General features: G+C 52.3%; 1 protein-coding gene across 1 annotated transcript; it reads left to right on the plus strand.

The window, feature by feature from the left end:
* Positions 1–6,021: 6,021 nt before the first annotated feature.
* On the plus strand, positions 6,022–182,657 carry PREX1 (phosphatidylinositol-3,4,5-trisphosphate dependent Rac exchange factor 1). Its single transcript, XM_059132900.1, has 40 exons — positions 6,022–6,376; positions 80,317–80,388; positions 84,174–84,296; positions 90,896–91,000; positions 96,291–96,392; positions 105,230–105,391; positions 112,284–112,417; positions 119,380–119,498; positions 121,376–121,525; positions 123,615–123,762; positions 131,183–131,283; positions 132,626–132,729; positions 132,923–132,972; positions 135,114–135,189; positions 141,440–141,512; positions 146,004–146,146; positions 147,776–147,868; positions 148,219–148,367; positions 150,059–150,144; positions 152,549–152,685; positions 153,387–153,480; positions 156,672–156,859; positions 157,154–157,315; positions 157,792–158,002; positions 158,414–158,690; positions 161,103–161,309; positions 162,421–162,509; positions 163,785–163,867; positions 164,021–164,111; positions 166,545–166,673; positions 168,558–168,599; positions 169,695–169,915; positions 172,613–172,712; positions 174,674–174,817; positions 174,915–175,029; positions 176,906–176,972; positions 178,004–178,176; positions 179,703–179,805; positions 180,063–180,130; positions 181,001–182,657. The coding sequence occupies exons 1-40, from the start codon at positions 6,164–6,166 to the stop codon at positions 181,041–181,043; spliced, it is 4,947 nt and encodes a 1,648-aa protein (XP_058988883.1). The 5' UTR covers positions 6,022–6,163; the 3' UTR covers positions 181,044–182,657.
* The last annotated feature ends 101,077 nt before the right edge of the window (positions 182,658–283,734 follow it).

A 283,734-nucleotide genomic window follows, 5' to 3' on the forward strand; every position in this document is an offset into this window, starting at 1 on the left:
ACTGGGATTGTCCCATGCAAAGAGGGTGTTCAGTTTACCTTCCTTCCTTTCCTTTTATTTATTTATTTTTAAAGATTTATTTATTTTAGGGGCGCCTGGGTGGCTCAGTGGGTTAAGCCGCTGCCTTCGGCTCAGGTCATGATCCCAGGGTCCTGGGATCGAGCCCCGCATCGGACTCTCTGCTCAGCAGGGAGCCTGCTTCCTCCTCTCTCTGCCTGCCTCTCTGCCTGCTTGTGATCTCTCTCTGTCAAATAAATAAATAAAATCTTTAGTATATGTGCTGCCGAAGCGAGCACAATAAATAAAATCTTTTTTAAAAAAAGATTTATTTATTTTAGAGGGAGAGAGCAAGCATGTAGAGGTGGAAGCAGGGGCAGAGGGAGAGAAACCTGAGTAAGAAACCTCTGTGCAGAGCACAGAGCTGGACAGGGGGCTTGATCCCATGATCATGAGATCATGGACCTGAGCTGAAATTAAGAGTCAGACCCTCAACCAGCTGAGCCACCCAGGTGTCCCTGGCCTTCCTTTCAGTAGAGGAATCTGTTCATCTAAGTGGGGAGAAATCTAGGGAAAGGGAGGCATATCAGCTAGGATGCCTTTGGCTGCAAATAAGAAAGCATGACTCACCTGGCTTAAACAATAAGGACATTTTATTGTCTTTTAATACAGGAAGTCCAGAGGCAGAGCAGTTCCATAGTTGGTTAATTCTGGGGCTTGATGACATCAAAGATCAAGATTCTTTTCTTCTGTCATTTTGTCATCTTCAGCTGGTTAACGATGACCGTCCTCATGGTATCAAGGTGGCTGCAACACCTCCAAACATCATGGCTTCCCCCAGTTCTAGTAACTAACACCGAATTGAGTGTCAGGCAGCATTCTAAGCACTTTGGATCTATTAAGTATTTTAATCCACACAACTCTGTGAAGTAGGACCTCTTATCGACCCCATTTTACAGATAGACACATCAAAGCCCAGAGAGACAAAATCACTTGCACAAACCCACACAGTTACGAAGCTGATGGGGCTGGGATTTGAACCCAGGCAGCTGGTCCCTAGGGCTACAACTTTCCCGAAGCCTGGGAAAAATGAATGCATGTATATCAGTGGCCGAGCTGGGATTCAGACCAAGGGTCCTAAGTATTTCCTTCTTTGTTTCCTCCAGGCTATGCTTCTAGTGCTTCCTGGAAGGAATCTGATTTGGCAAAGGTCTGGAGTCCTGACTTAATCTGATATCCATTATGTTTGAATCAGATCTTGAGCCAGGATCCTCTGGAGATATCTGCTTCTAACAGCAAAGCTTCCTTCGGGGGAAGTTTTAACTTGGACAGTCAGGGGTGGCTCACATAGGACTATAAGGAAGGGAATATTTTGGTTTGAAGAAATGAATCCTGGCCTGTGTGTCCCACATTGAGTTCAGTTGTCCAGCTCTTCCGGCCAATGCCAAGGGTGGAGATGCCTCTCTTCTTCTCAGAAAGCTGCTCTTGGTGCTCAGAATGAGGAAAAGACTTTCTGGGCAGCTGGCCTGACTTACTGAAAACTCATCTGCATTTGGGAAATGATTGCAATCCTGGGCAGTCCTTAACTCATTTCTCATTGGTTAGTTCAACGTGGGATGGACAAAAACCACCCCTTGTTTCTCTTCGGTTTATCTTCTTTATTTTTTCTTTTGAGCAGAGCTTGGGAAGGCAGCTTCAAATCCTGAGCCTGCAGAATCTGAGAGGCTCGTCAGGGAATAAGGAACTGTCTGATGTTTCCAAACAGCACTAACTTCCCTGCACCTGTGAAATGCACGCAGCTGAAATGAAATGGTATTTCCCACTATTTGCAAAGTACATGGCAATAGAGACTCTATAATTGTCCCTGTAGACGAGAATTTCTCTATCATTGTCATTGCTCCCCCGCTCAACTGAAAGATTTTTTTTTTCTCTCCTTCTCGCTGTGTTCTTTTGGTGAATGTTTCCCAGCTATAGCCTATTCAAGGCCCTACCCAGGAGACATACTGGTTCTAAGGGCTCCCCACTGGAGATCCTGGAGTGTGTGGGTGGAGGTGATGGGGAAGAAGGTACGAGAGATCGTGGCCCAAACAGGGCTAGGGAAAGACATCTCCCCCGGGTTGTGGTTGCTTAGTCATGTTTGGTTCAGTGAGTCGCTCTGTGCCAGGATTAGCTGGGAGGCAGCCAGCTCCTGGACCAAGGGAGTCCCCATTGATCACACTAGTGTGCAGCTCCCTAACTGACTCAGAAGACCTGGGGTAAGCAGCGACCAGAGCAGAGGCCCGCGGGTGCCACCAAGCAACTCTGGAGAAGCTGAAAAGATCTCATTAGTTTATTGGTTATTATTATTTTTAAGATTTTATTTATTTATTTGACAGAGAGAGAGAGAAACAGAACACAAGCAGGGAGAATAGCAGGGGGAGAGGGAGACGCAGGCTTCCCGCTGAGCAGGGAGGCCGATGTGGGGTTTGATCCCAGGATCCTGGGACCACGACCTGAGCAGAGGCAGATGCTTAATGCCTGAGTCACCCAGGCGCCCCTATTGATTGATTATTAATTTGATTATTTTCTGTCTCCCCCTGCTCTGCACTGGAAACACCAAGAGGACAGGCACCCTAAATGCTATTACTGCTCCATCCTAGCCTGGGGCATGTAGGCCTTCCACAAATACTTGGTGGATGAATGACAAAACTTGTTGTCTTTCTGTGTTTCGTTCATCACTGTCTGTCCCTCCCTGCTGGAGCGATGCCAACTCTGCCAGGCCTGAAAGTCATCGGTCATGTTCACTTCTTTACTCCTAGCACCTCACTTGAGGCCCAGCACAGGGTAGGTGCTTGTGGCAGACATTTCTTTCTTGACCAAAGAACCCCAAGTTGACCAGGCACCGTGTCCCAGGAGATGGAGCAGAGCTACTGTAAATGGACAGTGACAACCCTTCTCTTGGTCAGGGACTAAGTGAGGGTGGTCACGTGACCTGTGAAAGGGCAAGAGAAAGCCTGCCTTGGGCTTGGGTTGGCTGGGGATGTTGCCATTGTAATAGCCATCTGGAGACTCTGAGCCCCCAAAGCTGGGGAGAGGAGTCAACATAATGAGAGCAGCAGGGTCGAAGGTCCTGGGTCCTTGATGACTTTGCAAGTCTCTGATCAGCCACATGAACCCATCTCCTCTGGGCCTCTTGTTAAATAAACAAGGTTCTTACATTTGGACCCACCAGTAGCCCATTTTTCTTCTCCTTGTAGCCAAATGCATCTGAATGGACTCAGCAAACAATCCAAATGAAAGCCTTCACTTGCTGAACGCTTACTCTCTGCTCCAAGCCCTTTCCACATCTTACTTAACTCAGGAATCTTTGCGACAACCTTATTATTATTATTTTTAAAGATTTTATTTATTTATGTGACAGAGACACAGCAAGAGAGAAACACAAGCAGGGGGAGTGGGAGAGGGAGAAGCAGGCTTCCTGTAGAGCAGGGAGCCCGATGCTGGGCTTGATCCCAGGACCCCGGGATCATGACCTGAGTGGAAGGCAGATGCTTAACAACTGAGCCACCCAGGTGCCCCACAACAAACTTATGACGTAGGTACAGCTATTGTCCACAGTTCACAGAGGAGGAAAAGGAGGTTCAGAGAGCTTAAGTAATTTATTAAAAGTTGTATTGTCTTTCAGTGGGGTGGAAACATCCCAGAGGAATCAGACATAATGTAGAAGAGATGGAGATGGGCCAAGGGTGGGCTCCATCCACGAGTGAGGAAATATTTGGAATCCTTTTGGCACTGCGGACCGACTCTTGGATGAGGCATGGGATCTGTGTGTGCGCGCATGAGATGGATGTCTGAAGCTGACGCTAAGCTTCTGTAGTCACAGCTGGGAAGGGGACTAACATTTGTTGAGCACCTACTATGTGCCAGCTTTCTGTGTCAGCAACTTTCTACCAGTGGTTCTCAACTGAGGGCAGTTCTGTCTCTCAGGGGACATGTGGCACTGTCTGGTGACATTTTTGGTCGTCACAGCTGGAGCCGGGAGAGTGCTGCTGGCATCTGGTGGGTGCAGCTTACCGACGAAATGGCTACCGGGCACAGGAGTGAAGACTTATGTGGCTCTAAATGTCAGTGGCCCTTAGGTTGAGAGACCCTGCGTTACATACACATTCCTCCCAAGACTCCCATTTTAAAGATTAGGCAACTGAGGTTCAGAAATGTGAAGTGTCTTAGCCAAGGTCACTGAGCCAATTAGAGCTGGAGCTTGGGTGGAAATGCAAACCAGCTTCATTCCATAGTCATCATGTTCCCACTATGTTTTCTCCTTGTGGTAGACAGGATTTATTTAAAGATAAGACATCTGAGGCTCAGAAAGGGCCTGTGACTAGTCTAAAGTTACACAGCAGAGCTACTCAGAGACATAATCGACTGCTTACCCACACCTGGCAGATTCACCTACCTCACACCCTTTACCACCTGCCCAGAAGAACTTCCCTCCCTTGAGGCCCAGATCAAACACCACCAACTTGTTCATAATCCCAAAGACACATTTCCTAGAGGGCAGAAGCCATCCCACTCTCTCTCAGCATCCTGAGGAACCTGCAGTACCAATGCAAGCCAAAAGGAGAACAGTCTTGGGTGTTTGGAACAGAAGATAAATAAGTAGTCATGTTCTTGCCTAAAGGATGATTGCAGTCTACAGGGGGGATATTATATGAATCGTTTAATCCAGTGCAGAGACAGTACCATCCCTGGGAGGTGAACAGGGGAAGATTAAGGATTTTGTGGACAGTTTGGAGAATGGGGCCAGGCCAAGAGGGCATTCACACATGAATAACAATAATAATAAAGGACAAACATAGAGAACTTTCTAGGTACTGGGCACTGTCCTGGGGACTAACACAACCCTGTGGAGGATCCTATGATCTAGGTAGCAATATCATTCCCATTGTACTGTTGAGAACACTAAGGCTCTTGAGGCAAAGGAAACCAGCCCAAGGTCACCCACTAGCACGTGAAGGAGATGGGATTCAAACCTGAGACTCTAGGCCCCAGAGCTCGGTCACCTCTCCCTACCTTCCTGTGAGGCAGGTAAGGACATTTGTCAAGCGGTTCCGCTGATGATCAAGGTCAAGCAGAGCAGCCTGGAGTAGCAGCCGGGTTTCCCAAGGCCTTCTCCCGGGTGGTGGGTGGATGGAGGTGGGGGGAGGCGCGGGCAGAGCAGCTGCTACCTGATTAGTAACTCGAGAGCAGATACTGATTTCTTCTGGGAAAGGTGGAAGGCGCAGGGTCGACTCCTGGGGGCAAGCAAGTTCAGAAAAGAAAGGGACAGAAACGGAAGGAAGGAAAGGGCAAGAGAAAGGGAGGGACAGAGAGAGCCGCGCGTCTTCCTTCTCAAGGTCGTGGCAGCGCCCGAGGGCACCCAAAGAGCTCAGTGTCCCCAGAGGCTGGCTGGCCCGGGGTGGGGCCGCCCCTTTTTCTTCGCGGGCCGGCGGGGCTGCGCGGGCCGGGGCGGGCTGGCCCCCGAGCTGCTCCGCCGCGAGCCTCTCCAGCCCGGTGTTCGCTCGGCCCGAGAAGCGGCCGCGGCGGCCGAACCTGCGTGCGTGTGCCTGCGCGCGGTGGGTGTCGCGTGGGGTGGGTGGGAGTGGCGTAGCCCGCGGCGGGGGAGGGGGCCACGCGTCCGGGCACGGAGTTGGCGCGCGGGCGGCGGCGCGTGCGCCTCCTCGGGGTCCTCTGCCTCCGCCGGCTCCCTTTCTGGAGGGTTCCCGCCCGAGCGCCCCGGGCGCCTCGGCCCTGGCCGCTCAGAGCTTCCGACGTAGCCTCTGAGCTCCGCCGCGCGTCTCCAAGGGGCTCGGTGCGCGCGCGGAGCGCCTCTGCGGCCAGAGAGCGGTGTGGCACTTGGCAGACGCTCCCTTAGCGGCGGGGGCGGTGGCGGCGGCGGAGCCCGCCGTCTGGGAGCCCCGAGGGCCGGCCCCCTCCCGCCCCTGGTCCAGCCTCCGCGCGCTGCCTCCGCCCCCGGCCCGGGCCGCCCGCCCCCAGTCCCGCCCGCCCGCCGCGCCAGGCGCCGGGCCCGCCGCTGAGCCCGGCCCGCCGGCGCGCCCCGTCCGGGATGGGGCGCCTGGACGCCTGAGTCGCCGTTCGGCGCGACCTTCGCGCGGGGAAGCAGCCGGCGCCGCGCGGCCGCGTTAGAATGGAGGGACCCGGCGGTAGCGATCCCAGTGGCGACGGGGCTGGGGACGGTGCCCACCCGGACCCCCGGGTCCCCGGCGCCGCTGCGCCCAGCTCCGGCCCGTGCGCGGCCGCGCGGGAGTCGGAGCGCCAGCTGCGCCTCCGCCTCTGCGTCCTCAACGAGATCTTGGGCACCGAGAGGGACTACGTGGGCACCTTGCGCTTCTTGCAATCGGTGAGTGTCGCCCGGGGCGCGCGGGGACAGCCTCTGCCCCGGCTGCCCCGCTCTGTGGAGCGCAGGGGCCTCCAGCGCGGGGCGGTCCCCACAACCTGTGGCCGCGGTCCCTGGAGGGCGCGAGAGTCGCCTCAGGGGCGCCCTGGCGGGCACACAGAGAGATGGGGATATCCGGGCTCCTCCAGAGCTGGCTGTCGCCTCCTTTGCCTTCGGTCCAAGCCCGGACTCGGGGTCTCCCATACTCCTGTTTCCACCCTGCACGCTGCCCTTTTGTCTTTTTCTTTTCCCCTCCCGCCGCTCAAATAGTTTTAAAATTAGTTACATCCGCGAGGCAGGGGCTCTGGGACCCAGACGCCGGGAGCTTTCTCTCCTGTGTTTTTTCCCCCCGGGGGGATTTCTTCGCCACCTAGTGCACCACCGACTATTCAACGGGACGGAGCCTAGACATCCTAGAGTCCAGCGCCCCTCAACCCAGAGCCCGGGAGAGGGACGGAGATCCCACAAAACCACAAAGAGTAGGACCCCTTTCTCCAGTGCACACGCTTTTGCTGGAGCTTGGGTACAGCGGGTTTCGAACTCACGACTTGCCAGTCCAGGTCCCACCCCCATCTCTGAGTGGCAAAACCACAGCGTCAGACTCTAAAATAACAGTCGAGCGCTTACTATGTGGCAGGCGCTTACATATGTCATTAGAAGGTTTAGCCTTCCACGTGGCCTATGAAGTAGGGACGAGTATTGACTCCATTTTTTAGATGGGAAAGTTTAGCACCAGCGGGGTTGAGTAACTTGCCTGGAATCACACAGCTGGTTCATTGGAGGTACCGGGTTTGGACCAGGGCCGTCCCATCCGGTGCTCCAAACTCCAATGCAGAGCTTCTTTTTTTCTTTTTCTTTTTCTTTTCCTTTTCTTTCTTTCTTTCTTTCTTTTTTTTTTTTTAAAGTCCCCCTGTGAGAGGGAGGAAGGGGCCACTTCCCTACTCTCCTAGGAAGTGAGAAAAGTGGCCAGGGGGTGGAGGGGGTGGGCCTGGGGCCAAGCCTCCCTGGAAGTTAGGAGACTCTGAGGGCTTTAATCTCCGTGCCTCCTGCTGGGACCTCATTTACTCCCTTCTCGGCTCTAGGAAGTCTTTTAATCCTGGTTCAGGAAGAGCTGGGGGTGGTGGTTGCTCCTTAGAGATCTCAGAGCCAGGCTCTGCAGCTCCCCAGTCTCTGGGGGCACAGAGGGAGCTTCTGGCATCCTCTGGGGTCCCCACTGGCTTGGAGGTCCAGCAGAGGCTGTGTGAGGTCCTAGTTCTAACTCAGGGAGGAGAGAGCCCTTCTCTCTGTGAAAAGAGGTGTGTGTATATGTGTGGGGGGGCATTTGGGGGGTTGGGGGGTTGTGTGGTGGCATTGAAAACCATTTGGCTAAAGGACCCTACTAGAAAGGCCTGTGAGAATAAGGCAGAGTTGGCATTTCTTTCCCATCTCTCCCTCTCTCATCGTTTAAAAAAAAAAAAAAAAAAAAAAAGGAATCTGTTCAGTTTGAAGCTGGCAGTTTCTGATATAAAGAGGTAGATAGCTCTGATATCTCTGAGCAATGTCACATTCTCGGGAACTCGTTACTTCTCCTTCTGAGCCACTCCCTGCTCCTCAGTCTAGAAGCGAGAGAGGAAAGACAGACCAATTTTTATATTAATGGGTAAGAAAATATACCTCTTCCTCCCGCGCCCTCGCCTGGATGGTGTGGTACGTTTCAGAACAGATGCAGATGGTGTCGGAGTTAACTGTGGTTTTAGATTGTCCACTTGTAGAGTTTGAGGTTGCTGGAATAATGGAAATTGATTGGAAGCGACCATTCTTACTATTAAAGAAACAGGAAGGAAAAAAAAAAAAAAGATTTCCGTACTTCCACGTGATTGAGTTCATCAGTTTTTGTTAGGATTGACCTGTCAGTTCTGAGATGAGCTGGTTCTTGGACCAGTCCTGCTCCCTGCCCTGGCCTCAGTTTCCCCACCTGTAAACCCAGGGGAGGAGAATCCAGGCTGCTTTTCTGCCTTGCCCTTTTGGGTGTCCCCAGGCTGGTGCCAGCAACAGACTGATTGTGTAACTTGACCAGCCCATACCTTGTCTGTGAGCCGCAGGCGGCCTTTCTTGTTTTGCTCCATCAGAAATGGCCCCTAAACAACCCAAGACCTTTCAGTTTTGAAAATCCAGGGCTTAGCTTCAGGAACTGCTAATTACCAAGGCTTTCCACACAGCGAGGCTGGCAGCCTGCAGGTTGTTCTCTTCTGTCTTCCCACTCTCTCCTCCGAGCCTTTATACTTACTTAGTAAGGGAAGAAGGCTTGGTAATCCCTCCACGCTTCTAATTCCATGGGGCAGAGGTGGGTCTTGAAGGGCTGCCCTGCTCTTCCTGTGTCCCTAGTTTTAAGGTCCTGGTGTCAGTAGAAATGACCCAGAAATGTAGGAGATGCAGAAAGGCCAGCTCTGGGGTTCCTGTCCTCAAGGAGGGGACAGTCTAGTTGGTGGCAAAGTGGGTGTTTATAGAAATTGCACATAAAAGGCTGGGCTCTGGAGCTATACTGCTTGGCTTTGAGTCCTTGGGCTGTATGACCTTAGGCAAGTGGCTTAACCTTTCTCAGCCTCACTTTCATCATCTGTAAAATAGGAGATGATAATAGATATTATCTTACAGAGTTTTTTAAGAGGATAAATCAGTTGTATAAATATATATAAAGCATTTAGAACAGTGTCTGGCTGGTAATATGGTATAAAAATATGAGTTATCATCATTAATTATTCTTTTATATGATGACGAAATAATACCAATCATTAGGGTTATAGGATTCCAGCTTCCAGTGAGCAGGAGTAGTCAGGGAGGGCTGCCTGGAGGAAGTGAGGTGTGAGTCAGCGCTGGAAGGAGGACAGGGACTTTGAGTGGATTTCCTTTTGACTTATCTAAACTCCGGAACCAGTTTTTTTTTTTTTTTCCATTTTGTTTTGTTTTGATTTTTTTTTTTTTTTTAATTCCGGTTCTGGGGCTCTGTGGTTCCTCCAGAATCTCCCCATCTTTCCCCACTGCCTTCAGGAACTGTTTTACACCCCTCCCCACCTCCAAGGGGGACTGATGACTTTGGTGCCATGTTTTGTGTATGTTTATGTAAGAGGCATGGAAAGGCAAGGACAGCCCTCTTGTAGCGATGCTAGATCTTTCTTGGGGGATACCACAGAGATTGTGGGAGAAAATGCCCTGGGTTTTGACTCCGAATCTTGGATTTCAACGTTGAGAAGCTCTGGCTTTGTTGGGTGCTCCCTCTGTGTTCTTGGACAGCGTTATCAATGATAATAATGATTATAGACATCACCGTGTAGGAACTGACAGGGATGCATTATTTACGGTTCTGGGCACTTCACACGTATCAATTTATTTGATCTTTCCACTACCCATGTGAAGGGAGTGTTGTCATTACCCCACTGACACATGAGGAAGTTGTGGCTCGATAGTTGAAGTGGGCTGCCCTGGGCCATGTAGACAGCAGTGGTGAGATCTGGTCACAGCTCATGTCCCTAGCCACCTCACAGACTGTCTCTGGCTTATAAAGATCTTGGCCCATGATTTCTTAAGGTGGCAGAACTGGGATTTGAACTGAAGTCTACGGGACCCTGAGCCTCTGCCTATGCTTCCTGTGGTTATGTTGCCTCTGTGGCTCCTGTTCTGTCTTCAGCAGAATGGATAGAATGCTAGAAGAATGGAAGTGGCAGGCTGCCAGCTTCGTCCTCTGTGCTCAATGTCTATCCATGAGGTGAGGGTTGAGTGTGGGCCTCTGGACCCAGGCTGCTGGTGTTCACATCCTGGCTTTCCCCTACATTGACCACATGTGGCAATGGGCAGGTCACTAGCCTGCTCGATGCCTCAGTTTCCCCATCTGTACAATGGGAACAGTATAGCACCTTTGTCCTAAGGGTTTTTCAGGCTTGAATGAGCCTGACCTTGAAGCCATTAGTGCTGTGCCAGGCTCATAGTTGGTGCTTAGTATGCTATGGTGTTTTTTTCGGGGATGTAGTACAGTGGGAGTTAGAGGAGGTTGTCTGTTTGGGGTTCACAATCTTCCCCCATCCCCTCACTTAAAGAGGAGGCTATTGAACCTTGGGTCCACTTGTCTTTTGGTTGGATGGATTTGGAGTCCCTTCTTACAAGTGGGGACCTCCTGGGCAGGTGCCGGTGCATCTTATGATGGGTGTGCCAGCCGGGCAGTGGTGGGAAGGCAGGGATGGTAGAGAAACCCTTGGGTAAGTGTTGGTCAGTAGGCTCCTGAAGGGTCAGTAGACCCCCAGAGGGTAGGCTCGATCAGCTGCATCAGGGTCCCTAAGGATCTGGGGTGTCAGCAGAAAGCTCCCAGAATGCTTTCTGGTTCTGCTTTTTTGGGGGGTTAGGAGACCAGAGCTTCTCTTACTGGAGCTCTGCTTGCCAAAACAAGAAACTGTGGTTTTGTGTTGTCACTGTTCTTTTTTTTTTTTTTTAAGATTTTTTTTTTTTGCTCCTAGTCTCACACTAGAGAGAAATGTCAGGAGGTGTGTGGGGGGGCACATTTTAAATTCTGTAGTCGCTGAAACAGAGTAACCTACTCAGTGACTTTGGGGATTTTCACGACAGTGTGTTGCAAAAGGTAGGATGCTGAGAAGTGTATATAACACAATTTTGCTTTTGGAAAATAAATGAGAATCATAACACATCCATGTCGGTCGTATGTATGACATCACAGGAGTTAGGGTAAAGGATACAGGGATGTGTATCTTGGGGAGAAAGGCAAGCAGGAAGATGTTAAGGGGAGAAATCTCATTTGTAGTACTGTTTTCCTATGAAATTAGGTATATGCATGTGAATATATATGTTACAAACCTCTGACAGAAAGAATTGTATTTCAGCATAATTATTAGGGTGATGTAACAGCAACAATAACAATTGGCTGACACTTACGAAGTCCTAAATGTTTGCAAGCCCTGTGTAAAGCATTCTCTGTTATCAGCTCAAAAGTGCTAGGTACTGTGCTTCCCACTTTGCAAATGAGACGAAGGACCAGAGAAGCCAAGTCAGTTTTGCAAGGTCACACAGCCTGATGGAGCTGGGATTCAAACTTAGGGTGTCTGGCTGCATAACCCACACTCTTTACTGCTTTCCTGAACTGCCCAAGGTGATGCTGTGTTCATGACCAAAATTCACAGCCTTTGTGTGACCTCTGGCTGCCCGTACAGATAAGAATTAAGCCCAAAGGTCCAAATTATTGGAGCTTTAGGATGCCGGAGAGCCGAACAGCATTAGGAAGTCAGGGAAAACCTTCTGATGGGAAGAACCCCAATGTCAGCAGGAGTTCGGGGGGCATCTTGGTGCAGGGCAAACAGAGGCCCCCCCCCCCCCCCCCCCCGCCAAGGGAAATCCAAGAAGAAATTAGGCTGCTTTTCTCAATGTGCAGGTAGTTTGAGAGCACCTGCTATATAGTCTAGCGTTCTGGGTTAGGGAAGTGCAGCTGCCTGCAGGGCAAACTCTGCTCTTGTGCTGTGGAGAAGGGTGACCCAACAGAGATGCTCCAGTCTGTGCATTTGAATGAGCGCTTTCTGCAAATAAGCATTCTGGACGCCCGTTCACTATTGGTGGGTCGTTTCCTTCCTAACCATTTATCTGTCACTTAGAGAAGGATGGAGTTGGTGTCCCTGGCTTTTGGAGGCTTCAGGGCACCCCTCTCTTACAGGGTGTCCCCCTTTATCAGGCCACTGAGCAGAAGACCTGTTGAGCTTGGGCCACTCCCTCGGATCGAATCGAGAAACCCACATCCTCTTTGCTCTAAAGTGTGCCCCCCCAACCCTTGCCGGCTTCGGAAAGAGGTGTCTCTGCAGCGGGTCAGGTCCACCGGCAGCAAAGCTTAACCTCTCAGATTTTTGTGATTTCTCTCCTCTAGCTCTCTGCCTGGAATCCTGGCAGGAGGCGAGTAATCGGCTGGACCTCAAACCAGTGTGCCTTGCTCCCCAGGCACAGGGCATGGCCCCAGCTGGTTCTTGCCCCAAAGTTTAGAAGCCCCTAGAGAGCGAGTGGTGGGGTTGGGTGGGGGGAGGGGAGGAGGGTCTGAAACTCCTTGTTTTGCAGGCGAGACCCTAGAGGGACCCCCTGCAGAAGTTGTGGCCCCCAGAGGGAGGTGAGCCGTGGTTGAGGGTCGTGGCCCCTGGGGCTGGTCAGGGTTCCCTCCTGAGAGTTCTGGAAGAAGTTCCCAGGACGTTGTTTTAGCCTGGCCCAAAGGTCCGTCTTAAAGAGGTTCCACAGGGGGCATTTCAGCCTTAGCTGCTGGGCTGGGGCTAATCCCTCCATACTTTGACCCTTGGCTCTGCTGAAATATTGGGGCGGGATCACTGTCCGTTGTGGGGAGCTGTCCTGTGCATTGTAGGCCTGACCTCTACCCGCCAGATGCGTGGAGCGCCCCCCTCCCCCAATTTGGCACAATCAAAAAAGGTCTCCAGATATTGCCACATGTCCCGAATAACCGAATAACCTCTGGCTGTGAACCAGGGGACTACAACCTCTTTTGCCCACTGGCTCTGCTCTCAGACCATTTTAGGGCATTCACACGTGTACGCAGGAACATAAGGAATTGCCGTGTCTGAGCGTATATGTGCTTACCTGAGTGGCGTGTTAGGGCTGCTCTTTTCATCCAGCCTTGTGTCTTGGGTTCATGGTTAGGAGCATGGATTCTAGAAGCCAAAGGGCTTGGGTTCGAATCCTGGCTCTGCCCCCATGTGACCTTGGGCGAGTCCTTTTGCCTGCCTGAGTCCTGGTCTTCCCACCTGCAAATGGAGATGATCGGAGCCCTTAGGGGATTGCAGCAAGGAGCATAGTCATCCGTGGGAAGGACCTTCAGGGCCCAGCGCTGAGCCAAGGTCAGGGCTACCCTGGTACCTGCTGCAGGCTCTCCTATTATCTGAGACGAAGCCCCAAGAAGAAGGGAAGTCGTCCAGCCTCCCAGCCCTGTGTCGATTTTTTAGTTTATTTTTATTTTCTCGGCTCCTTGAGGACCAGGAGGGGAATCTGCCTGCTCCTCTTTTGTCCTGTGGTTGGACACTCAATCTGTGTTTACCCGCCTGCTTCCTTCCCCTGGGTGGGACTGACAGACGATCCCTTGTGTCTGGGCCAGGGGAGGCAAGGCTATTTCAGGCTGGTGGGACTAGGGCCACCAAAGTCTGGTGGAAGCAGGTGGCCACGAGCCACCAGAATCTGGGGGCCTGTATCTTCCCCTTCGCAGGGGGGTGGCAGGCGGCTTTTGGAAGGGGCTGTTCCCAGCCGCAGCAGCAGCAGCGAGACCAGGGCCAGAGGGGGCTGGGGGCAGTCGGTGCTTTCTTTCACTCATTCACTTCTTCATTCAATACATTGACACTGGGCCGGGTCCTGGCACATGGCCAGAACAAGATGGATAAGGCCTCTGCCCTGGTGGACTCTTCAGATAATACAAAGAGAGGTCCCTTGAGAAGGTGGTGACATATGGAATGATAACATTCACTGAGGACCTACTATGCTCTGTCTGGATTATCTTTTTGAGCCCTTGCGACAACTCTTGTGCTATTTTGCTGCTTGGGCAACTAAGACCCAGAGAGACAGAGTAACTTTCTGAAGTCTACTCAGCTGGGGAGTGGATGCACCGAGAAGGAAATAAAATGAGGATATGTTTGTAATGGGGATGGTGGCATCTACTTGAGATGGGGTGGTCGAGGAAGGCCTGTCTGAAGAGGTGGCATATGAGCTGAGTCCTGGAGTTGAGAAGGAGCCAGATGTAGAGAGACAGTCGAGAAATGTGTGTTCTAGGTAGAGCGGGCAGCATGTGCAAAGGCCCTGAGGCAGGATCAGGCTTGGCTTCTTTGAGGAACAGCAGGAGGTCAGGATGGTGGTGTTGGGGAGATACATTGGTGTGGTATGGGACTCTTGCACCGTGAGCACTTTGGGTTTTATTCTTAGTGGGGGCAAGGAGCCCCTGGAGGGTTTTTAGCAGGGGTGTGGCATGGTCTAATTGATGACCTGAAAATCATACTGCACGGGGGTCTTCCCAAGATCTCAGCAGCTGCCTCCTGCCACTGGCCTTGACACTTGTCCAGGGAGGAGAACCATACCTTCCCCTTGCCAGGCAGATCCCCAGACCCTGTGGGAAGGCGGCTTTGTGACCCAGGTCTATTTCCACCCTGTCTGGGTCTCAGCCTCCCTGTGAGTACTATGTCGGAGCTGACCACACCCGATGAAGACTTTGGGTTCCTGTCGATGGCCAGGGTGCTGCTGGTGAGAGGGCTGTTTATTTATGATGGGTTTCTGCTTCCTGTGATAGAGGAAGGCATCCCCGGTTTCTGTTCAGGAAACTAATTTGCATGATTAAAAGCTGTTTGGCAGCACCTTTGCCTCCACTGGACTCAGAGGCTCCTTAACAACACTTCCCCGAGTGGTGTCAGCTCTCACCTCTGCCCGATGGTGGCGGGGAACGTATTTTTCAAACCCACTTCACAGGTGAGGAAGACTGAGGCACAGAAGGAAAAGCGACTTGCCCAAGGACACACGGTCGAGAAACATCCCGGACTGTTTAGAGTTGTCTGCTCTGCTCTCCCCTGGGCCTGCTCCAGTCTGTCCTCCACATATAGCCAGAGGGGTCCAGTCTGAGCTTGAGTCCGTCCATGCCGCAGCCCTGCTCAGAGCCCTCCTGTGGCTCCCACCTCCCTCAGAGTAGAAGCGAAGTCCTTGGGATGGCCTGGAGGGTCCTGTCTCCTCTCCTGTTAGTCTCTCTCTTTCTTTCTCATATAGTTTTTTTTTTTTAATCGAGATATGATTCACCCGTCATAAACCTCACCCTTTCAAAGCGAGTGATTACTGAGTTTTGAGTATTTTTGCAAAGTTGTGCAATTTTCACCACTACCTAATTCCAGAATCTCCTTTCGCTCCTACTCCCCCCCTGCCCCAAAGCCACACGCGCCTTTTCTTCTGCTTCATGGTCTTCTCACTGGTTCTGCCTGGGATGCTTCCCACCCCCCCGCCCCCCGTCCCTGTGGCTCACTCTGGCCTGTTCCCGGGGAGGTCTTTCGCTGACCACCTGCTTTTCAGAATTAAACTCCAGCCCCATCTCGCCACTTCCTGTCTCCTTCCCCTTCCCCGCGGGGTTGTTCTCCACCCCCTGACACACTGGATGACTTACCAACCTCGTGTGGATTGTTAAGTTTCAATTCTGGGACGACAGGGCATTTCTGTCTGTTCCCCTCATGTCAGGCACCAAGAACAGTGCCTGGCACATAGTAGGTGCTCATTAAATATTCGTCGATGGAAAGCATTTGCTTTTCCTCTGAATACATGTGTATGTTTTCTTATATAAAAGGATGTAATTGTCTTGATTGCTATAACAGCTAAATACTTTTGTGCAGACTTTTGGGGACCTGGGACTAAGACAGTCTCATGCTCTCAAACGTGAGCAAAGGTGGGGTGTGGGCTGAGGGTCCCGGTCTGCTGTGTTTGCTCATCAGTCCCTACCACCCAGCCCTTGTCAGCTTTGGCCAACGGAGTGGATGAGTGAAAAGGAGCTGAATGAGGCACAGTCTGGTTCCTGCTACTTTCTTAATGAGTGGCCTTGACTTTGGGGAGCGCAGAGCCCAGTGTGGGGAGTGGCTACAGACTGTCCAGGTGTTGTTGGCCTCCTGCCTTTACCACACTGGGAGGGCAGAGGGAGCTCTGTGTGGTCTCTGCCGCCAGCCCATGGCTGGCCAGACTTGCTGGGTGGTTTTGAAGATTGATTTCCCCTTGGTCACAAATATAATAAATAAAGTGGCGGGGTAAGTGTCAAAAGCATATTCCCTTCTGTCCATTCAGCCATCATGGAGCCAGGATGGTAAAATGTTTTACGTATATACCTGGCTATAGGTATTATATATTTCTGCATGGGTGCAGAGGTCTAGACACAGAACCCTTGTATGCCGTGTTTATGGGCAACATCATACATTTTTTTTAAAGTTAATTTTTTGGTAACTTTTTATTTTGACGTGTCCAGTCCAGAGCCACCCCCCCCCCCCCCCGTCTCCCCTTCACCCAGACTCACCAATCCTTAGCTGTTGGCTACATTTGTTTTTAATCCTCCCCTTCTCTTTCCCCCTCCTACCTGCCTCCCTCTACCCCATTTGGTGCATACACATGGCGCATGGCGTGTGCACACACGTACATTGTTACATTTATTATGATTTTTTAAAAAAAGATTTATTTATTTATAAGAAAGAGAGAGAGAGAACATAAGCAGGGGGAGTGACAGGCAGAAGGGGAGGGAGAGGCAAGCTTCCTGCCAAGCGGGGAGTGTGACATGGGGCTCGATCCCAGGACCCTGACATGATGACCGGAGCTGAAGGCGGATGCTTAACTGACTGAGCCACCCCGGCGCCCCTACAATTATTATGACTTTGATCCATTTGGGAATATTGCAGATGTGATGCCCCTAAGTCATTCTGCGTGTTACCGCTTAAGAACACAGACGTTCTCTATGTTCTCATAGCATACTGAGCAAAATCAGGAAATTTAACATCGAGAATAACTTACACAGTCTATGATCTATATTCAGAGGTTTTCCCAGCAGTGTCCTTTGTATCCAGCTCCCCTCCGCTGCCGTCCCCATCCCAGGGTCCAGTCCTACCGAGGTCTTGTCCCTTTGGTGATTTTGTGTGTGCTTTTGACCCCTTGTGTGGGCAGCAGAAACTCTTTGCTAAGATGTGAGTCTGTCAGTGCTTGTCTTGGCCACCACTTCCCAACTCTGGGAGCTGGGGCAGGAACTCTTGGGCCTCAGTTTACTTAGCTGTCAAATGGGGAAGTTGCTTGTTGTATCTTCACACACATTTTACCAGGTGTTTGTTGCGTGCCTGGGCCAGCTGTAGATGCTGGGGTACTGCTGTCCAGTGCAGACAAGCATGCGGACCCTTGGGGAGGCTCCCAGCCCTGTGGTCTGTGAGGAGAAAGGCTTCGCTGGCCATGGTGCTGGCTGTGCTGGCTGGGGGGAGGGGGGCGCCTGCCCCGCGTTGGCCATCTTTGCCCTCATCACACTCACTGTAGAACTGTGGGCAACGAGGACTCTTCCAAATAAGCAGTGTCACCTTTTGTTACATTTCGTCCTTGTTCGTTGCATTTGTTTTGGTCTGGGGCAAGCCCATGGCCCACATGCACAGCTTTCTTCTCTGGCCTCTTCTGGGGGATTTCTCCCAGGCTTGCCCCAAGCCTTCTTCGTTACCAGGCCCCTGATGGCTTCGTAACCATATGTGGGGGCTCTGTAATGAAACGTGGGCTCCCCACTGCCCAGGTCAGATCCTGGCTCCTTAGTGGCTGTGTCATCGAGGGCCATCTGCTTCACCTGTGTGTGCCTCCGTGTTCTCTCTCTTGAAATAGTGCTGCCTTCTCCATCAGCGGAGGAGTGAGCAGAGGTAAGATCTGTAAAGCTCACGCAACTGCCTGCACGGGGTAGGTGTTTCACGTATTAGCTAGAATTCCACTCATTCTGCTGATACAGTGTGAAATATTATGTGAATACAATTATTATTATTCACACATTCTTCCTCTTCTTCACACATTGTTATTCAAATACTATTATTATAATTATTATTAAATTATAATTTAATGAAAATAACAATATTTTATTTATTTGAGCGGGGGCAGACTCCCCGCTGAGCAGGGAACCTGACGCGGGACTTGATCTCATGACCTGGGATCACAGCCAAGAGTCGGAGGCTCAACTGCCTGAACCTCCCAGGCACCCTTGTTGTTATTATTACTTAAACATTCCTCTTAGATTGAGCGCCTACACGGTTTCCAGTTTTCCAAAGTGGTAGACCACGTGCATCATCTTTGTTCAAGCTGCTAGTTCCCCATCCAGTAACTGAGGGCTGAACAAGCCTTGGCTCAAACCTTTCGGTTTTTACTAACCCAGAGAAGTCACTGGCAGCTAGTGAAGTTTTAGAATCAGGTTGTACGAGCTGGAAAAGACCAGACATCATTTCATGCATTCATCTCATTTTTCCAGAAGGGGAAACTGAGTCTCAGAGCTGTTCTACGCCTGACTTGGCTCAGGCTCACCAAGTGAGCTCGTGACTGAGACAGGATTTGAACGCAGGTTTCCTGGCTCCTGTCCCATGATTGTTCTGCTTTTGCCCAACAGCTAAGACACCATGGAGGGCAGAGGGAAGCTTCAGAGGGAGGCTTAAGTCGTGTCCAGATGAATCAGAGGGCCCCCGTGTGCCCTGGGAAACATCACTCTCAGACTCTTTGACACGAGGACCCCTAAGTGTGAGGTGTATGTGTTGGGGTGGGGGGGGCCCACGTTCTGTCCCAGGTCCTGTGCTCGCTGCTGAGGACATAGATGTGATAAAAACAGAGCTGCTTACTTTCATTCAATGTCCATGGGGCCATAAAACCTTGGGTTTCCAGCTGAAGGTCGTCCTCTTGCCACATCAGGCCAATAAATAGATTTTGTTAGGCCTGTACAGTGTTTGAAAATTTTTTATTAGTTGCCAACATTGAAAAATCAAGACATTTCATACAAAATCTTACTTCTGGCTTTAAAAAAAAAATTTTTTTTTTAATAAACATATATTTTTATCCCCAGGGGTACAGGTCTGTGAATCACCAGGTTTACACACTTCACAGCACTCACCAAAGCACATACCCTCCCCAATGTCCATAACCCCAACCCCCCCTCCCCCCAGCAACCCTCAGTTTGTTTTGTGAGATTAAGAGTCACTTATGGTTTGTCTCCCTCCCAATCCCATCTTGTTTCATTTATTCTTCTCCTACCCACTTACTTCTGGCTTTTTAATCAGAAAATCTATCCACACCAAGTTTACATTCCTACAGGCAGGGCTTGGCTGGAGCTGAATGGCAGCAGTTTTCTTCACTTTGCCACACTCCCCATTCTTCCCTAATGTCCCTGAAATTGAAACCAGGTGGTAGTTGCCATTTATCATTATGCTTGCACTGCTGTTTTTTTTTTTTTTTTTTTTTTTTTTTTTTTTTAATATATGTAGAGTTCAGAGGACAATGAAATATTTTTTCTAAACTTTGTATCAGGTGGAAAATCAAAAGCCAAATAAGGTCATGTGTTTAAAGAAAAGTAGGATGTGGCTGATTTCTCTTTGGAAGAAAGATGTGTTTACTAAGTAAAAATGTGTCTGACAAGCAGAAATGTGCTCTTCTGTGAGGAGGCTGCTCCCATCCAGACCCAGTGCTGTACCTGCCGGCTGGCCATACGCAGTTGAGTTTGACACGTGTGTTCCGGTTTGGGGGGGGTGGTCCCTTGGGCTCGGCTCCATGAGCAGACATGGAGAAGGGGGGGCGCCCTTAGGGTGATTCCATTACCCCAGCTCCTACCTCCTGGGGCCTGCGGGCAAGTCTCTCTTCTTTTTTGCAACCTCAGCTGTTCAACTGGAGATTCCCACATTTGTCTGTCCTACTTCCCGAATCTTGCTCTCAACTTAGACGTCGTTGGGAGGCCCTGGGGGTGCAGACCCCAGAGAGGAAGCAGTGGGTTCCGGGAGGGATGTGAGAGGGCCTCCTCTTGGACCGGAGGGCCCTGATGGCACCCCCGGAAGGCTCCCCGTCCTCCTGGGCTGTGCAGCGCAGCAGTGCCCCCTCCCCAGCCCCCGTTCTCCCACATCTCTGTTTTGAGAGAAGAACCGCAAGAACGCAGACAAGAACGGTGACAGGACGGCTGTTGCCGACACGGGAGCAGCACATGCTGGTGGTCAGCGGTCCTTGGCTGCAGGTGACCGGAGGCCCCACTCAACTGCCTCAGTGCCGGTGGGAATGGCTTGGCTGGTATCAGGGAAGGGTCTGGCCTTTGTCCTGGAGTGGACTCGGATTGGCTGCCTTGGGTCATGCGGCCGTCCTTGACCGAGTCAGGGAGACTCAAGAGTGGCCAAGTCTGGGTGAGGGGGTGCCCCTGTTCCCCATGGCAGTGAGGGAGCATTAACTTGGTGAAGGAAGACCCCAGGCGCTGGGACCGGAAGAAGGGAGGGGGCCTGCGTGCCAGGTGGGAGCATCTCTCCTCGTCTCTGCTGGTGCCTCTGTCCCAGTTTGGAAGCCAGACTGGAAGCTGTTGCCTTCTCCTGAGTCGTCAGTTCCCGGTGAAACCTGTTGTCACTTGGCCTGCCTGTCGCGTCTCACACGGCTTTTCCAATTCCTGCCTTCAAGACCTGGTTCATACTCTGCTTCCTTAAGAGGTCTTCCTTCTCTGTCCTGGCTCTTTCCATGGATCTAATAATAGTACCAGTGTCCATAGGTATGGGGTGGCTGTGCTCAGTGGACGTGTCTCAAGCAGTGTGGCTTCCCGGAACCTGGTAGGGAAGGCTGCCTATGTTGCCTAGGTTACCTATTTCATACACGAGGAAACAGAGGTTGAGAAGGTTCAGCAACCTGCCCAGAGTTACACACATCCTTTTCTCTTCTGGAAGACCCTGCTGGGTACATTTTGTCTTCTCTGAGGCCACACAGCCTGGGTTTGAATCCAGCCTCTGCCCCTTCTAGGTATTGTCACCTGCGGAAAGTGACTAAACCTCTGTCTCTGGGAAAAGAACATTCCAGGCACAGGAAACAGGAAGTGCAAAGGCCCTGAGGCAGGAACATGTTTCAGGAAGGAGGTCAGCATGGCCCCAGCAGAGTGAGCCAGGTGGAGAGTGAATTGGAGGTGAAGTCAAGGAGGTAGCAGTGGGAGTAGGGAGGCTGGTGGCTAGATCAGGCAGGGCCTTGTGGGCCACTGTAAGGATTTTGCATTTCACTTTGAGTGAGGTGGGGGTCTTTGGGACTTCTGAATTGTGGAGGGACAGAATCTGACTTGGTTTTCCCAGGGCCCCTTTGGCTGCCAGCAGAGAATGGACTGTAGAGGGGCAGGGTGGAGGCAGAGGGAGGAGGCTGCTGTGGTCGCCAGGGAGAACAACATGGCAGCTGAAGCCTGGGGTGTTCTGTGGGTGGTTAGAAGTTACTTACTTGCCTCTTCTTTGTGCCCCTGTGTTATTTAGAAATTGTGTGACATTGGGTCCTGGCTTTATCTGATTGAGTCTCAGTTTTCTCATCTATAAAATGGGGTTAATGATGTGACCTCTCTTATCAGGCTGTGGGGATCAATTATATGAGGTGATGAATGCACAGTGCTTCCCGGCGTGCCTGGCACGTCATACAGCTCAGCAGATATTCATGGAATGAGCCAGTGAGCGAAGGATGGGGAGTTTGGGCCGCTCCAGCTCTGCCCAAAGCATCTACCCCTAAGGTCAGCCCCAGAGTGGGAAGCATCCCCCGATTCCACTCTCCTCCTCCCCACACACGGAGATTTGAATGAACAGAACCCAGAATGTTCTGGCAATAGTCACTCCCTCTTTCCTAGTGACAAAGGCATCTTTGTTATGTCTGGGTGTGAAATCCATTTCAGAAGTGAGGATAGTGCGGGCTCAGGAGTCAGCTTGTGAGGATGGGAAGGGGCTTGGGAGGAAGGCATCTCGGGACCCAGTAGATGGATCATCCTCTGTCCTTGTTTGGGTCCAGAATGCTCTTGAATTGGTATTTTGTGGAGTGAGAGCTTTGTGGACGTTTCTGCTGACTAACCCGGCAACATTACCTTTGGTAGTGTTACCACTGGCTGTCTTTGACACACACAAAGTGATAAAACCTAGTGCTGGTATGGCTGCTGGGACAAAGGCATTTCCATATGATGCTGGTGGGAGTGTTGACGACTGATATCTCTTGGGACAAATAGTCTGGCAGTGTCTTTAGAAATAAAAATACCCCCCCCCCCCATAATATCCTTTAATTCAGTTCCTTTGGGAATCTCCCCTATGGAACCAAGAAACAAAGCATGTAGAAGCGTAAGTTACAAAGATATTTATTTCAGTTTTGTTTATAAATGGCCAGAGAAAAGGGGGGCAGGGAAGCCACATTAACAGAGAAAATTCTGACTAAGATTGTTGTTTATTCATGTGTTGGGATATCAGGCAGCTGTTGAGAAGAATGGGCTTGATCTCCTCTTGACAGAAAGGGCTGTACGTGCTGTACTGTTCAGCAGGAAAGGGTAAGTTGTGAGTCACATGTAGAGTGTGATCCCAATTTTGTAGAAAAGATACGTACAACAACACTAGGGCACACACCAGAAAATTAACATTGGGGGTCTTGGGCTGATAATGAAGAGGGGTGCAGAGAAGGTATTTTATTTATCTTTGTTTTTTTTTTTTCATTGCTTAACCGGTTATAATTAACACATTATTTCTCAAATTTCTCAAATTAAGATAAACTAATTATAATAAAAAAATAAAGATGATTCCTGACTTCTCACCCACTGTGAGACCTGTGTATCTGTAATATTGGGTCAAAGACAGACTGCTGTGGTGCTTTGGGAATCAGGATAGTGGGGTGGTTGGGGCCCCTTAGGTTACACCTGGGTCCCGGATTTGAAAGATGGACACAGATCTTTTCCTTTATGGAGCTGACGTGCTGGTCGGCCTCGAAACTGTACCTGGGACAGCAGTTTGCAGAGAAAGGCTGTTTTTGCCCCCTGCCTCCGTGGCAGATGTTTGTCAATGTCTGCAGACATTCTCGGCTGTCACAGCTGGGAAGGCAGGGTGCTGCCGGCATCTCGTGGGTGGGGTTGTCGCTGAATGTCCTGCAGGGCCTGGGACAGCCCCCACAACAGTGACTTGGCCTGAAACATCAGAAGTGCCACGATTGAGAGTCTGGGGTCGATTTGTTGTCTGGCCCAGGGGGTTTTAGCCAGTCTGCCGCACTGATGACATTGGTGTCTCTGTATCGGACACGCATCTGATGGGCAGGGTGGTCAGAGTCCAGAGAGGGACCCCCGCTGAGGTAGAAGCAGGAGGCCCCATCCCTGGGCTCGGGGCTGATCTGCATGTCCAGGAAGAGGGAAGACCTGACCCTGGGGACACTCTGGGGACCCCGTCCTGAGTGTGGTTTTGGCTGCCTTTCTTGCCTTTCAGTTCGGCGCCTGCGCTGTCCCAGCTGCTTTCACTGTGGCACCGTGGGCCAAGACGTGTCCTCCGCCCCTTCCCCACATGTCGAGCCTTTGTCACACCTTCCATGCTGGCAGCTGTGGAAGGCGGGGTAGTGGTGGTTGGGGGGGTGCTTTTTTTTATTTCTGCTCATAAAAAGCCATGTTTCACAGCAGTGTGTCGTGTCTGCAGCCTGGGACCTGTGTCAGGCGGCTCTGCCAGCTGAGGTGGCCCTCAGAGCCCCTTGCATCAGCTTCGTCCCTCTCTGACCCTCAGTTTCTCAGCGGAGTAGTGGAGTGGGGTGGGGAGCGAATACCTATCCTGCTGACCTCTCTCAGGAGCAGGGGGCTGTTGCATGTGGAACTGCCTTGTCCCCAGCAATTAATTTCAGAAGGAGCTGATGTCATCAGGCCTCTCTGTCACTCTCTTTCAGGGAGGTGGCGGGCGCTGGAGCCCAGTGGCAAGGAGATGGAGATGATTCGTTCCCTCTCTCCCTTCGTCTTTCGTCTTTTCTCATTCTTCTGTGGTTGAGGTCCTCTTGTTCACTCGTGATAAATGTCATCCCTTTGTCGACGTTTCCCAAAAGTCTATTTCCCGTGCTGACCTCTGCCCTGACCTCCGGGTATCTATATCCCGATGACAGAGGGCATCTCTGCTTGGGTATCTGGTGGGCATCACAGACTCTGCGTTTTCTCCAGCTCACCCTGTTCAGGGGCCCCTCCAGTCTAGTTAGTGGCCCCTTCGGCCTCGCACGTACTCGGGCACATCACTGGAGCTATCACCACTCTGCTCTTTCCCTTGTATCCTACATTGGGAAATTCCATTAGCTCCACCTTCAACAACTCCCCAGAATCCGGCCACTCCTCATACCTCCACAGCAGCCGCCCTGGTCTCTGCCACCATTGTCTCCTGCTGGGACTGGTTCAGTCACCTCCTCCCTGGTCCCCTCTATCATTGCCCCCTGAGAGGTGGTTCTCCACAGGCATCTTATGTAAAGTCACATCACATTCCTCTGCTCAAATTTCCCCATGTTTACCTCTCTGACCTTATCTCCAAACATACCTAAGGTAGTCCAGCCCCAGGGCCTTTGCACTTGCTGACTGCATGGTCCAGAGCATTCCTCAGGTATCCATGTGGTTTGTTACCTCTTTAGGTCTCTGCTCAGATATCTCACTTTCTCATTGCAGCCTTCCCTGACCTCCCCATCTAAAAGTTGCACCTCCTCCCTGTGCTCCCTCTCCTTTCTCCTTTGCATTTCTATTTTGCTTACTTGTTTGATTATTGTCTACTCACTCACTCGAATTTGAATTCCTGGAGGGCAGGGATTTTTATCTCTCCTGATCCCTGTTGTTCCCAGACCTAAAATGGTACCTGACACCTAATGGGAACTCAGTAAATATTTGTAAAGGAAGGAAGACCATTCATTTGCTGTCCCGTATATCCTGAGATTATGTTATATACACGGGCTTCTGACATAGAATATATGGACACCAGGGACAGAGCTAAATCGAACAATGGTGTGTGTCCTCAAGGAGTTCCAGTCCAGGGAAGAGAATGGACACAAAAGTAATGACAGTTCCGGGTGGTAAGTGCTTTAACAGATACATCAAGATATATCAGGACTCTTTAGATTGTAAATGACAGAAACACCAAAGGGTCCCAAGTTTAAAAAAAAAAAAAGAAGACTTATGGGTTCACTTAGGAGTAATGGCTTCAGGTGTAGTTGGATCCAGGTGCTCTCTGGCTTCACTCTTAGGTCATATACCCATCCCTGAACCAAGGGTTGCCCATCTAGGAGCCCAGAGCTCTGACTGGTCAGGCCTGGGGTCGTATGTTTGTCACTGTAGATGGAGGTGAGGCTCAGCTCCTCCATAACCAAGACAGGGACTCAGGATGGCTTTCAGGAGGTCACATTTCTGGGAGCTGCCGAAAAGGTGGATTTCCCATATATTCTCAATGATTTTGGGGATATGTGGCCCTGTGTATTGCAGGTGGCTGGGAGCAGAGCGGGAGTGCTGCAGGTTTCCTTGTGACAGGCGGCCCCCTGCCTCTCCCCTCACACCCCTCCTTTGCCCCCTCGCCCTGCACTTTATAAATGCTCCTGGCTCTCCGCCTCTCCACCATCCTCCCTTGCCTGTATCACAAAGGGGCTCCAGATGGTGCGACTCTCGGGGAGTCTGCCATGCAAATCTGTGAGGTTCCTACCCCCCTTCTCCCTCCTCTCCTGCATATGCTGACTGTGGGCTTCTCCGATCCTATTTTGGGCCCGAGGGAGGAAAGATGCTCGGGGTCCCTGGTTGGGCCTGGGACTCTTTCTAGCCCATGGTGCTGCGAAGCCATTACTTACCTACTTTGGCCTTTTGGTTCCCAGGGATGTCCTGAACCAGACTGGCCTGCTGTTACTCACCCATCCTGGGTCTAAAGCAGGATATCTCAAATTTTACTGTATATTCAAACCACCTGGACACCTAATTAAAGTACAGCTTCTGGGTCAGCAAGTCTGGGGGGAGGGGGTTGAGAAGCTGCATTTCAGATGGGCTCCTGGGAGGTGGGAGGCATGTACTGCCGGTCTGGGGGGGTCTATAGTACGTTCTGAGGAAAGCGGCTCGCCCCCTCCCTGTGCCTGGCTCAGATCCCCCTTTGCTAGCTGTCAGGCCTGCCTGTCTTGAGCCCTTGCCACAGAGGGAATGGATGATTCACACACCATGTTGGACCTACTTTAAGCTCTAGGAATCTTGTTTTCTGCTGTCTTTGTACTGTCAGCAACTATCATTTAAGGTCTTACTGTTACTCCAGCCAGGTACTGGGGAAGCAGCCGTGAACAAAACAGAAAATCCCTGCTCCCCTAGAGCTGACGTTTAAGTGGGGAGAGATGGACAATAAATAAGGAAAACCCTGCAAGTGACAAGCCCTATGAAAATGGCCGAACAGGGATATGAATTAGAGTGTTGGGGGCTGTTTTTGGATTTGACGATCAGGATGCAGGCCCATCTGATGTGGTAGGTGACTTGAAATGGGAACCTGAATGCTAAGAAGCCAGGCATGGGAAGAAAGGCAGGAGGCACTCTGTTCCAGGCAGAGGGAACCCCCGTGCAAAGGCCCTGAGGCAGGGATGAGTTTGGTGAGTTTCAGGACAAGGCAGGGGCCAGTGTGACTGGGATAGAGTGAGTGAGGGAGAGTGGGTGGGAGAGGAGATCTGAGCAGCATAGTGGGAACTGCATCCCATAGGGCCAAGGTGAGGGGCTGGCGTTCTGATGTAAGAACAGTGGAGGGTTTCAGGCCAGGGAGTCCCATGAGTGGCTTTTCTCTGAGAAGAAAACCCCTGACTGCTGTGAGGAAAGTAGTCTGGAGTGGTGAGATGGAGAGGAGTGGCAGGTTCAGGATAGGAGTAAAAAGCCAGTTTCTATGGAGCTGAAACTGTGGCCTTGGCTCTCACCTACTCAAGGGTCACACTCCATTGGGTTCCACTAAAGGACGGTTTAAGGACCCTGCTGGGAGCTGCCTCGTGGCTGGTCTGGGCTTGCTTCTGAGGAAATGGCTGATGTTGGGGGTCCAGGGGGTCCCCTTCTCAGAGCTTGTCTGCCAGTGGGAGAGCCCGGCTGGCTGGGCTTCTCAGAATGAGGTCTTCGACGTCACTGACCCATACAGAGTTGCTGAAAGAGGGGGCGCGCCTTGCCCCGCTTCCAGAGTTTCTACAGAAGACTGCACTGCTCATGATACTAGTAAGTTCTCCACGCTGCTGCTCAGCGAGTCCTTCCAGCAGACCAGCTCGCCTATGTTCCGAGCCCTGCTCTGGGGGGGGGGACCTCATGGGATGACCTATAGCTATAATCCCTCCAGGGAGTCCTCATTTTCCCCTTTGTACAGTCGAGAGACCCGAGGCTCAGAGGGGTGCAGGGACGTTCCCCGAGACCTATCAGTAAGTGGCCATCTTTTAGAAATCCCGGAGCCAGAGGCAGCCACAGCAGTCCCCTTGCACGTTGGGCGCACCATGGGCACGAGGTTCCTATAGGTGGGTGTTTCAAAGGCACAGTGGCTCTTGGGGCCTGGTTTGGGCGCTGAGAGCCCTAGGTTGCAGAGAGCCGGGCCACTTCTGCCATCTGAGCACCTGGGCTCCCTCTGCCGGGTGCTAGCTGTGGGCAGTGGTGATGGCCTCCACGGTGGTGACAGTCTCCGTGGTGTCCTTGTCTGTGAAGCAGGGGAGGGGAGGAGGAGAGCAAAAGCCCTACTGTGTTCCGTGGCTGTGGGGCAGGCGGTGGGGTTTGCACTGAGCCTGGCTCACCGAATGCTCCGTGATCGTGGTCATCGGTGGCTGTCCCTGCTCCTCTTGTCCTCGTTATTCTTACTGCCAGGCAGAGGGCTCCGCACAGCCACCAGCTGCCCTGCTTTCTGTCAGGACAGTCCTGGTTTCAAAGCAAGAAGTCCCACGTCCCAGGAAATCCCTTGTCCTGGGTAGGCTGGGAGGGACGCTGGGCCCTCTGATCACGTGCTTCGAAGTCAGCGTAGGTCATGGTGACAGCTACGCTCGACTGGAATTCTGCTCCGCTCCCTGCCACCGCGTGACCCCAAGCAGGTTACTTCCCCTCTCGGTACCTCAGTTTCCCTCTCTGCTCCTTGGGGCGTGATTGTAGTACCTGCCATGGGGGTTTTGGGAAGCTGAATTGAGATGAGTATAAAGCCTGTGCGGCTCAGTGGTTGTATTTAAGTTGTCTGGGGGTGGGGGCCCAAGTGGACTCTGGGGAGAAGCTGACATAGGTTCTGAAGGCTGGGCCTGGGGCCTTGTAGGTCCTTCCCTCCCCCACAGCAGGCTTCAGAGTCTGGCTGGCTCCCTCCTCCACCACATCAAAGCTCCCCACTAGCTGCCTTTACAGCGGGGTCTGCCAGGCCCCTGGTGCAGAGGCAGATCATAGAAGATCCTGTCTGGATGCCGGGAGGCTGTGGCAGGGGACCCTTCTGCAGCAGCTCCTGTGCCTCCCACACAGCTCGGAGGATGGCTGATGGCCTCTTGGGTTTCCACCTAGCAAGCCCCTCGCTGGTCCTCTTGAGGGTGGATAGAAACCTACACGGCAGTGGGACCCTGAGAGGCTGGCCAGCTTCTCTAAACGGGGCTGCCAGAGCCTCCCCGTGGGGTACATGGGAGAGCCCCCCAGCTTGGACTGTATGTATGCACAAAATTCACGTAGGACAAAACCAGATCCCTGGATGATGGTGTTTGAAATCTTTTACTTGGACCCAGCCAGTGCTTTGAACACACATGGGGTGTGTGGAGCTTGCTCTCTTACCTTAGGATGCTGCAGACAGGGTCCCCAGGTGGACACAGCTTCAGAAGGGGATTTCCAGCTCTTTCTTCTCTCCATCCCGCCTTGCTGTCCTCGTGGGGGGAGGGGCAGCTCTTTGGGCAGTGAACCCCGACTACCCCCAGCTCAGCGTGCAGGGTTGTCTTCGGAGAATTAAGTGGGAGAAAATACGTGGGCTCTCCAGAAGTGAGTTGTTTCTTTCACATTGAAATTAAAATTTTATTTGGTTCTGTCTCTAGACTTAAGTCAGGGTCTTGCACAGATCTGAAAAGATTTCAACTTGCTCCCAGAAGGAGGACCCGATACCTCACTCCCCACAACCTAATTTAGTTGGTTGACAGTAACTGTAATAGATACATTTTAGTGAGCACATGCTATGTGCCAGAACCCCGCAGGTCCTTGTTGCCTGGCAGGTGTGCTCCAGGGGCCAGCAGCCTTGACCTGGGCTCTTGGGCCTTCCCCAGATCGGCTGTATCAGAATCTGGTTTTCCGAGCAGTGTGTGCGGGTCAGTCACAAGCACGCTGCAGTCTGAGAGATGTCAGTGTGGGTGTTACTCACTCCTTCAGTCCCTACAACCACCCCATGAGGTAGGGCTCCTTCTTACCAAAGAGGACACTGAGACACGGAGAGGCTCCCATGGTTAATGGAGTCTGTAGAGAGGTGCCTGGCCCCAGAGCCCTGTTCTTGAGCACGTGCTATGACTGTGCAGGGATGCGCCAGCTGAGAACATGGAAAGGGAGTGGGTGATTCTTTTTTTTTTTTTTTAATTTTATTTATTTATCACAGAGAGAGAGGGGAAGAGAGCGAGCACAGGCAGACAGAATGGCAGGCAGAGGCAGAGGGAGAAGCAGGCTCCCTGCTGAGCAAGGAGCCCGATGTGGGACTCGATCCCAGGACGCTGGGATCATGACCTGAGCCAAAGGCAGCTGCTTAACCAACTGAGCCACCCAGACGTCCCGGAGTGGGTGATTCTGATTGCGGTAGGGTCAGGCCCTGTGGCAGCCTGATTTGAGTTGGACCCTTGGAGAAGAGGAAGCTCTTGCCAGCAGAGGAGTGGGCCTGCTCTATCCCTGGAGTGCTGCTCCGTTTGGCCCACACCTCGGGGCGGGGGCCCTTACTTTCTGCTGCGGCTTCAGGAGCTGAGTGGGATTCACCCTCCTCGTCCTACTGGGGAGCCCAGGGGAAGCAGGGAGGGCTTGGCCGGTAGCCCAAGAGCTGTTCAGTAGCACCTGCTTACTGTAATATAGGATGGGCCAGAGCTGGAATTAGATATAATTCAAGATGAATAGGAATAATTTTTCATGAATGAATCAAGCCCTTAATCTTTATTGAGGAGGGGAGGAAGTTCTGTCTTTGACGGGGGAGCTCAGGAAAGGCCCGATCCAGGAGCAAAGCCATGGATAATGAGCAGGAGCTAGTGTGCGACGGTTTGGGGTAAGGGCTCCGGGGAGGAGAGTGTGGGCAAAGCCTGGGAGGTGGGTGAGAACTTGGTGAGTGTGAAGGGCAGTAGGTGCTGGAGTGGAAAGAGGGAAGGTCTGGAGGCGAGGAGGTGGCAACGTGCAGGGTCTGGCAGGTAAAGGTGAGGGGCTGGGACTTCCTCCGAGTTCTTCGGGCAGCCATGAGGGGCCCTAAGCAGAGCAGAAGCGGGGTCTGATTTATGTTTTAAGAGGGGCTGCTTAGGTCGGAGTGTGGATGCTGGGCTCTAGGAGCATCAAGGCTGGTTGGGTGGCAGTGGGTGGAAAAGGATGGTGGTGGCCTGGGCCAGGAGGCAGCACAGAGAGAAGATGACAGATTTAGGATGGTGATGGAGCTGGCTCAGACTTGAATTGGTGGAGGAATGTGGGTGGTGCAGCTTTTCAGTGGAGAGGAAAGTCCACTTTGACTGGTGTAACCTGGAAGGCTTCCTGGAGGAGGCGGAGACTCTCAGATTAGGAGGGACAGGCTTGGGGACATTCTGGAGGTAGGGATATCATGAATGAGGGCAAAAGTGAGTTCATGTGAAGGGCAGGAGATCAGCTTATGTAACCTTTTTCCAGCCCTTGAAGGTCACGGAATGAGCTCAGTTTTCCCTGGGGTTTTGAAACTAGAGAAAAGGTTGAGGGTCAAAGGTTTGGGTCATCCCCTTGAGTGGTGGGGGGTGGTGGAAGAAGGCAGCTTAGGGAAAGTCTGGATATCCAGGCAGAGGAGAATTTTTAGGCTCTTAGCGCTGGCCCTGGCTGGACCGAGGCCCTGACTGTCCTTGGGCCTCAGTTTCCTGAGGCATCAAGTGGGGTCACAGTGAGGTACAGAGTGAGCGTGCCAGCGGCCTGGCACGCTGGAACAGGATGCCATTCCAGGGCCTGATGCCTCTGTGCCACAGCCAAGAGCAGCTTGGTTTGCAAAGCAGCGCTTTCTGGGTGAGAACAGAGCTGTTTGAGGAAGGCGACAAGGAGGGGTGCGGGGGGCTCTTTCTCTTTTCTCTCTGGGGAGATCATTGAGGAGGAGCGGGCACACAGAGGGGCAGTGAACAGAGACAGCGCTGTGGGCCTCTTTTTTGGGGGGTGGGATGGGGAGCGGGAGCTAGGTCAGCTGTATGGGCCACTTAATACCCATGAACTTGCAATTAAATGCGGAAGTGGGAGACAAGGGGGTGGTAAAAGGGGATATTGTTCCCAGCTCCGGCTGGAGCCCTGGGGAAATGGCCAGCCTCCAACATGAATGGGCTTCAGTGTCCTGGGGGGGCTGGGGGGAGCAGGGGGCTGTCATTTGGCCCTTTGTCCTGCTCTGCTGGACCCAGCCACAAAGGGCAGCTTGATTCCCATTTGGCTTCTTTTGGGGGGGGCGGGAAGGGGGGGGCTCGACCACAGCTTGGCCCCCTCCCAGGACTCAAGCAAAGAGTTCCCTCTGGGAATGGGGGGGAATGATAGAATTTGGGGGCTGTCTAGAAATCCCCCTCTTACCATGATTGAACCTTTTTTCTTCCATAAAAAATGTTTAATTAAAAATTATAAGGTGTATTTTGCATGCGAAATATACAATATTAGATGCACGACTTGATAAATTTTAACGTGTGATTTGTCCGTGTAACCAGTACCCACATTGGGTAGCAAATATTGCCAGCACCCCAGGGAGGGTTCGACTCCGTCTAGATCCCCTAAATTATCCACTGTTCTGATTTCTATTATCAAGATTTTGCTTGTTTTTGAACTTTGTGTGAAACGGAGTGATACAGTATATGCTTTTTTTGTATCTTTAAATTAAAAATATGATAACTATACCCATATAACCGAGTGTATGTGTGTGCAGAAAAGCTGTATATGCTGCTTGAATATTTTTTTTTTTTTTGAATGTGTGTAGTATATGCAATCGTCCCCACGGTCCAAATTAAGAAGGCATAAGTAATGCAGAGTGAAAAGTCCCCAAACTATGGAGACAGTCAAAAGATCAGCGGTTGCCAGGTTCTGGGGGCTTGGATGGGGAGGAGAAGCAGAGGAGGATTTTTAGGGCAGTGACAGGACTCCGTGCGATAGTATAATGACGCATGCGTGTCATTCTGCGTCTGTCCAAACCCATGCACTGCCACCACCACCAGGGAGCCCGGTGTAAACTGTGGGTGATGGAGAAGGGTCAGCACGGGTTCAAATGTAACAAATGGACCGCTCTGGTGGGGGACGCTGGTAATGGGGGAGACCGTGCCTGCGCGGGGGCAGAGTGTCGAGGGAAAACTTCTGTACCTTCTGCTGTGTTTTGCTGTGAGCCTACAACTGCTCTTAAATAGAAAAATAGTCTTAGGAAAAAAAAAAAAAGTCAAAGCCACCGCGGGCCCCGGTTTCACATAGGACCTTCTGGTGGTCTAGACTTGGCCCTTTTGTTCCCCAAGTGGTGACTGATTGTACTTACATTTCTGCACTTGGCTTTGGCCCCTTTTCATTGTGTGTCATGGAGGTTGTTCCATAAGAGTACGGAGAATTCCACTGGATGGTTTGGTTGTGCGGTTTTTTTCTTTTCTTTCTTAATTTTTTTTTTTTTTTAAAGCTGGTCCCCTTTTGCTGGACAGAGGTCGCGCTCATCTTTTGCCTTTACAAATGACGTATGGCAGACACAGGCCATTTCATACCTGTAGGTTTATACATTGTTTTTGGAATGAAATTTTTGGGTTAAAGAGTATATGCACTTCCAATTTTTTTTAAAGATTTATTTATATATGGGAGGTGGGGGGAGGGGCAGAGGGAGAGAATCTACAGGCAGACTCTTCGCTGACCATGGAGCTGGCCGAGGGGCTCGATCTCACAACCCTGAGATCATGACCTGAGCTGAAACCAAGAGTCAACACTTAACTGCCTGAGCCACCCAGGCAACCCTGCACTTAGACTTCTTCATTCATCTTAAATTACGTGACCGTTATGAGTGCAGTCTCTTGGTAGGAAATTAAGCCATTACGGAGGAGGTGACCCTCCCCTTCCTGTTCCTGGTTGCTGCCACCTCCAGTTTCTCTGGTGACTAGTCTCCTGGGTCGCCTTCCAGGTCTTTCCCTGTGCTCCTGTCATTGACATACGTGAACACAGAATGTGGGAACAGCAGGGCGTGATTTTACGTGTGTGCGTTTGTTTGGGGAATAGGCCGCAGACTGAGGCGGTGGGCTCTGGAGCCAGGCTCTGGGGTCTGACTTCTGGCTCCAGCCTTCATCTGCTGTCCGCGGGGGTCACTGAACATCCTGTGGCTGGCTTTGTTCCCCAAATGTGTAGGTCCGGGGTACCTTTTTGTGTTGTCTTGCATGGTGCTGGCTCCTTCCTTCTTACTTCTGCCTACTGTTTTGTAGGGCACGTATGCTGGAGTTTGTGTCTGTTCCCCTCTTGATGGGGATCTGGGTGGTTCTTGTTCTTCTGTAGCGGGAGTTCTCAGTGCCAGCACTAATGACCGTTTGGGCTGCGTTGTTCTCTGGGGGGCCGTCCTGGGCAGTATAGGGGGCCTGGCAGCATCGCTGGCCTCTCCTCCCTCCACGCCTGTCGCAGTTGTGACAAGCAAACCTGTCTCCACATGCTGCCAGATGTGGCGCTGAGAAGGGCTATGGGGAGTGTTCTTGTCCAAGCCTCTCGGTGCTCCTGGTAAGGAAATAGAGGCCCAGAGAGGTCCAGTCACTTGCTTGAGCTCACACAGCACATGTGTGGCAGAGCCAAGGTTAGAACTCACGCTTCTTCCCATTTGGGGGGCGCCCTCCGAGTGCCGGCCACAGTGCTGGGCTGAGCCGGCTGCTTAGCGGGTGATGGAGCAGACCCTGGCTCTCATCTATGTAGTGTTTTCGTGGGAGGGACAGACAGACAGCATGCCAGTCATCTAACGGGTACTTGGCATGTCAGGTGGTGGTGAGGGGAAGGAGGAAAGGAATGATCCCAGCAATGCCAGCTGACATTTGATTTGATATTTTACAGTCAGGGTTTCAGGACGTCAGTTACAGAAACTGAAGAGTTTCACATGGTTAACTCACTGAGGCCTCCCCTCCCCTCAAATCCCTTTGAGACACCATTCGTGTTTTTCGGATATAGCAGGTGGGGAAACCAAGGCACAGAGGAATGAGGTCCTTTGCTAGGAAGTGGCAGAGCCGGTTCTAGAAGCTGGGCTGTTGGAACTCAGAGCTCCTCTGCAGCCCCAGCCTCAGGCCCATGCTAACACCTACTTCCTGGGGGGTCGTGGGGGTCACCGGACCGACAGCACAACTCAAGAGTGTGGTTTGTGTGCAGGTAGGTAGAGATGGAAACTGTGAGTGAGCGTTTAAACTTTCCTAGCAATTGGGCAGAGTACTTTTATGCTACTTTAGGCTGGTACTAAAATATTTAGGCTTGTAGTTTCTTTTTGTTTTTCAAAGAATTCATTCTTGTTGCATTTTACAAAAGCCCAAGTCCCAAAGGGATTGGAAATTAAAGGAAAAAAAGAGCTCTTCCCAACACAGGTGGAGGCAGACTGTGGGAGAATGGGGCCAGGGCTGAGAACACACCCTGGCTCATAGTAGAAGTCCTTAGTAAGGAGGAACTTTATTGTTCATCTTTTACTCTCACATTTGGTTCTCTCCATCCGAGCTCCTTGCCCCTGAGAGCTCTAGATCAAGCTGAGGCATCTTCTCCCCCATTTGATAGATGAAGAAATCAAGGCCCAGGCCTTGGCCCTAAAAGAGTACTTAGGATGCTCTGGCGGGGTCTGGATGCTGGGGACCTTCTCTCTACTGACTGCTCCTCTCCAGCTCAGGCAGCTGGATAAGCCCTGACCTGCAGGCCACCCCTGGAGGGATGGTTGGTCCCCTGGCTAAGCAAGTCCTAGAGACAGGCTGATCTTCTCTGGGGCTGTAGGTGGCTGGTGCCCCTCTTAGGGAACCATCCCTGGCACCTCATCAGCTCCCCTCTTTGTCTCTGTGGCCATGGTAACTTGGCTGGACGCTAGGAACTCCCAGGCCCAGCCCCCAGCCTGACCGGCCCGCTTCCTCTGCTGAGGCTTCCCTGGCAGCTCCTGCCTGGCCGGGGAAGCCGCCCCCACCTCCCCCCTGATGAAGGACCCCCAGATGAAGGCCCCTGCTGGGTCTCCTCTCTTTCTCTTTACCTCTCTGCTTCTGGTTTGAGGTGCTCTTGTTCTCAGTCATCTTTCATTCTTCCTTTCTTTCCCAGCTCTGCCTCCAGCCTCCTTCTGGGGCTCTTTGTCAACTTGAGTCTGCTCCTGCCCTTCCCTTCTCTCTGTTTTTCTGCCTGTCTTATTCTTTGTGCCTCTGTCTCTCCTATTCTGTGTCTGGTCTCTAATGCATCATTTGCAGCTTGGTCCTGCTTCAAGAATGGGGCTGGTGCAGAGGCCCCTGCTGCAGGACCCTCTTGAGGACCTTTCTGTGCTCAGAAAAAGGGCCATGCTTTATAGGGGCTCATTTGCAGATAAGCTGCAACCCTGGTCCCAGCCCCCAGCAACCCAGTGAGATCCTGCTGCTCTGGGGTAGGGGGAGAGGGGCCCACGAAGGGATCTACCCATGAGGGTTGGGGTCCTGTTGTCCCGTAGGGGCTCCTCCTGGTGAGAGAGGGATTTCTCTAGCCTGGTGAGGTCATCTTCCCATCTGGTCAATAAGAGATCCTCCCGCTGAATGCGATGGTGTCCTGGTCAGACCCTCTTAGGAGGAGGTGGGCTGCTGAGCCTCCTGGCTCTGACATCCGAGCCGATCGTGTGAAGGGCTTGGGCGTGGAAAACCCAGAATGTTTTCTTCCCATGCACCTGGGAGAGGGCCGATTCCCACTGGGGGTCGTTAAAGTCATCACTTATTAATGGTCACAGCTGTCCTCATAGATATGAATAAATAATGCTTCACTACAGGCCCTAGACTTGTAGGATCCTTGAGGTCCTTGGAAGGATCTAGAGTAAGAGTCATCCCAGCCTGGCCTTTCACTGGAGCTCAGAGAGAGGAAGTGATTAGCCTGGGTGAGGTTGGAAAACGCGGATGCCCACGGCACTGCAGAGGAAAGCATTCAGGTGTGAGAACGCACATCACCCTCCCTGCCCGTGTCTTCTTTTCCCACTTTCAGCATCAGCGTGGGTATAGAGAAATATTTGTCTTCAATCTCACTAGGCCTTGGTTTCTTCATCTATAAAATGGGGTTGATAACGTTTATCCCATAGATGTTTCTTTTTTTATTATTTTTAAAATTTTTATTTATTTATTTAAAAAAGATTTTATTTACTTATTTGACAGAGAGATCACAAGTAGGCAGAGAGGCAGGCAGAGAGAGAGGGGGGAAGCAGGCTCCCCGCTGAGCAGAGAGCCCGACACAGGGCTCGATCCCAGGACCCGGAGATCACAACCTGAGCCAAAGGCAGAGGCCTCAACCCACTGAGCCACCCAGGCGCCCCTATAGATGTTTCTTTTTTTAAAAACATGTAAGAATTGAGATAGAATTCACCCACCATAAAATCCACCCTTTTAAAGTGTCCATGCCCGTGGCTTTTAGTGTATTTGCAAGGTGGTGCGCCATTCCTGTGTTCTCCTTCCAGAACACTGTCATCACCCAGAAAGAAACGCTGAACCCATTAGCACTCATGCCCCTTCCTCCCCTCCCTGACCCCCAGCAGCTGCCACTAATCTGCTTTCTGCATCTGTGGATCTGGACATTTCGTATAAGCGGAATCCTACAGTATGTGGCCTTTCGTGTCTGGCTTCTTTCCCTTCGCATCATGTTTTTAAGGTTTATCTCTGTTGTAGTGTCTGTTGTCCTTCATTCCTTTTTATGGCTGAGTAATATTCTGTATCACATCTGCTTTATCCATCTGTCCAGTGACAGACGTTGGCTTGTTTCCCACTGTTTGGCTCTTATGAATAGTGCTGCCAAGAACATTCACGTACAAGTTTTTAGGTGGACATAGGTTTTCATTTCTCTTGAGTCTATACCTAGGAGTGGTCTTATGGGCTTTTTGGGAAGATCAGTTAAATCCATAAAAGTACAGCGCTTAGGACGGGGCTGGGCTACAGCAGGTACTAGCTCTTACTGTTACCAAACAGTGCCTCGAGTCCTTGGCCATGGTGTTGGGGGGACTGAGTGCTTCCTGGGTCCCAGGCCCTAGTCCCGTGGAGTGGCTCCTCTTTTGCAGATGAGGAAATTGAGGCACAGGAATATTAATTTGTCCAAGATCGCATACAGAGGAGATGGCAGAGTCCAGATGCTAGCAAGCCCCGGTGGTCTGGCTCCAGAGCCCATGCCCCTGACCCCGGGCTTCTGGAGAATGGGAGAGCACATGTCCTTGCCCTGAGTCCCGAGTCCTGTGTAAAGGGGTGGCTGCTTCTCAGCCCAGAGCAGTGGTTTCCATCTGAGAACACGAGCCCCGTATGGCCAGATCTCCTGACTTTTTAAGGATGTTTCCCAACAGCCGGAAATGTAGAGTTTTTGGTATGAAATCATTGGATTTTTAAAAGTTGGCAACTCAATCACATTTTTAACAAACACTGCGTTGGCCAAACAAAACACGTCTGTGGGCCAAACCTGTGGGTTGCCAGTTTGTACACTCTGCCCCGAGGGCAATGTCGCTGGGGGGAGGGGGCATATCTGGGCATTGACCGTAATACCCTGGACCCCTGGACCTCTGAACCTCGGGCACCTGCCTTCCTTGGGGGTTTCTGTTTCTCGTCTGGGCCAGTCCTGTTGAAATCTGGTCCCTCACTGGCATGGCAAGTTTGTCGAGGGCCCCAGTGGTGTCTGGTTGTTTTTGGGATCCCGCCCTTTCATCCCCAGGGTCATAAAACCCTGATGTGCTCATATTGGATGCTGGATGTGTAGATAGCCCTTGCCTCTGACTTTAGGAGTTCACTGTCTTCCTTCAGCTGGAACCCACCTGGTCCCACAGGGCTTGGGATCCTGTTTCCATCCCTTGTTCAGACTTAGCCCTGCCACCGCTCAGCTGTTACCCTCTTCAGGCCTCAGTTTTCTCATCTGTACGCCTGCACAATGGCACCAATATGTTATTTCAAGGATTTAGATGTAAACTGTGACGAGGGGCACATGGAGCCTGGCATCCCGGTCAGCCAGCTGTGCTGTTGCACTGGTATACAGCGGTGCTCATAGGCTGCAGGCCTGGGAACCCGGCTGCCTGGGTTGGAGTCCCAGCTCTGCCACTCTGTGGCAGTGTGACCTTGGGGCAAGTGACTTGACCTCTGGGCCTCAGTTTCCTCATCTGTCGAACAGAGGTCTCGGTGACTTCTCGGTCATGGGGCTGACGTAGCACGTAGGATGGTAGGACAGCGTCTGGCAGCGGGTAGGGACTCAGTAACGTCAGCTGCCACTATTCTTACATACAAACAAATGCACAGACGCACAGACACGTGGTAACCGCCAAGGCTGTGCCATCTGGCAGGAACCGCGCGAAGGTGACTATTTCTGTGTGCGCTTCTGCATGTTTACTGCGGGGCGTGATGTTACTGTGTGTGCCTGCACGAATCAGCAGGGTCCTGAGCCAGCTCGCTGGGGTGCTATTTTCTGCATACACAGCGCCCTGCATTAATGCAGTGTACACATTACGTGTGCATGCGTTCTCTCTCTCTCTGTCTCTCTGGCACACATCCCCAGAAATAAAAACCCGTTGGTTTCTCCGGCCGTGAACCCACTCCCTGGAGCATCCAGTAATGCTCCAGCTGACTTGGGTGAGGGGGCGGTGGGAGCTGGTGGGGGCCGGTGCGTGCAGGTGACAGGTGCATCGAGGAACCGTGAGGGCTGCTTGGGAGGTCGGAACGTAGCAGGGAGAATGTTGGGGACATAGAAGGCCGGGCTGGGGCCTTGGGCATGACCTACGACTGCTGGCCACGGCTGTGGCGAGAGGCTCGGGGATCCCATGTTCCCCCTTCTTTTGTTCAGCACTGGTCTGGGCTCGGTGCCCAGGGGCCCAAGCTTTTCTCCACTTGTCTTCACCTTCCCTTTCTCTTTGTGGGATGCTGGAGGCACTAATTTAGGCAGACGCTCCTTGGAGGCTGAGAAAAGCTGAGGCGCGCAGAAGTAGCACAACAGAATTTTAGCTGTGTGCAGAGGCAGCCGGGGCTACCGAATTTATCTTTTTTTGCTCCTGCCTCATGTTCCTTTCTCCTCCCCGTTCAGCTTCTCCGACAATGCTACAGCCCACTGGCCTCCTTTCTCCTTTGAGCCTGTGGGGAGCAGAGCCTTCTCTCCTCTTCCCTCTTGCGTTCCCGGGAAATCTTCTGGGGAGGCCAGTGGGGCTTCGGGGCTGGCTGCTCGCGAAGGAGGGGGGTGGATCAATCTTGGGTCCTTTTCCTGTCCTGGCCCCAGGATGGATTCGCGAAATGGTTTTTCACACAGTCGCCGACGTGGGTCAAGCCCTTAGGATTCATCAGACCGTGTCCCGAGCTTTCTGTAGTCACGGACTCATGGGGGTTTACAGGTGGGGAAACTGAGGCACAGGGAGGTTCCGTCACGTGCCCCAGGTCCCCTAGGGAGGAAAGGCTGAAGCAGAATAGGAACCAGCAGTGTGGCTCAGGGTGCCGGCTGTTCACGATGGCCTGTGCTGCTTCTCTTGAGGATGGCTTTAAGGCATTGCGTTTCCTGAGCACCACTAAGTGCCAGACTCATTTAACCCCCTTCCTTCTTCTCCTCCACTTCAGTTCTTTTCTCCTGCTTCTCTCTGCCCATCTGTCCATCCATCCTTCTAGCCAGTTAGTGTTTCCTAAGATCCACGCATCCCAATTGGTCTCCTAATTTCTGCTTGTTCTTCTACCAGCAGCAACATTATTTCTGTAATTTTTTAAAAAAGATTTGATTTATTTGACAGACAGAGATCACAAGTAGGCAGAGAGGCAGGCAGAGAGAGAGGAAGCAGACTCCTCGCTGAGCAGAGAGCCTGTTGCAGGGCTTGATCCCAAAACTCCGAGATCATGACCTGAAACAAAGGCAGAGGCTTTACTGAGCCACCCAGGTGCCCCTATTTCTGTAGTTTTTAAACTTAATCTGATCCTCCTCCCTTTTTTATTTTTATATTTTTTAGATTATTTATTTATTTATTTATTGGACAGACAGAGATCACAAGTAGGCAGAAAGGCAGGCAGAGAGAGAGAGGGGGAAGCAGACTCCCTGCCGGGCTGAGAGCCCGATAAGAGGCTCGATCCTAGGACCCTGAAATCATGACCTGAGCTGAAGGCAGAGGCTTTAACCCACTGAGCCCGTCTTTTTTTTTTTTTTTTTTTTTTTAAGTTTTTTTTTATTTATTTGAGAGAGAGACAGTGAGAGAGAAGAGAGTCAGAGGGAGACGCAGACTCCTCGTGGAGCTGGGAGCCCGATGCGGGACTTGATCCCGGGACTCCGGGATCATGACCTGAGCCAAAGGCAGATGCTTAACCAACTGAGCCTCCCAGGCACCCCTTAAAAACTTTAGTTTTAAGCAATAGTGTTCAGGAGTCATGAATGTGATATGATAGCTATATATAGGTATTAATATCCAAGTGAGAGATATTCGTGCAAGCTGCTCCCAGGTTACCTCTGCCCAGCACTGCGGGGAAGACCTGGGGAAACCCATCGTGAAGCAAGCACAGAGGTCACATCTGCACACCAGGCCCAGGCTGGCTGCGGCATCTCAGAGCTGGGTTTTCCACCAGTAGCTTTGACTGTAATGGAGAAGGTCAGATGAAAACCTCCCGATGGGTGTGCGGCGGGGAGAGCGCCCAAGCTGTATGAGGAGCCCTGTGTGTGCTGACTCTGCGAGGGTGCCAGAGGGTCAGGGAGGGGTGACATTTGAACAAGAACCCAACATCAGATTTTTTCAAGATTTTATTTGTCAGAGAGAGAGCGAGCACAAGCAGGGGGAGCGGCAGGCAGAGGGAGAAGCAGGCTCCCCGCGGAGCAGGGAGCCCAATGTGGGACTCGATCCTAGGACCCTGGATCATGACCCAAATTGAAGGCAGATGCTTAACCAACTGAGCCACCCAGGTGTCCCCCTGCATCAGATTTTGGTTTTTGATTTGTCAAATATATATTTTAAATATTTATTTATTTGAGTAATCTCTACACCCAGCATGGGGCTTGAACTCACTACTCTGGACTTCAAGAGTTGGGTGCTCTGATGACTGAGCCAGCCAGGTGTGCGCCTACCTGCCCCCACCCTCCCGGCCTTTTTTTAACATTAAAGAAAAACATTTGTTTTATTTATTTGAGAGAGTGCATGTGCGCATGAGCAGGGGGAGGGCTAGAAGCAGAGGGAGAAGCAGACTCCCCACTGAACAAGGAGCCTGATGCAGGGCTCCTATTCCAGGATCCTGGGATGGGATCATGACCTGAGCCAAAGGCAGATGCTTAACCGACTGAGACACCCAGGTGCCCCTAGCCAGGTGTCCCTCGATTTGTCAAATGTGTTTTGAGTCCCCGGTACGGGTGAGTGCTGGCCATACAGGCTAAATGGGAGAGTTGTTCTTGACCTTGTTGGGCTCACATTTAGAGGTGCTTAGGGTAGCAGACAGACAAACCCAGAGCATGAAGCACGGATCACTCCGACAGTGGGCAGGGCAGGGCAGTGGAGACTGGGAAGGAGGGGTAAGGTCGGAAGCCTGGTAAGGAGGTGATGTTGTCACCGGGTGATGGGAAGGAGCAGCATTTTGAGTTCTTGGAGAGAGTTGTTTGGGCAAAAGAAATGGCATATGCAAAGATCCTGTGGTGCCAGATGAGTATAAGGAGCAGTGAGCAAGTGAGGACGCAGCCAGAGCCAGATCTTCCCTGGTGAGGTGTGGAGCTGGGATTTTTTTCTAGGTACGTGGGAAGCTGGCCCCTGGAAGGTTGGGGGACAGGGGAGGAGTACGAGTGGGTTTTATTTTGAAAAGTTTCCTTTGTTGCTGCATGGACTGGGGTAGGAGGGGCAGGAGGTAGACCAGGGAGGACACACTGGTGTAGTCCAGGTGGAGGTGATGCTAGCCCTCACCAGGGAGATGGCAGAGAAGAGAGGTATTTAGAAGGTGGGGCCGATAGGATTTGCTGATGGTTGGCTCTGGGGGGAGAGAGGGGAGTCGAGAGGACCCGGGGTGAGGCACAGGAGGTGCTCCTGTCAGGGTTTGACCCCATTCTTGCAGGACCCCGAGGGAGAGCCCTCCTCCCCTGCAGCTGCCCTGACTCCAGGATTTTAGGCCTGAGCACCTGAGGAGGAGGCTTGGAGAAGGGGAGGAGCTTCTGCGGCGGGAGCTCAGTGAGGGAGGACCCACAGAGCCCTGGCGGTCCTCATGGTGGCCGTGCTCAAGTGTGTCTTTGTCAGGGGCCTCACTCTTGTGGGCTAACGTCGTAGCTCGTTTTCTCTCATGGACAAGAGTTTTCTTACTCTGACTGATCCCTTTGGGAAGGAGGCTGAGGGGGGACAGACAGTGAACAAACAAGTAAATCCACAGAGTACCTGTTGGTGACAGACGTCAGAAAGAGAACTAAAGCAGGGGTGGGGATGAGGAGTGCAGGGGTGGGAATGAGTCACTCTTCTCAGGCTGAGCAAGGTTGGCTTCCCAAGGACAGTGATGTTTGAACAGAATCTGTCGGGAGGGCCAGGGCCTGAGCTTAAGGCTCAGCAGGTTGTCCTGGCAACAAAAGGGCGTGGAGAATTGAGGAAGCACTGTGAGATTGGGTGAAGCTGGATGCCTGTAATTTGCTCTCATCTGTGACACCTGAAGGACTTGTTCCATTCTCAACTGGTAGTTATTTGGAAGGGATGGGCATAGCTGGACTTCTAAGCTCCTAGCTAAAGTCAGAGCTTTGTTTACTCCTTGGTTGGGGGACTCTTCAAAAACCCAAACGAAACTGACTTAAACAAGAGAGGACATGTAACTCATGAAGCTAAGAGGTTAGCTTCAGGTACTGTTTGATCTAGGGGCTCTACGTTCATCTCTCAGTCAACCTTTCCATAGGCTTCATTCTTGTGCCTTGTGTGGCTCGGGTAGAGGATCAGTCACATCCCTCCAGCTGTACTGGGGTGCTTTACTACAAAAGGGGGAAATAGAAGCTGGTGGCAGAGGACACAATGTCTGCCATTGCAGCCCAGGCCAGATCTTACGTCACAGAGGAGAGATTCTTCTTTGAGCGGGGGTCTCAGTCCTGGGTTTTGCAGTGGAGATTTCTGAAGGACGTTTGAGGGCTGCTTCCATGACTCATTCTTGGATGAATTCACTTCACCCAGGTTACATCATATCCCCAGACATCTGCCCTCCATCCTGCGTCCTAGGACACTGCTTGCCTGTTTCTTGGGGGGTAGAGAATGGGATTCCACGACCATCTCAACAGGAAAACGTCCGAGGCTCACAGAGCTCTTCCCATGGGCTTTTCAAACACACCCAGAGAATTACAAGTTCCTTTTGGGTTTGCGCACACGCTCTTGTGGTCCCCCCTGACGAGATGTCCGGTTTTTGGGTGCGTTCATCGCGAAGCTTCTTGCAGTCCGCACGTGAAGTGACCACGTGGGCAGTGTCCCTAGCATTTCTTCCCTGGGTACTTGTGACTTCCTTAATTTTTAGGTTTCTTAAAAACAAAGAAAATAAAACAAACCACAGTCGTACTTCCAGACCCCAGCATCTGGCAGCCACTTGTAATTTGGGATGTTTGAGAAAAAAAAAGTGTTTTGATCATTTTTCAAAATTAGACTTTAAAAATGTATGGTTGGGTGTTTTCTATGTTAAAAGGCCTTTTTATTTTTTTTTTTAAAACATTTCACAACCTGTCTAATTCAGGGGTTGCCTCATGCTTCCCCCGCCCTCCAGATTGGCTTATAAAATTCCTTGTAAAAAAGGGCTTTTCTTTTTTTGGCAAGAATTGTTTTTGTTTTGTTTTGTTTGTTCTTTGTTGTTTTGTTCTTAATGTAAATTTACAATGTCATGAACAGCAAAAGAGGAAATGAGCTAGAAAACTGGCTCAGGCTTTTGAAACATTCTCTCATGGACCCTGGTTGGCCAGGAGCTATTGCTTCTTCGAACACTTGTTATATGTGATGTTTGGGAATCAGACTGCTTTTTTTTTTTTTTTTTTTTTTTTTTAATATATAATACATAAAGGATCTCTACGGGGTCTTTTAATGGAACTCACTGGACAGCCGGGACCAACTTTTATCTGATTATAAGATCGGTATATTTGGAGGTGTTGTGTGGTCCTGTGTCTGGGGTCGTTATTACCAGGTAATTACCAGGTGTTGTTATTACCAGGTTAATGTCCTTCCTGGGAGAGGGCTCAGGGCCAAGGGGATGGTGTGCAGCCGTGACCCACCAGCCTGGTGGGGGAGGAGGGCATCCCACAGGGCCTGCTGCTCAGCTTTGCTGGACCTGCGGAGGCCCAGGGAGGGAGTCCCCAGAGGGTTGTCAACATGTGGTGCCCAGTGGGGCTTCTGAGAGGTTCTCAGAGTGTAGGGTGGGGACCGGGGACTGGGAGGGTCGTAGGTCATTGCAGAGATGCTCTGACCCTTTCCAGTGACCTCTTGCCCTTCAGAACCTTTCAGAAGTCCCACTGGGCACCACACGTTGACGACCCGTGGCCCTTAGTGTCCTATGCTTTTCTTATGGGTGCGCCTTGATGGTGGGGGGCTGGGCTGCCTGCCGCTGGTTGTCCCCCCAGTTGGCCTGTTAGAGGGGTGGCAGGCATGATAGAGGCATTTCAATACTTCTTACAAATATAAGCCTTCCTGTGGTATACATCACATAAAATAAAATGTGCCCATTTCAAGCCAACGCCTTTCCGAGATTTCACAAGGGTGGGTCCCCTGAGTGCAGGCAGGGCTGCTGATGGCTGCCTGGCCTGTGAGGCCGCTGTGGGGTCAGTGGCTTCCGGGGAGGCACTGGGCACTCCCCACTGAAGGTGCCACCCCCAGCAGTCCCCTTGGCTTTCTCTTCTGGTGGGTTTGCGGTTCCTGTGAGCAAATCAGCTTTTTGTCCCCCTTCCCCCACCCCCTGAAGATGTTTCCCTGGGGAAGGCAGGGATGTCTTTACAGAAGGAGGGTCCAGCGCCCTGCAGATCTGGGACAACCTCGCTGTCACAAAACGACTGGAACCAAAGGCGTGCGGCTGAGACCATCGGAAATGGGTCCTAACATAACAGTATATCGGGGGTGTTGGTTAGATGAGGACTTCACCTTGGAAAAGAGAATCAGGATCGGGGCGCCTGGGTGGCTCAGTCATTAAGCACCTGCCTTCGGCTCAGGTCATGATCCCAGGGTCCTGGGATCGAGCCCCGCATTGGGCTTCCTGCTCTGCAGGAAGCCTGCTTCTCCCTCTCCCGCTCCCCCTGCTTGTGTTTCCACTCTCGCTGTGTCTCTCTGTGTCAAATAAATAAATAAATAAATAAAATCTTAAAAAAAAAAAAACAATCAGGATCTAAAAAGAAGTTGGATTTCCTCCTTTCATGAATTAGGATATAGTATTCAGGACATAGGAGCTACGCAGCACGGATTCTTCAAATTGACAAAGAAGGAATCAGTAGTTGATTTTTTTTTTCCATTGGGGAATGCATAATTTTTTTTATAAAAAGAGATGATTACGTGATATGATGTCATTTGTATAAGGTTGCCCTTTGCAGGGTGATGAGAACAAATTTGAGGAATAGAGCCATTTTGCAAAGACACAGGAGCCCGTTGTCAGCTCTCCCGCATGTAAGTGAGTTCTTATGTATAAAACGCACAGCCTCTGGTCTACCTGTAATTCTGCCACCTGCTGGCTCTGCAACTTTACATAAGTTACGTGACTTCTCTGGGCCTCAGTTTCCTAATCTGTAAAAAGGGGCCAATTACAGGGTTGTGGCAAGGATTACAGGCAGGAATTTCTGTAAAGCACGTAACTGTAAAGAGTCCGGTATATAATAACTCCTCGATAAATGTTGGGTTGTTATTACCATCATCATTTTTTTTTTTTTAAAGACTTTATTTATTGACAGACAGAGATCACAAGTAGGCAGAGAGGCAGGCAGAGAGAGAGGAGGAAGCAGAGAGCCTGATGCGGGCCTCGATCCCAGGACCCTGGGATCTTGACCTGAGCCGAAAGCAGAGGCTTTAACCCACTGAGCCACCCAGGTGCCCTACCATCATCATTTTTATTTCTAGACTACCTTTATATGTGTGTCTTGAACTTTTTGGGGGCACATTATAATCTTCAGGATTTCCCTTTGCGAAGTCCAGTGCAGATGTGGCCATTCCCATTTTTTAGATGGGGAAACTGAGTCCCTTTGAAGTTCACTGACTTCTTGCAGTTGCAGGGTTCTGTAGCAGAGCAGGGAGTGGAGGGCAGCCCCACCCTGGGCAGGCAGACCACCCAGAGGCCGCTCAGTCTTCCGTGGGAGGCTAAGCGGCCCGGGCCTTTCCCTTTTGAAGCTAACCTCAATTTAGAAGGGGCCTGGGAGCTGGGGCTTCCTGGTGAGTGGTAGGGTTTCTGGTATCAGGAGTGTGGGAAGTTGAGGAGAGAGTTCACAGATGTGTGGCTGGGGTACGTGGGTGGGCATGGCCCTGGCAAAGGATGCAGGGTCATTCCAAAAGACCTGCCTGGGGGACAGAAGCGGGGGTGGGGGTCCTGTCCTTATAGACAATGGGTTCCCAAGCCCTGTGTTCCTCTGGTACCCTTGGAAGCCTTAGGACCAGGTCCTTTTTGCCTTTGAAGGTTTCCTAGGGTCCAGGGTTTGGGAGGTTTCTCCAGGATTGACTCCGAACCTCTCTGCCTTTTATTCCCTGAAGCCAGGCCTCTTAACTCATGTCATTTAGGAAATTAAACTCCTCCATGTAGGCTGTGTGTCCGTCCCCTGCCTGCCTTTCCCAGCACTGCTGCTTCCTCACTCCTTCCCAGCCTGTGGGACTTCTTTAGCCCACCCACAAACACTACTCACTCCCGCCTCAGGGCCTTTGCACCTGATGTTCCCTCTGCTGGAATGTTCTTCCATAGATTGTCCCTTGTCTGTTTGCTTCTCATCCTTAAGGTTGGAGCCCAAGCGGCATCTCTACAGGGAGGTCTAAGAGAATGGCCTTTTCTCACCTCTGGATCTTCGCTTCCCCTAAGGGCTAGAAGACCCAGTTGAAGTTACAGAGCAAGTGTGGAAGAAGTGGTGGAATCTGGGAGCAGTAGTTGTACCAGGGTTGTTGTGGTGATTAAATGGACCCTCAAACATGGTTAGCATCCAGTAAGTGTTGGCTATTATTTTGTTGTTCCGTTGTTGTAAAAAACTCATTATCCTTTGGGGATTTGGTCTGTGTGATGAGCAGCCTCCAAGATGGCCCCCAAACCCCATCTCCTATTATTCATACCCTGTATCTTTCTCTTTACTTGGCTGTGGGCTGGACTTAATGACTCACTTCTGATGAATGGAATAAGGAGTAGGAGAAAGTGGCCCAGACTCTCGGTCATAAAAGGATTGTGGTGGGTGCTCTCTTTCTCAGGGATCGCTTGCTATAGGGAAGTCAGCTGCCATGTTGTGAGGCAGCTGTGTGGAGAGGCCCATGTGGTAAGAAGGTAGCCGAGGTCTTCAGTCCAGAACAATGCCAGTGGATCCTCTGGCACATTCATTTGCAACCTCGTGAGAGACAAGGAGTCAAATTAGCCATATTTGTTACTGTAAAAGTTAATGGCTTAAAATACTAAATGTTCTTGTCTCACAGTTTCTGTGGGTCAGAAGTTTGGGAGCAGCTTAGCTCTGGGTCTTTTCTGAGGTCGCCAGGAAACTGCCAGCCGGGTCTGCAGGCTCATCCGAAGGTTTGACCGGGGCAGAGTCTCTGCTTCCAGATGGTGCCTGCACATGGCTGTTGTCTGGAGGCCTCCTTTCCCTCACCATGGCGGCTTCTTTGTAGGTGGACATGATAGGTGGCTTCCCTCGAGTGCGTGCTCCTGAGAGCCATAGGTAAAAGCCATGAAGCTTTTATGACCTTGTCTTGAAGGTGCCATGTCATCTCTTTTGCTGTCCTGTATGTAGGCTCTGGGTCACAACCCTGATGGAGGGGGGGGGGCACTGTCCGTGTACCAGGTGTTGTGAGTACCAGGAGGCGGGGTTCACTGGGGCTCCTCTCAGAGGCTGCTGGTTACACTGCTCTCCCGAGCGATGTTGCTGGGAACCTTACCGCGCAGTCTCCTGGTACAGACGTGCTGGAGGAGTGGAGGCGCTAGGTCGGGAGGTCCCCTCTCTCATTTTCCTCTGAGTCATGGACTTTTTTTTTTTTTAAAGATTTTATGTATTTATTTGAGAGAGAGGGAGAGTATACATGCGTGAGCATGAGCAGGGGGAGGGACACAGGGAGAAGCAGACTCCCCACTCAGCGGGGAGCCTGATGTAGTAGGCCGATCCCAGGACCCTTGGGATCATGACCTGAGCCAAAGACAGATCCTTTTTTTTTTAAAAAAAAAAAAAAAAGATTATTTATTTATTTATTTAGCAGACAGAGATCACAAGTAGGCAGAGAGGCAGGCAGAGAGAGAGGAAGGGAAGCAGGCTCCCTGCTGAGCAGAGAGCCCGATGCGGGGCTCGATCCCAGGATTCTGGGATCATGACCTGAGCTGAAAGCAGAGGCTTTAACCCACTGAGCAACCCAGGCGCCCCCAAAGACAGATCCTTAACTGACTGAGCCACCCAGGCATCCCTCTTATTCATCTATCTGATTCTCTACAGTTCCCGCGGGCTTCCTCGTTCTTTTTTCACAGCTGCATCGTTTTTCATTCCTTGAATGGACCCTAATTTGTTTAGAATTGTTTAAACAGTCCTGCGGTTACTATTCTTATAGCAATGTTTCTGTGCCTGTGTCTGAGGACGTTCTGTGAATTAGGATGTCCTGTGTGTGAGGGTGTTGTATGTCTGAGGACGTCCCTCGCAGGGGAGCCTTTCCCCATGTGCAAGAGATCATTTTCCTGCCCTGCCTCCTTGCCTCGCAGAGTGGTGTAGACAGAGTGAGGTACGGCTGTGTTCAACTTGAATTTCCTTCCCCACTCATAAATTGTCTCTGTCCTTCAGCCTCTGTGTGTTGCTGTAATGAAAAAATAACACCTAACATGAGCTCATTGTTGCTTTCCTAGTCACTTCATAGCAAGGCATGCTCATCTGAGCTTTATGATGACCCCTAAAGGTTGATCCCTGCCCAGTTTTTAGAAGAGGGGAGTCCCTCATCCAGGCTCCCACAGTGAATTTTGTAGCAGGGCCTGGGTTCGAACCAAGCTCTCCATGTCCTTTTTAAAATTTTATTATTTATTTATTTTTTTTCTTAAAGATTTTTAAAAATTTATTTGACAGGCAGAGATCACAAGTAGGCAGAGAGGCAGGCAGAGAGAGAGAGGGGGAAGCAGGCGCCCTGCCGAGCAGAGAGCCTGATGCGGGGCTCTATCCCAGGACCCTGGGATCATGACCCAAGTGGAAGGCAGAGGCTTTAACCCACTGAGCCACCCAGGCACCTCCTCTGTGTCCTTTTTACTGCAGACATGAGGTGTGGCCATGAAAAGCTGATCAGGAGGGTGGCCCTGGGGGCACCTGACTTTGGGAGGAGTCTTTTATGTACAAGTTCAGAGAGTTTTTTTCCCCTTGCGCCTCCCTGGAGGGAAGGGGGGGGATTGCTGGCTGGGGAGCTGCGTATTAGCCTGCTCAGGCCGCTAAAACAAAACATCACAGCCAGGGGAGCTCAACTGAGACTTTGTTTGCTCACAGTCTGAAGTCTGGGAAATCCAAGATCAAGGTATGGGCAGATTCAGTTCTTGATGAGGACTTCCTTCTTGGTGTGCAGACAGCCGCTCGAAGTGCTGTCCGTTCCTCTTTTTATAAGGGCACTAATCCTCTCCTGGGGACCCCACCCTCTTGATCTCATCGAAACCTAATTACCTCCCAAATGCCCCACCTCTAGATACCATCATGCTGGGGGCCAGGGCTGGAGCTTAGGAATTTGGGGGAGGGCCACACATTAAGTCTGTAACCACCAGGAGTGCGACCCTTTGGCCCATAGGCCGAGCTTGTTGTGTAGACATGTGTTGTTTGACCAGTAGCTGAGTTAGCTTGGCCAGCATAAGATTTCTGATTTTGAGATAATTTTGGACTTAACGGAAAGTTGCAGCTACAGCACGGAGTTCCTGGCCCTCCTTCATCTGACGTCCCCTCAAGTTAACATTTTGTAGAAACCGTGGTACGAGGACCACAACGAAGGGATTAGTCTGGAGCTAGTGCCATTAACTAAATGCAGAATTTACTTGGATTTCACCGATTGTGCCACTCTTACCTTCTTTCTTCCCAAGACCCCATCCAGTTGCCTTTGGGTATCACAGCTTCTCAGTCTGTTCGAGTCTTAGTCTTCCCTTGTCTCTGATGACCTTGACACAGGTGAAGAGTACTGATCAAGTATTTTCTAGGTTGCCCCTCTTTGGGTTGGAGGTTCTGCATTGTAGGGAGGGATATAGGTCAGAGATGGCGTGTCTTTCTCTGCACCTCGTATCAGGGAGCCATGGCGTCAGTATTTACTGTGGAGGATGTTAACCATGATCACTGGGCTAAGATGGCAAAAGCCAGAATTCCCTATGGTAAAGTAACAATTTTTCTCCCTTTATAATTACTAGATTTTGGCCAGGGGGGAGGGGGAGAATCTTTGAGACTGTAAAAATATCTTGCTTTTGCTTCCATTTTCTCCCACTAATTTTAGCATCCATGGGTGTATCTTGCCCGTGGCAATTCCTCCTGTGATGTTCTAATGGTGAATTTCTATTTTCTTCATTCCTTCTATTTTTATTAATTGGAACTTTTCTGTAGGGAAGAATTCTCCCCTGCTTATTTATTCGTTCAGTTATTTATATCAGGATGGACTCATAAATCAGTGTTACCATTATTTATTTTCATCCAAGTGGTTCCAGCTTTGGCCGTTAGGAGCTCTTTCCAGTTGGCCCCTGTGCCCTTTTGATAATGCCTCCATGCTTCTTTTTAAAAAGAATTTTTTTAAAATTAAAAAAAAAAATTTTAAATATTATTTTATTTTTATTTTTTTGCTAGACACACACACACACAGCAAGAGAGGGAATATAAGTAGGGGGAGCGGAAGAGGGAGAGGGAGAAGTAGGCTCCTTGCTGAGTAGGGAGTCGAGGCTAGGTGGGACTCGATCCCAGGATGCTGGGATCATGTACTGAGCCGAAGGCAGACACTTAACGATTGAGCCACCCAGGCATCCCAAGATTTTTTTTTTTTTAAGATTTATTTATTTGAGAGAGAGAGCGAGAGAGAGCGCCTGCGCGCACGAGCAGGGGGAGTGGCAGAGGGAGAGAGAGAATCTCAAACAGATTCCCGTCACTGAGCGGGGAGTCCTATGTGGGGCTCAATCCCATGACCCTGAGAGCATGACCTGAGCTGAAACCAAGAGTCAGACACTCAGCTGAGCCACGTAGGCATCCCTGCCTCCATCTGTTTAAAAAAAATTTTTTCTCTTGCTTTTTTGCACCATAGCAAAATTGTCCAGCCCTGGGATCAGTTAGTTTTCCAACGGGCTCTAGTTAGTTTTCCATGGAGCTTTTTTTTTTTTTTTTTCTTTTTGGAGGATGATGTTTAGAAACCTCGATCTCTGTGCTATTGCATGTAAGTGTTTTTGGGTTCAGAGGGAGAGAGTGAGGGAACATACATATACCTATTAATTCGTGTACACACACACACCGTAAGTCTGTAGCATTCTCTCTCAATACATCTTTTTTTTTTTTTTTAAAGATTTTATTTATTTATTTGACAGAGAGAGACACAGTGAGAGAGGGAACAAAAGCCGGGGGAGTGGGAGCAGGAGAAGCTCCCCTGCTCACTGAGCAGGGAGCCCAATGTGAGGCTTGATCCTAGGACCCCGGAATCACAACCTGAACCAAAGGCAGATGCCCAACCAACTGAGCCACCCAGTTGCCCCTCTCAAGTTCGTACTGGTACCCAGTGCGAGATTTTTAAGGATTTAATTTAAAAAATTCATGTACAGGGCATCTGGGTGGCTCAGTAGGTTAAGTGTCTGCCTTTGGCTCAGGTCATGGTCCCATGGTCCTGGGATCGAGTCCTGCATCTAGCTCCCTGCTCAGCGGGAAGCCTGCTTCTCCCTTTTCCTCTGCCTGCCCCTTCTCCCTGCTTGTAGTCTCTGTGTCTCTGTCAAATAAATACATAAAATCTTAAAAAAAAAAGTTCATGTACAATAAAAATGACTTTTTGGGGTGCAGAGTTCTATGAGTTTCAGCACACCTATGGAGTCGCATTCCTGCTCTGCAGCCTGGATATATGTCACCAGAAAGCTCCTTAGTGTGGCCACCGAGAGATTCCACCACGGGTGCAACCCTTGCCAACCACTCATCGGGCTTCTGTCCCCGTAGTGTTGCCTTTTCCAGAACATGTATAAGCCACATGAGTGGGATGACAGCGTGTAGCCTTTGAGACGGCCTCCCTTCATTCAGCATGAAGCCTCTGAACACCTGTGTTGTTGTGTGTATCTAGAAGGTTCCTTTATACTGAGGAGCCGTGTGCCCTTGTTTGCATCGTCCAGTTGTACCATCGTTGGCCTGTTGAAGCACATTCTGATTGTTTCCACTCTTTGGCATTGATAAATGGAATGGCTGTAAGCAGCTGTGTACAGGATTTTGTGTGAACGTTAAGTGTTGATTTCTCTAGAGTAAGTGCGCACTCGTGGGTGTTCAACTTCATGAGAGGCTGCCAAACTGTTTCCCAAAGTTGCCGGTCCATGTCACATCCCCGCCGGCAACATCCGAGACCCTGAGGTTGTCCATCCTTGTCGACACTTGCTATTATCAGGTTTTTTTTTTAGTCATTTTTATAGACGTATACTGTGGTTTTATTTCATTTCATATATATTCCTGAATGTCTGATGATGTTGAATATCTGTTGACGTGCTTATTTTCCATCCATATATCCTCTTGGGTGAAGCTGATATTCGGGTCTTATATCTGTCTTTTTTTAAAATTGTTTTATTTTCTTCCTGTGGAATTTAGAGCTATACTCTGCAGGCAGATCTTCCCTCAGCTATGTCTTTTGCAAATATTTCTCCCAATCTGTAGCTCCTCTTTTCATTTTCTAACAGTGTCTTCTGCAGAGCAACTGTTTAAAATTTTAATTTATTGCTTATTTCCTCTCCCCAAGCTTGCTTTTAATACACTGAGAACTTTTTGCTTAAGCTCAGGTCACAAAGAGTTTTCTCCTAAGTTTTCTTCTAAGAGTTTTATAGTTTTTACATTGAGATCTGTGATCTGGGATCCGTCTTGAGCTAACTTTTTGATAAAGTGTATAGTTCAGGTTAAGGGTCATTAATTTGTGTATGACGTCAATGGTTCGGTATCACCCTTTGAGAAGACTGTCTTTTCTCCAGTGAAGGATCTTTGCGTCTTTGTCAGAAGTCAGATGGCCGTATTTGAATGAGTCTGCTTCTGGACTCTTCGTTCCTTTGATCTGGTGTTTGACCTTTGGCTGGTACCATACCGTCTTGATTACTATAACTTTGGAGTAATTCTCAGAATTAGTAGTGTGACTCCTCCAACATCGTCCTTTTAATATTGTATTGGCTCTTGTAGTTTCTTTGGCTTTCCATATACATTTTTAAGAATGAGCTAGCACAGGGTTTTAAAAATGGGAAAAATCATGACAAAAATCTAGTTCCCCAATTTCTTTTGTTTTCTTTTAAAGATTTTATTTATTTATTTGACAGAGAGGGATTACAAGTAGGTAGAGAGAGAGAGGAGGAAGCAGGCTCCTTGCTGAGCAGAGACCCCGATGCGGGACTCGATCCCAGGACCCTGAGATCATGACCTGAGCCGAAGGCAGCAGCTTAACCCACTGAGCCACCCAGGCGCCCTCTTTTTCTTTTTTTAAAAAAATATTTTAGGGCGCCTGGGTGGCTCAGTGGGTTGAGCCGCTGCCTTCGGCTCAGGTCATGATCTCAGGGTCCTGGGATCGAGTCCCGCATCGGACTCTCTGCTCGGCAGGGAGCCTGCTTCCCTCTCTCTCTCTCTGCCTGCCTCTCCATCTACTTGTGATTTCTCTCTGTCAGATAAATAAATAAAATCTTTAAAAAAAATATTTTATTCATTTATTTGACAGAGAGGGAGAGAGACATAGTGAGAGAGGGAACAGAAGCAGGGGAAGTGGGAGAGGGAGAAGTAGGCTCCCCGCTGAGCAGAGAGCCCGATGCGGGGCTCGATCCCAGGACCCTGGGATCATGATCTGAGCCAAAGGCAGACGCTTAACGACTGAGCTACCCAGGTGCCCCTAGATACCCAATTTCTCTTCGACCACAGAGACCTCTGGCTGCATTTCTGCCTGCTGACCAGTGATGGGAGCAGAGTGACGGCCAGCGCTTTTAGATGAGCGTCTGTGCACCTGTGCGCCGCAGTCCTCCCGGTCTCCCTTTTTGCCACCTGCTCAGCTTCTCTCATTCACCCGACCTGTCTGACTCCTGTGGGCCCTGCTCTGGGATGGGTAGTCCCCGGGGCAGGCTCCTGCGGCGTGTCTCCGGCTGTGGGATCTGAAATACTGATGATCCCGATGATGGCAATGTACATGGGGCGGCAGTCTCAGTCAGAGCTGTGTTGTTGGTGCTATTCTGGGCCTTGCTTCTTCTGCTGCTGCTGCTGTTGCTTCTTCTTCTTCTTCTTTTTTCTGTTGGGTGTTGATTCTCATCCGCAACCTTCCTTCAGAGCTTTGCTGCTACAGGGCACTACTTCATTACGTGCCCATTTTCCAGATGAGGAAGCCGAGTCTGGGAGAAGTGAAACTGTAGGCCTTCTAGCAGAGTCCACTGGATGTGGTCCTTGCTGCCTGGAGACTCTGGGCGGAGAGCCTGCCAGCATCCAGGTTCTCCCCTACCCCACCCGGCTCCGTGATGTCAAGGTTTGTTCTCAGATGTCTGTGATGTGGCGTTCAGGAGGCGTTTATTTCCCCATGGGCTGTCTCTTCAGATGACTCCGGGTGGTGGGGGTGGGGTGAATGTCCAGCCCAGTGGCCAGCCTGGAGGAAGACAGGTTAACAGCTCTCTGTGTGGCTGCTTGGGTGGGGGACGGATTCCAGTGACAGCCGGCACACCCTCAGGGGAATGATGGGGTATGGCTGGCGGGGGGTGTCCCTGGGCCACAGCTTGGGGCTGGAGAGTTGAACTGGGGACTCTGTGGCTTTTCCAAAGGCAGCTCCGATTGTGATGATCAAACACTTACTGTGGGCTCCGTGTGGGGTGATGGGTTTTGGTGTGAGCTTTGGTGGTGCAGTTTCAGGACTGGCTTGAGTCCCTTCCAGGCAAGTTGCTCCACCTCTCTTTGCCTTGGTGGCTCCTCTGGAACAAGGGCTGTTGGTAGTGGTCATCTCACAAGGTCGTGAGGACGAGGGGAGCCCATGCTGCACACTCAGGGACCTTGGCAGCTCTTGTTACCTCTCTTATTAGTACCGTAGGAAGATTTGCTGACTGGACCAACCCCAGGCTCTTTGCACACCAGGGACAGGGTGATGGCCTGGTTAAGAGGCCTGGCATGGCGGTCAGCTTCCCTGACTGCCCCTTGCTACGTGCGATGCTTTACTTCCTAGTGCCTCTGCTTTCTCATCTGTGAAATGGGGTTAGTACCTAATAGCATCCACCTCGGGAGAAGTAAATCAGATCATGGCACAGAATATAACGTTCTCTGTAAATGCTCGCTGCTCTTATTTTTGTGTGTTAGTGCTGACCTCTCACGTGCCCCTCTATGGTGGGCACAGCCTCCCTTCCAGAGAGGACCTGGAAGGCCCAGAGAAGCCAAGCGAACCACTCAGGGACCCAGCGCAGGGCAGGGCAGGGAGGCCTGGTCCTCCAGTCCTGCAAGCAGTGCCTGCTGGCCTTGCTGAGGGGCCGTGAGTCACGCTGCTTTAGAGAGGAGCCTGGGAGCCCCCTGCCTTGACTCCCCCTCTGGAGCACTGCCTGGCCTCCAGGGCCCCAGCTGCTGGTTGCCATGGAGCCCGGCTGCCATCCCAACCCACCGTTGCTAGGCAGGCGTCTGGTTGCCAGGCGCCGCCTCCTCAGACACCTTAGCTTTCAGAGAGCCTGTTTCGGGCTGTCTGAAGGGGGCCGGGTCCTTGGGGGCCCAGCTGACGCTGGAACCTGGGGGCTTCAGAGCAGCCTCTCGTTTCAGTGTCTCAGCATGTTCCTGACTGAACCCCCACGGGAGGCTGGGTAGGGCTTGAGTCTCTATTTTATAGATGGGGACAGATGAGCCCCAGGAAGCTGATGGTCAGGTCCAGTGAGAGGGTGTGGGGGTTCTTGTCAGGGCTGGGAGCCCTTTGCTCTGTCCTGGGGGAAATGGGACTGCACTCACCTGAGTCCTACCCTGAGGACTCGGATTTTTCCCTGGCTTGTCAGAGCTGCCAAGTGACCCGCCGTGCTTAGATCAGAGTCCCATCTCCCTAGCCTGTATGGTTGGGGTCCCGTGTGCCTTTCGGCCCAGAGTCTGTGAAGCCCGCCTCAGGGGTTACCTTGCTGGGTCCTGCCACTCACCTTTTCCTCTGCTTCAGCCACCTCCAGCAGGCCCCTGCCTCAGGGCCTTTGTACTTGCTTGGGGCTGTGTTCCTCCCTGGTATCCCATGACTCATTTCTTCCTTTCATCTGGGTCTCAACTGTTTGTTCCCTTGGAGAGGCCTTCCCCTGCAGACCTCCCTTACCCACTTGAGTTTCTTCATAATGCTGTGTCCAGTGCATCCCCAGGGCCTAGAACAGTGCCTGGCCCTTTGCAAGTGCTAAATCTGTACTTTGTTGAGTGAGTGAATGAACACATTCATAGTTACCAAGGACGCAGAAGCAGTGTGTCCCGAGGGGTGTGAACAAGAAATGGCGTGAGCAAGAGTGTGGTGACTGGCCTGTAGGCACACGGGCCGGCAGACGTCCTTTCTCCCCAAAGTTGAGGAGAAACTGCCTTCTGGTTCCCTGCCAGCCAGACCCCTCTCCTCTTTCCCAAAGCCCCTGCCGCCCCGTGCTACTGGTGCGGACGAAATTCGGCCTCACTGTGGAAAAACACTCTTGCCCCGTGGCAGACTGGGAGGCTGTGCGTTTTCCTAGTTCCCGATTTGAACGGATGGAAAATCCCAGCAGGGACGGCCAGGGCGACTGGGGGCAGGAGGCTTGCCCAGAGCGGGCGCTCCAGGCCTGTGGTTTTAGCCCTGCGGGGCCCAGCCGCTCCCAGCCTGGCTTGTTCCAGCCTCTCAGACAAAGCAGCTTTCACTGGGGCTCAGGGGAGGCACGCTGAGTTGGGGGATGGAGGGGGCAGTACCCTCTGGGTTTCCAGAGCAGCACCCCGGAAAGTTGGCACCCTCACACCCTTCTATAGATGAGGAGACTGAGGCATAGAAGGGTGAAGTCACCGGCTGAAGGCCACACAACAAGAAAGAGGTGGTTCTGGGACGTCAGCCTCACTCTGACCCCACGGTTCTGCCACAGAAGCCACCCGGCCTTTGTTCCTGGGCTCTGTCCCTCCAGCTGCGGAAGACGACGAGGGGAGAGCTACTGCGGAATGTGGGGAACGCATAGTGATACCAGCTTTCCTCACCTCCCTCGCTCTTCTCAAGCTCCTCAGCCTCTTGGCCTCAGCTCTGATGTGCCTCCTCCAGGCAGCCTTCCCTGAACGCCGTTGCCCGGGTCCCCTTGCCCAGTCCTGCTTCTCAGTGCTCACCACGATTGCGCTTGAATCCACATTGCGCAATGATTTGCTGACAGTCTCTTCCTTGCCAGACGGGCTTGCATGAAGGCAGAGACTTCAAATGTCCCAAACTGAACTCTCGCTCTATCCCCAACCCCTAAACCACAGTCTTTCCTGTCTCAGGAAAAGTGACCTCTTTCCTGCCAGTGTCTCAGGCCAGATACCGGGGAGTGAGCCTCCACTCCTCTCTCTCACCCCCCATATCCCGTCCATCAGCAAAGTCCAAGGGTTCTGCCTTCAGAATGCATCTAGGGTCTGACCTAGATGTGTGAGTCCACCGCCATCTCCCACACGGGCTGTGGCCGGAGCCTCCCCGCGGGGCTCCCAGTGTCCATACTCCACACGCAGCCAGATGGGCCTTGTGGCCACTCCCCAACTAAATGTAGGTGTCAGCCTGTATGCCACCTCCTCGGTAAACACTTGCTGAATGAATGCACAGAAATTCTGTCCCAGGAAAGTTACTTCACCTCATGCGGCTAGTGCCTTGTATGGTTAGTGGCGATCAGGACCGGGGTTAGCGCGGGGCACGTGGAGGCCAGGGGCAGGGCCACAGCTCCGCCAGAGGAGGCTTTGGCAGGATGTGGGGGCCAGATGCCAGGGTGAAAAGCTGGAACTTAATAATCTGTGTGGACATTTAAGGAGTGCACACTCTGTGCTGGGCCCTGTAATAATCTGTACGGACATTAAGGCGTGCACACTCTGTGCTGGGCCCTGTCCCTGGAGGCCATCTGTAGATCTTCCCTTATTTAAATCATCAAAGCAGCCCTTGTGGTAGATACTGTTTTGCCCATTTTCCAGATGCGTAAAACGGAGACCTGTGACATTAGTGGCTTGCCCATGGATGCGCTGTTGCTGAGTTGACTTGTTTGATTTCTCCAGACAGCTTCTCCCTTGGCCTTGGGGTGCTGCCACGCGGCCATCCCTTGCTGCACGGCAGTGGGCAGAGGAGTCCTAGCCTGGCCCGAGCTGCCACTTCCTCTACTTCCTCTTTCCTCAGCAGACATGAAATGATTTGTGTCACTGTCACCATTCCTCTTGCCGGATTCTTGACTTCCTTTTGGGCTTCATGTGGTGGGAAGTTCTGCAAAGACAAAAAGGGAACTGGGGCTTCTGTTTGGAGCTGAATAGAGGATTCTGGGTTCGTGTTTTGTGGCTGGTGGCCAGGGGCAAGATTTAGGGCATTGGGATGCTGTCCTCCAATGGCACATCTCACCCACTGTGTGGCGATGTATCTGTGGACTCATGAGTTCCTTCAGGCATGAGTCCCCTGCCATATTCCCAGGGGTTCGGCTCCAGCGCTGGGCCGTGGGTGAGGGCATCTCTCCAGCAGGCAAGGTTCAGTGGTGACATTGGGCTATGTATCACTCAGGGTCCCAGGGACAGGGCTGGCCCGATTGCCAGGAATGGCTCTGCCTCAGGGTGTAGACTTATGACCCCTCTTGTCCCATCTTGGGGGTGTGGGGACTCTGCCAGGCCATTCCTGTGCCTTCTGAGAAACTTGGCCCAGCTTTCTGGAACCCTGATTTTGTGCAGGGATGTGGTTGGACACATCTGTAGAAAAATCAGACACAGGTAGGAGTCGTCATGAAACATGCTTCGCCGCCCCAGCACCCGGGGTCCTGCTGAGGATCACAATGGTTCATTTTTGTAGAGCACTCAGGACTGTGTCCAGGGTGGAGTCAATTCTCAAAGAGGATCAGCCTTGAATATTTCATCGTCTGGGCCTCAGTTCCTCTGTGCGCTGCTGGGGCCGCACCCCCATAAGGCTCGACCTCGATACCTTTTGTGTTACGTGGCGGCAGTGGCCTCATGTAAACCTTGTGGTAGATCATTTAGCAGACTTCTTAGCGGGAGCCTCCCAAACACGATGCCTCCTTTGAGCAGCCCTCCGTGACCACCTGCCCTGTACCTGAGTTCCGTAGGCCCTCCAGCCCTTCGAGGTTCTCTGGGAGCTTGTACAAAGGCACAGGTTCCCTGGCTTTCCCCAGACTTCTGGAGCCAGACTAGCACTTCTCAGTGCACCTCCAGGGCAAATGCACTTTTTGAAAAGCTTCTCTGGTAGTTTTTATGCCCAGCCTTTGGACTTCAGACCCAGTGACCTAGGGGTGGTTCCCACCTGGCTTTTAAAACCAGATTTCTGATTGTGCCTTTTCAATTGTGAAAGTTAACACATACTAGTAAGAGAATTGAAACAATTCCCAAAGTACTAGAGTGAATCCTATGATGAGCCTCTGGTTTTCTTGGAGCCACAAGTAATTTTATTGAGCACCTGCTATGTCCCAGGTGCCTGGGGATGCAGTAAGTGCACAAGACAGAAAAAGTCCCTTGTGCCTGTTGACTTTATAACAGAGAGACAGTGGAGAAATAAGAAAAGTTTATAGTGTTAGTGGATGCCAAGTGCTGTGGGAAAAAGAAGCAAGGCAAGGTGTCTTGGGAAGGGTGTGGCAGTCTTAAGTAGGGTGGTCAGGGTGGGCTTCCCTGAGGAGGTGATGTTCCGAGTCAGGACCTGAAGGTGCGGGGAGGAAATCAGTTGGATGGATACCAGAGGACAGATGCAAAACCCCTGTGGCAGGAGCCTTCTAGGGGTGTCCCTGGAAGGTCAAAGAGGCTAGTGTGGGAGCAGAAAAGAGGGAGAGGAGCCAGAGGGGATGATGTCAGGCCTTGAAAGCTGCAGGAAGGAGCGTGGTTTTGTTCCGGGAGTGGTAGCTGCTCTCAGAGTGTTTAAAGCAGGGCAGCGATGGTGGGGTGGCTTGTGATGTACAGGGCACGCCCAGTCCACTCCTGGAGAGACCTCATCCGCTGTAGAGAGGGTGTTTGTGGATGTCCTTGTGCCTGTCTGTGGTGGGTGGGGGACACCCATCGAAGACCCAGATAGGATCTCCTACAGCATTCAAGGTGACATCTCATTCAGGGCCCCTGCGGTGCCACCCTCTGTCTCTTTGCTTCACAGCCTCAGAGCACACTTCCTGTTCTGGCATCTTCTCGGAAGCTGGGCCGGGGGGCAGTGGTGGAGGGGTGTGTGCAGAGGGCGGGCCCCACAGAAGCCAGGGCTGCGTGGGTGGTGTGGGGGCCCACGTCTGCCCGAAGCCAGAGCAGTGTGCTTGCTGTCAGGGCCTGCGAGACCCATGTGTAGGCAACAGGATAAAACCCTTCCCATCATTTCCTTGAAAATGATTTTTGGAATAATTTTTATCATGGTATAATTACATACAGTAAGGTGTGTGAGTCTTAAGCAGGTGTTGCCGTGAGCCTGCCCGTGCGTCATCGCCAGGCGAAGACCTAGAATGTTGACCCCAGGGGTTCCCTCGGGCACCTTGCCCGTCAGTACCTGGCAAGAAAAAGTAACGATTTTTGGTTGTGGGGGTTAGAAAAGGAACGACTTTGTAACCTCTTTATCAAAGATGCATATTGTTCGTTTCTGGATTCTGTGGAGGGGACCCTGCAGGGTGTACCCCATCGTGTCTGGCTGTCTTGGCTCAGGCGGTGTGTTCGGACTCATCCCCATTGTCACGCGTGTCAGCCACTTTTCTTCTGATGGCTGAGTTGTATCACGTCGTGTTTGTTCAGCCATACTCCTGTGGGTGGGCATTTCATTGTGTTCCTTCCTCGTGCTCAGCACTTTACGGTGCACGTAATGTTTTCTTTAACCCTCAAAAGACCCCTCTGAGACAGTCTCTTATTTATCCTGTGTTATAGATGTAGAAGCGGGCTGCTCGGTGGCTTATGTAACATCCCTCCTGTCTTCTCTCAACAAGTCATTTCTGAGCATCTTATGTGTGCTTCATCCCGTTCTAAGGGCGGTGGATGCAGCAGTGAGCCAGACCCACAGAAATCCCTGTCCTCAGAGAACTGTCCCTCCATGGAGCGAAGGACAGCTAGTCAGTGCCCAAAATAATGTATCTGTTGTGACGACAGCCGGGTTGTTGCGCTAGCCAGTGACTGGGTTGGTGTTGAGGGAGGCTGCTGCAGCCACGGTGGTCAGAGATAGGCTCTCAGAGGAGGTAACATTTTACCTGTCCTGTGCTGTAAAGAGCTGGAGGAAATGTCTTCCAGGTTGAGGGAGCATCACGTGCAAAGGCCCTGCGGTGGAAACAAGCCTGGCGTGTGTGAGGGGAGGGCCAACTAGCCCATATGACTGGAGTGGAGGGAGACACTCAGTTTCGGGGAAATGTCAGGAACATACAGTGCGGTCTGTATGTTGGGGGTGAGGTTTTCCTTTATCAGGAGGTGCTGATAGATAAAAATAATATCAGTGATGGTAACAGTAAATGCTGACCTCTCATAAGGCCTTATTTGGGTGTGACGCTGAAGTTGAGGTTCATTATCTGTTTGATCTTCTGAGGTAGGTGTTTGAATCTCCGTTTACTGAAGAGGAAACTGAGGTTTACACTCTGGGGCCTTCCCCAGCGGGCAGGTGGGGACTGGGGCCAGGGCCTCCCCTGCCCTCCTGTTCCAGCCCTCCTTGGGGTCCCAGGGCCTTGGTGGAGTCCCCCAGGGAAGGAGCTGTGGAAAAACTCTTTTTAAAGTCTCTGGTGGCCTGCCAGTCTATCCTGGGGCTGGTGGCTACTGGTTTGGCTGGAAGTTGGTGGGGGCTGGGAGTGGTTAGAATAGGTGGGCCTGACCCCGTGAATCCAGGGCTGGGAGCCCTTGGGGGTTCTCTTGTCTGACCCCTGCTACCCTTATTTCATAGAGGGAAATAGAGAATGGAGCACGGGCATGGCTTCCCCAAGGCGCACAGTGAGTCAGTGGTAAGGCTGCGTTTGGAACCAAGCCAGCAGGTCTTGAGCAGTAGGCGTTGTGTTGTACCCATTGTGCAGAGGGGAAAACTGAGGCTTAGAGAGGAGTCAGTCTCCCCAGTTGCCTAGCTAGTGTGCATCATTTCTTGTAATGCTCATGCTTATCCTTGAAGTCGGCACTACCATTACTACTATTTTACAGATGAGGAAGCCGAGCTGCAGGGAAAGGGACATTTCATTCATTCATTCACGTATTCATTCATTCATTCATCAGAAGTGTACTGAATGCCAGGCACTGTGGTGCTAAGGGCTGGGCCTGAAACTATGGCTAAAACAGAGTGAATGAAACAGGAATAAAACTAAATAAGCAAGACCTCTGGGAGCTCTCCCGTTTGGTGAGGAAGACTGTCATTAATTGAATCATCTCAAAATCCAAGTTCACATACAGCTCTGGTGGTGCTAAGAAGGGCGTATGGAGCGGCAGCTGGATGGCTCAGTTGGTTAAGCATCTTTCTCTTTGGTTTTGGCTCAGATCACGATCTCAGGTCTGTGAGGTAGAGCCCCATGTTGGGCCATACACTCAGTGGGGAGCCTTCTTCTCTCTCTCTCCCTCTTGCCAACCCCTCCACCCCCAATGATCGCTTGCTTTCTCTCTTCCTCTCCAAAAAAAAAAAAAAAAAATAATATATATATATATATATATATATATATATATATATATATATATGGAGCTACTGGAGACTGTGTGTGCTGTGATTTCATTGGCGGAGGGGGGAAGTGAATGGTTGTTAACTAAGTGAAGGCGGGGAAATGAGTGCTGGAGGTAGAGGGAACAGTATGTGCAAAGGCCTGGGGCAGGAGCAAACTTGGTGTGTTTTCAGAACAGCCCGAAGAGCCTAAAAGCAGAGCTGGCTGCAGCATCCTTTACTGGTAGCAGTGAGGCTGGGTCCTGGCTGTTGTTTTCAGAGCAGGGGGCAGCCAAGTGATGGCCGTGGTGGCGTGGATGGAGGGAACTACATGTGCATTCTGCAAAGATCCCCTCTTGACTTGCCTGTTGTCACTCCAGCAGGGATTGTAAATGACCTAGGTCTCCCAACTCCTGATCATCCCACCAGGCCACCCTGTTCTCCTACAAGTAACTTCACCCAACTTCTGAACTTAAGAGGCAAAATAACCCCATGGAAACACTTGATTCTGGAGCCCCATGGCCTGGGCTCAGTCATGGCTCCAGTCTTTCCTCCCTACGTGACCTTGAGGAAATGACTCTACTCCTTGATTATGTTTCCTTGTCTGTAAAACAGGGACAGAGCAGTTACCTCCTCCCTGACCCTTGGTGTTGATATACAGTAAGTACTTAATACATGTGGAAGCTCGTTCTTGTGGCCACATGCATCAGAAGCATCGTTATCGTTCAGATAACTTGGTATCCTGAGGCCTCCCTTCATCTGATCCTACCAAATGGCTCCTTGCTTTTAAACTCAGGAACTGAGTATAATTGGATAGTTCAGGATAGTTTATATTATTGTAATTATTGTCATAATCATCATTATTGGCCCATCTGTCCTTATCGAATGCTTGCTAACAGAGACTGTGAGTGGTGGAGAAAGAAGTCATTTCACAACTTCCTAATTATAAGACTAATACATAATGTAATGAATTAGGTAGCTATGTCATATGATAATCTCTATTACATATTTGTAAGAGTTAATAATGAGGTGTTAGGACCATGTCAGCTCTCACTGTAGATGCACGGAGCTTTTGTTTTCTTTCTAGCAGGATGGCTATATTAGTTTCCTTTTGCTGCTGGCACAAACTGCCACAAAATGGCATGGATTTATTATCCTAGACTTCTGGAGGTCGGAATTGGCCTCACAGGGCCCATATCAAGCTGTTCGCAGGGCTGTGCTCCCCACAGAGGCTCTTGGGAAGAATTTAGTTCCTTGCATTTCCGGTTTCGAGAGCTGGCCTGTGTTCCTTAGCTCCTGGCCCCTTCCATCCTCACGGCCAGCAGTAAACCAGGGGAGTCTTTTTTCTTTTTCTTTTTTTTTTTTTAAAGATTTTATTTATTTGACAGAGATCACAAGTAGGCAGAAAGGCAGGCAGAGAGAGAGAGAGAGAGGGAAGCAGCTCCCTGCTGAGCAGAGAGCCCGATGCGGGGCTTGATCCCAGGACCCTGAGATCATGCCCTGAGCCGAAGGTAGAGGCCTTAACCCTCTGAGGCGCCTCCAGGGGAGTCTTTCTCCTGCCGCGCCACCCTGGTGCTGTTCTCCTGCCCCCCTCATTCACTTCCCAGGCCCTCGTGATTCTGTTGGGCCCATCTGGATCTTCCCGGATAACCTTCCCATCTCAGGATCATTAACTTAATCATCTCTTCAAGGTCCCTTTTACCACGCAAGGCCACATATTTATAGGTTCGGGAAGTAGGACGCTCCTAACACAGGGGTCCTGTTAGGTCGACCACTGGGGTCAAGGGCAAGTGGGGCCTCTCTGTTCTGTGGCAGCTACAGGCTCCCTCTGCAAGGTCTCCCCCACCTTTCCCTTCTGGGTCTGGAGGGCCAGAGACCGTGCTGGACCATGTGGACAAAGGTGCCTGCCCTCAGGGAGCAGGGTGGGGACACAGCTTCAGTGAAGCAGCCCCATCATGAGTGGGATGTGGGTGAGTAGCCCCGGAAGCCGAGAGCACAAGCGTAGGTCAGAGTGGATGCGGCAGGCCAGTGCTGGACACTGATGGGCCAGAGTTCAGATCCCAGCTCTCTCCACCTGGCTGTACGTGGTGGGGCTGGCACTTTCTCCACTGGGAACTTTGGTCTCCTTTTCTGTAAACCGGGGTGAGATGGTCCGGGATGAGGTGATGTGCGAGAAGCAGTGGGAACGTAGCCGACACACCCTAAATGTAATGCCTCTCAGATGCAGTGGGGACACTGCATCTGAGTTGCAAAACGTCTGTGCCCTCCAGGCGGGCACTCTTCCCTTGCCCGAATGCCTTCCCTGAGGTCTGAGCAGGGGGTGGGAAAAAACCAAGCAGAGGAATCCTCCATGCAGAGTCCCCGTCCCCTGGCCATGCCCTGAGTACCGCTATTTTTACATTCTCTCACTTTTGTGCATTGTTTCCTGACTCTGCAAACACAATCCTTCACAAGCGGGGGTGGGGGGTGTGGGGCGGGGGAGTGGTGGGGGCGGGGGATGGTGGGGGGCTCCCTCACCAGCCCCAGGAACAATTGTTTGGGGAGAAGGAAAAAAAAAAGTCTGCTCTGAGGGAAAAAACAAAACCTCTTGAAAGTCATTGTCTTCAGATGTCAAGTGTCAGCCCCTTGGAGAGGAGACCACATTCCACCCATTGTCCTGCCACAGACGGGCACAGGGACCCCAGGACGTCCCGCCGCCCCGCCCTGCATCCTGGGGCCCCTGAGTGACTCGGTTTGCTTTGTCTGGGACATTCCGGCGGGAAATACCACCCAAAGCGGAGCCTGTTCCCAGCCACCACCATCCTGGTCACTTGAGTCTTTTCCTCGCAGCCCGTACCTCCCCACCCGCCCCGCCTTTACAGGCCCCCTGATCGGCATGGGCTGCTACTGACGATAAGGGCTGACGCTCCTTTCTGTGTTTTCTAGCACACTTCATCTTAGCTTATCAAGGTGGGCGCTGTGTGTGTGTGTGTGTGTGTGTGTGTGTGTGTAACAGCTTACTGGGGTATAATTCACATCCCATATGACTCCCGCATCTGAAGTGTGCAATACAGTGGTTTTTAGTATATTCACACATGTGTGCAGCCCCCACTACCATCTAATTTAAGGACATTTTCAACACCCCCCAAAAAGAAACTCCACACCCGTCAGCGGTCACTTACTGTGCTTGTATCCCCATTTGGCAGGGAGAGAAACTAACACAACAGAGAGGCTGCCCAGGCTCACGTGGCCAGTAAATGACCAAGCCCAGATCGCACCCACATCCTGGCTCTAGAGATGTTTTCTTCACTCTGATGTAACGCAGTGGTTCTCGGCTGGGAGACATTTTGTCCCCCAGGGGAAATTGGGCAATGTTTGGGGGCATTTCTTGTCGTCACAGCTGAGGGCTGCTTTTGTCATGTTGTATAGCGGGCAGAGGCCCGGTACGCTGCTGCGTGCCGTGCCCTACACAGGACGCCCCCACAACAATGAATTACCTGTTCAAATAGCAGCAGTGCTAAGCTTGAGAAGCCCTGCCATAATCCCACTCTGATGAGCCCATTCTTCAGGAAAAAACACTGAGGGGCGCAAAGGAGGGGGAGAAGTTGGGCTTAGGAAAGGAAGGATCTTAGACCATGTTATAGGTCTAGGGAACAAGAACAACGGGAGAGAAATTCCTACTAGTATAGAAAAGACTAGGCAGGAACAAGATCTGTGTTCCATTAGTGATGTCTGCCCTGGGCGAGGGTGTGGGGACAGTGGGCTCTCCATTGCCAGACTGCATCTAGGACTGGGCTCTCGCATGCAGATGTTCCTAGGGCCGAGTAGGAAGATGAGTGTAAGCAGCAGGTTGGGTGGTGGAAAATAGCAACGACGGCCCTGGGTAAAGGTGGGAGCCTTCATCCTCCTGAAGCCAGCTGGGGCCCAGTGGGCTTTTGACGCCTGTGGTTGGCTTTTCCAGAAGAAGGAAGGGACTGGAATTTTAATGGGAAGTCTGGTATTCAGACCCACGGCTGAATTATCTCAAAGCCTGCTGCTGGTCAGACGAAACACGCCTGTGGGTCACCAGTTTGAGAGTGAGTTTTAGCTTGCTAGCAGGCAGGAGGCTCTGCCTGAGTCATTGTTGAAAGCATGGCAGGTTGTCTGGCCCCAGCCCCTGGGGAGGCGGCGCGGGGTGGGGGCAGGGGTCTGTGTGGGGGAAAAGTGCTGGCTTCCCCTCTGTGGCCCCCATCCCCCTATTATTGCATCAGTCTGTGCACAGCAGGTTGTAGCAACTTGGTTTTTGCTTCAACTTCAACTTCCTCCATGGTCAGGGATGGAGTGGAGCTGCGTGAGAACTGGACACCTTTTCTCAGGGCCTAGAAACTAGGTTGGGGGGGGGTGAATCTTTTCTAGATGAGCGATGATTCATCAACTAAACATGTATGACCTACCCCCTGGTGGGCCCAGTCCTGAGTTCTGGGGATATAGTGGGATACAGTGGGGTACCCAGCCACACAAACATCACTGCCTTCCTGGAATTGACAGTCTGATGCACTAGACGAACAACAGGTTGATAAATGCACATGTGTAATATCCACAGTGACAGGTGCTGTGGAGAGTACAGGATGGGAGTAGGGATAGGTATTTTAGTTAGGATGGTCTGAAAGGATTGAATGTGCCTCAGGACTTTTGCACCAACAGTTCCCTCCATCTCAAATGCCTTTCCTTCAGATATCTGCAAAGTTGCTACCTCACCTCAGTCCCTGAGTGTCTGTCTCTTCAAATGCTATCTCATCAGAGAGGCTCCTCGACCCCATCCCTCTGTGTCCTGATCCGGGTTTATTTTGACTCCTAACTCTCCTCCCTTAGTGCCATTGCGTTTTAAAATCCGTATGTAATTGGTCTTGCAGCTGCTGTACGAGGGCAGAGATTGGGTGGATTTACTCAGTCACTGATCTGTCTTTGGCTCCTAGCACAGGGCCTGCCCAGTATACAGTAGGTGAGTAGTAAGTGTTGAGTGAATGGGTGGCCACAGGAAAGAGCAAACACGCCTGTGTCAGGGTCATGTCCTGTGTGTCTCCAGGGCCCACTTCTGTGCCTGGTGCACACAGGCCCTGGGTAGCACCGGTTGGCCCGGAGAAGGGTTGGTGGTGGCTTTCTCCCCTGAGAATAGAATCATTCCCAGGGTCCTGCTTCCTTTGTGGCCCAGCCCTGCTCCCCTGGCTCAGTCCCCCGGCCACACCTTCCAGCTTCTTCCAGGAATTCTTCGTAGTTGACAGAAATTTTACCTGCATCATCTTGTTTAAACCTCAGCTGCCTCTTTTCTCAGACAAGGAGGTAGAGTCAGAGAAGTAAGGTGTGACTCAGGAGGCCATGTGGTTGGCTGTCAACCGGGGAGGACAGCAAGGCGTGCACCTAGTGCTGAGGCTGTGACGGCACACTTCAGTTTCTAAAGCTTTCCCTCTTTCTCACTCCAGGAGACATGGAAGCAGGCAGGCAGTCACTGAACTGTTTTTATGGAAAAAGCAACGATCCTAAGTGAAAATAATGCAGGATAAGTGTGAATGTCCCTGGTAGATCATAGGAGCTCTAGAAATGGGGTTGACGCAATTCCAGAAGTTTCCTTAGGAAACACAGTGGCTTCATATCTGTCGATGCCAGGGCTTGGGTTCCCAGAAGATACCCTGTAAACTCAAGGTGGGGCTGTGGAGAATATTTTAGCTGATGCTTTACTGAGCCCTTACTGGGTCCTAGGCCCCAAAGTGCTTGTTATACTTGTTTGCTTCTATAATCCTTACTGTAACCCTCTGGACTCGTTTTATCCCCATTTCATAGAGGAGGAAACTGAGGCAGAGAGACGGTAAGTAATGTGCTCAAGACTGTACAACCAGAAAGTGGCAGAGCTGAGATTTGAACCAACTGACCTAAGCACGTCGTGTGTGCTTAGACGGTATTTCATTTTAGGCTCGTGGGAGCCTGTGACGTCAGCGGTTTTATTATTCCCATTCGTGGCACAGGTGAGGCACAGAGAGGTGGAGTCCCAGGTGTGGGTCACACAGCAGTAGGTGGCAAAGGCAGGATCTGAATCAGGCGGTTCTAGCCTCTGGGCCTCAGCCCCTTTCACAGACCATTGCCCCATGCGACGCAGGGCCCTTTCCGCACCAGGAAGGGAGAGTTCCAGAGAGCAGAGAGGGCTTTCAGAAGAGGTGGGGGGTGGAGGGGCTGAGGAGCCTTCCAGATGCTGCCCTGTCTCATGGGGGACTACCTGTCGGTGCCCTGCCGCGGGGCAGCTCCAGTAGCAAACCGCTTCTAGGTCCGACGGGGGCCTGTCCGCGTTCCTCAGTTACCTGCTCAGACTTCAGCCCGCGACCCCCTTCAAGGTATTACCAATCACCAAAGTAGTTCAGTGTTTCAGCAACTGGGGAGGTGGTCCTGGTGAGGACCCAGGAAGGTTAGTCTGGCCTGGAGGGGCATCCGTTAACCAGCCAGCGTGCCTTCCTTCTTCAGAGGCTTCCTCTGTTGGACAGGGCCGCTCCAGACGTTTCCTCCTACCCCCAGCAAGGCCCTCCACCCTCTTTCTTGGGAGGCTCCAAGGTGGCCTCCCAGCCAGACTCGCCACGCAGAGCTGCAGGGCCCACCAGAAGTGCCAGGGAATGAACACCCCCTCCCTGCCGTCCTCCAGGCAGCCCCGGTGTATAAATGCCCCGGCTCCCTTGCAGCCTCCCTGCCCCAGGTCACTCACTAGCTCTTAGGGGGCCACGGAGGGCTGGCAGCCCTGTCGCCTACCACGGCCCCATGCTTGCTCTCATGCCCTGTACTGGCTGCCTTCCCTTTCCCAGGCCCACTCACTTCTCTCCCCTGCCTGTGTTTGCTGGAGCACCTCCCAGACGGACTACTTGCCCTCAAATCCTTGTCCCGGCCAGGGTCTGCTTCCTGGGGCCCAGCCTCATAAGACTTGCAGTGCGGGCAACTGGCTCAACTGTGCCGCAGGCCGTGGTCCCCATGCTGTCCACATGCATGTCTCCGAGCAGAGCAGCTCAGTGCTTGCCGTGAGGATGTAGGCTCTAGGCTTTGTAGAGGTTTAAATCGACATTTATTCATTTGACGACACAGTTTTCTTTTTGTATGTGGAACCAATACTTGGATTTTTTAAGATCTCTAGTGTTTTGGTTTTTTAAAGATTTTATTTATTTGCTTGAGAGAGGGAGATAGCACGAGAGAGAGAGAGTATGAATGTGAGGGGGGATGGGGGAAGGGCAGAGGGAGAGGGAGCCCGACGTGGGGCTCGATCCCAGATCCCTAAGATCATGACCCGAGCTGAAAGCAGACGCTTAACCCATGGAGCCACGCGGTCATCCCAGGTTCTCCAGTGTTTCTGATAGTCCGAGAATCAGTGCCTAGAGGCCAGGGGGAAGGGGCCTATTCTTGTTGAATATGGAATTCTAAGTGCCTGCCTCTGCCACGGTCATTTATTGGGCACCTTCTGTGAGCTTGGTGCCGAGCTGGATCCTGGGGACTCTCAGCATGGGGGGTGGAGGGAGACCTAGAGGCTGACACTTGGTGTTGCATTTAAGCCTTATGTGGGTACCTTGCAAGGTGAGGCCCGGTTACCCAAGCACGGAGCCTGGGCTAGCTGACTCTAGAGCCCCCTTGTGCTCATTTATGCCCCTAAAGTGGGGATGCTCAAAGCATACCTCGTAGGATTAGTCTCAAGGACAAACAAGCTGGTCATTGGTACCCGTGAACCCACTTTGACTCCTCTGCGCCAGAATGATCTAGGCTTAGGGGTGGATGCTGCGTGAACAAGCCATTTCTTTCCTGGTGTAGCCATGGCAGGCAGTAAAGGAGTCACAAGCAAGGAAGTAGATATGGGTAGGTGAAGGTGAGTGCTGTAGGGCAGAAAAAGATGGATAAGATACAGTGAATGGAGGGGAAGGATGGGCTTCTGCTGAAAGTGGGGTGGTGAGAGAAGGCCTCTCAGAAGTGACATTTGGTTCTAGATGGACATTTGAGTGAGGAAGGGGCCCTGAAGGTATCTGGAGACAATCTTTCAGACTAAAGGAACAGCGAGTGCAAAGGCCCTGAGGTAGGATGGCACTTGGTATGTTCATGGAACAGTATCGAGGCCTCAACTGTAGCTTACAAGAAGATAATTGTCTGCTAAAGGTATAGTACCATGTAACATCACTTGTGCTGTTTTATATAATGAGCTGAATTTTATATACATATGCAGAATTCATAATGAGCTATATGAGATATGACATAAAGGAATAAGTGTGAAGTTGCAAAAGGAATAGTATTTTCTCTCAGTTCAGTTTCTCTGTGATGGAATATGTAACCTTTCCTGACTGTGACGTCTCAAATCTGAAATTTGGGTATTTTGGGAGAGTTGTTCTGGCCAGCGGCTTTCTGCTGCTGGCACGGGTTCCACAAAAAGGGGTGAGAATGCAGAGCAGGGGGTTTTACTCTCAGCTGGGTGGTGGCGGGGGCTGTGGATGGGGAAGTTCTCTCTCTTCCTGGGCTGTGGAAGTGCCAGACCAACTGGCTGGGGGCTGGCTGAGAGAGGCACCTTCCTTGGGGGGACCTTGTGGTTTCTAGAGTCAGCACAGAAAAGGAAGCGTGGACAGCTCAGAGGCTCATGGCAGAAGGAAAACCTTTTCATGTCATATTTGCCTGATTCCTGCTCTCTGCCGGCGCGGGTGCTGCCCTGTCTGCACGGGGACACACGCCCTTCAGGAGGAGAAGGCAGACTAGCGGCCTTGATGCTGAAGAAGTGATGATCTGGGTGGGTGGGAGGGTCTGGTATTTTTTAGCAACATCTCCTGTCCAAAATAAAAGTAAGAAAGAAAAAGAAAGAAAGAAAGAAAAGAAAGAAAGAAAGAAAGAAAGAAAGAAAGAGAAAGACTACATTTATGTTAGAGAATGACTTGTGATTTGAAAGTGACATGCTCATTTTGGAAGTCTGGACTAAAACAGAAATGAAGAAAGGAAAAGTTAAAATCACTTGTAATTCCACTCTCAGAATTAGGTTTCGTGGTTAGGGATAAAACCCTTCAATGAGATGGAAGTTTTTTTTCTTACTGAATTATAGGCAGCCCTGGGGCAGATGCACCTGCTCCTCTGTCCTTAGGGACATAAGCTTCTCTGTTGCTGCTACATCTTCTTTAGTATGGTTTCTACTTCATGGTACAAGGTGGCTGCTTGACCTCCAGGCATTGCATCAGTTATCCAATCAGTAGGAAGGAGGAATAGCTGAGAAGAATCCCTGCCTGTTCTTCCCATCCCCAGGGACACCTCCAAAATGTTGTACTGGTACAACATACCAGATGTGCACTGGTAGTCCCCAGCCCAAATTTAGTCACATGACCATAGCTAGCTGTAAGGGAAGCTGGGAAATAGTCTTTATTCTAAAATCTTGGATTCTATTTCTAAAGGAAAAGACGAGACCAGATATCAGGGGACAGCTAGTAATCTTGGCTGTAGTCTCACAAAGTTTAGATTCTTTCCTTCCACAGTTCTTTTTTCTGTTTATGTAGAGATGATTTATTTAACCAAAATGAGATTATATTCTATGTATTCTGTAACTTGTTTTTTTCTTCCCCACCGTTAGGGATCTATCAATATTCTTTGTCCATCCCTTTAATTGGACTTCTGAAAAACCATTTCTAGCATGATCATCCTTTGTGGAGATGGACAGTTTATTTAACGAAACCCCAAGTGATAGAATCAGAAATCAGATTCTGAAATTAAATCTCGATTTCATGTGTGAGATTTATTTTTCGCCATGGTATAAATGACCAGCGGTTGAACGGGTAGAGCTTAGGATTTGGGCATTGGAAGGAGTCAGTGGGCCTTTGAGGGGTCCCCCCCCACCCCAAACTCTGGCCTCTGTGGGGCTGCTGGGAGCAGGCCATGCAACCCCCACTCTGCTGCTGTTATTCCCATCTTATTGTTACTGCTTGGACTTGAGGGCCCTGCTGTTCTGTGACACGCTGCTTCCCTGGACCCCCGGCCACCCAGACCCTGCTGTAGTCCAGCGCTGCCCTGGCCCCCACCTCCCTTCACTTCTGCCCGGTCCCCTGGTGCTCTCCGGTTTCACCATATGTCTGGTGAGGTCAACCTGGCCACGGCAGGGGTGTCCTTGGGGGCAGCTGAGCCCCTCCCCCAACCCCCCATCAGGGATCACGTTGCGGGCGTCAGTCTCAGAGAGCGACTTGGAGGCCTCTTTCTATTCCTTTTTATCTCCAGGGAGAGATTTATCCTCCCTGGGCTGTGGCTGCAGGTCCCAGACAGATGGCAGCTCCCCAGAGGCACCCCGAAGGGCAGCTGCTACCTGTTTTCTGTCCATGTGGTTTGTTGTCTATAGTTACTCACTGAGGATGTGTGTGTGGGGTTGGGGGCGGGTAGCCTGGGGACTCATCACCAGAACAAACTGCCTGGGTTCTAAGTCCAGCTCTGCTACTCACTAGCTGGGTGGCTTTGGGTAAGCTTTTTACTGTGCCAGACCTCAGTTCCCTCCTCTGTAAAATGGGCACAGCAGTAATAGTACCTACCTGCTACAGTTACCTGAGGATTAAAACACTTGGCGCAGCACCTGGCACAGAGTAGGGCCCCACGATGTAAGGGATCGTGATAGTAAACAATAGTAAGTGTTTTATTATTACTTTTATTATTGTTACTGTTACTATTCTAGTATTCCTAACTCTGTAGTGCTACTTCTGGAGCCTCTTCTGGGCCCCCCTGCCTCAGTTTCCCCCTCCCACTGTTCCTTCTCACTTTTGTTGAGCACCTGCTGTGGGCTGAGGATAGGGCAGTGAATGAAGCCACTTTGGGCCCTGAGACGGCTCCTGCTCTGCGGGGGAGATGCTCCGAGACAGTGAGGTCCACACGTCACTCTGGCCGTGAGGCCACTGTCGACAGTGACCAGTCAACTCTGGGAAGAGGGACAGGGTTCAAATGGCTGTGGGGAATGTGGCAAGTCTCGCCTTTTTCTGGGTCTGAGAGGAGACCTCTGTGAGCTGGGGAGGGGGAGTCTCCCCTGCTAGTTGAACGTCTGCGAAGAAAGCTCCCTTGGGGCCAGAGAGGCCACCACAGAGGTCGGGGGGTGGGGGAAGGAGTGTACAGCTCCTGTGGCTGAGTGAGGGGTGGGAGGAGCCCTCATCTTGCAGTGTCTTGTCTTTCTGGGTTTTAGAAAAGCCTCTTCTAAGGCAGGGTTACTCTCCCTTGGAGCTACTGACTTTGGGGCCAGATTCTTCTCTGTGGGACCCGTCCTGGGCAGTGGAGGATGGTTAGCAGCATCAGTGGTCTCTACCCAGTAGTGCTCACATCCCTAGTCTTGACAACCCCAGGAACCACGGGCATTGTCTTCTCTTCCAGAGGGCACGGTCACCTCCAAGTAGGGAGTCATTGCTCTGAGGCAAGGTGGGGCAGGTGGGAGCCTGCCATCAGGAGACCTGGTCTGATCTGTGTTTTCTCATTAATCTTTTGCTTGACCTCAGGTGAGTGCCTCTCATGCTCCCTGCCTTCCTCCATGCGGCAGGAGCTCTCTGGAGATGGCAAACACACAGCCCTACTCGCCCTGCCACTGCCATAGCTGTGGCAGACATCACTAATCGATCATGTTGTGTCTGGGAGCCCTGGAGACACGTGGGCCCAATAAGCAGCCTCTCTGGTCCCCTCCGAGCAGCAAGCAGGAGTTAGACATTCCTGGGCTGGGGTTGGGCTCTGTTGACTTCTGGCTCGATGCCTTCTGTTAGGCTTCTCATCCTCGGGGCCTCAGTTTTTTTCACCTGTAGAATGGGACCAAACTAGCTACCCAGAAAGCTGGTTGTGGGGTTCGAAATGAGCTAATGAGGATACCGTGGGAGTCTCAGCACGTGTTTATTACGTGAAAGAACGAGAGCACATGGATTTGTCCTAGGTGTGGAGTCGTGGGGACTGTCATCTCCCGCCGGTGGAGTGTATGTGGTACGATCATGGCAGAGAGCCGTTTGGCATTAACTAGTTAAGTTGAACTTATCTCTAACCCCTGGCCAACCATCCCACACCTGGGTACACATCTGGGGGGATTTGCACACTTGAACCTCAGGGGCTCTCAGTGTACGTTTGGAGGATCTGGAGTGCCTGAGCCCCAAGGACATACTACCCATCGTAGTGCTGTTTGTCGGAAGGACATTTGGAACCACCTAAACTTCTGCCTCGTGATACTTCTAAGTACTCAGCAATGAAACAAACAACCAGAGGCTTCAGCCTGGGTGGGCTGCCCAGAAGCAGATCCAGAGACTGATTCAAGGGGCACTAGTATGTTTGGGAGGAAGCAGCCAGGAACCATCCACAGCCAAGCGAGGGATTGAAGTGGGGGACGGAAGGTGGCCACGCAAGGTGCGTCATCTAGCAGGTCACCACTGTGGGCCTCCAGGGAAGCACACCTCAGGCTTCTCCCCTGTCTGTCTGGTCTGCCCTGCACAGGGGTGAGGGCCCTCAGGCTCCGAGATGGGGGGGCTGGCCGCTGGAGGGGTGATGGCGTGCACCCTGGGGGTAAGGACCAAGGGATGTGGGTGGGGTCTGGAGAGCAGGTGCTGCCCGGTATGCATGACAACGTGGGTGAATGTGGAAAATGTGATGTCGAGTGAGCAAAGGAAGTTGCTGAAAGTGTGTCACTTACAGAAACATCATAAACCCGCAGAACAGTGTTCTTTATCGCTTGTCCATTCACATAAGTGCATTAAATGGGCAAAGGGCATGCATGGGAATGAGGAGTCCCATATCCAGGATGTGGGTGGAGGGGAGGGTGGCTTGCAGGAGGGCAGGTGCACAAGTGCCTCCCCTCTTTCTGCCAGGATTCGTTCCTTCCTGATCTGCACTGAGGTTGATACTCACACGGTACGTGTATGAAGTATATACGGGCGAGGCTTTGGATATGCATTGGCTTGTGGAACCGCCGCTCAGATCAAGTGATAGAACATTTCCAGCACCTCCCAGGGCTTCCTCTGCCCCTTCCCGGTCTGCATCTCCCCCAGATTTGATGAATTTCTTTCAGAAAATGGTGTAAAGCAAATTTGGGACAATGTTAAGGTTTGCCAAAGTGGAGTTTGTGGCTGTTGGGTGGATTTTTCTCTGCGCATTTCTAAATCCTTCACCTGTTCCATCATCATCGTCAACAAAAGTAGAGGCGGGCTTGGGCAGGTGTGGGGACAGGCAGCACGACGGCGCGGACACTGCCTGGACAGAGATGGCGGGGCCAGAGCAGAGTCTCAGGCAGCCCTGGGAATCCTGAGAATGGCCTCGTCTCTAAGGGAGGTCCCAAGACAGAGCGGCTTCTGGCCGAGTGTTCCAGAGCTGTCAAGGCTTGGATCTGGAGTCGCCCCCAAGACTCCCTCTAACCACCCCGCCTACACGGAGGGCATTGGCAGCCGATCGTGCCTTGGGCAGCGCAAGAGCTGGGCCCAGAGCCCCTGCCTAGCCATTCTTTCCAGGTCACGAGCTGCCCATTGTGCCCATCACGAAGGCCTGTTTGCGGCTCCTCTGTGGGTGGCCCGAGCCTCTCATTGTCCCAGCACAATAGCGGTAGCTTTGCTTGCTCTAAGAAACCAGGACAGGAAGCCCCGATCTAGGCCAGCACTCCCAGCTTCCTGCTGTCCCCAGCGGGGCTGGGCCAGTGCGGCTTTGTCTCCCTCCAGTCCCAGGAGGCTAGAGGCTGGCCTTCCCGGCAGCACTGCCCCTGCTGAAGCATCCTTTAGGAGCGCTGTCCCCGGCCCCTATGACCCTTTAAAAGAAAAAGGTTAGCAGGCTTTCAGCAGGCTCCTGCTGTGTGTCGGGCACATCCCACCCCTTCCTTTCATTGTTTAGTGCTTTCTGTATGCCGGGCATACGGGGGTGCCTGGGGATGCAGCTGGGAACAAGAGAGGCAAGCCCCGTACCCTCATGGAGCTTCCATTCCCTTTATCCTGTTGTGTTCTGAAAGGTAGGGAGGTCTTGCTGTGATCCCCCTATTTGGGAATTACTAAACTGAGACTCAGAGAGGCTAATGCATTTTCTTGAGGTTACACAGCAGGAAAGAGGAGGATCTCTGCTTAAACACAAACTGTCAGTTTCCAAACCTGGTCTTTATTGTTGGATTGGGGTAAAGGTTTCATTCCAGCCATGTTCCCTTCTTATCTTGGCCTTTCCCAGAGGAACAGATGTAGATTGCCTGACCTCACTCTTTAATAGACCTTTTTTTTTTTTTTTTAAGATTTTATTTATTTATTTGACAGAGATCACAAGTAGACAGAGAGGCAGGCAGAGAGAGAGGAAGGGAAGCAGACTCCCTGCTGAGCAGAGAGCCCTGGGGTCATGACCTGAGTCGAAGACAGAGGCTTTAACCCACCGAGCCACCCAGGCGCCCCCTTTAATAGACTTTTAATGCAAGATGGGAAGGTGGGGAGTGTATGAAGAGAAGGAGGGCTTTCTGGTGGAGGTGCCATTTGAGCTAAGTTCTGATGGATAAGAAGGAGCTGACCCATGTAGATGTGGGGAAGAATATCCTGCTAGTAAGAGCAGCACATGCATAGGTCCTGAGGCAGGAGTGTCTCCTGGCAGGTGGAAGGAATAGAATGATGGTGGGACTGAAGAGCGTTGAGGTGTGGAGTGAAAAAGTGCTGGAAGGTGTGGAGAGGTCAGGGGGGCCTCATGGGCTGAGGGAGGATTTGTTTTGTTTTGTTTTGTTTTTTTTTTAAGCACAGTAGGAAGCCATCCAGGATTTTAAGCTGTGGATTGACAGGCTTTGATTTACATATTTAATAGGATTCCTCTGGTTGTGTGTGGAGAAAGGACTTTGGGGGCAATGAGGGGGAACAGGGAGGAGGTGATTGCATTGGTCTAGGCAGGACAAGGTGGTGCCTTGGGCTGAGGCAGGGGTGGCTATGGAGGTGGAGAGAAGAGGTTGGATTTTTTTTTTTTTTAAGAAATATTTATTTATTTGAGAGAGCTAGAGAAGGTGCACGCACACGCAGGGGGAAGGGCAGAGGGAGAGGGAGACTCTTCAGGCAGATTCCTCACCAGCATGGAGCCTGATGTGGGGCTCGAACCCACGACCCATGAGATCATGACCTGAGCGGAAACCAGCAGTTGGATGTCCAACCCACTGAGCCACCCAGGCGCCCCCAAGGCTGTTGAAGGCGAAGCTGGTAGAATTTGCTGATGGATAGAAGTGGGGTGCCAGAGAAAGAGAGGCGTGGAGGGTGACTGGGACAGCGGGGGGTTTTTGGCTGGAGCCCCCCGGCAGGCGGCAGCGGCGTCAGTCCGGCTGGGAAGAGCTTGGGTGGTTTGGGTTGGGAGGGGCGATCAGGAACTAGGATTTGGATGCCCTCGGCGTCTGGGTGGGATGTGTGGAATCTTCAGGGGAGAAGTCCAGGCTGGGGACTTAACTGTGGGCCCAGGCGACTGGCGGAGACTGCTCTGCCCAGCTCTGTGTCGTCGACTTTCCTCCCCATGACCCACTACGTGAGGCTGCAGTGCACCACCCCCAAGAGACCCGAGTCCTTGGCTGGCCGGCACCCCGTGACAGACACCGACATCCTTGGCTGATGGAAAAGGATCTGACAGCCGTCTGTGGATGGTCAGCCTCCTCTTGGCCTGCCTGCCCCTGCTTTTCTCCGTCCGGGCTGTTCCCTCCATCTCCCCGCCACTAGGAGATGTCCTCAGACAAGCATGGGCACAGAGACACACTTAATTAACCTGCATCTGGGCTCTGCAGCGGGGACCCCGTGCAGATCCGCATTGCTATAATCAGCTGTGGCAGGGAGGGCACCCGGCCGGGCCACCGCAGCTCCTCATGGCCCTGTGGTTGTGACAGGACTGTGATGTCATTTTCACAGGGGATGGCCTATAGCTGATGCCAGGTCAGCCTGGGTCCAAGTCCTCGAGTGCGGACAGGCCAGGCAGTTTGCTGTGTGGGCCTCGGTCTCCCTCGGGTGCATCTCCCATCCCCCTCCCCCAGCCCCCGCGTTCTTATCAGTAGTTTTTCCATCAACAGCTCCATCCCTCCCCCACAGGGGCCAGGCCACCGTCATCTGTCATTTCTCATCAGCACGGCTGCATCCCTCCATTCTGGTGCCCCCCCCATCCTGCTCGACCCCTAAAATCCGGTTCCTCACAAAAACCACCAATATTCTGCTGATATTTAAAAACTGGGAGACTTTGTGCAAAGGAAAAAAAAAATCTTAATTTCTGGCTTCTGTTGAGAAAAATACCAGAACACCTGGTGGCCCTGGGCCCGCCGCCTTCCCACCTGACCACACTTGGAAGGGAGAAGCGGCCATCCCCCTTCGATGGCACGTGCTTGCCAGCTCTCCGCGGTCCCCGACACTCCTTTCTCCTCTTTGTTGTCTGCCACATCACAGAGGACAGAGATGACCTCTCTTCTGAGCCCCTGAAAAAAACGTGGCACAACAGCTGGGGTCCGTCCATACAGCCGGATCCCGGGCACCTGGAACAGAGAATGGGGGTGCTCCCTAGGAAGGATGGGGAGGATCTCTAAGCAGGATTAAGTGGGAAAAGCAGGTGCCGCGTGGCCTGGGTATGCTGCTGTGTTTTCGGTGTGTAAGAAAGGGGAAAAATAAGAACACGGGTGTGTATGTGTGTATAAGTATGTATTTTCCCGTTTGTTATTTTTCGCATGAAGATTCTCCGGAGGGGGACCTGGGACACGAGCAGCTGTGGTTCCCCTGGGGGGGGACTAGATGCCCTGGGGCCCGGGGTGCAGGAGAGAGGCTCTTTGTATTTTTGACTCTTTATGTTTTTGACTTTGGAAGGATGTGAGTATGTTATTATTTGGAAGTTACATTTTTGAAAAAGGAATTTAAAAAAAGAAGGGAAGTGAATTTTAACCTGAGAGAGTAAGGAGCACAGGGAGTGCATCTCCCTGAGGGCCGGGCATTGCTGTGTTCCCCGAACAGGGCCTGAGGTCACAGGGCCTGAGGTCGGAGATGCTCAGTCAACATCTGTTGACTGAATGGGGTGGGGGATACTCCAGTGTGTTTAATGCAGAAGCTAGGTAGGTTTTTTCTTACTCCCTGCCCACGTCCTGTGTCCCTTCTCGGGGGCACTGGAACTGTGGCCCTCCTGTCAGGCCATCGCCGGGAGATCAGAGGCCTGGATGCTCACCTCTCCTTGCTTCTCTTCCTCTAGGCCTTTCTGCATCGCATCCGACAGAACGTGGCCGACTCCGTGGAGAAGGGCCTCACTGAAGAGAATGTCAAGGTGTGTACTGCTGGGCCAGCCCTTTGCAGACGGTCCTGCTGCGGTGTGCCTTGCTCCTCTAGGGGCGAAGCTCAGGGGGGCAGAGTGGGAGGACCACCCCCCTGCTGGCAGCTGGCTTTGCCCTCCCACAGCCTGTGCTCCCTGCGGCCCCTGGGGGCTCTGCGCTTGGTGGGCATCAGGAGGACTCAGCCAACTTGAGACTTCGTCTCCTTGCTCGTCATGGCCATCCTGTCTCCCAGCCTACTCTGTGCCAAGCCCCCTGGCGTGGAGCCAGTGGAAAATCCCTTCCCAAGTGCCCCTGGGAGCGTTGGCACCTCCAGCCGCCCTCTTGGCAGCCCCGGCCTGTGCCCCTGCACTGGGCATTGAGTGGCGAGGCAGAGCAGTTGAGTAATTGGGTCCGGCCTTCGTCTTGGCTGCGGCTCTGGGGAGTTTCGGGAGGACATCAATAGGCCCTCTGTGTGCACGGCAGAGGCCCCTGCCCTGCCCGGGCCTGGCTTTCCAGCCTGATCTCACTCTCTGGGAAGCTGCCTTTAGTTCTTGGGGCTCCGGGGTCCCTGGTCCAGGGGGCGAGCGGGGGCAGCGTGGGGTGGGTGTCAGAGGTCCCTGACTTGCATTGCACACAAAGGGCTTGATCCAGCAGGACATTCCCCCCACATGTCTCCGTTAGTCTGGACAGGAACCTTATGGAGTGTAGTGCTGAGTCCAGCGTCTTGGGTAAGAAAGCTAAGACTTAGATGTAAAGAGAGCCGCTCAGGTCTTGCTGCCCAGATGGTCTCTGACAGCGCTGGCTTTTAAGTCTTTTACGCACACACACATTCTTCGTTCAGCAAATATTTACCGGGGACCCGCTGTTTATGATGTGTATTTCTTACAATTGATTTCTTAATTGCAATGTAAAGATTACTAGAATTTTTGAATTTTAACTTATGACAGTTTTTTAAAAATTACTTTTTTTTTTTTTTAATGAGCTAAGACTCACATACAGGAAAGGGTGCATTGTGAATGTCAGATGTGATGCAGTGTCACATACGGACATGCCTGTGGACACGACCGCAGTGAGGACGGAGCATTTCCTGCCCCCGTGGGCTGCTCTGTGTCCCCCATCCTCCACCCCATAAATGCCCACTCCTCAAAGCCGAGCCACTGATGAGTTTTGCCTGTTCACGAACTTTATTTAAAAGTGAGCTCTTTCACATCTAGTGCCTTTTGCTCACTGGTGTGTGTGTGTGACATTTGCCCGTGTTGTCATGTGTGGCTGTGACTTGGTCACTTTAATTACTGGGTCGTAATCCATAGTACGAACGTCCCGTGATTTATGGTCCATTCTCCTGTTGACGGGTGTTTGGGTTACTTATTCTGGGCTTTTATGGCCATTCTTATGTATGCCTTTTGGAGGGTACATGCTCTCGTTTCTTTTGGGAGACAAATATTTATTCTGAAATTTTGCCGCTGTTCTTTGAAGGACGTTTGGCAGTAGGATCTATGCTGTCTGTCTTTAACAGAAGCCAATTTAACCATGTGAACCAGAAAGGGTGAGAGAGAGCAACAGAACCAGACAGGGCAGGTGACTTCCCCCACCCCCCACCTCCATGATGAGTGTCCCCCAGGGCGAGGCAGAGGAGGAAGACACCCGCTGGCCCCCTCACAGTGCGGCCTTTGAGGAATGGTCTCACCTCTCTGCCTTCCCTGCCTACCCACGGGCCAGCTCCCTCTGCAGACTTTCTGGTGCATTCTGAAGGTTGGTGGGGTTAGTCTTCATTCCTTGAGCTCTTGACTCAGGTGTCACCTTCTCAGAGGGACTGTCCCTGGCCCTCCACTCCTCCCTGGGACTCCCTTCCTGTTTCACTTTGGTCTTTACTTCTTCTGACTTCCCAGAACATTCTATTTTAACTTTTTGTTTCTTGTCCGTCCCCTTCCATTAGAATGTCACCTCCGTGGAGGCATGTGCTTGTCTGTTCCCTGCTGGATCCCCCAGGGCCCCTAACAGTGCCTGGCACACAGCAGGTGCTCGGTCTGTATTTGCTGAACAAATGAGGAAGGAACCCTAGAGGGAACCAGGAACCAGTAGTAACACCGGTTACCCCTGCTGTGAGCCCCAGTGGGAAGGCTGGGTTGGGGGGCGGATCTCCTTACTGGATTCGCTGTACTGTGTTTTAGTTTTTAAACCACGTTGCTGTACTGTGTTTTAGTTTTTGAACCACGTGGGTACCTTCTTCAAAATTAAATAAAAAAAAAATGCACCTCATTTTTAAGAAAAGAGGGGAAAAAAGAATTTATGCAGTGAAAAGGACCTTAAGTGAATAACCGAAGGTCTTCCTAGTTCTCTTTCCCAGCGGTCCCTGCAGGTACCAGCTTGACTCTTCATTCAGACAGTCTCTGTTTTCGCCAGCCTAGAGAGAGGAATGGCCTTTAAAAAAATTTTTTTTTGAATTTAAATGTATTTTTTTAAGAGATTTTATTTATTTGAGGTGGGGGGAGAGCAGGAGCTGAGGTGGGGCAGAGGGAGAGGGAGAAGCAAGCTCCCCACTGAGCAGGGAGCCCAATGTGGGGCTCAGTCCCAGGACCCTGAGATCATGACCTGAGCCAAAGGCAGATCCTTAACTGACTGAGCCACCCAGGCGCCCCTGTCTTTTTTTTTTTTTTTTTTCCTCTAAAGGAACAGAAATGGGTCCATGCTGGAATCTTGCTTGGCACCATGATCCGCACCCCCACACTTAATAATGTATATTGAAGACCATTCCAGGATTCCATATCTCTATTCACAGAGCTGCAGATTCTTTTTATAGGCTGCATAGCATCTCAGCATATAGAATTTATTTGATTGTAACCTGTCCAGTTTATTTAACTATTTTATTTGATGAGTAGGAGTCCCCCTTTGGACATTTGCCTTTTTCCCAGTTTTTTGCTTTTGCAAATAGGGCTGGAGTATGTCCTTGTCTGTCCACCAGGCTCTTCACTTGGCATTATTAACACATTGGTCTGGAGAATTCTCTGCTCTGGGGGCTGCCTGTGTGTTGTAGGGTGTTTAATAGCATCCCCAGCCTCTACCTAGGAAATCTGTGATTGTGGGGTACACAATTGTCCCTGCTCGGAGACTACTGACTGACAGGCTGAATTCTACAATGTAGAATTGCTGGGTCAGATGGTACATGCATTTCAAACTTTGTAGATTCCTAGGGGGGAAAAGGCACTCCTGTATTGTGTGTGCACGTGTACACAGCATATTTCGGACATTTTTCCCCATCCTGTTTTCTTCGGCCACATCATTTTAATAGGTGCATGGACGTACCCTCATTGTTTTAAAAAATCAGCCTTTTGATTGGACGTGCTGGTGGTCTGGCCACGATGAAAACTGTTAAATGTCTTCATATAAAATTCACTGCATGCTGAGTGTGCACCTCGGTTCCACTGCTTACTGGACTGTGCGACCTTGAGAATGTTAATTTACTCTGGGTCCCTGCTCTTCATCTGTAAATGGGGAGTGACAGTCGTCTCTACATTGTGGGCCTGCAGCGAGCCCTGGGTGCCATCAATGCCTGTGAAGTTCTTAGCCCAGGATTAGGCATGAATCCTGCAGAATAAACGTTGACCATATTTTGGTTTAGCATTATTTTTATTAGTGGTTAACTGGCTCCAGCCTATCGGAGTGCCTGTTGCATCGTTATATCCTCGCCTACACTCAGGGTTATGGTTTTTTGTTTTTTTTTTCCTGTTTTTGCTTGATTTTGCCCTCCCTCTATGCCTTGGTTAACACGGTCCTTGGGCATCCCCCTCTTCCCTCACAGGTCCTGTTCTCAAACATCGAAGACATCTTGGAAGTTCATAAGGATTTCTTGGCTGCCTTGGAGTACTGTTTACATCCCGAGCCTCAGTCTCAGCATGAACTTGGGAACGTTTTCTTAAAATTCGTGAGTTCAGTGGCCCAGCCTGCCCCTGTCATGGGCTGCAGCTTTGGGGAAGTGGGCTTCGTCCCCAGCTTCCTTGGCAGGCCTGTCTGGGAGGTGGGGCGGCGGGTGGCAGGCAGGCCCAGCCTCTGCCCCCCTGGGAGCGATGGGAAGCAGTTCAGGCCCAGCAGACTGGGTCTGTTCTTACTGGGCTCTCCCTCCCCTCAGTGGCATGTAGTGTGTGGCTCCCATTTCCTCAGGGCTCCCTGCTGAATGCCTGTGTCCTGGGGTTCCCCTGACCTCCTGGTCTGGCAGGGCCCTTCTGCTGCAGAGTGACCAACAGGGGTAGCTGGGGCCAAGAGGGTGGCCTTGGCTCACACAGACCTGAGTGTGAGTCCCAGCCTGGCCAGCCCATGACCCACGAGGGTGTCTTAGGGTCCCACTTCAGCTGCCAGTCAGAGAGGCCAAGGCTTTTCATAGGAGCCTCTGTCTTCCTGCAGGATTGCCAAGTTGCTTGGAATGGTGAGGGGATGGTTGGAGGAAGGGGGCCGTGGGCACCCTAAAACCCAACCACTAACTACCGAATTGATTACACACTGACACAGACATTCTCATTGCGCTGGGCGCTGTTCGCAGTGCTTTTACATATTTTCATTCATTCAGGCTTCACAACAGCCTTCAACAGTGTGTACTATTATTGTTCTCACTTTGGACACGGGGGGACCGAGGCCCAGAGAGGGTGAGTCCTAGTGTGACTTACATAGCTCGTGAGAGCTAGAGCCCGGATTTGGAGCCATTGTAATCTGGCCTCAGGCTCATGTTGTCACCATCTTACATGAGAAGTGTCCTGAAATACATATGAAACACTTGCTGTGTCCCCGGCACTGTACTTGGGCCCGAGGTTGCTGCCCTTTATGAGATGAGCTTGTGTTTGCTGCCCTGAGGCTCGTGGGCTGGGTACCCGGGCTGTGAAGAATATAAAATATGGAGGTGACAAGAGCTGACTCTGCTCGAGATTGTTTGAGATTGGGAAGTCAGGCACAGGGTTGCTAGACTGAGCAAACAAGAATACTCAGGACATCTAGTACATTTGGTAAATGACAGATAATTTTTTAGCATACGCATGTCTCATGCACTATTTGAGATATACTAAGAAATGATTTGTTTGTTCATCTGAAATTTTGAATTCAGCTCGGTGTCTTGTGTTTTGTCTGGCAACCCTGGGCAGGGCAGGCCTCTGAAAGGCAATGAAATGGGAAGATCTTGGGGAGGGACATTCCAGAGGCTGAGACTAGGAAGGGCAGAGGCCCCAGACTGGGAGCAGGCACGTACGTGGGAGGAAGGCAGGCAGCCTGTTGTGGCCAGAGCAGAGTGAGTGATGGACGGAGGGCAGGGGTGCCACGGGGCGGAGGCCAGAGGGATCTTATTCTAAGAGGTGTAGGTTTTTAGCAGGGAGGTCATATGGTCTGCACATCCCGAGCTGTGTGAATAGGCAGACGAGAAGCTGGGGAAACCCTTGTGAAAGTGAGACCTGGAGCTCAGGCTCCCCTCCGCACCGGAGCAGATGTCTACATGGCCAGCTCCTGCCCTTCTCTGAGTCTCAGGCCTTTTGGGTGTGAAGTGAGTGGTTTGGAGCACATGGCCTCCGTGGAGTATGTGTCACTCTGTGTGACTGTGGACAGCAGCCATCACCTCTGACAATCCTTGAGCCCTCCCCTGGGGCTCACCCCTCTTCCCCAGATGTCCCCATCTGGCACCTGTCCACGTCTTCTCCTTCACAGCCCAAACCCACAGCCACCCGTTCCCCACCCGCCACATCTGTGTGTGCATAACTGCTTGTCCGTTTCTTCTTGGCACGACAATCAAAACCCCATGTGGGGCCTCTAGGGGGAAATTGAACGCTTGAGCTCTTAGCTGTGAAAAGCAGCGTTTCCATATCTGCAGGGTCTCAGGCCTGAGACGCAGCTGGGATGGGGCTCCGTGAAAGGATGGGGGGGATGGGGCTGGGCATGGTTTGAGGAAGGGGTGTTGCCCATTTGCTAAATTTAACCGCTCCAAGCCTCGAGCCTTTGGTCCCCTGCCCTTTTTTCAAGCTGAAGGAGAGGAGGTCGCTGCAGAGCACGTCAGAGAAGGGGCTCGGTGGATGAGGAATGACAAACCTGCAGTGACCTTATCACTCCCTCACTCTCCTCTCCTGCAGCCATGGCAGACATTACTAATCAATCACAGCATTCTGCCTCCGGGCTCCCCAGGGCAGCTCCAGAATCCTTCTCACCAGTGTTCCAGCCAGTGCTGTTCATCGATTGGGGTTGGCATGTGAAAACAGACAGATTTGCTTCTGCTTTCTGGCTCAAACTTTTCATCGTACAGATGGAGATGGACAGGGAGACCCTGTCACTTCGCCAGACTTGGGTCCAGTTTTTCATTTTCCTCCCCCTTTCAGAGTGTGCATTTATGAGGACTGTCTTCATTGGAAGTGACAAAACTACCAATTCAAATAGGTTTAAACAAACGAAAAAGACTTTATAGTGCATACGGCACATACAAATGAAATACTCCAGTGAGTGGGCTTTAGGCATAGCTGGATCCAGGGCCCCATATGGTGGTGTTTTCAGGACTTGGTCTGTATCTTTGGGCCCTAATTTCCTCTGTGTTGGCTTCATTCTTTGAGGGCTGTGTTCGGGGGGTTATTTTATGCCCCATAGGGTGGGAGGGGTGACCCTCGGCAGTTTCAGGCTGACACTCTGCCTGCTACAACAGGGACGGATCAAAGAGAGTTTCTCTTCACGGTAATTCCGACATGAGTCTTTGAGGGCTGTCCTTGCCCAGCTTGGGTCACGTGGCCATGGCTGCCAGGACAGGGAGCTCTCTGGTTGGTTTGACTTGGGTCATATGCTCACTTGTGGTGCCTGGGAGTGGAGTGGGGTCTGTGGGCTCCCAAGTGGAGGAGGTGGATCCCAGGGGAGAAATTGGGGGCCATGACTGGAATAGCGGGGAGTGGCTGCTTGGGTAAAAGACAAGACATGGTCCCGCAAAGAGCCCGGGACAGAGTCGCTATAGAGCAGGGTCATCTGGAAGAAGCGTGGGGCTGGCTGGAGGCCTGTTGGGCTCCTCTCAGTTCCTCTTCGTGCTTTCTTGCTTTCATTCAGGGTGCCTGCTGTCCCCACTAGGGCTCCAGCAGAGACCCAGCAGATGCAAAGCCTGCCCCCGTGGAGCTCGCAGTGGCCCGGGGCAGGGTGGAGGGGTGGGAGATGGACAGTGCGCAGCTGAGGAGTAGCATGTCCTGGGGGTCTGGGCCTTCTGCATTCCCTGGATTCGGCCCGGTCCTTTCCCTGGTGGCCTGTTCTCAACCTGTGAGCCCACTCGGCTCCCTTCCTCCCCACTCTGCCCGCCCCTTCTTCCGCCATCAGAACCGACCCGCTCCCTGTTCCACCCTGTCATAGACCTGTTCACTGTGGGATAATGAACTTGCCGACGTCCTAATAGTGGTAGTAACAGCAGCCCCAATAAGAACAGCTAATATTTAGTGAGCCTTCGCTGTGGGCCATTTTCGGCCTTTACGGTGTATTCACCCAGTAACCCTCACAACCACCTTATGGTGGAGACGCTATTGTTGTCTGTACCTTCTGGACAAGAATGCAGGGGCTCCGAAATGTGACAGACACAGAGCTGGCAGCCTGGGGAGCTGGACTCTGAATGTGGCTGGAGAACTTGCACTTGAGCTTACAGGTTGATGCTGATAGAGCCCCGGAGGCTCCTCGGGTGGCTTATCTATAAATAGGACTGATAGTAGGGGTCTGTGGCCCCAGGAAAGGTTAAGGTCTTCTGGCTGCTGAGCAGTTTTTTTCTAGAGCTGGTTACATACTGTTGGGACCTCCTGCTGCCATCCCTGTGCCTGCATTCAGAGCCCAGCCCCCGCTGTAGAGTCCTGCAGACCTTCTCTGCAGGAACAGGCTCCAGACAGGCCCCTTTCCCCCTTCTCCGCAGCCCACCTCACCGTGGTCTGCCCCCAGAGGCCTGGCTCCCCATGTTTCTGGCAGACCCCTGTCCACATCTTTTTCCTTGCTTGGGTGAACCCCTGCAGTCCAGACTTGTACTGACCAGTCTCCACTGGCCTCAGGGGTCCCCTAGGCTCACTGGAGACAGTGGAAATGGAAAGAGGTCTGCTTGGGCATTGTGGGGGATACTGGGGTCCCCTCTTCTCCTTCCCTGTCCTCATGGATCTGCAGGCACCGGCCGAGGGAGGAGGTCGTCGGGGATGCGGCGTGTGTTCCTGTGTGTGCGCCAATGCGGGCCGTGGTGTCTGGAGATGTTGCTTGTGGTCTTATGATATTATAGAGTGTTTAGCTGCTCCTCGGAGTGTGTGTCAGGACGGCTTGTCCTGGATAGTTGTGACATTGTTTGTTTCGGTATTTTTCTCTGTTGATTCATGTTTATTGGTTGTGTTGTGTAGCCTAGACTTCTAAGGATTTTGAGATGTCTTATAGAGTCCACGTGTCCCTGGCACTGACCTCCTCATTCTCCGTGGATCATTTACCTCACCAGCCGCTCCAGTAAGCGGGGGGCTGTCATGGTGTGTGTTGTGGATGAGGGAACCGAGGCAGACAGAGGTGAAGCAGCTTGCCCAGGGCTCTCCACTACTCAGGGAGCACGGGGCTGGGCTTCTGACCCAGGGGGTGTAGTTCTAGAGTCACTCTAAGCTTGTCCCCATTATCTCTAGCCTCCGCTCTGAGCTTAGTTTGTGGATCTGTGGCTCGAGATTTGTCCGCTTTGGCCTTTTCCTCCCGTCCCCATCTTTGGCCGTGACCTGGAGCTGCACATCAGCAAGGGGGCTCCAAGGGGTCAAGCCCTGGCGCTCCCGCTTCACCAGGCATGAGCCCTTGGGCCTGTGACTTGGCCTCTGTTTTCCCCTATGACAGTGGGGAGATAGTCATTACCTGTCAGGTCGTGGTGAGGAACGCCTGAGTGTCCCTGCATTCCAGGAGGGCAGAGTGTGGCAGGGACCAAGGGGTTAGCACACACTCTGCCGTGTTGGCCTTTAGCTGTGGCTGTGGGCCCTTCGCTGCAGAGCACATCTGCTCAGGTTGTGCACTCACTGCCCCAAGAGCTGGGTTGGGGCAGGCTGGAGCAGCTTACTGATTCTGAAACCCATCCTCCCTCCTCTTTGGTTTGCTCTTTCCTGCAGCTACTCCATCGGCAGGGCGACAGTAGCTTTGTTTAGAAGCAACATGACTGGCTGGCTTTGCTAGGCCACCTCTTCCTTCCTTAGCTTCTTGGGGTCTCCTGCCCAACCCTCAGCCCGAGGTGGAAGCCCTTCAGCCCTTCCTGTCCCGTGGCCTTACCCAGGACATCCTTATTTAAGGTTTGGCAGGCTGGGAGGTGGTGTTCTGTGAGCCTTTTGGAGCTGAGGATGCTCACTGCAGAGCTTCCTGTGAGTGCCGGAAGCCCTGACTGATGGTTAGAGACCTGGTGACCCACAGGTGACCTCTAGATTGGATGGAGTCCAGCTTCGGGCTTAGGGGCATTTGGAGGTCAACAGAGCTATCCCCTTGCCTCAAGAGTGCCACTGCTGTGTAGCAGCGACCAGGGCTCTATTCCCCCCCGCCCAGCCCCCCAAATTCCTGAGCCTTCTTTAGATTTTTCAGGTTCATATATATAAGGCATTGCACATGGTAGGTGTTTAAAATCCAGCTGGTTAGTACATGTTCACTGAGGCCCTACTGTGTGCCAGCCACTGTGCCAAAATCGGAGGCTACCTCAGTGAACAAGATAGCTGTGGTCACTGCCTTCAGGGAGCTGACTGCTGTGTGGGAATAGACAGATAAACAAATAATCTGAATCATTCCAGATTACACCTGTCTGGCTGCTTTAGCTAGGGTCGCCCAGGTGTTGTTTGAGGAGGTGGAATCTGAGTTGGGGAGTAGCCAGGCTTGGGGGGAAAAATGTTCTGGGTTGAGGGTATGGCAAGTGCAAAGGCCCTGAGGTAGGAATAGGCTGGCAAATACGAGGAGTAGCTGGAAGCCCAGTGAGATGAGGTCAGAGAAAGACAGGGTCACATTATCTGGCCCTTGAAATTCATGATCAAGTGTTGGGTTTCTTTTGTAGTGCAGTGGAATACCACTGGGGGGTTTTCAGTAGGGGTATGACACAGCCTGACTTGCAATTTAATGCAAAGGATCGACATTTATGGAGCACTTAGCATATGCCAAAGCCTTACGTTTAACTCATTTAATCCCTCTAACAACCCCATGAATTAACTGGATAACTCCACCTTCCTGATGAGGAGGTGGAGGCACAGAAAGGCCAGGGAACTTGTCCGAGTTCATACTTAAATGCAGAGCCAGGATTGCAAGCCCAGGCCTCTGGCTCTGAGTTTGTGCACTTGACCCTGGGCCGTGCTGCTTCCTGAAAGGTTACTCAGGCTGCTGGGCGCAGACTCAGGGCAGGAGTGGAGGCTGCGAGGCCCACAGTGAGTGGACGGCACCCTATCTGAGGTTCCTCCTGCTCCGTGGTCGCCCAGGGTCTGGGGCTCCTCCCAGGCTGGCCCAGCCATGGACGCCTATCAGTGCATCTCCTTTCCCGCCACGGGCTCTCTCCCACAAAACTCTGTCCTTGTCTTGCAGAAGGACAAGTTCTGCGTGTATGAGGAGTACTGCAGCAACCATGAGAAGGCCCTGCGGTTGCTTGTGGAGCTGAACAAGATCCCCACTGTGCGCGCCTTCCTTTTGGTAAGTGTGCTTTTCACCTTCCCTTCCACTCAGCCCAGGCTTGTGAATCTCTGGGTACAAGAGAGCTTCCCGCCGACCCGTGTTGTGTTGCCTGGGTTAGCTGCTCATAACAGCTGGGGTAACTCTGGGATCACCAAATGTTTTCTATACAGGGCCAGATTTTTGCCTTTTTGAATCACGCACTCTCTGTCACAGCGACTCTGTTTTGCCCCTAGATCATATGCAAAGGAGTGAGCATGGCTGTGTTCCAGTAAAACCTTATTTACAAAACAGGCAGCGGGCTGGATTCTGCCCTAGGGCCACGTTTGCCAACTCCTGATCTAAAGTAATGATCCTAGTAAGAGTGGCAGCAAATGGTAGTAATGATTGTATGCTTAGGATTATTTAATTATAAGCAAATGAAAACTCAGTTAAAATTGGCTTATGCCCCCAATTTGTTTTTAAAGATTTTATTTATTTATTTGACAGAGATCACAAGTAGGTAGAAAGGCAGGCAGAGAGAGAGGAGGAAGCAGGCTCTCCGCTGAGCGAGAGCCCGAGGTGGGGCTCAATCCCAGGACCCCGAGATCATGACCCGAGCCGAAGGCAGAGGCTTAACCCACTGAGCCACCCAGACACCCCCCAAAATTTTTTTTATGGGTTCCCTTTTCTGGGAAGTTTAAGACCCAAGAGGGTTTCAGGCACAGCAAAATCTAGGTGTTCAAATATGTCATCAGGGATGTGTTTCTTGGTTCTGCTTTTCTCTGCCTTGGCTCCATTTCCAGGGAGGCTTCCCCACGTGGTGCCAGTGAGGCTTCTAGCAGCTCTGCTCTTACACCTCAGAGCGGAGCAACTTTGAGATAAGAAAGTTCCTCTTTCTCTGTAGATAACAGCAGAAATCCTGGATCTGATGCTCATTGGTTCAGCTTGGCTCAAGACTTTATCCCTGAACCAATTGCTGTAGGTGGAGGGTTTGGTTGTTGCTCTGATTGGCCACTGCTGGAGCTGGGGGGTGGAGTCAACTCCACCCATACCACAGGCCCTAAGGGTGTGGAGCCCTAAAGGACAGTGGGTTTGCACTTGTGTGTGTAAGTTGGGAAGAGACGTTGGCCAGACGGCAGACATCCTTGACCGGCTTCTCTACAATTGCAGAGAGCTTCGCTTGTGGAGAAGGGTTCTCATCTGTGATTTCCTTGAAGTTTTACCAGCCACTGTATATTGTGTGTGAGTTAAGATACACATTTGTCTGCTCTGCTGACATCCCAAATAAAAGTGGTTTAAAGAAGGTACACGTTTATTTCTCTGTTGTGGTAACAGCGCGGATGTAGACAGCCTGAGGCCGGGGTGGGAGCCCTAGTGTCTGGGGCCCATGGCTTGGGCTGGGCGCTCACCTCTGTGGTCTAAGTTGACATCTCACAACTTCCACATTTGGGTAGTGGCGTGCAGGAAGGGGGTAGAAGGAGGGCCTGCCCTTCTCCTTTCAAGGGCACACAGGAAGCTGCCCATATCTCTTCTACTCATGTCCAGGACCTCGCCACAGAGCTACACCCGGTTGCAGGGGAGGCTGGGGCATGCATCTGGGTGCCCAGATGAAAATTCTCTTGCCGTGGAAGAATATAGTAGGGGACATCATGTGGCCCTTGCCAGCAGGTGATTTTGAGAACTCTAAAATTTGGAGTGACTTCCCAAAGCGAGCATCTCATGGGTTCGAATCCTGATCTCTCACTTCTAGATCCCCTGCTCATTCCGTCAAAGACCAACACTGCCACCCCCAAGCTCGGTTTTATTTCCCAGCAGAGCATAGAGAATAAAGCACAACGAGTAGAACAGCTGGCACAGCACAAGGAGTGTTAGGCGTGTGCCCAGGGGGCCACCCTGCACAATGAAATTCTTACCTGCACATCTCCCTCATGCACAGTCTCCAACAAAGAATTTCCAGAATTTGGATTCAGAATGTGTGTCTCCTTCACTAGTGCGTTCGTGTTGCTTGGTCCATTTCTGGGGAGCACCTGAGGAAGGGCAGATGAGTCTCGAGTGTCTTCATGCTCACTGATGCTGTTGGCCACTCTTAACCTGCGTCCTCACCGTTTCAGTTTTGTACTTACATTCGTCAAAGAGTCGGGGCCAAAAGCAAGGATAACGTCCTGTAATATGGGACCACGCACGGCCATGCTTCTGTGATTGACCTGCTGATTCGAGTTCGGGAGTCCCTGCTGCCCAGGCTCTAGGCTCCTGGCTCAGGGCCCCTCTTCCTGGGGGTGTCCCCTTGGGCTCCTCTGGGTCTTGAGAAACAGGAAATGCCGGGATGGTGTGAGCAGGGGTGTGGGAAGGGAAGGGCCCCACTTCCTCTTTCCTTCCTTCTTCTCTCTCCTGCGGTCCTCCAGGTGGGCCCAGCTGCCGTCTTCTAGCAGCAGCTCCACGGGGCTGGATCAGGCAGGGGGAGGACACGGGCGGTGCCAGCCCATGCATCATCTTCCTCCCTCCTTGCTGGTGTCTCTGGCTTTTGGCCGCTGACAGAAGAGCTGTCTCAACCATGGGCTGTTAAGATGTTGGGAACAGACGGGATCTGGCTTTCCAGTCAGGATATGTTGTGTGCTCGCTGAGAGATAGGATGGGGACTTCCTCATTCTGTGACTTAGTTTTCTTATCTGTAAAATGGGGTAATTTATTCATTTATTCATTCATTCATTCATGCTAAGTCTTGGGGTACAACAGTGACCGAGGCAAGGAAAGGCCTTGCTCTCATGGAGCAGCCATTTTAGTGGGAGAAACTTACCTGCCGTGTCTTGGGGTGTTACATCCTTTCAAGGAAATACAGTAAGTTAAGGATGGCAGGATGTTTGGAGGGAATTAGGGTGGTGGCTGCTATTTTAGATTGGTTGGTGGGAAAACCGTGTCTTACGTGATATTTAAGCAGAAACTTTGGTAAAGTAAGAGAGAGAGGCAAGGAGTATTGGGAGGAAATCATTCCAGGGAGAGGAATCGTACATCCCAAGGCCCTGAGGTAGGAGAGTGTTTGATGAATAGCAAGAAAGCCAGGGTAGTTGGATTGGAGAGTCCGAGAGGAAAGTGGGAGGAAGTGAGATCAGAAGAGAGAAGCCAGATAATGGAAGGAACCTTTAGGCAGTGGAAGGGATCTGAGATTCTCAAAAGGCTTTTCTTACAGCAGGATGTAGCGACAGGCACTAAATGCACTCATCGTGTGACCACTCCCGTGATCAATCCTGTGAAGGAGCAGCATTGAAAGAGAGAATTTCCAAAAGTTCTTCCCATCGTACCGGAGCGTCATCTTGCTAGAACAGTGAATGGCAGTGTTTGCGTTTTGCGCACCCCCCCCCCCCCCCCCCGCCCCTGGCCCAATGAAAACAAAGTAAAACAAGAATTTGGAGTGTCTGGGGAGAAGTGTGGTTGGCAGCTTTGACACTTATGTGAAAACCCCTTGATCCTGGACAAAGAGCCAGACCCTTCCCCTGCCGGGTCCTCGGGGCTTTTGGAAAGTGCCCCCTATCCCCAGGCTCCCCTCTCTCTGCCCGGAGCTGACATCACCAGGACAGCTTGTGGCGAGCCCTGGCTCGGAGGACAAAGGCCTGAGTGTGAGCGGTGTGGGGCCTGGCATCTCCCAGCTGCTGCTGCTCGGATACCCCCTCTGTGCCCGGGGGAGGTGCGGGGCTCGGGGGTCGTGCAGCTCCTGCCAGAGCAGGGACCTGGGCTCCCCGGGGTTCTGCTTCTCCAAGGAGAGGGCCCACCAAGCTCCCTGCAAGACAGTAGCTCTGGGTCTCGGACCCATCCTTTTGCTTCTGTGTGCCACTTTCCCGTCTGGAAGAGGGAGATAATGTCCCCGCGTATCCTGGGGCCGTGAAGATGAACTTTACATGGTGGAGCACAAGGTACAGGGCCTGGCACGTGGTGGTCACAGGGCATATGTTCCCTGGGCTTGCTTTCACTTGAACATAAGCAAGGATTGTGTCTGCCTTGTTGGGCAGGTGCCCCAGCGCTTGGAACCGTGCCTAGCCCATAGTCCGCACACAGTATATATTCACGGAACGAATGAATGAGGGAATGAACGAGTGATGGGATGAGAATTCTTTGCTGTGGGAGCTTCTGTGTCATTAGCAGTCTGCCCGCGCGGTGTCGAGGAGGAAGACGAGGACTGTGGGGTGGGCTGGCAGGTTGCTCTTTCCTTGGTGCGTCCTTCTTCCTTCCTGTGTGCATGTGAGCACGCACGTGTGTCGCGGGCACATAGTAAGCCTGGGACAGGATGGCAAGGAGGTCACAGGACGGGGGGCGGTGAGGACTCAGTTCACTTTCCAAATCCTGTTACCCTCTCTCTACAGAGGTAACCAGCCCCTGTTAGAATTTGGTTTATTTTTCCTCCATCCGTGTCTTTGTATTTGACGACAGATGTGTTCCCCACAAACAATGCCTAGTTTGGTTGTGTGTGTTTTTAAAAGCTTTGTATGAATGGGTTTGTAGCAGCCACATCCTTTAGTCTGTGTTGCTCCGTGTGGTGCCTGACCCCCCGTTTCCCACACCATGGACTGTGGCACTGTCTCGCCTAACAGGCATGTTTTTCCATCCTTCATTTGGTGGCTGTTTAGGTTGCTTTCCATTTTGTGCTGTCCCACATGAGGCAGGTCTGAATGTCCCTGTTCCTGTCCCCTGGTGTGTGTCTCTGGAAGTTCCTGTAGTTCCTACAGACCAGGACTTAGCACACTATTTTTTTTTAAATTTTTAATTTTTTATAAACATATAATATATTTTTATCCCCAGGGGTACAGGTCTATGAATCGCCAGATTTACACACTTCACAGTATTCACCATAGCACATACCCTCCCCAATGTCCATAACCCCACCCCCTTCCTTCTCCCAACCCCCTCCCCCCAGCAACCCTCAGTTTGTTTTGTGAAATTAAGAGTCACTTATGGTTTGTCTTCCTCCCAATCCCATCTTGTTTCATTTATTCTTCTCCTACCCCCTTAACCCCCCATGTTGCATCTCCACTTCCCCATATCAGGGAGATCATATGACAGTTGTCTTTCTCCGCTTGACTTATTTCGCTAAGCATGATACAGAGCTGTGGGATTTGGCCCAGGAGGTGGGGGGGGGTGGGCGGGACAGGTTGCTAGGCCCTGATCTAGGCTTTGTGCTGGGTGACAGATGATGCATATTTCCATCTCCTCTCGGTGTTGCTAAACTGCCTTTAAGGTCTGCAGTTGTGTTTTGAGAGTGCTTCCCCTGCTTATTTGAAGGTGGCCAAATGCCTCTGCCGTCCCTGGTGGGTTATAATGAAGGTCCTCTGTCCCTTTGCAGAGCTGCATGCTCCTGGGAGGCCGGAAGACCACGGATATCCCTCTGGAGGGCTACCTGCTGTCTCCGATTCAGAGGATCTGCAAATACCCGCTCCTTCTCAAGGTGAGACAGTCACCCGACTCCTTTCCCTGGATTTGAGGAACTGAAAGCCCAGCTCTGACTGGCTTACGCAAAAAGCAAAACTTGGTAGTTAAGCGGCTGAGATGTGCAGGGACCGTGCTGGCTTTGGGCCAGGCTGGAGCCTACCAGGACCCTGCCTCTTTGGGTTCAGTTCTGCTTTATATTCGTATATGATAGCAGATGGCTGCGGTCCTCTGGCCGCACACCTCGTCAGGTTCAAGGGCAGTGGGAAAGCCTTGAACCTCTCTTCTAGTAGCTCTGACTCTTCGGCTGTCTGTGGCCAGAAGAATGTGATGTTCTGAATAGTTTGGGCCCGAGTCACGTGGTTTAATTTGGACCAATTACATGAAGCCTTTGCTTGTGCCATTCACTCATCTCCCACGTGCTTAGACTCACACTTAACCCCAGAGGCGAGGCACTGGGCACTGCGGGGCTCTGATCGGTTGAGACCTAGTCTAGGGCAGTGCACTGAGTGTGTTATGTTCTAATGGGCTGATACCAGGATCAAGTGCTCCCTGCGTGATCCAATCACACTGAGCAGATGAGCTCTACACGGTGCCGACTTACGGCATGAGCTCCGACCTCCAAGCCTCACATGATCCTGTCGGCCACAGGCCCATGGGTGGGGGATGCAGGACCTCCCCATCACAGCCCCTGCTGTTTGTGGAAGAGGCTGGGGGCTGCTGACTGGGCCCAGTGCAAATAACCAGCCACCTGCCATCTTTATCTTTGATTTGGTCTCGGTGGGACCGACTTGGGGAAGGTTTGCTGCTCGTGTGGCAGCCCAAGAAGTCATAGTTCTCAGCTTCGGAGTCGGTGCCTGGGCAGATAGATCTTCTGCTGGGGGGATGGCTCTGCCACCGCCGCTGCTCTCTGCCCAGGGTTTTCAGTGCTTAGAAATGGCGGCTTATTGGCCCAAGCATCCCCTGGCTCCATCCCGAAGGCCTTGCATCTGACAGCTGTTCCTTAGGGTCCCCGCTGGGGGATTAATGTGGCTGGTGGCGCCTCATTCCTGCACCTGTCTCTCATGCATGGGGCCACATGCATCCGCTCCATGAACTGGAAGGCGGGGGGGGGGGTGGGGAGGATTACTAGGGCACTCTTGAACTTGACTTTCTGCTGGACAAGGTGGGTGACCCTTGATCTGTGAGCTGGACCAGACCCTCTCTGGGGCCATCAGCCCTGTCCATGACCACAGGTCTGTAATGTGTGCAGCCACGGTTGGTGGGACAAAGTTCTCTCTGGCCCTCCTCTAGCCTGCTGCTGTTTGTTTGTCCCCGGGATCTCAAGAGGACCGTCTGTGGTGGTTCTCGTAGTTGCTTTGACCCTCAAATGTTTGAAATGCTGCGTGTAGCTGGCTCTTCTCCTTGGTACAGGAAAAGCTCCTAGAACTTGCAAGTTGCTAGCCTGTGAATTGAATTGGACATATAGATCTGCTTTGTTTGATCCGTTCGGCGTGTTCTCCAAACTCAAGTCGGTTGCCAGCCTTTAAGAGGTAGTACTCTGTGGTGGTTTAGGGCAGGGGTTGGCAAAGCGGTGGCCCGTGAGCCAGATCTAGCCCGTGGCCTGTTTTTGTACAACACATGAGCTGAGAATGATGGTTACATTTTTTAAAGCCTTGTTTAAAAAGAAAAGAAAACCCAAAAAGCAAAGAAGAATATGTGACAGAGACCGGATGTAGCCAACAAAGCCTAAAATATTTACTATTTGGCTGTTTACAGAAAAAGTCTGTTGACCCCTGGATTAGTGCCAGGCTTTATAGCCAGCGGCAGCTTGAGTTTGAACTCTAGCTCCGCCATTTACTGGCCGCCTGACCTTGGGCGAGTTACCTTCCCCGGCCTCAGTTACTCAGCTGTGGTACAGGGTTTGTGTTGGTACAGACAGGGCTGTTAGGACGGTTGAGCATTTCCCCCTTAATTCTGAGAACGACGTGATGAGGGAGGCTCTGTGATTAGCCCCACTGGAGAGACTGAGGCACAGAAGAAGGAGCCTCTTCACCGTGAAGTAGTGGGAGCCGTGATTTGAGCCCATTCTAGAGGCCCGCCCTCTGACCACGAGGCCGTGCTGCCAGTTGAGCACTTTGAGGACTCAGGCTGCCAAAGTCCTTGGGTTTTGGGAACGCCGACCCTCTCCATTCTCTAGGTGGGGGTCTGGGACGGTTGGTGGCCTTGTGTTTTGTGGCTTAGTGGCTGCTCCGTTCTTTTCTTCCTGGGGTTTCAAACCTGGAGCATCTGACCCATTAGAAGAAATGCCAGCTCCAGCCCCAGCGCCCAGCCAAGGCCCCCTAGGTGTTAACCCTTTGGTTTCTGGATCTCAGAAAAGTCCAGGCTCTCAACAGGTGCTTGGAGTGGTAGTTTCCATGACGTATTTTAACAACCAGCAGAGTCGGACCTGTGTGTGTGTGTGTGTGTGTATGCGTGTGTGTGTAGACTCAAAGCTCACAACGGCAGGCTCAGGCATTTCTGAGGCCCGCTTAGGCCCAGGGGCTTCCGTTTGGCCTGGTGGGACTCTCGGGCTCTGGGTTCCCGGGAGAGCAGACAGGGAGGAATGGCACCGGCTGGCAACCCGACGGGGAGTGACTGCCCACAGGAAACGATGATGAAGCCAGGCTGTGGCCTTGCTCTCCTGACCAAATGGCTGTTTACTCGCTCTGTTTCCTCAGTCTCCAGCTGTGTTTATCTGGAGCTTCGATAGCACCGGGGGGACCCGCCAGCAGGGCCCTTGAGTCCTCTGGGGACGTGCCATGCTCCCCGCCTGATGGGCTCGCTCAGTGTCCTGGCCTTTGGCACCCACAGCTGGAACATTTGCATCAGAGCACAGCTGGGACTGAGGGCAGTTCTTTATGCGCCTCCTGAGTTCCTCCTTCCTGTCACGTTTTCCAGAGGATTCTAAAAGACAATACCATGTGCCCAGTCCCTCAAGTGTCTCCACCTCTGGCCTCCGCATCTCTGACGCCCTTGCAGATGTTCCCGTGGTCCTCTGAGCCCCCTTGTTTGAGCTGAACTCCGAATCCAGCAGGCCATCGGGATCAGGGAGCCTGGCTGGGAAGAGAGCAGAGGCTGGAATGAAAGCCTCATTGGGAACGGCCCCAAAAAGCTGAACTTGAACATTGCCTAAGAATAGCCAGAACATTCTATCTCAGCCTCCGGCCCAGGCTCAGGATAGACAGTCGGCATTTTTAGGCTTTGTTGAGTTTTCCGTCGACGTTTCCAGGGAAATGATTCAGGCTTGAGGTCATGCCCCTGGTGCTCAAATGACAGGTGCCTGAAGGGAGGCCGACTGTCACTGTCCCTTTGGGTTGTTTCCTAGTGATGCACAGATCTCATCGGGCCACTCACTGTGCCCCAGCTCATGGTGTGGCTCAGGAACCACAGTGGCGCTGGGGATAGCCTCTGCCCTTCAAGCTCCAGGCAGAGGGGGCCCCACGAGGGCCTGGTACCTAATGGAAGCCCGTTGAGGCAGGTGGAGGCAAACTGGATGGGCACATCTGTCCAGAGGGGGCAGCTGCCACCCCAGCCCCTCTGTTCTCCTTTGCTTCCTGCCCCTGTGGCCACTTCCCTGCTGTCTCCTTTGCTGGCTCCACACCTTCTGGGCCTCTAAGCGCAGGTGGACCCAGGGCTTAGTTCTGGGGCCTTTTGTCTCTAGACTTGCTCCCAGAGTGGACTCAGCTGCCTTGTGGCCTTTAAAAAAATATGTGTGTGTGTGTATTCAGAAATTGTGCAACCCTCATCATAATAATTTTAGAATATCTTCATCACCATCAAGAGAAAGTCCAGACCCATCAGGAGTCCCTGGGCTTTTCCCTCCTGCCCTAGCTCCTGGTAGTTACTCATCCACTTCCTGTCCCTGGGGCTCAGGACCTTCTACACAGACGGGATCATCTAAGATGTAACCTTCAATGTCTGGTTTCTTTCGTTTAGCGCAGAGTTTTCCAGGTTCACCCACATGGTGGCCCAGATCAGAGCTTCGTTCCTTTTTATGGCTGCATAATATTCCATTGTATGGAATCACATTTTGTTTATCCATTCATTCCTTGACGAATGTTTGGGTTCTTTCCATTTTCCGGCTATTAGGAATAACGCTGCTATGAACAGCCATGTGCCAGCTTCTTGGGGACACTCCTGTGACTTTAAGCCGTGTCTTTGTGTCTGACCTGCAGCCTGGACCTGTCTCCTAAGCTCCAGGCTTGTTCTCCTGCCCACTCAGCTTCCCCACTTGGATGTCAGACAGGCATCTCCTGCCTAACACGTCCAAAACCGAATGCTTGGCTCTCCTCTTTCCCCAGACCGGGCTCCCCTCCCTGTCACCCCCTTGTCCCCATTTCCGTACATGGCCTTTCCTTTCTGATGGCTCAGGCCAAACTTGAGCTGTCTTTGGCTCAGCCTACATCTAGTCTCTTAGGAGGTCCTGTTGGCTCTGGCTTCGGTTCTATCTTGAGTCTAGACTTTCTAGCTCCTTCTCTCCATCTTGCTGCCAGGCCCTTGCTACAGCCCCCGCTGGGTCTTCCTGCCTCTGCCCTTGTCCTCCACGGTCTCTTCTCAACCCAGCAGCTAAGCCCAAGCCAGTTCATGTCACTTCCTCACTCAAGACTGTCCAGCGGCTCCCTGTCACTCAGATTGAAATCCAGATTCCCCATCATTGTCACCTGTAAGGTGCTGCACAGTGAAGTTATGTTTTATTTCCTGCCCTCCCCTGCTTCTTCTCCCACGCCCCTGGCTTTCTTCCAGCTACATTTGTCCCCTTGCCATTCTCTGAACACAACAAACATGTCCCTGTGTAGGGCCTTTGCACTTGCTCCTTCTTCTGGGACATCATTACAGTAGATACCCCGAGGCTCACTCTCTAATATTGTCAGGCCTCTGTTGCTCAGTTGTCTCCTCCTCAGAGAGGCCTTGCCTGACCACCCAGCTGTAGCACAAGTGCCTCTGTCATTCTTTGTCCCCAACCCTGTTTTTATTTTTCCTTCACTGTCACATTCTGTTTTCTAACTCATGGTGCACAGATTGATTTTCTGAATCCTCATTAGGCTGTCAGCTCAGCCAGGGCCAAGGTCTGGGCCTGTTTCTGCTTGTTGCTATTCACCTAGAATGAGCCTGGCACATAGTAGGTGCCCCCCCCATTGACTCACTGAATGACTATGGAAAATGCCACCCTAGTGTGACCCACCATTCCTAAATCCAGAAATTGGGACTTTCAGGTCACCGATAGTACCTGATTTCCAAATGTCAGCTTGGTTCAAAACTTGTCAAGCGTTGCTGGGGCAAAACAGGGCATGTCCTGGAAGCCGTCTCCTGGGGACAGCTGCTTGAGTGGGCTTGTGGCAGGGGTGCTGTCTGCAGAGTGGCTGCTCAGGGTATAGCCTTGGGGCCCCGCAGGGACTCCTATGTGTCTTGCACTTCTCACATCTGTCTGTGGGTGATAGAGCTGTCACCCTCGCTCAGTATGGACACCTTGCCAATCAGTTGTTCCCTCTGTCTCCCTGGCCACTGGGCCACCCCAGGGGATGGACAATGGTCCATCACCGGGGAGGTGTTGGCATCAAGTCTTGGTGGAAGGGGATGGCTGGGGAGTGGCATGTTCCCCGGAGTGGGGACATGGACCACTTGGAGCTCTCCAGAGGGTGTTAGGTGGCCCATGAAAGCCTTTCTGTGTGGTGAGTGGTGGGGGAGGGAGCCCCGGAAAGCAGTGCAACCCGTAGTGAGATGTTCTTTTCTTAGCAAGTCCCCATGTGTCTTCCTGAGTCCCTCCAGCAGAGTTATGGTTAGTGCCACAGGGTCAGGCGTTTGGGAGGCCATTTTATTTACTCATCAAGGATTGTCGAGTAACTGTTATGTGTAAGGCATGGTCCCAGGTGCTGGAGATAAAAAGTGAACAAAATGGCCCAGAGCCCTGCCTCTGTGGGACTGGCATTCTGCTGGGGGAAACAGCAGAGGGATGGATAGGAAATGAATATACTTGCAGAGCTAGCAGGGGTTCTGTGGGGAAAATATCTCAGACCAAGAGGGTTGATAAGGGCCAGAATGAGGGACTAAGAGGGTGACATTTGAGCAAACACCTGGAGGAGGTGAGGAAGGGGGCCTACGAATACCTGGGGGAAGAGTCTGCCAGATAGAGGGAAGGGCCAGTGCAAAGGCCCTGTGGCAGGAGTGTATCTGAGGAACAGTGAGGTGGCCAGAGGACGATCTGAGGGAGTGGGGGAGTGAGGCCAGAGAGGTGGTGAGGCCACATTAGGCAGGTCCTTGTGGGCCACTGTGGGCTGTTTGTCTTCTCTGAGTGTTGTAAATGCCTCAGGAGCGTTCTAAGCAGGGGAGGGACAAGGTCTCACCTCATTCTGACAGGATCCCTCTGGCTGTGTGTGGAGAATGGACTAGGAGTGGGGAGTGGGGAGTGGGGGTGGGGTCCAGGGAGTTGACTTCAGGGGTCCCAGTGGCAGCTGGCTGGACCAGGGGGGCGGGGGTGGGTTCGTGTTGAGATTTGCCCCTTCACATGGTTTGCCATTTCCACTGAATACTTTGGGTCATGCCTCTGGAGTTCTTCTCTGACTCCGCTGTTATGAAATGAGCTCCTTATCTACCAGGGATCTGGCATTGATTGTCACCAGCTTGCTGTGAAGGCACAGGAAGTCAGCGTTCTCACGGTGGCCCTGGCCGCAGTGCCCACCCTCCCTCCTGCCTCTCGGGCTGAGCGCTGACACCTTGCCCACAGCTGCTCTGACACCCAGCGCCAGCTCAGGCTCTTTCCTGTGTGGAGAGCAGCGGTGGCCTCGGACGCTCCTGCAGGATGGGGCACCTGCTCTCACCTCTGGTTTTGTTTCAACTCTTCAGGTCACACTCTCCTTCCCCTTCTCTGTGGGAATGCCTCCTTTGTCGGAGAGAGGGCTCTGTCTCCCCCTTCCTTGCTTCCCCTTTGCTGTGTCCCCAGAACATAGCAGGTGCTCAGTGAACCCTCAGGGGCCTGACATCGCAGAACGTCTGGTCTGCGGGACCGTTAGGACGTGTCCTCCAGAAAAGAGGCTGTTGGTTTCCAGGCGGGGACAGAAATGACATGAATGGAGAGGGGACGTGCTAGAGTTGGTTTTCTGCTCCGAGTGCTCTGAACAACGCGCTGGCAGGTGGCCCGGCGGCTGTCCCAGCCAGCACGTGTTGTCAGACGACAGACTGAGGATGGCTGGCGTAGACCGGGTGCTTACCAGGTCTGTAGTTGACCGCAGAGGCCCTTTTCCTGGAGGATCGGATTCACCGTACCCGTGAACAGAACCAGACGGTCAGGCTCACATCCAGCTGTGCCTCCATTTACTTTCTGGGGGCCTTGGGCTCTTCTGCCTTAATCTCCGTCACTGTTAAAGTGGATGATAACGGACCCTACCTCGTCAGCACAGAGTAAAGGCCGAGTGGGCTGTAACTGCTACCGCCCCTCCTCCTCCTCCCCGTGGCCCTCCTCCTCCTCACAGTGGCCCTCCTTGTCAGTGCTTTTCAGCATGGAGGGCGACTGGCCCAAGGTCACTCGTCTACAGAGGGGCAGAGCCAGCCCTGGCACCCAGGTGTGACCCATCAGAGTGCCATGGCTGTGATTTTCAAGGGAGCAGAGAGGTGGGGAAGATACTGGAACCGTCGGGCACGTCTAGGTCAGATGGTCAAGGAGGCCTGTCTCTGCCGGCACGGCGCTGTCCGTTGAGTGATTCGGCTGGAAAATCTTCCCTGCATCTGGAGGTCCTGCCAGCGTCTCCCTCTTCTCTCTCTCTCTCTCTCTCTCTCTCTCATGTAGCGTGTGACTGATGGCCTTTGATGACGAACCTGGCCTTCAGCACGGTTCAGGCCTGCCCTTGTGGCAGGGGTGGGAGGTGGCAGGGGGGTGGAGGGCCATGGAATAGGGCCCACCGGGAATGGCCAGTTGACAGGGTCTGTCCTGGTCCCTGTGAGCTGGGTGTTTTTACACCTGCTCTCCCAATGAAAAGACTGCACTTGGTTGGGCTCTGTATCTGTGACCTCCTCTCTGACCTCCTGATGTCTGTCCTGTCTCTGTCTTCCTTTTCGTCTGTCTCATTCACTCCCCTCCAGTCGCACTTGCTGTTCCTCCTTCTAGCCCATCAGCGCTTCCACATCAGGTCCTTTGCCTGGCACAGTCTTCCCCAACATTTTTGCAGAACTCCCTCCCCTGCTTTACCCAGAGTCTCTGTTTAAATGTCACCTCCTCCAAGAGGCCTCCCTTGACCTCCCCATTTGAAAGAGCCCCTCCCGGGGCCCCTGGGCGGCTCAGGGTGAAGCGTCTGCCTTCAGCTTAGGTCACGATCTTGGGGTCCTGGGATCGAGCACCACGTTGGACTTCCTCCTCAGTGGGGAGGCTGCTTCTCCCTCTGCCCATCCTCTGGCTTGTGCTCGCTCTTTCAAATAAAATAAAATAAAATAAAGAACAGCTCCCTTCCCCAAACCTTCTAGTCTGTCACTCTGATTTGTTTTCATAGTATTTATCACTGTCTGACATTGTACTGTGCACCTGATTTTTATTTTGGCCCATCTCCTTTACAAGAGTGTAATATCCACCAGGTGAGGAATTTTTCTCTGTTTCATATACAGATTTGTCTCCAGGCCCTAGAATACTGCTCCACCATGAAGAAGGTGCTTAGGGACATTTACTGAATGAATGAGTGAGCGAATGAGTGACTGAGTCCGTGACGCCCACCTGAGTCCGCCCCCACCTGCCAGAACACCCTGTCTGTACAGAGCAGAGCTGAGGTCTGGTGTGGGGCCAGGTGACCTGGATGCCGTGTCTGGGGCCCTCGGAGTGGACGTCTCTCATTCCTGTCCTCCCCGGTCCCCTAGGAGCTGGCCAAGAGGACCCCTGGCAAACACCCAGACCACCCTGCGGTCCAGAGCGCCCTGCAGGCCATGAAGACCGTGTGCTCCAACATCAACGAGACCAAGCGGCAGATGGAGAAGCTGGAGGCACTGGAGCAGCTGCAGTCTCACATCGAGGGCTGGGAGGTGCGGCGGGGCGGGAGGAGCGGGGTCCCGGGCGTGCGCGACTGCAGCTCTGCGTTGCGGTCTGGGTCCCAGGCTTCAGCCTGTATGGTGCGTTTGGTTCGGCCTCCAGGGCATTTGCAAAAAAAAAAAAAAAAAAAAAATTAGTTATTTTGCAGTGGAATCCACATGAAAGACTAGAGTTCCAAGTTTCTTTAGAAAAATCAGTAGCTCTGGGCCCTTACTTTCCATGACCACAGCTACGAGAGCTTCCGGTGTTCCTCAGTCCCCGGCACCTCCCGTTCCTTCTGTCTCTCTCTTTCACGTGTTGCCTCACCTGCCTGGTGTCCATAGGCCCCAGTGCTTTTGGCGCCGAGGTCCACCATAGTGCTTATGGGTCTGGGCCAGGACAGAATTCTGGCTCTGATGCTCCCTTGCTGGGTGATTCGAGGCAGATGTCTTAACTTCTCTGAACCTCCTGTTTCCTCTCTTCCTGGCACATAGTAGGTACTCAATAAATGCTAGGGGTTGCTATTACATTACTATCATCATGCTTACGGGGCTCTGGGATTCTTGAAATCTTCTCATGGTGCATGCGTTTAAACCTCCTTCCTTAGATTATCAGAGATTTCCTACAAATCTGTGGAAGGAAATGGGGAAATCTGAATAAAAAAAAAAAAATCAATATCAGAGTCAGTGCAGCTGGAACGGGAGATCAAAAGCAAAGATGAAAGACTCCTAGATTACTCTCTGAATCATCTGCCTTTGGGTTTTCTGGCGCTTGCTACTTTTGGGATTTCCACTTTTCTTCCCGGTGTTCCGGAATCCTGAACGCGACTCCGTCTCACTGCAGAGATTGAGAGTCTGGCTGTTGCGGGGGCGGGGGGAGCTGCTTGCAGGGGGGAGGCGGGTAGTGTGGGTCAGCGCTGGCCACATACCCGTCCTCTTCCTGCGGGGCCTTCCCGTCCTGCCGAAGCTGGGGAATGGAGAGCCGCATTTCTCGGTCCCCCCAGTAGTTCAGGTTTGGGATGTGATTGACCAAAATCAGATCCAGCTGCTGGGGATTTGGCCGATGGAGTGGATATAGAGCATAGCATGGTCGTGTTTGGCTCTCTGTGGTAGCATCAGCAGAGGGGCCGGGCTCCAGCTTCCTGGGTGTTCAGGGACATGGGACATTTGCTTGTTGTTGATGGCATGGGTCGCGCAGGCAGGGGATGGCTCTGCGGCTGACCTGCAGATGACCTGCAGCGGCTGCCTCGGGCCTGGATGTGGCCTGGGTCATGTTTTCCTGGCGTATCCACTTGGGCCCGTGTGTGTGACTCTTTCTTTTCCCAGATGGGGCCGAGGCAGTGGCTGTGTGGGGGGGGTAGGCCAGGTAGACAATGTTGGTGGTTTTCTGGGAGCCCTGGTTTGGATTTCGGGCTCTCCTAGACCATCTGATAATTAAGTAAACCTCTTGTTTCTTTCTACTTAAAATACATGTAGCTTGGTTTCTGTTTCCTGTGACTGCAAATTGCTGAATGTTAGGTGTGTTGGTTAGGGTGTGTTGTCTCAGGACTCATGTCAGCCCTAGGATGTCAGAGCTTCCCCTTTGTCTCTTGAGGACCTCTTGGCCTCCCCCGCCTGGTCCCATGAGAGCAGGAGCTCCAGGCATCACTTTGTGTTCCAGAATAGCGGGAGACAGAGGCGTGGCCAGGGCATGCGAGGGAGCTCTTCTCCTCAGTGGAGGAAAACCTTACCCAGAAACCCTGAAGACTTCCCCTTTCATCTCACTGACCAGTGGGTCGCACGGCCACTTTCAGCCATGCTTACCTAAAGAGCAAACAGAATGAAGGATGTGTTTAAGCCTGTTTGGGCTTTGAGCTTCCTGGCAGCCAAAGTGAGGAGAGCAGGAGACATAAGTTACTCGATATTTATTTTCAAAAAAGGAAGACAGAGCAGTTCTTCTGGGAGACACAGAGTTTCCTGGAAACCAGCTGAGAAAGAAATCGCTCCCATGGGCCCCTGTGGAGAAGAGGATTGAGCAAGCCCTTTGGCAGCTGAAGCAGAAGTGTTTTCTAGATGCTTACTTCTGGGAAGAGCCTCGGGAAATAAGAACTAAGGATCTTTGGGGGGCCCTTTTAGACCCTGAAAAACCTACAGTTGGAGAGTGACCCTGATTTCGGTCACTGTACTGGGTGCTGTAGGAGGTACACTGTGCCAGAATAAGAATTGCTGGCAATGATTGAGCCCCTGTTACATGTCTCCAGGACAAAGGGACGGGTGCTCTTATGATCCCCATTGGACAGCTGAGGAAACTGAGGCACAGTGACTTGGTCTGGAGGTCCAGCCCTGTAACTGACAGTCGGCCCTGCCTCAGGCAAGTTTGTCCCGCTCTCTTGGCCTCCATTTGCCTTGGTTGTTTAATCTGAGTAATAATATCTCTTGAAGGTATCTCCTATTCTTTTTTTTTTTTTTTTAAGATTTTATTTTATTTATTTGTCAGAGAGAGAAAGAATGCACAAGCAGGGGGAGCGGCAGAGGGAGAAGTAGGCTCTCTGCTGAGCAAGGAGCCCCATGTGGGACTCCATCCCAGGATCCTGAGATCATGACGTGAGCCGAAGGCAGATGCTTCACCGACGGAGCCACCCAGGTGCCCCTGTCCTGGTGTCATTCTGAGGATAAAGTGAAAACTGGAGTATGAATGCTTGTTGGAAAAAGTAAAATGGTTTTCTCTGCAGTAGAAAGTTTTCTTCTGAAAGTGTATTTATTGAAGTCATCTCTACTCCCCGTGTGGAGCTTGAACTCACAGCCCCGAGATCAAGAGTCACACACTCCTCTGAGCCAGCCAGGTGCCCCTGGAGAAAGGTTTTTAAATGCAGTTTGATCCTTAAGGCGAGTTGTAAAAATAATGTGTCATAGCTGGAAACAATCCTGGTGACAGTGAAGCTACTTGTAGTGTCTCCTGTTCTGTAGTTACAACCTTGGGGGACAGTGTGAGTTGCATGTAGTTTGTGGTGAATGGCGGTGGTTACAGATCCTTGCTTCTGATAATCTTCCTGGTAATTACTGATCTTGCCATCTGACCTCTCGCCGGTCTGTTTAGATGGTGCCATCTCTAGCTCTTGGAATATGGCTGGCAAGAGTCTCATTGTGGGAGGAGGGAGGGTCTCTTCCTTGGCTGCTTAGTGGCTGTGGGCTTGGGCTTGCATCAGGAGTCTGATCTCCGATTGCTGCCTCCTCCCCCGCCCCCATCCTTCCTAAGCCGCTTGTCCTTTTTAGTTGGGAGACTGGTTTACTTAAAACCAGATAAGTGGGGCCATAAATCCACTTTATCGAGGGGAAGGAAATAGCAGGATGTCGCAATACCTCGGAAGTGAGTGAACGAGCCAGCTCCCTTTGCGGGGAGGGGTTCTTCATCCTCAGTTTCCCCATCTGAAAAGTCTGGGGAAGTCAGCCCTCCTTCTTGGGTGCCTTGAGGATTCGGGAGGGAACGCATGCTCAGCGCTCGGAAATAGGCTGCCTCCCTGGCTTGGAGTAAATGCTCTATAAACTCTGAGAGGAGCTGTGGCCGCAGAGCAGGGTTTCACTCTTACTTTTTTTTTTTTTTTTTTTTTTAAGATGAGAAAGCATCATGCAGCTTTAGCTACAGCTCATGCCCAGTGTGGGCTGACCCTCCTGCAGAGGGACACTCAGGAAGCAAGCTCCACAGACTTCTGTGTGAAACTCACAGTAATAAAAAAAAAATACATGTTCTTAATAAGAACGAAATGGGACATACTCGTCTCACTGGCTCTGGAAATGCTGGTTTGAGAGATCGTCAGTTGCCCACACCCACGAGGGGACAGAAGGAAACAGGAGCGAGGAAGCATAAAATTGTTATTAAAAAAAGAGAGAGAGAGAGAGAGAGAGAGAGAGAAGTTGTCATAGGCCCTTCCACCCTTCCTGGGATGCCTTGTGCTCCAGGGGGCTGTGGTCTCTCCCTTTTGGAGACCCCTGCTCTAGACCAGTTGTCTCATTAAAAAGCCCTTCAGGTTGTCAGGTTACCTTCTTCTTCTTCTTTTTTTTTTTTATATATATTTTTTTTAAAGATTTTACTTATTTATCAGAGAGAGAGAGAGAGAGAGCGAGCACAGGCAGACAGAATGGCAGGCAGAGGCAGAGGGAGAAGCAGGCTCCCTGCCGAGCAAGGAGCCCGATGTGGGACTTGATCCCAGGACGCTGGGATCATGACCTGAGCTGAAGGCAGCAGCTTAACCAACTGAGTCACCCAGGCGTCCCTGTCAGGTTACCTTCTAAGGGGCAGCCATCTCTTCCCTGCCCCCAGGTGGGAGAGGGACACCATCCTGTCTGGGTTCACATCCCAGCTCGCTCACTGACCAGCTGTGTGACCTTGAACAAGTCACTTCTCTGCTCTGTGCTTCAGTTTCTTTGTCTGTAAAATGAGAGCTGTTGTAAGGATGAACTGGATTGGTGTAAAATACTTAGAACCATGGGGGCATGTGGTGAGCTTTTCCTGTCCCCTCTCCGTGTTAATGCTCCAGTTCGAGGGAGTCTGCGCTGTCCGCAAGTCTCTAGCCCTGGCTGGTGGACACCGTGGTGCTCAGCCTCTTCCCTGTGTGTCTGATCCTAGATTACCCTGGACCCAGGTTCAAGGATTCTAGGGAGACCGAGCCAGCCGGGCTTCTCAGCAGGGCTGGGGCGGACGGGACATCCCCATGCCATGTCCTTGGCAGTTCACGTGTATTTGCTCGGTGGTCTTTGGCTAAGGCTGGAGGGGCAGCTTCCCAGGCTGGGTTCGCTGATCTCTGTGGTCCCTGGACATTGACAGGTCAGGTGTAGTCCAACGTGACGTCAGGGTTTGGGGCCCTGCAGCCAGGCCAGGTGCCAGATCCACGTTTAAGTGGCTAAAGTCCCCCTTTGGAGGCTAGCAGACTGGAGCGGTAGGCATGAGTGAGGTGAGGGAACCAGGTGGGGAAGCAGGCGGCCTCTAGGCGCTGCTGAATGGCTTCTGCCCCGAGCCGGGCCCATGGGCCATGGTTAGAGCCTCATCACCCCAAGAGTCACGCTCACCCTGCTGGCGAAGATACTGGGGGTCCATGGGGCTCCTTGTCACAAGAGCCCTGAGCCCTGGTGCAGCGGGCTCACTCCCTGGCTGGTGGCTGTGTGTGGAGTCTGGTCCCTGGCCGCAGCATATGGGCATCTATGCTGTGATTTCTGTTAACGGATGCACGCTCCTGCCCGAGGCTGCTAGCCCTTGACCACAAAGAGCAGGTTTCCCAGGACCCCAGCTGGGCCCCAGAGGCATCTCTGGCATTTTTGGGTAATGAGTTTGCTGTGTTCAGGGGACACAGCCTAAAACAGGGGAGACTGCAGTGGGCAGTTAGCAGAAAGCCCGATTTCTGCATTTCTAGAACCAGTTCCCCTTCCTGGGTCTCAGAAATAACTGAGTCAGCATCCGTCATTGGGGTATGAACTCCTCTTTGGTTCTGGGTGTCTCATGTTTGGGGAAGGAGACTTTGTGCACACTTCTCCCTCCCTCTCTCAAGTTCATTTCACGTGTCATTCTTCCTCCTCTGTCATCTGCAGGTCAAACGAGCTTCCCTGAACCCCTCTTTTGTGTAGTGTCCCTGGGGCCTAAGTGTCAGAGGTACTCCATTGTCCGTCTGTTGCTGGGCTCGGTGCTAATCCTGATGTGTGGCTTTGATTACATCCTTGGCTGCTAAAAAGAGAGAGGATGGCATAAATGAGGAGAAGTTGATTTCTCAGTAGCAGAACAGGCTGGCGGGGAGGGCGTGACGGCTCCCTCCAGCCCCAGGTTCCTTCCAGCTTCTTGCTCCACTGTCTGCTACAATGTATGCCACCACTCCAGCTGGCGTCCAGCCTGTGACAAGAGGGAAGGGAGAGAGAGGAGAGGAAACTGTTTTCTTTCAAGGAAATAAAGTGTAGAAATGGGGCTCATGGGCCATGTGTCAATCACGTGACCACACGGGCACAAGGGATGCTGGGAAATGGAGTCTCTGGTTGGATGGCTGAGAGCCAGCTGAACTCTGCTCCCGCCACAGGGGAGGAGCCTGCCCTGCTGGCATCCAGGGCCCTCCTCGGTGTGTTTCCAGCCTCCTCTCCTGTAGCACTTGGAGAGCTCTGCGCCCCACCTTGGTCCTCCTTGAGCTCCAGACAGACCTGTGCGGTCGGGTCCCCCTGGAGCCTTTCCTGACCCCCTCAGTGGGAACATCACTGAGATTCAGATAACTCCACGGCTGGCGAGCATCCTGGCTGCCCCCGTCACTTAGCACGGATGGCCCCCTGGAGTTTGAGAACTGTTTCCATCTGTGTTCATGGCTGTAGCTAGAGGAGCTGCTCCAAGAATCCTGCCCTGATGGTGTGCACACTGTATTTATCTCCCGCTCTACAGGCATTTACCGAGCACCTGCTGTGTGCCCCTAGAGGGTGACAGGGGCTGGGGAGACCGTGGCAAATGCTTGATCATGCTCCATAACGCTTCCGTGCTTATGGAAATGGCATTCTAGTAGTGGTGATACCTTCACAAGTCAAGACATAAATGAGGAAGGGTAGGCAAAAACAAAACAAACATGAAAAACCCCAAATCCCAAGCAAGAACCCAGCCAAAATAAAACCGGATGCCAGCTTGGGCTGGGTGGGTCATTTCCCCTCCCCGAGCCCAGCTTTCTCTTCTATGACATGGGCTTCCTCTTGTGCTCCTCCCGGCATGGTTCCAGCGTGCTCAGTGGGCAGAAGCCACTGATGAGATTGTTGGGATTTTTCTGTCTGCTGACAGATTTCCTGCAGTGGCGTGTTTAGGTTTTGGGGGGCAAGTGAGGCAGTGGTAGGTTTTGTGTCTGGGAAGGAAGGGGATATCCCCGAGTGCTCTCCTGGATTTGCCAACTCATTCCCTCTCCCCTTGTCACTCTCCCAGGGCTCCAACCTCACAGACATCTGCACCCAGCTCCTCCTGCAAGGGACTTTGTTAAAAATCTCCGCGGGCAACATCCAGGAGAGGGCCTTCTTCCTCTTTGACAACCTCCTTGTCTACTGCAAGCGGAAATCCAGGTGAGTTGCTGGGGCTGGGGCTGCCCAGGTGGGCCTGGAGGCAGGGATTCTGCAGGACCTTGACTGTCTCTCACAGTGACACCTTAGGCTTGTCACTTCCCTCTCTTGGCCTCCCTTTTCTCGTCTGAGTTGAGGGGTTCAGGGGATCACCACTGCCTAATAGAAATATAATGCGAGCCTCACGTGTTATTTAACATTTTCTAGCAGCCACATTAAAAAAAATCAAAAAGAAACAGTCAACATGAATTTCAATAATGTATTTTATTTTTTCCAGTGTATCTGTAAATGTTATTTAATGTCAACAACCAATGTACAGTCGATTTTTGAAAATCATTAGGAAGGTATTTTGCGTTTTCTTTGTACGCGAAGTCTTCAAAATCTGGTGCCTATCTTACACTTTCAGCACATCTCACGTCATCCTAGCTCCGTCTGAAGTTCTCAGCAGCCACAGCGGCTGTATTGGACAGTGTGGATCTAGATAGTCATAGAATTTGGGGATTCTTTGTGACACTAACATCCTCTGATTCTGAGATCCAAAGGTGGGGGACTGAAGGGCACAGGGCTCTCTCATGTTAAGCTTTTTGGGGGAAAAGGATAGTATCTTTGTCACCTTTGTATTTTTCCCTGGAGCTTCCTAGTTTGTAGAGTCAAGGAAGTGGATGGACAGGTGGGCGGGTGGTAGACACGTACAGACGCGTGCCTGACTGTGAGTGTGCATGTTGGGATGTGTGGGCAGATGGGAGAAGGCATGGGTGCATCGGCGGGGCTCGGAGGGTGAGTGGATGGTGGATGGAAAGGGCCGGGGACGATTATGGACGGATGTGTGAACCGATTTGCCGATGGACGAGTGAGTAGATGAAGGAGCAAGTGGGTGGGTGGTTGGGGGTGTAGGAGACGGCTGGCTGGAGGCATGGACAGAAAATTGGGCGAATGTCTGGGTGTTTGGTAGTTGGAGAAGCAGATGGAGATGCGATGAGCTGGCAGAGGTGTGTTCAGATGTAATGGTGAGTTGGGGCCTTCATGTATGATATTTAAATGAATGGGTTGGGGGAGGGATGGTCGTAAAATGGTCATAAAATAGTAGATAGAAGATCAGTTGGGTGGATGGATGGATAGATGGTTGGTTGATTGGTGGTTGTTGGGGTGATTGGATTCTGGGATGGAGGGTTGGGTATTGAATGACCACATGGGTGGATGGGTGGGGGGATGGTTGGAGAGAGGGAGACTTGGGAGAGGCGTAGGGGAACGGAACGAGTGGCTGGCTGGGTGGCTGGCTGGATGGCTCGCTGGCTGGTGTGGCTGGGTGGGTAGTAGACTGAGAGATCCCTGTCTTTTCAGTTTTCTGAAGAAGCCCTTTTGAATCTTCTTTCCTGTTACTTTATTTTAGGGCTGAAACAGTGACTTTCCAGAGACATCTTTACTCCTTTATCTAGGAAAAGCTAAGGCTGAGGGGAGGTCCAGACCCCGGAGCCTACTGTCAGCATTGCCTCCACCTTCCTCTGGGCTCCTGGCACGTCACGTACTGTCCCTGAGCCTCCTTTTCCTTATCTGTTTCTGCTAGCCTCTTCAGGTTGTCATGAGGAACCTTTTCACGGGATGAATGATGGCGTTCCTTGCGTGTCTGGGGGGAGCTCTTCTTTCTCTTCCAGCCTGACCTCTCTGAGCCTCAGTTTTCTCTTCTGTAGAAGAGGGATGATAAACCCCTTCTTACTGTAGAGTTTGATGAATAGCCAGGCTCCTTACAGTTCAATCCCTGGTCGCACTTCTCTAGCTCTGACTTTGCCTTGCTTTCCTCCATTCCCTTCTGTGCAGAATCAGGTGATCACATGCCTCTCAGAGCGACTGTGGGGAGCAGAGGTGTTAGGCGCGCCCGGTACGTAGTTAAAGCTCACAAAGTCAGGGTTAGCTGCTATCCCCTTGCTGCTAACCTGCCTCCATCCGTGTTGGGTTCCTGTTCACGCACAGGTGCAGTCCCAGGCACGCAGTAGGCGCTTCAGCCACGAGCCCCATCCCGCCTCTGCCCTTCTTCCCTGTTCTGGGTTTGGTCCTTCTGGTTGAAGGCCTTGGCCTCCTTCTTCTCCCATCTTCCTTATTTGATGCTTTATTCCTGCCCATTCTGTTAGGCCTCTCTGCGTCTGTCTCGTGTCCCCTCTAGCCGCCCCCCCTTCCCACGAACATCCCATTTTTCCTTCCTCCTTGCTCCCTGCCTGTTCTCGCTGGGCACATCCTGGGAGTCCTCTGCCCCCCACTGCCAGCCGCCCGGAGCTGTCTGAAGCAGGCACTTTTCTCAGAACACCAGGGGCTGTAGAAAACAGAATGTCCCTTCAGGCATGTGTGAGCGGCTCCAGCTCCGGCTGGCTTTGCTCATCTGTCGGCCGCTGGCCCTTCCTCCGTCAGTGTGGTCACACCTGTTGGAGCAGTAGCGGCCGGGGATGCTGCCGCTGCGGGATTCCATGTGGGCCTTCTGGGGCTGGCCCTGGGGCTGCCGTGAGCTCTTTGAAGGCCATTCTCCACGCCAGTTCTGTGCGTGAGCCAGGCCGGCTGGAGGAAAAGGGCACATCTGTCTCCTGAGGGAACGTGGCTGGTGGCCAGTGTTCTCGTCTCGGGATGGGGAGCCAGGGGGCCGGGTTCCAAGACGGGACATCCCAGAGGGATTGGGCAAGGGTGGATGGGGCTGCCGGCCTGACTGATGTGGTCACAGGAAATGCCTGTCACTGCTAGGTGTCTGCCGACTGGTTTGTCTTTGCCTGGGTCATGCGGGGCACCGCCCATCCGGCACACGGGTCAGGGAAGGTCTCTGACTCAGAGTGTTTCTGGCCCAATTTGAAAGTAGAGGCTCCTTGGATATCAGAAGCGGAAGGAGTGTTCTAGTAGCCCACCTCCCCATTCTTTGGAATGGGAAACCGAGACCCCCAAGAAGAGAACCCATGACAAGCTCCGTCTCTAATACCTCGAGTGCTTGTTTGTGTCTTAGAGGTCGCAGTACTTAGGGACACTGAGACCCTGCCACTCACTGGCCAAGCGGCCTTGGGCAAGTTACATCAGCTTTTTGTGTCTCTGTTTTCCTGTCTGTTAAATGGGGATAAAAGTAGTCCCTATCCAAAAGGATAGTTCTTATAGATGAAGTATGATACAACATGGAAATTGGTTAGAATAAGGCCTGGCACATGTGTGGAAAGGAGAAGAATTGCCCCTCTCTGTCTTCCTCTGGGGGCTCTCACACCCCACTCAAACTTCAGTCGGGCCTCAAGCTAGACTCTTCATTTTCCTCACAGCTCCTGTCCCAGACATTCTCCTCTGAGTCTTCCTCATTCGGAGTAAAGGGCACTTTGGTTGACCTTGATGCTGACCTCCCTCACCCCACACCCACTTCTTCAGCAAGTCCTTTCCATTCTGTCCCCAAACTTTGGCCAGAACTTCAGTGTCATTCCAATAAGAACTCCAGGAGGAAGTTTTCGTGTATGTATGTGTCAGTGGTTGTAAAATTTACCTGGAAACACGAACATGGCCTCCACCGTTTTGAAAAAGGGCAAAGCTGGGGACCTCGTGCTTCTGGAAGCCCGGCTTACTCGCAGCTGAAGTGATTAAGACAACGTCGTATTGGTGCCAAACCAAAGAGTTTAGTGGACTAGAAGAACTAGTTCAGCAGTAGACCCCCATGAAAGTGATCACTTGAATTTCAACAGAGGTGCCAATGCAGTTCAATAAATGATGCTTGGTTCATTTGGTATCCCATGGGGGAAATGAGTCTTGACTATCAGCTCATACAATGCATAAAAAGCCAACTTCAGATGGATCATAGATTTAAATGTGTGGGGTAAAGCCATCAGGTTTCTAGGAGAAGGCATAGGAGACTATCTTCACAATCTGGCGGTAAGCAAAGATTTCTTAAGTAGGACAAAAAGTGCCATTCTAAAGGAAAAATGGATTCATCAGATTATGTTAAAATTGAGAACTGCTCATCAAAAGACACTGTGACAAGAGTAAAAAGTCAGCTAGGGATTAGGGATCTTTGCGATCCATATAACTGACAGGGGATTCACATCCAGAATGTATCAAGAAGTTCTAGAAGCCAAATTTGGCACTCTGTCCCTTTTTATAAATAAAGATTTATTGGTACACGGCATGCCCATTTGTTTTGGTGTTGTCCGTGGATGCTTTCCTGCATTAAGGGCAGAGTAGAGTAGTTGACACAGAGACACGGAGCCCCCAAAACTGAAAATGTTTACTCTCTATGTGGCCCTCTTCAGAAAACATTTGCTAACTCTTGCTAGAAAACATTAAGAAAAAGATAACCCAACAGAAAAATGCTCTAGGGGCAGTCCTTTCACAAAAGCCCATGGCCCACAGGACTAAATGGCCAGTAAACATGAAAAGGTGCTCAGCCTCATTACTCATCAGGGACATGCAAATGGAATGTTTAATGAGCCACTACTCTGTGCCCACCTGAATGGCCAACACGGAAATTAGCTACAGAGGATGGGAAACCACTGGAACGTTGCTACTCTACCAGGGACAGGGAGAAATGGTGCAGCTCCTTTGGGAAACATCTTGGCATTCTCCGGGAAAGGCAATCACGTGGATCCCTTGTAACTCAGCAGTTCAGCCCCTAGGTCGATCCCCTGTAGAGATGTGCACATGTGTTCTTCATAAGACACACGCAAAGACAGTCACGGCCGTGCCAAACAGGAAGCAACCGACATACCCGTCACCATCACCCGTGGTCATTCCATGTATGTGAAGTTACAAAACAGGCAGAGCGAAGCTGTGGGGTCATAGGTCAGGAGAGCTGTCACTGTTGAGGGGGGGATGAGGAGGAACAGGGCAGGGGGTTAGTGACTGGGAAGGGGACACAGTGGGGGGCTTTCGGGGTGTTTACAGTGAGAGTAGAGGTGTGCTCACTCTATGAAAGTTAAATGAGCCACATCTTTCTTTGGGTATTTTTTTTCCTGTGTGGATTTTATACTTTCATGAAAAGTTCAGAGAAGCTTGTATACACATGTACCCGAGTAGGTAGTTCTGGGCAGGCGGGTGCAAACCATTGCTCTGCTCAGTGGCTTCTAGTTCCCCCTACTTTCTGCTGGCTCTGCCTGCAGTCCCTTCTCCGCCACAGGGAGTCCTTTATAACCTAGATCAGATCGTGTTCTTGCGCTGCTCAGACTCTCTGCGGCCCCCACCTCATACGGGCAGGAGGAGTCCATCTTTACCATGGTGCACAGGATCCCGTAGGATCTGGCCCGGGTGGCCTCTCTGACCCCTTGCCCACACTCGCCCTCGCCCACTCACCTTCAGCCGCAGCCAGCTCGTGGCTCCTTGCAGCATGGCATGGGGCTCGTGTCCTCTGCCTGGAATGTTCCTCCTCAGAAACCCTCCTAGGTTCCTCCCTCACCTTTCCAGGGTCTTTGCTCCAAAGCCACCTCTTCAGGGAGGCCTCCCTTGACCAACTCTCCCAGTTAAAATCATGTCCCCACCCTCCCTAACCATCGTCTTGCTTTATTACAGTTGTTTTTACAAACTTTCAATATTTTAATTAAAAGCATATATATTGCATTTTTACAACATTCTTTTTTTTTTTTTTAAAGATTTTATTTATTTATTTGTCAGAGAGAGAGAATGAGAGCGAGCACAGGCAGACAGAGTGGAAGGCAGAGTCAGAGGGAGAAGCAGGCTCCCCGCAGAGCAAGGAGCCCGATGTGGGACTCGATCCCAGGACGCTGGGATCATGACCCGAGCCAAAGGCAGCTGCTTAACCAACTGAGCGACCCAGGCGTCCCTTTCTACAACATTCTTTTCATCAAGAGCTTGAGGCATCTTCTTTGAGGATAAGTTCACCCTTTTTTAAAAATCTTTTTTAAAAAAAGATTCTATTTATTTATTTATTCATGAGAGGCAGAGAGAGAGAGAGGCAGAGGCAGAGGGAGAAGCGGACCTTGGGGCCCCATGTGGAACTTGATCCCAGGAACCTGAGCAGAAGGCAGACGCTTAACCAACTGAGCCACCCAGGCACCCAAGAATAAATTCACTCTGAACACAAAAGCAACTTACCTTTATCAGGTCTTTCCAGAATAGTCACTTAATTTTCAGAGACAGCTCTCTTTCCAACATTCGTATGTCCTCACATACAATACACAGTTTGCCCAATTTCAGTGACAGGTGCACGTCAGGCAAACAGATCTGAGAACATGACCCACTTGGAGGAGCAGAGGGGCCTGCTCCTACCCCAGAGTGGCCTTCAAGCCCTCAGACTTCATTCTTTGCTTTATTTTAACCACACATTTAGCAATCCTGACGTAACTTGGCTTTGACTTCTCTGCGTAGCGTCTGTCTCTGTGCTGCCTCCCCCCTCGTATTGGACAATGAGTTCTGAGACTGTTTTTGTTCACCGTTGCAGACCCAGCACCTAGCACAGTGCCTGGCACTCAGTGGGTGTTCTTGGAAGTACTTGTTGAATGCGTGGTTGCGTGACTCCTTTTGGCCCCAACTTGGCATCCTCTCCATAGGAAGGACTGGTCAGATGTTTGTTGAGTGACTGAGCGAGTGGCTGATTGACCTGGGTGAGGGCATGAGTGGTGGGCAGGGGGATGTGGATGGTTGCGTGGACTGCCTACTTCGGGCACGCTTCTTCTCTGGTCTGATTTGAGTCGGTACCCCCTGTTAGACACTCTGAGAGCCCCTACCGACCTTATCGCCAAGAGGAATGAACTTCTGCTGCTTCTGGTTAGTTTCTCATCAAAGTTAACTGTTAGCTGTGGCTCTGTGAGGTCAGCAAGGCCTATTTTCCAAATGGAGGAACTGTACCTTGGAATGGGGAAGAGACTTGTTGAAGTCACCCAGCCACCAGCCGAAAACCCACGCTCCTGCCATCTCCGGGTGCCCTTCCAGATTACTGCTCTGCTTGCCTTTGCTCTTCCGAGTCCCGTTAGGTGAGACATAGGGGTTGTTGATGCGCCCCTGTCTTTCAGGGTCACCGGGAGCAAGAAATCCACCAAGAGGACCAAGTCCATCAATGGCTCCCTCTACATCTTCAGGGGTCGAATCAACACTGAGGTCATGGAGGTGGAGAATGTGGAAGACGGGACAGGTAGGCCCTTGCCCCAAGGCCCACCTGACCCCCGCCCCACCTGCTCCGTGGCACAGTCTCTGTTTCAGTTTTTTCTTTTCTCTTCTTTTCTTTTTTAGCGGTTGGGAGGGGCACAGGGAGAGAGACAATCGTAACAGGCTTACGTGCTGGGCTTGGAGCCCCTTGTGGGGCTTGATCTCATGACCCTGAAATCATAACCTGAGCGGAAATCTAGAGTCTGGTGTTTAACTGACTGAGCCATCCAGATGCCTCTTGGTTTTTTCTTTTATTTGAAATGTAACCTCCCTAAGAGAAGTATCTAAAACATATGCACATCGAGTGAACACCTTGGTTGTCATCATTCAATTAAGTCAGTAAGTAGAATGCTGCATGCACCCCGAGAGCTCCTCATAGACCCCTCTTTGGCCACAGCACCTCCTGCCCCCCAAAGTAACTGTCCAAATTGTGTGATGACCATTTTCTTGCTTTTTTTTAAAAAACATTTTTCTCTGGCGCCTGGGTGGCTCAGTGGGTTAAGCCGCTGCCTTCGGCTCAGGTCATGATCTCAGAGTCCTGGGATCGAGTCCCGCATCGGGCTCTCTGCTCAGCGGAGAGCCTGCTTCCCTTTCTCTCTCTCTGCCTGCCTCTCCATCTACTTGTGATTTCTCTCTGTCAAATAAATAAATAAAATCTTTAAAAAAACAAAAAACAAAAAACAAACAAACAAAAAAAACCACTGATTTAAAAAACATTTTTCTCTCCCAAGTATGCATTAGTAAACATCTTTTTTTTTTTTTTTAAGATTTATTTATTTATTTGACAGAGAGATCACAAGTAGGCAGAGAGGCAGGCAGAGAAGGGGAAGCAGGCTCCTACCAAGCAGAGAGCCAGATGTGGGGCTCGATTCCAGGACCCCGAGATCATGACCTGAGCTGAAGGCAGAGGCCTAACCCACTGAGCCACCCAAGTGCCCCTGCATTAGTAAACATTCTAATGAAAATTTGTTTCAAAACTTTCTTTAAATAGGTATATCATTATATGCATACTAAGTGGGTCTAAATATATACATGTAGTTACATAGATATTGTTTTATGAATCTATTTAAAGGGTTGTAAGATACTGTGTGTTCTTTTGCATCTGGCTTTATGCTTCTGCCTGGAGGGGTCTGCAGGGTGTTGGTTCCCTCTGCTGTGTAATGCTCTTATTCTGCTGTTGGTGATAGACATTTGGGTCATTTCTGCTGTTGGCTATTATGAACGGTGAGGCAGTGAGCAGTCTTGTGTGAACCTCTTTGTGTATGTGCCCTTGAGCTTGGCGAGGGCAGAAGTTCCTAAGTGGTTTTGAGACATAGACTTCTTCGGCAGTGTCACAAAACCTATGGACCCCTCCTTGGATTTAGGGTATGGACAGCTTCCACTTTCCTGGAAAACGACAGCCCGTTTTCAAAGAGGTTGGCCAGTCCCCATCCCAGCCAGTGGTGTGTAAGGGCCCTGAACTTGGCATTGTTGGCCTTGCACTAGTTTTAAGTAGCCCCAGTGTCCGGATGAGATGGGCAGGGAGGCTGGGATGTATTCCCAGGCTCCAGGACTCCTGCATTTGTACCCAGACTGTGGGGTCCTGAAGCCCCTGTAATTGGTGTGTGTGTGTGTGGCGGGGCGGGGGGTGTCTTTGTTTGCAGATCTTCTGTTCTTCGCAGAGAATAGAGAGGAGAGGGAGTGAGTGTTTGAGGAGTTGCGAGTTCAGCTCTCAGACCCTGATCCTGCTGATGGCCCTGCCCCCTGTTTTTCTGGAGTGAGATGTGCTGATCCCATGACCTTACTTTCAAGCGAGTAGTGGGGAATGTTCAGAGTTGTAGGCTGAGTCTGGGCTGACCCACCTTTGCCTTCTGCCTCTGCCAGCGGATTACCACAGCAATGGCTACACTGTCACCAACGGCTGGAAGATACACAACACGGCCAAAAACAAGTGGTTCGTCTGCATGGCCAAGACCGCGGAGGAGAAGCAGAAGTGGCTGGACGCCATCATCCGTGAGCGGGAGCAGCGCGAGAGTGAGTATGCCCTCTCCTGGGCCTCCAGCTCTGGGGGGCTGTCCTGGGATCCTGGGGTGTGTATGGCTTCCGCTAGGCTGGTCACTTCTGCCGAGGGAGGACTGTGTCCAGGGAAGGGGCCTAGGCTACAGGACGCGGGTCACTAAAGGGGCAGAGAGCTTTGGGACTTAGAACTTGGTGGTATCTTGGGTCACCTGAGGGCATCTGGTAGTGCCCATTTAATAGATGGGGTGACTAAGACCCAGTGGAAGGGACTTGCCCAAGGGTCAGGGGTCATATGGTTGGTCACCCTGGTTCTTGGTACCCTTCACCCTTGTGGGCTGGTAGCTGAGACATTCCCTCCCTGCCTCTCTCTCCCCCACCGGTCTGTTACCTTCAGGTGGGCTTCTTTGTGCTTAAGGCTCGGAGTCTGCCTCTGGGAGGAGGCTCCTTGGGGGTTGCTTACTAACTGTGGTCCCAGATCTCTCTGGGCCCAGGCTCCCCGGAGGCCCTTGCATAAGTCATGCGGGGCTGGGTATGGTAGGGACCTGGGTTGTTGTGCAGAGGTCTGGGAAAAGGGATATGTGCTATGTCTGGGGGTAAATTACTTCAGTTTCCCAGATCTCAGTGATGCCGTCTGATAAATAGGGATAAAAGTTCCTACTGCACAGGGTTGTAATGGTGCTAAATGCAGTTTGGATTTGACCATGCTTGGTAAATTTGACACGTGATCCTAAAAACCCTGCCTACCCACCCCCCCCCCCCACCTTTGCAAAGGAGGAAACAGAGGCACAGTTATTTCTGTATCTGCAGCCTTCTACTTGGGTGTGTCATAGGATCCTCACACTTTCCCTGTCTAACCAGAACTCCTAATTTCCACCATCTCCCCCCACCAAAGCTGGAAGTTCCCCATCTTAGTACCTTGTTCCTCCCTTTGCCTGATGCCTCAGTTTGCGACTCTTGGTCCCATCCCTGATTTCTGCCTACTCCCCAGATCCAGTATATGGAGTCCCTTTACTTCCACCAAATCTGCCCACTTCCCTTTCCCCGCCACATCCATCTGTGAGCAAGTCACCGCCATCTCTCAGGACTATGGGCCCTGCAGGGCTGGATCCCTTGTTTTTCCTTTTCTTTAGAGAAGCTAGATTTTAAGTTTTCAGGTGATATTTCTTGATTTTAAATTTTGTATGAAAAATGATGCAGGTGGCTTTAAGCCAAGCTACTGAAACTGGCCCCTGGTCGGCAAGCTTGTGAGCTCTGAAACTGGTCGGGGCTGGGTGTGTGCCCAGGCTGGGGGGTGGGGTTCAGGGGTGTGGACTGGCCTGGGTGTGGCTGATCCGTGTCTCTGTGGTTAGAATGGGGGCCTGTGGTCCACGTAGGGTATATGTGGTCACAAGGAAGGTGTGGCCTCAGTGGGCCTCAGTCCTTAGAATCGGGTGTTGTCCAAACTGTGACCTCAGGGCTGGGTTTCCAGGGGGTGGTGCGTGGATCATGAGCACAGATGTGGAGCCAAACTTTCTGGGTTGAAATCCTGGTTCTGCCACTTCTAGTTGGGTGAACTTAGATAGCTTCATTCCTCTGGGCCTCCATTTCTTTATTTGTGAAGGGGGTTCCACAGGTTTCTTGAGGATTAAGGGGCACATAGTAGGTGCTTCCAGCATTTTCTCTTGTTATTTGTCATTGCTGTTGTCAGGAGCGGACAGGGTCCAAGCAGAAAACGTAGCCAGGAATCGAGTCAGGGTTCTCTGTTTGTTGTCTAAAGAAATGGGCAAATTTTTATCCCTGGTTGGAAGGAAGAACTCAGTAGGCTTTCTGATAACCTCTGAATTTGGAAACCCACGCTCATGTTGAAGGGTTGAATGAGCTTGACTGCCTGTTACCCTGGAACTTAACCTCTCTGGGCCTCGGCTTTGCCGTCTGTGAAATGGGGGAACCAGCCGCTCCTACAAGGTTGTGCAGGGAGTCACTGGCAGGTGCCTGGAGCAGGGGCTGGCACTCTATGAGGGCTCTGTACGTGACCCCGGTGGGGGCTTCCAGGAACTGCGGGCCTGCCCCCCTCTGCTCCCCAGGGCTGATGCTTGCCTGGGTGCTGACTGTGCTCCCTCCGTAGGCCTGAAGCTGGGCATGGAGCGGGACGCCTACGTCATGATTGCGGAGAAGGGAGAGAAGCTTTACCACATGATGATGAACAAGAAGGTGAACTTGATCAAGGACCGTCGGAGAAAACTGAGCACCGTCCCCAAGTGCTTCCTCGGCAAGTGAGTGGTCCCAGCTGGGCCTCCGTGGGGCTCTCGCGTTGGTCCCAGGCAGCCGGTGTGCCAGAGTATGCCTGCCTGGCTCTTCCCCAGGAGCCCTGGGGGGCAGAGCCACTAAAGCACCCCGAGTCCTCATTTAACAGACCTCAGGAGCCAAGAAGGATTAGTGGGGGCCCCATATCGGGTCTTTCAAATGTTTCCTTCCAAATTCGCCGCAGAATGTACATTTTATGCTGTCACCGGTGCACACATCCTGTAGCATATGACTGAAGCCAGTTTCACAGAACTTACCATGCTGGGCATGCTCTGAAAGTATTTGTGTCTTTTCTGTTCTGTTTTCTATTCTGTCTTGTCCTTTGCGTGTTATTTGTTTCTTCTAAGAAATGATGTGAAGCCAGATGGTGGCATTGATTTCACACAGTCCTGATGGGTGGCCCGCCATGGATTGGGACGCTGCCCCCACACTCACAACAGGACCCCCTATAGACAGCACAAGCAAAGAGGTTCTGAACACAGGGAGGGCACGTGGGAGTTGCCGGAAGCGCCGCAGAGCAGACGTGGGTCTTGGCATCAGTCCGCGCGGGCTGCTGTCACCACGCATTGCACACTGAGCAGCCCAACAGAAACTAACTGCCTCGCAGGCCTGGAGACTGGAAGTCTGAGACCAGGGCGTGAGCAGGGCTGGTGTCCCGTGAGACCGTCCTGCCTGGGTGTGAGGGCAACGGGGGGAGGCTCCTGGAAGCTTTCAGGATTTGAGGGCCTCCGACGTCTCTGGGAAATACATTCCTTCCCAATAATAAAACATTTCTCCCCTTGCCCCCATTTTATAACCAAGGATCAAAGGGGTCAGAGCACTGGTGTGTCTTAAACCCAGAGACAGATTCACAGTCTCACCAAAATTGCCAGGCTTTGGGCCGCCCTGCCTTGAGCTCAACGCGGTGGTGGACGCAGAGGGTGCCAACCTCACAGAGCCTGTGGTTCTGCCGGGGAGAAGGAAGTTGGCCTGGGAGGCAGCGACTTTATTTGGAACGTATTGACTAATAACCCATCCACTTCCCAAAAGCTTTGAAAAGCCCTCGGATATAAGCGTCTGTGTTCTGATCTTGCCTCAGACCAGGGGAGAGGTGATTTGGACAAAGGCAGCGCCCATGGTAAAGGTGGGGGAAGTGGTTGCGTTGTGGATCATTTTGAAAGTGACCACATTTGCTGGTTGGGTGAGAAAACAGTTGAGGATTGTGAGCCCTTGGAAGGCTGGAGTTGCCACTGCTGTGAAGGGGAAGGAGACGGATGGAAGAGCAGGTTTTGGGGGGGGTGGCTCCTCTAGGACGGGTACCCTTGGGACTCTTAGACACCTGGATGGAGAGGTTGACTTGTTAGCTGGTTATAGATCTTGACTTGGGGAGAGAAGACTGGGTTAGAGAAGTAATTGCGGGGCATATGGGCATTTTAATTTTTTTTTTTTAAGATTTTATTTGACAGAGAGAGAGAGAGAGATCACAAGTAGGCACAGAGGTATGCAGAGAGAGGGGGGAAGCAGGCTTCCTGCTGAGCAGAGAGCCCGATGTGGGGCTTGATCCTAGGACCCTGAGATCATGATCTGAGCTGAAGGCAGAGGCTTAACTCACTAAACTACCCAGGCACCCCTAATTTTTTTTTTTTAAGGCTTTATTCATTTATTTGAGAGACAGCACAAGCTGAGGGGAAAGGCAGAGGGAGAGGGAGAAGCAGACTCCCTGCTGAATAGGGAGCCTGATGTGGGACTCGATCCCAGGACCCCAAGATCATCATGACCTGAGCTGAAGGCCGATGCTTCACCGACTGAACCACCCAGGTGCCATCAGAACATTTTGATGGTTTTTAAAGCCATAAGACTGAAATCTGCAAGGGGACATGTGGGTAGAGCAGAGGCAGGTACTGGACCTTGGGGCTTGTGTCGGGAGGAAGGAGCCCAAGAGGGAGCAAGCAAAGAGGCAGGAGGCACCCGGGGCGAGTGTGGCATCCTGGAAGCTAGGCAAAGATGCAGACACAGGGCCCAGCGGCAGCCAGGTTTGGACAGCGAAGCTGGAAATGCCCAGAGGACGTTCAAGGGCCAGCGTTGACCTGCCTCTTCGGAGACCAGGTGTGGAGCTGGGGCTGAGCTCCTTGGTCACAGCTGGGGTCTTATGGTGGAAGGGGCAGCAGGCAGGAGATTTGGGGGGTGGCTGGGCTCCTAAGCAGTGGCTGGGGGCTGCCCTGGGTCAGGGGTGCCCTGTTGCCACCCCAGCTGTGAGCTCCGGGAGGGTGTATGGAGAGAAGTCTGGGCCCCAGACTTGCGGGAGGCGAGGCAGGGGCGGCTTGGCTCGTCTCCATCAGCTGGTCTTTAATCCCTGGGCAGAAAGGAGGTTTTTCTCTCTGAAGGGGTCTTACTTCCACCCTGGGTCAGACGACCTCTCCGCCTCCTGCCAACCCCCTTGGGGAGCTCAGTGCAGCCGGATGGGATAACCTGCCCATGATTAGAGTCTCAGCAGAGTGTTCTGTCTCTTCAGGAAGGATTAGGGAGATTTCTTTTACCGCCTCTTTGAAACAGGGCCAGGATTGAAGCTTGTTTTATAATCATTGGGGCCCTAAGGACCAGACTTCCTACAAAAGATTGTTCTAATAAAGCTCTTCTCTCTGCATAGCTCTTTGCCCAGCCCTAGGGCCCGTGACCTTCCTCCTTCCCCGCCAGGGCTCAGCTCCCAAGTCTCCTGCAGGAGCATCCTTGGTCCCTTCAGGTGGAAGAGACCTGTAGCCGCCAAGACGTTAATTATCCCCCTTTCTCCACTCCAGACACTGGCAGATGGCTCTGCCTCTTAACCCACATACAACGGTGTGGGGAAGGTCACTGCCATCATCCCCGTTGTAAGGGTAAGAGAATTGAGGCACAGAGAGGGAAGAGGTCCTGTACAAGGTCACCCAGCCACAAGTGGGGGATCGGGATTTGAATCCAGGACTCTCTCCCACCACACTCTGCTGCATGTATCCATTTATATTTCTGTTCGGCACATTTTGTTTTTCCTTGGTAGTTCCTTTCTCCATATCCATCTGCACTACGAGAAGGGGAATCCATGAATACAAAACATGTCTGATTTATCTTTATAACTTCCGAGGGTTGGGCTTTGAGTCAGCCTTGGACACAAGCCCTGGTTCCCCCACCTTTAAGCTCTGTGACTGTGGGCAAGTTTCTTAACCTCTCTGAGCTTCAGTAAAGGACCAGTTAATGGGAAATAGTCAAATATGCCTCACAGGATTATCAGAGGCTTCAGTGAGAAAAATGCTTGTGACATGCTGGGCACAGTGCTGGCAGGAGTGATGGGAATGTGTGTCGGGGTGGCCTGTTTCTGCCCTGCTCAGAGACAGAGCTCACGAAGAAGATCAAGGAATAAAATCTGGGTGTTTGCGTGGAGGCATCATGGGAGGGACAAGGCGTTGGGCAGACAGAATCGATTCATTCCTGCATCCATGTGTTTCATTCAGTGTTTCTTGAGCCCTTATGGTGTGCCAGCAGGAACAGGACAGACAAGCCCCCTTCCTCGTGGAGATGACTGTCCATGGGGGGAGCTGGAAAACACACAAGGAGACAAACAACAGCACAGAGGGGATTTTCGCCAGCCGGCGGATGTTGTAAGAAGTGAGTTAGGTTGATGTTAAGGAGGTGAGGAAACAGGGTGCGGTTTCAGCCAGGATGGTCAGGGAGAGCTTCGCAGGAGAGATGATGTTTTAACCAAGCTCTAGATAATAAGCAGGAGCTGATCATGAGAAGATCTGGGGGAACAGCATTCCTGGCAGAGGGAACAGCAGGTGCAAGAGCCCCACAGCTGGAACGAGCTTTGAGTAATTAAGGAACAGCCAGGCCAGTGTGGCTAGAGTGAGGGCGTGGCCAAGGGGCTCTATCAGGCAGGTAAGGGAGGTGGGGGGCTTGGGTTTTATTCTGCGTGCTCTGGGAAGCTGTTCAGAGTCTAAGCAGAAGGGTGCGAGGAGGATGAGCTCATCACATCGGCTCTTGGTGGAGGAACTGGCAGAGGTATGAGAACTCAGGGGTTAAATGTAGTGGTGTGACTGGCAGGGGCAGTCAGGGAAGGCTTCCCGGAAGAAGAATGCCTTTGGCTTCCACTTTGTCTGAGGTTAGATATCATTCATTGATTGGTGTCTGCTGTTACGACGCTCTGAGGTGGGAGGGGCCTCACTGTCTCACCCACCTGCGTGCTCAGGTGCAGGGTGTCCGAGGATAAGAGCCAGTTAGTCGTGATTTGTCAGACATGGCTTCAGGAAGCTTCTACAGGAGTTCTTCAGGAAGCAACTTTAGGCAGTGGAGTTACAGGGACAGGCAGAAAACCTCCAGTCCTGCCCTCGTGGAGGAGACAGGTGAGAACAAGGGAACTGCCGGTGGTCAGTGGCACATTGGGCCTCAGCTCCGGGGACTGTCCTGGGGCGACGGCAAAGACACCTGTGTATCCCCTGTGCCTAGCGTTGGGCCTGGCCTGTGGTAGTGATTCTAGGGGTCAGGAAGGAAGGAGGGCTGAAGCTGGGCACATGCAAACTCAGCCAGTGCCCCCTTGCCTGAGTCCCAGACTCCCCACCAACCTCGGCTGACCATCTCTCTCTCTCTCTGTGTCTCCAGCTCAGTGCTCTGACTTACATCTCTGAAAGGCTGGCTCTTGCCACTCATTGTACCCTACGTCCTGGTTGGGTAGATTGCAGATTGCTGGTTTCCTAACCTTTTTTCTCACTCAGGGCCTTTGTATGTGCTGAGCCCCCCTGCCTGGAATACCCTTCTTTGTGCCTCGGCAGAGGCAGACGGTGCCCCACTGACCTCGTGCAGTTCATGCATGTGTTTTATGGGGGCTCCACGGGGCTTTCAGGGAAGTTTGGACGATATGCCAACATGGAGCAATTAGGAGATTCCCCAGGAAGTGCTGAATTTCCAGCTTCTCTTGGAAAGTAGGATACTTTAGTCTTCCCAGCTGTATGGTGGGGTGGCTGGCATCTTCAGGAGTGCCCCTGGCTAGTGCCACCGAGCCTCAACCTGGCCCCGCCTCCTCCCTTTTTTTTTTTTTTTTTTGGAAAGAAAGAGAGTGAGAGGGGGAAGGGAGGGGTGAAGGGAGAGGGAGAATCTCCAGCAGGTCCATGCCCCGTGCAGATCCCGTCACGGGGCTCAATCTCACAGCCCTGTGATCATGACCGGAGGCGAAATCAAGAGTTGGACGCTTCACCAACTGAGCCACTCTGGTGCCTCCAGCCTGACCCTTCTGTTCCTTTGCAAGAGCTCGAGGGCCCTGCATTACAGACGAGTTTTATCTGGTTTTGCACACTGGATCCCTCCTTGAGATTTCATATGATGTGAAGGTTCACCTGCGGAATCCAGAAGGCCCCTGAGTGAACCACTTGTCAGAACGGCTATACTGAGACCCAGAGAGGAACAGGGTGTTGCCCAAATTGCCCAGCAAGCTGCGAACCTTCCTTGTTGCTCTAAAAGGGGTTAAGACTCAGCTTAGGGCCAAAACTTGGGGTCACAGTTGCTCTTCTCTGGGGCTGCCTTCCTCCGCCCCTAGCAGAAGACACCGGGACACTGCCGGCCCCCCATCTGGCCACAGGGCTGCCGGTCGGTGCCAGAGGCGGCCCCCGATGGGACAGCTGGTGGGCAGCCAGAGGCCCAGTGTCCAGCTTCCAAGAGTGGGCGCTCAACATCTGTTTGCCTCCCTCCGCGGCTGGCAGCTTTCCCCTGTCTCTGAATTTGGGGACTTTGAGAATGAAATTGGGTGGGAGTGGAGGACCTAGAACAATCTCTTCCCCACCTGGGGCTCCCTTGCCCCTCTTTCCCTCCTCCTGCTTGGGCTGCACCCGGGGCTCTCTGAATGCCTCAGCTCACCCACTACCTCCACACGGCAGGCTTTGCTCTGCCAAACACCGGGAAGCTAAAAATAGTCTTGCCCCCTCTGGCCATGTAATTGGAGGCGGGACAGCTGGTTTCGATAAGCAGGAGAGCTCTGTGCTCTGGCCAGCTGCCACCTGCTTTCATTGAACACAGATTGCCTCCGTGGAAACAGCCCGGTTGCCGGCTCTCCCTTTTCCTGCTGACTTTGAGTGGGCTGAGCTCTGCACTGAGCCCGAGTGCGCCTCCAGGAGCAGGGCGGTGGGGTCTGGCTGAGCCTCTACCCCACTGGGTAGTCACGTTGGATCTGCCTGATTTCATCGGGCTCGTGAGCCTTTCTTTCTCCCAGAGACCTTCCTGCCAACCCTAGAACATTCCTTCTTGTTTGATGGTTTATTCTTTCATGTGTTCAAGAAGTAATTATTGAGGTCTACTGTGCTTTAGGCCCTCCTCTAGGTCTGGGGATAGGGCTGTGAATCAGACCAACAGAAGTCCGTGTCAGCGTGGAGGTTACTTTCTGGTGGGGCAGACGGCTGATAAACACATACAGAAATCTGTAACAGTACAATTTCAGACAAGGATAAGTGCTCAAAAGAAAGCAAAACTAAGAGATGTAAGGATTGTGTGGAGTGCTTGGTGAGAAGGAAGAACTTAACATGAAGGGCTGGGGGAGAGGGTTTCCAGGCAGAGGGAACAGCAAGTGCCAAGGCCCCGAGGTAGGTAGGAGTCTGATCTTTTTGAAGAAGCAGAAGATGGTGGGTATGGCTAAAACATAAGTGAAAGGTAGAGGAGATGCGATTGGTAAGGATGGCGGCTCACGTGGGGCATTGCCATTGTGAAAGCAGAGTTTGGGTCTTTTTCTGAGAGTAAGGGGAAAGCCCCACTGGAGAGTTTGACGAGGAGAATGACATGATCTGATCACCATGAGCTCTCTTGACTCTCCACAGTCGTCTTTTTTGGCTCTTATTTCTTCCTGCCTGTCTATTTCTTCTTTCCTTCTGCTCATCCGTTCATGTTGCCATCCATCATCTGTCCCCCAACCCATCTGCCCGGGTCTCTCTCCATTTAGTGTCTTCCCATCCCCCCTCTTCTCCCCTCCACCCACCTGCCCACTGGTCTTTCCAACTACCTACCCATTTGTCTATCAGGTCATCCATTCATCTACCTTCCTGTTCACTTACCTCCCCACCCAGGTGTGCATCCGCCCATCCTCCCTAACTTGCTCCCCCCACCCCCATCCACCCATCGACCCTTCTTCCTTCCCTCTTATCCATCCGTCCATCCATGCACCCATCCAGGGCACCTGAGTCAGGGCTGGGGGTCTGGTCACACCCACCCCTCTGCCACTGGTCCTAGGGAAAAGCACAGCGTCTCAGCACAACCCCCAGGGCTGTGGGCTCCCAAGCCTTGCTTTCCTGTGGGACGTTCTAGCGCTCCCTCGCAGGAGTGGGTAGGGCCAAGCTGGTCCCATGCTGGTCTCTGTGTTCCCAAACCTGGCGAGTTTCTCTCAACTGTGTCTCGTGTTCCTGGCAGTGAGTTTGTTACCTGGCTCCTGGAAATTGGTGAAATCAGCAAGACGGAAGAAGGCGTGAACTTGGGCCAGGCCTTGTTGGAGAATGGTATAATCCACCATGGTGAGTGGAGGCTGGGCCTGGGTGGGCCGGGGAAGGGTGTACGGTTAGGGGGTTGGAGGGGGGCACAGGTCAGACCCCAGCAGTGCTGCGCTACCCCTAACGCAGGGGCTGTCGCTACCCGTCTCTGTAGCTGCCCCATTGTCCCGGGCACAGCATAGTCTTGGGCCGCAGATGCCCTTCTACATCTGTTCACGGGGCTGGAGAGCCCTATACTCACCTGGGACACCAGCAAAGCAGGGACACCACAAGAAGTTCCTTCAAAAAAGAGCAAGAGCCATTTATGTTTTTGTCATTCAGTCAGTATTGACTGAGTGCATCCTACAAGCCAGGCACTGTGCACACAGCAGAGAACAGGCCAGAAGAAAATGTCTTTGTGGGGCCGATGTTCTAGTCAGAGGGGGTAGGTGGTAAAGAAAAGAAGTAAAACCTGTGTATGCAGATGGCGCTCAGTGCTGTACAAGGGGGCGTGGGGAGAGAAAGCAAGGGGGTGGTTGGACGGCCTCTCTGAGAAGGTGCCCGAGAGGTCGAGGAGCCGAGAGCACTGGGGCTCTAGGCCGAGGGTCCAGCAGGTGCAGAGCACCCTCTGCCCCAGGAGCGGAAGCCATGTGTCCTGGGACCTGCCAGGTGGCCGGTGCTGCCATGGGAGGCGGCGTGGGTGCTGCTAGGAGATGTGGGTGGGTACGGGGCTGAGCATTGTGTGGAAGGGGTGAGGTTCAGGACTGCCCGAGGGACCGTGGGGTCTTCGGCTTTTGCTCGGAGCGCAGTCGGAAGCTGCTGCCAAGTGCCGAGGTGAGGGGAGCCATGCTGAGGCTCAGACCTGTGCGGGGTCCCTCTGGCCGCCATGTCCGCAGTGGCCTCTTGTGCCAGGGACAGCAGTGGGGGGCCTGGCAGGGGGCTGTGATGTTCCAGATGGGAGATGACCCAATGGCTTGGAGCAGGGTGGGACGCAGAGTCAGACTGTTACTGTTCTGAAGGCAGAGCCTCCAGGATCTGCTAATGGATCCACAGTGGGGAGGGCTGGAAAGAAGCACTAAGGGCGCCCAAGGCCATCGTATAGAGAGGGTACCATAAATCCCCACTGTGTGGTCTCACACCCCAGCACCCACGGTCCCAACACATGCTTTGGCGACCAGGTACCAAGGAGGTGCTGGGCCAGGTGGGTCTCAACGCAGGCTGGGTCAGGGCATTTCTGGGCCTCTCGGGAGACCTGGTTTCCGCAGAGGAGTGAAGGTGGAGGGGTTCAGCGAAATCGCGTGTGGCACAGAGCCTGGCCGAGTGCAGGGCGATGAAGGGTGGGCGCGGGCGGTGGGCCCGTCCTCACTGGACCCCTGGGTCTCTCCAGTGTCTGACAAGCACCAGTTTAAGAACGAGCAGGTGATGTACCGCTTCCGTTATGACGATGGCACCTACAAGGCCCGGAGTGAGCTGGAGGACATCATGTCCAAGGTAGGGACGCCGCCCGACCCCACAGCCCTGACCCCACGATCACTGCAGAGCAGGCCTGCACCCCAGTGGCCTGTGCTCTTCCTCCTCCCCCACCCGCCTGCTCTGTGTGGGGAGCCACGTCTCCCAGCAGCCCAGACTTGGAGGCTCCTGAAGGATGTGGCCTGATCCCAGACCCTGCCTTTTTCTCTTTCAGGGTGTGAGGCTTTACTGCCGCCTTCACAGCCTCTACACCCCTGTAATCAAGTAAGTTACTCTCCCGGCTCTAGTTTCACCTCTGCTTCTTCTCAGCTGTGTGGCCTTGGGCTAGTCACTGAACCTCTCTGAGCCTGTCTCCTTCTCCATCAAATGGGCTAATCGTCCCATCTACCCTTCATGTTTGTCCTTAGGGCTGAGTGAGTCACTCTGTGGGAGACACTGCAGTGTGGTGGTGAAGCGTGTCCGTTCTGAGGCCAGTTTGGGTCTCAGCTGCTGGTGACCAGCTGTGTGACTTTGGGCAGAGTTACTAAGCCTCCTGGTGCCTCAACATTTTGCTCTGTGGAATGGGGATGATAACAAGATCCACTTCAGGGCCTTTGCACTTGCTGTTCCCTCTGCCTAGAATGCTTTTCCATTATCAATCAGCATATTTACAACCTCACTTCCTTCAAATGTCTCCAAATCTAAGGGGCCTCCCCTTCTCACTTCTCAAAGGCTCCGTGTCTGGTGTGCACTGTTCTCCTTACTTCACTTTGGCCTTTCTTCTTGAAACTTGATAGTGGTTGACGTGTTATGTATTTATTCCTTATTGATTTGCTGACTTTCTTCCCCACTGGACTGTACACTCACCAAGGGCAGGGAGTCTGCTCACTGCTGTGTCCCCAGACCCTTGGCCAGCCCCCAGAGCGCTGCTGTCCTAGAGCCCTTTCCATACTGGTAGCCAGGCCCCGTGTCTGTGGGGTCCAGTACAGTAGCTGTGAGTCATGTGTGGCTTTCAAACCCTTGAGATGGAGGAATGTGATTTTAGGTCTGCTTTAATATTCACGGATGGATAAATGGGTACGTATTGGAGAGTGCAGAGTAGCCCCCCGTGCATGTTTGTTGCGTGAATGTTGGAAGGTAATTAACCTCTTTGGCCTCTGATTCTACCTCTGTGAAATGGGCGTAAGAATAGCTCACACCTGGGCACCTGGGGGGCTCAGTCAGTTGAGCATCTGCCTTCAGCTCAGGTCGTGATCCCGGGGTCCTGGGATGGAGCCCCACGTCGGGCTCCCTGCTCAGCGGGGAGCTGGCTTCTCCTTTTCCCTCTGCCTGGGTCTTTATGTACTTGGGCTCTCTTTCTCTGTCAAATAAATAAATAAAATCTTTAAAAAAAAAAAAGAAAAAAAAAAGAATAGCTCACACCTCTTGGGTTGCTATGAGGATTAAATTTGAGCGATGCCTGGCACATTGTGCGGGCTGTATAAATGCCAGCCATTGGTTCTTTTCTTTATTATGAAGCTTATGGTTGTGGATGAAGGGATGGAGAGTGTGACCTCATTCTTTTTTTTTTTTTTTTTAAGATTTTATTTATTTATTTGACAGAGATCACAAGTAGGCAGAGAGGCAGGCAGAGAGAGAAGGGGAAGCAGGTTCCCCGCTGAGCAGAGAGCCCCATGCAGGGCTCAATCCCAGGACTCTGAGACCATGACCTGAGCTGAAGGCAGAGGCTTAACCCACGGAGCCGCCCAGGCGCCCTACAACCTCATTTTTACCAGCTGCAGTTTACTCTTAGAGGAACGGAGGGGATTCCAGCATTTGCTAGCCTTGTCGGGGGTCAGGCCCTGGGAGCCCCTCACATCTAGAGACCAGCCCTTGCCTTCTCTGTGCCCTTGCGAGAAGGGCCTCCTGATCAGCCCCTAGAGAAGGAAGTGGCAGGGCCAGCACTTACTGGCACTCAGCCTGCCCAGCTCCCCAGTTCCTAAAGTCTAGAGAAACTCCCCAGCCAGACTTGGTCGTCGGCCTGTGTGTGACTGGCCACATGGACTCCTGTTTGCCAGCCTCGAGCCCCAGAAACGGTCGACTCACTATAAGGTTAGTACGACCCTTCATTCCAGGACTGGGGGGGAATTTTTTTGTTGTTGTTTAATATTTTATTTATTCATTTGACAGAGATCACAAGTAGGCAGAGAGGCAGGCAGAGAGAGAAAGGAGGAAGCAGGCTCCCTACTAAGCAGAGAGCCTGACGCAGGGCTCAATCCCAGGACCCTGGGACCATGACCTGAGCTGAAGGCAGAGGCTTTAACCCACTGAGCCACCCAGGCACCCCGGGGGGAAATTTAGATGCCACACATCAGAGCATGTGCCTGGGGAGAGCCCCAGGGATCCGTGCTCCCCGACGTGCTCACATGTGCTCCCTCCTCCCGCAGAGACCGTGATTACCACCTGAAGACCTACAAGTCCGTGCTGCCTGGGAGCAAGCTCGTGGACTGGCTGCTGGCTCAGGTGAGCTGTCCCCCAGCCCATGGGAGCTGTACCCCAACCTGTGGGATCTGTCGTCCCTGGACCCGCGGGAGCAGCCTCCTCACTCTGCCCAGCACCAAGGAGCTGACTGGGCTGCTGGCCTTGAAGTTGCTTTAAATAGTTTTTTCTCTAGTTTTCACTCATGTAAAATACACATCACACTTAACTGTCATAACCGTGGTTCAGTGTGCTGTTTGTGACATGACGTCCGACGTCCCCTCACGTCGCTGGGAGCCGTTGCCACCCTCCCTCTCTAGAGCTCTTTCATCTTGCAGAACTAAAACCCTGTCCCCGGTCAACACCAGCTCCCCTCTTGCCCCTCCCCGCGGCCCCTGGCAACCTCGCTTCTGCTTTCTGTCTCCAGGTGCTTGGCCACACTGTACCCCCATGAGCAGGGTCATGCAGCCTTTGTCCTTATGGTCACGGTACCCCCGTGAGCAGGGTCACGCAGCCTTTGTCCTTCTGTGGCTGGCAGACGGCACTCCGTGTCATGATCTCAGGGCCATCCACATGGTGGCCTGGGTCAGAATTACCTTCCTTTGCGAGGCTGAATAATATTCCATTGCACAGATCGCCCACAGTTGATTTATCTGTCATTTATTATTATCTGTCTATTAGTGTCTGCTTAACTTAATGGACGTCTGGTTGCTGCCACTGGAGAATTCCAGTTAAAACTGGGACAGTCCCGGCTGAGCCGGGACAAGTCGGTCTCCTGCTGAGGCACCAGACCGGAGCCTCCATGGGGAGCTTGCCAAGTTACTCCTTTTGCGGAAGTTGCCCAGGGGGCAAGGGCTGGGCAGCAGCTTGGTTTTGCTGCAACTTCCTGAAGGCTTTTGCTCCCCTGAGATGCTGCAGACACTTCTGTCTGCCGGCCCATGGCTCCTGCTCCCGGGGCGCTTCCTCTGGCTGGGTTTTGTGCATTACCTCGTGGAGTCCTCCAGCCCGTTTATAGACAGGGGCACTGGGGCCCAGAGAGGCTGAGCACTTGGTTCAAGGGTACACAGCCCCGTACTGGCAGAGCTGGGATTGGGAGGGCCTGCCTCACTCTGCTTGTACCTCGGTTCTTCGAACTTTTCAGGGAGCTTGCGAGAGTGTTCATTTGTAAATCTGTAAAGAGAGCGTATTGGCTCCGAAGACGAGGAGACAACTGTGAAATCAAAACGGATAAGTGTTTAAACGTTTACAGAATGCAGCTTTATGTCAGCCTCCTTAATTGTTAAATTTAGCATTCATAAAAACCTCATTCCATTTGAAAACAATTTGCTGGTGGGATTTTCTCATGTCACACAATTCCTGATGATTGCCTAGAAATCGTAGCCAATCTGTAAAGTAAATGTTTCTTGGTGCCAAATGACTTCAAAAGCAGGTTTAGAAAAATCCTTGAAAAATTATTTTCAGGCCCAAACAGCATATTTAATGTAGGATGTGGGTGTATTTTAATATGTTTGCTGTGGTGTGGGATGCTAGGACCCGGGAGGTCTTAAATAGCCCTGGAATTGGAATTCAGTTTTGCACATCTGGCAGGCGCAGAGCACTAACCACTGTACGGTACTGCCCTCCCCTTCTGGCTCCCGAAACCAGCTCCCAGCATGTGCCTGATTTCTAGTAGCCAGGCGGGCCTGGGTCAGATGCCAGCTCTGCGTCTTCCTAGCGGAGTGCTCTTGGACAAGCCTCTTAGCCTCTCTGTGCCTCACTTTCCACACCTGCAAAATAAAGCTAAAAACAATACCTTCCCTGTAAGATTATTTTGAAGATTCAATGAGTTAATCACATAAAGTGCTTAGACTGGCACCTGGCACAGAGGAATTGCTCAGTAAAGGCGACGTTGTTGTAATTCCTTATCTCCCGCACAAGGGATTCAAGGCGGCTCCAGATTACACGCGGTACAGAAGGCTGGAGAATATGGAAGGCTGGAGAACCTGCAGGGGCTTTGGGGGTGCAGGAACACTGAGATCAGGAAACAACCAGCAGGGGGTGGGGTGTAGGGTAGGGGGCAGGGTGGGGGGGCTGCAAATCCATGGAGTCCCGCCTCCGGAGTGTTCTGCCCCAGGTGAGGGTGACACAGGGTGATTTCCTTTGTGGTTTGGGTTCTTTGCTTGGAGCCTAGACCTGCCTGGGTCCGGGCTCTCGGAAACGGCTGCTTCTCCCCAGCTCAGCCTTTTCTGTGGCCTCATGTTTCCCAAGCTCCACTGGTGCTCACGGCTGTGTGTGGGTTCTGAAGCGTGATGTGGGCTCTGCCCTAAGTGGTGAGTCCCTGGCCTGAGTTGGGAGTGAGATGGGTCCCCGAGATGCTGAGATGTCAGTGGGTCTGAGAAATGCCTGGAGATGGGGTGCACAGGGTGCTCTGCTATGGGACAGGATAGGAGGCAAGGATGCGTCCTGGGGCTTTGGTGCACTGGGAGGCGGGAGGTACCCTTTACGGGGATGGGGAGACTGGGGGAGGAGTCCCCAGTTGTCTGGGAAGATAGAGAGTTCTCCTCTGATGCGGGAAGGCACTGTCTTTGGGGTGCCCACTGGACTCTCCCATGGGGGGGTGGAGGGCGGGGCACGATTGGCATGCCAGACCTCCGTTCCTGGTCAGCTTTGGCAGTATTTAAAATGAACAGTTGGGGGAGGGTGTGGAGCAAGTCAACAAGAGGGCTAATTAGCTTCTCCCTTTCTTTGAGCACCTACTGTGTACTGGGCACCGACCGGTTCAGGTTCTGGGGACCCAGCGGGCTGGTGGCTTGAGGCACTGGCAGAGGAAAGAAAGCATCCATGGGCACTTGTCAGGAGCCCTGGCCCCAGCGATGGGCGACTAACTTGTCCTCTTGGAGCCTCCATTTCCATAACATGGTGGTGGGGGGAAGGATCTGGCCCCCAGGTGAGTGTAACCTCACGGTGTAACCTAAGGCAATTGCAAGCCTGTCTGTCCCCCAGGCTCTTCATCTGTTAAATGGGATAAGGGGAGCGACCGCCTCTGGGTTGACCCTTGAGGGTCAACCTCAATAATAAGAGGCATCTGTGGACATTGTCCTGGTGTTTCCCGTTTCCCGAGTCATGGGCGGGGAGCCTCCCGCAGCCCTGGATCCATTACCACCCCCCCCGCCCCCCCAGTGTTCTGTCACCCGGCCCAGCTCTGCCTTTGCCTCTGGCATCCCAGGTGGTTCTGGGTAGAGATGTTTTGTGGCTCCCTGAGTGCTGGGTGCCACTGGGGCGGTGGGTCACCTTGACGGGCATCGCTGCCGCCCACTGATGTTCTAGTGAAGGACAGACCTTAAACCACACCCACTTATCAGGAGGGACCCCAAGGACCAGGAATCCTTGGTGCTGATTCTCCTGAGAGCGGTGGCGGGAAGGGAGGAGTTTGTTTCAGACTGTGGCAAGTGCAGCACCGGTATCCCGCAAGGTCGTGGGAGTGTAAATGGACGAACATTGGTGGAGAAGATGCGTGGGGGTGGGGAGTGGGGGCTGGGGGGGCTACTTTAGGTTGTCCTCTGAGGAGCTGACTGGGCACTGAGACTTAAAAAAGCCAGGACAGGGCCTTCCAGGGGGAGGAAGGAGTAAGTGCAAAGGCCCTGAGGCGAGGGCACGTAGTTTGTGAAAGGACTAGCAAGGAGGCCAGCGGGGCTGGAGCACCAGCACGGGGGCTAGTGGGTGGGTGGAGGAGGTGAGGGGAGCGTGGCGGTGCAGCGGGACAGGGCTGTGTGTGTCTGTGCCTTCCTCCGGGAGGGGAGAAAATGGTGATTTGAGGTTTTCCCACAACTTGGTGGGATGTGGGGTAGGGGACTTAATTTTCAGGTGTCCAGGGTCAGCGTATTCCATGGTTAACTTGAGAATCCTCTTCTTGTTCTAACTTTAGGAGCCTCCCTGTGGGTCCTCCCTGTGGGAAGGGGGACAGGGATGGGCTGGCAGCCCAGACTGTGAGTGCTTCAGAAAGCCAGGTGTGCTCCAGACGCCTGCCGGGGGCCTCCCACGCTGCGGAGCGGGCGCCTGCTCGCCACCTGGGCCCCGGCTGTGCCTCCCCTGCTGGCCCTGTGCAGCTGGGGGCGGCCGCTCCGGATGCCGCCTCTCGCATGGACGGCCGCCTACTCTGGCTGGGCTCTGTGCACACAGCCTTCCGGCTGCTGGCCTGGGGTCCCACGGGAGAGATTTTTCTTCCTCGAGTCGGCCAAGGCGTGACATCCGGAGGCCAGTGGCTCCCTCAGGCCCCATGCTCTGAGTCCTGCAGCTCCTGGCATTTGTTTCTCCTTTAGCTGGGCACGTCTCTCCCTGGCCCCTCGGTGGCTGGCAGAGTAGGTGGGGGACAGTCGAGGCGACGGCCTCTCGAAACCCCTTCTTGCATCGGGAGTCCGTTGCATGAGCGGTTGTCGGGCCCCGCGGCCATCTGAATGTAGCTGAAGCTCACTGACTGTGGCCATAAGCTCCTACATGATGTGGCCCCGCTGACAGAAACTTTATTGAATCGCCAGATATTTATTGAGCACCTCCTGTATGCCAGGCCTGAGTTCTAAGCCATTGGGGTTCCGCAGGGAACACAGCAGATCAAACACCTGTCCTAATGGAGCGCACTCACCCCCTCCCGGGTAGCGAGGCTGCCTTTTGTGACGCAGGCTTTGTCCCACCCCTGGACCTTTGTCCATGCTGTTTTCTCTGTCTGCGACCCAGCTGTTCGCCCATCCCCCGCATCCCCAACCACACAACTCACATGGTTTCCCTGATGAACTGAGATTGTGGGGTTTGCCCGGACCAGAAACAGATTCTGGCTAGCTAAAGGAACGGGGGAAGAAAAGAGAAGATGGGAAAGGGTAAGGAGCGCCCACAGAGTTAGGGGAGACCCAGGACCCAGCCTCAGAAAGCACTGGCACCAGGAAGTGCCCAGCATCTTGGGAGCAGGTACCAAGGGCCCCGTCTTTGGGGCACTGTGGGGAGAACCACACCAGTTGTTCCCTGTCCTTGGGTTCCTCCTGGGGCAGATGGCATCACTGTAGCTCTGCACGGACTGTGTGTCCTCAACCCTGGCCTGGGTTGGTGGTGGTGGGGCAGTTGTGTGAGAAAAACTGAGGAGCTCTCCCACCAAGACGACATTCCACGTGGGAGAGTTGGCCCCAAAGACGGGCCCTGTGGGCACGACTGTTCATGACTTCAGTTTTGGGTTGGACGTCACTTCCTTGGAAAAGCCCTGAGAGGTGAAGCGGACTTCAGCTGTACTGGTTAGGAGTGTGTTCCTTTGCAACAACAGAAAACCCAACTAAACAGTGGCCTGAGCAGATAATTGTGCCCCATACCAGTCATGCCACATGTCAAGAACCTTCTGTCCTTCACTCTGCTCTCCTCAGCATCGTCTGCCACCTTGGTCACTGGATAGCCCCTTAGACCTACATATATTAGTCACTTCATCATGCGACTTTGTGCCCAGTAGGGGATGTGGTACTGCTTTCCTCTTTTTTCAAGGAAGAAGGTATTTTCCAGAATCCCCTGGTAGCCTTCCCCAGGTATCTCGCTGGCTATAGCTAGGTCAGTTAGGACTTGGACTTCATTGCTAGTATCAAAGATCCTAGCTACAGAGGCTGATATAAATTAGGAGTTGATTTTCCTTTGCTGTGAGAGAAGCCTAGAGGTTGGTGGGCTAGAGCTGCTAGGGCATCCTCAGGAGACCTTTGGGTCTGTCTCTCTTCCTGCTCTGCCATCCTTAGCATGTTTTGGTCCTTGGTATTGTGGTCTAGGATGACTGCAGGAGCTCCAGCCATCACATCTTTGTTCCAAGGAGGAGGAGGAAGGAAAAAGAAGGAGCAGGGACAACAGGTTTTTCCAGAGCTCCCTACCAGTGATTTCTGCTTATATCTCATTGGCCACCTCTCACTGCAAGGGAGCCGGGTTTTGTGAACCCCTAGATGGACATGTTGCTGGCTTCAACAGTGACAGCTTCATTGCTAGCATGGTACTGGTGAAAGGGTTATTCCTAGGCAGCCAACAATATCTGCCACATCAGATCTCCATTTCTCCTTTGTGGTATTTATAGCATGATACACAGTGGCTTTATCTCAGCTACTATTGATTTTCTTGTGTGGGGTTTATTCCTAATAGTCATAGACGTGTTTGGTCAGTACCGCAGTATGTAAAACAGACACAGATCTTTGCCCCCGTGGAGCCTCCATTCTCGGGGTGATGGTGATGGTGGGCTTTTCGCAGCCTAGCTCAGCCCCTCCAGTGTCGGTGCGCCTAACACCCACCTCTTCTTGTTCCGTTCCAGGGTGACTGCCAGACGCGGGAGGAGGCGGTGGCGCTTGGCGTGGGCCTGTGTAACAATGGCTTCATGCACCACGGTAACCTGTCTCTTCCCTTCACCCAGCCTCCTGGGGGGTGGGGGGCGGTTTGCCCTGGAACAGAAAAGCTAGTAGGGACCCTGGTCCCTGGGGCATTTCATGAGGTAGAGGAGGGAGCTGAGGCCCAGAGAGAGCAAGTGGTGGGCTGAAGGCTGCTCGGCCTGCCCACGGAGGAGCCCAGGCTAGATGCCTGCTCTGTGGGCCTGTAGACCGAGGGGGCTTGGGGTGGCTCAGGAAGCCCACCCCACGCCCCTCCCTCTTCTGCCCTGATGGCGACATCACCTCAGGGTTTCAGTAGGGACCAAGGTGGCTGGTAACGGTTGGCTGGGAAAATGGACTGGCTTTGAGGTCCAATCTGTGGGCTTCCTGGGCCCTTCTCCTGGGTGGGACATGACCTCTGGGTGGGCGGCGAGGTCAGGTCATGCGGGGCTGGTCCACGGGCTTCCACATGGAGGAGAAGAGAGGGGTCTGGGGGGACAGAGCGCAGGCAGGTTGTACGTGAGAGAGGAAGGGAGCCGGGCAGGGACGTTCACACCGCTTCTCCGGGCCTGACCCCTTGGATGGGTCGCTCTCCTTCCCACCAGAGAAGCACGGAAGAGGGCTAGAGAGGTAGGCAGTCCCGAGATGATCCTGAGGTGGGACGGTGGACAGGAGGGAGGAACGGGTTCCAGGGTCACCATTTCAAATTAACATAGAAGTTAACACGCCCGTGTGTCTGGCCTCCTCCTGAGCACTCCCCATGGATTCGATAGTTCAATCCTGAATTGAGCCTTTGTTGTTGGTATTAATATCATCCTTTTTTATAATCGAGGAAATGGAAGCCCCGATAGTTAAGATAGCAGCTCAAGGTCACACAGCAAGTAGGAGCTGGGATTTGAATCCAAGCTGGCGGGCTTCACCGGCCGCGCACTCCTGTCACAGAGCTCTGTGACCTTCCCACTTGCTGACCCTGAGGGAGCCCTGAGGCTCCTACCCTTTCAGCAGGGCGGGTCGACTTAACTCCCAGCAACCAGCGTTTCTTCTCCTTCTAGAACACTCCCCAGGGCTTTGGCTCTTGCAGTTTCCTTGGCCTGGGGTGCCCTACCTGCTTCACGCCCCCAACTTACTCGGTGTTTCTGTTTGGTCCGCGCCTCCTGAGGCCTCCCCCAGCACCCGGGCCGCACGGCTCCTCTCCGTCCCCTCTTTGCACTTGGCCCAGATTCAGGCTTCTCCACGGTGCTGTTCTCTCCCTGTCAGAATAATTACGTGCTTCCCTCGTGTTGCCATTCCTGATGCTCGCCTCCAGCCCTTGCCTTCTCAGGGCGGGCACCGTGCTCGGCTCCAGGACAGAGCGGTGAGCAGGGCAGAGCGGAGTCCCGTCCTCGGGAGCTCACAGCCTCATGTGCATGCACGAAGCACTGAAATCAGTCCATGTTCTGGAGCAGTGCAGGTGCGTGAGGAGGACTTCGGCTTTCACTCCAGGGCGTTGGGAGTCCCGGTAGGGTTCGGAGCAGAGGAGGGCCATGGAGCATGTCTGCGGGGCTGAGGGTGGAAGTTGAGAGGCCAGTGCAGAAGCGACTCTGACCCCAGGGCAGGGTTGCCGTGGCTTGGGCCCTGGTGGTGGCAGCAGAGGGGTGAGATTCTAGAAGGTCTCTTGGTCATTCCTTTTCCCAGCTTCTGCTCTGTGCTCCAGCTCAGAGGTTAGCAAACCCTCCCTGCGAGGGGCCAGATACTAAATATTTCAGGCTTTGTAGGCCACGGGATCTATCACAACTCAACTCTGCCATCACAGCATTGAAGCTGCTACAGGCGGTACTTCAATTAAGTGGGCGTGGCTGTGTGCCAATAAAACTTTATTTAGAAACACAGGCAGTGGGCCATAGTTTTCCACCCCTAGTCTCACTGCTGGGTTTGCTGTCCCTTCAACAGGATGAGAGGTGTGCCAGCGTATCCCCTGCCTAGTAGCCGGCAGGCCTTGTTCCAGCCCTGACTCGGCTGACTCCCAGTAAACCTCTGTGTCTCTCTGGGCCTCCGTTTCCTCATCTTGCCACTGGGTCCCCTCCTCCTCTGAGCTCAGCGGGCCCGTGCCTCTGTGGGGTTAGGCATTAGGACGCACTCCCAGCTGCCCATTTCGCCGGTGAAGATGGGCAGGTCAGGCCCAACCAGAGTCATTCCCGTCCATCAGCTCCTGTCATCAAAGTCCCTCATTCCCAGAAGCCGCTCTTTTCCCCGCGGGGCCCTCTGACAGCTCCATCCTTCCCGCCGATCAGCTGGGCAGAACCTCTCATTTGTGGGTGAAAGTAATTAGGGGTCCACCCCTGCTGCTATTCTGGGAAGGCCGCTGGCTGAGGACATTCTGTGGGTGGGGGTGTGGGGGAGGGTGACTCCCAGGCAGTGCCAACACCCTTGGGGCCCCTCAGGGACAGAAACTGCAGGGCGTAGCCCCTGCTCCCCCTGTTCCCTGCCACGAACTCAGAAATAAGCTAAAATAGGAAAGGGCCAAATCCCAGGGTTGTGGCTGCTGCAAAATGCAGGTTAGGGGGCAGAGCAGAGGGCGGCGGTGGGGCCCGAGTGGGGCCTCCTGCAGCGTCTGACCTGAGCTCCTGGCCCTGAAGTGTCTTTAAGCACATATGGGGAAGCTGAAGCTACCGTCTCATCCCCCATCCCTCTGGAAGTTGGTGCTGTCGGGGTCCTCCCCAGCTGAGCATGTGGAGGCTCAGAGAGGCCCAGAGGATGTGAGATCGGGCAGGGGCTGGCAGGGGTCTGAGCCCGGCCGGTGGCCTTGAGGGAAACCTACGTCAGTGGGTGGTGGGACCTCACCTGGCTGTGGTCCTGGACTTGGGGATTCCAGCTCTTTCCCCAGACATTTCAGCCAAGACGCAACATGGTGCTTCCTCCTCCCACTCTCAGAGTCTGTCCGCCTTGTGTTTATAGTGGATGTGAAGCCAGCCGGCCCCTGGGGCCTGGCTCCCCTGTTCTGGGCAAAAAACAGCAATTTGCGTGTCTGTTTTCTCCAAAGAGGTAGTGGGGGCGATGGGAGGAAGACACAAACAGCTCGAGGTCCTAGGAAGGAAGGAGAGAGAAAGGATCGCCTCCTGCTTTTCATGTGGTCACCAAATCTGTAGACAGCCTCCGTCTTCAGGGATGGTGGGAGCATCCCGAACCTTAGGCAGCTGGTTTTCCTTTCATGACTCCAAACACTGCTTTTCTTCCACCGAGCCTGGATTTCCCCCTTGCCCAATTCTCCCCTGTCCCCGTCCTGCCCACTCTGTGACCGTGCACAGTTCTTTTAGCTTCTCTGGGCCTTAGTCTCCCTACCTGTAAAAGGGGTACAGCCAGTCCATCCTCGCCTGAGGAGTAACCGAACCTAAGCCTGCATCCCCGCCGTGCCCAGCACTGAAAGAGACTTAGTTAAATTCTAACCCACAGGGCCCAGACCACATGCTGGTTGTGACAGGTTATTTGCAATCATTTTCCTGCCTTCTAGAACAGAGATCAGAAAACTTCTGTTTTCTCCTACTGGGGGCCTGTCAAGGCCTAAATAGTAAATATTGTAGGCTTTGTGGGCCATACAGCCTTTCACAATCACCTCTGTCGGTCACTGTGGAATGGAAGCAGCCCCAGACAGTAAGTAAATAAATAGATGTGGTTGTGTTTTAATAAAACTTTATTTATAAAGAGAGGCAGTGGGTGGGCTCTGGCTTATAGGGCGTGACTTTGCTAATCCTCCTTCTGAAGTGTCTCATTGTAGTTCCCTGCTGCCTCTGGTGGATTTGTTGGTATTTGTTTTATGTTTTAGATATTTATTCCTTGTTGGCTTTAGACATTATAGTGTTTTTTTTTTTTTTTTTTTTTTTTTTTTTTTTTTGAATCTGCCCTTTGCCTATGGTCTTGTTATTGAACTGAAGCCCTTAATTTCATGATCCTGCTTTTTGGGGGCGGGGTTCATGTATGAAATCTTTTTCTGCCCTAGGACAAAGATATTTTGCATTTTTTTGGGTGAGCATTAGTTTCCCTGTTCATATTTAGGTCTTTAATCCATCAGGAATTTATTGTGATACATGGTTTGAGGTAGGGATCCAATTTTATTTTTTTCCCCTGAGTGAGTCAGTTTTTCCCGACATGCTCTGCAGTCCTCCCCGTGATCATCGTCATCATAGGCTAAGTTCCCATAAACACACGGTCCTCTTCTGTGATTTCCGTTTTCTTCCCCTGGCTCTTTATCTGTTTCTGCCGTAATTCCACACTGCTTCTGTTCCTGCGGCTTCGTAATATGTGTTTTATAGCAGGTGGGGCAAGTTCAGACTTTTTCAAGAGAAGTCAGAAAGCCAGACATCTGTGCGAAGTATCCTCACCAGTTAGGGTTGGCACATGATTCGCTTTAATAAAACACCATGCTTGCCAAAGCAAACTTGTCTTGGGGTTGGCTCCGGCCTGTGGTTGCCAGTTGGCAAATACTGCTGAGCCTTCCCTTCGAGCCTGACCATGTGCTGTGCGTCTGTGGGTTTGCAGTGCTGGAGAAGAGTGAGTTCAAGGATGAGTCCCAGTACTTCCGCTTCCACGCAGACGAGGAGATGGAGGGAACCAGCAGCAAGAACAAACAGCTTCGCAACGACTTCAAGCTGGTGGAGAACATCCTGGCCAAGCGCCTGCTGGTAGGAGCAGAGGGCAAGGGCTACCTCTGCCTCCCTGGGCCTGGCTGCGGCCCAGGAGCAGGGCGACCTGCCGATTATGGCTAGAGAAGTTGGGCTCAACTTGTAGCACCCGAAGATGGGGCTTCTACATTTCATGGGCCAAGACTACCTTCTTTCTGGAGAGATCAGGCTTGCTGGCTTCCTTTCTTTTCCTTTCCTTCTTCCCCCATCTGCCCCACCCCCATCCACCCCACGTCCCAGCTTAGCATCGTGCAGAGAGGTTGGCCCCTGAAATGACTCATCCCAGATCCTTTGCAAAGCCTTAGGTCTGCCGGCGGTGCCCTGTCCATGTGCAATTGCTGTAAATACCCTTACAGCTGAGGGGAGCGTTTACCAGCCCGCCCAGCTATCTGCCCAGTCTAGCCCTCCAAGTCCTGTTTCTCTGTGTTCTGGTGACCAGCAGCTTCTGCCTTCATGCCTGGTCCACAGGAGGTGGCGAAAGGAAGGCTCAGCAGCTTAGATCTCCTGCCACAGCCAGAGTTGGGGCTGATGTCCGACTCATGGGAAGACGGCACCATTAACTTCTCTCATGTGATGCTTACAGGGGTCCCGTAAATATGGGGATTCCCATTTCTCCCACTATAAAGCCCACCCGTGCTCCCTTCACACTTGGGATGAAATCCAGTCTCTCATCATGGTCTATAAGACTGTCCCTATCTCTCCAGCTTCATCTCCTGGGTTCTCCCCTCCTTCACCCGACCCCAGCCACTCTAATCTGTCTTATCCTCGAGTCCTGTGGGCCTGACTCAGGGCCTTTGCACGTGCTGTGCCCTCTGCCCAGAACACTTTTTCCAGTTTCATAAAGTTCTGTTCCTCATTTCATTCAGGTCTCAGCTCAGGTAACTCCTCCTCTGGGACCCCTGCCACACCCGTCTGTCCCATTAAGAGCTTTATTTGAACTCAGACTGTGTACATTGCCTGCATCACGTTCTGTCTTTCCTCGCTCATTTGTCTGTAGTCTGTCTTCCCCACTAGATGGTCGGCCGCAGCAGAGCAGGGACTGTGCGTCTTATCCAGCACTGTTTCCGGTGTTGCATAAAGCACCTGGCTTGTATCACAGGCAGCAGCTCAGCAAAATTTGTTGAACAAATAAATGCATGTCCCTGGCATCCCCCCTGCGCACAGAACCCCCAGACTTCCCAACCTGCCTGCCACCCGGCAGCGGGCAGGACTGTTCCTCCCTAAACTCCTTTCATGTCCCCAAGTTCTTGGTGGCTGGACATTGTTGGATCTGTTTTATTCATAAAGCCAGCGGATTGTTACTGAGCCCGTACAGTTTGCCTGCTGATGGGGGAGACAGTGGTGGTATAATGGAGCAGACTTGGTGCTCGTATTGGGAGGAGAAAGGGGAGACAGAAGTGAAAAGTAAAAAGGACTTGATTAGCACCAGGCTGAGGCATGAGCTAGGTGGTGTGTCCTCCCTGGTATGTACTGAGCACCTACTGTGTACTGGATGCTCTTTGTATTTAGTTTTTAATGCTGTCATGCACCCCTAGTCCCTGGAGGACTGGGGCACGCGGAGCTGGTAGGATCGTGGTCTTGTGGGGACCCTCAGCGTCTCACCGGGTCTCTCCTGCCTTGGGCCCTCAGATCCTGCCCCAGGAGGAGGACTATGGCTTTGACATCGAGGAGAAGAACAAAGCCGTGGTGGTGAAGTCAGTCCAGCGGGGCTCGCTGGCTGAGGTGAGGCCTCCCAGGGGGGCCACCCACAGTGTCCATGGTTCCTCCCTGCTGGTGGTCCTGTGGGCACACTCAGGCCAGGGCGGGCTCCCCTGCGCGCTCTAGGGGGAGCCGCAAGTGAGCCCCCTGCTTGGGCTGGTCTCCCAGCCTGTACTCCACCGGCTCCCCCCGTTGCCCTGTGGGGAGGCGCAGGATGAAAGCTGGTTTCTTAACTGCTCACCACAGCGGGGAGCGGGGTTGCCCTGGGGGTCTCACTCGGGGCGTGCTTGGTCCCTGGGCTGGCTGTGTGCACCGAGGTGAGGAGGAAGGGAGGCTAGTGACCTCGTTTGCGTGTCTCCTCCATCTCCGCCAAGATGGCCGGCCTGCAAGTAGGGAGGAAGATCTACTCCATCAACGAGGATTTGGTGTTCCTGAGGCCCTTTGCAGAGGTGGAGTCCATCCTCAACCAGTCTTTCTGCTCCCGCCGCCCACTGCGCCTCCTGGTAGCCACCAAGGCCAAAGAGTGAGTGTCTCCATGATGGGGTGTCCGGCCCATCTTCCTTTTGGCCTAAGGAGTTGCCTCAGTGCAAGGAGTGGTGGTGGGGGCCCGAGCTGTCCTGGTTCCCTGTGGATGGGGCCCATGCTAGGGCACGTGACATGAGGCTGCTACTTTCATTCATTCAGGAGATGTTTACTGAACACCTACTATGTGCTGAGTGGTTCCAGGCCCTGGGGATGCAGGCATGTCTGGATGCCCTCCTACCATTCATACCTCTCAGTCTAGGTGGAGGGTCGGGCAGGAGACACACAAAAAAGCAAAACAGAGAACTGAGAGACGTAGTGAACCAGGTCGTAGTAAGCCTCGGCCAGTCTCTCCAGCTGGGAAAGAAGAGAGCCTGTGTGGAGGGATGGCAGCCAGGGAGATGCTGTGGTGAACTGAGGTGAAAATCGAGACGGGATGGGAGGGAGTCAAGGGGAGGAAGAGTGTTCGGGGCAGAGGAGACAGCCAGTGCAAAGGTCCTGGGGTGGAACTGTGGCTTGTATCTTTGAGGAACAGTGAAGAGGCTGATGGGGTGGAGCAGAGTGAGGGGGAGGGAAGGGTAGGTGATGAGGTCGACCAGACAAGGGAGGCCAGGCCTTTTAGGACTTTGTGCCTACGTTAAGGACCATGGAGCCGCCGGAAGGTTCTGAGCAGAGGCAAGGCATGATGTGACACAGCTTCTGGGAGGAGTCCCCCGGCCGCAGGTGGAGACTAGCTTGTCAGGGGCAAAGGTGGAAGTAGGGGGTTGGCGAGGAGGCTGTGTGGCGGCCGTGGAGGTGGTGAGAAGCGGTCGATGCCAGATATAGGTGCAGGGAGAAGCATTTTCTATTTTAGAAATTGTGCATTTGGGTTTTATTTCTCTCTTCTATTTAAGGCAAAGGCTCCCGGTTTCCTATTGAGGGGGGTGATGGAAAGTTTTAACTGTGATTCTTTCAGTGGGAAAGGCAAGCCAATTTAGGGAAGATGATTGATAGTTTGGTATGTGGAAGTGGCAGAAATCACCCGGGGGAGTGTGCCTGCGTCAAGTTCTGGAAGTGCCGCAAGTTCGAGAACAGGCTCCCGAGATGGTTTTACCTGGCAGGTGGGGATGGGAGGATGATCCTGAGCCCCACCGTGGGGCTCACGCCCTTGACGGGGAAGCACGCAGCTGCATCGAAGCCACTGGGACAGTGTCACCCAGCGCACGGCCTCGGGCGGGCGCGGCTCACTCTGCTCTGGCCTCCCACTTGCGGAATGGCCCAGACCTGGCCTTTTGAACTGTGTTCTCTAGGGGACACTTGGCATTTTTCTGGAGTCAACACCAAGATGTTCTGGGTCACTTCTCACTCTCGCCATCTGTGATTGTTGAACAAAATACTTGCTGCCCGAGGGGCTGGTTTGAACACCCGGGGGCCTCCTCTCACTGAGAGGGTGACAGAGAAGGCATCAGGAGGGTGACCTGGGATTTCTGTGTGTGGATTCAGTCTCCAAGGGCAGGACGGGTGGTTCTGAGTCATTAAAGATGCCAGAGGTATGGGCTCCGGTTAAGTGAGGTTTGTCTGTCTTTTTGGGTGCCCAGAGACTGGCATTGCTACTCCTTTGGGCTGGTTTCCCCAAAGTCTGGGAGGCAAGGGCTCCCCTGGGCTCCTAGGCGAAATGCTGCTTTCTCTTACTGCTGCTTCTACCCGGCGCAGGATCATCAAAGTTCCCGACCATCCAGAGGCTCTGTGCTTCCAGATCCGCGGAGCTGCCCCGCCGTGCGTCTACGCCGTGGGCAGAGGTGAGCCCAGAAGACTGAGAGGGGCTCAGACAGCTGAGGGGAACGCATAGGGAATGGTGGGGACTACGGCAAGGTGAGAAAAGATGTGCTCACTTTCAAAGGGGCTCGTTTTCCCTCAGCTCAAGCTCATTATGACCAGGTAGGAATGAGTTTTTAAAGGAAGGCAGAAGTGGGAATTTTGGCCACACTTCTGGGGTCCGATCCAGCCCAAGGGCCAAGAGTCAGCCTGCTCTTGTGCTGCCTCCCCCATGCATGATGCTTAGAGGGTCACTCCCTCCGGGAGACAAGACCACATAGGTCTGAAGTTCTGGGCTCCGAACCCTCTTCGTATCTGAGGGCTGCATTTTTATTTTATTTTATTTTTTTAGATTTTATTTATTTGACAGAGAGATCGCAAGTAGGCAGAGAGGCAGGCAGAGAGAGAGGGTGAAGCAGGCTCCCTGCTGAGCAGAGAGCCCGATATGGGTCTCCATCCCAGGACCCGAGCCGAAGGCAGAGGCTTAACCTACTGAGCCACCCAGGTGCCCCTGAGGGCCACACTTTTTAAGTTGAAACATGAACTGTCCACTTTCATGGTCATAGTTGTAACATGAGTTGATGAAAGAAAATGCGTATCATGGCAGAAAGCTACCAAGAGTCTGTTAACTATTTTATATTTTAAAAGATTTTATTTATTTATTTGACAGAAAGAGACTTACTGAGAGAGGGAACAAGCAGGGGGAGCTGCAGAGGGAGAGGGAGAAGCAGGTTTCCCGCTGAGTAGGGAGCCCAATGCGGGGCTTGATGCCAGGCAAACGCTTAATGACTGAACCACCCAGGTGCCCCCCTCTGTTAACTATTTTATTTTATTATTATTATTTTTTAAAGATTATTTATTTATTTATTTGACAGAGAGAGAGAGAGAGAGAGAGAGAGATTACAAGTAGGCAGGCAGAGAGAGAGGCGGGGAAGCAGGCTCCTTGCTGAGCAGAGCCCAATGCGGGGCTTGATTCCAGGACCCTGGGATCAGGACCTGAGCTGAAGGCAGAGGATTAACCCACTGAACCACTCAGGTGCCCCTATTTTATTTTATTTTTTAAAGATTTTATTTATTTATTTGACAGACAGAGATCACAAATAGAGAGGCAGGCAGAGAGAGGGGGAAGCAGGCTCCCCACTGAGCAGAGAGCCCGATGCGGGGCTCGATCCTAGGACCCTGGAATCATGACCTGAGCTGAAGACAGGGGCTCTAACCCACTGAGCCACCCAGGCGCCCCTCTGTTAAGTATTTTAAAGTGGGTTTTTATTTTTTCTTTAAAGCAACAGTTCTTGATCGCAGGGCACTTTCACCCTACAGGGGGCATCTGGCGCTCTCTGATGACTCTTTGGTTTTCAGAACAAAGGGTTGGGGTCCTGCTGGGCTCTCACCGGTAGAGACCAGGGAGGCTGGCGTCTGGAGCCTGCGTGGATGGGGGCATAGAAGAGACTCACTTGACCCCAAACGTCGGCCTTTAGCAGCTGCAAGTGAAGAACAGGGGTTTGTGGGTGAACCAGGCTAAAATAGTAAAACAACTGATATTTCTTGAGCACTTACTAAGAACAGGGCCTGGAGCTAAATGCTTTACACTTTTAACTCCCTGAATCTCTCGAGAACCCGATGAGTACATATTATTAGTGTCCTTCTTTGACAGATGAGGAGACCAAGGCATAGAGAGGTTGGGGAGTGTGCCAGAGGTCACACAGGTGGTCAGTGGCAGAGCCAGGTTTTGAATGCCAGCTCCTGGGTCCAGGCCGGTACTTGTCACCATCACAGCAAATAGGCCCCATCTTCTCCCAGGCATGGGTGGGGCTTGGCAATCATTTATATTTCCAGACTCTTCATATTAGCCACATAAAGCCCCGGGGGGCCAAGACCTGTAGTTTGGGAGTCGTGGTATGGTTGGAAAAGCATGCACTTGAAGTCTGGTAGACCTGGGTTTGGATCCTGGCTTCTCTTCATCAAGTGACCTTGAGAGAGTCACTTTTCCTCTCTACCCCTTTGTTTCCCTGTCTACAAAATGGGGCTGATCCTGTCACGATATCTCAGGTTGGCGAGGGATTTTAAAGGCGATGAACCTTGAGAATGGAGTGTACCAGGTTCACATCCAGCTTTCCTTGCTATGTTGACCTTGGCCTCGCTGCTACTTCTCTGAGGCTCAGTTTCCTCTTCTACAAAATGGGATTGCCAGTCTCTGTCCTGCCTCTTGGAGTGGGTTGGAGAGTGGCTTGAGGGCAGGAGGGATGGGGTGGAGTGTCGGGGGTGTGTTTGAGGTGTTGGGGCGGTGCGCGGGGTGGGGGACAGCGTTCATCTGGTTACTTGCCCTTGCCTGCCGCTGCCCCACGTTCTCTGCCTTGTATCCACCCTCACACACTCCTGTCCCCTTAGGCTCCGAGGCTGCGGCCGCAGGGCTCTGTGCTGGCCAGTGCATCCTCAAGGTCAATGGCAACAACGTGGTGAACGATGGTGCACAGGAGGTCCTAGAGCACTTCCAGGCATTCCGGAACCACCAAGAAGAGGCCCTGGTGAGCCAGCCAGCAGCCGAGGGGATCGGGGGAGCCCTGCTCTGTGGCACAGGGGGCTGAGGGCTGCCTCCTTCCTTGTGGAGAAGCCTGAAGGCAGCACAGCTTTTGGGGTGGGGCGGGTGGGGCTGCCTACCATGCAGGGCTGAGCTGGGCTCAGGGTCTTGTTCACTCTGTCTCCCTGAGCTAGAGGAACTGGGCCGTGATACCTCACGGTCTCGATGGTCACAGTTGTGACATGGGTGTGATAAGACCCTTCTCTCTTACCGCATAGGCACATTCGGCAGAGTTGATGGTAAAAGTTGATGTTCTAGTTGGGGTGAGGGCCGGGGTCCTGGGGAGGGGCAGGCCTTTACTGTTTTATCTAGTAAGCGTTATTTGAATGCCTGCTATGTGCCTGGCGTGTCTGTGGGCCTTGGGGCTATGGGAGAGACCAGGGGGTGGGTTCTGCTACCATGGGTCTGACCTCTGTTTTTTCAGAGGCTCCCCCTGCCCTGGCTTCTCTGAGGAGCATAGACTCTAGAGGGTGAGGGCTGAGCATGACTGGAGGTCCCTCAGGAAGGTTCCAGAGTGAAATCTTGGAGGACTCTCAAAGGGGGTCTGCAGGCTAGAAGCCTGGGCTGTGGAGTCAGGGAACGGCTTGCCCCGCAGCCCTATCCGGGGCTCCTGGGGTTGCAGCGCCCTCTTACTCTGCCCTCTGGTAGGGTCTGTACCAGTGGGTCTACCACACCCATGAGGATGCCCAGGAGGCCCGAGCCAGCCAGGAGGCCCCCGGCGAGGACCCGCAGTCTGACTCAGGTAAAGGGACAGGTGGGCCATGTGGCCAAGAGTGTCCAGACAGTCCAGCGGGGACTGTCCTCTTCTGTGTCCATGCTTCCCCCTGCTCCTGGCCAGGCTGTGGTGGTGCTGTCAGCTCTGTCTTCCTGTCTGCTCGCCGCTGTAACACGGAGCCACACACACACACACACTCATAACCCCACAGCACTGGAGGCCAGACGTCGACACTGAGTCCTGCTGGGCCATCCTCCAGGTCTCCACGGAGCTGTGTTCCTTTCTGGGGCTTGAGGGGAGACTCCGTGTACTTGCCTGTTACAGCTTCTAGAAGCTGCCCGCATTCCTGGGCACATAGTCCCTTCCTCCATCTTCAGAGCTAGCGGCGTTGGCCTGAGTCCCCCTCACACTGCTCTCTCTCTAATTCCGACTCTCCTGGCTCCATCTTCCCCATGGAAGGACCATATGGTCACGTTGGGGGCTCATCTGGGTAACCCAGGATAATCTCTTTAGTATAAAACCCATCATTTAATAAACTTAGTTCCATCTGCAACTGTAATCTGCCCCTCTGCTGCCATGGAACAGCGTACTTACAGGGTCCAGGGCTTGGGGCCCAGGCGTCTGTCAGGAGCCAGTGTTCTGTCCACCACGAGCTCCCATCTTTATCCCTAGCCTAGCCTCAGCCCTGGGCTCCAGACCGTCTTTCTACCTGCCAGCCCTGGGATGTCCGTTGGGCATGGCACACTTAGCAGGGCCCAAACCGAAATCCCAGCCTCCCCCTGAAGCCCCGTTTTCCTCTAAGTGTCCCTGCTCCATCCTTCCCAGATTCTCAGGCCGCAAACCTCGGAGTGTGTCTTGTCTGTTCTCTCTCTCCTCTCGCCCTCCACCTTGATCCCAGCAGCGCACCTGTTGCCCTACCTTCCTCCTGCATTCAGAATCTGACCACTTCCCACCCCCTCCATCACTGCCTGGCCTAAGCTACCATCATTTCTTTTCTTTCTTTCTTTTTTTTTTTTTTTTTTTAAAGATTTTATTTATTTATTTGACAGATCACAAGCAGGCAGAGAGGCAGGCAGAGAGAGGGGGGAAGCAGGCTCCCCGCTGAGCAGAGAGCCCAACGCGGGACTCGATCCCAGGATCCTGAGATCATGACCCGTGCCGAAGGCAGAGGCTTTAACCCACTGAGCCACCCAGGCACCCCGTCACCATCATTTCTTACCAGGACCCCTGCACTAGCCTACTCACTGTTCTCCCTGTCCTGCCTTATTTCTTCTTCCTATGGGCTTTTCTCAAAAAACAGAACAGAATCTTCCAGTGGCTCCCACCCTACTCCAGGCAAAGACCCAGTCCTCCTCTTCATGGTCTTCCGGCCACACCTCCCAACACTTTTCATCTTGTGCTCTCTGCTCTATGCACTCCAGTCTCTTGCTCTCAAATACTAAGTGTATTCTTGCCCCAGGGCCTTTGCACTTGCAGTCTTGCCTGCCTCAAATGCTCTCCTCCAGAGTACTTCTTACCTCATGCTCTTTATCTCACTCAGCTCTCTGCTCAAATGTCACCTCGTCAGGGAGGCCCCCTGAGCATTCTGGTTAAGCCCTTTCTTTTCCTCAGTGTCTCCTCATCCTATTTTATTTTCCTCACTGCAAGTATTGTTAACATATCATACAGCTGTTTGTCTTTTGTTTTCCCCACTAGTGGATAAAACCCACAAGGGCAGGGTTTTGTTTGCTTTCTTCCTTGCTGGAACCTCGGAGCCCGGAACTGTGCCTGGCACGTAGTAGGCACTCAGTGATTGTGTCTTTTGAACAGTAGCCTGTTTTTGCCGATTGCTTCTCTGGATTCTGCCCTGTATTTCCACTGGGCTGGAGGTGGAGGCAGAGGCTGTGGGAAGAGTAGGGGCTCTGGTTGCCTCTGCATCTGACATCTGTGGGCTCCTTGCTGGTATACTCAGGGTCAGTGAAGAATGGGGTTTAGGGGGTTGTTCGGAGAGCCATCCCCTTCCTGCTGAAGCACACAGCCTGGCAGAGGAGTCCTGAAAGGGACAGGCTGATGGGGGGAGGAGAGGCTGAGCCTGCTTTATGCCCTCTGAGAGGCAAGGGCTGTGGGGCTTCTTCACCAGCACATGGGGGACCCCGATAATGATGGTCAAGTATGCCGAGAGGAGCTGGCTATTTCTAGTCTCTGTTCAGCAAGGAGAAGCACCTGCTGTATGCCAGGCCCTGTTCTAGGAGCTGGGGGTCCATAAAAAATATTGGTTTCTCTTTCACGTGCTCTGTTCTGCCGGTGGGTCTAGCGACTTGGAATCTGCAGTTGAAAAAGAGTCTGTCTCCTCGTAGATCCAATGGAAGTCCCAGACTTGACTCTCATTGGCCTGGCTTGGGTCACATGCTTGTTCCTTCAGTCTGGCTCCAAGATGGATAGGGTTTCTGTTCTCATGGTGCTGACACAAGGGGGAACAGACTGGGAACAGAAAAGCTGGCAGGCAGCAACACAGTATGGATGTGAGGGGGGATGGCCATCCTGGTGGGTGTGTTGAGAGGTGCTCTTTGGAACAGGTATAAGGGAAAGCAGTTCAGTCCAGTAAAGTGTCCGCTTCATTTTCTAGCTATGTCACTACCTAGCGGTGTGGCCTCTGAGGAATCACTTAGACTCTGTGGGCCCACGTTAATCAGGACTGAAACTGGGCTACATAAGAATAGTGGCTCAGCCAACTAAACATTGAGTAGGGTCAAGCCAGCTTCAGGTCTGGCTCCATCCAGTTTTATATATAGTCTTGGGAAAAGTCCCTCTTTTGGTCCAGTTCTCGCCTGTGCTCCTACTGTGTGTTCTGCATGCAGTGGTTCCAGTGGTTTGGAGTCCCACTGAAAAAGGGAATGTCCAGTTCTCTTTGTAGATCCAATGGAAGTCCCAGACTTGACTCTCATTGGCCTGGATCGGGTCACATGCTTGTTCCTGAACCAGTCGCCATGACTGAAGGGTGTGGTTAGGGCTTCCTTCTTGTGAGCCACAAAGACTGGGAATGGGGCACAAAGGTGGATTCCTAGAAGGAAAATCGAGGACAAGGGGTGAGCGAGAGTGGGCTGGCCAGAATGGGCAGAGCTGTAGCACAGGCTTCTCCCCACGTGTCCCACGTGAGCCACTGCGGTGCTGGGTTGGGGGGTGGAATGGCTGGGAGGTGGTGCCCCCTCCTCAGGGCTGCCTGTCCCTTTGGCTTCCAGCCTTTCCCCTGATGTCCCTGGGGCCCCAGCTGAGCCTGCATGAAGACAGCCCTGTGGTCACCTTGACCGTGGACAACGTACACTTGGAGCATGGCGTGGTGTATGAGTATGTGAGCACCGCAGGCGTCAAATGCCACGTGCTGGAGAAGATCGTGGAGCCCCGTGGCTGCTTCGGCCTCGCTGCCAAGGTCTTGCTGGGCGCTGCCCTGCCCTGTGGGGTGGGGCACCTCATTCTCATTTCCTACAACTTAGCCTGGAGCCCTGAAGTCTGGTTGCTGCCCCACCACTTGGCAGTTTTGGGATTTAGGAGAGTCGCTTTTTCCCCTTTTCCTCTTTTCTCTTTAGCCTCAGTTTATTTATCTGCCGGTAGCAGACCCCATCTCACGGGGCTATTACAAGCCTACAGGGATCACCATAGAGAAACTGCTTAAGACCCTCGTTGGTGCACAGTGTGTGCTCAGTGGTGGTTCGTGTTTCTGCAGATCCTCAAGGCCTTTGCTGCCGATGACAGTGTCTTTGTGCAGAACTGTGGGCGGCTCATGGCCCTGAACAACAACATCAAGACCATGTCCCACTACGAGTTCCGCAACATCTGTGACACCAAGCTGGAGAGCATTGGCCAGAGGATTGCCTGCTACCAGGAGGTACTTGCACCCCAAAGGGTCTCAGCCTGGGCTGTTTTGGTTGTAAATGTTAAAATTCAACCCAACATACATTAAACAAACAGGAGTATTTATTGGTTTATGTTACTTAAAAGTCCAGAGGTGAACTTCAGGCATGGTTGTATCCAGGTGCTCAGCTATCACACCATCACAAGAAGGTGGCCCCTCTCCTTCTCATGCTTTTGGGGAGAGATGGTTCCTCACGGATAGGTCAGAGCAGCTGAGGTGAAGAAATGAATGTGGGTGGGTAGTTGGAGGCCTCAGATCTCCCCATACCGTCCTTGAAATCTGGATGCAGTGAAAGGCAAGTGTAGGGGAATTCACTTTTCCCTTCGAAGCTGTTGGCATTTTATCTAGTTTTGGAATGTCTGGCCTAGACTAGGGTGAAGTGGGTGCTAGAGGTGGGCCGGAATTCCCAGACCCCTGAATCATGACCCCATATCCCCCACCTTTCTCAGTTTGCAGCCCAGTTGAAGAGCAGGGTCAGCCCACCCTTCAAACAAGCATCCCCGGAACCCCATCCGCTGTGTGGCCTGGACTTCTGCCCCACCAATTGCCACGTCAACCTCATGGAAGTGTCCTACCCCAAGACCACTCCCTCAGTTGGCAGGTCCTTCAGTATCCGTTTCGGTCGTAAACCCTCCCTCATCGGCCTTGACCCCGAGCAAGGTAACTGCGTGTGTCTGTTAGATGTTGTGTTCAGGTCTGTGGAAACATGTCCAGAGACCAGTAGTCCAGGACTAGAGTGGTGGCTTCCCAGTTAGCCATCAGGGATCCAGGTTCCTTCTAGCTCACCATCTCTAGAGATGGCTTTCTTCCTGAAGGATGCCTTATGATGTAAAATGGCTGCTGTAGTACCAGCCATCATGTCTGTGTTCCAGTCAGGAAAAGTTTCATGGTGGTTAAAAGCATCTCTAACTGAAACTTTCCTCTCCAAGTTATCTAGTCAATTAAACGAATATTTAATAGAAAGTTTTTCTCACTCATTGGGATCCATGGAATAGGTTTGTATATTTCTAAGGGGTTTATGGGTGTCTGGAGGCTGTTTCCAAACGAGCGCCCCCTCTCCTCCTGCTGTAGGCCACCTGAACCCCATGTCCTACACCCAGCACTGTATCACCACCATGGCTGCCCCATCCTGGAAGTGCCTGCCTGCTGCTGACGGGGACCTCCAACAGCAGGGCCTCAACGACAGTGGCTTCGGGTCCGCCAGTGAAACTGCTATCCAGGAGGACCGGGGCCTGAGCTTCCTACTCAAACAGGAGGACCGTGAGATCCAGGGAGCCTACCGGCAGCTCTTCACCAAACTGGACGTGGCCTTGAAGGAGATGAAGCAGTATGTCACCCAGATTAACAGGTGCGTCCGGCCCCAGAGGGAACAGGGGAGGGAGTGGGAGTGTCAGCATTTGCTAGCCTCAGCAATGCCAACGTTTTGGGTAGAATAACCCTTTGTATTCGGGGGGGCACTGTGGGGTTACCTCATAGGTGACTTAGTGATGCCCCTGGTCTGTATCCTCGAGATACTATGGCTCCCCTGGTCCAAGATTGTGACAGCCAGAAATGTCCTCAGACATTGCCAAATGCTCCCTGCGGGAGGTGGTGGGGGGTGGGTAGAGCCTCCCCCTCCGATGGAGAACCACTGCTCTAATGAAATAATGGATGTGGGCAGCAGTCACTAGGAAATGCTGATGCTATTTGGAGAAAGGTTTGGAGGGAACTTTCTTTGCAGAAGGAGAGACCGCTGGACATGTCCTTCTCGGTGTCATGCCACAGGACACACAGTGGAAATGTCCGTCCTCCAGCCAGAGTCTGGGTCTAACTACTCAGCGACGGGATGTGGGGGATAGAGGGTGCTGAAGTGGCACTCTGGGAAGGCAGGTGGCCAAATCTATAGCGTGGGTGATTCTAGAAGACAAGTGACCCAGTCTCTTTAACACACAGGTGAGGGTGGGGGTGGGGCAGCAGGTACAGGGAGGAAGAAGAGAGACTTGAGACACACATCAGCCGTGTACAACATCTGGACCTGGTCAAGAATCTGTTTTCAACACATCATCTGTGAAAAGACACCTTTAAGACTGTCAGGGACATTTGAATATGGGTGGGCATATGAGATGGTATTGGGGAATTACTGATTTTGTTAGATGTGGTGATAGCAGACTGGTTATGTTTGCAAGACGGTTTCTCGGCCTTGACACTACTGGCATTTTGGGCTTGGGTCGTTCTCTGCTGTGGGGCCGTCCCGTGTGCTGTGAGACATTTAGTGACCCTGTGGGCTTCTACTCACCAGAGCCCAGAAGTGCCCCCCCTCCTCCCCCACATCAGTTGTGACAAATAGAAATGTTTCTGGGCATTGCTAAATGTTTGCCTCGCAGGAAATGTGCTAAATTGCTAAACGTTTCTGGGGAGTGGGGGTGGGGCGACAGTGAAGAACGTTGCTTTAAAAGAAAGTGCTCATGTGCTAGAGACGCACGTAAAAGTCATTATGGGGGAAATTCATGATATCTTAGAATCATCTTAAATACTCAAGCGGAGTTTTACCTCCGCTTGGGAACAAGTAAGGAGACAGAGGTGGGCCCTGAGTTGCCAGGGCTGCAGTGGCCTGCGGGGTCCCTGGGGCGTCTCATGCTGTTCCTTCTGCTTTTGTGGGAGTTGGAAATTGTCCTCTATAAAGGAAAAATAATGTAGGTTCTGGAGGCGAGAGCCGTGCGACTGAGGCGCTTGGCCTGTCTGAGCCTCACCTGCAGGGTGGGGCAAATGCTAACGCGGAGCCCACTGAGGGGGGAGGTGGGGTAAGTCTGGGGGTCCAGTGGTCACCTGCAAGGCACCAGACGCTTTTCTGAACATTGTACGTTTTAAGTCCCTTAATCTTTGTTTTTTTTTTTTTTTTAAAGATTTTATTTATTTGACAGATCACAAGTAGGCAGAGAGGCAGGTGGTGAGGGTGGGTGGGGGGATGCAGGCTCCCTGCTGAGCAGAGAGCCCGATGCAGGGCTCGATGTGGGGCTCGATCCCAGGACCCCGGGACCATGATCTGAGCCGAAGGCAGAGGCTTAACCCACTGAGCCACCCAGGCACCCCTTAGTCCCTTAATCTTGACATTTACCTAGGACACAGTTACTGGTATGACTCCATTTTGCAGCTGAAGAAACTGAGCCTCAGAGAGGTTAAGTAGTTGCTTTAGGTCTCTCAGCTAGGAAATGGTAGCATTGTGATTTGAATCTGGGGCCTGTCTTAAAACCCTATGCGCTTAACCGTTATATTCTGGGCCTGGAACTGATGAATTATGACCTGTAGGCCAAATCCAGCTCAGCCCACTGCTTGGTTTTTTTTTTTCTTTTTAATAAAGTTTTATTGGAACATAGCCATGCCCATTTGTTTATATCTTGTCTGTGATGCTTTCCCACTACAGCAGCAGCGTGGAGGGGTTGAGTAGTAGCAGACTGTGAGGGCCTGCAAAGCTGAAGAGATTTTCTCTCTGGGCCTTTTATGCGGAGTTTCCTAGTTGTGTTCGGTGCTTTTTGAGCCTCCTGTGGCTTCGCCTGAAGTAAACCTCCTGGCCCCTACGTCATGCCCCCTACAGGAGAGACGGTGTATGTGTATCTGTAGAGTTGCTGGCCGGATTTTCAGGGAAGGGATAGGAAGCATTTGATGGCTCCCTGTGTTTTGAGTCAGAGGCCAGGCCCGAGGTCAGGGCCTTATCTGAGACCTTCCTGGAGGAGAATGAAGCTGGGGCCCTATGCCTTTAAGCTGACACCCTTTGGTCCCACAGGTTGCTGTCCACCATCACGGAGCCCACCTCCGGTGTGTCCTGTGATCCCCCCTTGGCCGAGGAGACCTCATCCCCGCCGCTGGTCAGTGACGAGAGCGAGATGGACAGGGCCGACCACGGGGGCATCAAGAAGGTGTGTTTCAAGGTGTCTGAGGAGGAACAGGAGGACTCGGGCCATGACACCATGAGCTACCGTGACTCCTACAGGTGAGGTCATCACGTGCGGATCCTGTGGGGTTGGATGTGGATGGCCGGGGGAGAGTTGAGGACACTGGTATCTTAGAATCCCCGCACCAGGATTGGAAGTCAGAATCAGTGGGACATTTCCTAGAAAACAGTGGGATGGAGCAGTGTTCTAAACCAGTTGGTTCTGGGAGATTCTCTGAGACCCCCAGAGCACATCCCAGATTCCCCCTTTGGCTCTCCTGCCCTGAGGCCAGCGTTGCAGGGCCTGGTCCCCCGTGGCCCCCTGTGGTCCCCCGTGGCCCCCATCCGTCTGTTTGGCCGCAGTTCGGCTCTGCACTTGTTCATGGAATGTGGACGAAGAAAAGGTCAAGGTCTGTGCTGTGTTTTAGACAGACAGTGTTTTAAAACTCAACATAAGACAGACGGTTCCTACAACGAACACCATATATTTTTACTTGATGCAGGGAGGAAAAGAGTGTTTTCCCCCCTTTCTAACTCTGAGAGATTCTGAATTGTTTTCTTGCTGGTTAGGTTAATTATAACCAGATCAGCAAAGTCCTAATTAGTGGGTTAAATAACACTAAAAACTCAGTTTCCCATCGTCAACTATATAGCGGGTAAATCGAATTTCTTGCCTCGAGTAAACAAGCCTTGTGGTCTCCAGCGAAAGGTTATGTAACGCTCGACCATCGTGAATAAAATAGAATCTTACGGGGTGCGTCAGAAAACAGAACTGGCCACATGGGACGAGAAAACCCTTCGCCCCAGTCCAGCCTTTTCATTTTCTTTCTGTCTTCACCGGAGCCGCTGGTCAGTGTTTCTGGCTTGGTGTTAACACATTGGGATGCTCGGGCTAACTGGGTGCTCGGTGTCCTTGGGGCCTCCTGTCCCTAGTCTGAGAGTTCCATTCTTACATTTTGGGGTCCTGCGATTTTTCCCTTAATTGTCAAAAAGGTGAAGGGAAGAACTGTGAGATTTGATCCCCTGTCCTTTCTGAGCTTACCCACCCAGACAGCCCTCCCTGTCTCTGGCACTGGGGGTCAGGGGGCCAGGAGAATGTGGGATCTGGGAGCTGGGACCTGAAGGTGTGCCCCGGAGGGTGACACATCCCTTCCTCTCTGCCCCTTTGCAGTGAGTGTAACAGTAACCGGGACTCGGTCCTGTCGTACACCAGCGTGAGAAGTAACAGCTCCTACCTGGGCAGTGACGAGATGGGGTCTGGTGAGTGCAGCGGCTCGTGCTCCCGGAGAGCCGCCTCCCCGCACCGGGATTCTGTTTTGCTTATTTCGCTTTTATTCTATTACTTCGCGTAGAGTGGTGGCATATTCCCTTTCAATCACGTAGTCAACAGCTGTTTTTGGAGCACCCACTGTGTGCTAGGACCTCAGCCGTGAAGGGAGAGACGAAGGTCCTGGTGCTTGTGGAGCCCATGTTCTCCATGAATGTCCCAGACCCGGAACAGTAGGGACAGATGCGCTGACAGACGGGGGTGTCGGACAGTGATGTCACTCCAGTAGGGTGACCTGACGCTCTCTGTAAAAATGACGCATGCTCAAACCAACATTTCTGATGACCCAGAAAAGAGCAGAAGAAGTCAGAAGAAGAAGTCAGAGTGTCACCCCGTCCCCTAGAAGTGACCGCGGGGGTGGTATTTGGAGATGACTGGTGAGCGCGTATTTCTGCACAGATGGACGTGTGGGTGGATGGCCCGCTGGACACATAGACAGAAACAATCGCTTATAAATGAGACTAGACTGCACTTGCAGCTTTCCCTGAAGGGCTGAAATTTGTTTTTATTTTAGTTTCATTGATTACAGCCTTTAAAAAAATTTATTTTGTGCTTAGGTCATACATCCACACGGTTCCCATTTCAGAAGGCATGAGAGGGCGGGCAATGACAAGCCTCTCTCCCGTCCTGGTCACCCGGCCGTGGGTTCCCCAGCTCCCACTGTCCCTGCTGCCTTCTGGCCTCTTCCCGAGCTAGTCCGTGCCTACAGATTTAATTGTAATTATACTTCAGTTTGACAGAAGAAAAAGAAGCTGGAGTATAATTGACGATATTGCTAAACTTCAGATAAATGTTTCATCATGTAAGATGTTTAGCCACATAAAGTGTCCCTGGGGAGATTTTAGGCAGGAGCTTATGTGTGGGAGGTGATTTAACTCAAACAGCTGGGAGATGAATCTGGAGACTTGACATCCAGCTTCTTTTTCTCTGGCCGTCTGGCTCCTCATTTGCAGAATGGAATAATGACAATGACTTGACATTGTGTAATGCTCTAGTTCCTGGGGTCTGTTTTGCAGATGAAGAAACTGAGGCTCAGTTTGGGCAGGTGATCTGCCCAGTGTCACACAGCCAGGATCTGAGTCTTCTGACTCCAGATATGCCTGGGGCTTTGGAACTCTGTTCCTATACCGCCTTCTTGGCCGAGGTTGGGAAGATGTGGATGAATGGGGCAGGGATAGTTGGTGGCCATGGCTTCTTCCTTTTTCCAGGGGATGAGCTGCCCTGTGACATGCGGATCCCGTCAGACAAGCAGGACAAGCTTCACGGTTGCCTGGAGCATCTCTTTAACCAGGTAGGACCTTTGTCCCCACCCCCAGCCTGACCTCGGGGTCCTCCCATCACCCCTGGTGAGAACAGAAGAGCCAGGAGCTGGGGTAGGGGCTGTGGGTTGCGTCCCCTGGAGGGCTGAAGGGGCCAGACTAACTTGGAGCTTCCTGCTGCCCAGGTGGACTCCATCCACGCACTCCTCAAGGGGCCAGTCATGAGCAGGGCTTTTGAAGAGACCAAGCATTTCCCCATGGACCACAGCCTACAAGGTGAGCGGACAGGAGTCCCGAGGCTGGGAATGGCGTCTCGCCCCCAGCAGGGAGACAGCCTGCCATGGGGAATGCGTGCCGGATGGGGCAGGACACCTGGGTCATAATCCCAGCTTTGTCCCTCTCCTGCCCCCTGGCTGTGGGCTAGTCCTGGGGTCAGCAAGCTCAAGTTCAGCTCCTGGGCGATATCCACCTGTAGCTTGTTTTATTCTCAGGAGCTGAGAGTGATTTTTTTTTTTTTTTTTTTTTTTAATGAAGAGTTGTAAAAATAAAGACAGAAACTATTTGTAACAGACCACATGCCTGCAGAGCCTAAACCAGCTCCTCTGAGGCTCTTTCCAAAACAGTTTGCAGACCCCTGGACTGGTCCTGAGCCTTTCTGGGGCCTTTGTCTGTGTGTTTGTAACATGAGGGAAGGACCAGAGCAGCTTGCTAAATTCCCACTTTCCCTCCTTTGTCATCTTAGCTGCACTCACAGATCCTACCTCCATCTTCATGTTTTTTTAAAACCAAATTCATTTGCTGTCTTTGTTAGCATTGACGTAACTTTTCGTGAGAATATTTCCCTTTTAAAAATTTAATCTTGAAAAGAGCTACTTTAACTTCCCTGTGTATGAGGAAAACCAGCATAACCTCCTAGGAAGTCATGATTACCACGATGCTAAATCCACTGGAAGCATCCACAAAAAAAGGTCATTATACTGTCATTAGGTATGCTGTGGGCCCGCCCAGAGCTCTTTGTGCTTTCCTGAGAGGGATCAGTGAGTTAAAGAAGCCTTACGGATTTACCGGCACCAGATCGAGCCTTGATTCTTGAAACGACGGAGAGAAAGAGAATGACATTTGTGTCTTCTCACCAGCCTTTTCTCCCATTTGCCCAACCACCTGTCGTCGGTGTACTCGCCCACCCACTCGTCCACATACCATACATCAGCCACCCATCCACTGTCCATCCATCCACTGCCTCATCCACATGCCCCCATCGACCCACGCACCCACCCACCATCCATCCACCTGCCCACCATCCACCCACTCGTACTTACTTATCCACATACTAACCCACCCACTTACCACCTATCCCCTGTCCCTTCATTCATCCGTCTATCCACTGACTTATCTGCATGCCCACCCAACCACCCACGCACCCACCCACCATCCATCTACCAACTCATCCGTGTGCCTGTCCGCCCACTCACACGCCATGTGTCCGTCCGTCTACCTACCTGTATACACACCCACTCACCCACCACTCATCCACACGCCTACCCATCACCCACCACCCCTCCACTCCACTGTCCATCCATTCATCTGCCCATCCACCCACTCATTCACATGCCCACCTGCCTACCATCTACCCATCCATCTGTCCACCATCTTGTCTACATGCCCACCCACCCCCACCCATCCACTGTCCATCCATCCATCCATCCATCATCCATGCATCTATCCATCCAGTAATTCCCAGGAACCAGCTCATGCCAGGCCTTGTGCTGGGTGCTTGGGACCCCAAGATGGATGTGATACTGCTCCGATCTCAAGGAGCTCTTGGTTGAGTGCAAGAGTTGCTCCTTAAATAAGGGTGGGAAGTGGTGAGGCGTGGGAGTGTCATAGGTCCTCTGTCCCTCCTGTTGTCTCATGGTCATCTCTCCCAGGGATGGGCCTCAACAAGCAGAAAGGTCAAACTCAGAAAAACCACAGATATCTCAGAAACCTGAGACCTCATAGGAAGAAAGAGGAAAAGGACAGGGACCTGGCCTTTGAATGGTCCTGCTGGGGCCAGGTTCAAATCCCGTCTCTGTCATTACCCAGCTGTGTGACTTTAGGCAAGGTTCTGTGCCAAGACTTCCCTCTCTATATAGGGAAAATGTATGCGCTAGCTTGATTGTGGCGGTGAGGAGGTAGTACCTGAGAATTTTTCCATGACCACATCCAGGCTTGGGAGAAAAGGATGTGGTGATTGATTTGTGATGTCTGCACTGGGTTGGTTATAACTGAGAAGCTGCAGGCTCAGACTAGAGGGAAGGAATGTGGAGATTTTTTAGTGATGTCTGCCACGAGTGCGGTACTGTGAATCAGTAGCTTACTTCCCATGGGTTTGCCTTCCATGGACCAGTTAATTCTAAAGAGTCCTGCTAGCATCCTTTTTTTTTTTTTTTCTCTTAAAGATATTCATTTATTTGACAGAGAGATCACAAGTAGGCAGAGAGGCAGGCAGAGAGAGAGGAGGAAGCAGGCTCCCTGCTGAGCAGAGAGCCCAATGCGGGGCTTGATCCCAGGACCTTGTGATCATGACCTAAGCCAACCCACTGAGCCACCCAGACACCCCCTGCCAGCATTCTTGATCTAGGATCCTGAGCTTTGGAATCTGGTGATGGGCTAGAGGCATTTGTGCCATCATTCTTCAAAGCTACCTCTCTCACTTTCCTGCCCCAGAGTTCAAACAGAAAGAAGAGTGTACAATCCGTGGCCGGAGCTTGATCCAGATCAGCATCCAGGAGGACCCTTGGAACCTTCCCAACTCCATCAAGACCCTGGTGGACAACATTCAGAGATACGTGGAAGGTGAGTTGGTCAGGGAAGGATGTTCTGTGGCCTTCGGTTCTTGACGTGGGATGTAGAAAGATCAGGAATGGGTCTGTCTCATGTCCCATGTCGGTCCATGCCCAGGAGAACAAGGAGAGCGGGTGCCCCTTTCTCAGCTGAGCATCTTGCCCTGGGCATGGCCCTGGGCCTTGATTGGCCTGGGAGCTGCCGATCCTGGGTGCCTGGGGCTTCCTTGCAGGCAGGAGGCTGAGAAGGCTGAACTGGTTTTTCCTTCTCTGGCTCCGAAATGATGGATTTAATTCAATTCCTTTTATTTGTTATAATACCTGTGGGCTGGGGGCCCACAGGTAGGTTTGGATACTGTAGCATTAAATGTGAATCCACTGCCAGTATTTATAATCCAAGAAGTCATATAAAAATCTAGATTTCTAGGGGTGACTTAGTCAGTTAAGCATCTGGCTCTTGGCTTCGGCTTAGGTCGTGATCTCAGGGTCATGAGATTGAGTCCTGCATAGGGCTCCCTGCTGAGCATGGAGCCTGCTTGGGATTCTCTCTCTCCCTGCCCCCAACCACTCACATGCTCTCTCTTTCTCAAAAAAAAAAAAAAAAAAAAAAAAAGTCACTTTCCGACTGCTCTCGAACAGTCAGAAGATCTGGCAGGTAATAGGCCTGCAGTCCCACATTCACATCCGGCTAGAGAGGGGGGCCGAGGGTGCTGTCCGGATACCCCCACTCCCCAGGCCTCCCTGCCGCCTGCTGTGTGCCTCAGACTTCTGATGTGACCTCTTGGGTCCTTGGCGGTGTTTGAGCCTGGGCCTCCTGGGTTGGAGAAGCCCCAGGCCAGCAGGTCATGTGCTAGGCCTCATGGCCGCCCGCCCTGGGAAGAGCAGCCTCTGATTTGGAAGTCTGTGTTGGCCCCGAGCCATCCCGTTTTCCAAACTACAGTCAGTTAAGAGCACGGATTCTGCAGCCGGATCACTGAGTCTCAGCTCTCCCACGCCGGGCTGCTTGGTTTCGGCAGGTTCTTTGATCTCTCTCTGCCTCCACACCTTCACATGTAAAATGGGTTCATCGGGCCGCCTCAGTCCCATGTGCCACGACGGTGTGGCACACGGGAAGCCGTCAGGAAGTGGGTGCCCCGCGGTAGTAACAGTGGCTGTTACTCCCATGCCAGCCTGCGCCTCGGGTCTCTCCAGGACAGCAAGGTTCCAAGAGGCTGACTCCGAAGGCCTGTCTGGGTTTCCTCGTGAGCCCCTACTGGGCCCAAGAGTCTCTTTCTGCAGGAAAGAGAGGATGTGAGGCCCGTCTCTGGAAGGTCTGGGCTTTGTCCACGGGTGTGCCAGGCCGTGGCTATGTGGGATGTGTACAAGGACCCGAGGACATGCCTGTGCATATGTCCACGTGTGAGTGTGCGCCCACGCCTGGGCTCTGGCCCACAAGTCGGAGGGGCCGGCTTCAGTCTCTTTGGTGGGCACATGGAAACACTTGGGGTTCCGTTGCATGGATGTCTGGGGTTCCTAGAATTCATCCGGTATTCAACGGAAGCTTCCTTAGCACAGCAGGTGTGTGCTGGGGGAAGGGGGCACTTTGCTGTGGGGGGTTCCGAGCGCCTGAGCCATGGGGAGCGCCCAGCTACATGGTACCCCCACTTTTTTTTTTTTTTTTTAAAGATTCTATTTATTTATTAGAGACAGAGACAGATCACAGCTGGGGAGGAGGGGCAGAGAGAGAAGCAGACTCTCCACTGAGCAGGGAGCTTGACGTGGGGCTGGATCCCAGGACCCCAAGATCATGACCTGAGCCGAAGGCTGACGCTCAGCCGACTGAGCCACCGAGGAGCTCCCGTACCGCCCCTTCTGCAGACTCCTCTCAGCCTGTCTTTTCTCTGCCTTCTCCTTCCAGATGGGAAGAACCAGCTGCTCCTGGCCTTGCTGAAATGCACAGGTGAGGCCTTTGATGGGGCAGTGTCTGTGATTGGCACATACCAGTGTGTCCAGGAGAGGCTGTCCTGGCTGGGGCTTTCTTGATTGCAGTCCAGGGAGACCTCTTCTGCCAGCCAAGGTCAACTTTCCCATGGTCATTGGGGCCCGCATGGGGAAGGTAACATCACGGTCTCTGGCCCTCTAAGAACCATTTAGATCTCATTTCTTCCTCTTGTCTCCAGGGAACAAGTCTTAGGACCCTGGGGCCAAGAGCCCTGGCTCTTGCCATCTCCTGGGCCTGGGTGGATCTTGATGGAGGCACAGGAAAGAGGGTGATGAGGAGGGAGGCTCCTTGCCTGTGGTGTCCTCAGCTCTGGCCTGGGACTCCCTGCCCAGCAGACAGGGGAAGAAGAAAGGGCCAATGGTGGGCTGGAGGCGGGGGGGGGGGGGGGGTTGAAGGTGTTCTCTGTCCCTCCCTTCTGAGGAGGGCAGCTAAAATAGGATCTAGTTCAACATCAGACACTGAAAACCAGTTGGCAGAAGCCAGTATCAAAAGTAATCTTTCCCAGAAGATTGGGACCGTGTACAATGGATTGATTGAAATTGGCCAGTTCTGCAAACCACGTCTAGAGCAGGGCCAGGGAAATTGGCGGGGCCTGGGCGGTGGCAGGGGGCCGGAAGGACGAAGGTGGACTTCTCAGAAACAGAGAAAATGGTAGCGTGCACGGAGCTTGGCAGACATGCTTGGTGTCCTTGTCATCCCCCATCAAGGCCAAGAAATCCCATAACACATGGAGGAACAGCTGAGGGGAAGGGTTTTGGGAAAGCCTTGGGAGAATGAAAAAGTTTTTGTTGTTGTTTTTTGAATAGGCAGATGGATCATTGAGAGAATTAAGTCTGTTGGCAAATTGGCTTGTTTTCAGAGAATTGGATTTTGTGAACTTGGCTTTGGTTGGCTGGGCTTAATTAACTTCTGGCCAGACGGCCTCCGAGGGTCTGGTGGGAGGTTGGTTTCAGGGGCCCCGGGCTTTGGGGGCTCCGGGCTTTGGGATGGGGGAGCCCGCGGCTGGCACCAGAGCGCCCAGCCCAGCAGGGCCTGTCCCCGGCCTCCCTCCAGACACCGAGCTGCAGCTGCGGCGGGACGCCGTCTTCTGCCAGGCCCTGGTGGCCGCCGTGTGCACCTTCTCCGAGCAGCTGCTGGCGGCCCTCAGCTTCCGCTACAACAACAACGGCGAGTACGAGGACAGCAGCCGGGATGCCAGCCGCAAGTGGCTGGAGCAGGTGGCGGCCACCGGCGTCCTTCTGCACTGCCAGTCCCTGCTGTCGCCAGCTGCCGTGGTGAGTGAGGGGGCCAGGAGGCGCCTCCCCGGGACAGGGTAGGGGACGGCCCGTGGTTGCTCACTCAGGCTCACACACACCTCGTCATTCAGTCAGCATTTATTGAGCACTGACTGTATGCCATCATTATAGGCACGGGGATCCCATGGTGAACAGAACAGTGTCCTTGTAGTCAGGAATCTTCTATCCGTGTGTGTGTGTGTGTGTGTGTGTGTGTGTGTGTGTGTGTGTGTGTAGGGGGAGGGACACGTGTAAATAAGGAAAATCGATGGTATAGACCAGTGGTTCTCTGCCAGGGCAGTTTTATCTCTGAGGAGACACGTCATGATGTCTGGATATATTTGAGATGGTCACAGCTGAGGGCAGAGGTGGATGCTGCTGGTGGTTGGTGAATGAGGTTGAGGTTGCTGCTAACATTCTACAGGGTCCAGGGTGCCCTTCCCCAACAGATTGTTCTCTGGCCCCAAATGTCAACAGGGCCCCTTTTGAGGAACCCTCATATATAGCGAGGAAGGCTAAGGAGAGAAAAGCTAAGGAGGGAAGCAGGTGAGAGTGTCTGAGGTGGCAGCCACTGAAAGTTTTGATAAGGTGGCCAACGAAGCCCTCACTGAGAGGTTGGCATCTGACTGAAGAACTGAAGGAAGGGAGGGAGGGAGCCATGAGGATATTGGGGAGGAACTTTCCAGGCAGACAGCACAGCAGGTGCAAAGGCCCTGAGGCAGGAGCCTGCATGTCTGAGAAACAAGGTACCCCATGTGGCTGGAGCAGAGTGAACCAGGGGAGGGTTCACATTGTGCAGGGTCTTGCAGGCTTGGTAGGGGCGTTGGCTGTTACTCTGTGTGGTGGTAAGCCCTGGGAAGGTTTTGAGTAGAGGAGGGAACAGGGTCTGACTTCTCCACTGAACCAGTCACCCGTGTTGCTGGTTGGGGTTGAGACTACTGAAGAGCAAGGGGGCGCTGGGAGGTTGGGAGAGCAGACTTCGGCAGTAATCAGGCAAATAGCATCTCATTTAATCCTCTCCGTAGCCCCAAGATGGGTCCCTTCCAGCCCACATTTTAAGGATGAGAACCCTGAGGCCCAGGGACTCAGGTTGGAACCCTGGGAGTCTGACTCTCCCTGGGTAACCCCTGGGTGCCCTGCTTTCTCTGCATCTCCTCTTTTATCTCTGACTGCCCTGTCCATCTACTCTCAGGGCTCAGAATCGGGTGGGTTCCTCTGTCAGCCCTAGGGAGGCAGAGCCAAGGCCTCAGCCACTGGGGGCGCTGGTGCCCAGAGCTGACGTCCCCCAGAAGTGCAGAACACAGTGGACCTTGCTCTATGCTCTTTGCTCGTCCATATCCACCCCGTGTGCCGGTTGCTGGAGCTCCCCCCACCTCTGCGGCTCTGAGCCTCCTAGACATTGTCCCAGGCCAAGCTGGAAGCCCCAGGCTGCTGGCCAGATGGGGAAGTGTGGCCGTGGCGCGCCCTCTGCTGGCCAGTGTTGACTGTGGCTGTCTGCCAGGCAGGAGATCTGGGCTTCATTTGGTTTCTGGGAAAGGCCGCTGGAACACTCAGCTCTCACTGCGCTCTTCCCAGATGAGGACCCGGGACCTGGTGCATCATTTCATCAGCTGCCCCGGTGTGCCAGGCTTTGAGCTGGGAGTTATGGGTCTGAAGCTCACTTTCTAGCAGGGGTTGGGAGTGGGGAGAAGAAGCGGCCTGAGCAGAGGGGATAGTTGGAAGCAGTGGGGATGGAAAGAAGGGGAGTTCTGCAGAAGATGGAATGGGGCTGAGTATCTTCGAGCTCAGTGGTCAGAGCCCGCTTCTCTGAGGAGGGGACATTTGAACTAAAACCTGGGTAGCACACAGCTGGTGTGGTGAATGGTCTGAGGAAGATTGTGTGCTGGGCAAAGGGAACAGCATGTGCGAAGGCTCTGAGCAGAGGCCAGTGTGGCCAGAGACTAGCAGGCTGGGGGGATTTGGGGATCAGGTTAGCCACGTCTGTAGGGCTTGGGACTGTTCTAGAAACAGAGGGAGGACTCAGAGGCTTTGAGGCAGGTGGGAGATAGAGTTCAAATTAAATTTTCGGAAGATAACTCGTAGTCACAGGGGAACCTAGGCCTGGTAAACCCTCAGCTTCCCTGCTCTCCCTGCCTCTCCAGGGTTGTCCCTGTCTGCCCTTTGCTCAGGGCAAGGGTAGCAGAAGGAGACCTACAGAGAGGCAGGTGTGGTCCTTGTAGTTGGGGAGCTGAGGAGGGTGGGGGAAGTGGGTGGGTCAGGGGAAGGTTTTGGTGGCGGGGCCGGCAGGACCTGGGGATGGTCTGTACATCCCCATGAGGGGACAGAGGTGAGGGGACGGAGATGCTGAGGAGTCCTTAAAGGGTTAGGTCTTAGGCACCTGGGCCAGTGCTGGTGCACTTTGCTGCTGGAGGTGCGTGAGAGGGGAAATGGGGACTTTTGTTGGGTGTGTTGGGTTTGAAATGGCTAAGAAGGGTCAGTGCACATTGGAACAGAGATGGGTTCTGACCTTGGGAGGCACAACATGATCCAGGAGCAAATGTGATTTCATATCCAGCCCTGGGCAGCCCAGCACAGGACCTTGTGCCTGGTAGGCCCACAGCCTGGTGTGTTACCTGGGGTCGAATCACAGCATCTTTAAGTGAAATCCCCGGGTAGGGACGGCATCTGAAGCTCTTCCACCCTGTCTCCCTCCTGCAGAAGGAGGAACGGACCATGCTGGAGGACATCTGGGTGACCCTGTCAGAGCTGGACAATGTCACCTTTTCCTTTAAGCAGCTGGATGAGAACTACGTGGCCAGTGAGTGATTCTTACCACCCCGACCATGAGAGGTGGTGTTCTCGGATGGAGGGGACTTGCTTTGGGGCCACCCTGCCACCAGGGTGTCCAAGGTTAAATTGGGATCTAGCACTTTCAGACCTCTTGCTCCCAACATGAGTCTCAAGGCTGAACCTTGGAGCAAGTAGGGAAAAGAGAGATTCTTTTTGTATAAACACAGCCATCTCCAACAACTCTTAGAAGGCAATAAGAGCCAATACCCAATTCTTATTAAAATTCTACGAGAAGCCTTTCTTTGGAGTGAAGACTTGTGAAGACTTCCTAAGGGTTTATACCATAATTTTCTTCCTCTCCTCCTCCCTCCCCCCCACCTACTCTTTCACCTGTCCAACCCCCATCCATCCATCCGTCCATTCCTCCATCCGTCCATCCATCCTGTCTACTTACCTATTCATCCATCCATCCACCTGTCCATCTCATCTCTTTCTCCATCTATCCATCCGTCTATCCACCCATCCACCCATCCATCCACCCATCCATCCACCTATCCACCCATCCACCAGTCCGTCCGTTCCGCCCGTCCATCTGTCCGTCCATCCATACATCCCATCCACCTGTCCATCTGTCTGTCCGTCCATGCATCCATCCATCCCATCTACCTATCCATCCACCCACCTGTCCACCAGTCTGTCTGTCCGTCCATCCATCCATCCATCCATCCATCTGTCCATCCATCCCATCCACCTGTCCGTCCATCCGTCCATCTGTCCATGCATCCATCCATCCCATCTACCTATCCATTCACCCACCTGTCCACCAGTCCGTCTATACATCCGTCCATCCATCCATCCATCCATCCATCCATCTGTCCATCCATCCCATCCACCTGTCCGTCCACCCGTCCATCTGTCCATGCATCCATCCATCCCATCTACCTATCCATCCACCCACCTGTCCACCAGTCCGTCTGTCCATCCATCCATCCATCCATCCATCTGTCCATCCATCCCATCCACCTGTCCGTCCATCTGTCCATGCATCCATCCATCCCATCTACCTATCCATCCACCCACCTGTCCACCAGTCCGTCTGTCCATCCGTCCGTCCATCCATCCATCCATCCATCCCATCCACCTGTCCATCCATCCGTCTGTCCATCCATCCATCCATCTGTCCATCCATCCCATCCACCTGTCCGTCCATCCGTCCATCTGTCCATGCATCCATCCATCCCATCTACTTATCCATCCATCCATCCATCCGTCCATCCATGAACCAATGTCCACCTCCTTGGGGGTAACACCATCTGTTCAGAATGCACTGACTAGAGTCTAGAGGGACAACAGGTGTCTTCTCGGGTACCAGCTGGAACCGGCTGCCTGGCTGTAGATAGATGTGGGCTCAGGGGCAGCTATTGACTGGTTAGTGGTTTTTGCTGTGGGTGCAGGATGGGGTGCGCGTGCCGTAGTTTCGCCACCCCTGCTGCAGGCTCTCCTGTACGGGTGTAAATAAGCTGCGGGTCCTATTCAAGGACAGATTTTGCCAGGTAGAGGCCCTCGGCTACCAGGTGAGGGGTACAAGGAACGTGGTGATGCCCTGAAGGCATGACTGCCTGGTGGGGCAGAATTGGCGCCGGGTCCAAGAATGAAGTGGTGGAAACTAGGACCTACGGAAGGAGGTGAAAAGTCAGAGGCTGCTCTCTGAGTGCGGGAGGCCGGGGCTGTCCGAGGCTAGCCCTGGCGGGTGGGAAGACGGGGAAGGCTGACTAGTGCTCTGGGGTGGGCAGACGGGGAAGTCCTGGGATGCCTCTCTGAAGGCAGGGGGGGATTCTGAGGCTGCTCCTTTGAGGGGGTGAGAACAGGGAGGCCCCGGAATGCCATCTGGGGGTCTGAAGGCAGGGGTGAAGCTGCCCTGGTGACGGGGGGCAGGGCTCCCTTCTGGCCTAGGTGGTGAGCCCCCCGCCCTGCCTTGTCCTCCCACAGACACCAGCGTCTTCTACCACATTGAGGGCAGTCGGCAGGCGCTGAGGGTCGTCTTCTACCTCGACAGTTACCACTTCTCCAAGCTGCCCTCCCGCCTGGAGGGCGGAGCCAGCCTGAGGCTGCACACCGTACTCTTCACCAGAGGTGAGCTGGGGGGCGCCCAGTGGGGCCCACCGGCATGGCCAACGCCTCTGAGCACACTGGGACCCAAACACCTGCCCTCCCCCGTCTTCCCTCACAGCGCTGGAGAATGTGGAGGGCCCGCCTCCTCCAGGCAGTCAGGCTGCGGAAGATTTGCAGCAGGAGATCAACGCCCAGTCCCTGGAGAAGGTTCAGCAGTATTACCGCAAACTCAGGTAGCTGCCCAGGCTATGTGTTGGGGACGGGAGTGTGGACACGGCCATGGCAGGGCGGACGTTAGCATGTGTGGGAGTGGCCTTTCCTTAAGCACCTGCTCTGTGCCAGCCCTTCTGTGTACACAGCCTCTTCACATCCTTCCAGTGGTCGTAGGAGGCCGTTCGGACCCACTTCGCAGATGAGAAAACTGAGGCCCCGAGGGCATACCGAGCTGGCCCAGGGTCCCACAGGGAGTTGGTGGCTGAGCTGAGCTTTGAACTGGCTCTGTTTGGCTCCAAAGCAGATTTTTCTAATTGAGAGGAGCTGCCTGTTTGGTTCAGTGTGGGGGAGGGACCTGGGCCAGGGGCTCTGGGATTCTTGATCCTGGGGGGTTAGGGAGGAACGGAGGGTGGTCCCCAGGGCCTTGGCCCTGCTCAGAAGAGGATCTCCAGAGAGAAGTGGGGAGCAGGGACCACCTCTGCCAGAAGGAAGCCTCAGGCCCAGGAAGGCAGCTCCCACTCCCCGCCCTCAGCCCAGCCCCTTCCTACCCCTGCCCCGCCTTCTTACCCCGTGGAGAAGGGAGGCTGCAACTCAGATCAGGGTTTTGGGGTGTGTAAGGGCTTTACTGTTTGGGGGTCTGGCTTTACCATTTGGAAATGGGAGAATGGTGCCTTCATTAGTTTGGAAAATATTCATTATCTGGAAAATATCCAAATATTGTGGATATTTTGGAAAATATCCAGCTGTATTTTTAAAACTGGTGTCTCCCTGAATTGATCAATGCCATCAATCCGTCCTGTGCCCTTTGTGGAATGTTTTAATTTTTTTTAAAGATTTTATTTATTTATGGCAGAGAGATCGTGAAAGAGGGAACACAAGCAGGGGAAAGCAGCAGGCAGAGGGAGAAGCAGATTTCCTGCTGAGCAAGGAGCCCGATATGGAGCTCGATCCCAGGATGCTGGGATCATGACCTGAACTGAAGGCAGATGCTTAACGACTGAGCCACCCAGGCGCCCCAATTGTGGCATATTTTAAATGTTGCCTCCGAGAGCGTTCCCTCATCCATCCTTCCTTTATTCAGCACACGCTAAATGAGAGCTTTTGTGGGCCAGGCTCTGTTCTGGGTGCTTGCCCCGGAGTCAGCAGTGGCCAAGCAGAGCCTTTCCTTCATGGGATGCAGATCCAGAGTGGCAGTTGCCCTGCTTTGTCAATAAAGCTTTATTAGCACCGAGCCGTGTTTGCTTGCACAGGTACCGATAGCAGCCGCTGAGAGCATCTTGATAGAGACTGTCTGGTCCATTAAATATTTACTGTTCTACCCTTTACAGAAAAAATTGAGCTGAGCCCTATTTTCAGAGGAGGAGGAATGAGCAATAAGCCGATAGACAAAGAGCACTGTAACGTGTCCAGTGGTGACAAGTGCTGCTCAGAGGAAAGGTCCACTAGGACAAGGGGACAGATAGTGGGGAGGTTCGGTGCTGATTCAGATGACAGGCAGGGAGAGGTGGCATTTGAGGAGTACCTGGGGGTAACCCAGGAGTCCCCTTGTCATCCCCCTCCCCTCTCCCACTGTTGGAGGACTAGGGGACCCCCTCTGCCTCCCGCTGTTGGAGGACTAGGGACCCCCTCCTGTTGGAGGCCTAGAGGACACCTCCCCTCTTCCACTGTCGGAGGACTAAGGTACCCCCTCACCCCTCCTGCTGTTGGAGGACTAGGGGACCCCCCCACTGTTGGAGGACTAGGGGACCCCCTGCCCCCCCACTATTTGAGGACTAGGGGACTCCCTTCCCCCTCCCACTGTTGGGGGACTCGGGGCTGTGGACAGAGAGAGCAGTGCTAGGCTGGAGGAGCAGAGGGCAGCAGCCATCACACCCTCACCCCGTCTTTCTCTTCCAGGGCATTTTACCTGGAACGGTCCAACCTGCCCACGGACGCCAGCACCACGGCGGTGAAGATAGACCAGGTGTGCCCCACTTTCCCTCACCACTCGCGCCGCAGAGCTGGGACGGAGCTGGGGGCTGTTGGGGTCCAGATGCAGCCAAGGGAGCCCGGGGTCCCCCCCAGCCGGAATCCTGGCAGATAATCCCCTGAGGCCTGTGGAGTCCCTCCTCCAGGAATATCCCTCCTGGGAGAACCCCTTCTCCGTCAGGAATTCCAGCTTCTTCCCCACCGGCTTTGGAATTCCTGCCATGGTTTCCCCCCAGCCGGGGCCCACGCACCTGAGCCTTCCCGCTCCCCCCCATTCACCCAAGCCTACCTCCGAAGCAGCAGTCTACGCCAGATGTGGCCACGCGGTGTTCTTTTCGTTTGATCGGGATTTGTTACCAACACTTGAAAATCAAAAGGTTTCCAATGAAATGGGGGCTTCTCGCTTTTCTGGAGGAGCAGAGGGATCCGGCTGTTGGGGGCCCTCATCCCCATGTGGCACAGGTGGCTTTCCAGGCGCGCGTGCTCCAGGCCCTCCACCCTTTCCCAGGCTCAGGCAGGTCTTGAATTTGACAGTGCTCTGGGGGTACCGGCCTCGGGACTAGAGGCTGGGGCTCCCAGAGAAGCGGTGGGCACAGCCTCGGAAAGTCTGTAGTCTGCTTGGCAGAATCATCAGATGACAGAGAATTGGCCGACCACCATGTAATGCCCGCACGGGGATTGAGGAAAGCTGAAGGCCCGGTTGGGGGTGGGTACAGGGCGGGTGGTTCTTCCCGGGAAGGTCCTGTTTGGAGAGGACAGGAGGGGTCACCTCTCTCAGGCTTCGCTGGGTGCACTCCGGGCAGGTGGAAGGTTAGGTCTGAAATGCGGCGTAAACACTGGATACCAGCTTGCGGGCCAGTGGGAGCTACAGATGGTCCTTGGGCGTGGGTTATGGAAGGTTGACTGGGCTGTAGCCCCGGGAGAGGTGAGCCAGGAGCACAGCTGCAACAACACGGCTGGACGGGGGAGGAAGGCCGGGGGGGGTCCTCCGCCGAACGTCCGGTGTGTGTGCGCCCCCCCTTGCAGCTGATACGCCCCATCAACGCCCTGGACGAGCTCTGCCGCCTCATGAAGTCCTTCGTCCACCCCAAGCCTGGTGCCAGCGGGAGCTTGGGCGCCGGCCTCATCCCCATCTCCTCTGAGCTCTGCTACCGCCTGGGTGCTTGCCAGATCGCCATGTGTGGCACGGGCATGCAGAGGTGAGCTGCTGTGACGTCGGGCCAGGACCGGGCTGGACGGGCTCCTGGGAGCTTTGGGGCCCAGGACAGGGAGGCAGGAGTCTGGGTTTGAATCCTAGTTCTGGCACTGCCAGTTGAGCCCAGTCGCAGCCTGGGCCCTCCCTCGGCCTCCATTTGGGGAAGTGGGACTGTGGGAGTAGGAGGTCCCAGGAGGCCTGTGGAACTGCCTGGCTCCCTGACTCTGGGGTTGGTGTCAGTGAGAGTGTGTGCGGTGTGGTTCTGCTTGACTCTCCGGTCAGCATGCGCTCACTCCTCTCCACTGGGGCAGGACTCCACTGGGGCCTCTGTGTTCCACTGGACACCCTCCCACTCTCTGCCCTTTGTCCCCGCTGCTGATCCCCTGGTGGAGGGTCAGCCTTCTCCGATTGGCCTTCCCGACTTCCTGATTCAGCACCACACCCTCTCCGCACCCCACCGGGCTGCCCTACTCGGTTCCTCCGCAGCCGCCCTGCCACCCCACCTATGAAGCGCTTGGCTCGTGGGTTCATTTATTCCCAGTCACCTCCCAGTGTCGGCCAGCTCTGTGAGCCTAGGGACTCGCTCTCTTTCTCTGTCTGCCCTACCCTGGCACTGAACAGCACTTGGCACACAGCAGGTGCTCAATAAATGCTTGTTGAGAATGCTTACTGTGCATGAGGCACCATTGTTTAGGGATTGACTCATCTCTTCATAGCAAGCCAGTCAGTGTGTGTGGGCATTTCCAGGCGCTTCCGTGCAGGGCCATTTTGGCCTCCCAGGGGACCCTGGGCAATGTCTGGAGGTATTTCTGATGGTCGCAATGAAGAGAAGAGGGTCCTGTTGGCATCTAGTGGTCAGAGGCCAGAGATGCTGCTAGAACATCCTACCAAACACAGAACAGGCCCCTACCCTCCCCCCGCCCCCGTCAGTAGTGCCCTAGGAACGGTCTACCCTTGTCTCAAGGTCAAGGAGACCAAGGCTGCTGACGTCCCAAGGGTCACAGAGTCATTCTGTGGCTGAGACTTGAAACCACGAGGTCTGGCTGCAGAGCCCATGTTCTAGAGTTGTTAGAACAGATGGGAGGGTTGATTACATGGGTCCGTGTCCAGCCTTGCTAGCAAGCTGGCAGGCATTAGGGCGGTCACTTCGTTTATTCCTTCAACAAAAATACTTACCCAGCACCTCTCCCGAGCTGTCCCACTGGGAATATCAGAACAAAACAGGCTAAGGAAAGCTCCCGCCGTGTGGTGCTGACGTATCAGGGGGTGCCCAGAGTAAAGCAGTAAAATGCCTACTGTGTGCAGGGTGCCGGCTGCTGGGAGGAAGGAGGGGCAGGTGTGGGGTGTAGACAAGAGGGAAAGGGGTGGTGCGGGGTGCTCTCAGGGAGAAGACGCCGGGGAGGGGGCGGCGCATCCAGCAGTTACCTAGGGGCAGGAGGGGCTGTTCTTGGGGCCTGGGGCCGGGGAGAGGGCAGGGCGCGGCATGAGGCCCGCCCAGCAGTGATGGTCCCCCCCGGCCCACCCCTGCAGGAGCACCTTGAGTGTCTCCCTGGAGCAGGCGGCCATCTTGGCTCGGAGCCACGGGTTGCTGCCCAAGTGCATCATGCAGGCCACGGACATCATGCGGAAGCAGGTGAGGCGGTCCCCCCTGCCGGGGACTCTCCGGGGCCTCGTGGGCTGGGGACACAGGGGGTTCTGAGCGCCACGTGGGTGGTCTGGGTGGTCACCAGGCCCAGGCTTGGACCTTCTCCTGATCTGCTGGGGTCCCAGGTTTCAGCTTCTGGGGCCTCCGGTTACTCCTCACACTCCACCCGCCCACCCGCACCCACATGCTTGCCCCCGAACTCGGTGTAGGAGCAGGTTCTGGGTCTCATGGTTCTTTCTCCCCAGGGACCCAGGGTGGAGATTCTGGCCAAAAACCTCCGAGTCAAGGATCAGATGCCCCAGGGTGCACCGCGGTGAGTGGCTGCTGCCCCCCCCCCCCAGCCCCCCAAAAGGCCAGGGCCTGGGCTTGGTATGAAAGTCCCGGCCTCACACCAGGCAGCCCCTGTGGTGTTCCTGTGGGGCTTCACCTCTCATTTATGGGGCCCACTGTGGGGAGTGACGAGTACCACTCCAGGCACCGTTCTTCTTTCTTTACCAAACAACCCTGTGAGCCTTCTCTCCAGGTGACTGGTGGGGACACTGAGGCACAGAGACGTTAAGTGTCTTGTCCTAGGTCGTACAACTAGTAGATGGCAGAGCTGGGATCCTGGCAGACTGTGGAGCCCAGGGGCCGAGCTCCCTACCACTGGGCTGCCTTGCTCCTCTGTCCTGCCCCTGTCCCCACAGCAGCCTCCTTAGCTGGTCCCCGTGCCATCCTTTTCCTGACAGCAGAGCTGCCAAGTCTCTCCTGAGAACCATGAGTGGTTCCGTTTTCCTTGTAGATGAAGCTCAGAACCTTGCCACTGTAGACGTTAGGGAAACCGGGGCTGTCCTTGGGGTGCTGGAGAGGTGTCCAAGGTCTGTTAAATGAAAAAAACTCCAGGGGCTGAGCGCTGGGTCTGGTCTGCCATTAAGTGTGGAAGACTGCAGTCCCCTGTCGTGTACCCATACCCCCTCCCCCATGTATCTGAAGGCCCAAACACGCTCGTGCAGGTGTGTCTGTGTTCGCAAACCCAGCGCCAGGCCGGAGCGGGCCAGACCGCCGGGGGAAGGCGTGCGCAGCCTGGATGCATTTCACATAGATCTTCTTATACTTTTCGGGTTTTGTTTTCTGCGTGGGGATTATGTGTTCAAAACAATGGCCTGCCCGGCTGTGCCTCATCCTCTCTCCCTCTTTCCGCCAGGCTCTACCGCCTCTGCCAGCCACCGGTGGACGGAGACCTCTGAATGGGCTGATACAGCTGCCTGGTGCTCGGCTGTGCCCTCTGGAGCCGGGGCTTCGGAAGGCCCAGGGGGCCGCGCTGCCCTCCAGAGCTGGCCGAGGCCTCTTCCTGCTCTGGGACCCGCCAGCCTTCTCCGTCCCCTCCTGTGAGGACAAGCGGTGCCCCCACTCTTGGAGGAGGTGGTCGACTGGCTCTGGGCCGGCCCATTCCCCACGCTTCTGCCAGAAGCCCGAGGGGTGCTGGGGACCCACAGAGCTAGCTGATGGGTGCGGCCAGGACCTGGGCTCCTACCCACAAGTCCCCGAGACACAGGGGAGAAGTCATGGGCGCTGGAGCTGGAGGCCTGCGGACCCAGCTGCCTCAGGATGGCTCAACCTGCACTTTTGAAACCCCTGGTTTCCTTCTAAGTCCACATTCCAGGCGACACACATGTCTCCTCTCACCTTAGCTTCCCATTTACCCCTAACCCTGTACTAACCCGCTTGGTGGACTCGGGAAAGCCGGGCCTCTGCCGGGAAAGACCGAGGGACAGGGCACAGCCCCTGGCACCAAGAGGAAACTCAAAAGCCACACCAGCTTCCCACATGACCGCCATCGAACTCAAGCCATCAGCCCTGGGCGCAAGATTTGCTCCGACTTTATTTATATGGCGTGAAATCTCTATGGTTTATTTTGGGGTTTTTATGTTGTTGGTGTTGTCGAGATCCCTCTCCCCCAACTCCGGGTTGTGTGATTATATATTTGACATTTTAAATTTCAGAGAAAGGTATATTGTCTAACAGGGGACCAACATAAGGTAGTGGTGACGACTTCCCACTTCTAAAAAAGAGAGAAAAACTAAATTATTGAAAATACAAAAAATGTATTTCATCTTTTTTTTAATATTAGGGTCTTACAGTATCACTTATAGGTATTGACTGTGATTCCTTTTCCCACCCACCTCCATTCCCCAGCAGCTGGTCAGTGTCCGCATGAATGACTTTGTTCTCTTTGGACCTCGGGCTGCAAGGGTTGGAGCCTGGAGGGGGTTGAACCGCCCACAGGTGTCCCGCACAGGTGTCTATCCTGCAAGGAGGAGGACCCCTGGGAAACACGGGGTGGTGGCTTCTGTAACTTACTGTTTTGATGTTAGCCCAGTGCAGGCATTTGGGACTTCTCAGCCGGCCAGAGAGACAGGAAGCCCGCCTGGTCACCACCTGGGCACGGGGACCCACACTGGGATCTCCTTAGCAGTTTGCCCCCTCTAGCTTCTGTGTGCCAGCAGGGAAGCATCCTAGCTGAGGTAGCGGGGGGAGGGGGAGGGTTTCTACACTTGTCTGGTGGCTGAGGTCGGGAATGGATTCCCCACTGCCCCGGAGGCTTGAGGCCCCACCAGCATCTTGGCCCCCTGGGCCTCCCTCTCTTGCCACTGTGGCCTAGGTTGCAAGAGATGGGCTTGTTGCTGGACACAGGTGACACAGATACAAACAAAGTCTTGCTTTAGCCTACTGGTGGGAGATGGAGAGGAGCCCCCAAGAACAAGGACCTTGTGCACTGGTTTACTTTAAAATGTACAGATCTCATTAAATTCATGATAGATTTTTTTTTATTATTATTAAAAGTCAGTTTATAATACAAAGATCCTGATCTGTGGAGGGTTCCTTTGGGGGCTGCCTCCGGTGGGCCGGGGCGGCCAGCGACACGGGTGCAGTGAGCTCCTGCTCTGAAGGCCGCAGTGGGACAGGGACGGTTCCCATCGATACTGTCCTAGTCCCTGAGCCAGCGACGCCTGCAGTGACGTCACCACTCAGAACCTGCTTCTTCCTCCAAAATGGGGGCAGTAGATGAGTCCTCCTGCAGGGGAAGATGGGTGAGGACTCCCTGAGGTCGCACCGTGGGCTCGTGGCTCTCGCGTGCAGGCAAAGAATGGTCTTTCTATTGCGTTCTCCATTCTGAGCTTCCCTTTCACTGCAATGGTGGAACATGGGACTATTTTCCCAGGCATTGCTGGGCTCCTCCTGGGTGTCATGCCAGGGGTCCCAGTCATACTTGTACCCAGGGGCCAGGGTAGGTCAGAGCGATGCCACCGAACTACCCTCCGCTCCAGCCTGCAAGGACCCACCGGGGTCTGGGATGGGGCCGGAGAGCAGTTCTGCTCAGCACGTGGGCTGGTTCCCGGCCAATCAGAATGCAGGCTGCTTGCTGCAAGCGGGCCAATCAGAATAGACGCGAGCGCAGACTGCGCATGCGCACCTGGATCTGTCACGTGTCCGGGCCGGGACCGCCTACCCAGCCAGAGAAATCTCATTCCCGGGACCGGTTTGGAGCTGCAGCCCAGTCTTGCTGGGCTTGTTCTAGTCCTGCCTCTCTGCCTCCTTCCCAACTTCCCCCCAACCCCCTTTCCTCTGCCCATGCTCTGGAAGAGGCTGACAGGGATGAAACCCCCCTGGGGGTGCCCTCCTCCTGAAGCCTGCCACCCCTGGGAACGCCCTGAGCCCTGAGGTCTCCACCCAGTCCTGCTTTCAGACCAGCGCTCCTTCTTTTAGTCCCTTCTCCGTCCAAGCTAACCCGCCCCAGAGCGCATTCTCTCAAGGGCTGGATTGGGTCCTTCCCGGAGAGATGCCCTCGTGCCTTTCAGCGACAGGTTTCAAAGCCTCCATCCTGTAGCAGTTGGGAATGGGTCCTGGTGGGATCTGAGTTGCAGTGACGGGCTGATTGTTCGGAATTATCTGCGGCCCGTGTTTGGATCCAGGGAATGACCCTCTGAGGGGAGGGCTGGGACCTCAGTCTCTATTTGGGGTCAACACGGGCGATTTGATGCCTTCTTTAGGCAGGCGCTTGTATTCTGCCTGTTCGATGCCTGGAGACAGCTTTGGTTTGGAGCGGGGAGGTAGGGTCTCTGTGGCCTTGAGCAAGTCACATACAGAGTTTTGTCTGCAAACTGTGTGTGGGGGGTGTGCGGTGGGGGACAGGTCCTGGTTTTGTCTCAGGAAGGCCTTTTTCTTTTCTTTCTTTCTTTAAAAAAAAAAAAAAGATTTTATTTATTTATTTCACAGAGAGAGATCACAAGTAGGCAGAGAGGCAGGCAGAGAAGAGGAAGCAGGCTCCCTGCCAAGCAGAGAGCCCGATGCGGGGCTCTATCCCAGAACCCCAGTATCGTGACCTGAGCCGATGGTAGAGGCTTTAACCCACTGAGCCACCCAGGCACCCCAGGAAGCCCTTTTTTACTGTACAAAATGGAGCACCATGCACTGCCCAAAGCAAGGGGGCATTTTATGGGAGATCTCCAGCTGGTGGCCCGCAGGTTGAAACTTGGTAATAGATGTGGGTTTTGTTTTTGGGTTTTCATAATTTTGAATTAGACCCTTGAGAATCAGCAGATTTCACTTCCAAATTCTGATGTATTGTTTCTTGTGACAATTCAGAAGTTCTAGTCCCACTGGCCCACATCTCTGCCCGGCCATGTGTGGCGGTGGCTGCGGAGGGCCGCTAACTTTGGGCAAGGTGCCAGCTCTCCCATCCCCCGCAGCCCCACCTGCCCCAGCACATTCCTTTACCTGAACTTCTCAGCTCTGGGCTGGCCTTGCTCAGGCAAGCCTGGCCGGTGTCTGCCTCATAACTGTCCAGTTCCTCAGCTCTGGAGTCACCATGGTGATGGGGGCTGAGGAAGGGCCAGGTGACCGGGGTGGGTGGGCCAGTCAATGATCATCAAGAGGAGGGCAAAACCCTGTAGCTGACGAGTCTCTTGAAACCTCCCAGCTGGGCTTCCAGAATCCCTGTGAGCCTTGGTTTCTTCCAACTGTCAAATGAATGAACTCTGAAATGGCCCCTTGGTGTGGATGGTGTCAGGGGCCACTCAGGGAGCCAAAGGTGGGATGGGCTGTGCTGGCCACTTTATGATTTTGTCCAAATTTAAATGTCTGCATATTTTCCACGTTCCTTTCCCACCTTTCCTTTCTCAAGAACAGGAGCCATATCCCTCCTGCGTGCTGTGTCCCCAGTGTCCAGCCCAGTGCTGGGCATCAGTGAGCCACGGCTAAATAAGAGAAGGGTCACGACTGTCAGAGCCAGGATCCCATGCCACAGCTGCCTGCGGCCAAAGATCATGTCTCTAACCGTGTGCTCTGCGCCTGGCTTTGTTCTGGGGCCAGAATAGATTGTGGAGGGCTGTGAGGATCTGGCTGGAGACCTTTGAAGTCGAATAACTTCAACCTTCCCCCTGGATCTGGGTCTTCTGTGCTTGCTGAATGCCCTCTCCTGAGAGGTCACCACCTCTCTTGGAGCCTCAGTTTCCTTCTCTGAGAAACGGAGAGGTTTGCCCACCTGACTGTGTTGTTGGGAGACCAAGGGTCTCCAGGGTTCCCAAATTTGACTTCCAGGGTATAAATGTGGTTCTCCATTCTTCCAGCAGGTGGCGCCAGAGACCGGGCAGTGACCAGAGGTGTTGGTTACCTGGGCTCCTGTCCCGCCAGGTCCAGCCTACCAGCTTCCAGCACACAACGCCCCTTGCTGGGTGCCCACATTTGGGCCAGAGGTGGCCTGGAGGCATGGGCTGGGACTGTCTGCATGATGGGCACCGGCCCCTGGCCTTCTGGCCTGGGCTTGGCCTGTTGTGGTGTGGATATTTTCTTTTTCTTTTTCTATTTTTCATTATTTCTCTTCCTCTAAAATATTTTTAAAAATTTAATTTGTATTTATTTTTAAATTTTAATGAATTAACGAATTTATTTATTTTATTTTAATTTATTTTTTTTTACATTATTTCTCTTTCTTATTTCTGTCTCTTCCCCTCCATTTCTTTCTTTCCTAGATTTTCTATTTTCTCTTTGTCCCAAAACATACCTGTGAGCTAGACTCTATATTCTTTCCTTTTTATTTTTGTTTTTAAATGTTGTGCGTTTCCTCCTCCCTCTTCTTTCATCGCTTGCAATTAGATATATGAGAAGGATGTGAAAGACCCTTGTACACTGTAAAGTGAAATGCTCATGAGAGCCGTGGCTAGGAACCCGCCAATTACCTGAAACTGTTCCAAAAAATAGAAATGGAAGGAAAACTTCCAAACTCATTTTATGAGGCCAGCATCACCTTGATCCCAAAACCAGACAAGGATCCCACCAAAAAAGAGAGCTATAGACCGATATCCTTGATGAACACAGATGCGAAAATACTCAACAAAATACTAGCCAATAGGATTCAACAGTACATTAAAAGGATTATTCACCACGACCAAGTGGGATTTATTCCAGGGCTGCAAGGTTGGTTCAACATCCGCAAATCAGTCAATGTGATACAACACATCAATAAAAGAAAGAACAAGAACCATATGATACTCTCAATAGATGCTGAAAAAGCATTTGACAAAGTACAACATCCCTTCCTGATCAAAACTCTTCAAAGTGTAGGGATAGAGGGCGCATACCTCAATATCATCAAAGCCATCTATGAAAAACCCACCGCAAATATCATTCTCAATGGAGAAAAACTGAAAGCTTTTCCGCTAAGGTCAGGAACACGGCAGGGATGTCCATTATCACCACTGCTATTCAACATCGTACTAGAGGTCCTAGCCTCAGCAATCAGACAACAAAAGGAAATTAAAGGCATCCAAATCGGCAAAGAAGAAGTCAAATTATCACTCTTCGCAGATGATATGATACTATATGTGGAAAACCCAAAAGACTCCACTCCAAAACTGCTAGAACTTATACAGGAATTCAGTAAAGTGTCAGGATATAAAATCAATGCACAGAAATCAGTTGCATTTCTCTACACCAACAGCAAGACAGAAGAAAGAGATATTAAGGAGTCAATCCCATTTACAATTGCATCCAAAACCATAAGATACCTAGGAATAAACCTAACCAAAGAGACACAGAATCTATACTCAGAAAACTATAAAGTACTCATGAAAGAAATTGAGGAAGACACAAAGAAATGGAAAAATGTGCCATGCTCCTGGATTGGAAGAATAAATATTGTGAAAATGTCTATGCTACCTAAAGCAATTTACACATTTAATGCAATTCCTATCAAAGTACCATCCATCTTTTTCAAAGAAATGGAACAAATAATGCTAAAATTTATATGGAACCAGAAAAGACCTCGAATAGCCAAAGGGATATTGAAAAAGAAAGCCAACGTTGGTGGCATCACAATTCCGGACTTCAGGCTCTATTACAAAGCTGTCATCATCAAGACAGCATGGTACTGGCACAAAAACAGACACAGAGATCAATGGAACAGAATAGAGAGCCCAGAAATAGACCCTCAAATCTATGGTCAACTAATCTTCGACAAAGCAGGAAAGAATGTCCATTGGAAAAAAGACAGCCTTTTCAATAAATGGTGCTGGGAAAATTGGACAGCCACATGCAGAAAAATGAAATTGGACCATTTCCTTACACCACACACAAAAATAGACTCAAAATGGATGAAGGACCTCAATGTACGAAAGGAATCCATCAAAATCCTTGAGGAGAACACGGGCAGCAACCTCTTCGACCTCTGCCCCGCCAATTACCAACGGGCACCCCACCCTGGCCTGGAACGAGGGCCCTCCTGGAAGCTCTGACCACCAGGTGGTGCTGTGGGCCAGGTTGTCCTGGCTGAGACCACCAGAGCAACTGGGGAGGGGGGTGGCGTGGAGGGGAGCTCTTGCTGTAAATCTCTGGAGTTTGGGGCTTTGTGGGGAGGTGAGTCAGAAAGCCGAGCCCAAAGTGGCCTTCTCTGCACACTTAGTAACATCTCCTGGAGGGTCAGGAGAGAGCTGTAGGACGGCAGAGCCCAAGACATCCTTCTGTGTGCCTCAGTTTCCCTACCTATGATAAGAGTGGGTACAACTCAATACCTCAAGAAGGACTTATCTTCTGACCAACCTGGCCTTCCTCAGGCTTCTCTGAAGAATTAATAGCAGCGTTCAGAATCTCTCACTTGTTTTGAGCTCTCAGTGTCTATGGGGCACTGGGCTGGGCAGCTTAACGGCATCACTTGGCATGATCCTCTTACCAGCCCTTTAAGGAGCAGATGGGCTCAGATCATTTTCAGTGACTTACCCAGGGTCACACAGCTCAGAAATACTGGGTCCTGATGTAGTTCCAGGGCTGTGGTAGCAACATTACATTTAACAAGTGGGAAACACAGTGGCCAGTGGATTGCTTGGACTCTCTGCCCAGGTGTACCCATGGGAGAATCTGACTTTGATCCCAGAACTTGGTGGAAATGGGGACAGAGGAGGGGAAGGGTTGAGGAGGTCACCTGACTACGGAAAGTTCTGCAGGCTGTCATGGGAAAGCAGAAGGGCACTTCCCTGCCTTCTTGCCATGGGTGCTGCCTCAGGGCCTTTGCACATGTTCCCATAGCCTGGAGCGAGAGCTCTTCCTTCCATTGGCCTCAGGCCTTGCTCCCTCATTTTACTCATGTCTGCTCAAATGTCACCTTCTCTTCCATTCTTTCCTATGACCTTCTCTCCTCTCACCCTGTTTCATTCTCCTGTGTGTCGTTTACCACCATCTAGCCGAAGTGATCATTGGTTCACCTCCTGCCTCTTGCACTACAGGTCAGCTCTACAAGGGCACGGATTCTTGTTTGTCTCACTTATTAGAGACTCAAAGTTCATCAGAATGCAGTGGCAAAGGCCTTAACAACAGAGCAGCCTCCTGGGTCCCTGGCGGTGGGACCTGGGGGCTAAGGGGACAAGTAGAAGCCTAGAGACTTCAGGGCTGAGACCCACACTGGCTGTGGGCTGCCTCTGCCATGTGTCCAGATGACGTGCTTGTAGGCAAGGCGGAGGGCGAGGAAGCCCACTGGAGCCTGGTGGGCCCAGAGGCATAGGGAGGTGCTCACTGTGGGGTCAGGCCCACCACACACACTGACAGAAGTGCACATCATGAGCACCTACTGTGTACCTGGGGCCATAGCAGGCGTGTTAGTACAGCGTGTTAGTACAGCATGCTGGAGGCAACCCTTATCTGCGGGATGTAAGGCCAGAGTTTGGCCCAGTAGGTTCTTTGGATTTTGTGCAGGTGTTCAGCCAATACTAGTTGACTTTAGTGGACAGAATCAGGGAACAAGGAGTGCGGCACGGTGGGCAGCATCCCCGCTGGTGAGGATTCTGATCACTAATCCTTCCCAGGTCTCATAGCACCTGTGAGAAGACACAGCTATTAGTCCCATTTTACAGATGAGAAAACGGGCGGAAAGTGGGATGTGACCTGCCTGAGGTCACGAAGCCTTGGGGCTGAGACTGAGCACATCGGACTCCAGCTCCCTGGGTGTTTGAACACCTCTGGGGGTGGGGGCAGAACAGCCAGCGCTGAGGACGGTGCTCCATCCAGCCTGTGCAGTCTCCCCCGCACCCTGCCTCTCCGGCCCACTGTCCTTTGGGCTCACTAATCTCGTTCCTTGGTCCCACCTTGGGGACTTTCCTGCTGTTTTCTGTGCCTGGAACCCTCTTGCTGGCTGCCTCTCTCGTGGCTGGCTCCCTCTCCTGTGGCTGGCTCCTTCCCATTCATTATTCAGGTCTCAGTGGCAATGCCACCTCCTCCAGAGAGACCTCCCCGATTGAGTAAAGAAATCATCCCAGGTTGACTCTCACAGAGCATGCTCTTTCCTTCTGCCTAAGATCCAGTCTTGGTTTAGCTCCCTTATGCATCTCTTAACTCACTTTTGTGGCCTCCTCCAAGTGGACTGCGGCTTTGCCGAGGCCGGGCCTGCCTTGCTCACAACTGTATCCCAGTTCCTAGAGCAGTGACATAGTAGGTGCTCAGGCAGTCCTCGTTGACTGTGGTCGAACGAGTCAGTGAAGGAGGGGCCGGAGCAGGAGGATTTGGATCCGTGTACAGCTGCCCCCATGAGATCTTTATGCTACCTTCATCTTCCGGTTTTGGAAAGCCCACGATTAAGTCTCCCTTCCTTCGCCGGGTGTGATAGTTCTGTCCTGACCCACTTTGCTTGGAGCCCTTCTGCTTCACCCAGGCCTAAGAGCCCTTGCGGAGGCCAGGATGGAGCTAAATGTCCCCACGAGTATGTTCTTCCATCAGGTTGGATCTGAGTCACCGGCTGCTGGGTCTGATTTGCAGCTGGGGCTGCAAAGCCACCCGACCCAGAATGTGTCCCCATCCGACACTCAGCACACAAGAGGTCTGCAGAAACCCACATGTGACTCTGGGTCTGCTCAGCGACCCCTTGGGCCCACCTCGGGCCCGTGCTGGCATCACTTATCAAATATCTACTGAGGGCCTACTGGATGCCAGGATGCCAGGCCCTGTTCTAGGCCCAAAGTCACATCAGCGAAGTGTTCGTGGAGTGTATTTTCTGCTGGAAGACGCGGACAAAACCCCATAAACACACAGGTATGGAATATGTCAGGTGTTAATGCCAGTTAGATCAGTCCAGCAGGTGAGAGGTCAGGGACAGATGTGCGAGCGTTTTTAATAAATGGTCAGAGGAGGCCTCTTGGGGGCCGACTCTTGAATGGAGAACCAAGGAGAAGAGACTGCGGAGATTACAGATTCCACACAGCAGAAACAGCCAGTGCAAAGGCCCGGAGGTGGAAAGTCTCCCGGTGAGTCGGAGGAGGAGTGACAAGGCCACTGCTGCTAGGGCAGTGGAGGCGGGGGGTGGGGTTGTGGGGGGTGTGGAAGGGTGTGACCTCAGAGCGGACACGGAGCCAGGGCGCACGGGTGACGGCAGGCTTTGGAGTTCATGTCTGGAATCGGGAAGCCACTGGTGGGTTTGGAGCAGAAAACAGTTTTCTCATCTGTCACACAGAGCAATTACAGCTCTAGGTCCCCTAGCCCTGCCCATTGGAGCACTTTCAACAGGCAGCTGAGAGGACTCTGCAGAGCCAAAGTGGTATTGTACCGTTTTATTTCTATAAGCTGTTGCATTTTTCCTATTGTGTTTTATGAAATGTGTAGTATTACCATGATGCACAATTATATTTCTGACTCGTCTGTGGACAGCCTTCTCTGATGAAGGCTGAAGCAGGGTGAGGGTTCTCCTGGAGACAAGGCACCTGACCAGTGGGGGAGTGGTGGGCACCCAGACTGCTGGGGCCGTGAACCAGAGAAACCCTCCTGGAGCCAGGAGGGGGGGAGGGGCGGTTACAACCCTGTGACACCAGGAGGCTGGAAAGGAGGTGGATCTGGCCCCCAGAGGTGAGGAGCGTAAGAACCACTGTCCTCAGCACTTGGTGGGTGTCACCCTCCCCCTCCCAGCAACTCCCGGGGCCACTATTCCCATGACCGGGACCAGCAAAGTTAGGCACATGATGCAAGTACCCCGAATCTCATGCCGCTGAGGCTGGGGCCCACACTGGGGTCTGTCCCCAATGCCCACACCCTCCCTCCTGTCAGCTGACCAGGTGGCCCTGTGCTCGGCCCGGGGGATGAGTCATGAGGACACGGCTGCCTTCACGGGCACAGCACACAGTGCTCAGAAGGGCCCTGTGAGGGGCGCCTGGGTGGCTCAGTGGGTTAAGCCTCTGCCTTCGGCTTAGGTCATGATCTCAGGGTCCTGGGATTGAGCCCTGCATCAGGCTTTCTGCTCAGCAGGGAGCCTGCTTCCTCTCTCTCTGCCTGCCTCTCTGCCTGCTTGTGATCTCTCTCTTTATCAAATAAATAAATAAAATATTAAAAAAAAAAAAAAAAGAAGGGCCCTGTGGTTAGCTGAAGGCTCTGTTGTTGCTGTTGTGAATTTCTTTTGAAATAATTTTCTTTCTTTTAAGTAGGCTCACTGCCCACGACAGAGCTAATCATTGCCCGAAGCCAATCACAGCCCGAATTCATAACCCTGAGATCAGGACCTGAGCTGAGACCAAAAGTCAGATGCTCAACCGACTGAACCATCCAGGTGTTTCACAGTCTTGACATTCTTAGTAATCTTCGAGCAAGGGCTCTGTATTTTTGTTTTGCTCTGGGCCCCATACATGGTGAGGGTGGCTTTCATGACGCTGTAAACTGATCCTGGGGTCCTGCTCTTTGCCTGGCATTGGTTGGACATTGACCCACTTCTGACCAGTGATGTACAAGGGCCTTGGGCTGGTGGTTTCTGGAAAAATCTTTCTCCCTGAAAGATCTTTCTCCCGGAAAGATGAAATGAGAGGGCTCATGAGGAACATTTCTTTTCTCCCCATTCCCCTTCCTTCCTGCTTTGGATGTGAGACGCTTGGAGTCTCTCCGCATCTGCTGCTGCCACCCTGATCCAAACCATCATCTTTTGCCTAGAACGTTCTGGTGTTCTCACTAGTTTCCCTGCGCTGAGCCTCACCTCTCTGCATGCAGCCTCTGGCTTTTCTGCCTTTCTGCCCAGAAGTTCTGGGAGCTTCAACAGAGAGGCCCAGGCCCCCAGACCAGCCCTCTCCTGGGCGGGCCTTTACCAGCCACTGCCCAGCAGCAGGGGAGGACACAGCTCTGTCCTCCTGCCGCCCTCCCCACTGTCTCCCTTCCAGCACTTTCCATGCCCATGTCCCCAGTGCAGGGCTGTCCCAGCATCCCCACATGCAGCCGGTCCCTGGTGCCTGGGGTTCAGCCTCCAGATTTTTCCAGATCCTTCCTGCCCATTCACCTTCTCCCCATCAAAGCCTACCCATCCTGTGTCCCCCTCCCTCTGTCTCTGCTCCCTGCTGAGGGACACGTGGCTCTCAGTGCCACAGGATTAATGAGGAGACCTCCCCTAGTTCCCTACTTGTGCTTTGCCAGGACCTCCCTAGAGCTGGGGGCTTTTCAACACGATGATAATGAAGGGGGAACGCGCTGTTCCAGGGATGGGGACGCGGCAGGCCAACTGGCTGGAGGAGGGCAGCGCTGCGGGGGCCACACAGACTTGCCACTCTCTTTTCTGGCTTTTGGTTCAAACAGTGCTTTGGAAAAGAACACGCGAATGACCCTGGTAGGTGGGACTTGTTTCCATGGTGTGTGGCCAACCTTCAAGGTCAATGGAGCCTTGGGCTGCTGGGAACAGCCCGTCAGAGCCCAAGGAGCCCGGGTGTGGGTGGCGGAGCTGTGCCTCCATCCATCACGGCACCTGCTGGCAGGGAGCTGGCAGGGGTCACGGGCAATGTTGCAGGGGTAGGGGGAGGAGCTGCCAAGTCTGTGTCCCAGCAGGACCAAGCCGCACTTGGATCCTGTTTGCAGAGTCTCAGTGACAGAACGGGGGCCAGGAACACTCTCTGTCCCCCTTACCTCCAACCCCTCTTCAGTTTCACCTTCTCCGACCTGCTGGAGGCAGCTTAGAAAGTCTAACTCTGCCTAATCGTGGAGCCTGGAAAGTCTGCCCACCCGCCCCTGCCTGAAGGGCATAAAAGGAAACTATCTAACCTCCCTCCTCCAAATGGACCAAGAAGAGGGATCCCAGTGCCCTCAGGGACTGGAGAGTCCCTGTGATGTGTAGGGTTAATTGAACACCTACTATGGGCTGGGCCCAGTGTTCACATGAACCTGCCCTTCCTGGATTCCTCCAACAGCCCTGTGAGGGGCACCACATGCACCCCCTCCCCTGTAGAGAGGAAGGAGGCAAAGATCTGGAGGGGCTCACCCAGGGTCACGTGGTTGAGGGGTGTCAGAGCTGGGATTTGAGAACATGATGCTTGGGACGGGCGCTCACTCCCCACCTTCAGGCCTGCCAGCTGCTCGCGGAAGGGGAGGTGTCTCCACGGAGGGCAGGGTCTGTCAGAGAGGGGAGCCCAGGAGACCTCCCCCGTGGGGAGCTTCTGGCACCCCAAAACACGGAACCAGCTGACAGGGTCATGAAGCCCATGGGTGGGCTGAAATGTCGAAGTGGACTAAGGCTTTATCACAGGGCTGTGCAGAAAACAAGAACTGCGCTGACTTACAAGAAAGATGCTAATACCAGGTGCTCTCAGGCGTGAGGACAGGGATCAGGGATGGGTGGAGACAGGGGAGGGGCCCTCGTGATCAAGTGAGGAGCTTTGTGGCTGGACTTCCTGGGTTCCAGTTGATTGTCCTGTGCCTCAGTTTCCCATCCGTAGCAGGGGCTCCCAGCAGCATGTTCCTTCCAGGGCTGGACTGGGGCCGTCTGGGGGAGCCATGCCCTGCTGGGCGTGGGGCCATGGAGAGCGCTGGGGAGGCTGCGCTGGCTGATGGGGCGCTCACCCCAGTGTGTCTCTCCCACTGGCCTCATTTGGAGAGAGCTCCAGAAGCCTGAGAGGTGGGCCTTTTGGTGAAAGTGAGGCCCAGGGCATGTGATAGCCCAGGGCCCTGGGGACGAATTGCATCCATTTATTTTACAAAGCGGTGTGTTTATCTGCATTTTCCACCTGAATGCTCCAGGGAAACGTTCATTTGTGAGGATGCTGCTCCCAAAATAAACCGGTGATTTCATTTGAGGAGCTAATTAGGCAGAATCAATGTGCTTTACTCTAAAGAGGGTCCATTTCAGACAGGGAGGCGTGGCGATGAAGGTGATGGGCTGAATGCAGAGCGGGGAAGGGTTTCTTGGACGACCCAGAACCTTCCCTGGGGAATCTCACCCGGGCCACCAGGAGCTGCAGGATCAGAGCCCCGGCCCCCTGCACTAGCGCTCCTGGCCGGCACCCTATGGGCGGAGGTGGCCCCTGTGCCCCATGTCCCGCCCCACCCCTCGGGGTCACCACCAATGGCCCAGGGGGACTTCAGCATGAACCCCAAATCAGAAGCCGAATAGGTGTTGCTTCAGACGTGGGCTTTGTTATCGACTGGCTGAGTGGGTGGAGGTTCGTGCAGGACCGTGCTGAGCCTCAGTGTCCTCATCTGTCAAATGGGAACAGATAACACACTTCCTTCCCAGGGGAATTGTGAGGCTCCAGGTGCTTGGCAAATGCCCAACGCCCGTTTGGGGTGCTCAGGGATGCTCGCGGTGATTGTTACTTGCTCCTTTGCTAAGTGGACAGTAATACTCAGCACGCGCACGTTCATCACAGAGGTTATGATCTTTACCTGGAGGAGCAGTGCCTGGCACCTGCAGGGCCTTAGGAACCGAGCGGTTCTCCTCTGGGGGGTGCATTGGTCTGAACCCCCTGATGCACACTCGGGATAGGCCGGGAGAGGCTGTACTGCGAAGGGCTCCCAAGAAGCAGCCCCGCCCCAGATGGTGATTGGCTTGCTCAAGTGCAGGTGCACGGAGGGGCGGCTGGGAGCTGTGCTCAGGAGGCTGAGGTGGTGGGGCAGCCCAGTCTCTGTGTCCCCAGGCCTGGGCACAAAGAAGCCAGGTTGGCTGGGGTACCTCGCCCTGGCAGAGAGCGCCCAGCCTGAGGGCGGGCAGTCACTGGGCTCACAGCTTGTTGGCTGGAACCAGTCACATGCTCTCCCTGACCCCTGTCCGGGGACTGGGCCCCGCAGGGGTGTGTGCTGGCAGAGGGGACATGCCCTGACTTCCAGATCCACGTGGAGGGTAGATCCTGCGCTTGCGAGCACGTGGCCAGGGAGGCTGGGCCACCCTTGTATCTGCTCAGGATCCGGGTTCAGCTGCAGCCCGTCAGTGGGGAGCCGCAGGGCTTGCAGCTGAGGCGCGCTGGGATCTCCTTCCCGGGGCACAGAAGCTTGTCAGGAGGCACACGCGGGGCTGTTTGATTTTGCGGTGCCGTGTGTCTGTCTGCATTTCGGGTCCCAGAGAGACGCGTTTGCTGCCAAAGGGCCTCCGCCTGATTGTAGCAATTCTTAAAGAACATCTCACTTGTGGATTGTGTGTTGCGTGTACGTATGTCTATGTGTGTATATGTGTATAGTGTGTATATGTGTATATATGTGTGTATATGTACATGCATGAGTGTGTATGTGTGAATACGTGTGTGTCATGTATGTGTGAATGTGTGGATAAGAGATTTTCTCGAGCCTCTGGGCTCATACAGAGCTCCCACAGTGTCCCAGCTCTCAGAGGCCCGGTTGCTCACACGCGGGCTTCCCCGACAGCAGCAGTGTTAAAGGAGCCCGTGTAGTCGCTGTTGAACTGCTTGCTGCGGACAGCGAACTCTGGAGTCTCCGCTCTGCAGGGAATGGCAGCTCAGGCATGGAAAATTCCAGGACGTGGATGCTTGAGCCTGGTTCTGAGCTACCCTGAGCTCCCACCAGGTCTCACGGTGCGCCCACATCCCCTGAGCCCTGAGAAGTGCGGAAGAGAGGTTGGTCTCTGCCCCCTCCTTTTTTGCCTGCTCCCCTGCAACCTGCGGTCACAGGGTCCTCACCCTGGGCTTCCCAGGCTCCAGGGCCCTGCTCAGAGGCTGGAATTGCTGTGGGAGAGGGGCTGCTGCCCTTAGCTGGGTCTCTGCTCCTCCCCCTGGAGGCCTCCCTGACTGCTCTGTCTCCTCCAAAGTCACTTCCCATCCCAGAACGCCTGACTTCTTCCTTCGCGTTGTTTCTCAGTTTTCCAATGATCTGGCTCGTGTGATTATTGACTGTCCCCCTCGAGGAGGCCAGGTCTGTGATCACAGGAACTGGGGACAGCCCAGGGCCATGGCTCGAGAACCCCGTGCTGCATGGGGCACAGTGGGTGCTCTTTGCCAGTGTCCACTGTGGGCACGAGTGCAGGGACGAAGGAACAGAAGCTCACCCTGGTACCAGGAACAGACTTGCCCAAGCCTCACCTGTCCCATGTCCCATATCCTTCAAAGCATGCCACATCCGAGGACTAATGAAGAACTTACTTGTGTTAATGAATATGTATAAGTTCTTTCAAGATGAGATATACATATTTAATAAGGAATGTCTAGAGACTCAGGTTTTTAATTCGAGGAAGTCACCCCGATAATGAGAATGTAAAATGATAGTGATGAGAGGGTGTGGGTATTTAGGGCACAGAGGCCTGGGGGAGCTGTGGATCCCAGACCACAGGCCTCCTGGATGCAGCACGGGGGGTCAGGTACAGCTCTGTGGGGGGCATCTGGCCAGAACCCGGGCTTAGTGCCAGCTCTGCTACCCCCGGTGCATCTGACACTGGACAAATCACTCCTCTTCTTGGTCTCAGTGTCATTGTCTGTAAATGCGGATCCTAACCCACCCCACACAGGGGGTCTGTCTGGTTCAAACGCCATGAACGTAGTTCCGGTGTTTTGGAAATTACTGTTTGCTCACTAAATAGAAGGGATTATGGTAATGAGCAGAAGTGTCCCTCTACCTGTCACAGATGGGATATTTTTGGCTTCAAAAACCAGGATTCCCAAACACGTAGCTAAATAATAAGGACTATTAATTACTTCGTCAACCAAGAAATCCAGAGGTTATTTCAGGCAGCTCTGGGTCCGGCTGGCTCAGAAGCCATGGCTTCTCAGAGACTGGTTCCTTCCAGTTTCTTGCTGTGCTGTCGTCCTCTCCTTGGTCTTTGCTCTCATGGTCACAGGAAGGTTCCGCAGTTCCAGGTTTTATGTCCTAATGAAACCATGCCCAGAGGCAGGAAGAGAGAAACATACATTTTTTCCTATTGCTTCTTTATAAGACCTGAGAGACCTTTTCCAGAAGCCATAGTTTCTCTCATGCTATTTTGGCCTAAATGGCATCCCAGGCTTATTTCTAGATCAGTTGCTGGTAGAGCAAAGGTACTGGTCATGACTGGTCACCATGTTGTTCCCACCAGAGAGGTCTGCTCTCTGGGGACATGTTGGAAAAAGGGGGTGTTTTGTTTTATCTTAATGGTTGTTGATACTGCTGGCCTTTACAGAGTGGGGGCAGGAATCGGGGGTGTCCTCCAATGTGCAAGACAGTCTAAACAAGATAAATGTCGTCCACATGCATAAAGAGCCATTTTAAATTAATTTAAGAATGTGAAGAGCGCCATTTAATCATAGAACCTATGTCAGCTTTATATCAAAACAGAGTATTTTTGCGAGATTGTAATGTATATGGAATATAGTATTGATATTCAAGTAACTCTTGCATTTTTCTGCCCTTCTGTTGTGGGGCGACTTCTGGTCTTAGTTCTCTTACACCCAAACTTATTCTCTGGATATCGGGGAGGATCTGACTATCCATCACATCTCCCTGTGCGTCCGCCTGCTCATTTACATACCGAAATGTGATTTATTTTATTACAAATTATTTTCCCTTTATTTCTTTTTTATAATCCACTTAAGAGCATTATAATGGGTTTTTAAGTACGTATGATATTATAGGTTAATTATTCATGACTTCCATTTCAGGGCAGAAGAGAGGTTATTGAATACATTTCTTCTTTGCAGAGGTCATTGGGTCTGCCAGATTTGAGAACCACTGGCCTGAATCCATCACGATTTACATCCTGGGATGCGAGGAGAGCCCGAGTTCTGAAACTTGTGGCTTTCTGGGACCTGAACCACATCAGACTTGAGATGAGCATGAAGACCAGAAATGGCTGTTGGCTTGGCAGCCATGATGTCCAATTGCCCAGGCAATTACCCGCTTTGCGGCCACTGAGTCCTAGTAGATGTCCAGGAAAGAGCTCCACAGAGCTCCACAGAGAGGCATGAAGGTGCCATGAGGGCTACTGAGGCAGGGCTGGGTTTGCATTTAGCCCTGAGACCTGACAGCTGAAAGCCACCCTACGCATGGCCTGCCAGGTGTTGGTCATACAACTGTATCAATTTACCTGTGGGAGAGAATTTGCTGTGGGAATGAAAGATTGGTTTATCTCCTTGAACACAATCTGAAGAATACAGAGGGCAGGTAAGGTGTGACCAATGCCCAGCTGAGGCAGATGGTTCCGGAAGAGGCCTCTGAAGGCAATACCCTCCATTCCTTCATTCGGCCATCCAGCTAAAACTCACTGAGTACCTACTGGATACCAAGACTCATGCTCCCAGATATGAAGGTTCGGAGGGATCAGACCTGAGCCTGCCCTTTAAGGGAGGCCAGCACTAGCCAGAGATAGGACTAAGGAGGACCTGGACAGTTGGGGGTTTTGTTCAAGTGAGGCTTACCTAGAGGAAAAGGCTCAATTTTGACAGCCAGTTTCTTACAAATTAAAAAATGAAATAGAATTTCAAATCCTTGGCCATTATCCTTGAAATGTTTTTGCTAATCCATCCAAAAACATTTATTGTGTGCCTACTGAGTGCTTGCCCTCCGAGTGGGCACTGGAAATCACACAAACATAGAAAAAAGGAACAGGAACTCCTGTAGAGCCAAGGAGAAACAGGCTCCTTCTTAGGTCTCCCCAGAACGTAATTAGAAGACTTCCTTGCAAGGAACTACCTATGCCCCTCAAGCCTCACGCGAATCGCTTTTGTTGCTGCTAAACTAGGGTCAGGTGCCAGCATGTTCCAGAGGGAGAAGCGCAAAGTCTGACCGGGAGGAAATAGCATGCACCCCAAAGCGATTTTGGGATGTTGCTGATTTACTTTAGCAGAAACCTGGGGAGTATGTGTAGGAACAGATTTTGGAAGAGTGTTAGGCTAAGGAGGGCAGCATATAACATTGGGTCAAAGCAGATGTATAGATGTGGGTGCACTTAATGAGGATTCTGAGTTCAAGAGTTTGCACTTAAAGCTGGAGGTGGCCTCTGTGAACTTGGTTGCTGACCATCCTTGGCCTCCGTGGTGGCCCTCATTTAATCAGGTTGGGATAACAGAATGTTCCTTGTATAATGTAAGGGAAGAAATCCAATGGCTTAGGGATATTAGGACGTGGGAGTGACTTTGTCATGAATGATATGGACAACCACTGCTCCTGACCCCCTTCCATGCCCTCTAAGGGTCTGGCAGATACTCTGCTCAGGAGTGCATCTCGGCGTACTTTACAGAGAGAACACCTGCATCCCTGCAGCTCTGGTGGCTGCTCTCAGTGGGCCACATGCAATGGTAGAGGTGGCAGCGGACCCAGTAGGTCGGCAGATCCTGAGCTCCTCAGCAACTGGGAGGACTCAAAGTGGTGTAAAATCCATAACAGAGGTAAGACCCGAGTGAAACCTTCTAGTAATTTCTGTCCTAACCAGGGTAGCATTTTTGGTGAATTACAGAGATAAGTGTCACCCTGGAAGACTTGAAAGATGTGGGGGTGGGGAATCCAATCACCTTTCCGTTTAACTTGCCTATTTGGCCCCTGTGGGGACAGATGGTTCTTGGAGAATGACCATGGATTACTAGAAACCTATTCAGGGGGTGACTTCGATTACAGCTGCTGTTCCAGACATAGGATCTTTACTTGAGCCCATCAACAGCCCCCTGACACCACATATGCATATTCACCTATTGCTTTGTTTTTTTCTGGAGCAATTCGCAGGGACTATAAGAAGCAGCTTGCTTTTACTGCTCAGAGCCAACAGTACATGTTCACAGTCTTGCCCCAAGACTATGCCAACACTCCTGCTTTTTGCCACAGTATAGTCTTCTGAGGTTCTTGGTCATCTTTCCATTGTACCAAGCATCACAGTGGTCCACAATGGTGTTGACGTTTGGCTCTTTGGACCCAATGAACAAAACGTGGCAAGTACATTAAGCGTTTTGTTTAGCAAGTAAAAGCTGAATCCTAATCTTGGTTCTAATTTCTGTATGAGTAAGAGTCCAGGCAGGAGACAGAAATCATGCCAGTTATTTTAACAATGAAATTATATATATATATAACCGTATATGTATATGATTCTACAGGAGTTCCTGTTCCTTTTTTCTGTTTGTGTAATTTCCAGTGCCCACTCAGAGGGCAGGCAATCAGTACGCACACTATATATATATAAAAAATATATATAATATAAAATATATAATAAATATATAATATATTATCATATATAAATATATAATATGTATAATAAATATATATAATATTACACATAATATATAACAAGTATATAATATGTATAATAAATATGTAATATAATATAATATAAAATATAATATATAAACAATATACATATAATAAAAATAAATAAATAAATAAATGATTGTTAACTAGGTACTGAGGGACTGAAATGCAAAGAGAGAACATTCAGGCAGGGATGGCAAACTGCTGTTCATAGGTAAGCTACCTGCCTTTGTAAATAAAGTTTTATTGGCACACAGCCATGTGCGTTTGACCACGTGTTGTCTATGGCTTCTTTCACACTACAAGGGCTGTGCCGAGTGGTTGCAGCAGAGAGTATATAGCTTGCATGCCTGAAGTATTTCCTATGTGGCCCTTGAAGAAAAAATTCGCCCCCTCCTGCTCTAGGATGTCACGGAGGTGGCAACTGTAGGAATCAACTCCCACCTTAGGACTGGGGAATTAGGTTATAAGGATGAAAACAGAAGCTTGGAAGAGGGACCTTGCAGAACTGAAACTGTGGGCCTGAAAATCATCTAGCACTGGCTGCTTGATGCTGGTATGCCTGAAGGCACTCGGGTGACATTGAAAGGACAGTAAAACAGACCGGAAGAAGCTGCAAAGTAGCAGACAGGAAGCAGAAGGAAGTAGCATCACACTTCTTCCTCCTCCAGTTTTGATGTCGCTCTCTAGCGCCCCCTCTGGCAAACCCCGACCCGGATCACTAGCAAAGCTCACCTGTGGTTTGCAGGGCTGGCCCCAGTGTGGCAAAGCAGCACGGGGAAGGGTAGGTTTCAGATGAGAGACAGTAGTTCCAGAACCGGTACAAGGACCCAGGCTTTCCTTTCCTAGTCATCGCCGGGCAAATGAATTTAGATGGAAGACATATCAAATAGTCAATTTTGGTTCTATGGTTAAGACTTGGTTTCCTCCTCTGTAAATGGTAATAAAAAATACAGTAATTATAATACACCTGTTAATGAACACATTTGGTTGTATTCAGTCCCAATACCCAGCAACAGAACGCAGCACGCCCATGGCTGGCCGCTGCTGGTGGCCAGATCTGCCTGGATTGATGCCTCCGGCTCTAACCACTTGGGCCAGCACCCGAGCATGCTATTTTCACCCACACTCACTGTCACAGTTGGGTTCCCGGTGTTATCCTGCTAATGTGACTCTTCCTCTCCCTAGTAGTCACGGTCACAGACCCTGTTCACTGGCTTTACGGACCTCATCACCATCTGAGCTTACCCAGGCTACAGGTTCCTTCCCTTGTCCTTGAAACACCTGAGATCAGGGGTCTTCCTGGCCTCAGCTGTTCCCCCAGAGCAGAGGCCAGGGCCTGGCCCGCAGAAGTTCCCAACAAAGATTCCATCTGGAACTGCCCTTAATCAGCCAGCTGGGCTGGTGGGTTTTGTTATTTCCAGTGACAGGTGAGAGGACTAAGGCCCAGAGCCGCTACCTAACCCGCCTGGTGTCATAAAGGAATGAGCAAGCACAGCTGGGCTTCAAAGATCTTTCACCCTGTGCCCTGCGACAACGCCGAGCATCTCGCTTTCCTGTTGCACCTTCCAGGGACCTCTCTTAGGCCACTTTGCTCCCAGGTCACAGAAGGCCAGTCCCGTCTTACATGGCATAGGAGTTTACTTGAGACAGAAGTCTGCTGTTCTCTTTGATAATGGAATGAGAGACATAAATCCAACATTATGTGTGTGGCCAGTTGTCCTATTTCTTTTTTTCCTAAGAAACAAATTTATGGGGCATCTACGCTCAGGGTTGATTATTCCCCAATAGTTTATAGTATCAAGGCTCCTTTATCCCCCCCCCCCAATAAATCTAATTTATATAGACTGGTAGATCAAGCAGTGCTTTTCCTGGTGTCAGAAGGCCGTGAATCCTTCACAGTGCTTTTAGAAACTTGTGGAGATTAAGGTTTTGCATAATGCAAATTGGGGAGAGAAGATGTTTGCTCTGCCTGTGGATGCAATTAGAGCAATGATCACCAGGAGAAATTCATTTTCCCGGGACAGAAAAAGGTCTGCTTGGTATGCAAAAGAGCAGAGTTATTTGCAGCACAGGAGCCCGGAACCTGTGGTTAGCAAAGCACCCAGTGACTGTTTGATTTGCAGCTTTAAAGAATTTAAGGATGAATAAAACATTGAATAAATTTTCAAAGGACTGTTGTCAGACAGCATAAGATCTAAGCGTTTGTGGGGGGAACAAAAAGCAAGACTGTACCTGTGATATTCTAGCTCTAGACCCTGCAAAATCCTTTATGCTACCTGGAATTGTCTTCCACCAACTTTATGCCTCTCCTAATCCCGTAAGTCCCAACTCAAACCTCCTCTTCCAGGAAGTCCTCTCTGCTGACCCCAGCCTACCTACCCCAGCTCCCTTGACCTCCAGTTCACTCATTCATTTAGCAAGGATTTCCGACCACCTACTGTGTGTCAGGTGCTCACTGTTCTAGACCAGCCAATAAGACAGACAAAAGGCTCTGCCCTCTTGAAACCTGATATTCTAGGCGGACGTGAGAGACAATAAATGAAATAGAGATATTAATACTATAGGAGACAATGCTAAGCACTGCGGAGAAAAGAAAGCCAAAGTGGGGGTGGGCGTCGAGTAAGAAATGCCTAGAGGTGGGAGGGAGTTTGCTGTTTTAGACAAGCTGGTCAGAGAGGGCCCGAGATGGCGACGTTTCTGCAGACATCTGTGGGAGGTGAGCGGCGAGACCTGACATGTGTGTGGGGAAGGGTTCCAGGAGCCGGAAGACAGTGTGTTGCCGGCAGTTCTGAGGAGGGGGAGAATGTAGGCCTGGAGTCCAAACCAGGAACAGGGCCAAGGTCATACGAAGCCCATTCATCCTTCTGTTCCTTCATGTACCTGATCTACTCATTCCTTCAACTAATAATTTGGTAGCCTGCGTGTGTGCTGCGACGTGCTCCTCTGGACCCAGGAATCCAGCACTGGACCCAGCAGGCCAGGTCCCTGCTCTCATGCGTCTCCCATCCTGGTGGGAAAATAGAGAATAAGCAAATTAACAAATAAATATTTAATTTCAGAGAGTGATCAGGAGACACTAAGAGAGTGACAAGACAGGAGGTGAGTGGGGAGATCCAATCACGATGGTTTCTCGGAGAGGCTGGTCTGAGAGGACACTGCGGTGAGCAGCTCTGACCAGCCCAGGCCAGGCCCTCCCAGCACCTTCGGATCAATCCTCCAACTGCCTCCAAGCGAGGACCGCTGTTATCCCCGCCTGCTGAGTGGGAGCACGGCGCCCCCTCCCCCCAGCATCTGTTGAATGAACAAGTGAGCGGGGCAGGGGGTGACTCCCTCTTCCTGCTGCTCCAGGCTCTTGGGAGCACAGAGGAGGGCTGTGCCCTGTGCGGAGAGTGGGGAGTCCTCCTCAGGGGCTGTTCTTCTTGGTCCAGAGGCAACACGCAGCTCTGCTCTTCACCACGGGGGTGTGGGGACTGGGTGTCAGGTTAAAAACGGAAGGCCCTGCTCCCATGCACCAGGCTGCTGATCCCACAGGCTCGGGGCTCCCATCCCTGTGGCCTCAGAAGGCTTGGGGGAGGGAGCTAACGACTGTGATTTGCTGTGATTTGGCCTGCCGAGGAGGAAGGGCAGGGCCGGGAGGGGCCGAGGCCGGAAGTGAGGCGCTGACCGGAGGCTCTCTTTCCGGGGGCTGCTCCGGGACCCGGGATGGATGTGGCTTTGAGTCCACACCACTCGGACAGGTCAGCTTGGTGGACATCTGTCTGGCTGTCTGCCATTTTCATGTGAAAGGACATGGGGGACATGACATGGGGGATAGGGGCTGCCATCTGCTCTGGAAAGCACCGCGTCGAGAGCCATGTGTCCCACGACAAGGGTGGAGAGGCTGGTGGGACCAGAAGGTCAAGGCGAAGGGAACTAGCAGAAGGTGCTGTCAGGCCGGCTCACGTGGAGGGGGCTCTGCAGAGCTGCGCTTCTGGGCTGTGTCGCCATCTGGGCCCGTTTCAGTCCGCGGTGGCTTGGGGCTCAGTCCATCTCATAGTCCCCCAACCCCCACCCCCGCCCGTGCCCCAGCCCCGGGGCCAGGCTGTTCTGATGCCCCCGGAGCTCAGCCCTGCTCAGCGGCCAGCTGCAGGCTACTATGGGAACCAGCTGTCTGGCTCCGAGCTCGGCCCCGCAGGCCGTCCAACCTCAATCGCTTGGAGGCCCAAGAGTTGGGGATGGTCCCCAGGCTACATCTGCTCAGAGGCCAGGAGGTGGCCCCCTTAGGAGGCTCCCTCCAGCTCTGACCCTCCTGATCTGGAGCCCTGGACCCCCAACCAGAGGGGCTCAGGATGCGGGTGCAAACAGCAAACACGTCGGGGGGAACTCCACCATCCTCTGGCAGTGCCAGTCTATGCTTGAATTTCCAGAAGGAAGAGTCTGTGGTCTTCTCTCTCTGCAGGGACTCTGCCCAGTGGGGTGGTCCGCTGAGTCAGGACAGCCCGCCGTCCTGCTGCAGACACCTCCCCACAGCCCAAATCCCATTGCCGACCTCGAAGTGATTCCTTTCCTTGTTTTAGTGGACACTCAGTGACAAATATGAGTCTGAACAGCGACCCACGTGGCACGGAACCCGTAGGAGCATCAGCAGATGTTTGACTGGTGACCGGCAGGAGGGTCACCCCGACACAGAAGGGAAAGGGCAGGAGTGCTCTTGCTGACCTGGGCACGGCAGCCCGGGAGCAGAAGGGAACCGCCAAGCCCGGCTATTCCTGCCAAGCTGTCTTCACTTCTCTCCCCTGCACACCCGCCCCTGCTCACTCAGAGGGAATGCACAGATATTCTGTTTGTAATTAAAATGTAATTTAATTATCCACTGAAGACAAGGTTCCAGAATTAATATTGCAATGAAATCTAGTTGTGCCGTACAACATCTCTTCTCCTGCTTGTTAGGAAATCAGGAGCTTGGAGGGAGAGAAGGCTCCAGGAGGAAGTGTGAAGTTCTTTCTTTGGTAGATGCCACAGCAGCCCAGCGCTGAGCTGGGGAGGGAAGACACAGCCCAGGACACCCCTAGACCTGAGCACCTTCAGGGTCTGGGGGAGACAGGGAGGAATAGAGTTACCATCAGGCCATGGAGGTTGGAATGACTCTGCCACTCAGCAGCTGTGTGGCCCTGGGGAAGTTACTCAACCTCTCTGAGTCTCACTTTCCTCACATGGAAAACAGGAATGACCACGGTCTCTCTCTCATTGACTTGTTGAGGGGATTCCACAAGTTCCTTGACATCTGGACTCATATGTCAGTGGTGAGCGAGGCCGTCCCTGGCCACCTCGCCTGAAGTCGCCACCCAGCCCCTTGCCAGTGTCTGTCTCACTTCCGTCCACGCTCTTCATGGTACCGAGCGCTGTAGCCCACGCTGTGTATTTCACTTCTCTCTCTTGCTCTTTGTCTGGTTTCCACCACACAAATTTGAAGTCCTCGAACAAAGGGAATTTTGATCTCGTGCTCACTGCTTCACTTCTAGAACCCATGATAGCTGCTGGTGCACAGGAGGTGCTCCGTAAAGCCTTGTTTGGGTGAGACAGTGAATGAATGAATGGAGTTGAGGGTGAACGAATGAGTGCAATGCAGAGCCAGAGCCCTGACCGCACAGGACAGGCTCCTTGGGCGTGTTAGCTCAGGGGGCCGTCAGCATCCTGCTCCCCTCTGTTCTTTTTCTTCCACTCACTCATTCAACAATTACCGGACATCCTGCTAAGCGTCAAGTGCCCTTCTCAGTCACTGTGTGAATGTGGCCCTTGGGGGGAGAAAAGCCTGAGCCCTGTCCTCTTGGAGTGTACAGGAGTGTCAGGGGCGGGAGAGGGACACCGAGCCTGTAAGAGGTTAAATACACAAAGTAGTGTTCGGCTGGGGTAAATCTTAGGGAGAATAAATATGTCAGGGGAAGGGGATGGGGAGTAACGGTGTGCTGTGTCGTCAAGGCAGGAGGAGGGGACCTCTGGGGAAGGTGGCCTGTGAGCAGAGGCCTGGGGTGTTGGGAGGAGCCATCAGGTATGGGGGTGTGTCGGGAGCCCTGACGGGGGACAGAGCCAGGGCAAAGGCCCAGTGGGCACTGTCTGGAGAGTAGGGGGGCTACAGGGGTGGGTGGTGGTGTGCCCCGGCGGTGAGGTGGGGAGGGAGGAGGGCAGAGAGGCACTTGGAGGGGGCGAGGTCGTTCCGTGGGTCGGGGTTTGGGGTTCGAGTGAGATGGCAGCCGGGTTGTCCCAGCACAGGAGGGACCTGAGCGGGGTTTGAAGTCCCCCTCGGGCCACATGTGGAGCCGCTTCAGGGAAAGGGAAAGAAGGGCCAGGGTGGAGGCGGGGAGGTGGTGCCCAGGCAGGATGACAGTGTGTCAATGAGCCACGGAGAGAGAAATGTTGGAGAGAAGAGTAAGCGTGTGCGCGGGGTCTTGTTTTATGTCATAGGTTCTGTTTTCCTCCTTAGCAAGACTCATCCCTTGAGGGATGCAAAGTGCTGGGGGAGCCCAGGACACGCCCCTCACACCCATTGGTCAGGCGTGGTCACTGCCCACCAATCGCAGACAAGGGGTGGATCCTGTCACTGGCTCAGCCCCTTGTGGTCTCCTGGGCTGGGCTCCTGGCTCCAGGCAGAAGTCGGTGGCAACGGGGCCATGGGAGGGAACTCCGTGCAGAGAAGGTGACCCTGCGGTGGGCCGCAGCCTCAGCAGCATGAGATCCAGGACACGGAGTAACTGTGCCCGGACCCTCCAGCATTTGTGAATCTCAGAGAGCCAGCAGCAGCCCCCAGTAATTACTTGTAGTAAAGACTGAAAAGCAAGAATGCCAGTTGTTGAGACCCAGATGGTGGCAGAGCAGAATCCAGGGTCTTGACTATGCCAGGGCCCCTTCTTCATGGGCTCCACTGCCAGCCTGCCTGCCTCCTTGGAAGTTTTCGAGATGCTCTACTGGGCCTTGGGAGGATAGGCTCGTTGAGCTGAGTTCACCGAGGTCTTGCAGGAAGTCTGGGCAGTGCAAGACCCCGTCGACCAATAGGCTGATCAATACTCTTGTCAGCGGAAGCTTCCTGGCAGGGGACCGATTCCCAGAACTGGGCTCTCAAGATGGGACTGTGACAGGCAGGGACACGGGAGACCTGGCTTTCTGGATGCCCCGGCCGGTGGGTGGATGCAGGTCTCCAGCAGTGGCTCTGACAAGGGCCTCATCAGCTCCCGCGGGAGGATCTCGGGTTCTGCCGGCAAGTGAGGGCAGGAGCCTGGGGCGCAGGCGAGGGCAGGTGCTCGTGTGGAGGACGCTCGCGGGGCCGCGCGGCTTATTCAGGAGTGCTGTCCTTCCTGGTGTACCTGCTGTCGGGAGTGAGGACCACCCTCCTTCCCACTGCCACCACTGTGGGCTGCCTGTGACCCTGGGAGGCCGCTGTGACCTTGACAGTGGGCACTTGGTAAGTATCTGTTGAGTGAGCGGTAGAAGCCGAGGCTGGAGACCTCATGGTGCACCAAGGACCCTGACAGCTGCTGAAGGAGGGCCTTTTCCAGGGTCTCTGAGTATTTTCTCTTGCTTGTCTTCTCTTTCTCACTCTGCCCCTCCCCCCACCATCAGGCACAAGTGACACTTGAGTCGCAGAAGATCAGGGGATATTGGGATCTGGACAGACACATGAGGAGTTGCCAGCAGCTGTTCCTCCCCAGGCTGCTGGGGGTTGCTCCAGCTCCTGCCTTGGGGGAGGAAGTGGCCTTCCCCTGGCACGTGCCACACGGAGGCTGCCTATGTTCACCCCAAGCTGCGGCTGTGCTGGGGGCTCAGGGAGGAACAGACCCTGTCCCCACCCTTGGCGATGCCGGGTCCCTCAAGTGCAAGCGTAAGTCATGCTATGAGCTGACTTGCCGCATGCTCCGGTGAGCAGGAAATCCATCCTCAGTTTAATTTCTTAACTCCCAGACATCATTCCAGGGCAAGTCAGGAGTTTAATAGTTTCCTGTTTTCCGTGTAGATCTAACATCCATTTTGAGTTAAATTTTTAAAAAGATTTTATTTATTTATTTGAGAGAGAGAGCGAGAGAGTGAGAGCACAAGTCAGGGGAGCAGCAGGCAGAGGGAGAGTGAGAAGCAGACTTCCTACTGAGCAGGGAGCCTGATGCAGGGCTGGATCCCAAGGTCCTGGGATCATGACCTGAGCTGAAGGCAGCCGCTTCACTGACTGAGCCTCCCAGGCACCCCATTTTGAGTTAATTTTCATGGTATAGGTTAAGATGCATTTTCTTTTTCAGGGACATGATCAGCTGTTCCAAAACCATTTGTTGACTATACTCTTTGTTGTCCTCTGGCTTGCTTTTGTACTGTGTGCAAAATCAATGGGCCGTATTTGCATGCATCTGTTTTGGACTCTCTCTTCTTTTTCATTGATTTCTATGTCCACTCCTTCATCCACGCCACACTGTCCTGAATGCTAGAGGTTAGTCTTAGAATCGGGTAGTGATTCTTCAAATCTTGTTCTTTTCCAAAACTCTTATCTATTCTACTTCTTTGTCTTTGTCTCTACACTTGACAATGAGATAATCTATACTTAAAATTTTTTTGTCTGGTATTTTGATTGATACTGTGTTAAATCATTAAATACGTTTGGGGAGAACTGACATTACTATGTTAAGTCCTCCAATCCATGAGACTGGATACATTTTTTAATTTATTTAGGTCTCTTCTGGTTTCTTTCATCAGCGTTTTGTAGTTTCAGGCATAAACTCTTACATGTGTTTGTAGATTTATATTGAAGTATTCCATTTTTGGAGAGTTTATGTCAAAGATACAAAATAGTTTTTCCTCTTGTACATTTCTATTGTATAGAAATATAATTAGTTTTTCTTTGCTGACCTTGCTAGTCTCACTATCAACTTCTAGGATTTTTTTTTTTTTTTTTTTTGGTGTGCATTCTTTGGGATTGTTTATGTAAGTGATCATATGAAAGCAAATAAGAGCAGTTTTATTTTCTCCAGTTTGTACGCCTCTTATTCTTGCCTCCGCATGCTGCTTTTCAAAGTTGTGTTTTTGCCAACATCAAAACAAATTACAAATAGTTTATTTCACATCCCCAACCCTGGCATCATTCAAAACCAGGAAAGTAATCTGCACGGGGCCTGGCTTTCCTTACACAAGGTGGCAGAGCTAGAGTGCAGCTACCCCAGTACACGGGGCAAGTGCCCTCCCTCCGCCCCTCACCCCCCATTCACTAACCTGCCCTTGCAACCCTCGCCATGAGCAGTCAAGTCTTGGAGGCTGGAGGGGAGCACAGTCCATCCCGGTACTGAAGCCATGGGGTGATTTCCCTGTGTGCCGGGTGTCCGTGACAGCAGAATTGTGGTCAGGCTAGGAGAGACAGGCATGAGAGCATCTCCATGGCAACCACTTGAGCCAACACTCAGGACCCAAGCAGAAGGGTGGGGACCTCAGAGTGCCAGCTCAGAGAGATGGTGCCTGAGGGCTAGGCTGGTCCCCTGTCTCCTGGACCAGGTAAATCCTCAGAAAAGGGGAAGGGTCAGCACCAAACTGTCTGAGGTCAAGTTTCCACCAGCTGATGAAATGTTTCCCATATGGGAATCTCTGAGCATGATCGCCACAGAATTAAGCTGTCATGTTCCCATGTCAGTGCATGAGGACGGAGACCATGATGGTGACAAAGGCGGACTGATCTGTGCACCCTTTTGGGGACCTGATAGCACGCGGTGGATGGCGTTCACTCGATGTCCCTGATGGATGCTTTCTGAAAAACCCAGCGGGTCTTCAGAGCATGGGTAGAGGATAAGACAAGAAGCAATTGAGGTCGTCCTGTCTGTACCTGTGCCCCTTGTCCCTTCCTTTCCAGGGCACAGACTCATTCCCAGCTTGGCACCTGTCAGTCTCAGGCCTTCCCGGTCCCCAGAGCTCGTACTCATGTGTGAACTCATGCACGCAGAGAGCAGCTCCAGTCCCTGCTGGAGGAGGTGGGGGAGTCAGTGCTCCTGCAGGTGCACCAAGGGCACATGGGGACACTGAGGGCACATGGGGACACTGCCAGCACAGATCCTGTCCTCTCTGCCTAGGGCCCGGCCATCTGTGCTGCACGCACCCCCGGGAGCTAACATGCTCGTTGGCACAGCCAGGCCCACTGTCTTCGCTTCCCCTCCCCGGCCCACTCTGGTGGTCCTGGGGTCCTGCCTCACACAGACCACTGGCTCGTGAATCCTTGACTCAGGGTTTGCATCCGAGGACCCCAAACTGAGATCCCAGTGGAGTGAGATTCTGATTCCATGAATGTCTAGAAGGCATGGAAAGCCCAACTGGATGGGACAAGACCCTGGGTGTGCAAGGCTGTGTTACATCCTGAGGGTGTGATGTCTGGCACCCCAGCCTACCCATTGTTTGCCAGTGGGGTCCCCCAAAATTATGGTGATCCAAAAATGTCTCTGCAATTCTCAAACACTTCTCGGGGCAGGGCCACCCATGTTGAGAATTCCTACAGCAGATGCCTTCAAACTAGGAATGCGGAATCCACGGTCTGGATGGGTCAGCTGTGGGTTCTGGTCCCCACCCCCTGCCTTTCCATCTACCTCGCCCACATTGCAATGCCGTGGTGGCTTTCTGGAAGGCATAGGGCACAGTCCAGAGGTCATTAAATGCTGGGCTGCTGGCTGACCCTCTCTCCCAGGAATGTTTTACTTGGTTCACAGAGATGACCCACCCAGTGTTTTGAAAAACTACATTTGGGGCAGAGAGTCTCTCCTCTGCTCTTCTGCCTGCCACTCCCTTGCAAATTATTCAATAAATTTCTATCTCCTTAAAAAAAAGAAGTACTTAATTTGTGACCAAAAATTTAAAATTAGGAGACATAACAAATTTCAGGTCTAAGTTCTCTTGAGTCATTGGAACTCTGGGATCGTTGGGGTAATATTCACTCTGGCAAAGGTCACTGGAGGTGAGTAGTGGCTGCCCCTCCACAGGTCGCCTCCGGTTCCCACTTTGTCACACTCCCTACTCCTCCCTTTGTCCTACACTTGGCCTGTTTCATTCACTTACACCCATTGCCTCCTCCTGTGAGTGTTTACGTTTATGGTCCTGCCAGACTGTGGGCTCTATAGCGAGACTAAGGCACTACATTCTCTGAAGCTCAGTCTCCCCATCCTAAAAAAGGATAGTCCCAACCTTGTAGGGCTATTGCAAGGACAAAAATGAGATGATGCAGGTAAAGTGCCTGGGACATGGGTCCTCAATACAAGTGAGCTAATCTTATGACTGTGTTATTGGTGTATCAAGTTATGGAGACAGCATGGTATAGTGGTCTGGAGGGCGGATTCTGGAGCCCAGCTGCCTGGGGTCAAACCCCTGCTTCGCCACTTCATTGCTGTGGGCCCTTGAGTGAATGACTCATATCTCTGGCACTCAATTAGCTCATCAGTGAATTGCATGGTAATAATCACAGCGACTTTCCTGGGTTGTGCTAAATAAATTGATATACCTCAACTCAGTGGGACTGAGTGGCTCACGTGAACACATCATTAAACAGCAGCTGCACAGATATGATCTCCATCACTCTTTATCTAACCCAGCCCCTCATGAAATTCAGGTGTCGCTCTGGTTCTGCGTCTTACAGGAAGCCCTCCCTGACAACCACATGTTCCCGGGATCCCTCACATAGCATGCTTCTGGTCGGTGTTCCAGACCCTCCCAGTTCAGCTTGTCAGTTGTGTGTCTCTGCAACCGATGATGATGGTGAAGATGATGGTGATGATGATGGTGATGATAATGGTGATTATGGTGGTGATGATGATGGTGAAGATGAGGGTGATGATGATGGTGAAGATGAGGGTGATGATGATGATGATGATGAAGGTGATGATGATGGTGGTGGTGATGGTGGTGATGGTAATGATGATGGTGGTGATAGTGGTGGTGATAATAGTGGTGATGATGATGGTGATGATGATGATGATGGTGGTGGTGATGATGGTGGTGATGGCAGTGATAATGATGGTGGTGATGGTGATGATGGTGGTGATAATGATGGTTAATGATGATGGTGATGATGATGGTGATGATGGTGGTGGTGATGATCACGGTGACAATAACGAACTATTACTGAGCCCTGATATGACCAGGAGGTACATTCCATGCTTGTGTATCACCTCGTTAAGCTGACCAAAGGCAGACATAGACTCTGATGTCATTCCTGCACCCACACCTGGCCTCCTCGCAGGAGGGAAAGACCTGGATGCACAGCTCTTTCTAAGCCCCTGCCCTATACTCAGCTTTTTATACACACTGATTCCCTTAACTCTGCAGGATTGATGTGTCCACCAACCCCATTTCAGAGATCAGCACACTGAGGCTCAGAGTGGGGGAAAACCAGTGAGTGGCAGAGGGTGGTCATGCACTCAGGTGTGTTTGGTGCTAAAACCCAGATCTGCCCATATCTCCCCCTGGCATTTCTTCCAGATGTGGGTTGGAAGAAGATTCCAGAAGGCCAGGCTTTCCCCCAGGCTGGGTATTGGCTCAGAGAAGGTTGTGGTGAGACTGTGAGGTGGCATTTTGGTGTCCCCTCCCCATAAGCTCCACGAGCTCAATCTATATAAGGAGACTGGGCTCCCTGCAGAAGACACGGCTCACCTGTACACATCGGCAGGATGGCTTCAGGCCTGGCTCCAACCAGGAGCTCCTATAGTGTCAGTAAGATGCACTTTCTCCTCCTCTCAGCCCTGCTCTCCCTCTGTGTTGGTGGCATTCTCAGACAGGCTCTTCTTCCAGGTGGGGGCAAACTGGTCACCAGCAGTTCCAGGTTTCCATCCCCCAAGGTAGTAGCCCCCACAGAAACCAGAAACCTCCTTTCAGGAGTCCAGCTGAACCCCAGGAGGAGGTTCATTGGCCAGACCCGGGTCCCATGAGGAGGGGATAAGGCCACATGTGTGGGGAGTGGGGAGGAATTTCTACTGCTGAGCCCAGGGCTGGGTGTCAGGGTGTGCGCTGGGTGTCAGTGCTCCCAGGCAGCAGCGCTGGGTCCCAGGGAGCCATCCTGCCAGGGAAGTCGGACTTGGTCGCCACCTGTGGAGCCTTGAAACCTGCCTCTCTGGTCCTCCCAGGGCTTCTAGAGACTGACTACCTTAATTCCTTTCTTTTGCTGCTCAGACCAGCTGCAACAGTCTCTGGTCTGTCATGAAGAGCTCGGATACTCTGACCATAAAGCCTCATTTTACAGATGGGGAGACTGAGTCCCAGAGAGGGGAGGTGAATCCCCTAGGCACACAGCTGGCAAGTGTGGATCTGGGGTTTGAACCCAGTCAGGTAGAGGGGGGTCTGCTGCCATCCTTGTGCTGTGGGTGCCCTTCCTGCAGGGCGGGGTCAGTCCTGGGTGAGGCTTCCTGAGGCCCCAGGCCCTGACCCTGTGCTCCACCATGTGGCCCTGTAGGCAGGAGCTACACCCGCAGTCCCCCTGCCCATGGGCTGAGACGTGCTCTGCTACAGCCAGTGTCGATGGATGCACAGGTCAGCGGCGGGATGCAAAGGTGAGCTCTGATGGGTCATTGATTTTCCAGCGGGACGTCGGCTCTGGCCCTAGTGCATTTCCTGCTAATGGATGGGGAAAATCAAACACGGGAGCAGCACTGCCCAGGCCCAAGGCCATCCTGGACATCTGCCTCTCTCCTGCTGTTGGCTCTTGGGGGGCAGAGATGGACTTTTCCGGGGGTGGCCCAGGGCAGGAGGCTCTTACTGCACGGTTTCTCAGTGCCCGAAATCCCCATTTGCCCAGGGGTTCAGGCCATTCCTATACACAGGCAGAGTTGTCACTGGGTTCTTGAAGCCACACCAGGGAGCCACCCCTGGTCCTTAGGTCACCTGGAACTCCTGCATGGCTTTTCTGCTTTTACTCCACTCACCTTCCCTGTCTCCACCTGGCTAGAGCCAAGTCACCTCTCCCTAGGGCACTTCCAGTGCCTCCCCTGACTTTCTGCCTCCATCATGAGGCCTTCACAGTCCACTGTCTCCATAAGGAAGACTGAGGTGGTCCATACCATGGGGCTGTCTTGCTTCTGGCTTTGGGTCTGGTCTAGTCTGTGGAGATTTTCAGCAGGTTGTCAAAAAGTGGAGGGTGGTGTTGGGAGGTGGTTCACCTGGATCTCTTTTCAAGATGTCACCCTGGGCTAACTATGCTCTAACCTCCTGTCTATTCCTCCACTACAGGAGGATGATTCCTGCCCCAGGGCCTTTGCTCTTGCTGGTCCCTCTGGAAAGCTCCTTTGTCAGCTCTTCCTACGCTGCCTCCTTTCATCTTTCAGTAAATAGTGCAGCCATGCACTGAGCTAGGGAAGACTGAGTGGGGGGTGGGGAGAGGGTGGGGATCAGATTTGGTAAGAGAAATAGGAAATTCCCTTTAGCCATTCCCTTCAGCCACACAGACCTGGGGGCAGAATGGGCCTTGGAGGACACATTGACTTGGCATCTGGAGCCCAGTGCCTGGAGCTATGAAGAAAAGTCTGAGTTGGAGGCAGATGTCTGGGGTGCATGGGCTGAAGTGTTTCCTTCAATGTCACCTCTTCAGGGACACCTTTCACAGCCCTCCTGTTCTTACTGGATGACCCTGTTTTCTCCACTGATTCCTAAAAGATCACACTGTTTATTTCCTTTCCCAGACTAATATGATTATATTATTTGACTCAGTTATTCATGTACCTGGGTTTGTCCCTCCCTTCATTGGGCTGTGTAAATATGTGAGGCAGCAACCTGGATTTCCATGTTAACTTGTTGGTCCACAAGTGTGGAGAACAGTCCAGGCACATAGTAGGTGCTTAAGAAATACTAGCTGAATAAGTAAATAGTGAATATACCTGTGTGCATGACACACACATGTGTGTTTCTGTCTCTATCTGTTCACACTCATATACACATTGCTGTGGACATCCGTGGCTCTGCCCATTCATTCATTCATTCATTCAGCATATTTATGGAGTGGATGCTTAATAATGAAGGACAGTGAGCACTGGTACAAAGCCAGGTGAAGACATATTCACACAGAGCCACACAATACACCTTGGCGCCCACCCCCCAGACACTCATGCACAGTATAGAAGAGATTGTTGAACTGTTCCTCCCAATATCTATGACATAGCTGTCACAAAGTTGCCCTAAATAATGACTCCATTCCTCAGCTTCCCTTGTTGTTAGATTGGACTATGTAATGAAGTCATTGTCAATGGAGTGGAGTGTTATGTGTAATTTCCAGAAGCACCTCAAAGGAAAAGAAAAGCATGTTTTTGTACCTCCCTCCTCATTGCTGATAGAAATGTGGATGTGATGGCTGGAGCTCCAGCAGCCATATTGGATCATAAGTTGAAAGCCTCATGAAATGTGTTGTGACCAACAGAATGATAAGTTAAAAGGAGCTTGAATCCATGATCAGAGTGAAACCATCCCATCAGCCCTGGTTGCTTATGCTGGGCTTCCTTCACCAGCAAGAGAAACAATCCTGTGTTTTGCCTAAGGAACTTTTAAAATGGATTTACTGTCACTTATAGCTGAATCCATTACTAATACACACGTACATCCTAGCTCCTCCTGGAAACCATTAAGAGGACCCATTCTATCTGATGACAGCACCAGAGGACCTGCATACTGATTCCTGTATGTAGTCAGGGTCCACCTCCCATCCCTTGCTGACACCTGCCAATTTAGAACAAGATATTTATTTAGATTCTCCCTCCTCTGGGCAGAGCATCGCCAAACCTCTGTGGATTTGTGCCCTGTCCTTCTCATTTCTCCATGGGGGCCTGAGGAAGATTCATAGAAGAAATAACACAATGAAACCCAACTTCCCAAGGGTTCGGAGACGCCAACTGCATCCTCTTCATAGGAAGCAGGCTTTCTGCGATGGCAGCTGTTGCGTGGATAGGGTCATGCGGTCCCCTAGGGAAGCTCTGCCCTCAGCTCCCCTGTTTCCTGAGGCCCCCACCTGCCAGTCTGGTCTCCTCCCCACAGTCTCCTCTGTGGTTCCTGGTTCATGGGACACATCTTCTCTGAGCCCCGAGCGGGGCTGACTGCCCGCTCCCCAGGGGTCTGTTTCCACTTACTGTCCTGTCCCCTCCCACGTGGTCAGAACACTGCTTGTGGCCCCCTGAGTCCCACGGTTCTCCCCAGCGTCATGGTTCACCAAGGTCTCTGCTTACCAAGTCACAGACAGGACCGTGTTATGTCACAATATGCCATAAAAGCTGAGCCTACGAATTTGAACCTTTGTATATATTGAAAAGTAATCAAATTATACTCAACGTCTTATAAAGATGGCCATATATCTACAGTCCATGTTGATTAGATGCGGGTTCTCCAATGTAATAAAAACATACACATCATACATTATAAATGCCCCTCTCCAGGCCCATAAATTTGACTTAAAACTAACATATGAGCTATAACAGGAATTAAACATTTCATTAATGCTAGCTTTGCTTGTCTTCTTAGAATTTAGGGTATCTATTTTGGGAATAATTTGGGTGACACAAGACAGTGGTAAAAGGTGGTGAGTTTAGCCCGTGGGGGGTTTTAAAAATTTCTGGGAATGTTGATTTGCAAAAATCGCCTGCAGGCTCTTCTTTTTTACTTCTTGCTGGCCAGCTCACGTATGAGTGCACTGGGGCAATGGGAGGCAAGTACCAAGGATAAAGGGCCTACTGTGTGTTGTGTTCTCACATTTAGTTTTCACAGTTGTCTGTGAAGCTCTTTGTCCATGAAGAAAAATGGAGATTGGCATTCGCTTTAAAGCGTTGTAGTCTTTGCATTAGACAGAAGTTGTTTTGATTACAAAGGATGTAATCCCAATTCACAGTGACATAAGCCCAAATGGAAAGTTAGTGCCCCAATGATGGGTAAGCCCAGGGGTTTCAGGAGGGGCTGGATCCAGGATCTGTATAGTATTTGTCTCCATCTCTTATCCCTGATTCTTCGAGGTCAACTTCATTCCCTGAGGCTCTTCCCTCACAGTGATAGAGATTGTCATGAACTCTAGCCTACAATCCCATCAGCTCAGCAACCCCAATGGAAAGATACTTTTTCCTTCTGTGAGAGTTACTTTACTTCTGTGAGAGTTCTAACAATACCCAGGCTGACTCTCACTGGACTAAAGTGAGAACCATTCATGTTGGCTGAAGCTTAAACTTTTCTGCCTGGCCTGGCTTAGGCGGCATGCCCACCATGGAGCAGGTGTGGGAGTCAACCTTCCCGAAACAGGTGGACCAAGTGTGTGAGTTGTCCATTTGGTTTTTAGCAGCAGAAACTGAATCTGGCTAATGGAGGCAACTGGGAATTTACTGGGTGCCAGGATGTTCAGGTGATGGGAGAAAGCTGAGAAATGGAACAGGTGGGAACCAGCAGTGTTCCAGAATGACTCCGCAGCAGAGACTGCCTAAGTGGGTGACCTTGAGACCAATCCACAGCCAATGAGTTCGGTGAATATTTGTTGGTTGAATGAATGAATAATTAACAAAAAGGCGGGGGCTTAGAAAGCACTCAGACAAAACCACAGATATCCATTATATCTGTTTTTCCCCAAACACTTTCCCTACCACTTACTCTGGATTATTTTGCAGGACCCAGCCCTGGTAATACCTTCCAATATCCTGATGTCCATTACTATTTTGGCTTCCAAGATCCTGATGTCAGGGTTTTCCTCCTTTTTCAATTACTACCTTTGCTGACTGTCCCCTCCCCCTGGCCCCTAATGTCAACAAGTTCCAAGATCCTGTCTCCTGCTTTCCTCTCCCCACCTGCTCTCTGGGGCAGCCCCTCTTTGCTCTCAGCTTCACGTGTCACTTCAGTTCTGGTCCCAGCATCTTTCCCAAATTCTATTCTTAGTTTTCCCCAAACTAAGACTCAGATCCCATTTATTAGGCACCTATTGCATGCTGAATCCTTTGCTAAGCACATACAATGTCTCATTTAATCCCTATGACCCCTCAGAAAGGATGGCAATTCTTGTGCCCATTTTATAGATGGGGAACATGAGGCTTGGAGAGGAAAAGGGCTTTGCCCAAGGTTGATCTTCTGGGTGGTCACAGATCCAGGACTCAGCCCCAGAGCCTGTAACCTTAGCCCTGTATAGACTTAATTTTTCTCCACCCATTTTCCTTAATATGACCAAACCTTTAGATGCCACGATCCAAATTTGGGAACTTTCCAAATCACCTCACTCAGTCCACCTTGTCCAAGCAAGCATGTAGTCCTACTGGGCCAATCATTGTGGGCCCCTTCTTTCTAAAATAAATAGATAGATAGATAATTACGTTGTATGACAGATAATTATGTTGTATGTATGATGAATATATGATGAACATATTCCAGGATGGGTCATATTCATTTTTTACTTCATGATTTTCAAAAGGATTAAACAATTTTTATTAGCTTCTAGAAGTATCATGAGCCTTAGGCTCTGCTAACCCTGTACCTAATTGAGAAGTTGGACCTGTTTTGTTCCTCTCTCCACTGGCTTGTGCCAACCACTGAACTCCCACTTGCAGCCTGTCCTGAGACCCCGGCAGGGAAATCTTTGTGCAGTGGTCTCCCGATCTAGGCACCCGCCAAGAATCCATCCCTCCTCTGTCTTCTGGTGAGAGGGAGCCAGTTTTCCTTTGGAGACGGTCCCTTCCCCACTCTCAGGCTGATCCTGTTCTGGTTCCAGGGGAGGGCGTACCGCTGAGCTCTAGCCAAAAGCAGTGCATTCTCTCAGCCTCAGTGATGATTAAGGAGCTCCTGGAACCTGTTGGAAAATAGCACCCCCTTTCCTTGAAATTGCTGAGCTGGTAGGAAAGAGGCTGGGAGCTTCCTATAGCTACTCAAAAAGTGGGCCTGTGGGGAACAGTCAGTAAAGAGGAAAGCCGAGCCAAGAGGGGAGAGAAGAGAGACAGAGAAAGAGGAATAATAAAGAGGAGGAGGAAGAAGTGAGGAGGAGACGAGAAGAGAAGAGAGGAGGAAAAGCAGATCTGATGGCATCATTGGAATCCCTGGATCCAGCCATGCCTGAAACAGTACTATTCTTGGACTTGTCATTTCCTCAAGTCAGAAATTTACCCCTTTTGCTTTGGGTTTCTGTGATTTATAACTGAATAACCACATACTTTTAAATATACAGCTGCCCAGGCTGTAACTTCTCTTTCATTTAGACTCTGGTCTGATGGCGGTAGTGTGGACAGAGTCAAGCCCTGACTTCTCAACGTGGAACTTGGGCTCCCCACAGTCAACTTAAAAGAATCCTCTCTTACCCCTTCTGGAGCTTAAAAAATCCAAGGAAAAAGAAACAACCCAGATGCCCTTCATGGGTGAATGGTTACACAAACTCAAGGACATCTACACCACGGATAACGACTCCGCAATAAAACGGAGTGAATTATTGATACGGATGGATTTCAGGGCATGATGCTGAATGAAAGAGAATCATAAAAAGTTGTGTTCTGTGTGATTCCACTATACAACCTTCTTCAAATGACAAAACTATAAAGACGGAGACTAGATTAGCGATTTCCAGGCTGTGGGGATGGTGGGGGGTTGGGAATGGAGCGGGCCTAAGTATTTATGGGCAGCACAAAGGAGTGCCTTTGTGGTGCAGGGACAGTCCTCTATCTTGATGGCTGTGGGGGTTACAGGAACCTATACATGTAGTAAAACTGCCTAGGACTGGATGAACATATGTGTAGGTGTGCATATGTGCACACACACATGCACACACATAAACGAGTTGTATGTGAATGATGGATCTTAATAAGGTCTGCATTCTAGTTAACAGTATTGTCTCAAGGTCAATTGCCTGGCCCTGATATGGAATTACAGCTATGGAAGATGTAACCATGGGAGAAGATGGGTGAAGGGTACAGAGGACTCTGTAATACTGTTGCAGAGTATGAGTCTGCTTGGCTACCCAAGGGAGTGCCTCCAACAGCCCAGGCTCTGCTGAATTCCCCAGGCAGAGACCCCATGCTACACCCCCCAACCAACAGTTAAAACAGTGAATATCTGCTATGGGACTCAATAAAACATAATGATTAACATGACAGACCCCAAACATGCAGATAGAGCACTTAAAAATACAAGGCTCTCTGGCCCGTAGACTTGACCTTCAACTTGCACATGACCTAGAGCAGACATCAAACATTTTGTTAAGGCTCATTTGATTGCCCTCTTAGAATTAAGAACAAGGTTGGGCGACACCTGTCACTTTCTGCTGGGTGATCCAGGTCCCTGTAGACATGTCTGCCACCCGGTCCTTGATCTGCATTTCTGGAATTTAGCATTTGCTGCATTTTTCTTTTGTCAGCCCTGATTCTGACAAGGTGTTTTTCGTCTGCTCTGGACTCAGGGGATTCATCCATTTGATAAATATTTATGGATCAATCACTCTGTGCCAGGAGAGGTCCTGGGCCCTGGGGATAGGACAGTGAACAAAACAGATCAAAGTCACTGTCCTCATGGGGCTTACAGTCGATGAGGGGGAAGGAAAGTAGGAAGGAAGGCTGGAAAGGAGGCGGAAAGGAGGCGAGGCTTGTGCTTATGGAGAGCTCGCTCTGTGCGGGGCCCTGTGACAAGCAGCCCACAGAACTCTGCAGGTGTCAGCACTGTTATGGTGGGTTAAACCCAGAAAGGTTAAGGTCCTTGCCCCACGCAAGGAGCAATTGGTGGGGCCAGAGATCAAACCCTTTGGCTTCAAAGCCTCTGCTAGGTCTGGAATGAATGAATGAATGAATGAGTGAATGAATGAAATCCATTGAATGAATGAGTGAATACCAGCCCTCCTTCTGTAACGCTGCTCCAGGGACAGTCCTTGTTCCTGCTCCAATGCTTGCCTGGACCATGTCGGATTTGTAACTGTTCTCATGGAGGGATCCTGTTTCAATCACTTCTCAGGCCCCTCTCTCAGCTCCCACTTCTCTCAGAGCAAAAGCCAGAGTCCTCACCACAGCTTCTACGGCTCTCTGTGACCTGCCCTCTCCACACCCTCATCTCCCCTACTGTCTCCTTACTCACTCTGTCCCAGTCACACTGGCCTCCCTGCTGGTCCTCAAACACCCCAGAGACATTTCTGCCCCAGGGACTTTGCACTTGCTGCTGTTCCCTCTGTCTGGAAGTCTTTCCTCCAGATACTCACATAGCTTCCTCCCTCCCCACCCTTATATCTTTGCTCAAGTGTTACTTTTTCCATGATGCCTACTCTGACCCACTGGTTTCCAAGTATAGTCTTACTCCCCCTCTGTCTTCATTTTTCTCATAGCACTTACCATCACTTGAGACCTTCTCTGGTCTATACCTTGTTTGCTGTTTTTCTACTCACCCCCTCCACCATCCCTAACAAGGATGTAGCTTCCCTCAGGCAGGAGCCATAAGACATGTTTGTTTTGTTTATTGCTGCATCTCCAGAGACTAGTACACAGCTGGCATGCTAGAGCTGTTTAATGGAGGTTTGCAGATTGAATGGATGTGAAGAGGATAAACAGCAATGACATTAGCCTGGCTGGAGGAGAGTCACATTTGAGCTGAGACATGAAAATCAAAGAGAGCCAACAGGAAAAGACGTGGGGAAATAGCAAGTGCAAAGGGCCTGGGGCTGGAATGAGTTTGGTGAATTGGAGGAGCAGTGAGGAAGTCAGTGTGGCTGCAGGCGAGGGAGCTAGCGGGGAGAGTTAGGGCAGATGGGTCTGAGAGGGGACCAGACCATGAAGGTCCTTGGAGCCCATGACAAGGGGTTTAGATTTCATTCTAAAAGTAATGGGGAGCCATTGAAGGTTTTAGAACACGGTGTGACATGATATGATTTACATTCCTAAAGCTCACTTTGACTGCAATATAAGTTGAGTGAATGTGGGTTTGAATTGCAGGAGGCTGAGTGGAAAGTGGGGGTCCAGGGGGAGGCTGTTACAAGTATTGAGGGGAGCTACGGCGCATGATGGGGTCCAGCCCAAGGAAGCAGTGGTGGTGGAGAAAAGAGAGTAGACTGAGGACACGCTGAGAAGGTAGACTTGTTTCCGTTTGGCTGAGCTAAAATATGGGAACAGTGAGGTGTGGCATTGCCTGGGAATTTCTCTTGATTCTTGGACATATTTCTTTTGGGACCTCATGGAAAAGAGAGGGTATGAGATGTCCCTCTAGCAGTACCAGCAAGTCCTCCTTTCCCTAAGAGACTCCAGGGGGTCTGAATCCCTGGGCTACCCTGCAGAGCTTCATGCTCCTAAAGGCTGTCTTCACTGTGAATTTGCACAAAGCTCATGGGTTTCTTTTTTTTTTTTTTTTTTTTTTTTTGCTAATTGATATAAATGACTCTCCTTTTCCTGCCACTCATTGGCGTTGTAAGCCTTCATATTCATTGGGTTGGAGAAGGAAAATCAAGTGCTTTGATTTGCCATCTTTCCAGATGACAAAATGGGAAAGAAGAGAATGACTGCACTGCAAGAGAAGACCTGCGAGGAGCTGACACCCTGGCAGAGGGGGCAGAGGCTGCCCTGGGAAGGGGTCTGGACTCTGGGTGGGGGGAGAGGAAGGATAGTGAGGAGCCCCCCAGCAGCACCTCCAGCAGCCCTTCGTATTCATAAAGTGTTTAAAATGGCAAAGGACAGGGTCTCATTGAACTTTACAACTGTCCTACAGGCTGTCCCCTGCCCCAGGTCTGATGGGGCTCCAGTAGTTGTCAGTGACAGAAAACCCTCCTCCAGTGGACTTAAGCTAAGAGAGAATGTATGAATGAGCTCATAGAACTTAAGTCCCAAGGGTGATGGCAGGACTCAGGTAGGGCTGGATCCAGGGACTCTGGCCAGTTTCTCTCAATATTTCAACATTGTTCTGATCCTCTACCCTCCTGAGTCAGGGGAGGGAGACTAGATGCAACCCGCCCTCCCAGCAATGCTGGAGGGAAGATCTTTTTCTGGTGGCACCTGGGCATTTCTCAGGTTTCCATCATGGACCTTATGGCCTTATTTGGAGGAATAGACAAACACAAATCAATGACTTTGTTAGGCAATAATCATGTTAATAGTGCTGTAGAGAAAACAAAGCGGGACTGAGGTGTGCCACATGGGGGAGCTGGGGAGGGCCTTACTGACAAGGTGATGTTTGAGTGAAAATTGAAAGAGGGGAGTCACGTGGCTGTCTTGGGTAAGAGACTTTGGGGGGTGGGAGGAGGTGCAAAGGCTCTGAGGTTAAAGGTCTCCTGGGCAGTTGGGTGGGACCAGTCTTAAGCGTCATTTTGAGAACATTGGCTTTTGTGCTCAGTGAGATGGAGCCGCTGCAGAGCGGGAGCACGGGGTTAGGGCCCTGATCCGACTGATGCTGAGAGGCCGTGCTCCCTACTGGCGGCGAACTGGCCATTCGCCCTCCTGCCCGCACGAGCTCATGATCCAGGCCCGTGAGATGTGGGCGCTGACACTGCATAGCCAGCCGCGCTGCATTTTCAAGTGTGGAACATGTCCTACCGTCTCTCTCCTCTCATCCCGCTCAGAGTCTACGCCCTCTGGGAAGCCGCTGGCTCTCCCTGCCTGGAGCCACCGGACTGGGCAGGACTGTGTGACCCATGGACAGAGGGACCCCGAGCCGGGTCCTGAGGCTCCCTTGGTTCCCCTGAGCCGGGCCGTCCCGGGGGTGGCCAAGGGGACACAGCACAGCCCTGCCCGACCCGGAGGAGCCCCTCGGCACGCCTGGTCCCAGATTCGGAGGACACAGCCTCCGCGGCCTGCCTGGTCTCGCCACTTGGGGGTCCCGGAGGAAAACCACGGGCTCCATTAACGGGGATCCTTCCCGGTGCGAATGGCAGAAACTCAATTCAAACAGACTTAAGTGAGAAAGAACATTTATTAGCTCCGCTGACCCAGCTGGATCCACGGACTCCAACAATTTGGTCACGACTCTGTCCCTCTCTGTCTCTGGGCTCTGCTTTCCTCTGGGCCACGGCCGGCTTCACTCTCGAGCAGGTTGTCTCCAAGCGGCGACCACGGTGACCGCCAGCAGCTCCCGGCTTCCCTCCCGCCAGCCCAGCAGCCCCTGCGCCCAGGGTCCCGCCCCACCGGATGCAGCGGAAGCCCCAGGACAGCCTCTCATTGGCCCATTTTGGGTCACAGGGCCACCCCGTAGCCAATCAGAGCATCCAAGAGGATGGACACCCCGCTTGCACGTACTTGGTCACAAGGCCGCCCCTGGTGCTGGTTGGGTTTGGTGCTGCTCAGCGCTCCTGCTGACTCAGCGGAGGGAGGCGGTGTCCCCAGTGGGAAATCAGAGGTGGACGAGGGTGGACACACACAGACAGAAATCATGGGTGCTCATGTGTTCCTTATCCCAGAGCGGGGGAGCGAGCCTGAGAGGTGGGACGTGCCTCCGCCAAGGCCACGTGCTCCAAGTGGCCAGAGAAGGGTTTTCAGTGCGGGGCTCCACGTGCGGCTCCTGAGGGAGCGGGGTCTCCCGTGTTTCCATGTCAAACAGCCGTCAGGTCTGCAGGAGGCCCGGGCTCATGGGTGGAGGTCTTTCTCCAGAACGGCAGTCTTGACTCCACAGGGCAAGCCTCACTTGTGCACCTCGAAAAGCAACCCATGACATAATGAGCCACCCCAGGAGGCCCTTCTGTCCATCCCCGCATTGTCCCAGGGGCTGCTGACGCCCCCGCCGACGCTGTGGCCCCCCAGCTCAGAAAACACCGATGAGCAGCGTCTAATGCAGCCTCCCCCATCGGGCTGCTCTCCTGCTCCTGGCCTGGGAGGACCTGCAGCAGGGGGAGGAGAGCCCTGGGGGGTGGAGGGGGGGCAGTGTGGGGAGGAGGGAGGAGTGTGGGAAGAAGAGGGTGGAGGCTGCCAGGAGGACATCTGCTTCCCTTAGAGCTGTATGGGGGCCCTGCGATGGGGATTCCGTCACGTCTGGGTGCAGATCCACACCTCGTCCCCAAATGCGTGTGCAACACATTCACATCCCTCTCCTCCCCAGCTCCTTCATCTCCTCCCTCCTGGACTCCACAGGGTGCCCTTCAGGTTTTAGTCTCACCAGGAGCTCAGACAGAGGGAAGTCCTCATCTCTGAAAATGTCAAGTGTACAGGTCCCATGACCCAGTGACTCCGCCCTTAGTCACAGTTTGTCCTAGGGACAATTTTACCCATGTAGGCAAAGAGATATGTCTGAGGGTGCTCCTTGAAGCAGTGCTCCTAATAGCAAAATGCTGGAATTGACCTGAATGTCCCTCAACAGAAGAAAATCTGTATATATTTCTTCTAACTAGAGAACATGGCACAGTGATTTAACAAAATGTGTAGGTCTTTATTGCTGTCTTGAAATATCTTCAAGAGATGGTGTTGAGTGAAAGCAAGTTGAAGAATGAAAGCAAGTTGCATAATGACCACACAATTTGATAATGTTTGCATGAAATAAGATCCAATCCTATGCCTTTTTCATGGACTCATATATATATGGGGAAAATAGATGAAAATGGACATAGAAAAATGTACTCAATGGTGTGACTTCTAGGGTGGGGACTAAGGTTGGATAAAAGAGACATTTGTCCTAACGAATCAGGCAAAATAACTGAGAAGAAGTAATAAGTGAGTTAGAAAGATCGTAGGCTAGAAAATCAATAGAAAACATCAATTTAAATTCTGTATGCTAGCAATGAGCAATTGGGAAACAAAATTTTAAAATGCCATTTACAATAACATAAAAAACTTCACAATACTTAGGAACATACTTAACCGAAGATACACAGTATTTGTATTCTAAAAACTACAAAACATTGCTGATAGAAATTAAGCACTGAAATAAATGGGAAGTTACCAGGTTCCCAGAATAAAAGATTCAATATTGAGGTACCTGGTTGGCCTATTTGGGACAGCATATGGCTCTGGATCTTGGGGCCATGAGTTAGAGCCCCATATTGGGTGTAGAGATTACTCAAATCAATAGGAAAAAAAAAACTTGAAAAAGACTCAATATTATCATTAAGATGATAATTCTCCCCAAACTGATCTGTAGATTGAATACAATCTCAACCAGAATTCCAGCAGGCATTTTTAGAAGCTGATGAGCTGATTATAAGATTTACATGAAAGTACAAAGCATCTAGAATAGTCAATAAAATTTTAAATAACATAGTTGGAGGACTTAAACTATCTGATTTCAAGACTTACTACAAAGCTGTAGAAGTCAATACAGGGTGCTAGTGGCTTAAGGAAAAATATGTAGATCAGTGAAACAGAAGACTCTAAAAATACATCACTCACATATATTCCACTGATGTTCAACAGAGGTGCCCAAGAAATTCAGTGAAGAACAGAAAGTCTTCTTGACAAATGGTTTAGAAGTCAATGAATGTTTATAGGGGGGAAAATGAACTTTAACCCCTAACCAGTGCCACATAAACATTAACTTCAAATGAATCAGACCCTTAAACATAAAATCTAACTCTAAAACATCTAGAAGAAAATGGGTGAAAAATTTCTGAGATCTTGGGAAAAGTAAATATTCCTCAGGTCAACCATAAGCACCACTAACAGGAAAAGAAAAGGAAGATAAATGGGACTTCATCAAAACTAAAAGTTTCTGTCTTCCCCTCTCCCTGTTTGGCCAAGGACTTGCAGCACAGAGGTTGGGAAAGGCTGAGTCTCCCTTCTGAAGCCATTGCACTTGTCAGGTGACCTTCTAGTACAAGGACGACTGGCTCTGGGGCCATATGAGCTTTCACCTTCACATCTGCAGGTCTGAGGACAGCTTCCCTCTGATGCCTCCTCCGTCTCTCTCCTGAGAGCTGCCATTTGCTGGGGCCCAGCCTGGAACAGAGGCTGTGTGGTTGCTGGTGTGAGGTCTTTCTGGAGACACCACCACAGGGTCAGCCAGCAGTAGGAAGTTCAACTTCATACACCACAGAGCAGAGCCAGGCTCCAAAGAAAGTGTTTCTCCTGGGAGCACTGGCTCCCCAGTCTGGGGTCAATCACTCTGGAAATAATACAGAGAAACCTCGGGTAACTAGAATGGACAGAAATGGGGTGTCTCTATTAATGGGTTTCTTTTGGTCATCCCTTTGTCCTCAGCATTATGTTGACGATCAAGAAATTTCTAAATTTGTTTTCTATTTCAAGGGGAGGTCATCTAGTCCTTGGATGATCATAGATGACATCTTATCAAGAGTTCATTCCATGGCTAGGTGGGCAACTTGAACCATAGGATGGCTCTTCTCTTTATCTAACTGTGGCCTACATGCTACAGCTTAGATGACTTCACACTTATGCAGCCACTGAGGGAAGCAAAATGAGCTTTTCCAAAGTGAATCAAATTTTCGATCCCCATGACAGTTTTTGACATGTCAAAACAGGGTTTTATTTATTGGATATCCTTGTATTTCTTTCTTTCTGTTCATGTTTTAACACCTGTGTTGAATTCAGAACCACACTTACACATCTTGGAAGTGCTGGGTTACAGGGCTTTCCAGAACCTTGAAGATGTTCATGTTCTAAAGAAAAAGCCAGCAGGGGCAATTTTGCCGGAACGTATCGACTATGGAAACTTTCTGTAGTGGAGCTTTACTGACACCACAAAGAACATCCATGGGAATAGATGATACATCCCAGCTCAGCTCCTGCTTGGGTGCGTAAACTGAGGCTTGGAACAATGTAATTTGCAATATCTCACTGTGAGTTAGTGTCATATTGGGTTTGCGACCCAGCTTAATCATAGTTAAAAGAGCAATGGGGGCAGTTAATGGGGATAATAAATAGTAAATAATTATTCGTTCCTTCCCTTTTCTTGTCTTCTGCGTAGAGCCTCAGTTTTATCACCTGTCGAATGGGAGCATTAACCCTTGTCCTACTGTATCTGTCATGACACTTTCGGTGACAAGTGATGGAAAAACCAGCTTAAACTGGCTTGGGCACAAAGGAAATTTCTTGGCTCATTTAAAGTTTGGGTTAATCCTGACGCTGAGAATATAGTCTGGGTTCTTTTTTACCTCCATAGTGGCTTTGCTCTAAGGCAGACCTTCCCCTGGGGGCAGTGGGGAAAAACTCCCCAGCAGTTCAAGACGAATATCCTCCCACCTCAACCATTCAGCAGGTGGAGGGCAACTGTTAAACATCACCGGAAAATTCTCAGGCCTATTGGCATCCAAGGTAACTTGGGTCACATCCTGAGCCAATCATGGCAGTCAGGAGAACGGGGTGCTCTGATTGGTCAGATCTCGATCACATGCTAACCTGGGCCACCACTGACAGAACTCTGCTCAGGTCTGACAACAAGTCGGTTGCTTAGCAACCAGCTCCTGTCTCCTTTCTGTCATTCAGGAGCCGCAAAGCCCCTGCCAGGGTCCTGAGAATTGAATTTTAGGGCTCGGTATCTGGTTTTTAGCCATTGCAGCACCTTGGAGCAGAGGCATGATGGCGGAGCGATTAAAACAGAGCTTGCAAAGTGTAGTGAACTGTGGTTCAAATTTCGCCCGTGCCATTTACTCGCTGGATTAAATTACTTCCCCTCTATGTGACTGACTCAGTTTCCTTGCAATAAAATGGGATTAGTAATGCTATGCACCTCTTGGGTTGTGAGGGTTAAATAAAGTGATTCATAGGGATGGATGGCTTCGAACCACGTCTCACCTGCCGATGAGCGGGGCGAGGCTCAGGAAAAGTGAGTTGAGTATTACCTTCTCCTTGGAGAAGAGACGTTAGTCACCATGACCGCCAGACCCTCCCTCCCACCATGTCCACGCTCCCTCTATCTCTCTCGGGGACCACCTGATAGGCAGGGGGCATCCAGGCCACGTTCTCTCACCGCTAGAGGCCCCTTAGTGACTTCATCAAGTACAGTATTTGACACACAGCGGACAGAGGCTCCATAAATATTTGTTGAACCCACGAATCCAGAGCGCTGGGGGCAGAATCAACCCTTTGCCTGCTCTTCACAAACCAGGATGAAGCAGTGGTAGGAGAACTCCTCTCTGGGCCTCCAGAGCCCGCCTTCCAAGCAAAAAGGAAGGAGCAAAAGCCAGCTGCCCATAGGCCTGTCAGACCCTCTCTCTGAATGCAGGGGAAGCTTCCACCTGGTGAATAATTCGCTTGCTGCAGTCAGCAGTTCGAAATGCTGTGTTGGCGAAAAAGCAAGCCTCCCGCAGAACCGTTTCTTATTTTTAACGGGCATAAAACCAGGGTCTCGAGTGCTTATGTTGCCGTCCTACTAATTTCAGAGGCAATTAGCTGTTGGGTGGTTTTGCCTGTGATCTCCCCTGCATTTTTGTTGGATGCACTCATCCCTGCCCAAATAAGCCAGTCAAAGATTTATATCATCTTGCTATTAAAGTACAATTTTAACAATCCTTTTAAATGACAGCAGCATCTACACGTAAATAGCACTATATTTAAGCCTCCCCTTGGGGACTGTAACCTGCTTCATTAAAATAGCCATAATGAAGAGGTTCTATAAATCAGTAACCTTTATACAAAAACACATGATCTAAACTCTTTCTGCAGCCTAGCCCTGAAGCAAGCACACAGCTTGGGTGGGAAGTAAGAACTTGAAAGACACGTCACAAAGGACAAAAGAAGCCAGTTTTAAATTTTTAAGCAAGGCCGAGTCAGCCAACCAAAACTTGTTTTCTCCAACATTAGCCTGTAATGTGGGGAGGAAAAAAACAGACCCAAATTTTTCCATGACCAAAAGTTCCCACAGGGCTGGACTGGGGGTGAGGTCACTCTGACACCTTTCTCGGTCACTCTGATGGGCTTAGAGAGTGTCCCCTCCCACCGCTGTGACAGGACTTACATTTCCGAGCCCAAACTGCCCTGCTAGACAGTAAGCATATTCCAAGGGGCACCCATTCACACAGCCCCTCATGACTATCTCTTGGGCCACCTCCATGCACCCCCCTTGTTACCTTTAATAGGTTTCTTTAAATGGATTCACTCATTTGAATTAAGCCTCATCCATTCAATGGAGGCTGTGAAATCATGGAGCTCATTTCCATGCTTTCTATGCTTTCCTAACATACGTTATAATAAATACATGACTCAAAAATAAATAATGTTTATGGACATGGCATATAAAATTATCTTGGGTACTCTAGTGTCGCTACAGATCACACACTTTTTGAAATGCTGAATTAACTCAGTATTTGGAAGGACTGGCTTCTTTTGAATTGGGACCTGGGATTTGCTTCATATTTTGATGGTTAAGACTGGATGGTTAGGTCCAGACACTTCTGTCCACAAGACCTGCTTCACCTGGGTAGCAGAAAGGCACAGTACCTGCTCCAGACCACTTCCTGTGACCCCCGATTTAGGTAACACAGGAGCTCTGTGCCTGAGAGATAAGTCATGTGGTGACGTCTTTTAATTAGAGAGAAACAGATTGTGTGATGGCAGGAACTCTCTGGAAAAGTAGATTGAGGGATATTGGGACAATGAGAAGAATGAAGCTGGCGTCAGGCCCTTAATGCCCGGCTGTGTGTGTCTAAGTGTTGTTGTCTCTCATCTGGACTGTTGTACAAGTCCCTTAACCAATCTTCTTGTCCACTCTCGGCCCCTGCCCTGGGCTCTCCATTCAGCAGGAAGAGTGGTCTTTCCAATAATTAAATCTGATCATCATATTTCACTATTCAAAACTCTTCCAGTGTCTTCCATTCTTGCTCTGAGTCGAAGCAAGTCTTCACGATGGCCTACAAGGATTTACATGATCTGATCCCCCATTCTCCCTTTGACTCCAGCTCTGATCTCTCCCCCGCCTAACACACTCTGCTTCAGCCACATGGCCCTCCATGTTATTCTTCAAACACATTGAAAAAGCTCCTGCCTCAGGGCCTTTGCACTTGTGGGTGCCTCTGCCAGGACAGCCCTTCCCTCAGGTGTTTGTATGGCTCATTTTCTTATTTCTGTGCATTTAGCACCTCCTCAGAGAAGCCTTCCTGGTCCCACCATCTAAGAGAGACCCTGTTGCTCTCTCCTTCCCTTTTCTTTATTCTCTGTCTCTCTGAGTTTTTAGAGGATAACACACATCACATTGAAAATGACACTGGCCCAAGGTGACATGTTTGAGAAATGGGTGGGGAGTGAAGGTTACCTTTGCTTTGCCTTCTTTGAATTTTTAAAATCACAATCATATTCTTCACATAGTTAAGATCAGTGGGGGAGGGAAAGAAAGAAAAATTGCCTTAAAACAATCAAGTCTAGATAAGAACCAAGATGTCTGCGCCTTAGGAAAAGGGCACTATATATGGCATAGTTTGGAATGTTCTAGTGGAGACATATGGGGAAGGACTCATGTATTCTTATAGGTGAATACTGAACATGACAGCTCACAGGCCAGATATTGTCTCTGTCTTCCCGACTCATTAAAGGACAAAGTTCAGCCCAATGAAACTCAATGTTGAGGCTTTTCCTGCCATAATGGGAAAGTGTAACCATCATTCTTGTTGGAGGCCTGTTGTTCAGATGCCACCACACAGACAGTTAGTCTGAGAATGAAGTCATGATGATGAAGGGCGAGATCAGAGAGATGGGGATTCAGGAGCTACAGCTTGAGCTCCTGGATCCAACCACACCTGAAGCTAGTCAAATTTGAACTTTTAATTTTAATGAGAAAATTTTCCTTTTTTGTTTTCATAATCTTATTTGTGTTGGATTTCTGTCCCTTGTGACAGAAAATTCAGATGGATGGGGAGGCAAAGGGAGAAGAATTCAAGTGGTGATGTGTCACTTTTTCTAGAAAGAGGCCATCAGGTGCAGTCATCCAGACCAGAAAGCCTCTTCTCTCCAAGCTGCTGGAGCTCCTCAACTATGAGAGAGCCATCCCTCTAAAAACCTCATGACCTGCTCTAAGACATCTGAATCTTCAAGACACCAGGTATACTGACCTCTTGAGAAAGTCCTGGGGTATGCACATACTAGGAAGCTATGTTTTCTCTCTCTGTCCTTACTCCTGCCCCCAGAGAGTAAGCAGTGGCTCCTTCTCATTGTTTACCTCTCCCCGGGGGGAGGCAGTCCTGAGAGGAGCAGACCCAGATTCGGGAATGCACCTGCAACCCTCACTCTGAGCATGTCCAGTGGAGGCAAAGCAGTCCCTCGTTAATTGTGGGCTTAGATTTTGGAGTGTGTTCTCGGAGACCGGGACTTAACTGCCTGCACGGGTGGGCCTCACTTACCTGTGCTATGAAAAGTGATGTGTTCTCGGGATACATTTGCACTGATTTTCTGACCTGTTACAGGCTTTTGATCATGTGGCTGACTTTTCACAGGTTTTTATCTCTCAGATACTGAGACCGAGACACTGCTGGTAGGAAGAGGAGAGAGAGAACCTGACCTTTGTGATCCCTTGGTCTACACTCCTAGCTGTCTGGATGGTGAGGCTGATCTCTAAGAGGAAGAATGTCTGTGCCAAGGTCATACAATTTCCCAAGGCAGAGTCAAAATGTGATCTGAGCCTGGCATCCCCAAGCAGTCCCTATCTTACTCTCCTGAGGTACTTTGGCTTCTCTTAGCCACAGAGACCCCCTATACCCCAGAAATGTGGGCACAAGGTAGCACCCATGTGGGCATAGGGTAGCACCTATCAAAGTGACTGGTAATTACTTTCAGTTTTCCAATATCCCAAAGTCCTGAGGTTGTAGGTGCATGGCTGATGTTTGGGAACCCTGGGCTGGACAATCCACTCTTTAAGGTGAAGGCCATTTTCACCTGGGTGCCCTCAGGGCATGACAGAGTTCTGTACCCAAAGAGACTCACCAAAGCCTTGTATGGATTGAATTAAACCAGTAACGCTGGGACAGTGTCTGTAACTGCTATGTCTCCCTGACCAAAGGACACCATGTGAACAAGATCTTGGTTTCCATATTTCCCTCCTGCTTTTAACCTCCTGGTGACAGAACCTAAAGGTCTCTGAGTGTCACCTAAACATAGGGATTTTCCTAACTTATTTGAAAATCTGGTGACAATTTAGACTATTTATTTATTTATTTGACAGACGGAGATCACAAGTAGGCAGAGAGGCAGGCAGAGAGAGAGAGAGAGGAAGGGAAGCAGGCTCCCCGCTGAGCAGAGAGCCGGATGTGGGACTCGATCCCAGGACCCTGGGCTCATGACCTGAGCTGAAGGCAGATGCTCAACTGACTGAGCCACCCAGGTGCCCCTAGACTATTTATTGACCCAGAAGTTCATAGAACCAGTTCCTCTGAGCTTTCGATACTCCCAAGTGGCAAGTTAAGGAGGTATGACCATTTCATGGAGGGAAAGGCAAAGACATTCATAGTGTAAGATCCCCAGACCTCAGCTTTGCAGACAGGACACAGGATGAGACTCTCTTCTGGCCAGTTCTCCCAGCCTGATCGTAATTAAGAGGGATGGCTCTTCTCCACCCTGGCATGGGAAGGAGGCCTGGGATTATCTTAGCCAAGAAATCTCCAGCTCAGAGAAATGTCAGAACTGCCATAAGGATGGTCAGAAAAGAGATGGTACATTTTTCAGGAGCCTCCTCTGCGTGTCGGCTGCAGCCGACTATGGGATGATGAATTGGGTTTGGGGGATGGGCATCACTGACCTGGCTCTATTTAGAGGTTCTGAAGCCTCATTCTCCTGTCCCATCCCCCACTCCTGGAAGGAGCTCAGCCACCTTTCAAGGCCACTTCAACCACTAGGGAGGGTCCCCCACGCCTTCATAGAAGGAAAGACTGTGAGCACAGATCTAAGAGTGAAGGGCTGCTGGGCGGGGCTGGCAGGTGTCACGGCACTCGAGGGACCCCTGGCCCACCGCATCTACTCCCTGAATTCATCTTCAGAAATGCTCACTCAGAGTGCAAAGATACTTGTATAAAGACCTTCCCAGTCACATTATCTATAACAGTGAAAAATAACCTTTCAAACTAGAACGGGACAGTATCCTCGGCCAGGAGCCTGGTTAAAGGGTGTGGTGGCTCAGAATGGAGGCTCTGGGTTGTTCAGCTCTCAACTGCTTACTGGCTGGAGGACAGGGAGCAAGTTTCTTAACCTCTTTGTGCCTCACTCTTCCCGTCTTTATAATGGGGGGCAAAATGTACACATATTTTAACGCTTCCATGGTTTTGTTTACTATGTTCTCCCCGATGTCCCCATCCCCCTTTCTTATCCCAGGAGATTCTGTTGGTTTTCCTCAAGGGTCCACGAAGCACAATTATAATCAGAGCCTAATATGAAGCTTACAGGAACCCTGGATCCTTCAGTAAACGCTTGTTGCTCCCAAGAAAGCACAACGGATGTTCACTCAACCAAGTGGGTGGTTCAAGGTTAAAACATAGGTGGTAACCTTGTTCTTCCCTTTGCTTCAACCCCCACCTCCAGTCCCCCCAAGTATCGACAGAGTCTGACCACTTCTCACCACCTGCCCTGCACCCCTGGCCTGAACATCATTAGTTCCCGCCTGGTATTGAAGCTGCTTCTTCCGCGAACTCTCTGCTCCTGCCCTGGTGCCCGCAGTGTGTTCTCCCCACGCAGCCCCGAATCCTCTGTCCGGCCACGCCCCTCCTGTTTGTAAGCCTCGAAGCCATGTGCATTCATTTGGAATAAAGTCTAAACATGACCCGTCTGGCACCGGCCACCTCCGCCCGTCACTCGCTGACCTAACTCCTTCTCTCTATTTCCTACTTGGCATGTATTTCTCCTTGAGATGATTACATGCATTTACTTGTCTAAGGGGACTGTCTGCCCCCTCCACTCTTTGAGACTAGGGATTGCGTCTGTCTTATTCATGACTGGCAGCCCCCAGCCCTGGAAGACGGCCCGGCAAAGGACGTATTCAAAAGATATTTGTTGGAAAAATGATGGGGTCTTAACATCTCTTTCTAAGGCTTTGTTGGGGGGGGGGGGAAATCTAAGAACAATTTTCCATTAGAAACAGGATGGAGGCTCTTATCCTGTGGATCTGACGTCAATGCCTGTCTTGGCATAAATCCACTTGCCAGTCTGTGTTCACAGGGATGTAAGTTTTCTTCCAGCATTGTAAACCCTGTGCGTCTGGGTTGATGCAGCTGGGCATGTGTGTGGAAACACACAGCTTCCCTGACAGTCTTCTGCCTCCATTTCCCTATGTGCCAAAAAACAATTAAAAAATGGGCCTGTGTCTTTCAGGGGCTTTTCCAGCTCTGGGGTCTATGATGCTCAGGTAAGGAGGGCTGGGACCTGCAGCCCACATCTGGGGCTCTGGGCCAGGTGGGATGGAGCCCTGTGCCTGGTGCCGGGTACCTGAGCTGGCTGGTCCTCTTTGAGCATCTGCAGACATTTACTGATCTGCCAGTTGGGTTCCTCAGGGTTTCCTAAACAGTGATCCCTGGCTGGCAAGAAACAGGAGAGGATTATTCTGTCAAATGGAGCCATTGAGGGGCCAGTTTTGGAGGGACAACCTCCAGCTCTGCCTTTTGGCCCAGGGCCAGTATTCTTTCCAGCTGCTGACGAAATTGTTGACTGTCTGATAAATTATAAAGCAACTATAGCAAAATGTTCGTGGTGGAATCTAGGTGGTGGGTGTAAAGGGTTCACTGTTAAATTTTTTAAAAAGTTCTTCAAAATAGAAGATTCGAGAAAGATGACCCAGACTTTCTGCTTCCTTTCAAATAGTTTTTCTTTTTTAGTAAAAGATTTCAAGCGCCTGAACTTAGAGAGCCTCTGGGACGCAGCCGCCCTGATACTTTGTTTATTGTGCGGAGACCCCTCGTGGTCCCGTTCCCCATTTCAGTGGCACACCCCTGGTGGCACCCCTCCACTGTGTAACTTCTCATAGGTCTTGGCAAAGGCTTCCAGCTCAGGAAGCTGTCTCTGAGAACACCTAATGAGTCTGGAGTGTTCAGAAACATCACCCTTGCTTCTGGATTCTTCTGCCGATGTGCAGAAAGAAATGGCCTCCGAGTGACGGACGAGTCTGGGCCCCCCACACCACACTGTGGAGAGACACTCAGGACCTTGTTCAGGCCCCCGCTGGAAAGGCTCAGATGGCCGTCTCCGTGTGAGGAATCCCAAAGCTGACACGAGGAGCAAAGAGGGATTGGACAGGAGGCAAAATTGGCCAGAGACAGAGCAGGTGGTCTGACAGCAGAGCTTCCGTGAAGGTGCACGAAGGGAAATCACTGCAGGGGGAGAGCAGTGAGTGGAGATGCGCCACACACTGGGGCCTGAGACCCTGCAACAGAGGCAAGGACCCTTTAGGGTGGTGAGCGAGCCCTAGCACTAAGTCTTCCTTCATTTTCCGAGTATTTATTGATGGCCAAATATATACCAGGCAGGGCAGTGGGCACTGGGAAGAGCATGTTCCTGCCTGGACAACCACTGTCACCTTCCTCCCTTTATATCCAGTTCTCTACCCAATAGCAGGTGGAGACAGTTGGAATCCTGGCTGACCTCAGGGCCTTTGCACCTGTTGTTCCCCCAGTTGTATGTGCACTGCTCTTCCCCCAATTGTCTGTGTGGCTCCCTCCCTCTTCTTCTTCAATTCCCACCTCAGTAAGGCCCACCTTGGCCACTCTATTCAAAACTGTAGTCTCCCTCCCAAGCCTTCCCCTCCCTCTGTCCTCCCCCCCAGTACTTACCATTATCTGACATGACCCTGATTTTATGTGTTTGTTTATCTGACTGTATTAGAATGTCTCAAAAGCACGGCATGGGCTTTGTTCATGGCTAAATCTGTAACACTAAAATAGCGCCTTTAGTAAGTATATTGGAATGCCAGCAGGTGTTCCAATGTATTTACTGAGTGAGAAAACTTCTTTCCCTCTGTTTTCAGGTATAGTGTTATATTAACAGATAACACGAGGTATAGTAAGGCCAGCAAATGACTAGTCATAGTCAGGAAATGACTGTGGTCGAAGAGGCAGCTAGTGAGTGCCCCCCAACCCCCCAGAAGCCACAGGGGGCCACACGGGGAGGTGCCTGGGGGGACAGAGGCAGTGGGAGAGGGGTATCTGTGGAAAGAGGCTTTATTGGGATCTTGAAGGAAGGCAGAGAGGAAGCTGGGCCAGCAGGCTTGGGACTGGCTAGTTTGAATGATTTCAGGAGGCTCTGGGGTGGAGGCTTTCAGGAGAGGCTGTCCCTGGCTGTCCCGTACCCCGCCCTGGGGTGATTAGAGCAGGTGGAGAGGGGCCATGAGTGTGAAAGCCTGAGAAAAGGGGTGGTTGGGAGTAGGCTCTGGATTGGCTGGTGTATGTTGGAAAAGCACATTCCTCAGGGGGTCGTTTATCAACTCTAGAATTGGTTAGCTGCGAAGGGCAGTCCCTCCAGTATTAGCAAGGCCACAGAGATCCAAGGATCAAATATACAAAATAAAAACCACGGCGGAGGCGCCTGGGTGGCTCAGTGGGTTAAAGACTCTGCCTTTGGCTCAGGTCATGATCCCAGGGTCCTGGGATTGAGCCCCACATCGGGCTCTCTGCTCAGCAGGGAGCCTGCTTCCTCCTCTCTCTGCCTGCTTCTCTGCCTGCTTGTGATCTCCCTTTGTCAAATAAATAAATAAAATCTTTAAAAAAAAAAAAAAAAACCACAGCGAATACACCTTCCTCCTTGAGGGAGGGTGTTACGCAGTGCTTACAAAGGTGGGCTAGGAGGTGGAACACGTGACTTAGGCTAAACCAATCAGCACTTTCCATTCCTCCAGCCCAGCAACTGGCTCAGAGACAACATGTAACCCAGATCTGACCAATTAGAGAGAGGGATTCAGGCTGAAAAAAGCATATAGGGATGGGTCAGTTTGGGGGCTGAAGGCTAATCGAGGTTTGATAACCCTATTTCCCTTTGTCGGTGATTGGTTTATGGGTGAGTGTAGAACTGGGACCAGTTCAATGCGAATTTCAAATGATCTATCTATGTATATTTCTTTTTAGTAGAAGTATGTCCCAGTTTAAATTCCAGACAGCCTGTATGTTTATTTGCTAAATCTGGCAATCCTATCTATAACCCACTTTGAATCAAAAAGACCTAAGTAGTATCTTAAGGGGGTGTGGGTGGCAGCTAGGTTCCCAGAAGTACTTTGACACCTGCTTAAGAGAAAGGCAGTGAAGAGTCCTGCTGTATCTTTCTACCCTGGATGAGGATGTAATGGCTGGAAATGTGCAGCTACCTTGAGACCATTAGACATTAAGTCTGAAGATATGATGAGGATGTTTGTGCAGAAGTATGGAAAGATTCTGGCTCCTTATTTACACCATTGTAAGTCCAGACCCAGGAATGCCCCTTTCTGTACTTATTGTTATGTGAGGTAATTTAAATGTCTCTCTTCTTAAGCCGGTGATTCTCAATCTTGGCTGCACATTAGAAGCACTTGGGGAGATATAAAATATGCCGATGCCATACTCCGTAGCAATTAAGTTAGAACTTCTGAGGATAATTCTAACTATTGGTGGGTTTTCAAAGCTCTCCAAGTGATTGCTTATAACTCAACGTGTGGTCCCTGGGCTTCACCTGGGAGGTCCTTAGAGCTATCATCCTGGACCTAATCAATTAGAAGCTGCTTTTCAACAAGAAACCCAAGGGATTTGTATACACATTGAAGTTTGGGAAGCACAGGCTTTAGCCACTGTTAATTATTTACTCTACTCCTTGCAGCTGAATAAATCTCAATTCACATTCAAACAGTCAGGATCCCAGGTACTGAAAATCCCAGCGTATCAGCGTTCCCTGTTCTCAGAAATAGATACTCAGCATTTAGAAGTTTGGTATCTTGTGGACACTGCTCATCTCTAGGGCAGACCACAGACAGATTTTTGTGCTATCTGATATTTCACCAGAGTGGGAACCGCAGGTGTATTAATAGCTTTCTCAACCTTTTTGTAAGGTTTTTTCCGGCGAGATAAACACAACACCAGGCAAAGTGGGTGCAAGGCAAGATTTATTAAAAATGCTCTCCGGCAAAGTTTCAGGGCTCAGGAGAAGGGAAGCCAGGAAAGTTGTGCCGGGAGGAGGTGGGCACCCTCGGGCGAGGTTCCGCCACTCTGGAAAGCTCAGGGGTCTTTTGGCAAGTTTCCCTTATTTGGATATCCCGCCGGCTCATCGGGATCCCATTGGTCCACAGGAGCCCGGGGCGGGGGTCTCAGATTCCTGCTTGGGCCTTTGTTCTCCTGTCCGAGCTCAGGTCTTGTGGCGGGAACTTTCTCCATCTTTGGTAGCCCTTCCTGCCAGCCCAACACTTTTAGCCAAAAAACTCCCCTCCTGTGGACACTGAGTTGGGTCAAGTGACTTTTGGGACCCTGACAATGAGCCAGTGAGGGAGGCTGTTGGCAGCATTCTCCCCCTAACACACCTGCCTTCCACTTGGCCAGACGCAGCTTGGGTATTATTCTTGGTCCCCTGCGATGGCTCCACCTATCAACTCACAGCTGTGAGACCTGCTCCTACAGTGATTCTGAGGATGGGATAGAGTTTGGCTGAGTCCCAAGGACGGTTGAGATACACACAGCTACGGGTCAAATTTTTCATTGGATGAAGCTTTGAGTCAGAAGCCAGGGCCACTGGACCATGGTAAGTGAGCAGGAAGCATTTAAGACAGAGTGGGCTCTGGGTGGAGGGAATCCCCTCCTTTTGAGGAAGATGCTGTTTTGCCTTGGACAGGATGGGCTAGGACTAGTTCCCAGCCAGCTGAAATCAGCACATTGGAAACAATCCCCGTGTTGTAGGTCTCAACATGTGCACTCGCCAGTTCCCTACTGATGGAGGGGAAAGCCACCTGCAAATCAGGGTAAGGACTTCCACATATCAGTGGGAGCCCTCTGTACTGATACGCCTTTACAAATATGTGAACTGGATCTTTAAGATCATTAAATGGGAGCCACATTCTGGGGAGACAGACACACAAAGTCTCTTGTGGACACACACGTGCACATGCAGGCTCATGCATGTGCACATGCAGATACACACTGTCCTCCTCCAAGCCAGGTTTTGTTGACTCATTATTCAACCAGGAAGTCTGGAAACTTAACATGTTATTAATAGTCCAAAAGAACTCAAGTTCAAAAAAAGGGAAAGCAAAAAAACCAGCAAATATACCCAAAGACTAAGTCTTCCACTCACCCCTCAGCTGTGGCATGTACATAAGCTTGGCCTGAGGAAGGCAGGTCCTTCATGTGCAAATGTCCAACGAGCCTCATATCGGCCAAGCCTGTCATGGTCACCCTTCGAGCTGCTTATTAGAACACTAAATCACACCCCCAGGCGGGCTGTTTTGATGACTGTTCTCACCTCAATGACACAGGACAAGCAGAGCTGGGAGAACCTCTCTTACAGGGTGAGTGGTCTCAGTTGGCCCCCCTCACCCCCATACATATTAATATGTATGAATGGCTTTAATTTAATTAAAACCCTCCAGTGGTTCTGTGATGGGCGTCAGAGATGCAGATAAGAAACCCCTTTCACTATTAACTGTGAGATGAGAGCGACTCTTACTGCTCTGGGGAGAGACGCCACTGTCCTCCAGGAAAAGCCCATCCTACCCGCTGCCCTGTCCCCAGAGAACTGACTCAAGAGCAGCCTCCTCTTCTTCACCCCGAAGGAAGGGAGGGTGGCGCTGTGGGACAGAGGCAGGGGCAGATGGAGGGCCCGGGGTAGGCATCCCAGCAGGCACAGATGTGCAAATACCCAGATTCAAACATAAGCTGAATTTTATAAGCAAACTGATGCTCAGAGAGCTAAATGGCCTTGTTCAAGGTCACATGGTTAGCAGGTGGGGTTTGGACCCAGATGAAGCTATGCCTGGGTTTGGGACACAAACCCTTTCCACTGCACTGGAGTCTTGGGAGTGCCTCAGTCCCTGGGGGTTAGGGCAGGAGGCTGAGGGGTAAGATCTGACTTTTCATGCCGTTATGTTGGGTCCTAGATAAGATTCCATGGAGAGAAAAGTGCAAGAATTGTATATGGAAGGGACCCGAGGCGGGTAGGGTTGCCAGAGAAAATGCGGGAATCCTAGTTAAATTTGAATTTCAGATAAACAAATAATTTTTTTTTAGTATAACTATATCTCATGTACTATTTGGCACACACACTAAAAAATATTCTTTGTTTATCTGAAATAAAAGTTTTTTTTTTCTCTCTTTCTCTCGGATCTGGCAAATCTGTGTGTATATGTGTATCGGGGCAAACAGATTTGAAAACCACTGTGTTTTCACACACTGGGTTCGTTCAGACTCACTTCCCTAGACTGAGCTCTGCTCACAATTTTTTGCTCCATTTATTTCTCCCCAGCAGGGAAACCCAGTACCGGAAGTGAGGCAAATAGATGCAGGAGAGAGAGACCTTGGACAGGGCTGAGTCAGGATGTCACGTGATAAATGGATTCCTGCTCCCACCCCCCCACCCCCACTGTTGGCTGTTCAGAAACCAAACACGGTGATGTCTGTGTTTTGCCCTGTATCCTTCCTTCGGGAGAAGGGGACAGATCTGGTTTGTGAGTGCCTCTGGGGAACCTGTGTGCACACACGTGTGTGTGTTTGCATGTGTGTGCACGTGTATGTGCAAGGACACGTGTGTGTGCTCACTTTTGGCAGGCGCCGTGGATCGGGTTTCAGGCGAGGACTTCACTTACCAGCTCAGAGGCTCACAGAGTCCAAGGAGCTGGAAAGTGTCCTCTGGCTCCATCTCAGTCCCATAGTTCCCAGCAAACTCCCTGGTCCTCTGGGCCTGACTTTTCCAGCTTCCTTCCTAGGTAGGAGGAGACTCCTGGCCCCTTCCAGGAGCTCAGGGTCTGCCTGGGAGCCTTGAAGGGACTTAGGTGTTCCAATGTCCCCCAGTTTGGGGAGTCACTCAGCCACGGAGCTGGAGGCCTGGGTGGGACCCCAGTGTATTCCCGGGGTCCCCTGGCCTCGCAACACTCCAGCCCCTGCCTGTCTCCAATCGCCCCGCCTGGGACAGCCTTTTTTCCCTCCTGTCCCTCGTCACCCTGTCCGTGAGCGAACTGGCTGGATGATTGGGCTTTTCAGATTCCTCACGCTGGTCCTGACTCCCCACCCCCTTGCTGGTTTAACCTCGAGGGGACCTTTCTGTTGATGGATATAAGCCTCATTTTTCCCCTTTGTGTCTTTCTTGGAGGCATTTTGCAGAGAATGCCTGACCTATGCCCAGCAACAAAAATCATTGCTGCTGCGTCTATCTTTCCATCAAGAGGCTGAAATTCAGTCAGAACTGCTTTTGTCCAAGCACTTTCTGGCTAAGTATGGGTTGTTGGAGCCTGGACCAGATGGGTTTTTATGAGAGTGGTAAAAGTCAAGCTTTTAATGTACCTCAATCAAATTGATGTGTAAAGGAGAGGTGTTAAAGTTAGGGAAAATGTGACCTGGGATGCTCTGGGGCACCAGGGCACAGAGTAGCGACACAGGTGGCTTTAGTGGCTCTTGATATTGGGCCAAAACCTGTTTCCAGAAGAGCAAAAGAGGCTGTCTCCCTCCGGGGATCGTGATCAAACATAGCTCTGCAGCCGGGACAGTTGTGCATGGGCTTTATAACAAAATCCCAGCGTCATTCACATTGTATACTCTGTGGTTAATTCTGCCCAAGATTTCAGTTAAGCCCGAGCTATCTTCTTAGTAGCAATGCAATTACAGTAGAGGAAAACTGTTTATATGTCTTGAGATACTACGATTATAAAAAATGGCAACATGAGCTCCCATTAAGTCAGAAGAAAGTTAATTGTGTTTCGTGCTGCCTCCCTGGGCCAGTGCACTGGCGCAGACATGATTTACTCCAGCAAAACGACTCATCTTTGCAGCAGATACATGTTTTCTCCCTTAATTACAAATAATTGTATAGTGTAATTTATACTAATGCCCGATGCCTAAAACTGCACGTTCAGGAATAAAGAGCTAGTTTGGGAGGCGGGGGAATTATAAACAGGTGTAATTGCGCTCTCCTGGGGGCTGGAGACCAGTGAGATGTAATCAGACCTCTTACCAGTGGAAGTCAGCCGGGCAGCCTCCAGTTAGGACCCTGTTCGAAGAACACCCATAATCGTCTCACAGTTTGTCGAGCTGCTTAAGCATCTACTGAGAGTTCTCTTTTGGGTAAGTGGACAAGGAGGGTTAAACACTTGGATTTCACTGTGGATGAAACAGACACAGGAGCCACATAGCCCACGAATAATGGAGCATTCAAGGGTGCAACGCAGCCTTGCGGCACAATGACAGACCTCTGGGCATTCCATTGGCTTGGGGGTCTCTGTGGGATGACACCCTCTAAAGGGGACAAGCAGGGGCCACTGGAACCTAAGTGCTGATCTGTTTAGTCTCTCTGGATAGCACACCTCGTTTTATAAATCACCTTCCTGAAAATTCACGTGGGAGCTGTGCAGCTCAGATGGTGATTTAATAAAAGCAGAACAAAGCAGTCCCAGGACCAAGGTTCTGTTTGACCTGGGCTTTGCCCGCACCAGCTGGCGACCCCTTAGCTCTCCGCCCCAGGCCTCAGTCTTCTCATTTTAAGAATGGGAATCATACGGAGGACGCTGCAGGTTGTCACGCAGATTAGGTGAGGAGAATAAGGATAAAATGCACACATGGTGCCTGGCTCGTGGAAGGAACATAATGAGTGTGTGAGTGTTCTGAGTGTTATTCACTGAATCAGAATCAGAAACACATTGTCATGGGCCCTGGGAGAGACTCCTGCATGGTCTGCAAAACTGAGCTGTGAAAATCCAGGGCCGTTGGTCCTCATGAATCTAATTCCCCACCAGCTACCGAAAACGTTCCCCCGTAGATAAAGGGGAATGCCTGTTGGCAGGCGCCCTCACTCAGCTTCACAAAGAACCATGAGTGGGCCTATAGGAGCTCTCACTGCGGTCTGCTTTGCCTTGAATGGGGACCACACCCCATGGGCCACTAACAGACACTACTGGGGACAGATGGCCACAGTCTGTCTGCGTCCATCTGGGTGCGGGCAGCAGCGAAAACCCCCAAACCAGCACCGTTCTTGGGGTATCCACAGGCAGAGTGCTGGTCCTGCAGGCATTTCAGAGCAGGAGGCCAGGCCTCTTCCTGGGGGGAGAGATTGAGAGGGTAACCATGTGAGCTGCTTTTGGAAAGCTGTCTTGCTGAGCCTGGTATGACATCAGGGGCCCGGGCCTTGGAGCTGCCTGTCTGCAGCCAGGGAAGGTATTTGGATGAGAATTATGAGGAGCCTTGCCCATCTTTGGTGAGAGGCTCATTTATTCATTCATGGGATGATTAGTAAGTTTGTTGAGTACCAAGCCATAGCAAACATTGGTATAAACTGTATTTTGACATATAGGATATACATTACTACATAGGAGAGGCTTGCTAGATAAAATACGGACACAGGAAGTTGAAATTTCAACTTCAGATACATAGTGAACATTTTTTAGTATATGTAGAAGTATGTCTTGTGCTAAAGTGGGCAACTCTCTCCTGCTTCCAAGGGGATTAGACCAGTTTCTCAACCTTAGCGCTATTCCCATTTGGGGTTGGATAATTTTTTGTTTGGGGGCTATTCTGTGCATTGTAGAATGTAGACCAGCATTCTTGGCTTCTACCTGCAAGATGCTGGTAGGGAAATCCCCCAGCTGTGAACCAAATATGACTCCGGATACTGACAAATGTTTCTTGAGGGATACTCACCTGAGTTTATCTCTGGCTGAGAGTCACTGGGTTAAAGGCTGGCATGTAAAATAGATATAACAAGTGAGCACGACAAAGAGTTTGTGGCAGCAGCGACACATTGCTTACCCAGTATCTAGTCCCTCCCTTCCTTGCTAATAGAAATCCGCTTTTGGGGAGTTCATGTCAAACTTTCAAAAACTCTGAGACTCAAGCTGCTATGGAATGGCTACTGTAAATCCCCAAAGGGAGTGCCTTTCCAAACATGGGGAACAAGAGGGCTCAGAGGGGAGGGAAGCAAGACGGGCAGAGCGCCAATGCAAGCTTGGTAGGCTTTGGTCGGGCAGGTGTTGTGATTTTGCAGAAAGGAACTTTCTTGTGCTTTAGTCAGTCTCTTTTCTTATGTTTTGTTCTCAGAATCATTGACTCAATGAAGGAATTTATAGGGAGTAGGTTTGTTTCTTGGGATGTGGGAACATGGAACTGAGCTCAGAGTAGAACATTTTATTGTTTTTTTTTTCCCCCAGGCAACATATAACTTTGCAGATGGGCAGTTGTGATTCATCCCTCATCCTAGAGGAAGCAAATGGAAGGGCTATTGTGGTGACCAGCCATCAGGTTCCAGAGTCAGGCTCCTCCCCATGATGCCTAGATTTCATCATGCTGATAAAAGGTGGAGGGTCAATTATGCACATTACCTATTTTACAGATGGAAAAACAGAGGCACATAAAGGTTAGCAATTTCTCATCTTGAAAGTGGCCAAGCCAGGACCCAGCCCAGCCTGCTGGCTCAGGCACACACTGTAACTACCTGGCTATGGGCCCATGGTGGTGAGTCCTTTGAAAAAGTCCTTTGAAAAAAGGTGAGTCACTTACCTTGGACGTGCCTCAGTTTCCTCATTCACCAAGTCGGCCTCTAGTAATCCTGCCCTACTGACTCACAAGGTGTGGTGAGAGAAGGGATCAGGGCCAAGGCTCCCAGAAACTTCCATCATGGAGTTGCCCTGGCCTGGAAGGAAGCTGGTCGTGGCCAGCTCTGCTCCAGGGCCCTGAGTGCCCATGGCAGTGCAAATCCCCTCATCACCTGCATTTCCCCACCTGGAGCGTGGGTGGCCTGGCATGAGCTCCCAGACTCACTGAGCTCCACATGTCCCTGACTGTCTGGCTCTGTCCTGATGAACACTGGGGCCACCTGTGCTCACCAGCCAGGACCTGGGCCACTGGAGACGGCACAGCTGATAATCTCAGCCTCATTTTAGGAAAGTGCACTTGGGGCCAAGCCTGGTTCTGGCTCTGTGGTGACCCCTGTGGCCAGATGACTGCGCAGAGAGCCTTTGTGCTGAGAGACATCAAGCCTAGTGGAACTTGGGCTTGTAGAGGGTCATCCTGGGAACACTGGACAAGGTGTCCATCCCCTGGGTTTGGGCACTCTGGGCCAGCTTCTGTTGGTCTCGCTGAGTTCTCCTTTGAGGCAGCAGGCTCAGAACAGAATCATTCACTCATTCAATTCATTAATTCAGCAGCTCTTCACAGAACAACTCCTCTGTGCCAGGCACTGTTCTAGGCACCAAGGCTACAACTGTGAATGGTACGGACCGAGGCCTGGTCCTCAGGGAGCTGACCTTCTGGGAGTGTGCTTGGCATGTTCTAAAGATACTTCTGTGACCATACCAGTGGGATGAGTAGGGGTAAGAATCACCAGTTATGATACTAGGGTAACTAACTCTCTTGGTTTGCCTGCATTAGGGGTTTTCTGGGACATAGGAATTTCAGTACCAAGCCTAGAAAAGCCCCAGGCAAACCAGGACAAGTTGTTCACCCCCCTGGCCCCCCCGTAACACAGAGCTTTGGATCATATTCTGAAATAGGACAAGCCTGAAGGCTTTAGGTGGAGGATTTGATAACAGGTCCTTCTAGCTAGGTGTGGGGATGAACTACACAGCGACCAGGCATGGAAGCCGGGGCGAGTGAGGGGTACTGCAGTGGTTCAGTGAGGGGTGATGGATGTTTGCAGCAGGGTGTTTGGGCGGACATGGTTGAACCACTGGAAAGGCAGAGTTGCTGTTTGCTCTGATGGGGAAGACGGAGTGGGGCAGATTCTGGGGGGAGGCCAGAATTTCAGAAACCTGCAGTGGTGTTTCAGACTCCTGCTGCTGAGAGCTGCCCCCGCCTCTTTGCATCCTGGCACGTCCACTCTGGATGCCCCTTCCTGAAATCCCATTTATGAGGATGCTTAGGGAAGTTGACGTTCTCTCTTCTCTTGGGAAGGACCAGTGTGGGTCCTGCAGGTGGAAGTGTACTCTTGATAAGGACGAGCGGCCCTCAGTTAACGAGGGGATGAGTTGTTGACGATCTCATTGGTGGCTTGGAGTCCCCGGGGCCCTTTGTAGGTATTTATCTTGGCAGCCACCTGTCCTGATGGGTTTGCTGGAATGTGCTACATCTGTTAAAGGGATATTTGCTGGAAGGAAGTTCCTGAGTCTTCGGATGGTATCATCTGGAAAAAAGAGGAAGGGGCTTTTATGGATATGAAGTTTATTGTGGTAAAACATCTTAATATCCACTACTATTAACATCAAAAATATTGTCATACCATTTGAAAGAGCAGTTTGTGGGACAATGATATGTTTCTTTAAAAACAAAACCCAAAAGGGGGGCCTGGGTGGCTCAGTGGGTTAAGCCTCTGCCTTTGGTTCGGGTCATGATCTCGGGGTCCTGGGAAAGAGCCCCTCATCAGGTTCTCTGCTCGGCGGGGAGTCTGCTTCCCCCATCCTCTGCCTGCCTCTCTGCCTACTTGTGATCTCTCTGTCAAATAAATAAATAAAATATTAAAAAACCCCACAAATCCCAAAAAACTCATTTGCCTAGCTCCTAAAGTGAAAATAAAAATGGAGATGTTTGGCTTCTAATGATTCACTCATTTGTGCAATGAAATCTACAAAACACTACTGCTAAGAGCAGGGCCCTGGGCCAAGGAGAGAGACGGTTCTGATATCGTTCTCAGAGGGCACAAGGCCAGCAGGAGACGTGAACAGGGACAGAAATTGTACCTTGGGTGCAGTGTGTTAGTGCAGTGAGAAAGATCCCAAGGTTCAGGGTGGATTGCTGGGTGCTGGAGAGCCAGAGAAGGCTTTTGGAAGGATGGTGTATCAGTTAGCTTGCTTTTGCCAGCACGTCACCGAAACCCTTGAGGAATGGGACTCATGTGATGAGGGAATTTGTTGTCTCCTATGATAAAAACCAGCCATCAAGGGGACCTCAGCATGGGTAGATTCAGCAGCTGGACAGCGTCCCCAGGGATCCAGGATGGCTTGGCACCCCCTTCAGTTTGCAGGGGACCAGGTGTTGGAGGAGGTAATTTCGAGGACGGGATTGCCAGTTGACTCAAGACATGGAACTGGTGGTCGGAGGCTCCTCACCCCTCCCTGTCTTTGGAATGTGTGCTACGCTTGCCTTCCCCGTGGTAGACCCTGCCCAAGGACGCAGCCCTGAGACAGTGAGGCAGAGCTGAGACCATCTGGGCATCTATGGGACTGCCTCCAGGGAAGCCCTCTATACAGACTTTAAAGAACATAAAGGGACTACTTTCTGATTTTGCCCAGGGAGCTCCTGGGGACACTCAGAACTGACAGCAGGCTGAGGACTTGGGAGGCTCATCTCAGCTCAGGTTTTGCACTGGCCCATGACTGCTCCCGGCAGCACCCCGCCCTCCCCAGAATCTCTCCCACCCCTTCCCACTTTCCCTAGGCTGCAGAGCATCTCTTCTTGTGAATTCCCCCCAGATTCTCCTTCCAGAAGTCCCACTCTTCTCAGGTGGGGATGGTGGTCGCTGGCTCGTGGATGTTTCCAGAACTCTCTTTGGAATGATTGGGTTCCAATACCTCCAGCTTCAGGACTTCAGCTAAAATCCAAAGTCCCTTGGAAAAGCCTTGGTCAGTCCCATTGCCCTGGATTCCCTGCCTCAGAAGTGGGACTCGTCTCTGGAAAGAGCAATATTGGTGCCTGGGGCTGTCACCGAGGCTCCAGCGAGGGCACAGTCCGCGTGTGGCCAGCGGTCTGTGGTGCGGCCTGGACTCTGGGCTCTGTGGTCCTCTGGTCACCAGTCCAGGAATGTGGACCCTACCCAACCTGAGTCTGCTCCTCGGGGACATGTGGCTCCTGACCGGGCTGAGTGACAGCATCCAGGGGAGGGGTGAGCGCGGTAATGCACGGGTGCACTCAGGACCCCGTCCCTGCATGCGAGCAGGGCCCTGTGTCAGCCCATTGTCCTCGGCGGGTCGCCAGTTGGGGTCACAGATGGATCGAGTCAACAGACTGTCCTGGCATCAGGGCTCTGGGCTGAGAAGGGAGATGTCTATCGGAATGCTGTGAGATTTAGCCTGTAATGGCAACTTTACTTCTAGTAGACCTCAAGGGACAAGGTTGACTGTCCTTAAACTGAGAGTGGACAGGGCCATGGGGAGGAGTGATGGCCTCACTCCCTGAGATGTGTCCACTGTGCCGGCTGCCGTCAGGCGGCCACACGCGGACAGATGCTTCAAAGCTCTGGGCTCAGGGCCCGCTGCCTTTTCTCCTTCTGCTTCTTAATTAAAAAAAAAAAAAAAAATCCCAATGCCTCTATTACTACAAATTCCCCGACACTCTGCTGTGGGCTAAACTTTTGGAAAAGGCATTGATGTTTTCAAGGTTTTTGTTTTCTGAGTATCCTTTCTTTTATCTTGAGACCAGGGAGAACCACATGTTCTCTCAGTGCTGGAAAACAGCCCTCGCTCATTCTCAAATCTCTCCTTCTTTCTCCCCCTTTTCTGGCTAAATGTCTAGATTTGTGTTTCATTTTCTCATTCAGGGATGGGAGATCCTTAACTACCTGCAGGCTGTGAAGCAGGCTGTAAACAACCGTGATACTGTTACTATGATTGTCCAGCAAAGGCACGCTGTCCCCCTCCCCAGCCTGGGGCCCTGTGATTCCTCTTTTGTCCCATGAGTATTACTGAGCACCTACTCGGTCCTAGGGGTGCAGGGGTGCCCAGCTCTGCCAGGGTCCCTGTCCTTCTGGAACTTTCATTCGAAGCGGGGGCTACAGAGAGCAAATGTGTAAAGGAAAAAACATAGGACAATGTCAGACTGTGAAGTACCTTAAGAAGGAAAGGAACAATGACATGACACATGGGAGGTGGTGGTTGGTGACTTTGGACTGGGGGGCTGGGAGGCTTTTTGAGGAAGGTCCGTCTGATGTAGAGGAGGCAGCTGAGGGCAGCTACATTTAGGGAAGGTCACTTCTGGTGGAGGTGCCTGGATGGGGAGAAGCTTGAGGGACATGGGGCACAGCAACGTTGGGCAGGGCAGCTGGCATGAGGGGCAGCGTGGGCAGAGACAGGACATGAGAGGAGCAGGATGTGACCCATCCGTCCCCATGAGAGGTGCACTAGATGGTTTTCCGCAGAGAGGTGCCGTGACAGGTCCTGGAAGCGTTGCTCACGGGCAGGAGGGGGCAGGGAGGTCAGGACGAGGCCGGGCCAGTGTCCAGCTCAGCCGGTGCTGGGGAGGCAGCATGTGCTCTGCAAACTGTAGAGGGCCGTCCATCTGAAGGATGTGGGCTGGCACCTGCTGCGGGTTCGGTGACATCTCAGGCCTCTGGCAGGATGAGGTGGATGACCTCAGAGCATCCTCCTTAGCCTGGTTTCTGCAGAGAAGGTCTGACCTCAGGAAATTGATCCCAGCATAAAAACATATGAAGCGGGGGTGCCAGGGTGGCTCAGTGGGTTAAGCCTCTGCCTTTGGCCTGGGTCATGGTCTCAAGGTCCTGGGATCGAGCCCCGCATCGGGCTCTCTGCTCAACGGGGAGCCTGCTTCCCCCTTTCTCTCTGCCAGCCTCTCTGCCTACTTTTGATTTCTCTCTCTGTCAAATAAATAAACAATATCTTAAAAAACAAACAAACAAACAAACCATAGGATGTGGACAAGGCCAGATGTGAAGGTCACCAGAGTGTCGTCACATGCATTCCTGTGATGGTGATGATGATGGTGACATTTCAAACTCACACACCCTGTGGGCAGACACCACTGAGTGCTTTTCTGATACTTTCTGCTTTCACCTGTCCAGCAGTCCTATGCACCAGGGACTGTCATTATCCTTTTTACGGATGAGGAAACTGAGGCAGAGACAGGGTAAATAGATTGCCGATGGCACACAGCTGTGGGCTGGGATTTGAGCCTGGGGAATCTGTCTCCAGGGCTGTGTCTCCGGCAGCTAACAGGATGTCCTGTCTACCTGCATAGGTAACCACGTTCGAACGGTTTCCCTCTGTGACCTTCTTAGGTGAGATTTCTTAGCATTCCGACATCCGGCTTCCAAAAATGCAAAATGAAAGTATTTGCTCCAGGTGTTTCCTCTTTTCCAGACTCCATCCTTCCCCGGTGACCTCCCAGTCTCCGCTCCAGACTCTGAGCCACCATCCCTGCTAAGACCGACAAAGCCCCATTTCCCAAGAGCTGGAGAAGAAGGGCCAGAGAATCTGCAGGTGTCAGGGGAGAGGGGCTCTGGGTGTCCATGTGCAGGTGGGAAAGAGCAGGATCTGTAGCTTCATGCCCCGAGATGGACTCTGGTCAAGTTCATGTTACACAAGGGAATCCACCTGCAGCGGGAAAATGAGAGGCTTTGAGCCATAATTCCTGGATGGAGAGATTTCTCCTCTCTCACGGGAGACCATAAACCCGAGATTATAGCAAAGATGGCCTTTTCCAGAGGGCCGGACTATAGCTGAACATGAGCCAGACGTTCTGCTCCGTGGAGCCAGATCTGCCCGCAGCTGGGCTGGAACAGCCATCCAGGGTTGTCCCTGACCCGCTCTCCAGAAATGCATGCCAGTGACCCGAGGAGTTTGGCGGTGATTCAATCCATGAGTCATAAAGATGGAAACACGATTTCCAGGGATCGGGGGAGTGAGTCCTCACACCGCGCAAAGGCTGCAGTTTGGTGTTCTTTGCTGAACAGAATCCTGATGTTTGGACACTGAGGGCTGCTGGTGCGGTGTCTACACGGTATGTCTACATAGCATGGCAAACCCTGCTGCCCACATGGAGCCCAGCAGCGGCACCCCCAGAATGAGCTTGCAGGACAGCTGGGTCCTCCTTGAAGTTCTGAGGAATTTATCTGTATTTTTTTTTTAAAGATTTATTTATTTATTTGGGAGAGAGAGTGAGAGAGAGCACAAGAGTTGGGGTAGGGGCAGAGAGGGAAGCAGACTCCCTGTGGAGCAGGGAGCCCCATGTGGGACTCAATTCCAGGATTCTGGGATTATGACTCGAGCCGAAGGCAGGTGCTTAACTGACTGAGCCACCCACGTGTCCCTGACGAATTTATAACTGTGGGTCCCTCCTGCTCCCCACTTGTGATGTCCTACATGCTAGGTCAGAAACTCAAGTCCTGTGTTGAGATTTCCCTCCCTTTGGGCTTATTAACACATGACAGTCTGAGGAGTCCCTGCACCCAGAGGCAGGGTGGGTTGGGGGCAGGAGCGATCTCCTTAGGCTGGTCCTCATTCTTAAGAGGCTAGACATCAGTCATCTCCTACTGGCACCAGCGCTAAAAATGGCATTATTTCCCCAAACACAGCTGCACCTGTGGAGGCGAGAACACAAGGCAGCCTATTTTTAGCAGGTGACAGACTGCACACACACACACACACACACACATACACGGCCGCTATAATTAGCCTCTTGCTCAAAGGGTGGAGTTTCCAACCCAATGTAGGGTGACTGCCTTGGGGGTCCCCTCACCTCGGCGTCTGTCTCGGCTGTTTGGGGTGGGAAGGAGCCAGCTGCACCCGGGAAGGCCCTGGGGTTCCCCAGGAGCCCCAGGAAGGCAGCAGGGGCTTGGGAGGGTTTTGTCCCCATCACCGCTCATGCCTTCCTCCTCCTGGCCGGGCTGTTTGCCCGGAGGTAAGTGTGCTCCTAGGGGGATGGCCTGGCCAGGCTGGGGTGATGAACATGGCGTCTCATCGGTGTCAGGCTCGCAGGTCCCCTGTCCCCCGCCCACGGCTGCTCTGCTGGGGAAAAGGACAGGGTTGCTGAGCTGAGGCAGAGATGATCCCTCTCCAAGTCGTATAGTAACGGGGAAGCTGGGTGCCTGGAGTAAAGGCTACGTTTCTCTTGTGACCAGAAGGTGGCCCATGGGAGGCGAACACATCCCCTTTCCAAAGGCTGGGACAGAACAGGAGTGCAGGGTCATGTGGCAGAAGGAACCTCAGTTTCCCTAGTTGTGCCTGCCTCCACTGGGTTCTATAAGTCACAAATCTATAAATCAGAAATGTTCTCAGCTGCCAAAGGACAACCCCCTCCCCCCACAGGTCAGGGCAAAAAGGAATTTATTGGCTCAGGCTAGTGGAAGTGTCCAGAAAGAGCTGCCCCAGGCACTGATTTAGGAAGAAGTGAGAACCGAAGGGAGGAATTCTTTAACCAGAGAAACATTTACTGCATCCAGGGCTCCAAATAGTCATCTCTGGGTTTTGCGGTGGGTGCAGGTGGTCCCACCGGTGATGTCCCTGCGAGGGACAGGCTCCCCCTCGGCGAAGCTCAAGGAACACCGGGGACTGGTAGGGGGATGCCCTGCGCGGTCAGAGCGCCCTGGCTGCGGACACTCACGGAATGCAGGAAACGCTCCCTGTCCGTCTGTCCGTCTGTCTTGGGGCCGGCCGGCACTACAGACCTGCGCCTGTTGTTCTCCCAGAAAGGTTGTTGGGAGCACACGGTGCTGGCTTGCGAGGCCCACAGCAGCGGGAAGCAAGCGGGGCCGGGGGCTGGTGGCTGCTCAAGAACCGCATCTGTACGCGAGGTCTCCGCGATTCGGGGGTGACGTCTGCATGGCCCCGCCGCCTCCACTTCCTGCCTCTGCAGCCTGACTCGTCTCTGCACCTGTCAGGCTCTTGGGGAGTCCCACATGCGCACTCGGCTCCTCCTCCTCTTGGTCCCTCCTCCCCCAGGTTCCGTGGCAGGGGCCGCTGCGATGGGCACGTTTCACCAGGGACTCTGCAGCGGCACACAGGCTGGCGATGTGGGTGATTTTCTGGATCCCCCCCTGCCCCCGCCGGCCTTGTCTGCCAGGTCTAGCATCAGGCGGTGCTTCTTAGGGACTCGCAAATCCTCTTCTATAAGCTCCCCCGCAACGGTTGCTACCACGGAACTATAGCTTCCCAGCTACTGCTCTATGGTCTTCCTCCAGCCTCGGGACCACGCTGTCCCCACGAAGTGGCTTTTCTTTATCACTTTCTGCACTCGGAAAGTTCCTCTCCTCTGAGCCGTTCACCTCCCAGCTGGTGAAAGATGTGTTCCCTCCCCACTGTCCTCCTAGCAATGATTGGGGCCACTCCTGTCTGCGCGCCACCAGCATCGGGCCTGTGCCTTTCCCGCAGGAGCTCACTTTCCTGCAGGAGGGGAGCCTGTTTCCCCATTTTAGGGATGAAGAAGCCCAGGCTGAGGCTGGAGAAGGGGCTTGATGGGGGCGTTAGGGTTTGCGGGGTGCTACGTCACCCCGGGACCAAAGCTACTGCTCAGGGTTCCCCAGTTTAAATCATTGGCAGGCTACCCTCTGGGGTTTCCCACACCCACACACTTGCATGATGACCGTTTACTCCAGGAGTGGGCACACGTTTCCTGCAAGGCACCAGACAGTAGCTCATCTAGGTTCTTGGGGCCCTTGGTTTCTGTTGTGCATCTCTCCGTGGGCCATGGTGGGGCCACAGCTGCTCAACCTGACGACGTGCGAATGAATGTGTATGCCGGTGACACTGATTGACAAACGTCGGGAGTCAGCTTTCGGGGCAGCATTGCTGACCCCATTCACTCAATATTTTTCTTTAAATAAACACATTTTTGTTTTCACTAAAAAACTTTCACTTAGAGGAGAACTATGTCAGCAGAGTCGACGGAAACACGGCGTGTCTTGCTGGAAAAGGATGGTAACCATAGGAATAAAAACAGCAAGTCTGAACAGAGGGGGGCTGCCTTCTGCTCCGAGAGGGGGGCCTCTTCTCTCTTTGTTCCAAAGGACGACAAGCAAAGCCCAGGGAGGGGCTAAAGGCATAAAGCAGAGAATCGCGATGCTGTCTTTGGGGTCATCGGAAGACACGGAGAAGAATCAGTCCAGGATGAAACGTTACTTACCGGCCCGTCTGTGTGTCTCGTGACATGATCTCACGCCCTGCGAAGGAGGGAGGCTCTGAGGTCAGAGGAGGGAGGTGGCAGGGGTGTGGACTGTGCTCCTGATGGAGCAGCGGGGTGGGGACCCCAGGCAGTCAGTGGGCATCGGGGGTGGGGACACAGACTCATAGGACGGAGGACAGTGTCTTCACTTCAGGGCAGACGAGCTCTCAGGAGCTGGTTCAAGGTTAAAGGGTCAGAGAAGTTCCCATGGCAACATTGGGAACAGCATCACCTCAGTTCCCTGCATTAGGGCTCCTTTTCTCCTCATTCCCCCACTTCTTTTCATTTCTTGTTCTTGCTCGCTCTCTCCATGTGTATTTACACACCCACACGCGCACACACGCATTTTCGCCTCTCGTCAAAAGGGCACGTATTCTTGTTATCTTTTATTTCTGACAACCACTTCCTCATCCTCCCCACCGCAAACAGCTGAGCAAAGGATTCATTTAGATTTTCTGCAGTGTCAGGGCCTCTCCCGTGGAGTTGCTCCGGCCGTCTCTCGGAAGCCCTGCGAACGGAGTCTATCGATCCCCGGCTCCTTCGATCGTGGTCAACGGCCGCGTGTGTCTCTTGGCAGGGGGCAACCCTAAATCTGTCGCTGGCTTCGGGTGTTCTTATCATCGTCCTGTGCTCCCAACCTCAGCCTCCCCAGGTCCCCGCCCTCCGCTCTGCTGGGAGCTCCCACCTCCCAGCATTCCTTGTCCTACCCCCTCTTTTCTACTCCTGTTAAAAGCCTCATGTTACTCTGTCTTGCCTTTTAATTTTTATATATTTATTTAAAGATTTTATTCATTTATTTGACAGAGGGAGAGCACAAGCAGGGGGAGGGGGAGAGGGAGAAGCAGGCTCCCCGTCAAGCAGGGAGCCCTACACGGGGATTGCTCCATCCCCAGCAATCATGCCCTGAGCTGAAGGCAGACGCTTAACCCTCTGAACTTCCCAGGTGCCCCATGTCTTGCCTTTTTATTTTATTCTTTTCAAATTTTTAATTAGAAAAAAAATTTTTTTAAAACATCTTGCCTTTTTAAATTGGAATAAGATGATCATTCTGCCCTTACCAAAAGGCATTACTTGGAGCTTTCCATGGGGTGCAGATGCAGGGAGGCTCATGCATTCTCACGTCCTTCGGGGAATTACAGACAACTTTCAATCTGCCAAGCTGACTTACGATTTTCCTATTGCAACAGGGCTCCCCTAACTTCAGGCATCCCTAGACTATCTTTGTGAACACTATCATTTACATACACTACTTTTAATAATTATGAAAATGTTTCTTTTAAATCAGTTTACTTAGGGAAAAAATCCATTTATTCATCATAAACAATATTATCAGTGAAGTTATGGGTTTGATGTGCTACCGTTTTTTCTAACGCACATCTAATAGTCTTATCCTATTAAAATAACAAAAATCCTATTAAAATAACAATATCCTATTAAAAAAAAATCATACTTTAAGGGCCCCAAATCATCATTGTGGGGACCCTGCCAGAGATGCAGAAACCACGTGATGGAATTTAGCAGCTTTTCTATTGGGAAGGTGATGTAGTTTGTCATTTTCAAACTTCTGTTTAGCCCCCAAATTCTTACACTTTTTTTTCCCCCAAAATCTTATTTATTTTTTTGACACAGAGAGAAAAAGAGAGAGAGAACCCAAGCAGGGGGAGCAGCAGTTGGAAGGAGAGGGAAAGACAGGCTTCCCACGGAGCAGGGAGCCCGATATAGGGCTCCATCCCAGGATCCTGGGATCATGACCTGAAGTGAAGGCAGACGCTTAACTGACTAAGCCACCCAGGTGCCCCCAAATTCTTACTCTTAAAGAGAATCTTGTGGTGAGCTCCAGTTTGGGAAACCACTGTTGGGGAGTTGCTGGCCTCGGAGTGGGAACCGGGAGGAAGATGCCTCTCTTCTCCCCTGGCCACATGGCCAACCTCAGGGCCCCTGCTTGGATGCTAAGACTGAAAAGGACCCAGCACGGTGCAGACTCTCTAGAGCTGCGGGTCAGGCATGTGCCTGAGTGAGTTGGACCTTGTGTCAGGGACGGCAGAAGCTCCAGCTCGGGTGAGTGTGTGCTAAGCGCAGTGGGCTCAGCCTCCACTTCCCCTTCTGCCCCGCATGATTCCTGGACCGCAGAAGCCGCAGGGCTCCCACCTGCATTTCCCTGGGCTCCTGGGGATGGTGGCTCTAAGGTGGGGCTGTCCTGCACTACTCATGCTGGGTCTGTGACTGATGCATGAGTGTCTTGATGGCTGGGTGACATCCTGGTGTCTTCAGGATGATAGGAAGTTCTGAAAGTTTGTCCTAGATTCCGGCAGCTGGGAAATGTACGCCTACCCCAGATTTCAGGGAGAGTGTTATTGAGTTGTTTCCAGCCAAGTCACGAAAATTAAGTTGTTTTATGTCAGGAACACTTAAGTGTGACTGTGTCTGAGGAAGCAGGGGCTGAAGGTCTACTTTCCTCCCCAGGGGACTGAGCGTGTGACTCCTTAAGTGAGGTAATGAGTTTCAGGGTCGGGGACCGTGAGGGCCTGTGGGTGGCAGGTCAGGGGGTTGGTGACCCCACCCCGACCTTGGGGCTGGGGCACACCCCATGAGCATGGTCCCCAGGGCCTGGGATGGGGTGTGGGTTCTGGGGGCGGGGTGTAGAGTCAGGGAGATCCCAGAGCCCTCATCACTGGGCTTTTCCCCACTGCTCAGTTTAAACTTGCCACCGCGGATTCCCTTTTTAAGTTGGTGGAAGATTGATGATTTCATTATTTGTGGCACTCGGCAATAAATCTGAGAGTTTCGGCTAAAGCGAGCACTTTCTCTGTGTTGTGTCTTTGCTGAGTGTTATTCATCACGTCCAATCACTTGTCCAATCGCTCCTTCACCTTCGGGGAACCCTGGCCCGGATGGGGGTGTCGGATGAAGGGGGTGAGTTGGGCAGCGCCTCCCTGACTTGCCATCTTTTCCTGCTCGGGGCTGGAGGACAGAAACCGCACAGGAAGGGCCGGGGCTGGGAGGGAGGGTGTGGACTCAAGGTGGGCTGGAGCCGCCGAGGTCTCAAGCAAAGCCAGAGAATGAACCAGAAGGGGGATTACAGGAGAGGCCTCTGGGCCTCAAAGCCTGGCCCTTTGCCAAGAAAATCTCCCGTGGAGGAAAGGAGGTAACACAGCAAAGAAAGGAAGAGAACCTGCCAGAGAGTTCCCTGCCGAGGGAGTGTCGGAGATTTTAATTCCAGTTGAAATGTGTTCTTGTTTGTGTACGACTAATTTCCCTCCCAAATGAAGGGTTTTGTCTGTCACTCGGGTGTTGCAGTAGCAACCGGGTAATTAAGGTAGCACGTGCCTCTCTGGTTTGCTGGGCGGGCTGTTCGCGTTAACACGTTGGGGAAGCAAACGTGGCTCGGGCTGCTTCCTGGGTCCAAGGAGGAAAAAGCAAAGGGTCAAAGAAAATACTTCCAAATAGACACTGGGCTCCTGCAGGGATGACGTCATCTGGAAAATGTGAGAGCCTTCGCCCTGATGGAGGGGACCCCCGGGAACTCCGCTCTGGTTAGGGGAACAGAGAAGAGAAAGACAGATTGTACCCAGAGATGGTATGAATGGGATCATAACTCAAATGCTTACAGGGTCCAGGGAGGAGCCATATGTGAGGGAAGTGGGTTTGAGTGTATTTTTTCAGTGCTATTGTATTTCATCCACACAGTAAATTCCCCAGGGAATTCATTTTCATGAAGAAATAAGCATTCTCTTTTGTTGAAACACATGGCTTTCTTGATCTGTCTTCTTGGTCTGTTGTTTTTAGTAGAGAGATGGGTAGAGAGATTTGTTTTTATGATGGAAAAAAAAAAAGCCCAGCTGTCTGAGAGATAATAAACAGTGAGGACTTTCAGGTTCATTGCCGAGGGACAACAGAGAGGGCTGAGGACCGTAGTGAGCTCAGCCTCCTGGCCCATCCACTGAGGGCAGCAGGAACTTGCTCAGGTCACCAGCGGCTCAATGGAAAGTACATCCAGTTTTCTGTGTGTTTGATTTTTCAGAGGAAGCTGGAGATCTACATGTTTATGCCAAACTTCCTCTTTTTTCTCCCCCAGCTTCACTGAAGTGAATTGACGATTAAAATTGTAGAACAGTTAAAGTGTACAAGGTGATGATTTGATATATACATACATTGTGGAATCTTCTCATTTTAAGTGTTGAAAACCAACTGTGTAGACCAGGTTTGGAGCTGGTCACGACTCATCTCCTGGCGGGTCATGGCCTATGTCTGTCACTTGTCATCTGGGGTAGATTTTATGTTACCCCGCACATTTGAGTAGCACAATTTGCTTCTAACTTTGGTGGCTGATTCATTTCATCTGTCTAGGATTCAATTTTTCCACCCACAAAATCAGCTCCTTCTATTTTTGCCGTGGGTGATGTTTAAAGCCTTTACAACCTACTTACAGATCCTTCCATAAGTTTGTTTCTTGTGGGGATTGTGTGGCAGCCTGAACTGGGTCTGCAGGGTCTGGGGGCTCTGAATTAGTTATGAGTTAGCTGTGTCTGCTCTGACCTTGGCTTACCCAAGATAGAGGTTTATTTGCCACTTACGTGAATATCTGGTTTGACAGTTCTGGCTCACGAAGCCAATCCTCTGTCTTTTTGGAAAATGTGAGCAGGTCCACCCTGAATGAGGAGGCCCTGGGAACTCTGCTCTGGTTAGGGGAGGAGTTAAGAGGAAGACAGAGTTGTGCCCAGAGATTGTATGAATGGAATCATAACTATGTCTAGGCTCTTGGCTCTATCCACTTGGTTCACATCCTAACATCTGTATTTTGGCAGTGAGAAGAGGGAAAAGGAAACAGGTAAGGCATCCCCAGCCCCTTTATGGGCACAGCCTGTCACAGGCACTCCCCAACTGTATTCACATTCCACTTGGCAACACTTACTCACTTGGCCGCAGATTGCTGCAAGGGAGGCTGGGAACTGTAGTCCTAGTTTTGGGCTGCCATGTTCCTGCTATGGAACAGAGGTTCAGAAGGGGTGTATGGATAATGGTGGGGGGGAGGCAGCTAGTTCCTGCAAGCAGACAAGAAGGTGGCTAACTCAGAGTAAAACAAACAAAATCCCTGTATCTCAGCTGGGATTCTCAACTAACTTTTAGTGTTACTCTAGATAGATGGAGATTACTTGGTTTTTGACCTCTTTAACCAGTTTTGAAGCAAAACAGTTTTCCGAATTAATCTTAACGCTATTGTGTCCCAAACCTCAGTAACTTCTGGTTTCCCCTCATGATTTTGGATGCATTTGTCAGTCAATTGAATGATTATTTTCTTTACGTTTTATTCTAAATAGACTCAGTCTTTTCTTTCCAAATAAATTTATTTTTTAAAAAGTTTTGCTGAATGATAATGAGAAAACAACCTAACAATATGAGGGATGCAGGTAAAGCAGTGTAAGGAGGAAAATTTATAGCTTTCAATGTGTGTATTAAAGAAAATCAGAGACCTAAGATTTCATCTTAAGATGCTAAAAAAAAAGGTCAAAGTAAAGTAGATAAGTAGAGATAAGTAGAATTAAGATAGAGAACTGACATTGATAAAATAGAAAAGCAAGCCAATCGATGAAATGAACAAAGCTAAAAGTTAGTTCTTCTAAAAGGTCAATAGAATTGATAAACCTGTAATGAACATTTTTCTGCATCTTGATTTTGTCACTCAATTCCTTGTAGAAATACCTTCAAGTGACCTGGGATGGCTCTGAATTAGTTATTCTTCACAACGGCAGTGTAGTAAAAGCACTTGGCTACTCCTCTAGTAAAGGGAGTTTATTTTGTTCCTGGTTTTGGGGCCACTAAGAACAACAGTGTGGTGACATTCTCAGGTGAAATGTTGCAAGACAGAAGTACTTTTATTTCTGTGGGCTGGATTTCCAGCAGTTCCAGAGCTGGGACAGGCTCTTCTATGAATTATCTGTTTATGGCTATTGCCTCTTTGTTTTGTAAAATTTGTAAGAGTTTTGTATCCTGAACTCTTTGCCTATTATTGACTTACAAATGCTTTAACAGATTTATATAAAGACTTCGTTTATGCAATCATTTTGGGTACAAAATCCCAAGTTTTTATATTTTTAGTATGTCTTTTTTTTTCTTTTATACTTTTAGGTATAAAATCCATCTTGGTTTGTAAAATCTCCCTAACCTCTCTTGATTGTAATTGCAACATTCTAGACTTTCTTGTAAAAATTTTTTATGAGGCAAAGGTGGTTCCTTCAGTGTCTGAGCCGCAGGGAGCCCTCTTGCCCATGGTCGTACCCTTCCCAGGATGGTCCACTCCTGGTGACTGCATAGGGAAGGGGATAAAGGTCTGGACATTTGGGCATACTTGCTCCAGAGCTCCCCACTGGTGTGGGCTGAGGCTTTGTCAGGCCTGCATCACAGATCAACCTCTTGCCCTGTCTGGCCTTCCCCCACTTCCCTACACAAGTCTTGATCCCCCAAAACATTCAGTCTCTGCTTCTGGAAAAGCCCATCCTTCAACTCCCCCCCCCCCCCCCCCCCGCCATCTCTATCAGTACACACCCTGGGCCTCTAGCAGTCAGAACCTCCCCACGTGGTCTACCTGCTTGTCCTGCTCAAGGTCCCTGACTGTTGTCTCTTGGAGGATTGTCCTAACAGAGTCCTTCCTCATCTCCCTGCTCAGCTTCTGCACCCGCCCTGCAGTCTGTTCTGTGCCCAGAGCGAGCCTGTTAAATGGATGTCAGATCCCACTACTCTGACAGAAGCTGCGTCACTGGCCTTGCTCTGCGCAGAGCCCTTTGTACGGTGGAAAGGGTCCAGCTCTCCCTGGTCCCTTCTGCCCCCAGTTTCTTTCTTGTTTCTTGGGGCTCCCCCTGCTCCTGCCGCACCAGCTCTTCCTGGGATAGGCCTGTTGCTCCCCCCTTGTTCTTCTCTGTTCTCTGCCCAGAGGTCCACTGCTGCTCCTTCACCTCTGGGCCACATGCTCCGATGTCCCCTTCTCCATGGGCTCCTTCTGACTGTCCTCTCCCTCCATGACCCCCCACCCCACCCCTGCCCGCCACCACCTTTCTCAGGCCACTCACCACCCTGTGATGACTTTGTGTCTGACATAGGGCCTTACGCTGGAATCTTCCAGAAGCCGACCCTGGGACTGGGTGTGAGAAGAGCAGAGCATCTGGAGGGGATGCAGGGAGCTTTGCAGGAGGGGGGGAGGGGAAACCGGAGGGCAGAGGGCTAGCCCATCAGCCCTGCTGGGTGGTGAGTGGGTGGCCATGGTGGGGCGCAGGGCTCAGTCCGCCTGGTTTCCTGTGGGAGATGGTATGGGACAGGCCTCAGGGGGAGATGTCCCCGTTCCCGTCTGGCCCTTGAGGAGGGCTGCTTTCCAGGATGTCAGCCTCTAGCTATGTGGGCTCCTGTCCCCAGCGGCCTCAAAGGGAGAGCCTCAGGGGCAGAAAGAAGCCAGCGAGGGGAAAGTGCAAGGAAAGTGGGGACAAGTGGCCCTGGCGGTGGGCTGCGCTCCCTGTCCTAGGCTGTCACTGCTTGTCGTGCGTCTCCCTCTGTAGACTGGGAGTTCCCAGAGCCAGGTCTCTGCTGCATCCCCAGGGGCCTCCACTGTGTCTGGCGTGTGCCTGGCCCTCCGGAGACATGAGCGGAAGGAATGAACAAAGCCTTAGAGACGCCCCTCTGGGGCTGCTGGCCGGACCCGGCAGTCCTCGGGGAGGGCAGGGGCTGCACCAAATGCTCTGACTCCCCTACCCGCAGACGGCCACCCAATGCTGTCCTGCTGGATCGGAAGCCCCTGCACTGTGGCCGCCTGGCTGGGTCTCAGGGTCAGCAGGGCTCCGACTGAACTGCCAAACCTCCCTGTCCCATGCGTGCTGGGCCGACGCTCCTGGAGAGATGGACACCCTTGGGTGTGGTCACAGCCACGGAGCCTGATGGCAGCAGTGAGAGTGATTATCCCTGTGACCCTGGCTGTCTCTGCTAGTGGGATGGCCAGGAGCCCACAGATGGCTCCTGAGTGCACCCGTTTAAGGAGAGATTTTTTTTTTTTTTTTTTTTTTTTTACACCAGACCACCTGGTTTGTTCAGGAGAAGAAAACAACAAATATATGAATTTTTCTCTGGCCCCAATAATCTTTCAGTATCAAGATGAACTCACAGATTCTTTAAAAAAAATTCAGTGTGTTCAGTATCTTTTTCTGTGCATTTTTTACATTCAAATATTTTTACATTTGTCTCGTAGAAGTTCTTTTACAATAGCTTCTGCTTCCTTTCCATCTGTTCCCGTCTTCCTTTGAGTACTTTCTGGCTTTCTGGTACAAAACCACTGCCTAGAATCTTGAGAAAAGTCGACATCGCAAGAGACTAAGGGAAGGCACACTGTTCTGTATTAAGGAGAATGAAAGGATTGGGGCAACAAAACGCGATTTCGCAAAGCGCGAAATCCAGACTGTATGTTAGATGCGTTACTGTGTCAACACGAACTATCTTGGATGTGAAATGGTACTGATACTCTGTAGGAAAAAGTATCTTTTTCCTTGGCAGATACACACTGCAGTGTTTAGAAATGAGATCTCATGATCTTTACGCCATCGTCTCAAATGGGTTAGCCAGAGAAGAAAAGCCACACACACGTGGGTACACACACACACACACACATGCGTGCGCGCACGCCCTTGAAGATTGGTGACCCACATGTGGCTTGGCCTGGGGTTGTCGGCTGGACAATCTAGGTGAAGTGTACGTAGATGTTCACTGTGCTCTTCTGAACTTTTTGTTTGGTTCGACATTCACGAAAGTAAGTTGGGAAAAATAAAATACGACAAAGCAAAAAAAAAGAAACAAATTCAGAAGGAACAGGAATTGTGGTCCAGACTGTGTGCAGCTGGACTCCCATGTTGCCCTAAGAAAACCTCCTGTGGGAGCTTCTCACGCTGTGACGTAAGGAACGCGCCAGGTTTGTGGTTTTTTCTTTTCTTTTTAACCCTCCAAAGTGTAAAAGCTAGACAAATTTGGGAAAATAGTCTCTCTTATTCAAGAGAAAGAGGTAACAAAGACAAGAGGGACTGAAGGAGAGAATTTGTTAATCAAAGCTCTGAACCAGGGCACTTCCTCCTACATCATCCGTCTGGTTCCAACAACGACTCATAGAAGACAGGAGCTGCCAAAGAAGAAATATGATTACGCCAAGTAGTCATACCGAGAGCGGGTCTAAATCTACCTGCGTGTAGAGATTATGAGTTCCTGACCGTGGCTCACCCGTTCTTCAGAGAGAGCTTTGTAGCAGGAGGGGCTGTGTCCTTCGCGCTGAACCTGGAAAAGCCACCTGAGCTCTCCCATCCGCGGCACCTCGGCCCAGAGGGCGAGTCTGGGAGAGCAGGTAGGACCCTCCTCTGCCTGGTACCTGTTCCAAGAAAGCCCTGGCGCCCCTTCCCCAGCAGGTGGCCCAGCCCTGTCTTCACAAGAGGGAGGGAGGCCCCGGGTGCAGCCTCTGGACCCCTGGCCTGCGATCCGTGGGAGTGTCAGCTCTGCGGGCAGACACCAGGGGCTTCCTCCTCCATTTGAAGAGCTCCCAAGGCAGGCAGGCTTCTGCCTTCTGCCCCATGACGCAGGGGAGGGTGTGGGAAAATCAGGATATTTGATTTAGGGTGAATGGGTGGGTCTATCCCCTCTGCCCAGGCTGCCCCCTCCCATGCCCTGCAGCCCGGGAAGGGAAGGACACTTTGCTAAGACACTTTCTGACCAGGCTGGGTAGAGACAGAAGCCAATTAGCCAATTAGGGCAGCTCCGCCCACCACCTTCCACATTCAGGCTGTTGCCTCTTTGCTTCCCACGTGGACAAAGAGACTAAAAAAGGAACCAAATCAACATCGCAGGACGGGAAAATATCTTTGATGAACGAGTTAAAATGAAGATGTCTTGATGAAGCATCTGAAGTGTCTGATGCTCCCTCCAAGGTCAAGAGCAAGTGGCCCTTCCCCGACCACTTTCTGTCGCTCCTTCTGGAAGGTGCTGAGGAGAGAAGTGGTCTCGGCACAGTGGGTTCGGGGTTCACGAACCCCATCCAGGGAAGTGGGGTCTGGACCCTGAGGGCGGAGCCCTAATCTGGTCACAGGGTTTCCACCCAGAAGTCATACCTGTGCTGGAGCTGTGACCAAGGGGGTGAGTCGGTCACCTGGTGCTGTAGGAGCAAATGGCCCTGATTTGTAGCTGTTGCTGGTTTCCATGGGGTAAATCCTCCTGCCAGGCCGATGCCCAGACAGCAGGGAGTGAGCTTCCTGAACATTCCACAGTCGGCTCTCAGAGCTGCTGTCCTCTGCACGCAGTGGCTGCGAGGGACCAGATGGGGCCCCTCGGGGGGTTTCCTGGCAGATGTCAGGTGGGGGGCACCATAGGGCTGTGGTGGGCTTGTACACTCACCACAGAACAGCAAGTGATCCTCGCCCTCAGAGTCCCGGAGGAAGAGGGTCTGGAAGATTCCAGGCCAGTTAACAGTGGAGGAGAGAAACCCGCGGGCAGAGGCCGGGCAGGCTCTCTGGGAGGGAACCCACCCTAAGGGGCTTGGAGAGGACCCGGGGAGGCTCCAGGACCCTGAGACTGTTTGGGAAGGACTCTCCTGCCATCAGCCTGTGGAAGCCAAACCTGGAGGGAAGGTTGTGAATGTGCTACAATTCTACCAGAAAGATTATGCAAAACATGAATGCTTGATTCTTTTTGATTAGTCTGAGAATTAGGACCCATGTGCTACTACCCCCTAGAAGTTGTTAAATAGGAGATACAAACTTATTTTTCCATCAAATTTAGTTTTGTTTTTCTAGATAAAGCCTTTGTTCAGAAGAGGTGGTGGAGAACAGGAACTCCCCTGCCAGTTACTAGCTTCCTGTGCCTCAGTGTCCTCATCTGTGAAATGGGATGATAATAACAGTATCTGGTGTGGAGGACCGAAGGCTTTACTGTACATAGAGTGCTGAGAACTGTACTGGCTTGAAGTAAATCCCAGGTAAATGTTGGTTAAGTACATCACAAATATTTGCTGTGAAACTTTGGCCCCCAAATTAACTGGACTTGCCTGAAATTGCTGTTTTACCTATTTGGAGCATTCTCACGTAATGAAGACCTCATGTCATCAGGCATGGTCCTTGCTGGGAAGGAGAGGCAGTAGCATCAGGGGAGGGGATTTGGGGGACCAGACCTGGGCCTGGGCCGGGGTGTGGGCTGATGAGAGACACAGGAGAGTTATTCCCTAAGGAGATGACGTTTCAGCTGAGACCTGACAGGCTGGCTACAGGTAAGTAGGTGGGGTAGATACTCCAAGAAGAGGGAACAGCATGTGCAAAGGCCCTGAGGTGCTAGGTGTGTCCAAGGCCAGAGGTGAGACCAGCGTGGCCAGGACCCCATGGACACTGTGAGTGTTGGGTGGTAGGTCTGGTGAGGGGCAGGGATCTGGTGGGGGGGGGGTTGGGCTCTGTCTTAAGGGCTGAGGGCCGTCTGGAAGGCTTGAAGCAGGGTTATGATGACTGGGATCAGATTGGCTTCTTTGTATGTTTCCAGTTATACTGGATGCATTCCTGGTCTGGGGTCTTGTTTTCTTCTGCATTCCCTGGCACAGCCTGTTTCACAGCGATGGGCCTGAGAGGATGTTTTATCGTCTTGGTCGCATCTCAGAGAAAATCAGTGCGGAGGGCCAGGGATACTGAGCAGGGAATTCTGGCGTGGGTAGCAGGGTCTGGAGTCAGTCAGCAACGGTTTCTGGTTCTGGGGCCAAGACGGATGCAGGGCTTTGAGCAGAAGCCTTGGGATGGGTCCAGAGTCACAGTGGGGATGGGCTCCAAATGGAAGGACCAGCCTTGGGGTCATCGATTGACGAGCACTGTGGCCGGGAGTTCAGATCACACCTGGGTGGCTATGTGCACGGGCCCTGGGAGACACAGTGCATTTCTGCAAACACCCTCCACGCTCCCAGTTTGCACCCCTTTGAGACATGAAAATTATTACAGTTCCTCCAGGGGGTACACCCTGGCCTCTCTGGTTCATCTGTGTTTCTTGCAGAGTGAACGCACGACTTCATTAAGTAACACAAGCGGCATTTGGGGCAAAATATAGAGAATTAACTAAAAGTCAGGGGAGCAGTGAAGTCTGTCATGGGGACACTTATGAATAATTAAGGGGCCAACGCACGGCTGTATTTCAATGAGACACGGGCTCAGCCTGTTGCTTCTCCCTGCCTGGCACGCGTGAGCCTTTGTTCTGCAGCGCGAGGAATCTTCTAATTAAAACTTATTTGTCAGGAAGGTGAGATGTATTTGTGTTTCCCTCGGCTCCCATTGTTGTGAACTTCACAGTGTTTCCTCTGAAAAATGCTCCTTTACTGCTCAGCAGAGCTGGCTTGTCGGTGGTTCCCTGTCCCATTGTGAGGGGGAAATGCTACAAGTTCTCGCTCTGGCCATCCATTCTCCCCTTAAAGGATCCCTGATGTCATCGTCGGACGACGATGGCTGGTGAGAAAGAAGACGAGTCCATGTTTACATACTGTGGCACGGCGGAGTGCATGTCCCTGCCTCTCTGAGTCATAGAGCCTGTCAGTTGCCCGGGTTAATGACCTCTGGCTCCAAATATGGTCATCTCTGCCTGTCATGTGTGTGTGGGGGGTGTCGCTGTTGACACCGTGTCAGCTTCTCGAAGTCTGTAATGTGCTCCAATTGGCGACGTGTCCTTCCCTCTCCTACGACTCAGTCTAACTGCTGTACTTGGTGTCCCTCGTTAACATGCACACCATGCGTGTCCTCTGTACCTCTGTGTGCGGTAGGAAAGGCTCAAGTTCAAGGTCCCTGGTGGGGAAACAACACCATTTCAAGTTCAGGGACGTCCTCCGCAATCAGCATCACCGACTCATCAGGAAAACAAGACCTTGACACCGTTGGAGAGAAGCAGATACTTTATGAGCTCGTCAGCATAATTCACGGCCCCTGATCTGTATCAATATGAAACAAGAAGGCATTTGAGTGGAGTCAGGAAAACGTAGCCTCGCTCCCTCCTCCTCCTCCCACTCGACATGGACTCATTCATGGATGAAATTGCGTCTTTGTAACGGCGAAGCCTGAAAGACCCAGTGTAGGCAAATTAGTATCATAGGAGCAGGGAGTGGACACAGGTTATTCTATGTCCCCTGGTCCACTCTCCTCCCAGCAGGGGGAAGAAAGAAACAGGAGCCGAGACGCCAGTGTGAATTCACGAGCAAGTACTCGGGAGAACCAGCACAGGCTGAGGAAGGGAAAGCGGGGCTGACGTCCCAGGTAATGTGCGTGGAAAAGATTTTCATTAGCAGCATCACTGTCGTCCAGGAGCAGCTTGTGGATTCGGCCGCAGGTTGTGCGTCCTATCGCTTGTCAATGAGCCTGAATGTTTGTGCCAACATCTAGAGGATGTGTCAAAGCATCTCGGAGATTCCTTGAGCCGAAGGCAGGTGTCGGGGTCCCAGCTCTGCCACCGCAGGAGAGCTGGGCCGGCCGCTCTCCCTCCTTGGTGCACTGCTCCCTCCCTCCGACACTGCTTGGAGGTGCCCAGGGCAGGATCCAGCAGCCTGAGAGATGGAGGAGAAGCTGCTTCTGCTGGCGCTCCCAGGAGAGAGTCTCGGTCTGAGGACCTCCTGAGGCGTGTCCTGGGGAGAATGACGCCTTGAAGTGGCAAATTGTGCAGGAATCACAGCCTCTGATGCAACAGCAAACCCTCAACTTACAGGAAGGTCCTGTTTGGGGGCGGGAGATCCCTTGCTCACCGATGGGGGGCGTAGGTGGCGGGCAGAGCACAGTGGCTTCTGTGGTCCTGCAGCGAGTCAGTTTCTGGACTGGAAGACTGGTGGGGCTGACAAAAATCAGACGGGGTGTGCACTCTTCGTCTGACAGGTGTCCCTTACCCCCTATTTGTTTATGTCCCCACTTCACTCCTCCAAAAAATCAGCTCCCCAGGGAAGAAATTAGATTTTTCCTCCTGTTATATCCCAAGCACTTGCAAGAGTGTCTAGCACGCAGTTAAGCCTTCAACAGCTATGTAAGGAATGAACAAACGCACACACCACGCCCGTCTCAAAGCCAGCTTGGCTGGGAAAGGACGACATTGTGGTTCTTGACGCGGATGTGGAGGCGGAACCTGCAGGTGTCCCCGAGCTGCCGCCTCCCACCTCCTCCATGTCTTGCCTCCAGGGTGGAGGTGGAGAGGACAGGGGGATGGGGAGGTCTGGCTCCCCCTTGCTCCTCTCCCTGTCCCTTCTACTCCCAGCCAATTCCCTCCCCTTGCGGAGAGGCTTTCCCAGCTGCTGCCTTTGATAGGGGCACATCCCGGGCACATCCCGTTTCTGCCACTAACCCCAGGCCGGAGTTTTGCAGCAGGAACAAGGACACACAGCCTGAAACTGTCACGACGTAAGTATGTGGTTACCCGTCCTTCGGTGCGCTCTGGGAGTTGTAGAGAAGCAGGACACTGTCTGCTGAGCACACTTCCCACACTGGGCAGCAAATCCTTCCTTGGAGGCCGTTGGGGACATCACACCTCTCATGAACCCCAACTGGGGACAGTAACCAGGGGACAGAGGTTACAGCCTAGCATGACCTTGCACTGGCCGGGTGTATGTGTGTAAACAGGTTGAACCTCTTGGAATCAGTTTCTGAATCTACACAATGGAAAGAAGCCTGACTCTCGGATGCAGAGATGCACCTGTTTCCATGCTCATAGCCTTCTAGTCCGGTGATGTCCTCTGACCGCTGGGCCTTGTGATTCCATTGTGATTTAACTGTCAGGGTTGTTTTGCTTAGTGACACAGGACGCGGTGATGCATCATCGCATCCCTTTGTCTGTGATGTGGGAGCGCATGGTCGTCTGCCCCGACCGCCTTTCGTGAAGGTCAGATGCGATCCATGGGGTTGAGAGGCCCTTGTGAATTAGAAACTGCTGCCTGGTCGTTCGTTCCCGGCGCCGCTTGCTGTGCATCAGTGGCAGACATGCCTCCTCGTCAGGCCCCAGGGTGCTCATCCTTTACCAGTGGTGGGGGGACAGACATGACCTTGAGATCTGCTCTCTTGGGGGATGGGGTGGAGGGGTGTCTCCGGACACCCCAGGCCAGGGAGCACTGCCAGGCCACGCTGAGCAGAGATCTCCCAGATGAAATGGAGAGGAAGCCCAGGATGGGATGTCTCCCAGGAGCTTCCAGATCTGACGTTCTCAGAGGGGCCTCCTGAGGCCCTGAGGACAGGGCAGCCGGTAGGGGCTGGCATGTCTGCCTCCGGGGCACCAGTCACGTGCACCCTGGTGGGACCGGGCCCCGCAGGTGTGCCGGGAGCGACCTGCACGACCCCGCCTGGGGCCTTGGTGCTGCTCTTGTGGGAAGGAGTGACAGGCCCCAAACACGAGCTGCTCTGCACAAACATGATGGGTCCAAGGAAAGCGGCCCCTGAAGGGAAAATGGAAATCCGAGGAACGACACTGTCCCCGACAAGTGCAGGCAATGACACGCGGGCGTGCATCGCGGTGTCTACATGAGGCCAATGCAGCCAGTCGCTTGTTCCTGCTCTTGTCCCATTACAGGACATCGACGGGACGGTCTGCAGTCAATGGGAAGCCCAGTGAGGCACCTACAGGCGGGTGTTTCCAGGAGAGCGGTGGTTCTAATGTCCCCTGGCACCGACCGTAGCGGGGACAGAGTGTGCAGATGACCTGACCGGACCCATTCGTACCCATGAGCCTCAGCTTCTGGTGTGCGACTGCCAGAAACTGTGGCTTTGTTTCCCCACGTGAAAAGTTGTAAATACTCATTGTAAAAATAATAATCCCATGAGCACAGACACGCAGTCTTTCTGTTGGAAATGCTGGAAAAGAAGCGCTGTTGTTTCCGTAAAGAGCCGTCCTGTGTCTCCTGAGCCCGCCTGCCTGTGGGGAGAAGCTGAGAGTCATTAGTCTGGCGTTCAAGGCTCGCGGTGGTCCATCCCAAAGGACACGCAGGGGACAGGGGCATTTCTGGCTTCCCAGGAGCCACGCCCCCTCCCTGGGGCTACCTGCCCTCCTTTTGGGAGCCTCCTGTCCTGTGTGGGGGTGTTACAGGGTCCTCCCCTTCCCCTTCCACGTGAAAGCTGAGGGGCGAGACCCTCCCCCTCCCAGCCCGCTTTCCTGGCAGTGGGCGCTGGTCTAAGGCTGGCCTGTCACATGCCCTTTCCTGGGACTTGGTTTTGAGCAAGTGAAAGAAAGAAGGTCGAGCGCAGGGAGGTCACACGTCCCGGGGAAGCGTCTGGGTCAGCTGGTTCTGGGTGTGAGATGCCGTCTCTGGGCCCAACGGCTCCTGTGGTTCCCACCTGGTTCCCCAACTCCTCCGGTGTGTGGAGTCCGTGATCCTGCAAAGAAAGCCCGAGGTGCTCCTGTCACCCAGGTGGGTGTCTGTCACTTTTGGCCAAGACCTTGGCTACGCTGTGGCCAGCCTGGCCATCTAGGGGAGGACGTCCTTCAGCATCTGCCATCCAGTAACCCTCTGGGGCCAGCTCTTAGCTGTAAGCCTCCTTTGAAACAATCTAGAATCAGGGAAAAAAAAATTCAACACCTGTGAAATAAATGGGACATGCTCAAAGGACAGAGGAGCTCATACTCTACTGTGAGGGTTTTCTTCCTTTCCTGGTAGAGCTCACTCCTAATATTCATCAGAGGCCATTAATTTTAGTTTTGTGGGAAGCACAACATCCAGGACATCCTCCAGAAGGATTTCTCTTTCACAAGCCAATCAAATTATATGTGATTTGAGCAAGAGATTTCATAGGCAGTGAGCCAGCTGACGTTTAGTAATGTAAAAGTTGAAAAATTATTTTATTCCCTTCCCTGTCTCCCTCCCTCCCCCCAGTGAGGTATTCTGGGGATGATTTCCATGACTGGGACTTCCCCCAGGCAGACATGGTGTGAATGAGCCAGTTGCTCCAAACTGGATAGATCCATCATTTTCTTGTTCTTTTGGTTAGTGAGGACTGTGGGTACCAAATGAAGCATCTCATTCAAATGGGCTTAACCAGCAAATGAACAAAACACAAGAAAGTCTGTAATAGCTCACATGACCAAAGGGTTTGGAGGCATCTGACTTCAGGTATTGCTGGATCTAGGTGCTCCCAAAACGTCATCAGGACTGTTTCTCTTTCTCTCAAGTCTAATTTTCTTTGGTGCTGGCTTATTCATCCAGAAGCCCACCTTCTCTAGCTCTGCTATGCCAGTGGAAGAGGAGCCCCTTTCCATTCATACCAGGACAACACTTTGAGTTTCATATGAACAGTTATTCCCACATGTTCTTCCTGAAACCAACTCCCTGGGCCAGAGTGGTCTCCCTGATGAGCTCCTAGAGACTGACAGCTGGGTAGGGGTAGTTTTTCCAAAGGAGAATCAGGAGACAGAAGAAAGGGTGCCAGATGCCGGTTAGCAAACCCACAATGCCCCTACCACTCATCTCTCATCAGTGGCAGGGCATGTGTTTGTGGCGCCCCCTGTGGTCTGGAGGACTTCCACTCATCCTCTGTTGCACCTGGCTCTTGGCCAGCCCTCCCCTAGCACTCCGGGAGGGTCATGCAGAAGAGGGTTTTGGAGGAGCAATGATGTCTCCTGAGTGGAGACATATACGGCACAAGGCCCTTCTCTGAATGCCCCACAACAGGACAGTTCTTTGTCTTCCATACCATTCTTACTGACCATTTCTGGGAGCACACCCTAGAGACCCATGTAAGGGTGACTTCATTCTAGCTGGAATGAAGACCGATTTGGGGGTTGGCTCATCTCTGCAGAAGTGTGGCTATCGAACCAGCTGTCCTACAGCCCAGGGGTGAAACACCCGGGCTCTGGACTCAGCACACACGGGATCAGGTCCCAGTCTGCCACTTAGAGCTCTGTGATCTCGACTAAGTCACTTAAGCCCTTCTACAGTTTCTCTTTCTATAAAATGGTCTGATAATAAAATGGACCTCAAAATATGGTTGTGAGATTTACTGAGGCGATGTGTGCCTGTTAGAGCACAGAGTATGTGCCGGATGAATATGACCAGCCATGAGCACTATCTGATCGCACATTTTCTCATGAGATAGCTAAGATTTACATCCATTTTATTTTTTTTTCAAAGACTTCATTTATTTATTTGACAGAGAGAGAGAGAGAGAGAGAGAGAGAGAGATCACAAGTAGGCAGAGAGGCAAGCAGAGGGGGAGGGGGAAGCAGGCTCCCCGTGGAGCAGAGAGCCCGATGCGGAGCTTGATCCCAGGACCCTGGGACCAAGACCCAAGCCAAAGGCAGAGGCCTAACCCACTGAGCCACCCAGGTGCCGCTACATCCATTTTAAAGATCAGGAACCTGTGCATTCAGCACCTCTCGCAAACACCTCCATTTCTGCTGTCTCTAAATCACCAGCATTAGGAATAAGGAAGGAGAAGACTAGACCAAGGTGATATGCTTTTAACAAGCCCTTCGGAGGCTCTGGGCAGCATCGCTGGAAATCATGACCACCGGAAGTCTGGAGAAAGCACATCTAGGGGCTTTCTGGCTGAGCACAGGGCAAGAAGAGAACTAAGGCGCCAGGTGCAGCCCTGAGTGCTCTACCTGCACTATTTTCTTTACTGTGACGTCCATCTACCGGTCATCACACCCATTTTACGGATAAGAAAAGTCAAGTCCAGACAAGTTAAATAATTTGCCTCCAAATCACACGGAAGGTATCAGAGCTGGGATTTGAACCCATGACAGTCTGATTCCAAGGCCCATGTAGTTTTAACGCTACTTGATTTCTTTTTCAGAGGAACAAGGGAGAGACCAAGGATACAGCCTGTCTCTTTGGTGGAGGATGGGCTGACAGGCGAGCAAGTAGTTTTCTTATTTGTATTAAGAAACTCCCTTAAAACACATTTCCAAGACATTAATTACTTTTACTGAGTATTTTGCAGTGATTGGGAACTGTTTTTGATGAACAGGGTCATGAATCGACTCTTGATGGCTCCCAAGAGCTAGTTAGATCTGAAATCTGAAGACTTGGGCAGGTCTGGCCAGGCTGACTGGGGAAGAGCTGCGGCCCTTCAGAGAGCATCTCAGAAACCACAGAGGAGGGGTTCAAAAAGGGGCACGTCTGTCATCTGATGGCAAATCCCCCTGATCCTGCTTTGGGAAGTGGCACTCCCCCTGAGACCCACACTGTGGGCGTTCTGTGTCCCTGTCACCATGTCCTCACAGGCACAAAGTAGTACGTGTTAAAGATTGTGCCAATCTGATTTGATGTGCTTTGTTCCTTTATTTTGCTGAGAATTTGTTGCCAGGACCGGTGAGGCCTGGATTCTACCTTCCCTGACAGGGGGACTGGAACCCAGCTTCAAGCCAAGAAGAACCGAGTCCCCATGCACCTGAGGGTCATCTGAGCCCCAGCAGCCTGTCTGACAAGGACCCCCCCCCCCCCCCCACTTGCCTGGAGAAGAACAGTCAGTAACCCAGAGCGTAGACAGGACTGTTCTGTACCGTAATCCACACCTGCTCCCCAGTGGGAGGCCTGGAAACCCGGCTCTGGTCCTTGGTCCTCCTGTGGGGCCACCCCATCAGCATGCGGTTCTCAGACACCCTGTAGGTGCTCCAGACTCATCCTTTCCAGTGTCTCTGGTTCGAGGACCCTGGGGACACAGGCTCATCTACTACACGTTGTGGGAGGGTGTCCCTGAGCACCAAGTCCTGCCGGCGCCCCGTCTTCTGACATCTCCCCTGACGATCTGGGCACCAGGACCTGAGACCACTTCATCCTGGAGGCTGATCCCAGAGCCTATTTCACGGCTCATTCAAAAGGAAGATGAGAAGGACTTCCCTGTGCCATCTAGTAATGGTTTCATTCCCGAGGGACTCGCTCAGCAGCGGTCCCAGCACAGCCCGGTGTCCGGACCACTGGCAATTCGCCATTCTGATTAAAACCACCCAAACCCCATCACACTCCGCATTAGGCCCCAACAGAGGCAGCACTGCCGGGCCCTGGGGGACATCTGGTCACCGTGAAGGAGGCTCGGACGGGGAGGGCAGCAGAGTGTGTCTCACTCACATCAGGCCGTGGAGGCGGGGATACCTGCCAATGATGGGAATCCAGGCGCCCCTGAAGACAGCCGTCCCCGTGCAAATGCATCTGGGAAACGTTTAACTGAATTTAAGAGGGACATCGTTCCTGGGGCAGTCGTTAGCCCCAGAGGACGTCAGGCGCCTGACCCTGTTCACGCCTGTGTTTCTGTGCACACCCACCACCCCTCCCTTCCCGCCGGCCTGGCTGTTCCTGGTGGAGACCCGTGGGGACAGCATGGCCAGCCCTCAAAGCAGGGCCCTCAAAACAGGGCATGAGTGGGGGAGCAGGAACTTGGTTTCAAGGAGGGGGCACATAAGCCACGGTCTGCAGGGACATGCCGAGGCCTGCTTGATGCCCCTGCTGGCCTGTGCCTGGGTCCCTGCAGGTCTCTGTGGTGGCTCCCAGCAGCGGCTCCCTCCTGCAGCTCTCGGTGCTCCTGGGGCCTCGAGGTCCCCCAGGTCCTCGGAGAGGCCCCGTCCTCCCACCACGGGAGGGACCGTGGTGGTCTGGGACCGCAGACTCTGAGAACCTGCCCTGGGGAACAAAGGTGTTGGCTGCACCATCGGGGCTCTGGGGCTGCAGGCGGCAGGATCCACGCTGAGCTCTGAAGCAAGGACGAGAGGATGTGACCGGAAGGATGTGGGGGAGCAGGGCACCAGGCTCGGAGGGCGGGGACCAGGGCGTCCTAGGGGTGTGCGCAGCAGGAGCGCACAGGAAGTTTGCTGTCGGACAGACGGGTGAGGTTTAGGGTGAACTAAATGCTCCAGGGAGAACCGATAGGCCCTCATTCACCAGAGGTTTGGGCCCCAGCACCAACGTCCACCCCAGGACCTGTCCCCAGTCTGATGCCTCTTTCATGACCCCGGCTGGGACCAACCCCTCATGAGTAAAGGTCAAAACAGGTGGAAACTGGGGGTCACTTCCTCACACTCTTCATCTCAGAGGGTGGCAGGCAGCACGAGGTCCCCCTGTGTTGTGACCTGGGCAAGGAGATGATGGCAGACTAGGGCCATGGTCACTGGACTTCAGACTCCCGGATGGCCACACCGCCTGGACTGCTCCACCATGGCCCTCCCGAGGAGGAGGAGGGGGCTCAGATACTGAACCAACTTTAAAAAAAAAATCATGTTGCGTGCTAAGGGGAGAAAAGAAAAGCCACATAATTGCTATATTCCATCTTTACTGAGTGTGTCAATGAACACAGATTCAAAAGAAAGAAACACCATTTTGATTGAAGTCCAGAACAGCCTGAGGGGCTTTGGGAAAACCGACTGGGCCACCCTCCTGTCTTTGTCACTGTTTTCACATCAGACGACGTGTAACTGCTCGAGACAACAGCAAGTGGCACTTGCAAGTTCTCTAAGAACTGGAAATTGTCCAGTGTGACTTTACAAGTCCCCGGAGGGTACGTAGGTACATGTGACCATGCATGCCACAGGTGTTTGTGGAGCACCCAGTGTGTGTGGGACCCGGAGTGGGGGGGGCAGGGGTTCTGAGGACGAGACAGGTGGGGAGCTGCTGTCCTCACGGGGGGCTGACTGACAAGAAGCAGGTACTCAGACGCGGGACCCGGAGAGTTTCAGGGTGATCAGTGTATTGAGGAAAGTGACCTGCAGGTCCGTGATGGGGGGGTGTCCTGTTAGATCCCCTTAGATCGGGAGTGCCCCGAGGAGGGGGCCTGGGAGCTGAGACCCGGGGGATGGGAGGAGCTGCCCTGGGGAGGTGTGCGGGGGGAGGACTCCGGGCAGAGTGTACACGACCAGCAAGGCGCGCGCATAAACTCTGTATTCATCACGTGTCGCTTCTAGGGGAGCAGCGCCCTCTCGATGGTCCTCTTACCCTCTCCTGTCTCTGCATCTTTGAACACAGGCTGCAGCGGCCAGTTCGCTGCCAACTCGCCCCTGGCCTGAGGATGTTCCACTGGGTAATCTGCATTTCTCAGTCTTTCCCTCCAGCAAATGGAGCGATGCAGATTCTACCACTCCGCCCGCTTTATTTTAGAAGGAACAAGGCCTTCCACGTCTCAGGGGTTTGCCCATCAGTGTAATTTTATGCCTGGATGCATTCACTCATGCATTCCACGAAGATTTAGGAAGTGTCTACTACGTGTCAGACACGTTCTGGGTACTGGGCACAAAGCAGTGAGAAAACCAGACACACGAACAGAAAGATCCCTGCCCTTGTAGGGCGTAGGTCCTGATGAAGAAAGACGAACTCTGCCATGAATGTAAATTATTGGAAGGAAGGGTCTGTAGGTCCTGGCCAGTGCTTCGGTGGGAAATAAAGCAGGAAAGGGGCAGTGAGTGTGCAGCATGTGGTGGGGGATGTAATTGTCCCAGAGGTTTCCCTGAGAAAGTGATGGAGAGGTAGCAACCCTGAGACTCTCTGGGAGATGCGTTTGCCCAGCAGAGAGAATGGCCATGCAAAGGCCCTGGGGTAGGCCTGCACCTGGTGTTTCCAGGTGTGGCCAGGAGGGCAAGGAAGCCAGAAAGGAGGGAGAGAGGAACAGGGGCCAGGGGGAATCAGAGCAGTGATGAGGGACTGAGTCGGGTAGGCCCCCAGGTCACGGTAAGAACTTGGCTTCTACTCTGAGTCAGATGGGAGCAGTAGTGGGTTCTGATCAGATGAGCAACAGGGCCTCATTCCACTGTTGGTTTGGGTGAACTCACTTCTTGAACAGGACTTGGCCTCGGCCGGCTCCGGGTCCCGTGGCTGCTGACACGTCCGCTCCCGGCACCTGCGTGGCTGGGTGGCCCAGGGCCTGCTCTGCCCAGGCCTCTCATTTGCGGCATTTCTCACGTTCACTGCCTCCCGAGCCTGGCCCGTTTAGGAGCCGCATTACACCTTGGCACAGAGAATGAGGCTCAGCAAATGGCTCATAAAGCATCTTTTTAAAGGTTAATGGTCACTGGCGCGGGAAGAAAGGGCCACCGAGCCTGGGTGCTCTCTTTGATTTTCAATTAAGTCAAATGAGAGCCACGCCTCCTTGCAGGTACCTGGTCTGATTACCAAGCAGCCGGGGAGGCCTCGGGGTGTCTTGGAGGCTGGGACCGTCAGCCCCGCGTGAGCCACAAGCACGAGTAGGAAATGGCTCCCGAGTTGGGGGGTGGGGAGTGGGCCAGGGGTCCCAGCCCTGCCGTCGGCTCTGGCCACGGGAGCTGCGCATGTGCACAGGCCATAATGGAGGGACCACGCTCTGGCCAGTAACTTCCAGGAGGGCAGGGATGAGGTCCATCCTCAGGTTCACGGGGCATGGGGCTTGGCACCTGCTCTGGCGCGGCAGGTGTGCAGGTGTGGGGTCGATCTCAGACAATGGGCCCCACTCGGTGGCCCCAGGTTAAGAAGGAAAAGGAGCCCGAGTGTGCTCCTGGCCGTGCCTCACCGTGCCTTACTGAACCTGGACAGCGTCTCCTGCTTAATTCTTCCATTCAGTCAGTTATACAGTGACGATTTATTGAGGACCCGGTGTATTACTTATCGATTGCTGAATAACAAACTATCATAAACTTAGCAACTTAAGCAATAGCCATTCATCATTTCATACTTTCTGTGGGCCAGGAATCTGGGCTCAGCTTTCCTGGGATCCCTGCTCAAGGATTCTTGCCAGCTATAATGAAGGGGTCAGCTGGGATGGGGGTCTCATTTGAAGGCTCAACTGGGGAATGATCCAGTACCAAGCTCGCTCACATGGTGGTTGATACAATCTGGTTCCTTTGGGCTATTTTGCCGGGTGTCCTGAGTTCCTGGCCACATGGGTTCCTCCCGTGGCTAAGGCATTGCACTTCATCAGATCTAGCAAAGAGAACATCTTCCAGCAAGAAGAAAGTCACTATCTAAGAGAGTCACTATTTGTCACCTAATCATGAATCAGCATGCCATCAATGTCAAGGTATCCCACTGGTTAAAAGCAAGTTACTAAAGTGGTGGGGGATTTGCAGATGGTGAATCCTGGAAGATGGGAATTAGGAGCATCACGTTAGAAGATGCCTATCACAGTGGATTGTGGTGGACAACCTCTAAGATAACCCCCAGTGTTCCCTGTCCCCTGGCATTCACACTCTTCTGTGATGACACCTTCCCCTTGAGTGTATGTGTATGTGGAGGGGTCACCTAGGACTTCATTCTAAGAAAGGAAATATGGCAAATGTAATGCGATGTCATTTTCATGGTTCTCTGGCTTCTGTCTCGCTCTAGATCATTCCCTGGCTTAGAGGAAACAGGTTGTCATGTTGGAGAGACTCATGTGTCGAAGAGGGTGGCCTCGGGTCTCCAGCCAGCTAGGAACTGAGGCCCTCAGTGTAAGGCCTCCTGAAACTGGCTCCTGTGAACAACCACAGGAACTTGGGGGTCAGACCCTTTCCCAGCCAAGCCTCCAGATGAGGTCCCTACAGAGTCAACACGTTGAATTAGCCTGGGAGACACCATGGAAAAGAGGACCCGCCAGAGCCAAGCCCGTATTATTCCTCACAGAAACCGTGAGGTAATAAGTATGTGTTGTTTTCAGCCATGACATGTGTGGTAATTTGTTACACAGCAACAGAGAACGAACACACCCACTTAATGTCAGTCACCGAGCTGGGCCTTCTAAGAAGGTTTCCCTCCAGAGAGCAGCTTCAGGAATGTTCTGACATTTGCTACACACAGGCAATTTCAAAATGAACACCCCTGATAACTCCATTTCATGTTTGGGCAGAAAACAGTGATTAACAAAGCCTGGGAAAGCATGAGGCATTTAAGTGCCCCTGGAATTTGAAGCCTTTTGGAACTCAGTTGTGAGAGCTGCCGGAAAAGGTGCAGGCGATGACTCCCGTGGGCCGTGGTCTGTCGGAGGGACGATGGAGGGACAAGGGCTTCAGGTCAGTGGTGGGCTGTCCAAAAGGGCATCAGGTGCCCAAGGGAAGGAATGAGATGCGCCAAAAGGATGCCAGCTGGACACTAGGAAGCCCTGTAGGTCAGCCTCCTCCCTGCTGTGACCACCCAGACCAGGGCACCTGCCTCATGTCTCCCATAGTCTCCTCCACGGTCCCCCAGAGTCCTCTCTTGTCCCTCGATGGCGAATTCCCAATGCTGTGGCCAGGGGGTGTTCTAAACTCCCCAAGCCCCTTGGGACCCACTACACTTGGGACAAAACTTGTGTTCCTGACTGTGGGTGATGTGTCCCTACATGGCAGGTCCTGCTGGATCCTGTGGTCTCGCCTCTGACGATGGTCCCCTGACCTCTGCAGCAGCCTCCTCTGTACTTTACTGTTGGGTCACCTCCTGCGTCTGTCATTCTGGACTGCCCCTCTCCCGCTTTTCTTCTCAGCATTCAGATCTCGGAGCGAGTTCTTTCTTCAAGCACCACCTCTATCTGGAAGTCCATGACCGCTCTGATCACTTGAAGCTCCTTTGTTCCACTGTGTTGGGACCACTGTGCTGCTCACATACTTACTCATCTGGTGACAGTCTTCCCCAGGGGAATGCGAGGCTCCTGGGGACCAGGAACCTTGTTCCCTGTGGCCCAGTGCCAAGGACGCTTTCTGGGACAGCACGTCATCAATCAGCTTTGGTCAGATGATGACTCGTCCGTCTTCAGAACACACCATCAAGAATCTCCCAAGAACACTTATAACTAATAAGGGAATATCTGTGTTTCCCAGAGAAACGGGCAGAACCCTCACTGGCCGGCTCCACCCCTTCCCAGTCTCCCTGCCCCACACCCCGCGACTCGGCGTTGTCTGGGCTCACCTCCCAGGTGAACTACTGGACCTTGAAACCTCACCTCAGGGTCTGCTTCCGGGGAAACCCACACCAAGACGCGGAGTGGAGATGGAGGTGTGTGTGTGCGTGTGCACGCGTGACTTACGGGTTTTCCCTGAGTGGGGGGATTTGCAAGACTGAATCATGGCTACACGCCTGTGTCGAGGCACCTCTGTGCGAGGCGGGGAGGCTGCGGTCCTCTCATCGCATCTCCCTCGCGGGGCGGTAGTGCAGGACAGAAGCTGTGCAAAGGGCAGCAGAGGGAAGGGGAGGGGGAGGGCAGGCGAGGGAGGGGCAGAGGAAGAGGAGAGGGAGGGACGGGCCATGGGAGAGGGGGAGGAGGGGATGATGTGGATGTTCCTGGGGTTGGGGGCGCAGGAGGCGCCTGACGACTGGGAGACACGAGGGTCCCTCAGTGGCCCCTCGGGGCTGACGAGCTCTGCGAGGACATGAGACGTGTCCGTCAGGTCTCTGGGGCCAGTTTCCAGGGCAGACCCGTAGGGCCCAGATCTGTGTGTGTGCAGACTGACACACATACACACGCGCACACGTCTGTACATGTGCACAAATGCTCCACAGCCACACACACTTGGGCACTCAGAGGCAGCACGTCCCATGTCATTAGAATGCCAGGCTTGGCCCCGTGTGGCCCTTCGGACCAGAGCCCAGTGTCCCGCGGGTGAGCCCTGGTGCCGGGTCACCTGCTCTCCACGGCAACCCAGCCTCGTACCAGCCTGTCCGTGTGAAAGCTCCGGGGCTGACTGATCTCGCCTGTTTGCCTGTGCACGTCTGCTGCTCGCTATGCGGGGCCCCCACGGTGATGTGGGGCAGTGAGGCACAAACCTGGGTCTGCTCTGCATGTGGGGTGAGTGTGGCCTGCAGTTAGGACGGGGTTGGGCTCCGATCAGCATGAAAAATACACCAATAGTCATTGGGGTACAGCTGCCGGTTGCTTTCCAAGTGCGCGGCATGGCGTGTGCATTAATCCCAAAGATCCTTCACATCTCTCGGGTTCTGAAGGGTCTCCCTGGCGGAGTGGGGTGTGGGGAGCAGTGAGAACCTGGCAAATTCTATCCCACCTCCCACGCAGTTCTGGAGTCGCTGTGGGAACGCTGGGGGGTTGGCATCGGGGCACGAAATGTGGGAGAAAATCTGAATGTGCCTTTTCAGGGTGTGCCTAGGGACCGGGGGTGACGAGGACTGTGGAAACCCTGGGCCCCACATGGCAGGACTCCAGGCTCCGCACGGTCCCCCTCGGGGTGTGGGACCTGGTGCATGGGGGTCTGGGGTTTACCCTTTTAAGGTGGAGGCAGGAAGGGTTGGAGAGAAAGACCCTCCATCTCCAGCAGCGTCTCAGACCCCAAGGCCCTGATGGGCTTGGCAAGTGGTAAAAGGAGGCAGGACCCCACCCCAGCAGCCAGCACCTTCCGGGGGATTCCCGCCTGCCAGGCCCGGGCCAGACTGGTGTGGATACAGACTTGGCCCGTCCCCAGCCTGAGTAGTGGGTCCCGTCACTGCTGTGGTCACGAAGGGGGCGGCACCCAGGGAGGCCGATGGGCCGGCCCAGGTCACACGGCCAGCCAGGGCCCATGGACGACTCTGCACAGGAGACTGGGGGCAGGTCCTGGGCCTCGTGCTGGGAGACGATGGGGTGCGGTGGAGACCGTCCACACTGTGGGCACAGGCCTGTCCACAGGGACAGCGGGACTCACCCACCGATCGCCACCCAAGGTGGTGTGGGCCCAGGGCCACCCCTTCTCCCGCGACCTCAGGAGAATCAAGCTGTCGGAGGCTCGAGGGGAAATCTCCAGGTTCCACACATTGACACCGGATTCACGTTTCTCAGAAACACAAAGGGGGACGGACAAGACTTGTCTGCGGCTGCAATTGGGCCAGCGTGACCTCTGGACCGTGGGGAGAAACGTTGTGATCATCAAGGGTGCGCTGGGCGGTGTGGTGTTAGGACACAGTTACAGGGATGTGACGGGAGCTGTCCCGACAAGCTCACGGTCCCAGAGTGGACAGTGACCCCTACTTTCCCGGGCTTGCCCTGGCTGCTGAAAGGTCAGGAAGCAACAGGCCCCAGTTCTGTGGCCTCCATTGGCTGGAGACAGGGCTGGTCCTATGAGTCAAGCCCCCTAACCCCCCCCCCACCCCTGTCCCCCAAGCTTGCAGCCACTTGCATCTATAGAGCTCCCCTCCTCGCCCATGCTGAGCCCCAAGTCCTGCTGGGTCAGGGCAGAGGCCGGCCTGGACACTGTCCTCCCGGTGCCTCGTGGGCAGAGGGACCCCTCCAGAGCCCAATGGAGGCCCCACAATAACCGTCTCCCTCACGACAGCCCTCCCTTACTAAAGGGTCACTTCCGGAGAATGGCAGGTGGCGGGCGCCAGATTTTGGCCTCTGACGTCGCCTGTTTGCTCCCCGGGAGCAAAGCAATCATCCTTTGTAAGCTCTGATGGGGAACAACTGGCCGCTGTCCTTTAA

This window comes from Mustela lutreola, chromosome 9 (assembly GCF_030435805.1).
Source record: "Mustela lutreola isolate mMusLut2 chromosome 9, mMusLut2.pri, whole genome shotgun sequence".
NCBI lineage: Eukaryota > Metazoa > Chordata > Mammalia > Carnivora > Mustelidae > Mustela > Mustela lutreola.

What these genes read in the sequence shown, in the direction of transcription:
- PREX1 (XM_059132900.1), top strand. Translation starts at nt 6,164, where the DNA reads ATGGAGGGACCCGGCGGTAGCGATCCCAGTGGCGACGGGGCTGGGGAC. An exon ending in TGGACTGGCTGCTGGCTCAG is followed by an intron (nt 135,190 to 141,439) that starts GTGAGCTGTCCC and finishes GTTCCGTTCCAG; the next exon opens with GGTGACTGCCAGACGCGGGA. An exon ending in CAATGGCTTCATGCACCACG is followed by an intron (nt 141,513 to 146,003) that starts GTAACCTGTCTC and finishes GTGGGTTTGCAG; the next exon opens with TGCTGGAGAAGAGTGAGTTC.